Source organism: Strix uralensis, chromosome 23 (assembly GCF_047716275.1).
Source record: "Strix uralensis isolate ZFMK-TIS-50842 chromosome 23, bStrUra1, whole genome shotgun sequence".
Lineage (NCBI taxonomy): Eukaryota > Metazoa > Chordata > Aves > Strigiformes > Strigidae > Strix > Strix uralensis.
Genome location: NC_133994.1, coordinates 2,201,400 through 2,444,649, shown reverse-complemented (window position 1 = coordinate 2,444,649; position 243,250 = coordinate 2,201,400). Strand labels below are relative to the sequence as shown.

Sequence of the window (243,250 nt, the reverse complement as noted above, 5' to 3'; positions counted from 1 at the left end):
CAGAACTTGAGATCCTGATACATTTCACTAAGAACTCTCTGCAAATTAAGTATGCCCTCCTTAAGGTAACTTACACTAGACTTCAGCAGCTCCTGGTTAATATTGGCTGCTATTGATCCTGGTTGCTAATAAGCCGCATTAACTTTAAAAAAAAAAAATAAAAAAAAAAATAGAAAGGCAAATCCTCAAGGCTATTCCCAGCAGGAGGGAACTCTTCCTTCTTTCTCACACAATTTAATTACCAATAATGGAAGGAAATCATTATTATCCCACCTCTTAAAAAATTATTTTAGGCCATGTGACAGAGATTTGTGATTTGCCAAAGCTCATCATATAAAGAAAGGAATGCAAGAATGGGAAACTCCCACTTTGTTGTGCTGGATATGGTAGGTCTTACTCTCAAAACAGAACGGAAATACTTGAAACAAACTTTTTTAACCTCTCTCTTTCTCAAACAGATCAGTTCACTTCATAGTCTGCTCTTCAGAATAAAAGATCTGATATCAAGAGATAACAAAAATTTTAAAAATAACTAAAATTTTAGATGCAATAAATATCTCATTTAAACCTGGAATAAAATAAAATTAAATTACCTGTAGGAGCCTGTCAGTTCTTCAAATCTAGGTGTGGTGGACAGCATAATTACAACTTTTTATTAAACTGAGGGTGGTTTAGTAGAAGATAAAAGTGCAATGCCCTGCCATCTGGATAAAAAAAGAAAAGAAAAAAAAAAGCTCAGGAATACACTCAGGATTTACAGCTCTAGGACAGCATAAATTGATTGTGTTTCAAAAACAAAATGCCAGAAACAATGATTATACAATATGTTGCATTTTCAAACCATTTACAACCTTGTTAGCTAATGCACTGAGCAAAGCTGATATCCTCTCCAAAAAATGCCATCTGCCCAGAAGTGGGAAGCATCTATTAAGAAATTCAAGTGTTTAAACAGTTTTGTAATATAAAGAAAATACAAACCAACTCAAAATAAGACTTCTAAAATAACAGCATTAGCACCAAGTGATCAACTACAACAGATCTAGGCAAGATGTAAAAATATTATTGTTGAGATTTTCTTCAAGCACTGAAAATGTACCTAATCTTTTGTCCACTGTAAGTTGTTCTAGGAAAAAATAACGACAATAAAACACACAAAACCTCAAATCACGATTCTGAAGAACTGCACTACCTTTTATCACCCAATCCAACAACTCAAGGGTCTGAAGTTGTCTAATAACACGACAGGGAGATCAAAGTCTAGCTTTGATTATGCTTGTAGACATATCTTACATAATGTTCTCCATTTTAAGCAGAGGAAATTTAGAACACATGAAGATTTAAGGTCCCATTTTGAAACCATATTGACAGTTTCCACTAAGATAAAATTAACAGTGGATCCACAAATAATTCAGATTAAAGACTGATAAATTAAACCATTTGATGCATTTCCTTGGTGTTGGAGAAAACATCTAGACTGATGGGAATACATTTTGCCACTTTACTGCTACTTAAACTAGTGCTAACTATTATTTATTTGTATTCTGGAAGATTGTAGAAACACCAAAAGAAGGCTCAGGGCTATATGGATTCAAACTCACCAACACATACACACCCACAACCCCCCATAAAGATCTTGTGAAAGTGATAAATGCTGTCTAAAAAGAACTTGATGTAGGTGTACACAAAGTAACAGCAGGAGACTAAGGATTTTTTCTCTTCCATTTTCAAAATAGAGATATGGCCACTCAACTCCAGGTAGTCCAAAAAATTTAATAGTTCTGACACCTTGGTTTGGTTTATTTTTCAAATTTGGTGGGTTACTGTTGCCAAATGGCAGACATAAATAGATCAACAAAAGCCCCAAAGCAAACCTTTTGCTTGGATAGCTTATTTGCTTGGAAAATCGTTTTAAGAGGCAAGGGAAATAGCTGTTTGGCCAGTACAAGCAGCATTTCCACTAGAGGACTCTCCGAGTTAACTATCCCACGCCTCCATCTGAAGAACAGGCAAAGCCCCGATCTCCTTTACACAGGAGGCGGCTTTGCTTCAATCACGGCTGATTCACACTTTGAAAGCAAAAGATCAAAGTGTCATTAGGAAAACAACACCACCACCACCACCTTTATAAAGTTAAGGGCATTAACCATTTCACAGACTTCCTCTTGTGAAATTGTGGTTAATTCAAGAACACTAACACAGCGTATTCCGCTGTTTTTCTGTCTCCCCTCTGGTCTGGCCACTCAGAAGTTTATCTTTGTTATTTTATTTCCTCCTCACTATCTTGGCCGCAGTTTTCATGTTTTAACACTTTTGAAGGAAGCCTCCTAAGGTCGGATGCTACATTTACACTCGTGGCAGATTACACTCCTGTGGAAGGGAGCCTTCCCAGGAAGCACCGCTGACAGCTCCGGAGGCGGCAGCCAGGCTGCTGTGGGGGGGGGTGCCGGCAGGGTATTTGTTTTGGGGGGTTGCCTTTTTTTTTTTTTTTTTTTTTTTTAAGAGAGCGAGAGCTGTGCTTGTGGAAGACCACGGCAAAGACCCCCTCCTCCGCAGGACTTCCCGGGCAGCAGCCACCACCGCCTCTCCCGGGCTCCGCTCCGCCCCTCGCCTCAGCACCGCCCCGGCCCGGCCCTCAGGCGGCCCCGCGGTCCCTGTCGCCGGCCCGGCGCGGGGCACCGCTCGCCGGGGAGCCCAGGGGAGCCCGCCGCCGCCACCCAAGCTACCTCACTCCTCCCGCCGAGGGCGAGCCCGCACCGGGAAGCCACAGGCCTGCGGCAGGCGGGACAACTCACAGCCTCTCCAGAGAGCTCCGAGGCGGGTAGAGGCGCCAAACCCCCCCAGCGCGGTATCGGTGGCACCCGCCTCTCCTCTCAGGCCTGGGGCCTCCTTCCGCCACGGCGCTACCGCCTCTCGGGGCGCGGAGACACTGCGCGGGCACCGAAACTCTGCGGCGGGGCCGAGGCGAATGGCGGCAGCAGCCCCCTGAGGGCGCGGGGGAGGGCGGGCCCGGCGCTGCCCTCCGCACCTGCCCCCTCAGACACCGCCCGCCCGCGCGCGAGCGGCGCGCTTGGCGCTAGCCTCTCCCATTGGCTGCAGGTGTTCCCCTACCGCGTCCTCGCTCGCTTTTGATTGGCTGAGGCGCCCCTACTGCCCAGGTAACGGTTCCCGGTTTATGATTGGTCGCGGGTGGGTGGGATCCTTTTTAGGGATTGGTTCCAGGTGAGTCGGGGCTTGCGATTGGCTGGCAGGTAGTGTAGGAGGTGTGCTATTGGCTGCGGGCGCTAACCTCCTCCGTCCGCCATGTTCGGCGCGGTGGCGCCGTTGCTCGCAGAGCTGGCGGGAGCGGGGTGCTGAGGCGGGACAGGGGCTGAGGGGGGACCCGCCTGAGGGGGGAGCGGAGCGTCTCTCCTCATCTTTCTTCTCCGGGGACTCGCCGGCAGGGAGGGCGGCGAAGAGCCGGAGTCCATCCCTGAACTTCCTGGCGGGACTTTGAGCAACTTTCAGGCCGTGGAGGTGTAGCCGCGCACTGCGGGGACGCGTCTGGAGACGCGGGCTCCGGGCAGGGAGCGTCGCCTGCTCTCGGTGGGTTCGCGGAGCAGGAGAGAAGCGGGACCCGTGGGGCTTCCCTCGGTCGGAGCAGGTAAGAGGAAGGGGCAGTCCCGAAGGCGTTGGGCGGGGAGAGCCCGTTGTCCCGGCACGGAACGCGGCAGCCGCCTGGGAAGTGCCGGCGCCACCCCGTCCCGAGCGACAGTGTCGCCTCCCGGCCGTTGTGTCCGTGTCTCCGGCGCTGAGGGAGCGTCCCTGGGGTCGGACAGGAGGGGTCTGCGTGTTCCTCCTGACCCTCGGGAGAGGATAGGTCGGGAGGCCCAATTCTGGGGTCTCTCCCTGGGACCTTTGTCCCTACTTCCCCAGCTGGAGTGGGGGTTTAGGGACCTGCCTGAATGTTTACATCTTCATGGGAAGGTGGCGACAATCTTGAAAAAACAGGATGCTTGTCATTCTCGAGTTGTAAAGGTAACTTAAATTGCTCCTTGGAGTTCCTTTGCTGCCTTTCTTGGGTAAACTTGTAACTAACGTTAATTGATAGCAGTCTTCCATGTGTATAAAAACTATTTTGAATTAAAATACTCTTTGGAAGAAAAGAGCTAGAAGCAGTGTTGAAGAATAAGTAAAGGTTTCTTTGGAGTACTTTTGGCCAAGAGAGAACTGTTGAATGTTTTATTAAAACACATCCTTAAGTGCTTGGGATATTTCTGTAAAACTAAACTACAGGGGTGTCTTTAACTGGTCTCATCTAATTTCTGTGCAGATCAATGGTCTTGTATGTTTTCCTTTGGATTTCTTGCTGTTCTCTGTAAAGCTATTTGTGTTTATAAAATTTGACACAACTCATTTATTTAGTAGCGTGTGTGTATATTCATCTGTATTCTGCTTTTCTTTCTATGCAGCTGGATTCAAAATCATCCAGAGGAGAAACACATATTTCACATGTGGAGCTGTTCACTTCAGAATTAAATGAGTTATCTGTCTTGAATGAACTTACTTCTATATATTTATAATTTTACTCAGAGTGCTAAATACAGACCATGCCTAGCAGAATGGGCTCAAAAATTGGCTTGAACAAAGACTTCATCAGAGTAAAAACACACTATAGTGGGTAAGTCGGCATGTTCTCTCCTTTATATTGTGTCCCATCTTAATTCTGAAGCATACTGAGCAGGAGTTCATAGTCTGACCTAGTGATAGAGTAACCAGGGCACTGGTGGATTTGTAATTAATGTCAGATCAGGTAGGTAAACTTCTGGGCTGTTGAAATACCACCCAGACTCCTGCAGCATGCTGATTGTGGAAAAGAATTGATAGTTTATTCTTCTCTTGAAAGGGGAGAGAATGTGCAGAACCGGCATACAGTTATTCTGGGTTGATGGGTTATTGATTCCTGTTTTGTTACAAATATTTGTGGTCACAGACAAGAATAGATCTATTTCTTGTAGTCAGATGCAGTTATTACGTAAAGAGATGATAAATCTTACATAATGAACTCTACAAGTTGCTGCTGAAATCAGCAGGAGACTATGAAGTACAGGTTTCCATTTACAGATGTCAATTTGTGACTCTGTGCTCCTTGGGAGAAAACCTGTAATGATTAATGTGAGTCCTTTTCTAGGGGGGATTTTTAGATACTATTTTAACTTAGAGCACTTCCTGTCTTGGACAGTTAGAGGAGGTGTTTCTTTGTGGATAGATATTTAAGTCTTGATAAGTGGGTGCCATTGTTTTTGTCCTTTTTAGTTTGTCTTATAGAAATTTTAGAAGGAATTATTGGAATTATTTAGGTAAATATGAGAAGTGAGGGAATTTTGCTTACATTGCAAGTTACCAGTAAATTTAGATGAACCTATGCAAGCTGCTTGAAGACTCAGTTTTAAGTGATTAAAAAAAAAAAAATCAAACCCACAATATTTGTTTCCTGTTGTGAATAAATACTAAAAGTAAACTCTTGTATAGTTTGACCTTTAATTTTTGATAGCTGATTTCCCCTGTTCTTTTCCCAGTAATTTGACTAATGCAGCTTGAAGGGTGATGAGATGTTAACGCAGCTGCTTCAGTTATCTTCACGATGCTTATTTTTGCAGCTCTGATTTAAGGCAATATTAAAAAGTCATGGTCCTTTATGACATTCAGTCAGTTGTCAGTGGAGTCAGGAAGATCTTATTACTTCAGCATGAAATTTTTCAGATGTGTTTAATTGGTTTGCTGCTACTGTGAGGACTTTGTAAGTTAATGTTGTTTTGGTCTCTCCTGTCTTCCTCCAAGGCATAAGTTTAAGTCAATTGAGGAGTTAAATATTTGGCCTAAGTAAATCCTTAGACTTGATTTGAAGTATTTAGACTGAATTTACTGGCGTTTGTTAAGTGACCTGAGTCATCTTTTCTGATGTTCTACTGCTAAATAAGTAAATGTTGCTACTACTGTGGTTGTTCTTATATTGTGGTATAGAAAAATGCTGTTTTGAATTAAATGTAATGTCATTATGAAAGTCACTCCACCAAATCTTATTGAAAACAAAATGCTTTCTTGTTAAACTTGTCTACCAGGTCAATGCCAAGTAGTTTGAGGTCCTGAGTTTAGAATGCTAGAACAATTGTATTAATTTGGTAAATGCCAGTAGTTTTCTCATAAATTAATATGAAAATGTATCTGGTTTCACTTTGCCTTCAATTTCTAGCTATGCTACTGACTTTAATTCTTTCCTTATGCCTAGTCATTTGATTTTTATGTCTTCAATTTGTCACCTGTAAATTGAATGTCTAGTAGAATCTGTTCATTTATCTACAGGTTAAGTTTTCATATGAAAATTTGCTTACTAAAAATATAGATAAGCTTTTAGTGGTGAGAATTCATGTCGAAACTTGTGTCTTAACAAAATACAGAGATTTGCTACTTGAAATGAAATACACTTTACAAGAAATCCATGTATGAAGGTAAATGCTGTGGTTTATTGTTACTGCTGCTCAGTGGTTTCTGAGATGTGTTCATAATAGTTAATGCAGATCAGTTGGGTTTTGTTGTTACTAATCTGCACTATGGCTTTGTTTTGGTTATTTAATAGATGCATGTGAACTGCTTTATGAACTCTGAGTGAAAGATTTGTACCATATATTTGCCATTAGTAATAATTATTTTCTGTTCTGTTGTCTAATCCTATACCTCTGAATCATGTCATTCATAGGCTTAAGTTGAAAAGAACACCTGAACTTCAAATACTTGGGTGATGCACTTCTCTGAGGTGCACAGATACACGTGCTTCTCTGAACCAGCAACAGGAGAGCTGCTTTAGCTCTCATTTATCATACATATCTCTATATTTATATATTTATCATATATACATATCACTTCAAAATCCCAGTTAAAATTCTAAGTATGAGGAAGTTCTAAAACACGTGAACATTGAGCTGTCTCTGTACAGAGTCCTAGTATCTTAAGTATTCATGTTTCTGGGTGTGACAGAGTTCCTAACATAACATAGTATAAATAACTGCGTAAGTAGATTGCAAAAGAAAGTAAACTTGTGTACTTCTCATTGCATTACTCCAGTTACTTTAGTGTATCTGCTTCATACCTGGTTACTTGAAGTCACTTCATTTAAGTAGAGCAGTGATGCAGTATCATTTGCTCTGTTACCTTGGTTCTAAATGGTGGCACATTTAATCTGACAATGTGAACGATTCTCTTGCTATAACTGCTCGTAGGTAACTTACTGGTCACTAGTTCTTCATGCTACTTTGTAGTGTCCAGTTTCAGATAGTTGACAAAAAAAGTGTCCTGTGGGATTCTTTAGTGTTGAGCTATGAATGATTTTCATTTATCTGTGCTCTGATTGCCTAATGTGGCTGTACAGACATTAAGATTAAACACAGTAATTCTCAAAGGAACATGGGCGTCATTGACATAATAATAATTTGAATAAATATCATTAATGGTTGCATCTGCAATAGGTGCTGTTTAGCATACTTCAGCTGTTTTGTCCAATATGAAGTCTGTTAATTGACCTGTAGAATGGCAGTGCCATCTGTTAGAATAATTTTAACAATTTAAGGCTCATTAGTATGCCAACTTTAATTGGAGTTTGTAGTGTGCATAGTAGAATATTGTGTTACAGCATAATTTCAGTTTTGGAACGTTGATTAGGTATCTGTGGGAGCGTGCTTGTCCAGAGTTACCCCAGATGTGTAGCTGCTTGAGCTCATGAGGAGCTGCATTTGTTATTGACCTTGTCTTGGTGCAAGGCACTGCACCAGACTTCAGACACTACCTTGAGAACTCATTTGGTCTCTTACTTTCATAAGTGCATAAAAGATGACTTTTTTAACAGGGATGTTCTTAAACTTGACCTCACCTGACAGCTCTCAGTATTGTAATACTAATACAATTTACAAGTGGGCAGTTAGTGTACGTATTTCTTTTTCCATTGTTATTATGAAGAATTATTAAGTTGCTGTTCTTTGAGAACTTTACAAATTTTAGATTAAAGGTATACTTGAAAAGGTAGCAGTGCTTTTAATATGAATTTGAAATTTATTACAGTTCTTTAAAATTGTTGTTTTAGAGCTTTGCTTACTGTAGTTTTTCTCAGCAAAGGCAAAATCCAAAGTTATTAGTGCTTATCATTTTAAATAAGTCATATAATTTAAGATTCTTAGTGTAGTACCTTGCGGTTTCTGGTTGAAAGACCTAAGTAGGCAAAATACGTAATATAACACGTTTTCTAAAATGACTTGTCACATAGTAAGAAAATAGGAAAACCATCTGTCGTGTTGGGAAACTTCTGATGTATTTACTGTATTAAACTAAGAAGGTAAAGAATTACACATGCCAGTAGCCATTAACTACAAAACTGTTTTCTAATTATCCCCTAAAAGGTTTTGAAAGCACTGAGGTAACTTAAGTACATCTCCTCTTTCTTCCTGCACTTGTTCGATCAGTTGATCTCCTTGAGTCTGTCATTTAAAAACCATTTAGAAAACAGGAGAAAGTCTAATTCATATCCTCAAACTTTGTTCCGCATAATCCATTTGGGTTTTTTATCTTTATCCCGCTTTGACAGCGGTGTGTGGACTGTCATGAGAGGTATTCTCACACTGCATGGCTTACGTTAGCAGAGTTCAGTATTGGGTTCATGTTCTCAGAACACTAAGGGTAGAGCACGTGATGCAGACTTTGAGTAAGGTTTTACCTCTGTTTTCTTGTAGTGGTATCTTTTGAGAATTTACCTAATCCAAGCTTTCTCTCTAACAATATGGTGGATGTGAGGAAAAAAATACATTTTAAAAGGATTTTACAATGATTGAGATTTTACTTCTCTCCTGATGGAACAAGTACCTGGATAAAATTTAAGTCTTACGGTTTTTACAACACTTCAAATGCTGTTAGTTATAATAAGGGGACTTGACTCACCCAAGTAAACATTCGTTGAAGATAGATTACTAAGACAATTCATTCCTCCGTACCAAAGTGTTTTTAAGAAGTTAAAGGCTGTGAGATGTAATCCTATTGACTTCTGGCAACTAATTTACGTTAGTGGGAGCATTTTATATGAGGAGTGCTGATTCTCTAAGTGTGATTTTGCAGTTTAGAGTCAGTAGATGAAATTGTTGGAATATGGAGGCTAATGCAGATATTTTCTGATAAAGGCTTTTGTTTTCACCTCATGCAGGGACATCCTGATAACCAACTTGGATGCATCAATAAGCTATGATGAACTCTGTGATGAAGTGCATGAGATGTGTAATTTACAGCAGGAACAGCCAATTACCCTCAAGTGGATTGATGATGAAGGTATTGTACTGAAAATTACTTAGGCATTCTTGGGTGTATTGTTCATTGTGGTATAAAGAAGCGGCATTGAGGAAAACTTGTATAAACAAGTTTCATGTTGTGGAGCTACTTCTGGTTTCTAAATACCAGGGTACATAACCCTGTCTTATAGACCAGGGAGCTTGGAGAAACGAGCCTCAAAACATCAAGGTTGATTGCAGTAGCACTTGAATTCACTTCTGTAGACGTGAAGGCTTTGTACTTTTCCATACTTTATGCTGAATGCTGTTTAATTTTAGACTTTCACAGGCCTCAAAATTTTCAATTTCAAATTCTCTGCAAGATCCCTTTTTGATGTTTTTAACCCTGTCAGCTTCCAGAATGACAGGCATTTGCGTCTTCTGATTTGTGATTTATCTCTTGAATGAGTGTTTCTGAGAAGCAATGCAATTGTAATATCAGAAGACTGTTTTTAACTCTTCTAGGATTTTTCTATTTTATGCAAGGTAGGTCCTAAGAATTCCAGTAATAACTGATTTTTCTCTTCTTATGGTGGTTGTCCCTGGCAACTGCATGATTGTCACTGACTGTAGTTTTGGTTATATTAATGGTCTAACACACCTTTACGTAAGAATTAGAGGGTAGATGTTGTCTATTACTATCCTGTTGGTGTAAAATGCAGTGACCAAACATGAAATAAAGGTGACTTGAATTTGGTTTTGTGGCTTGTGGTTTGTTTTTTTCCCACTTGACTGATACTTCAGAGCACCATTTTTCAAAGATAATAGGCATTAAATAAAAATTTATCTGAAGTAAATTGTTTCCCCATTGCGGTGGGGAAAAATGCCCAGTATATCTGAAGTCAGTCATGTCCAGAAATATAAAATGGGAGGGGGGGTTCATATGTGGGAAAAATAGTGTAAACTTTTGTTTTTGTGGAATGTGGGGTTGATAAAATCATGTAAAAATGATTTGTTGTGAAAGTCTGTTTTTTACACTGTTCCTGCATGAAAGGTTGATGTTGCCAGATCTCGCTGTTCTAAGTTATCTTCAGATGTAAAGCAGTTTATCATTATTCTTCCACAAGTAGTTGTGAGAGAAACTTACCTTTTCTTCACCCTTCCTATAGGCTCTGAAATATCAGCATGATGTGAGATGGGTTTGCATATTTTTCTGCTGTAAAATGTGGCAGTTCTCTGCAGCCTAAAGTTAGAGCTTTCTGGTTGCTGTGAGTAGTAGTGAAATAGGGATACTTGACACTGAGTGCCTTTGCTACCTTTTTTTGGCTTCATTTTGGAATGTGTGTGTCTGCTGATGATTTAACAGGAGCGTAGTGATGGGCCCAACTCGTGACCTAGTAGGTTGAGAACAGCTACCGTGCAGTTATACAACTGCATGGGTGCTCAGTTGTTTTCCTGTGACACCTTGCCAAAGCCATAGTCTACAGCAGAACTCCTGGAACTGAATGTGGAAAGGTGAAACAGTACTAAATTGATTTGGCTAACGTGTAAGTATGAGTTTTGGTTTTTTTACTAGTAGCTTCTACTGTTCTTTTAGCCAAGTAGCATCGTTTGGTGGGTGAGTGGAATTTCAGAATAATGATTGAGGAAGGAGGTATCCTGTAGTCAAAGAAGATTCAGTCCTTTTAAGATACCAAGGAGTAGTATCAATTATTTTTAAATTTTACTCTTCTGATTTTCAAGACAGAAGCAACTGTACTAACTTCAGTTTCCTAACCCTCAGTTTTATGGCAGTCTAATAAATAAAAAGTAACCTGATCAGAAGTGCATGGAGAGTAATTACACTGCATGTGTTTAGCTATTTGAACTGCATGGCTGCTAATAAAGGGAAGATCATTGTAGGAAGAAGAAAATCTCATGAGTTTTGAGTTGAAGGATTTTAAGAGATGATTCTTGTTAGCTGTTTCTTGATTTGGATATCTGTTGCATTGGCTTTTTGAGGCTTGCTTAAATTAAAACAACAATTTTTTTTTATTTGTAATTCTAATAAGTATTTTCTCTAGTCTTGGTTAAATACATACCTGTACAGCCCTTTTTCTAATTCCTGATTCTAAGTTGTTAAATTTCAACCAATCTGCTGTTTTGGCTGCCTTCAATCCTCACAAGTTTTATAAGTTATCCTGTTTCTGCATATGAGTGAGTGTTTCCACTTATTGCCACATGTAATTTAAGTTCATTTGACCGATCACACAAACAAATGTTCTCTTTGAACTAACTTAAAGCAAACAATTGCTGATGGCTTAATTAATAAAGAAAACCTACTAAAGAGCTGAGGAGAATAAATTTTCTGTTGGGCTTTTTTAGTGTTTGTCTGGTTTTTAGAAGATCCAAAATGTTTGAACTATGAATAACTCATAATAAAATCCCATAAATATATAAGGAATATGGGTTGTTGATTTGCAGTACAAATAATTCTTTTGACTTTTATGTTGCATCATTGCAGTATTTACAGATCATGAAGAGCAGTGGCCTTCAAAGAGGGGTAGATGCACCCTGGCATGCATCTTTTTTAAAAAATAAGAGGATTTTTTAAAAATTTGATTTTATTTGATTGTAATATGTGCATTGACGCTGGTGCCACCACGTGGCCTGTGTATCATACAGTCACGTGTCTCATGGTGGGCAAGGTGTGCTGTGGGAAGAGTGGGTGTTCCACAGAGTTGCAGGGGTTGAGAGTGACACCCTCACTCATTTGCTCGCTTTCAGCGTGTTGTGACGTACTGCAGTTTACGTGTGTCTCGTTAAGTGGATTTATGGATTAATTATCTAGTTTTAGCTAAAATAACCCTCCCCAGGTAATGCTAATAATGTGAGCTCAAGCAGACAACAAGAAAATGGTGGAGCTGACATTTCTCGTACTCCTAAGTATGAACTCTGTCAGCCACACTGCAGGGTAAAAACAATGATTATCTAATCAGATCTGACAAGTCAGTCAAAGATTCAGAATTATCAAGAACAGTATTTGAAATATGTATTTACATCCACTATTTTTAATGATAAACCTCACCCTAAGTGTATGTTGTGTTTTGAGATAATAGCTAATGATAGTATGAAGCCATCATGAGTAGCAAGACATTTAATAACTAAGTATCTAGAACAAGACAAACCCCTACCTCTTTTTTTCACTGATGTTTTAAGTCTTGTGATACTCAATTCAGTACTTTACAGAACTTCGCTAAACTTTATATTAAATTTTTAGAAGCCAGTTTTGAGGCTTATTACGTAATAGCAGAAGACAAAAAGTCACATACCACTGGGGAAACACTTGTTCTTCCTGTCATGGTAAAAATGGCTGGAATAATATACAGAAAACAAGATGGGGACAAACTAAAATGTGTTCCCTTGTCAGAAAATACTGCTGGAAGATGCACAGAAGATATTGCTGAAGGTTTGAAGAAACAAGTGTTAAAACAGACTATGCAGTGTGGGGGGGATACGGGATATGTGAAGATGTAGTTTTCTGTGAGTCACTGAAGGAAAGACGTACTGGAAAAGATACAAACTCAACAGTAAATGACTTAAATAAAAACAATGTGTTATGGAAAAAGTGTGTAAGCCTCCACTGATGGAAAGGCTGATTTGACTGGAATAAAAGAAAGGATTCGGGGGTAAGGTTGCAGGGAGCGCACCGCACAGGGAATTCATCCACTGCATCGTTCGTAGGCAAGCTACTGCAGCGAGGAGTTGGAGCCAGAAGTGTTGTGGAGTGCTACAGCATGTCATCAATGTGATTAATTTTATAAACCCAAGAAATTTAGATAGGCTGGTGTTCATGATACTTAGTAATAAGTTGGGGAGTGACCATGAAACTTCCTCGGAGAGGTTAGCTGGTTATCTTTCAGCAGCGTGCTTAGAGTTGCTTGACTTAAAAGGAAAATGCTTAACTCATCTTTATAAAAAGATAAATGTTCCAAATATGTGGACACTATCTGTGATGGCAAATGGCTGTCAGTAGTATGCTACCTAGCAGTTTTTTTGAAAAAAAAATTAAACACTGAATCCTAATGATGGAGAAAGTAAGTGCTTTTCAAAAAGAACTTGTGCTGTATGGAGACAGCATTTTGAAAATGAAGATTTGGAGATATTTCTATTGCTCCATTGGTACACTTAAACTTGGAAACGGAATTTTCTAACCTCTTAAAAACTCTTCCAAACAGTTTCAGTGGGTTTTGAGCCCATTAGTTAAAAATGCAACTCTTTCAGGTTAGTTTGCAAGAACAGCTGACTGACATCAGGGAGGATGAAAATTTACTAACTGAATGCCAGCAAAACCTTTGCAGAAATGGTGGATGGGTTTGAAGAATGAGTATTATGATTTAATATGGATCTATGTATCTTTGAAGTATCTTTTTTTAATTGTGACACCATTAAAACCAAGTATTGAAATAAACTGAACTTAGAACCAGACCTTTGAATCATGATATCATAGAATATTAAACCAAGATTTTCAAGTCATGAAGCATGTTCAGTCACATAGCTCTCACTAAAAGTTAAAAATATTTTTAGTATTTTGAGAGGTAAGGTTTTGGGCTATTAATAAAAATATTTTTAATATATAATAATTTTTAAACTTGTATATTTTCATAATATACATAATTTATGAATATGTTTTGGGGGGTTGCGCTCAAAAAATTTTAATGATGGGATGTGCTGTCAAAAAAAGTTTGGAGACCACTGATCTAGAGATTATCATGGGCTGTTAACACAGTACTTCTGCCTCCCAGAGAGGTATTTCTGTATTATCTTCCAGTTCAGATGTTTAAGATTAAGTAAAAATGTCCTCGCTTAAACTGATTAGGATTTATGCCTGGGAAAGGTCATCTTCTGAAATATAGGTCTCAGTAATACGTGTGTTCTGGCTTAGCTTCCAGTTCTCCCAAGAAGCTTTTCCAGTGCTTTCTTTCTCTGGCACCAACAAATTAATTCAGTGTTTTCTTATGTAACATCACCAATGTGTCGTATTGTTACTTCCCAATCATATTGAAGCCTGTTCTGTTAGCTGAGAAGAGCCGTCCTTGGGCTGACTGTCCTGCAGAGAAATGGAGTTCTCTATTTTCACTGCTTAAAGGCTAAGATCTGTACCACAGGTAGTTTTTAGTCTTCCAAATATTACTAGTTAGTAATGTTTTTGGGACACTCTGCCTGGATACTTGCATTCCTGCATATTTTCTTAATATAAAGATAATGGTGTATGTCAGAGAAAAATGGTAAAGGTGTGGATAAGGCATGGTACTTGAGCTCAGGCCTTAGTGTGCAGTAATGCTTGGGTCTCTGTTTATTTTTTTCCCTGTGAATTTAATCCTGAGTGATATCTTGTAGTTTAGGGTGTGTGGGGTTTTTTGTTTTATCTATTTTAATAGTTAGGCTCTTCAGAATATGCTTTAAATTGTGGCTGGCATGTTGCCTTTTTGAGAACTTTTAAAAGCTCTGTTGAATCTGTTACTAAAGAATGTGGGTACAGAAGACAAAAGTCTTAGAAACTAAGGCTTGATATATCTTTCTGAAAGAGTGTGTCGTTTGTGGGTAGGCTGGTTTCATGACTTATTTTCTGTTTCTTATTTCTTCTGTTTTGCTTTTCTTTTAAACCTAAGTTAAAAGAAAAAACATGAACCTATTTTCCTCAAAGCATACAAGCAAGCCCTGAAAACTTTAGAGACTATGAGAGAAATTAATTTTACTTTAATTAGATTTCTACATTAGTGTTGACATTTGTAGTCCATCTGTAACTTTCATCCATGTGTCTTATTTTTTTACACTTTTTAATCATAGATTGCTTTTCTGTCAGTCTAGTAAGAGAGACTCACCTAGAATCTGTGTGCCTTCATAGCTTTTATGTTACCATATCATGGTTCTGCAGTCAGTGAAGTTAAGGTAGTAAGATAATGGGCGTTTTAACAAAGGGTAAATTCATTTTGAATTAAATTTTCAGGTTACTAGGAAGTGATCTTGCTTTTTTCTGCCGTGTGTTAAAGGTCTTTAAGCATATCTATTAGCTTTTGTATTTTGTTGTCACCTTGAAAGCCAACATATTTTTTTTCTATCTACTTGGTTTTGATAAAATTCGAAGGGAAAAAAAAAAGTGTTGCTATATTTTGGCTTTGATCAAAATGCCAGCTTAATATCAAATGATTGCAAGAAAAGCAATCCTGGAGGCTGATACATTTCTTACTGACTAATTGCAATTCTCCAGTTAATTCTTTGGTCATAAATTTGCCTATGTATTGCTCTTTTATTAGGTGACCCCTGTACCATCTCATCTCAGATGGAACTGGAAGAAGCCTTCCGTTTGTATTGTCAAAACAGAGACGAAGGGCTGATTATTCATGGCAAGTATTACACAGTTAGAGAACCTGTATGAGTTTGTTTATAATCCTAACAGCTTCTTAAATGTCAGATTGGAACATCTTTGTCAAATAACATTATTCTGTATGTAGCTAGTGCCTACTAGTTTGTTGTAAGAAGGAAGTGTTCCTTTGGGTGTGGAGCCCAAAGCTGAGACTATACAGTAGGCTTTGATGGGGCTTCATGTTCTAAACTGCACGTATTTGTTAATGCTGTAGTCAAGTATAAGATCTTTCCAGTATGGAACCAAATTTTGATTGTGTAATTTCTCACACAGAATTACTTAAATGCTTGCAGAAACTGTCTTTGTGTAAATATATTCAAGAATCAAGGAAAGCGTACTACTGAGAATGTTTTGACTTAAAAATCTTAATGTTTTTGTTTTAGTTTTCTCAAGTATTCCAGAGAAACCTGGCATGCCCTGTCCAGGAGAAGATAGTGAGTACTAAAATGTTATCAAGTTTTATCTTTGTTTTTTCAGTCACAAGGAAAACAAATATATTGAAAGATGTTCATAATCAAGTGTTAAGTACATGTATATGTCTTGTGGTTTCTTAATAGAATGTAAAATGTTCCATATTTCATCAACGCAGAAGTATAAATCAACATTGTAGTACTGTTTCAATGTTTCTGAGGATTAATACTGGTTTCCAGTGACTGATATATTGGGAGGAAAAGAGGTCAGGATTTTAGATGCGTACTTGAATGTGGTCCTTTGCTTTTGTGGTTCTTTCGGTCTCTTAACTTCCAGGGCAAAGTGATGTACTGAAGGAGAGAGATGCAGCCTTTTTTTATAAAAAGCTTATTAATTTCTAAAAAGAATCCTGTGAAAGGTAGATAAACCTCCAGTGGAAGAATACGTGATTGATGTGGTTTACTTGTATTTCAGTAACAAACTGCACAGGCTTAGAAGTATTAAACAGCTGTATAGTCACTTTTCATTAATGAAAATGATGTTATCAGTATATTAGTTCATATCTTTGTAAATGTTAAGGCAAGGAGTGTGACTGGGTGTCAGAGTTACCAGGTGATGCTTGGCTAGTCACAGTAGTATGAGTAAAAGCTAACTGAAGAATTGAAGGACCCTTGCTTATCTCCTTGGAAGATACAAGAGCAGATAAAATTAATTGCTGATAAAAGCAAGTAACACACACTTGCTTTTACGTGTACTTGCTTGGTGTGGTTTTGAGATTGTACCAATAGGAGAAGACTACTTAGTTGGTCGGGATCTACTGACAGACTGGCTAAAAATGTGTAGTACAGTGGTCACTAGTTGGGAATCATATTTTTAGAGAAATAATACTAATATACTAATTGCTCTGTTGAGGACTTTTACTAAAATTTAGAAGATGGAGATGGAATAAATAGCAAAATATTACAGTTTAAATACAATTTTTTACATTTAAACTACAGTAAATGAAAGGTTAAGTGTAAAAAGCAGACGAGTTTTCATGTTGTAGCTAGGTTGTTCAAGTTGTCTTACGGAAGGAAAGAAAGAGTAAATGTGCAACACTATCTGCTGTTCAGCCAGTTAGAGAAAATAAAGACTGTTTTCTATGCTGATTAGGAGTGTTAAAGAAACTATTTTCCTTAAGACGCTTCATTTCTTTTCCAAAAAGAAAAAAGAAGATATCTATGTGATCTTCCCAGTTTATTTTTAGGGTGAGCCAAGCAAACATTTGTGTAGCTGTTTTCAATATACTACTTTCCATATATCTGAGGTTTTTTTCATGCCTTGTTTAATGTTGTTTTTGTACTTGCTTGTCTCTATCAGAATAGTAGCTCAGTAGGTTTCTTACTAATTTTGCTCAAGTTTCAACAAGGAAGTGGGCAACCGGTCCATCTTGCTATGTCACATAATGTACTTCTACTCATGTGCAAGCAAATAAGACTTAATGTCAGTACTTGTTTGTCTGTGAGTTAAAATTCAAGTGAGGACCGTGTAGCTGTATTTTACCATATGTTGAAACTTTATAGATTTTACTATGCTGTCACTTTCCAGTTTAGCGTAACAGCTTGAAAATATCTTGTGGGAAAATATTTTCAGGCTTGAGTTTCATGATCATTCTGGAAAGAGTGGTCTTAGGTTTAAATGTGTTCTTGATGTGAATTGTGAGTTACGGAAGGTGTTATGACCTCAGCTGAATCTCTTCCCTGACAAGGTCAGGTTTGGGTTGGCAGGCAAAAGTTGAACCTCTATCTACAGAAACTATTGTTAGCAGCAGTGAAAGTTTCGGTTTTCCCCACACCTTCTTACTTTTCCCAAGTATTATTTTGGAAACGATGCTTTAGGATGTTTGGATAGTTCAATGTCTTGTGTGCCTTTGCCTTTTGTGAGAATGACAGTAGAAGAGAAAGTGCTGAATTTGGGGATTAGCTAGCCTTAGAATGTCTGTTATGTTCTACCAGGGCAGATTTTGATGCCAAAGATGAAATAGAAGTGTTAATATAATACTCCATCATAAGTCTTCAGATGGTGTTCTGTGAAACAGCTGTCTTTCAGTGAAGACAGAACGGTTGATTTTATTTAAAATTCTAACTTTGGGGTGTCTCCCCCCCCTTAATTCTGCAACTAAGAATGGAACAACCAAGTCTGGCATCACTACAGTATTTGGGGCTATTTCACAATGTGCTGAAACCTATTTTGTTTTCTTTTTCGAACTTGTTGGATGAAAACTGTGGGGAGTGAGCTCATAGGCACATCTGGGCCACTCTGCTTTCCCAATATGGGAACTGAAAGAACCAGCTGACTCTAGCTCTGCTTCCATTCCTGTAGCTGTTTAAAGAGGGAAGGAGGAAATAAATCGTGTTGTATCAACCTAGACTGGTGCTAGTCCCAAATAGAATTATTTGCCCTTATTTGTGAAAACACAAAGCAAACTAATGTGAAATACTGTCAAGAAAAGTAAGCTAACTGGAGGAGGGAAAAGGCTGTTCCTTAAAGGGGTGTCTGTGCGAGTGGTGTGGCATAATAAGTTCACTGCAATTTAATAATCTCCTTAAAAGTGTAGATATTTTAGTACAGAAGTTTTTTGTGTTGATTTGTTAGATGCTTTAGTTATCTGAAGCCACGAGATGAACTACATAGCACATAGATTGGTGTGGCTCAGATGACCTGGTTATTCTGTCTGTAGGGTATTCCTCCCTGCATGGTATTACAGGTCATGTTGGATCATACTTTGTTTAAAAAGCCTGTTTAGTAGGATGTGCTCGGTAAATCATTTGTAGTTGGGTTTCTCATAATTTAATGAGTTAATTCAGGGCATACTGCCTCTTTGCATCCATGGGGCCTGCACAGAAATCTGGTACTGTGGCCTAGTTGTAACTATTTTCAAATTGTTTTACAACAGACCTATTAAATGGTGATGGTGCTAATTTAGCATAAAGTAATGCTTTTGATGTTATTGCTTGTTAGCTAAAGGCATACAACAAACATCTGCATTGCACTTAGACTGCATGGAAATGTTATTGATATTGGTGATATAGTTTATTTAAAAGACTGTTTATTTTGACAGGACTAAAATATTGTCCTTTTTTCAGAAAATATTTGGTATGTTTCAAAGTCTTTATTTCTATATGAGAGTATTACGTATGCACTTCTCTAGAGCATCATGGTTACACTATAAAGGAGCTTAGAAGTTTGCCTGAAGTTATTTCCAGAGGCAAATGAACAGTTAACTAGTCACTCTGTCCAAAATGGGCTTCTACTTAAATTAGCAGTCTCTAAGGGTGGACTTCTAGTTTGTTACAGAACTGCAGACAGTTTGAAATGGAATTTTTAACCAAAGCTATTCAATTGCTAAATAATTTAATTTGCAATATATTGCTCAGACTTGTTCATACTAGGTCATGGAGTGGCTCTTTGTGATAGTATGTGACTTTCTCAATTGCAAATATTTTGCAGAGAATTTCTGTAGAATTGTAAGTTTTTCTTTCCACTTCCTTCAGAACAAGAATGCTTTGGAAGAAGAGGGCAGAAATACATGCTGAATGGTTTGCGTTTGTGTTGAAATCTAATAATAGAGTTGCTAGCTGTCCTGGACCTTTGTGAAATTGATACGGTTTTGAACTGTACCAGCCAGTAAAGCTTGAAATAAATGCATGTAATCCATTAATGGAATAAACCGTGTGACTAATAATTCAATTCTATTTGCATGCCTTAGAAAAGTTCTTTTTGTGCTTGAAGAACCTACCTTCTTCTGTGGATGTGATGCTGTCTGCAAGATGGAATTTGCAGTCTCCAGCATCTGAACTTATATTGTCTCTGTATTCCTTTTGCCCCTGAATTTTTACACTTTTTTTCTTTCTTAATTTATTTTATTTTTGGTGAGACCCAGCTCCCACTATAAATGCACGGCTGCTGTTGCAGCAACAGTACCTTTCACCTTCAGGCAGACAGTTAACCCGTGCCCCCAGACTGGAATGACAGTGCTGCGACGTGGGTGAGGTGCCAGGATTTCTAAACCATCTAGCATCTCTTCCCAGATACTGAATGTGACCTCTCATAGGCGTTTCTAGCATCTGCTGGACTGGAGCCTCGGATACTTTATCACAGTGATTCCTGATAAAGATGGCAGGCTTTTAGACCAGTCTTTCGTATTTAAATTTTTTTTTTTTACTTTTCTAGTAGATGAGATCAAATCTTTTGGATTTGATACTAAACAAGGCTGTTTTTGAAATGTTTAGGTGTGTATTTCTCTTCTGTGCTCATAAGCGATAGCCTTCCCGATACCCTGATACAAGGCATGGTATCTGATTGGCAGTTTTATAACTTACTTATTGTAGTCTCAGCTTATTTACACTGACAGATCTTGATCTGATTTATCACTCTTGGTGCTGCAGCACATTGTATAACAAAGCATGTTCAGCTGAACAATTTCTATCGATTTGTAGGACTTCCCTAATGGAATTGCTGGTTTTATCAGAGAAATACTTGTTTTTGTGACATCAGCTCCTTGACATCCATGCCATGTTTTAGTTTGTGCCTCAGCTGCTAGCTACAGCCTCTCAAGGGAGCCAGTACCACCCGTGCCTGGATACATGAGGCAGAGATGTGAAAGGGAGAGACGGGGGTAACCAGTCTTCCATTAAATATTTGCTCTTAATGTTCGAGCTGATCCTGCCTATTGTCCTTGGTATCTAATGGTATTCAAACAGCGGCATCAGTGGAATAAAGGGAGAATGTTTCATTTCATACCTACTACATTGTAAAGCGTAAAGAATTACATGCTGAAGAAGCTAAAGAATAAAACCCAGTGAGTAATGCATGCTTTTTCTATAGATTTTATGTATCATCATTGTGATTGCTGTTATAAATTGAGGCCATTGATGCAGTATGTGTGTACGTGTGGTGCAGTAGATAATAGAACTCAGCATTTTGGTTATGATACAGTTGCTTTGCCTACCACCCTCCTTTGCAGCCATAGATTGTTACAAATGCAGAGATTCCTGCTGCCTCTTGTGCGTAGGGATGTGGCTGAGAGACCTCTCGGAAATGCTGATAAAATTGCATTGAAAGGACTCTTGGGGAATGTATTTTAGGAGGAAAAGAACAGAAGAGTGAGTGGTGATGCTGCTGCTAATATTGGAGATTAATGAAAGAAATGTATCCAAAAAACCCTGACGGTATGTGTTCAGGGCCTGTTTATTGTAAGATTGCTGATGTAAAGATTAACGATTTAGAAGCATCATTTTCTAAGGCCTTTTTGTTCAGTTATGTTTAGTGGATTGTCTTGGATGTGTTTTAATTGTGAAATACTTGTTTTGGATTAAGGTTTACTTAGTTTCTAATATTGTCAGAATAAACTGTGCTAGTACACTTTGGCATTTTTACATCTGAACAAATAGATAGGTGTATTTAATGCTTAAATTCGTCTTGGATTTGGGTAGCTAGTGCTAATAAATTTCAGGGTTGTTTTGCTGTTGACTTCGTTAAATAAAAGAATGCAGACTAGGAAACCTTTAAATAATTTCACAAAAGAGAAGAATGTTTTTAATGTGTGAGTACTTATGGCCTTAGTATGACAGTAAATGAATGATGTTATTATCTAATATTTCTGGCTGATTTTGCTGCTTTTTTTTTTTGGTAATTACACTGTGTTGTGGATGTCTCTTTTGCTCTTTGTTTATCTGCTCAGTATTTTAGTATTAGGTGTTGGGACTTCATTTTTCACCAAGCTGTCTGTCTTGAAAATTTCATCATAGGGTTGAGTAAAGGTATCTTACTAACCTAATTACTGTTGTGAGCTGTTTTATTTTAGGTGTAGATATTTGCTTTTGCTTTATTTCTGCCCGATACTACAAAATAGCACTGAAAGGCTTCTTGCTACAGTAGTGTGGCCTGTAAATATTTTTCTAGCTCATAAGGCAGGTTTTTCCCTTCATTTGTTACTGTATTGGCAGCAGTGATTAGGTTATTCAGAGCACGTGAACCAATTTCATCCCCCAATGAAGAAAGGAACTATTGCGACCATAGAGACTATTCTGAAGACATAGATTGGATTGCGCTGGATAATTAGGCAATTTTGAAACTGCTAGTAACCCTCTCCTGGTTTTTAGTAATTGAGCTGACAGAGGGGAAAACTGTACTATTTTTAATGTAAGATATGTTGTTGCTTAGGAATTGAAAATAGCTGTGTCATAGTTTCTTGAGAATACCTGAAATCTGTTCCTCTGTCTAAACTGTGTACCACTTTTTTTTTTCATGCATGGCATATTTGAAAAATATACATACAGATTATGAGAGAGCATAAGTTAATGAAAACAGAATTGTAGTTAAAGGTCTAGTTTGTTTATTATAATGTAATGTTTTTAATTCTAAATTTCAACACTTTTCCTACCTATGAAACATCCAATGAAGAATGAAGAGCTAGGCCTCCCTTTGATATCTTGCTTTATTTTAAGATACTGGATGTTGTAGCAGATGTTTGTATACCAATTCATAAACTATAAACTAAAGAGGCAATGGAGTAAGGAATGCTTGGGCTAGTTTTTAAGGTGTCATAACAAATAGCAGGTGTTCTGGTTTTATTTATTTCACCACCCCCCCCCTCTTAGATATTGCTCAGAATGTAGTATAATCATACAGGAAAGATGTTACCTGATTTTAGAAAACTTCTCTTAGATGTAATGTCTAGCCCCGTCCCCCTGTGTTCTCTCTCATACTTCCAATCTATATACTTCTCAGAAGCTGGTAAATCCACTTTTGGTATATAGGCATTTGGGGTAACTAAATTGGCAAGGAGGTGATGAAGCTTTTTGTGTTACTTATTGGAAGTAGTGGACATCTATGAGCCTGTGTAAACCTTTGTTAGGCCTGTCTGTTTTGGTAGCTTGAAAGAGCTATTTAATGTGTGACCTCTTAAATGATATGGTCAAGGTTAATTATATATTATTGTACTTGGGATTCTGTGTAATACTGTCTCTTACAATTAGTTGCTCTATGCTAGTTATGATTTTTAATGTTTAACTGAGCCACAGAAATAGCAACTGAGGCCGGCAGGGCAGGTAAACGGGCTCTTCAGCATTCATGTCTTGGATTTTTGAGTTGGTGTGAGAAACCAGATTTTGTGAGAGATTTCAGGTGCTGCTTATTTGAAATGGAGAGCACTTCCGAAGTGAAGCCTTGTAAGACTGAGCAGTGACAGCAGTGGCTAGCCTTTGAAGGCTTGTTGTCAGTGCAAATCTGGATGGTAAATAAATCTCCTGAAGTGAAAAAGCCAAAAGTAGCTAACTTAAGGCATGCTGAGAGGGTGTTTTTCAGAAGAGGCATGTGAGAGCCCTAATCATCACTGTCAGTGCAAGAGTTAAGAGTTGAACAGACTGTGCAGTTCTGTCCTTAAACCACAGGGGGAAGGCAGTGACTTGGGTAGTGGGAAAAATGAAAAACTGAGATTCTCAATATTGACTAGAAAGCACCTCATTTGCAATTCTGAAGTTCCATTACTAATGCTTGTGCATTTCTAAGTGCTTGTCCTTGAATTGTTAGCTGGGGAAATATTTAAAATCAGAAACTATCTGGAGGCAAAACTTCAGTTTTTCAGTATGTTCCTCTTTACTTCTACAATAGCATGCTCATTCTAATAATAATAATGCTGTTATATGCTGCTTCCAATAATTGCCGTTACCTACTGCGTTCTTCAGTAAAGCAGGTATGGATGCCCTGTGACTGCACAGGACTGTCTGTTCTTTAGGTTGTCAACTCTGATAAAAACTATTCTTACCCCTAGGGACTGTGAAGGAGGAAAGCCTCGGGCAGGCAGTGGTAAAATTGATACTGTAGAGCCTGAAACAATAGGTCTGGGATTGGAACTGATCCATTCATTTCAAGGTGCAATCATTGTTTTTAACAATAGCACTACACGCTGTCTCAGTGTTACTTTAAACTTGTTAGAAGGAATAGCTACCATGAAACGATTTTATACAGCAGATCTCATACACAGGCAATGGAGAGCAGAGTGGGAATGAAGAGGTTTTGGGTGGGAAGCAGTGTGTAAACTTTGTAGATCAGGTATAATTATCTTCCTGTCCTCTGTGGGGTGAGTTGAAAGCCTCCTTCCAAAAGCTGAAAGACAAATACCATCATTAATTTGAAAGGTATAACCATGCTTTCTTTAATGTGTTAAACACTGCAGCTTTCCACTAACAGACCAGATGAAAGGGCAGGTGCATAAGACTGTATCATACGCAGTTTTTTTTCTTGTAAGAATCAGAAGCTCTAGGATGGAAGGTTGCTTTCTTGGGAAACAATAATTCTCTGCATCATAAAAGAATTAACTAAGCTGGAAGACTTACTCAGTTTGCTATTAGAATTAGTGCATAATCATTTAATCCAAAATATAATGCATATGATGAATAACTCCCGAAACTCTTCAGATTTTTTTATTTAGCTACTGTCACTAACTAATAAGTTTAGTGATACTTTATATTGTTGCAAACTCTACTTATGTTATACTCATGAAATGTATAAATGCTTTATCTATATATAGTATATGGGGAAGCTTAGAAAAAGTAAAAGTACAAATGGGAAAAATCTGAGATTAGTTTTATTTATTGAATGGTAAAAACTGAGCACAACTCAAAGAACTCAAATTGTGACCTAATAAGAACGCACACTGTGTGCATTTAATTTCAGCTTGCTTTCCTCCTAATATGAAGCAGAATAAGGTATTGTGAGGTACCTTATGTGTCAAAACGGTCAGACTGAAAAGCGATAGATCTGGAGAGTTAATCCTGCTGCAAGGTAGTAGTGTCCTCAGTCATACCGAGGTAGTGCGTACTTCTCGGTGTAGCAGACGACTGATTAAACTGGAAGGAATTCAGAGAAATATGCTCCAGAGTCTGATTTCTTAGGAAAGCCAAAGAACACCTTTATGAAGTAATGGCTAAACTGAGTTTCTGTCATTCTACTAATAGTGGAATAATATAAACACTGGGGAGGGAAATGGAACTGTTTTAGGGTGGATCATAAGCTGAAGTAATGGAACCGTGCTGTGAAGGAAAACAGCTTGACTCCGAAAATGTGTCCCAACACTGAAACTGTAGGAACCAAATAATGGTTTCAAGGGCATTGTGAAGGCCACCTTATAAAAGCTTTATGAATTTGAAATAAGTGATAAATCCATTTTGACTAGCTGGTGGATTTTTTTGAACAGCTCTGCGTTTTTAGTGATCGTGTAATCAAGTAAGTGTTGATGCCTATCACTTAAGGGCAAATCAAGTAATTCAATATGCACTGGAAAAAACCTTAAGAAATAACATCAACTTAATACAAATAGTAACAATCTAAAAAATAGGAACACCATGCTTCTTATGAGAAGTAGCATGAACAGCCCATGGTAAATGCATTGCTTAAGGGTGGGGAGGTTAGCTAATTTCAATTTCATTCTAAGCACAGGTTTTGGAAACTTTTGGTAGTTCTGTGATCATCAGCTTCATGTTCAATAGCAGTTTGAAATACAAATAAATTGTTAAGGTGACTATGAAATAAGGGGATGGTCAGGTGCACAAGATGGGCCACAGCCAGATCTATGGAAAGGTTTCAATGCAAGAACAAGACTAGGACGTCAACTTAGAAAAGGACAACTGATGAAAAATGACACAATTAATTTGAAAATCATGTATGGCACCGATTAAGTGAAATCAGTTAACCATTTCCTACAGGACAAGAAGTAGGGATCTTAATTTAAGTCTTCTAAAATGTTTTCAGGGGATTTGTCAATAGTTAGCTTTTTTGAACTTCCTCTGACCTTTTTGATAGACATGTTATCATTTGCCATTATCTCAAGATAAAAAAAATGAGACTAGGTGAAAATTTGATCTGACCAAGTTTTAACTGATCACACTTCAACAAACTGGATTCAGTTCCTTCTGATTGCTGTCTAGCTCACAAAAAATGGAATTTTCACTGCTTTCAATTACCTATAGATATGAATCGTGTACTCAGAGGATTAACTTTTTTCAGAAAATGTGTGGTGTCAAGTTTAGATTAAGATTCCTCCGCAAGCCTTAAATCATGCAGGCTACTGATAACATAAAGTAGAACTGAATTCTTTCAGGAAACTTCACTCGGTTGCTCCTTGCTTCTTTGTTTGCCTTCTTCAGTAATTTCACATTGTGTAGAAGACAGAGGCTTTTTGTCACCAGGCTTTTATTTATAATAAAGTAGTGCTTCATGTATGTAATAAGACATAGAAGTTTATTTCAAAAAAAAAATAGTGGCCTGCAAAGTGGATGCAGATATAGGCTAGAAGAGACAAACATGTTCTGCTGGAGTAATCTGGGCTTTGTGGCATTAGGTGGTTGCTAAATACAAATTATAGAGGTTTAGTTGAAGATGTAAAATTTGTAAATCTGAAAAATGAGCAATGTGTGGATAAAAATAAACCTAGAAAAGGTGCCAGTTTATTAGTTCAGGTAAGTAGAATACTGCTCAGGGGGTTCTGTTGCATAAATGGAGTTTAATACTAAAGAAATGCTTCATCTCCTGCTGAAGTTATTTTGCTACAGATTGCTTAAATATTCAGAACTTCATTTTGATCTGCTTCAGTACTAAGTTAGGTAGATTAAAGAATTAAATAATTTAAATAAGTAGTGGTTCAGTACTCTTTCAGCTTGATTAAAAAAACATTTTAATGCAGATCTTAATTCATGTTAATAGAACAATAAATTCAGTTTTCATTGTAGTAAATTTTTTAATGAAAGTGATTTTTATTTTGGGAGACTGTATGATGCAGTCATCAAAAAGAAGCCTTTTGGACTTCCATTAACAATGCATTGCGAGCTTGGCTTTGTGGTGTGTGTAACCACTGTGGTTTTGTAAACAGAGGAGCCAACTACACATCATGAAAGGATGTAAAGTTTAAAGTTATGTAGAAGGACAAGTTAGAGAAGGGAAAATTTGAACCTTTTTTCTTTCCAAAGCAATGTTAATCACCTTCAGAAGTATGGATCCACCACCAATTGTCTTCTGTCCCTTTTCATAACGTGTTCTTTCAAATTAGAGCAACAAATACAGTGTCACTTTATCCTGTGTTTGGGCCAGCCTTGCCAAATGTGTATGTGTCGGCAAGAGCCGAGGAGAGGGATGTGTAACAGGTTGTGATCGCTGCCGTGCACAGGATCCTCTTATCGGGACAACTTCACTTCTGGAGTAGCAGCCAGTAACTGAACTCAGTGAGGATTTCTTGAGTAATGCTTTGGGTACTTTGCGATGTTATTTTTCAAGTAGGTCTGATAAATTTCAGATAAAATCATAAAATTCTGATCTCAGATTGCAAAATTATAGAAAAGCCACCACCATTGCATAGAAAAATGTGTTTGAGTTCTGAGTTACTTCTTCAACAAGCAGTAAGAAAAAGGCTTGTGAAGTAATGAAGTGTCTTCTGGACACTGAAAGCATAAATACCTTCAGTCACTTGAAAGTGTTTTAAACGAATCTATTTTTCCTATATATCTGCCATCTTAAATTCTTGGGGTTTTTGGTTAAGAAGGATTTTTAAATAATGCTAGTAAAATAATGCACTCTTATATTAGTTTGTCCTGTAATGCTATCATATTTTGGCAAGTAGTTCCAAAATAATTACTCTCCTTCCAAAGAAAATGGAAATTTATTCATTAGAGTATGCTTGATAGATCACAAAAACTTCCATAGACCTTATATACAAAGCAGTGTATCATTGTATATTTAAAACAAATCAACACTTTTCAGCAAACAGCTGTCCTGATGCATGAATACCAAATTTGTTTTCACTTAATTGACAAACATTTTTGCTTTGACTAGTTAATATACAAGTAAACTCGGGGCTGCTAGTCACTGAGTTCTATTGTTAACAGTCCTTAGTGATGAGTTAATAAATGGTTAGTCTCACAAATGAAAAGAGAATTCCAGTTCTGTGACTTGACTGTTGATGTTCTAGAATTCAGTATGGAAGTGGATCACCGAATTTGCTATAATTTCTCCAGCAGGTGACTGGGAGAAGCCTGCTTTTATACTAGCTTAATACCAGTTTTATCCATCTTGGCAACACTGCAAGTGTATTCAACTGTTCAACTCTTATGTGCACAGCGGTCTTTAATGAAAAGAAACAAATTGGTGAATGTGATGGAGGTATGTTAAATTGTGCAGTCTTTCTTTGTTGAAGGGGATGTTCAGTTTTGCACGAGGTTCAAGTTATAACTCTCTGTTCCTGTGCATTGCCCAGCTTGTATGCAGGTGGACAGATGGCCCCTGTAGCTGTGGGACTGGCTGCACTCAGCAGCCTCGCCGAAACAACTGCAGTTCTTACACTTGATGTTAAGGCAATCTGGATCAATTAAAAATGGAAAAAATCTCCAGATAGAACAAACCTCAAGTCTTTCATTTATTTATTTATTTATTTTGTTTGCCAGCAACGTGCCGAATTATCTCATGCATTTGTTTGCCATGATTGTTGGAGGGTTACATTTCCATTCCCATTTTCAAGAAATAATTCTGTAAACTGTGTTTGCCACTAAATGTTTAGATATCTCTTTTAAAGTATCAGTTGATTGTTTTCTTTTGCTCAAGAGGTATTAAGTCAAATCCTTGGATGTCTCCTGTCTGGTAGCTGAAGTAACTGTCTTGTTATCCTGGTAGGATGCATCGTTGTCTTCCACACTGGGTGTCTCTGTGAGGTGCATCTCTGAGGCCTCATCCACAGTATTTTTACAACTGATCAGTCCCTCTGAGCACAAGTAAAGGGAACATTTAAGGACAACTTACGTATTGTCTAGACATTTTATTTCTTGTATTTCTGTGAATATTGAAGTGGCATTATTTCTTTTGCTTGCAAGTGAAAGCCTGTATTTTTAAAAAATAATTTTTAGATCCCTTTAATTTCTTAATTTTCTCATATATTTTGAATGCAGTCAGTATTTTTAATGGCAAGGTAATCCAGACTTTCTAATTGCTATTCATAATGAGCTTTTTAACTTGGAGACCAAGAAAGAGCCTAAGGCAATAACGGGTGTGATTGATCTAAAGGGGCATTCAGCACCAAGGCAGCAGAGACTTTTCCAAAGGGAGATGTTAGCTCTGTTTTTGTTGGATGGCATAGTCTTTGTAAATGTGACTTACCACCTTGCAATGGCATGGAGCCATTTTAACAGAAGGATATGAATATGAGCAACCAAGAGATCGTGCCTGAGAAAATAGTGTCTATGGAGGACAGGTTTTCCACCTAGCAGTCCTGAAGTGGGAGTCATTGACCCCCTTCTAAGTCAGTGTGGAATAGGACATTCTAACGGTATTCTAGCTGTGTTGCAATAAATGCTGAGTAAATATTGCTGTTCTGCGAGATATGGTTTTATTTCCTTATTGGTTCTCTGCTGATGCTGTTTGTAGTACACTTCCTTTGTCATTATTGCTGTCTTAACTGTGCTTGACTTTTTTTTTTTTTTCCTATAGAGGTTGATCTGACTTTGTAGTTAATTTTAGTGTCTGTTGAAAAAGAGAAGAAAGATGGGGATATGGTTTCCCAACTGCTAATCAGTTTTAAGTTAAACAAAAAATAAAGTGCTATCTTCTGAACATTTTAATAACTGCAAGAGGTAAAAGCACTTAATACCTATATATTGTTAAGGATACTCTTTTCCTGTCCTAACTTCTGAAAAGGAACAGCAATTGTACATAACAGCTTATTCACAATAAAAAAAAGGGCCAATTAACATCCCATACAATGTATGTCTGTTACATGCTTCAGAAAGCAGTTTTATTGTTTCAGTTTAACTATCTGGGACATACTAAGTAACAGATATGTGAAACAATGTCCTATCAAAGTTCTTCAGAACTTTCTTTCCCAGAATTTGTTCTATCTTTATATGTAATTATTTTTATATGTTATCTTTTTATCTAATTCAGTCTCTCTGAAATACCAATATCAGTTTCCTACTTGTAATTCATGAGTTGGTTTTGAAAGAATGCTCACTTGTCTGCTCAGCAAAACATTAAAAGAACAAAACAAAAACTGGGCATTCTCATACTGTCCAGCTGGCAGGCAATGTAATTGGCCTGTAAACAAGTTGCATTAATCTCTGAGAAGTGATTTGCAGCAATAGCAAATTATCTCTGTGCTTAGTATAGTAAAAGATTTCATTATAGTTTGATCACATAAAAGCAGACTTTGGGATTGCATTTGTAAATCCAAATGCAGAAGAAATAATTTTTATTGTGGCCATCTCACTGCCATTCATTGGTGTAAACCACACTTTTCAAACAACTGATGAATTGTCTTACATATTCTGGAAAATACAAGCATTTCTAAACTTTCAGATGGAAAAATAATATTTTGGGCTTGGGGGCAGGTTGGGCCTGTCTCTTAAATTGTTTCTCTTCTCCATGCTGGAAGAATGCATTGTCATTTGGAAAATAATGGAGCCTTCTATTTCTCCCTACATCACCAAGTTATATTTTTCAAAGAAAAGCTTCTCATCCTTTCTCCTAAGTTCTGAGGAGGTCATTACTGATTTAGGGGAGTATCTTCTGTAATTGAGTTAATTTGAAATGAACACTGAACGGTAGCCAAATTTCTCATCCATTTATATCCACAATTAAATTTATGTGTGTGTATTTAATTTTTTCCTTAAAAGTTTTTTCTACAATATTTGTTAAAATATGAAAAAGCCCCAAAACCCTAGGGGAAATGTCTTTTGAAAAAACAATATTAAATATACTTACAAGGTTCACTGTGCATTACTGTTAGTGATGTAGTTGCACAGCTTGACAACAGAGGGAAGAATTGCACAACAGCAACTGTCAGTTGTTTCACAGTGCTTTTTACATAGAGACAGCTGGTTAATTTTGTTTCAGACATTCAGTTTGAGTATTTTTATTTCCCTTGTAATCTTAACTTGAAAAACAGTCTCTTTTTTCTCTAATTTTCCAATCTTGGAAGTAGATAAAGTTCAGTACCTTCATTGTAATTAGAATATATTTTTGTGTTCCCCAGTAAAAATTTGTTATCCCTGTTAGCAGCTTAAAGTACCCTCTGAGTTTTCCTCTAAACTTGTTCACATACATAATGAATATTAAACAAAAAATTTTTTTGTTAGGCCAAGGCTTGTCTTTAATACCCATCAGAGAGGAAAGATTACTTTGTTTAATTAGGGATATGATCTCTCGTTCAGTCTCTGAGCAGCTCAATGTCCTTAATGAGTTAACTGATGTGTACTGTAAAATAAATGAAAAAGTAGCCCTTTTCATTGAACACGGTAATTAAATACTGATGCTTTTGTGCTGGCATTCCTTCGTCTAGGTGGCTGTGATCAGTCATGGCTGGATAAACTTGTTTTAATTTTTGGTTATCAAGAATCACAGAATCCCTTACTTATTTTATTCTCAAGTGTTCTAGAGACATGTACCAAACCATTTTGTTTCAGGTTTAAAAGTATCCTTTTCCCATATGAAGTGTAGGGATGAAATGCATACTAAGATTAGTGCTTTGGTCACACATCGCACGGAACACTGACAATAAATTGTTTGTTTCTTCATTCAGGATGCATACTTCCTGCCATTTTAAGAATGTGTGTATTGTTCAGGATGGCTTCTTTGATCTAGTATAGCTTTAGCTAGGATTTTTGAAGCTGATAAACCTTCAAAATAATAATATTAAAAGCTCAAACTCCTTTTTATAATCTGCCATTATCCTTAAGTGAATTTTTAGGGAGGATGTCCCCTTTCATGAGTGCATTACTAGATACATACAGTACACGTTTTGGTCCAGTTCTGTAGGTTGTTCTAAGCAGGCTGCCCAGATCACTTTTGAATATCTCTACAACTTCTCTGGGCAACCTGTGCCAGGGCTCAGTGACCCTCACTGTGAAGAAGTGTTTCCTGACATTCAAGCAGAACCTCCTGGGTTTCCGTTTGTGCCCATTGCCTCTGGTCTTGTTACTGGGCACCACTGAAACCAGTCTGACTCAGTCTTAATTATACCTCCCCTTCGGGAATTTGTATACATTGATGAGATGTCTCTGAGCCTTTTCTTCTCTAGGCCAAACAGTCCCAGCTCTCTCAGCCTTTCCTTGTATGAGAGACGCTGCAGTCCCTTAATCATCTTCAAGGCCCTTCTCTGGACATTCTCCAGTAGCTCCATGCCTGTTGTGTACTGGGGGGGTGTGGAACTGGGCACAGTGCTCAGGTGTGGCCTCACCAGAGCTGAGCAGAGGAGATCACCGCCCTTGACCTGCTGGCAACGCCCTTCCTAATGCAGCCCAGGACGCAGGTAGCTGCCTTTGGCACCAGGGTGCATTGCTGGCTCATGTTCAGTTTGGTGCCTTCTTCAAAGCTGCTTTCCAGCTGGTCGGGCCCTGGCCGATCCTGGTGCATGGGGTTATTCCTCCCTGGGCAGAGGACTTTGAACTTCACGAGGTTCCTACCTGCTCAGTTCTGCAGGGGTTGAGGCCTCCAGCAGCAAAACCATGTGGTGCATCAGCCACTCCTCCCAGTTTGGTGTCCTCAGAGAATTTGCTGAGGGAGTGCTCTGCCCCATCCGGGTCACTAACAAGGCTGTTGAACAGGACTGGAGCCAGTTTTGTCCCCTGGGCTACACTGGTAGTCGCTGGGCTCCAACTAGGCTTCGTGCCGCTGACTGAATATGGATAACAGACATGAATACTATTACTGGTAATACTAAGAACGTATTATTCTGTCATATAAATTTAATATTATTGTGTAATAATAATAGAACTTGTGATACAAAGGTGTGTCTTAGTGATTGCTGTTTTCTACTTTTTTTTTTTTACCATGACCCCTTTTAGAAATGGGGAACAGGAATGGGTTTGCCTTAGACTCTAGTCTGAATCAGTGGCAGTCACAGCGATAAACTGTAGGGGTTCCTACTTTTTAAGGCTACGCTATATTAAGTTCAGTTTTTGTTAGACTGTTGCCTCACAAGTATATGATATAAAACCCTGACTTTGATTTAATATTTATCATTAATTAGGGAAGTGACTTGCTCCTTTATTTACAGACTTCATCAGCACAAGCTGCTCGTTAACTTATTCACTTAATATTCCTCATGTCAGTGATAAGCTAATGTTCAGAACACAGATGTATTAGGTTGCCTCCATATGGTGCTTTGTCTAATGAATCAATTAGCTATTTTGGAAAAAATCCTTGTGAAGTTTTTTTTTCTCTTGGTAAAAAGTCATCCTACAAATGATAGAACAGTTTTTCATTGATGTTTATGTTTGAGCGTATTTTTAGGCAAAAACTTTGCAATGGTTTTGCTAGGTTCTCATTTAAATTTTCTTTGCACTTAGGAAAATCAGGGATTTTTGTTTGCTTTAAAATTTATATTTGGCGGATTTGAAAGAGTTACATGAGTCAAACATATCAAGTGATACACCTCTGTTCTAGTAACTGTATCTTTGCCACTTCCATGGCATGCAGTCTCAGCTCCTTTGAGAAGTTGGGTTTTTTTCCAAATTGTTAACAATTCATTTAATAGTGCAATGCCTGTTTCGGATGCTTGCGAAGTAAACATTTGCACATGCAAATAGAGGAACATATAAATGTTTGTGGATTTGGCACTGCAGATTTTTGGAGTTGCAGAAACTTCAATACAGAAACTTCAATACAGAAACCTCAATGTGCCTTGCTTTTGAAGGACAAAAATAGAGTATCTAAAATTACAATCAGTGTTCACACATTGTTTGTCAGTAGCCTGTGATTTTTGGCTTGCTCAATATTAAGTTAATTTTTCAACAAAGAAGCTATTTACTGCTTGCATTGTCTTTTGACTGAAAAAGTTTGGGGTTTTTATTAAAAAATACTTTTTTTAATAAAAAATACTTCATTTTATTTAAAAAGACTTTATCTTTAAGGTGTGGATATCGAAAACTTGACTGTTTAAAGCTTGAAAGACAGATATATTGAAAATGAACATTTAAGACAGTTTTGCATTAACTTCTGAGGGTTATAAATTTACAGTTTAATACCTCGTCAGAATGTAAGTAATGTTTATCAGTCAAGTCTATCAAAGTTTTTATATTAGGTGTTCTTTGCTGTATTGTCTGGGGCGTTTTAGTTAATGTTACATATGTTTCTACATACATTATTGGTTGTTATAGATTGTCCACTTCTGTTAGACTGATTAAAGGACAGCTGTAACAGCCAATATAATGTTGGACTCTCAATTTAAAAACAAGCAAACAAAAAAAACCCTTAAAACAACTCCCCACCCCTGTTCAACTTCCCAATTGAGATTCTTATGGAGAAGTTGCAGCTTCTGTGAAAGGGAAAAATAAAGCAGTGTCACCTGTTAAGGTGACAGAGAAGTGAGGATCATTTTATATTGACCAAATAAAATTGCTTATTATGACACTGAGTAGTTTTGGTTGGCAGAACCAGTGTACCTAGGTACTAAATATAGCATGTATGTAGCCATCCACGAGATATCATAAAAGTATGTACTTTACTGTTTTCTTCTCAGATGGAGTTATTTATACCTGTGCTGTTTAGTTCTCCATTCCCTATGAAACTGCTGTATTTACTATTTTTTCTGTTCAAAATGGGTGAAATATATTTTGTACAAGCTGCTGACTGTGTTAAATTACATTATTACTAGTATAAATAACTTGTTTTTTAAAGCGCATACATAAAACTTTGTATTGGGAAATCTTACTCATCATGTTACTGGAGATAGCTTTAAAATAATGACATTGAAATAAGAGTTATTTTAGTCTTTTGCATTGCTTTTTCAAGTAAGAGGATATAACACCCATAAAAACACTCTAAAATACTTTTCCTGGAAATATTTAAGGGGATGTGTCAGACTTGTCTCACTGTCTAAAATGTGTTTATTAACTTTAAACATTACAGTAAACTTAGAGAACTCCTGAATTTTAATCTAACAGGTGTCATTAGAACTAATTACTCGGAAGTGAAAAGCTTGCCAAATCTGGTTTGTTTTTTGGGGTTTTTTTGGTTTTGTTTTTTTTATTTTTATTTTTTAGCCTCTTGATAGCAGGATGATGTAGTCCATTTTAGCATCACTGCTGAATTTTTTTCTTAACTCGTCCCTTGCTGCTTTTCCCCCAGACTCCCTGCTCCACCCAGTACCTGCTTGTGTTGCTTGCTATGGAAAGCTCATGATGCTGGGAATGTGTCACTGTTACAGCTCTGGGCAGCTCTAAATAGGACCAGTGTTACACAACACATTTTTCAACGCTTAGTATTAAATATCCAATTCTCTAATTAACCAGTCACACAAAAATTGCACATATGTGTGTGAAAAGAGACAACAAAAGTAATTTGGAGTAGTTGCTAGGTACTATCATGTATGGCCTCTTGGGAAGTCTAGTTTAAACTGATTAAATGATTTCTTGTTGTGATGTTTAGAATATATTAAAAATAATTGCAGACCTGCACTTGAACTGTTTCCATAACAGAAGAAATATTTTGGTAATGTTTAATGGCAAGATAAAAACGAGGTCAAATAATGTACCTCTTAACACTTGTAACATCTTTAATAGAAATACTAAAGCATTATTAGCACCAAACAACCTTTGTGTTTACAGACGAAGGTGACATGGTGAGATCAGGATCATAATTTTACCAGAGGAAGCTGTTTCTTTAACAGTTATCTGTCCCTCTCACCTGAGCTTGAACAGCAATCGGCCAAGAAACTGTAACAAGATTATGATCATGTGAGGAAAAAGAGACAGGGATAGAGAAAAGGGAGAGGCAGTGGTGAAAGCACATCCTGCAGAAGCTGTCATTTACGGCTGCCTTTAAAAAAAAAAAAATCAGCAGGGATTTTAGCTGTGCGTTGATATTGAGAAAAGCAAGATTGTTTTAAGGCACAACTTGCTTAACACAGTGTGTCTGGTATTGCTGTGCTACCATGCTGCTGCTTTACACCTTTTTAATTTCTTTCTTAGAATCAATCTACCGACGTGGAGCCAGAAGATGGAGGAAGCTGTACCGAGTGAATGGGCATTTGTTTCAAGCCAAACGTTTTAACAGAGTGAGTACTATTGCATAAAATGTTGGGCTTTGGTAGTGTTCTGTGGTAATTGTTTTCTCAGTCTCTGCTTTTTCTGTATTTGAGTGTTGAAAAGAAAGGAAAAGCAAGATGCTTATTCATGTGACTTCTCAGTCTATGCACTGTTATTCAGGTCATAACAATCAGAAAAACTTGAAGGTATTAGAATCTGGGATGGAGTTAATTTGTGATTGGTGGAAATTATTTATTTTTAGTGTCTCTAAAAAAAATGGTTTTGTGACTATGCATACTTAAAGCAGTTTTTCTCCTCTCCACTCTTTATGTGATTTTGATTACTTGTTAGCATGATCTCTTACCTTCAGTACTTGTTGTCATTCTTAAAGATTAGAACTCTTGATGTTAGCTTTAACTGTTTTGAATCTGAGGTATTACACAATCCTAATTAAGGAAAAAAAAATCTGGTTTACTGAGCTAAAATACAGCTGCACTAAGAATCTGACTTAATCCACATAAGCGAATGTAGCTTTAAGGCTGAGACACCTCCTTCATTTATCCCATTATGTCTAAGTATTGCAGCATATATGCAAATGTCATATACACTGTTGGGAATTCTATACAAAACTGAGTACAGTGAAGTGAGTTCACTTTTTGATTCAGAAGTAACATTTTCTTTTTTAAATGAAATTAGCATTTTTTTCCCTAATGCTCCCCACCCCAGAACTGCATTGAAAGAAGGAAAAGTCCCTTAAAACTCAGTATCTTATCGTTAGATATCTGAAAAATATAAAGTCATATATCTGAAATATAACATGTATTTGTATAATGTGGTGTGCCAACTGAATTTTTAAAATTTATAACATGAAACATATACTTTTTTGTGCTTATTTGCTGCATAGTTAAAACATATCTTTGAAACATAGTGAATGCATACCTGCTGCATTAATAATCCATAATGTTATAGATAATGTTTTAGCTGAATTTAGGCAAATAGTGAATATACACATAAAGATTTTGAAACCTCCTTAGCATGCCCATTTGTCAACAACTCCAAACAAGACTACTTTGTTATAACTGTCCATATACAAATCATATAAAGCCAGAATACAAACCATATCCTACTGACTTAGTAATAAAGTTGACATGAACTGTAAAATGTGGCATTAAAATGTATAAATTAATAATAAATTACAGTCACATATGTATTACTGAATGAGATACCAGATTTTATTGTTGACTCAATTTTTAAGAGTGGAGTACTACCTTATGAATCAATTCCTTTTCCAAAATAACCTTTTAAAACTTTTTCAGATAACTCAGGTAAATGAACACACACAAGAATCCAAACTTTAGTCTTGTTGAACATAATGTAAAGGTTAACTCTTTGTTACAGCTGTATTTGTGCATGTTTTGGAGAGGTATGAGAGGGATACATGTATTACTGAAGGAATTTGGGAGCTGCTTCTACATCTGTTTTCCTGGTTTCTTTTTTTCATTGCTTCCCTGCATCTGACTGAAGTAAATGAGATTTATTTTCTTCTATGTCATTTCTAGAGCCTAAAACATTTTATTTAGTCTTAATATTACTGCTGCCAAACCTATACAAGAATACTGAAGGAAGTCTGATGGACCAGGAATTTTGAAAGAAGTGGCTATAGCTGTCCAAGGCTTCCTCTCTTATGAGGCACTACGGTTTGGGTATTTATTTTTTCCTGGGCAGCACATTTTGGGTTTCTCCTGATCTAGGAGGACTGGCTGTACAGATGAATTAGATGTAGTTAAGTTTTTTGTTTTCTACAACTATCAAAATATGAGAAGGGCCATACAGAAAATATTTTTTTTAAATGATCCATTCGTTAATATTTTTTTTTTCCCTAATACTACTAGTAAGGATTTGTAGTAGCTTAACGCTTTTGGGCAGGACAGCGTGTGTGATTCATTAGTCTGAGGATCTGAATAACCGCAGTCTAACTTACAGTTTGCTGGGAGGAACAGACTTCCACTGTTTTGTGGCTTTGGGACGGTTGCAGAGTTCTGTCTAAGCCTGAAATGGGGGATGAGTGCAGGGCTTCATGTGCAGCTTGCAGAATGACAGGCAGTGTCTTAGCCTGTTACAGTAATTACTGGAGAAAATTTGCAGATAGGGAATAATGAGTAAGTCTTCTGTTGGCAACTTGTGCACTGTGGAGAGGGATAACTGAGACTATAGGTGACTTCTTGGCATGTAAGAATCTTACATTGCTATTTGGCACTTTGGGTAAAGTGGATAAAATGACCACAGCACACGTACCCTGGAAAAATTATTTGAAGACCTGCCCTGTTAAAGTCAGCAATAGAATGTCTGGCTTCTTAATTTGTTCTCATTTTGATTTAATTTATTCAGATGCCATTTTGTTGCATGTATGAAAAAGGTCCTATTTTTTTTTATACTAAATAGTGCAACATACAGAGGTTTTACATCAGACTTGATAAATGAGTTTTAATTATGCAGTTTCCACTGATGTTCTACCACTGTTAAAGTATATAGATGCGGTTATGGAACATTCTTCATACTTGTCTTTTGTAATGTTTTGTGTCAGTGTTCTCCAAAGCAGTCAGTTTGGGTGCTTTTTATGCATAACTGTGTAGTACAAATTTCTGTCAGTTTTGTTTGGGTAACCTCTGTCAGAACCTGAAATTCAAAATACGCTTATTCCCTAAGAATGATTTGCTAATGTTAGGCTGTAATGTGTTCCATATGCTTGAGATACTTGTTTTCTTAAGATTCATTAAAAAAGGACTGCATTTAGCTGCATTCGAAGTATGAAGTGTAACCTTAGGTTATTAGGGAAACCCTGGATATTCTAAAAGAACTATTATTGAACATCTATTAGGAGTTGACTAGGGTGGATTCTTGCTGCTAGGTAACTACTCACCTACAGAAAGGAATTGATAATTGAATTGATAATGTGCATTCTGGCTTCTAGAGAGCGTATTGTGGCCAGTGCAGTGAAAGGATATGGGGTCTCGGAAGGCAAGGCTACAAGTGTATCAACTGCAAATTGTTGGTCCATAAACGTTGTCATATACTTGTTCCACTGACCTGCAAAAGGCATATGGTAAGTCTGTGCTCTGTATAGAGCGAAGATGTTTCATTGTGTCCTGTGTCGGGGTTTGTAGCTCTGCACCCCAAGCAATGAAATGCTGTGCGTGGTGGTTGCAGGTTTATAACACTTGGTGGTATTTGGTTTGTCTGTGGAGGACAAGCCTTTAGGTTGTGAGCAATAGAGACAAAGAAAAGAAAACTTGTGATGTGATTTAAGTGTGAGCAAGCTTGAATTTGTCTTCTCCAGTAGACACATTGTATTTTACAGATAGATAGACAGTTGTCACTGACGATCTTAGCGTTTGTTCCTTTTAGCCTATGGGAATGTTTTAAGAACGAAGGCACTTGTGTGGTTTTTGCACTGCTGCTTGCAAAAAGGCTTGTTGCTTCCATGTTCTTGCCACCTCAGTTTCTCCAGCGCTGTTCTCATCCTCTCCATTTCCCTCCTGCATTCCAGTGGCGATGCTAGTGTCTTTCCTAGGCTTTAAATGTTAATCTGTATCCCTGAATTTTAGCCCTTCCCCATACTCATCACAGACTATAACCAGTGTCTCACTGGTGTTGCATCATGGTTTTTCTAACTCAAAACTTAAACCAGTATTTTTCTTTGTTGGTCTTGCATGTGACTTGCCTTGACATCACTACATTATTTGCCGATTTATTGATGCATGTTGCTATACCTACTGGCATAGTCCTACATGTCTCAATGAGTTGTGAATGAGACCAGTGTCCAAATGTACTATAAAACTGTTTAGTATTGTAATCTTTACCAATTTATGCAATACCCTTGCACAATGAGTGACAATTCATGTTTTTTAAACAGGAAAGAAATATGTTCTAAATTGAGTGTGTAACATCATGCTGAGGTGTTTACTTTGTTGTTCCATGTGAAACAGACTCAGAAGTCTTAAACAGAATTAAAGTTTGAACTTTTCTAAAAGATTAGTGTATTTTATTGCAGACAACTAAACCTCTGTTGTAGTTGCAGAGAATGGTTGACATAGCATTTATGCTTTTGGTGGGCTGGTTTTTAATAATGCATTACAAAATGTTAATATTTGGAAGTACTTTCTACAAAATGCAGTTTTCATACTGGAAGATACAAATGGAAGGTTCTTGGATTGTAGTTATATGGCAAGGCATGCTCACTTAAAAGGGACTACATAAATCAATGTTTCTTTTCTATGTAACTTATGTATCTTGCAAGGATTCGGTCATGCCTTCCCAGGAGCCTCAGTTAGATGATAAAAATGATGAAGTTGACCTCCCTTCAGAAGAAACTGATGGAAGTGAGTACTTTCTTAGTCAGCTGGAATTCATGTGTTTCCCCATTTGGAGGCCCAGTTTCCATTCCACCTGGTTGGGGTTTTTTTTTAAAGTTTACTTTGGATTAGCTTGTTAGGGACTCAATTACAATAAATGTACTTCTGAAGCATATCATTTGGTTCAGTTCCATCCTGAATTCGTATGCTCTGAAACCATTCCAGAATGTGAAGTTAAGCATGGAGCAATTGGCAACAATAGATTTACTTTTTAAAACAAACAAAACCCCCACGCTTCAGATCCAAACTGTGATGCTAATATAAGTGCACCCTCGGACTTTTAAGTATTTCTTAATTCTGTGCAATTTGGAGTACTGTTTTCTAGGTTAATATTTTTGATCATTTAACCTGTTTAATTTTAAGGGCCCATTCATCATACCCATTCTCCAAAATTACTCTGGCCTTTGTCAGGTACTATTGTGAGCTCAGAGGTTCATTGATGAATTTCTCACTGTCTCTGAGTTGGTACCCTTAGGATCTGCTGTCAGCATTACAAGAATAAAGTGGAAAAATTTGATCAACTGTCCCATAGTATGTAAAACAAAATGCTGACCCTAAGATACTAAATCATCTTTCCATTTATCAATTTTTAAAATTATTTCTAATAAAGACCTTAACCTCACTATTTGTTTAATTTTTTTTCCAGTTCCCTACATTTCTTCAAACCGGAAACATGACAACATTAAAGATGACTCTGAGGTATGTTTTTAAAATATTTTTGTAATTCACATTTATACACTCTTAATCATACAGATTTTTATAAAACAGCTAGTTATTTGTCCTATTTTTTCTGCTACCTTTTAAAGAAAAAGTCTGGGTTTTCTTTCTGAAAATTGATTTTTTTTTTCAGCTTTTTTGTTGGATTTTTCTAATTTCTTCTGTATACAGCTCTTATCCCAATCATGATCTGAGAGACTTTTTTCTCTTTTTCTCCCCTCCATTCATGTTGGAACAACAGTGATTTAGCAGAGGGTTTGACTTTATTGCTCCTTGCAACAAATGGTGGCTTTGACATTGTCTTGTCTGCTCTCTCTAATGGATGTACACCCTTTGTCACCCTCAGGCTACCTCTACAGGCTGTCACTATGAAAGTTGGTTCAGTCTGATAATACATTAACTATCCAGCTCTCTGAGATGTTTCATATAAATACCAACTAATAATTTATAGACAGCTCCTTTGGAAATACAAGTAGCATAACATACACTTAAGCTCTGTTTTTCAGCTCTTTTGTAGGCGGTCTGACACAATCTCTGCATGCCAAGAATGTTACTCCCTTAAAGCAGTTTGAAAAATCTCAATACGCTTTAATCCTAAAGGGCTTCAAGACATTTCTTTTAAAAATGCTTCTGGCATATTTAAAATAAATAGGATGCACTCTGCAGAGCACTGGCACTTAGTTTGATATCCCATTTTTAACAAGCCCGCACGTTTTTTTCCTCTACATCCACGACAATACTTGTCACTGCCATTATTTCACACTTGAGTAGTTGCTGCTCTTGGGTAAGTGACTGCCTTATTTTCAGCCATGTGTCTTTAGATTTTTATCTCAAATTCAGAGATGAAAGGATATAAATTTAAAACACATTAGAGAATTTTAATTGCTATCTATAATTGGTGACTTCTGCTATGATTAGTGCTCAGGTAGATACTGTTTGTGTTTAAATTTTGATAGGTGCTGTTTGCTCAACTGTCCTGAATTATGCTGCTCTGATTATCCCACCTTGCTTTTGAGCTTTACTAAGATAATTTAAGGTATCCTACAGAGAGGAAGTGGCATTCTGGGAGCTTTGTTGACTAGAATCTTTAAGCTCAGAGCAATCTCTTCTAATAGCAGTCAATCCTAGATCAAGATTCTTTATATAAATACTTTCCATAGTTCAGCAGAATGCTGATCTGTCTACAAGTACAGTAGTATGAGGTCAGATAAAAATAGGCCACAGAAGTATGTCAAAGCACTGTATATATCGGTAAAACATGAAATGTCAAATGTTGTTGCATTTCTCTAGTTCAGCTGCTTGATCTTCAGTCTCACGTGTTCACGTCTAATTCCAGCAGACACTCAAGATAAATATTATCTTTTTAAATAATGAATTTTAAAGTAACATTCTTCATAGTGGAATATTTCCTGCAAATTCGCACATTTCAGAAATTGGCATCTACTTCTGTACGGTGCCAGGCACCTATTAGAAATCTTCTTTTTTATTAAAACTATAGTGAACTTAATATACACAGCTGTTGCCTAAACTGAAACCAAGACAGGTATATTCATTATCAAATTATTGTTTCCTTATCCATCATCTTTTTAGATGGCCTTTATTAATTTGTATTACAATATCTGTTAGAATATGAAAGATGCTCTTCACTTAGTGCAAAGGATAATTCTACAAGGCCTGCGGTTGAAGAATTTGAATAAAACCTCATTTCTTAAGGCATTGCCTTCTGCTTTCCGGTAGGGAATATTGAAATGATTCATCGAACTAACTACTGCCTTGAAAAACACAGTAATTTTTAGCATGAGCGAAACCAACATCAAGCAAACATTTCTAAACAAATATGTTTTAGTCAGCCATTCAGATCAGTGTGCCAGTAACAATGGCAAGCAAACTCAGCAAATTCTGTCCAGCGCTTAAAGACCTCTTTGCTTTAATAGTTACTTGTTATGAAAATGTCTTCTGTTTCTAGCATCTGTTTCTTTTTATACAGGATATCAAACCAGTCATTGATGGAATGGATGGAATTAAGATTTCTCAGGGGCTTGGACTACAGGACTTTGATTTAATCAGAGTTATCGGACGTGGAAGTTATGCCAAAGTTCTTTTAGTTCGGTTAAAAAAGAATGATCAAATTTATGCTATGAAAGTTGTGAAAAAAGAATTGGTCCATGATGATGAGGTAAAAGTCTGTGTTAACTGCATTCTGTTACATTTTGTAAAAACTTAGTGTGCTTTAACAAAAAACCATCAGACAACGTTTCTGTAATCGAAGTTTTACTGACTTTTGAACTCATTTGTCAGCAACTGTCTGCATGAAGCGCCAAGATTAAATCTGAGAGAAATGTCCCTTATTTTAATACCAATGAACAGTTATTAATAGCTTTAGGAGAATGCACATGAAAAATATTCCAGCCTGGATGTGCTAATCTGTAAGTGATGAGTTAAATAGGGTGGAATTTGGGCACTTAATTTTGAAAGAAAACAAAGACGTTTCTCAAGGCTAGTGAATGTAGCTGCAAAGTATTATCTGTATTTCAGAACAGGAGTGGAAACTGTGTTCTTAGAGTTGCTATTACAGAGCTTATGTGCAAGTGACACAGTACTCTGGAGTATTTTCTTCCATGGGTTTAAAAAAATTATGCTAGTACCATTTGAGGTCACTGTGGTTTAACTGACTTGTAAAAAAAATTGTCTGCCATAGAAATCAGTGCAGCTTTTCTTGATTATTTTCAAAATCCTGTTGAAATTTTTTTGATACAGGATCTCAAATGCATGAGTTTGGGGTGGGCAGGGAGAGAAAAAAAAACCAAACCCAACCCTTTTTATTGCTCCTGTAATATTCACACTTCTTGAAAAGTATAGATTTTATATCTATTCTATTTTTTTTTTCATAAATATGATGAACCAATCCTAGCAAGCAAGGAAGGGAGGTTTGAACCACCTACAGTGCCATGAGCCTTGAACCTGCTGTGTTGAGTAGTTGAATGGGGCTGGGGTAACTGGAACGTGTGTGGTCAGAGCACAGCCCCGATACACCAGCCGAGGCACAGGGCAGAGCCATAACCAGTGCTGTCAGGCTCCTGGCTTGACTGGAATGCTGCAGTGTTGATGGCAGGGCTCATAAATATGACACCATTAGGTGTTTGAAGAGTAAAGTAGTACTGTGTCATCCTTATGGGTGGAATCCCATACTCAAATAAAATAAAATGAAGAGATGGACAATCAGTCTCCCCTCAGAGGGAATATCTTACATAGCTGTTCTTAAAATAGAAAGTGAATTTTCCAAACACAATGCAATTTTTAGGCTGATGTTATATTCATTTTATGCTGTTAGGAAGACTGGATTTCCTGAAAGTAGGATGTTGGGGGAAAAAAAACCCAACATTGTTTTAAGTACTATTTGTGTGGTAGTTTCAATCAGTTTCTCTGGCTGCCATCTTTGTCATTATTCCAGAGGCTAGGGTTAGGAGAGCAAAGTTGTCAAGTTCTTCTAAATAGTTTGGCTTGCTCGTTTATTTGATGGTTCTTTTTATGATCAAATATTAGACTCGTGTGTAGTTTATTTACTGGTGTTTTAACATGTATTTTTCCAAGAAGATAGAAGCTGAAGAAAAGTATTACTTAATGAGTTACACAGTTGTTCCTGAGAATCAGAGGTAGATGAGAAAGTCTTTCTTCAATAGTGGCTCTCATAGATAATTACATAAAAGATACAGCTAATTGGTTTTTCTTGCCTGTAAGATAGGCTGTATAATGAAATTCTGGGAATTGGTAGGAAATTCACTGAATTCTGTGAATGCATGAGATAATGCAAGTAATGGAAATTTTACCTACTAAGTGTTTCATGGAGAAAGAAAATTAATTACACAGCAAGTATCAGTATGTTTAAATCAGCTAGTGCTTTCCAGGTAATGGTGATATTGGAGAGAAGCAAAGATCCTTTTCTAAATGAGGTTGAAGCAAATTAAATACCTGGACTTTTCCTATTAAATTTTTTTAAGCTTGATTTTGCTAACAGTAGTGCACTTGCATAATACCAGTGTACTAGTACACAAGTGCAATGATGAAGGGGTTAGTTTAAAGACTCTTAAAGAGAAGTTCATTCAGTGAAAACAAAAAGAAGTGGAGATGTTTATTGTTCTATTCAAAACTGAATTTTTTGGACCCAGGTTTACCCTTCCAAGGTGTTACGTCTTCAGGAGTGTCTGAACATAAAACCTTAACAGATTTATTTAATTTGATGGTGACATTCTTTGATTTCCTTTGAGACTCTAGTTTCACTAACTATCCTTGACAGGAAGGCCTGATTTCTCAGGACCTGCTATCGCTATCTCCAGATTGGTCAGAAAGCTGAAAGTATCTGTTGGAAATGAAGATTTTTTGGAACAATTATATTTCTGGTTTATTGGCAGGGTACTGAGTGTTTGCAGGGTAGAACATGATCAGTGTATTGCATGAAGAGTGAACATCTACTGCTAAAACCAGTTGTCTGTAAGGTTTAAATTTTGTATGGTTGTATAAAAAAAATTAAATGCTTTGTTATTACAGATCTGAATTTTGCAGTGCTATGCTAGTGTCATTCAAATTTGGTATGTTATTATATGGTATTGCACTGGGTATTCAGGACTTCTCGCTGTTGAAGCATTAAAGGTAGTCTGTGATATTTTTAAGAATAACTTTAGTTGGACAAACTAATCTGGTCGTGGTAGTTTCATTGAATTAATTTTGAGTTTCAGATGAGAAAACTCAGTTTGGTTTAGTTGAACCTTTTAAAAACGGGAGATTCGCATTGCTTGTGTTACTAGTATGAGTTGCTTCAGCCTTAGGATCATTTCTCTAAGATAATTGAATTTATTTCTACGAAGCAGTATGAGCAGTGTATCAAATATTGCAGATGTATGATATTTTTAAATAGCTTAAATTTTGTGTAGACCTTTTGAAATGGTTAAGAAACTTCTGAATATATAATTGAATTAATGTTTTATAACTTCCTCCAGTTTTTAGGGGGGTTTGTCTTTCTGAAGAGCATATGTAACAATGATGGTATATGTAAGGGAGCGTAGATGTTCACAATTTCTTTTCTGGGAATACCCACAGTGGTTATCCAGCAGGAGTTCTGATTGTTCAATTACTCTATTTCAGGATATTGATTGGGTACAGACAGAGAAACATGTGTTTGAACAGGCATCCAGTAACCCATTCCTAGTTGGTTTACATTCATGCTTTCAAACAACAAGTCGGTAAGAAAGATCTGAAATTATTTTGTTTTGAAAATCTTGATCATTGTACTAACTGCTTCTCATAAAGCAAACATAACCACTGCCATCACACAGTCAGTAATTTTTGGAAGGAAGCATTAGCGTTGTCAGGGATTTGCTACTACAGCAAAGCCAGTTCTAAGCAGGGCAGCTTAGCCAGTGTGGTGTGGAGTAAAAGGCAGGGATTTCCAGGTCCAGATCTGAGCAAGAAGATGAAGGAGAAAGAGGAGGAACCGTATGCTGCCTTCCTGAGCCCAGGCCGTGTGGCTTCAGGAATAGGAGGATGGTCGTGGGGTAAAACAGAGCTTTGTAAGAGACACTTTATAATACCTGATTCTGCTGAGGAAGGCCAAACTGGTTCTCAGAGGGCCAAACTGTAGTTCTCTGTTCTTCAAAATAGCCTAAGAGTTGGGCTGCTCAGTCATAATAGTTTTTAATAATAACTTAAAAACCTACATGTGTATGAAGTATTTCTTACCTATGAGGCTTATGAGCCCGTAGCACATATTGATGAAGTATGTGATTTTATTTGAAAAAGTGCTTAATAAACTCTTAGCTACTTTGAAATATCAATTTCTTGTCCTTGTGTGCACAATCCAAAGTGGATTATTTGCTTCTTATTTTGCAATTAGAATATGAAGGAAATCAAGAACAACTTTCATGCCCATGTTTATGTATGTCACTGGGGAATTTGGATGGGGGGGGTTTTGTGGGTTGTTGGGGGGTTTTCATTCTCCCAGGCACCTGTTTACTGTTATACTTCTATGCCTGGTGCCATGTATATCATAATTGTAAGATAAGACGTTCTATTGGGCTTACTCGAACGGAATGCAGTGTAGAGTGCCAACAGTTTTAAGAAGTTTTCGTGGATTATCTAGTCATTTATCCTTAAGAACAATCACCTGTTCATTACAATGTGTATTACCAATTTTTAACATGTGAAGCCATGAACTGTACCGTTTCTTCAGTCCCCAGACTTTCAAGCCCTTGATGGTTATAGGCATAGGAAATAGCATTTTCCTAGCAGGGAAAACATAGCTAAGATAAAGGAAGTAAGTTATGTGAAGAGCTGAAGGTACATGGACTAGGCAGTATTTTGTAGCAGTGAGAAAGAATGATCTCCAAAGGTGACTGACTAATCTGACCAAAAGAAATTTGGCTTGCAGATAGGGGGGAAAAAAAAAAATCTTTAGACAACTAACAAACTGTTGTGAAAAGGCCCTTTAAGTTAAATCAATGTTCCCAAACACCTTCTCACCAAGTACTAAGTAGTATTGAACATCTAATATAAAAATTCATGTGGTTGGGGAGGGTGAAGTATTGAGAATGAGGTTTCTTGTAAATATTGGAAACAGGAAATAGAAATAGGAAACAGTAATAGAAAGATCCTTTGCATGCCACTTCAGTAGTTACACTGACATAGCAGAGGAGCAGAAGTAGGGAAAAAAAAAATAGACTGTAGTCCAAGCTTTCTGTGTTCCTGTTGTATCTTGTCCTGTTTTTCCAGCCTAGCTTCTCCTTGCAGTGAAACTCTAGTTTTTTGTTTATAACTTCAGCCGTTTGCCATGGATATAGCCATAATGTCATGAATTCACAATTTGGTTACAGCTGTAATGTTACGAAATCACAGTTATGACCTCATGACAGCAACAAAGATGAGCACGAAACTGATTTCAAGTGACTAAATGTATCAACATCAGATTGTGTTAACTGGCCCAAAGAGAGCAAGGTGTAATATGAGAACAGTCTGTGTATAAGTGTACTAAGTGGGGGGGAAGTTGCAAAAGAACATGTTCTTTTTCCTAAATATAATTTAAACTAAATTTTTAAGACTAAATGTGTACTTAAAGATGCTAATCAATGCTAAATGTAGCTGTTTACATTGTTACAGATACTAGTGATGCTTTTATTATTGTAATAAAACATGTGCCTTGGGCTTGCCCAGAATTGCCAGATAAGTGTCTTGCAAAGATGGCAACAATCTGAAAGAGAAGGTTTGAGTAAATCCTTCTAAGAACAGCAAGGACTACCAGTATTCTCACACTTAGGTGCTTGAACATGACTTGACACAAGGAACTTTAAATTGCAGGTTCTGAGTGGTGGTAAAATGTTGGAAGCTTCTAAGTAGGATAGGAAAGTTGGAAGCAAAAGATGTCAGGAATGCTGTAACAAAATAGATAACTGCCATGAGTATTTTATTTATTATTTAATTTAGTTTAGTGTTTATATTCTTGTGGGGAAGCCGCTGGAAGACTTGCAGGCAATAATTTTTCCTGGTTTACCTTCTAAGTTTTTAACACTTGAAGTGTTTCAAAAGAAGAATCCTTCTCAAAGGGGGCAAAAAAAAAATACCTTTAATTGCTACCAGTTAGATGGTCAGAGAGACTGGAGCATGTTTTTCCAAATGGAATGTTTTCCAGTGTGTGTATATATGGAAGGGAGCTTTCAACTCATGGAAACTTAGGTGTATAAGGAAATACTGCCTCCAGGGACAGCCGCAACCCTCGGAAGAAACTTCTTGCTCAGCATGTTTCTGTCCTGTAGTGCTCTCTGTCCTTGGCAGCATTGCCTGGATCATATTTTCCCAAGGATGGAACCTTTCCTGCAGACCATAGAAGTCTTTTTATACAGCTGATTCCACCTATATTTCTTTCTTCTACTGACTTTCTCTTGCTTATTTTGAGAAGAGTGTTTCAAAAACCTGCTCTACAGAGGAAATAATAAGCCTTGACACTGCAGGCTTTCTGTGCCCAGATCTTCCATTTAGTGAATATGCTGTGTTGAGAGTAACAGAAGTGGGTCCTTTACATGTTCTTTTAATTCCTGTTTTTCTACAGATAAAGTTCTTGGCAAAGTCAAGGGAGGGTGGGATTGCATTATCTGTTCTGCTAGCTCACCCAATTTAGTTTTCATCTCTAATAAATAATGGACATACATGAATTGAGTCTCTCGGTCCTCAAATTCTTTAGTCTCAGTCTATACAAATAAAACAGAACTCTCCTTTTTTTTTTTTTCCTAGGAATGACAGTATGTTTCTTAACAGTATATCAGAAAGAGTTCAGTGATGATCATAGTGTTTAATAGAAATAATTTTGTATGTGTATATTAATAAGATGCTAGATCATGTAACTTTAATTGGAAAAAAGATTATTGTGTCATGCTATTTTTTTTAAAGTAAATTTGGGTTACATTCCTCTTACTGAGTCTTACGTCATCTTGCTTGCAGTAGATCCGTTTGAGCTTTTCAGGAACTGAAGTGGCACAAACAGCAAGCTTCATAGTTAGGTACTAATATCACAAATCCTACAATACATTGATTATTGCCAAATAATATTGCCAGATACTCATTAATTATTGTTAATGATGAAGTAATGTTTTTAAATGGTGACCCTCTATTGGCAAAACTATATCAAAAATACAAATGAGAATTTTCAGATTTTGCCCATGCAGAAACCTTGTTGACTTAGTTGTATATAAACTATTGTTTCATCTACAAAGCTCTTCAGATTTGATGCTGCAGCTTGGCTATTAAAAAAGAACAATATTTAGTCAAGCAGAGTAACAATTTAATTATTATTACATCAGGGTAAATCTGTGTCAGAATTAGTAAGAAAGGCTTGATTTTTAAATTGATGCATCTTTTAAAGTATATTTTAAATCTTAAAACCTTTGAGTAATCAGCATTGTTTCAGGCAGGCTTATTTTTTTTCAGTCAATCAGAAGTTGCTATTCAAAGCACTGCACTCGCTGAGCAAATTATGTACTGTGGAATTTTGTGCCATAAAAGTCAAAAGAATCAACATCCTTGAATAAGAGATAGTCATGTAACTGTGTTGTTATGTCTTTTTCCAATGAATGGCAATTTTACCTTTTTTGGATAAACTTTCATTTTTGCCACGTCATCTTCTAGCATACTTCCATGATTTTGCTGCTATTTCTAAGCAATTTTTAAAGAAGGCTCTATATTGTTATATGCTTAGGGTTTGGGTTTTTTCCCATCTATCGCCGAGTGAGTACCTCATTATATCAGGCAAATGCTGTTGTCTTCTGTACTGTTTAAATAGTTCTGCAGATTTCATGCCAAATAGTAGCCTGTTGTATGCAGCTGCCTCTCCTTTACATTTAGTCTGGCATTTAAATAAAGGATGTGATCCTGCATTATATGGATCAAATAAGTACTCTTTTTTCTCTTAAATAGTTTATGTAACTATAAGAAATTTAGAAGTCTAATTGAAGTGTAGAAGTGAAAAGGATAAGAATAGTTTTTCTTGAGAGTTTCCTTGGAATCTATTAATTGTATTATATACTTTCAGATTGTTTCTTGTCATAGAGTATGTAAATGGGGGAGATCTTATGTTTCATATGCAACGACAAAGGAAACTTCCTGAAGAACATGCAAGGTACTTTACTCACACAGTTATAGTGGGTTTCTTGTGTTGTAGCTGTTTAATGTTGTATGAAATGCTTTCCAAACTGTATTCCATAAAAGAATCTGAATAGCAAAGAAAGAATGAAAGGTTGATTGTTAAGTTTAGGATGTACTGCCCTGGGAAGAAATGTTAATTTAATTTTTTGAAGGATATGTATTTTTTTAAAGACAGCAAGCATTTGATCAGTTGTTAGTTATTCCTGTTTACTTTTGTTTATTGCATCATATTTAGGTAATGCTTCTTTGATCTGTTGATAGAAGATGTAACTATTCAACTTATGTTGTTCTTATGTTGAATTAACACAGTGTTGATAGGAGAAGATGAAAAATCTATTTTGTATGGCTTTACACAAAGTCTCATTTTAATTCTTAATAAGCTGAAAATACAGATGTTCTATGTCATGCTTGGAATTTTCAGGAAAAAAAATGGTATGATAAATCATAAATATTTTAATTAGTAGAATGAAAAAATACTTCCCCATGTTTAATTTAAGGAATGTTTTTACACTAGACAAGATCAGTGTCCTTATGAATAAATGTAGTAATGTTTTAAGAAGAGATTTTTTTAATTGCACCAAGTTTTGTACAGTCTTAATGCTAATATTTTTCTCCTTCTTAATTTCAGGTTTTATGCTGCTGAAATTTGTATTGCTCTAAACTTCCTACATGAAAGAGGCATAATCTACAGAGATTTAAAACTAGACAATGTTCTTTTAGATGCAGAGGGTCATATCAAATTAACAGATTACGGCATGTGCAAGGTAGGATTTTTCTTACCTTTCTTTTGTCGCTTTGTCATTCAGTAGTTTATCTCTCTGGTTATGCTTTAAAGTCAAATACATTGTTATCTTAATGCTAGTGTTACTCAGCCCAGAATTTGGTTGTAGAATAGGAACTTTATGCTGAAAAATGACAGAAGAGTAGAACCACATTCGTAATTTTTTCTTTTTAGCATTTCGAGTTATGTGGCTCATTTCGGGGAACAAAAGTGTAGCCTGTTGGCCAAGTCAGTTTCTCTTATCTGTTTAAGTTTCCCGTGTGACACAAGTTAGAAGATTTGTCTATAAGACAAGTATGTTTTTAAAAGTGTCTTTTCCATCTCTTCATAACTGTGCTCCTGTGAAGATGAATTGCCTGTGGCTGCACTCTGCAGGTTATTGACCACCAGGGGCTCTCCGGTATCTCAGTTCTTAGCCTGCAATCTTTGGCACTGAGGGGCAATTTGGAGAGCGTTGCTTTCAAAGCACCTGGCAAAGTGTAGCATGTACTTAATCTGAGCAGGGGAAAGCAAGAAAACATCAATAGAAAATACGAGTATAGAAAATACTAAATTTAGAACTTCTGTGTGTAAAGTTGGAATGCCAGGTGTGATGGAAGTGGTTGTAATCTGACAAGAATTCTGCTGTCCCCTTAGAGCTGATGATTTGACCTCAGGTTTCCTTGTTATTGCCCCACTGTTTCTGACTAGTATGTGAAACTAGAGTAGAGTCCAGTCTAATTCTTGGTGAGAATAAGTTCCTGAAGCCAAAACTGCAACTGGCATTGTGTTGCTTTTTAAAAGCCCAAGAATTGAGTATGTAATGCTAATTGTTATTTAGCTTATTTGAGAACATGGTTAAGGCATGTTATGGTGACGTAATGAGGAAAGCTTGTCTTTTTCCCTCCATAGAACAGATATTGCACCAATTTCTAAGAACGCTGTACTAGAGTATTTCTCCACTGTCAGAATGCCCAGGCTGTGGGGCCTCACTTGGAATGCAGCAGTTATGTAAAAGTTGGATTCTTTTATTCCTAAAAATAGAAGGGATTTTTCCCAACATCTATTTGAAAAGGACTTCCAAATTGATTTTGATCTGAAACTTTTTAAAATGTATCTGTAAATAGTAAGTAAAATGTTGTTACAAATGTGTTGTGACTCGGTTTCGTTCAGTTAATTTGCTGAAGATAAGCTGTAAAGTCATGTGCCAGCTTTGAGCACTATGAGTATTTATTTTGCTCTAGCATTGACTTTTTTGAAAGGAAGGTCTTTAGACTCCCGAAGTAACTTGACTTTGTAAGTCTAAGGGAAATTCCTGGAAAAGGAGGTCAGCTTTTAATTTATGAAATGATTTATGCATGTAGGAAGGTTTGGGCCCTGGTGACACTACAAGCACTTTCTGTGGGACACCAAATTATATTGCACCAGAGATCCTCAGAGGAGAAGAATATGGTAAGCTGTGACTAAACAATTTGTAGTTACAATAAATGACAAAACAAAGTTCTAGTTGTAGGTTGGTTCAAATACAATTATTTTTAGATTACCATGTTTTTGTGTCATTATGTGTTGAGAAAATGGAATGCATATTGTAGTTTACTTTTTCCTGAAATGAAGTTATTTTTGTTTTTCTTTTGCAATCACTCATTTCAGCTTCTTTTAAATCACACTTAGCCTGAAAAATAAGTATTGAATGATAGTGTACCAAAACTAAGTCCACTTCTTGAAGACCCTGACATCACGGCTACTGCTGTCCTCCAGACAAGGTTATAGAACGCTGTAGCACAGTTACTGCTCATACACAAGTCAGAAGTATGAGCGTGTTTTTAACCAGTGTTGGTAGTTGTGAACTGATCTGATCAATAGGTTGAATCTGTCATTTAGTTATAAGATACTGAAATGTTCAACTTAAGCTGAAATTTTTCAGATTTTATTTTAAAACTAAAATACACTGTATTTCATTGAAGCATTGCTGTCTGGCAGACGCCTGCAAACGCCTATAAAGGTTACAGTTGTGATCCCAATTCAGAAAACTCTCTCAAGTTTCATCCAGTGATTGTGTAAATCATGATGTCTGCAGCTTCACGGAAAGTAGAGAATTTCAGTACTTTGTAGAACCAAGGGCATTAATCCTCGTTTATATGAGAGATAGCGCCTAAATTCAAGGAGTCCTGGCTGAAAATTTGCTCTGCAAATATCTACAGGGTTCAGTGTGGACTGGTGGGCTCTCGGTGTGTTGATGTTTGAAATGATGGCAGGAAGGTCTCCATTTGATATTATTACGGACAATCCAGACATGAACACTGAAGATTACCTCTTCCAAGGTATAGTCATTTTGATGATTGTTTTTCTTTTCCTTCTTGGGGGAGAAATAATGGAAATTAGCAATTCCAGTAGGACAGTTAGGTTTTCCTTTTCCAATGTTATTCTATAGCTGCCTGTAGATCTACTGTAAATAAAGGGACCCGGTATTTCCAGTTCTTCATCCCAGGGGTTTATTTTGGTGAACTCAGATAAAATGGTCTGGAATTATGAAGCTTTCTTCAGACAGTGAAATTTTTTTTTTAAATGTCCACAGTTCAGAAATAACAGACAGAAATTGTATGCAATGGTGTCTGTTAGAAGGAAATCCACAGGCCAAGAATGAATTTTAAAAATCAGTGCTCTGTGAGGGGATAGGAGGATCTTTCTTGACTGAAACATATCAACCTGTAGTCTTGCTCCAGATAACTTTTTTTTTTTTAACTTCTGATGAAATTAATATAACTTTTTTAATAGTTTTACCCTTCAGGAGTAGTGATGTATGAATTTTTCTAAACAGTAGTAGTGATACTTGCCATATTTATTACAAGAGAAACTGTAACAGTTTGGGGAATTGTGAGGTTGCCTACTCCCTAATATCAGAATCATTCTTTAAACTAGTTACTGCAGTTATGTAACAGGATCTGCCATGGTTGTCTTGACGAGCCTAATATTAAATCAGTTACTGTTTAAAAATCACACTTTTCCGTATGCTGAGAACACGCAAAAAGTTTCTGTCTATACTATAAACAATAGAAACGGATAATGAAGCTAACAGTTCTTTTAAGAAATCTTTGGAATGTCATTATAACAGTGCCTTGAATTATTGTAGCTCCTTTTGTTTGCATTAGTTTAAAGAATTACTGTATATTCCCATTTTCCAAATGGTAACAGATTGAAATAATACAGTGTTTGTATTGAAATCATGGTCAATGTCATAAACCAAAAAACAATATTGCTGTTTTTAAACCTGTAACAGTTATTCTTGAGAAGCCAATCCGGATTCCAAGGTTTCTTTCTGTCAAGGCTTCCCATGTGTTAAAAGGATTTTTAAACAAGGTAAATAACATTCTCTTATTTTTAGCATCTAAGATCTGGAAGTCAGAGCTTCCTGTTGAAAGCAATACAGTTAAGAAGTTAATCTGCTTACTATTAAGAAAATCTGTAAAACCTTGGTATCCTATATGTTAAAAAAAACCCCTTCTTAGTTGCTAATTTACTTGAGGGAATTCCACAGCACAGACTTGATTTAAAAGCCTGCACCTAGCTGGAAAAAATAACTATAGGTTTGTTTATAAACTCTTTTCTGTAATAGTTATTACTCATTTAATTCAGCTGATTGAAATCTGTAGAACCGTTATCATTTTTAATGGAGAAAAGAAGCATATGAATTGTACATTACTAAATAGATCTATTTTTTTAAGAAGCTGTAAAATATCTAAAAATGAAATTTCAAACAAACTTCATATGAAGAAAAAAGAACAAAAATCCCTTGATAGCCATAATATATCTTAGCAGCAGTTTGCATAGTCATAGGGAATGCTGGAGTCGTGTGTGTGGACTTCTGACAGACACGGACTGTAACTGACTTGAAGAACGTAATACGAGTTTCTGTGTTTTCCGCAGGATCCCAAAGAAAGGCTTGGTTGTCAGCCACAGACAGGATTTTCTGATATCAAGTCTCATACGTTTTTCCGCAGCATAGACTGGGATCTGGTAAAAACAATTACTTCTGTTTATATGTGTTCAAAGTAACAGATTCTTTGAGTTTAATCGTGTGCACATGTAACAACCCCATTAAAAACAGTGAAGTTCAGTTTCCGTAAATGTAAAAGCTATTTTGCTTTCTCCAAGTGATGGAGAAACAAACTTTTTTTCATGGCCATAATGGAAACAAGCTTTATTTCATAACCAAAATTCTGGCTTGCTTCAAAACTCTTAAGAATGGTTACAACTTCTGGCTATCTGTTTTAAAATATAGGATGAATTTTAAGAAAAAACATATTAAGACTTTGGTGGAACCATTTATTCCTTGGTTTCTACTTGTAGATTCTGTGAACTCATGCGCTGGGTTCTGCTCTATAAAATTTACCCAGCATACGCACAAGGTGCCTGCAGTTGTAGTGTGAAGGACTGCACAGGTTTCTCGTGTCAGAATTCAGTGCCTTACTGTTCTGGGTGGTCATTTCATCTAGTCTTGTAGATATTTTACTAACACCTTGAGCTCTGCTGAACGGACTAGCAAAGACAGCCTATTGAATGCTGTTCCAGTGCTTCAGCTCTGGTGTTGATCAGACACCTTTCTGCCTTGACAGGAGGGTCAGTAGTTGATTAACACAGCCACAGGCTGGGTAAAGTGTCATGAAACCAGTTTAGATACAGTCATGGAGGATGAGGTGCTTCAGATACATGAAGCATTTGTAATCAACTTGTAGTACATTTAAAAAAAAAAAAACAGACTGAATCAACAAATTACATAGTTCTGAAAATGAGAGGGATTATTCAGGTAGGTAACAGGGTTTAGTGACATGAGTAGGTGTGAGTAGAATCGGGTGCTTTTTTCTTAAGGATGTGGCTTGAAAGCAGTGTGGTTCTTTAAAATGATTCTCTGATTATTACTTTCAGGTTTTCTTACTGCTGGTGTGAGGGAAGTTTTCAGTTCATGGTGGAGTAGATGACTTGTGTTTCAGTGGTTTTGCAAGCGTAAAATTTTATTGAAATTGTACTCTATCAAAAGCTTTGTTACTTTGTAATTGTGCCTCCTTCTGTCTTCATGGTAGAAAACTATCCCAGAAATGACGTTGTGTTTATTGACACTCGAGCAATAAAACAAGTCGGGAACACTGCTTTATCAGCATTACATTTTATTTTTTTTAATACCTAGTTGAATGGTGAAAAAATATGCACATAATATTTTCCTAGTCCTAGAAGTCTACAGGAAGTGTAGAAACAGGCAGGCTGCAGTGCCTGTCATAACATGAAAGGGGTTCAGAGGAGGAGGGAGAACTGCATGATCACATTTCTCCTTTGAAGCCTGCTGTTCAGACCTTCACTGTTAACACTCCTCAGGGAAGACATCCACTACATAAGGAGCCAGTGTTTTAAAATACCTGGTGCTTACAAAATTATTCATATTGTGAAGGCTGTCTTTGATTTTGTTGGACATCCATTGTTTTGGTTTCTCCCTTAAGTCTAAGTGCATTGTTTATGTTAGCTGCCTAGTGGGCTATAATGCAACTTGTGTGAGTTTGTGGAGAGTATAAACGTCACGTACTGCAGGGTTTCTGTTCTGTTTTGCAGAGTTTTTTGAGAGAGGGAAAGAGAAGACTGTGGGATTTGTATTTTGTGTATTTTTATAAGAAACTTGTAATTGGTACTACTTGGTCAACATTTATGCTTATTTGAGTTTCGATTTTTTACCTATTTTTTTGGATGAAAGCTTTGATATTACTATTTAAAGAAACTAATGGAAAGATTTAGGTGGTTTTGCTGTTGTTTTGTGATATGATTAGGACAAGGCTGCTCAGGAGGATCTAAATGTCAGATAAATTTTAAGCTAAATTTCTAATAAGTGTGTTGGGAAATTACATTCAGGAGAAAATGAAAAACTATTTGGAAAGTTTTTTTAGTTATTAGAATTTTCTTTGAAATGCAGATGATGAGTAGCAAAGATTTTGACTTAAAAGCTTTTTCAAAACTTTTCAAGTTGAAACACAAGGAAACAAGGGGCTAATGTTGACTAAAAATTTTTTGTTTGAAGCTTGAGTTAAATGGAAAAATAAATAAGGGTAAAGTGAACACTTATACTGCAAATGCTTTTTTCCTAGTGTTAGTCATCCGAGCTGTGTGTGGCACAGCTAAGAACATTTTAGATTACTTGCTCGGAATATAGGATGGCTTAACAGCATCCAGGGAAGTACCAAGACAACCTTTTCTTTGATTATTTCAGTACATGAAGTCTATTCTTATCATAGTGCCTTTTTTATGGAGTTTCTCCATTATATGCTGGAAAGAACTACAAAGCCATGGCTACTGTTAACTGTACAGAAGCACTAAGGTTTTTTGTAGAGCTGTACCAACATATTTTTTTCACTCTTTTCCTCAAATTAAAGGCTGCAAGGTCACGATATGGTTTATTTAAGAGTGCTTTTATGCTTTACTGAGTATAACATAAAAGAGGCAGTCTGATGTTTAGCATCTAGTTGAATGCCTTGCTGTTGAAATGTTAATGCATCGCTACGACTGACTCACAATGACAATCTTACCACCCTCCTTCAATTTTTAAATATTCATTTTGCTGTTTCTTTCATGCTGCCATTCTTGTTTGGGAAGAGCTAATTTTGTCTTCCTTACAACTTGCCTTTCGTGATGCTTTCAAAGGCCTGATAGCTGATGGGATGTTGATGTATTGATTCACTACTCAGTTAGTTTCATGATTTCCTCAGGTGTCCATCTGTACTCATCATGCTCTTGTCTCAAACCTGGAATGCAAGATTCTTCTGTGATTGATCATCTTTTTGTTGTTTGTGCTATGCCAAACATTATAAGATGTTCTGGCCCTGAAACCAGGTTTCTTGCCCACGTTGGTACTATAATCATTTTGGTAACTGTTGTTCACTTACATTATGTCTGTCTGGGTTTTTTTAGTTAGGTTATGGACATTGTAGCTGTGGCTGTTTTTTAACTGAGTATAAATTTTAGAATTAGAATGTTGGTATCTGCTACTACAAATCTGACTACGGGACAGATTTTTGTCTCCACTGCTGTGGTAGTAAGACTTTCAGGTCAAAGGCTAATTCAAGTAAGTTATTTACTCTGTATAAATGTGTTGCAGTTAACCTGGCATGAGTTTCTCTTCCTGTTAAATATGATCAGTAGCTTTCCCATACCTGTATGCTTATATTCCTAAATGGCGAGTTTTACTTACTATACTTTTACATGCTCGGCAACTCTGTAGAACATTAAACTAGAAATCTAAGTATTAAGATCTAAATTACAATTGCAATTTTTATTTATGACCTATGGTATTTCAGAAATAAGTCTCCTAATTGCACACAAATGCTGTTCCTCAGGAAGAGAAGTAAATATACTGTGTTAACTCTTGTGTTGCAGCAGTAAGCATCTGTGTGGGAAACTTTCAGTCCTGAGTGGAATTTACCAAGTTAGAGAAAACTTAAGTGGCTGAATTGCAGCAAAAGGGTTGTTCTGGGAGATGTACAACTTGCTCGTTTTATTTGGCATGTTCTGGGGAGAACACGTGAATGACACAGACTTGATAGCTGAAGTAGGTTACTGTGACTAGTGTGCAACAACGCGGAGGCCTCTGCAAAATGCAGTTGAACCTGATAATATATAGAGATGTGATAGGTGTCATGCGTTCCTCGTGGTAGCTGGAGAACCTTCTTCAGAAAAAGCCTTCAAAAGAATGTTAATGAAATGGAAAACTATTCAATGTTTAGTCAGATACAGCTAAGGAGTGTGAAGGATCTGCAAGATCTTTGAGGGAATTTGCAGATGTTCATGTAGAAGATCACTCTTTTCATGTGTTCCATCCAGACCTGCAGAGAAGTTGGAGCCAGGGAGTAAGCTGACCATGAGGGTTCACAGGAAGAACAGTCTCTGGTCAGGAGTAAAGCTAGAAAAGGGAGCAAGGCTTTTGGCATCAGAGCTGCTCTCAGATGATAATTGACCATCATCTATTACCTTAAAGAGTGCTACACCTGCACTAAGAAGGCTGGACCAAAAAATCTTCCTTTGCACTTTCGGGGGGAGGGAAGTGGGGGCAGGTTTTTGATCAGTTTATCAAATTCAAAGATCGAGATCTTTCCAGACAAATCTTAAAAATGCAATTCCAATTATGATCAAAATGCATTTTCCTATTTTCTGATTATTTTCAGCCATTTTTACCTTTAATAGTATAAGCCTTCAAAAACATACAGCCACATTAATTAGGGAACCAGAGAAGTCGGAGTTGACCATTTAATCTTGGGCAGTGATCAGTGATGGACTCTGTGGTAAGGGATCAGAAAGAAAATGATCATTCATTTCTTCAGGAATTCTGACAAAACATACATGACTTCTTTTATATTACAACAAAACTGTTAAAGTTTACTCATCATAAACATTACATCTTCTTATAGCTTTGAGGGCTTTTGAAATGTAATTAATATTGCCCTATATCATTGGAAATTTAGTTATGCTAATTTTGTCTTTTTACTGCAGTTAAACAGTTAAACTTTACTGAAGTTTTAGTCTCCTATTTCTTGGTTTAATGGACAATAAAACACTGAAGTGCAGTTAAGCAGGTAGTTTAAGTACCATCAATCACTGTAAAAATGCATTTTACTGAATTTGTTGTAATTACGAATTAGGATATGATGAATGTGATCCACATGTGAATTCCGTGAGGATGGAATTTAACCAGGAATGAAGCGAGACAGAACTGAAAAGATCCTTAATTGTGGTGGCTTGTCAAAAGGTTTTGGAGGTATTTTTAATTATGGTTAAAATCTCTGCAAGCTTTATATCTTGTATACATTTTACTGAATGTCTTTTCACAACTGTAAAATCATACAAATGGGGTGATTTTTACCTGTGATAGTACTCCTTTAAGTAATGATTGGAAAATAAGCTAGTTTTCTATTCTCCGCAGAAAGTATGAAATTGCTGCATCTTCTTGTCACCAACTCTCTTGTGTCTGCAGTGAAGAGCCACTGCTTTGCTGCCTCATGCTGTTCTGGAAATGCCTTCACACAAGTTCCAAATTTGTTTGGCTGCACTGAAGCAGATACCATTTCTTGAAAAGAAGCAGGACTACGATTTGGATCTATAGGCAAAACCAGGCTAAATAAGGGAGTACACAAGTTGAACCTTTTCTGAAATTTATCCAGGAAAAGCCCTGTTACCTCCCTACAGATGAAAGGGCTCAGTTCATTAAAGAGTTTTCTTTCTTCCTAGGCACCCTGAATAATAAAGTACATATCCTACCCAAAAGCATGCTGGGACAGATTAGTCACCCTTGTTTTGTAGCAACATAGATATCTACTTTAAAAGGAGCAAGCATAATGGAAGTTTTATTGGAACAGCGTGGAGGTCTGAATTGTAAAAAGTACTTAAATTTCCTTTCTCATCTCAGAAGAGAGATTATCAAATGATCTAGCTGTGTAAATGGTTCATTCTCAGTGATGCCAGAAGACCCTCACGATCTCTGAATTTGTTACTGAATTTCTTGCACTCTGAACAGACTATTCCCTGTCATTTGTGGCGTTCTGTTCCTGCCTTACTGGGACCAAAGGCAGCTAAATATGTCAACATGAAAATATTAAATTTCTCACTGCATAAAAGTTAGTACTTTCCATAAACCAAAGTAGATACTGTATGTTGGTGAGACAGATGTCCTAATGGGAAGTTTTAACCTCAGTCTGTGTTGGAAATTCAGTAATGTATTTTTTTTTTTTTTTAAAAGGGGGAGGGTAAGGATGTGTATGTATCCATAGAAGGGGTTTTTTTGTGTGTTGTTAGGGTGTTTTAGGTTGACATATATGGTTCAAAAGTAGAAAAGTCTGGAAATTGCTGGTAGACTGCTGGAAATAGTGTAGAAAGTGAATGGAAACCTAAACAGTGTGAATCATTTAAATCTCGGAAGACAAACTTAGGTACAGCGTGGCTGATGAGATGGTTTAGCTTTAATCAGTAGAAGATAACACAGACACAGTGCGAGCTGCAGTGCTACTGTTTCTTTAATATGGATCTTGCCTTACTGGCAACTTCACAGTAATTAACATTAACAGCAAGTTGGGCTTTACTTTTGCATGAGCAGATACCAAACGATGCTTCAAATACTTAAGAATTACAACTGGTACTGAATACTATCTAGCATTTAGTATTTCAAAAGATGGTGAAACACAAAGAGAGGATTATCTGCTGCTTTTCTGGCAAGAGGCAGGTAGTGGTTGGCTAATAGCCTGATTAATGTACTTTAATTTTTAAACGAAAACTGTGAAAACAAATCTTCGTAAGGAATTTCAATCTCTGTACAAACCCACGTATTAAAACAGGCTTGTTGCTTTGCCATTTAATACTGTTATTACTGAGGTTGTGTTGCACGAAAACAAATTGTGATTTTCGATTTTCCGTTAGTGTCATTAGGTCTCTTCCAAAGGGAGTTTGAATGTTGATTTTCTATCTGATGTTTCTCTAGAGGAGCGGTGACCTCCAGTGGCCAGCAAGGCTAACCCAAACTGTATAGACCACGTAGGCCATAACAGATCAGAGTGTAATGATCAAGTGTGGTAGCCTGTCTCTATCAAAGCCAGTACCAGAAGCTTCAGAGGAAGGTAAAAATGGTTCCAAATGCTCCTAGTCTGCAATGTTGCTCATACAGATAACTAACTTCCTTCTGATTCATATAGTGCTCAATTTTATGCCCTGTAGCAAGAGTGTTGATATAGATTGTATAGACATATAGCTCAAAACTAACAGTCAGAAAATTCTATAACATTCTGTTTTTTAACTACAGTTTTCAAGTACAAACTTCTGTGGTGATAAATTCCTTAACGGGGAGTTAAGTGGATTATACTTCCTATGATTAAAAAATTAAAATATCTCTACAATTCAGAGAAGGCAGGAAGAATTCACTGAGGCAAAACTTTGTTCTGAAATAATTAGCAATTTATTCTTTTATCAATTGCATGCCTATTGGTATCGTTACCAAAAGGAAAATTATTAGTGGTGAATGAGTTATGCAACATAATTTGGAAACTTATCCTCACTCTCATGAAAACATCTTCTCTGGCCGTACATAAAACACAATTTTGCACTAGGTTGGATTTTATACAGAATTTCCAAGGAATTGAATAAGGATCTTCAAGTTGAAGATATTAAGCTTAGTAATTATGTAGTCTGTCATGCTGTTACCAGTGAAGGCTAAGCTCTTGTTTTTGTAGAGGCAATATATTTGTAGAATAGTCTATGGCCTATCTGGAAGTTTTGAGTGTTGTTAATATTACAGTGTAAACTCTGTTACACAAGTGTTCTGTTTGAGATTCTGTGTTCATATCTTTAAGCCACACTGCCTCCTTTTTTTTTTTTTTGAGGGAGGGGAGAAAGGTAAACTGATCTTTGTCCCTTAATGATCTGACCAAAGGATTCCCTCCAGCAGGGACAGGAACATCGCCTGTCAGAAGTAATGCTGTGCATTCACAGATGCCTCCAAGTGATTCTGTTACCCAGAATTTACAGCTATCTTTCCTTCTCTTTGCTCTGTCACCTTCAATTCTGCCCCAGCATACCCGCTCTATTGCGAGGGGATCCACGTGAGAAGTTTTGTACCTCTGTTCTGCTACAGCTCTCTGAGATTCTTTCCAAAGGCTGTAACAGTGAGATGCTGATCCTGTTTAAGGTCCTGTAATTTCTGCTTAAGTGACCCACTGAACAAAAAAGACATGATTGTAACAGGCACACTCTCAGTATTGGAATCCTGGTTTTATTTACTTTATGTTTTCCTTTGTTCTTCTAATTAATGTTTAATTCACTAATGCTAAATGAGAGAAACAGATCCCTAACTGTATTGTACGTAAGAAATCCCTGGTGTTTTGTAATACCATTTCAAAGAACTAATGAAGCAAAGAATGTAGATTGAAGGCTCCACTCTGAAAATAGCAGGCTTCCTTTTTGCATTTGAGCTTGTCCAGGAACAATTTGTTCATCCCTGCAGCCTCCTGGCACTCTTACCCGACTTCATCGCTCCTGAGCCTGGAGCAGCCACACTGAGCCCCTGAGGATGGGGCTTTGGGCAACCTGGGCTAGTGGAAGGTGTCCCTGCCCATGGCAGGGGGATGAGACTGTATGGAGCTTTAAGATCCCTTCCAAACCAAACCATTGTGTAGTTCTGTGAATTTTGGACTTGATCCTTATGGGTCCCTTCTGACTTGAGATATTCTATGGTTATGTGAATTTTTAATATCAATTTGTGAGCTGATTTTAGACTTAAGTGTATGACATGTTCTTATTTAATGCTTAGTGAATACAATGGTTCTTTACTTGTTGAGCTAATAAGATTTCTTCATGGCCAGTTTGCCCATAAAGACTTGCCATACTTCTCATTAATATGTAGCTGTGAGGGTCTTGTGTTTGGAATGAAAGGTACTATTAATGGGTTTTAGTTCTGCTATTTTTCTGTCATTGCTTACTGCAGCACACAGACATTTTTGGGTTTCTTACTGTTTCTAATTAGTGAGGCATTAGAAATGCAGAGGTACAGCTTACACTTTCAAAAATGTTACGATTTTTCATGCATAATTCCTCTCCAGCATTAATGCATTCCTTGTTATCTTTCTGATATTCCATGTCTGAATTATGTATTTTTAGTAAAAGGCATATTGCCCACTCAGCATACTGACAACTATGGATGTTAGTATTTGGTCAGTCATCTCTGCATAAAAGATGTTTGTAGAACAAACAACTAAAACCACATGATGTTAAGCAACATCACCTCTTTGAAATGCTGTGAATTTCTAGTTAGACTAAGAAGTGTTTGAATAATTAGCTGTTCTCATTGCAGGTTAGCTATGTGGTTCAGTTCACACTGGTTTTATTATTTAAGTTCCTGTGTTCGATGCTAAGTGGTATTGTTTACCTATTATTGATTTTTCCAGAATATAATGCTTTGAACTCGCTTGTTTGCTTGTGTGAAGGAATTGAGCAGTAGCTGTCACTTGGCTGTTGTATGGGCTGCGTAGTGTGTAACAGAACAGTTTGAATGTTCCCCAGACTGTATGGATGGGAGAGAGGCAGCTAATGCTGATTTGCAACCAGTGAGTTTAAGCATTAATTGAAGTAATATGTTGCACTTGAGAATTTTTTTTTTCCCTTCGCTCTTTATGAAGCAAAAGTTTTCTGTGGTTTGTTAGGCAGTATTTGTATTAGGATGCAGTGTGAAATTGCAAGTCATGATGAAGAGGATTCTGTTCACAAAAGTGAGTAGTGTATAATTAGTAACTTCAGGAAAAATGTGCATAAATGCATTTGAATAGTAGTCAATTCTGCAAGATCTCCATTGGTTTTTTGTAATTTAGATACTTCGTGTTCTATGACTGGGAGACTCAGCAATATGATAGATGTAACATGTAGAAAACAGTAGTATGACTTGTCACTTGTGGTAAAAAGAGATTAGCTGGCCATGCGAAACTGCAAAATGGGATTATGGACTGGTTTTGGTATACTGGCTTCCAGTATATCGGCTGGGTTGGTTGCTCAGGCTTCCACAAATTAAGACTTGTATCAGGGATTTTTCTACTGGGCGTGGGACTATGACTCCTTAAAAGCAAGCTTGAAAAGGTGGGATTCTTCTTGTACCTTTTTTTGGAACTGCTGCGGGTAGTGATTTAAACAAATAATAACATTAAATCTGTCATCAGTTCCTGTATCACTCAAATGTGTGCTAAAAGCAATCTAAGAACTTTGGAGGGTGGTAGGGATTTACCTTAATCAGAAACCTGTGGATATTGTTGAACATGCTACTGGTATGGCAAATGAGAAAAGGTTCTTCACAACTACAACAGCATTATTTGAGTCGAAACATTTTCCCATGTGTTGACTGTCCCTGCTGAGGAAGATAAATACAGGTTTCCAGTTTCTGTAGCAGAAAACATTGTATGTAAATGTAGTCATGGTTAAATTTTAATTGCAGAATAAAATTCTGGGCTGTTTCAGCTATTTTGTTGATTAGCACCTACTTGTGTTTAATGATTGCTTGCCCATGTGGCCAGCAATTGATTGGGATGTAAATATTGATGACTGTGCTGAATTAACATTAAGAAATAAGGCTGGTTGTGTTGATTTGACATAGTTTAAGAGGCTGCCTTTACAAGAGACAACTTTGGAAGAGCTTATAGAAGGGAAAAATGAGTTATAGTCTCGGAAAGCATCTAGGCCTGAATGGGAAGGTTCTGGAGCATGTTCTTGGTTTGAAAACTGTTGAGCCAGATGTATATAGCAACAGTGCTGCTTCTTAATATATGGGGTAAGAGACTTGAGAAGCAGCTTTTTTCTGTAGTCTTAAAATTTTATTAATTTCTGATAATTTTTGAAGTTTTTTGTATTTAAAACATAGCAGTAGGATACACAGGATGAGCATATACCATTTAGTGTCAAAATCTACTGGTCTAAAAGTTAGTCAGATTGTATTTAATGTTTTTATATCTTCCACCAACATTAAAATCCACTAGAGCGACTTTTCTGTGCCTGTACTCTAGAGCCAATGTATATTGCTGTTCTTAGGGCACTTTGTAAATATTCAATATTTTAATTTTTCCCCTCTCCCATTATATTTTTTCTTAGCTGGAAAAGAAGCAAGCAACCCCTCCATTTCAGCCTCAGATCACAGACGATTATGGTTTGGATAACTTTGATACGCAGTTCACCAGCGAACCTGTGCAGCTAACCCCAGATGATGAGTATGTTTTTCTTTTTCCCCAAATACAGTTGCATATTAAGAAATGAATTAATTATTTGAAAATTACGAAGAGACTGTGTACTTGGCATTAGATCATAGTCAAGTTAAAGTAAATTTGAAGTTCTTTGTATGCTACATATCCTGTGTAACTTAGATATTAGAAGACTGCCTAGTGTTCTCATAAAGTTCAGAATGGAGTATTGATTCGCTGGGGAGCGTGTGCTTGGCTCTGAAAGAAGAGATGGAAATTTGATTCCTGACCCAGGCAGCTTGCATTTCCCTACTCGGGAGAAACAGTTCAGGCACAGCTCCTTGGGTCTCAGAATAAGCTTGAGACAGCAGGAAAATCTGTCAGGAAAGCTATTATTTAAATGTGCTATGGAAAAAAAATTTCAGAAGGAAAAAATATGTATTACTAAAGGAATTAGAAGGCTGAGGAGTGATTGCTGTACACGAAGGCAGAAGCTCCTCAGATACAAGGTGACATATAAGACAACAGGCTATAGTTTTGGTGGTTAGGTGGGAGACTTGGCTTGCCCAAACTCTTTGAGAGCAATTTTACACAGTTTTAACGGTTTACTGAAGGGTAGAAATGTAAAACTGGAACTTGAACTTCCTTTGGAAAAACAAGAGGAAACTCTGTGTGATGGGGGAAAATACTGGAGAAAAAAACAGTCTTATTGACTTTGTTTGGTTATGAAGCATTTAGCATATGCCTGATGATAAATGTATTGTCGGAGCTAAGGGCAGAGGATGGGCCAAATGCCATCACTGAGAATCCTAGTATTTAATTGCTGAGGAATGCCACACTTTGAGGGAGTGTCCATTCTTATTTTTGTCTCAGGGTGTGTGACTTTAAAGTCTTGAGTGTGTGATGCTGTTGCCAGATGGCGCTTACAATACACCTTTTAAAGAACTTCAAAATATTGTTTCTCATTAAAGAGTATAGTAGTACATGTTTTCTTTTGAAATGTTTATGCTATTCTGTCAATTACAACAAAACTTTCTGCTGCTGGTTTAGCATTTGGATCAGAAATAAAAAGAAACAAAGGAAATAAGGGGTTTATTAAAAATCTTAACTCAGAATCCTGAAATTTGTGCAGCTAGGATTTTTAGGTGAACTTTATTGTCAGAGAGCAGCAAAGATTTGCTTGCTCATTATACATTTCTATTTTTCCAGTGTATTTAATTTACTTATGTTAATTTTTCCTTATCTGACTACGTGCCCTTTGCTGAAGACCGATTCTTTTCAGCCTCTTGTCCTGTTCACTGGTTTCATGTTTGAAGAAAACCCATTTCTTCCATTTCCAGTGCTTTGCATTCTTCACAGTTCCTGAGTCCTCTGTAGAGCTCCTGGTTGATGGTGTTCTAGAATGAATGTTTGGGTCTAATCAGATGTTTAATAAAGCTGATTCTAAAGTGTTGCTTTTGGAAGTGGGATTTTAATAATGGATTCATGAGTTCTACTTTCTTAGATACTGGCTGCAGCCCTGGATGTAGTGGGATCCTGTGTTGGCAAGCAGAGGCTGTTGTGTGCTGTGCAAAAGCTTTAGTAATTAATTGCACAAAATTGTCACATTCCAGCTGATGTGCTTCTGTTAGTTTTCCCTCTTTGTTACACAGCAAAGATAAGCTACTTTGAAAAAAAGACAATACTGTTTCAAAGTCTTTCATAAAGTGCCTGCTAATCCTCAGTCAACCCCCGGATTAGCTAGTTGGTCAGGGAATATTTTTTTTTATAAATAAATGATTGAATTTGTGATGAACACTGTAACTAGCAATCCATTGCATCTACTCCAGTGGCAATAAATCCACTGTTGCAGGGTCTTTCTCTCGCTGCATTCTTGGGTAGCAAGTGTTTATCCTCAAGTAATTATGCGTTTGGCGCTTTCGTGGTGGGTATTGGGGTGCCTACGTGCTCAAGCTGGAATTTTGTAAAAGCGTTACCTCTGTGTCTTAGATCCACAGTTCACAACCTATTCCCTCTTTCTCAAGAGTCCAGCATAGGTGAAGCGAATAGTGGAATGGAAACTGAAGTGTACAGCGCTTCAGTTTCTGTCTGTGTGCCAGCAGAGCACTGCAAGGCGTGTTTGTGCTTTACAGGTTCTAAACAACAAAATTAGAAATACAAGTGTATGGGCACCTATAGTGGGAAGTTTTATAAACATCAGATCTTAAAAAAACCTCTGTCTCTTATATACATCAATTTATAAGTCTTCCCTTGCATTTCCTGTGCATACAATATGTATTTTTTTGAAAAGTATTAGCTTTGTGCTTAACTCTTCTGTAGTATTTATCTTGCATATAATATTAGCAGCCCTTGCTGACAGCAAAATAGCTGTTTGTTATTTATAAATTGGTTTTGTAAACCACTCACGCTGCTCTTTGGGCCCTGTGAGTATGCATGTCGCCGAACTGGAAGGGCAGAAGAAACTTTATCAGATGTTTCAGAATTTCCAGTCGTACTGCTTTAGGTATTGGCATAAGACACGGTGTTAAGTATTTGTATGTTCAGACTTATTTTTGTCCCATTTATTGTTGCTTTTGTACAACTTCATATACATACATTTCTGTAAGGTATTTTGTTGTTATTTGAAGAAAAAGTACAGCAACAAAATAATATTTGCAATTGATAAAACTAAGTAAATGCTTTTATTTGTTTTTCAGAGATATAATAAAGCGAATAGATCAGTCAGAATTTGAAGGATTTGAATATATTAATCCACTGTTGCTGTCAACAGAAGAAACAGTATGAAGGAATGACATCTTCGTTGTGGACAGTGTGAATGACCTTTAAATTTATCCTTAACTACAGTATATGCATGCGAGGCTGGGGAACTGTAAGATTTTGGATGGAGACCAATGATTTAAAAAAAAAAAAAAAAAATTGCTGCTGAAAATCAAAGAAGAGAATAATGATTTTGGTGGGTGTCTTCTGCCACTTAGTGATTCTTAAGTTCTGGGCACTGACACAACTGGCTTCAGTAATGAAGGAATTTGCATTTTGTGCCTGTTTCATGAAGGATTGAAAAGTTCATTGCATCCCTGGAAAAGGACATTCTGAAAAACTGAGATCCACACACTTTCTACAAACATTTGATGCAATGAGCTACCAATTGAAGAATATTACAGTGTAACATCCTGAAGAATAAAATATATTAACGGTGGTGTTGAAGCTTATTTTTGATGCCTTTTTTCACAAGTGGTACCTGTCTAAACGTCTCAGATATATTTAAAAGGAGTTGTGTTTTATTAGCAATCAAAACATAAATTTGGGTACAAGATTTAAGTGCCTAAATGGATAAACTGCATTGAAGAATTATTACATATTTGGAACGTTCTTAAACCTGGTAAGTTCTGCTTGTTAATATTAAGTAACCATTTATGTATGAAACACACTGTTCACAGCTGCAGCCTAATGTTCATTTGCATCTTTATCGAATTTGAAATGCAGAGTGACTCAGCAATATTAATTCCAAATTAGAATTTACAGTATCAATTTCAAAAGCTGTTGTCTTAAACCCCAAATTTACCAAAATGTATAGATTGAAGAAAACTAAATTTGCACACAAAAGATTTCTGAAAATACTTAAGCAGTGCCTACACCTACAATGATGTTGTGTTGTATATTAGATTTTTGAAAAGTATTTTTGTCAACAATACAAATATTCAGAAATAGAGCAAAAGCATAATAAAGCATAGCCTTAAAGTTTAAATAGTAAATCTAGAATAACCATAATATAAATTCCACTTTCCTGATAAAGCACACCTCCTACTTATGATAAACTGTCTGCTTACGATTACTCAGTGTATATTAATAACTAATCATTCTACATAAGAGAATGGGATGTTTTGGTAAAATGATTTGCATCAAAGTAGTAAATTTTTTTAGGTGGAAGAAAAATTAATACCTAAGAAACTGGATAAAGCAAAAGATAACGATCAAACCCCTTCTCGTGGAAAGTAGGGGCGGGGGGCAGGTCAGGGGGCAGGGAGAGGGTATATTGCATCCAAAAGGTTAACGATCTGCCGGCTTGGAAAAGCTCCTGTCGCTGCATCGGAGGTCAGGAGGTGTGTGTTGCTGTCTGAAACTTCAGGTGCTGTGGAGATCTACCTGCCCCTGTCAGTAACACAGCAGAGGCAGCGTTTCTTCTTGCTAGATTTTGGGTTAACTCTATTGTGTGGGTTGTAGAGATAGGAAGGAAAAAAAAATTATGTGGGAAGGCAAAAAAAAAAAAAGAGAAACCCTGTGCTGTGACATCTCACCTAGTCTGGTGTAAAATGCAGGATAAATTGCAACACTTCCACTGTCTTTACATGAACATATGGTTTTCTCAGGGTACAGCATTGCATTAGGTGCTGAACATGACATCTTTCGGATTCACATCCAAGTCATGAGGTGCTAGGACGAGACTGCCAAAACATTGTTTAAAATTTTCAATTAATCGTTGATTAACAATCTACATTTTGTATCCCCTCATTAGCCACAATTAGGCAGACCTGTGGTTATTTAGTTGTATTAATCCCATTCAGATTTCAGTTGTGGGTTTCTCTCTGTTGGACTGTAGCTTTTCATATTAAGCAAAATGTGTTTTAATCAGCACTAAATTCATTTAACCAGTAAGAAGTATTTGCCTCAAATGCCTGGACTTTAGATACTTTATCTACTAAAGAAAACATTTACCTTTTAAATATAATCTGACTTTTTTTTTTTAATTGGTTTTTTTTTTTCCCCACCTTCTCCCTGGCAATTACTTTATCTACCCTGAATAGTTTTTCTTTCAGTGTTTTCAACTCCCCTGGTAATAAGTAATCAATAGTTATTAGAGTGACTGCAGGCAGCTCATGAATGGAAGTATGACAGATTAAGCTGTCCTTTGACATGCCAGGGCATAGGACTTAAAAATGGAAATATTAGAAATGTGGGTTGGGGTTTTTTTTAACCTTTTTTCTAGGTTTCAGAACACTTCGGGAGGGAGGGAAGGAAGAACAGAAAGACACATTTGCTAAACAAACATTGTAAAGACTACTTGATTTTATTTAAAAATTTACAGGCATTTACAATGTTGCTGTGTTGCCAAATAGTTTGCTGGATACAAGTTTGGTTGCTCATGTGCAAGTGTTTGAATAATGTTCTGTTCATGATGAAGGGGAAATTTTTTATATAAAGTACTTGTTTTATAAATAAAAGAAAATGAAGGATGTAATTAAATGTGTGGTTTGGAAAAAAAATCCTAATATATTACAAATGGATCTGGTAATGATATATAGTTGTCTTATTTGAAATAGTAAATGAAAATTCTAGCTAATTTAATGATTGTAAAACAGTAAATATGTTCTTGTAGTTTTGTATAATTAATTAGTTGGGATCTTTGCTGACCAGTTTTAATTGTGCAGAAGATGGTATACTAATCCATAACAGCTAAGATCATTTATATTCTTGCACATCTATTAAAGACTTTAATGAAAAAGTTAATAGACTGTTATTATTTATCAGTAAACTGAGCTATGTCCAACTTGCACTTTTTAATGAGACCCCACTGTAAATTAAATCTATAGGATTCTTCCTGTATTTTGATACCGTAGTCTGTGTTTATTCTCTGTGTGTGGTGTTGAGGTCCAGGGCAGAGGTAGCTCCAGTATCTCCTGGTTTTCTGTGGGAGTTGTGCTGCTCTCGGCGGTGTGAGGGCGGTTGTGGTGGGCAGGGCTGGGGGCTCAGCTCCTGCTCTGGCCCAGAGCCCTCCGCCAGGACCCTCCTTCCGTGGGGGGCTGCGCTGGGAGCCCTGGGCCGGCGTGATGGAGCTGCCCTGCTGGGCCAGCGACGGCACCTGGGGGAAAGGACCAGCTGGCTCAGCCCTGCGCCTCGGTACTGAACTGTCACTAAATGTCATTTATTGTCATTTGCCCAAAAGGCTGCTTTTCTCAGGCTTACAAAACGTTTACTGGCTACTATGAAGTTACCAAAGTAGATGAGTCTTGGGTGTACCTTCCAGGCACAGCCAGCTCTCAGGTGTTCTGTAGTCTCAAACAGGGATGGTTTTGAGGTGGGGAGTGGGGAAACTGATACAAAAAGCAGCTGTTTTGGCTGAGTGCCTATATTAAATCTTGCTTTGCATTTCAGTGCTGTGAAACTGGCAGAAGTGTTCTTTCTGGAGCCTAATTAGTTTAGACTAGTCATGTTAATCAAGTGGATACTGACTTAGAAACCTGCTAAGTGAGGTGATGAATTTAGCTGTGTTTCTTCAGAAAGATTTAAAAAAAAAAAAAACCCACACCCTTTATTTGGTCTGGATTGTGTTTTCTTTTAGCATAGATATATTCACAGAATTAACTGTTCAATCATATAAATCCTTACTTAGATATTAAAATAATGAAAAATGCTAAATTTGAATGGCTTTTTAATTAAGCTTATTTTCACAGATTACCTGTTTAGAAAAAAAGGGGTCAGTAACCTTTTGGATTAGATTAAATAATAGTTAACTTTTATTCAGCTGCTTTCTTCTACACTTAGAGATTCAGAACAACTGTGGTGCATCAGACAAAACATCGGGGATTTACAGCAGGACATCTTTTCAGAAGTACCCAGATTGCAGGAGGGCCAAGACTGATTGCCCTGGGGGTCTCTGGGATGTCCTGTAGCACCATTTTCAGAACTAGAACTACTTCACAGGCATTGGAGAGGATTTAAAACAAAAAGATCCCAAACAGGCAGGTGTCACTTGACCTTCTGTTGAGTTACTGGGTTGTGATCCTTAGGCAAGTTTGAGACAAGGGTGTGCTTCCTTGACACGTCGTTCCTTTTCCTTTGAGAAAGGTTCGTCCTTGGCCTTGGTCCTTCGCTCTTCATTCTTCTGGATTTACCACATGACGTCATCTGCACTTTCAGACAAGCACCTCGCAAGATGCCCATCAATATCCAGCTGTGACAGTCTGCAAATACAGAGAATTGGTTCAGTGAAAAACACAAGCCAAACCCTTTGATTTAAGCCATTCTTCACCTTTCACTGTCATTTCCTAAGCAATCACAGAAGTGTTCTCATAGCCTAACGGGTAAGTAATTCCTCAGAAGCACTGTGATCTGCCACAGACTCCAGACCTGCTGCTCGATAGCCGGACAACGGCATTTACTAGCAGACAGCGCTCACACCCCGTCTGCTCAGGACAGCAATGCCATCCTCAGAAACATGAGCCTGTTGCTACAGGATCGAAAACTGTTCCCTTATTCCACATCCACCTCCAACTCGGGGATACAGGAAACGAGATTCCAGTAGAGGAAGATGCTGTTTCATGTCTGCCTTCAGTTTCCTTTTTTGGAGAGCTCTTTCTGTGGTGGTGGTGTGACCCTCCCCCCTGCCCACATTACAGTGACTTTTTTGTGAAGCTGCTTCTGTAAACACTGAAACTAATCCTGATCAGCACAGTTACCACTTGCATGGAACCAAATATAAAGACCTGAAGTATGTTCAGCCTTTGTCTAAATCTCTTGCTATAATGACCACCATTTATTAATGAAGCCATCCTTTTGTCTCCTTGTTCAGCCTCTGGAAGAAAACAAAGTTGCAGCCAGTACACCTTGCAGTGTTAGTGCACCTGTTGAAAAGCACGTTTTCAGCAACTCTGACAGCCTAAATCCTATTAAATGGTGTCATTTCAAGAGACATCATAACTCTTACTGCAGAGTAGATACTCAATTGATGGGAGGGAGGATTTTTTCTTTCATAAAAGTAGCCTGACAGCAATGGAGGACTGAAGTATCATTTAGCTGATGAAATCTGCTTCCTTCCGTCTCGCCCAGACCTTGAAAGTGATCTCTAAAATGAAGAGCACAGTTGCTCAGCTAAAGGCGCCCAGGTACTTGCTGTACAGGTACCAGTGTCACTGTAACAGTCTCGATCTTGAAGAGAAAGGGACAGGTATGAGATTAAACACTTTAGCTCTAAAGTTGGCGTTTAACTATCAAGAATGCTGCACTGGAATGGTATTTGGATTATGATAGAAATTTCACAAAAAGGTCTTTTCATACTCAAGTACTTAAAAATGCTAATTCTGCATATACTAGCAATGTTTACCAAAGAGCTCAAATGTTGCTTTCTTTTGAAGCAGTACTAGTAATCATGAACCTCTAAACTGAATGAAAAGTAGGTAATTTTGATAGTGAAAATAGTACCTTACACTAGAAGTTTTGTCTATTTTCATCATTTTGTATATAGTATATATACATATTTATGTATATAACTTTCATTATTTTGTATATAGAAAATGCATCCAGAGCCATTTTAGGTTTTGCATACTGTGAAGTTGTTAAGAAAAGACTTACGTTCTGCTGAAATGCATCTGACACATTGGACAGCTGTCAAGAGTTGAAGATGCTTCACTTGGATTTTCCATCTTCTTGCAGCTTTCACTTCCAGGTACGCTCGCAAGAGGTGGCTGCTCTTCTGCAGGCACGTGTCCGGCCTCACCAAATGAAATAATCCCTTGATGTGTTTGTATTTGAAGCTCTTTCCTATCATTTTCTCTTCTGTTTTCCCAGCAGTTCTGTACAGTCCCTCTGCACTGCTGTTGAAAGCTGAAAGCTTTTGCAGAGCTTTGCAACAATGCCGAGTTGCGTGTAGAGCTGGCTTGAGTGAGTTTATGTGATCTGGGACTTACCTCTGGGTTTGAGATAACTTCTGTGTCTTCCCCAACCATATTTTTGGCTTGATCTGTAATAGCTACACAGCATGTTTTTTCAGCTGTAGAAAGTAAACTTTTCAATTTATCTGCTTGGTCCTGTCCTTTATGTAAATGGTCCATCGGGCTCTCTGTTAGCTGATGCGTGCTAAGATTTTTCAATTTTAGACATTGTTCTTTGCAAAAAGATGGAAATGGTACCCACTGAAAGTCTTTCATTCCAATTGTAAAGACTTCTTGTTTCTGTAGACTCTCTTCCTCAGAACTCTGTAACACACACATATAATGTCTTCAAACAAATGCAGTTCAATCACTACATAAAACCAAGGCTGAACATATTACAAACAGGGAGAAGGCTAAACTACATTGAAAAAAAGAACATTCTATTTTCATCCATCTCCAGCACTTGTAAAGCAATCAAGGACTTCCTGGAGTTTATGCAATGTGTGTCTTCCTTTAACATTTCTAAATTGATACAATAACGTACTCTTTTAATATGTTCCATAGAGACTAAGGATGAAAACAACCACCTGCTACTGTTCAGGAAAAAAAAAATTAACTTTAGAAGGATTGTGGCTTGTGTGTTCTGATAATTGCCTAATGCTATCAGAGCGCTCTAATGGTTGTGTCTGTGTAATGAACCTCTCTGTTACAGTTTGCCTTTTCCAGTTTTATTCTGTTAGGGAGATGCTAGTGTTTATGAGCAGTCGGTATACTTATACAGGTTACCTCTTCCCAGCAAAATGTTGTAAAGAATTTGCCATACTGCAAAAAAAAAAAAAGCCCCTTTGGTTGTCCTTGCTGAAAACCATCTATTTAAAATGTATTTCAGATTGCTTCCCTGTTAACATCATCATTGTTCAGGCTGTCACTATTGTTAGCAGGACACAAGGTGCAGACAAGGATAGAACACGCTACCTTTCCAAAGAACTCTGGAAAACTGGGCACGGATTGCCAGTTCGTGCATTGTAAGTCTTCACTGATGCCTTTCAGTAACAGAATCCATGTTTTTTCACACTCCTTTAAGTCTTCTTTTTCAAACCAGGAACATCTGTCACTTAATGTCCTGTAAAGACAGAGACAGTCCAATAGTTTGAGAGTGGGAGACAGGAAAGAAAATACTCCGCAGTGCTATTAGTTTGCCTCTTTACCCTTCTACAATGCTGATGTTTCAAAAAACATAGCTATCCCTTAACTAGGATTTATCAAAGCGTAAGTTTTAAAATTGACTTCTGGCAGCTGACAGTGCATCAACCTCTTTCAGCCCAATTCAGCGGCCATGTGTGGTCACCCCTTTCTTTTTGTTAATGGCTAAGCACAAGGCAGGGATTTTATCATTGAAAATGCATGTAACTTCTGCATTTGTGCAACATAAAACTCCCTTCTTACCTATTTTCTTTTGATCAAGTAGCACTATATGTATTAAACCAAGAATATTTGACAACTTTGCCCTGTCAAACCGCGAAGAGGCACATAAAAAGCATTTCTCAGTAGGCACAAGTATGCAAATGTAGATTTTTGAGTTTGAGAGGCAAGATGGCCTGTGGAGGAATAAAGATTTAGCTGTTTATAGTTGTTTACCAAGGGAACTTCCATCTAGCCTACAGCAAAATTTTTTTGGAACACTGAGACATTATTTAGACTGTAAACTAATTTTTACAGCTTACCATGGCTTACATAACTTAGAGCTATCAAAAAAATTACCCAATTTTTAAGAATGTCTGAAAGCCTTGCTTTCTACTTGTAACAAATGCAGGTATTTATTATTGTCTTCACTTCCAAGTGAAACAGTTAAGTGTAGCCACTGTTTTTTCTTCTCAAATACCAACCTCGACACCTGCTGAGCACAGAAATCACTGAGGGGTTTGCACTGAGAATGGTACGTGCATTGGTTTCCATGTATGCTTGGCCATTCCCACACTGCCTTTTGAAATTACTGATTACCTTTCCACATGAGTAGATCTAATTCACCCTAGGAAGGCAGGTGTAAGGTTTACCTATAAAGTAAGCATTAGGTTTTTATACTAGTAATTTGTATAAAGACAATTTCAAGAGAAGGATGGATTGTTCATGTCAGAAAATGGTTTTCAGCATTCCCTCTTCTTACTGGTGCATTTTCTTAGATTACTGTCCAGGAATGATGCTGTGCTGGGAAGAAACAAGGGACAAGTCTCACAAGCCCTCAGAAACTGGAGCAATCAGCCCTTTGAAGCCTGTTTTTGAAAGGAGCACAGCTGAGAGCATGCCTGCGCATCCTAACAGGCTCCAACACAAACCCAACCCCTTGCTGCCTCTTCACCCTGCCTTTCTTCAATCCTCCCTTCCTCGAGGGCTGGAAAAAACAGGAATTATTTCTGGTCTACTGTAAGTCTTATTCTGAAGAAAAAAACCCTTCATTTTCACACGTTAACATTTCCCATGGGCCCCTTCCCCGCCGGTGCTATTCGGTGCCAAAGAACGTGCGCAGAAGGCGCAGGGCCCCGTGCACCTTATTTTACAGTTGGCTTCTCCATTTTTTAAAGGCACTACGCTCCGGGATGCGCTCCAGGCGCGGCTGCGAAACGCTTCAGGTCGCAGGTGTGTCTGAAGACCCCGCTGCACCCTCACGGCGCGGGGGGCAAGGGAGGGCCCGCCCCTGCCTCCTCGGCCGCGCCTGGTCGGGCCGCAGCGACCCGGCACCGCCTCGGCCGAAGGGCTCCGGCGGCCGCGCGGGCCCCGGCGGGGAAGCGGAGGGCGGGGGCTCAGGGCGGCTGAGGCGGCGCCGTTGCCGGCCCCTCCGCGGGAGCCGTTCCCCAACCCGGCCCGGACTCACTGGCGCCGCCGGGGGGGCTCCCGGCCAGGGCTGGGCTCCCGGCTGCAGGCTGCCGGCGCCTTCCTGGGCTTGAGGCGCAGCTTGGCGGCTCCTTCCTCAGACATGGCTGAGGCGCGGATCGGCCGCCTCCTCCCACAGCCCCGCGAGGGGCGGTGCCGCCCCAGAACTCCCCCGCGCCTCGCCGGCGGGCGGGCCGAGAGAGCCGTCGGCTCCTCCTCCGCCTCCTCATCCTCTTCTTCCTCCGCCCTCGGAGCCGCCCTGACCGAACGGCACGGGAGGAGGGCAGTGGGCGGCCACCAGCCGCGGCCTGAGGGCGAGCCCGCCTTTTTCCTCAGGGCGAGCCCGCCTTTTTCCTCAGGGCGAGCCCGCCCTTCTTTAGCCCCTCCGCTGCAGTCAGCGTCGCGCTGAGCTCGGCGGGGCCTGTAGTACCTTCACAGCTGCTAGGTGCTCGTCTGCCTCGAAAGCCAACCTTTTCGTATTACCTTTGCTCCTTAAACTTTATGTATTTGTCCAGGTTTGGTGTGTGCAGGGCTCGGATATGGAGCGGCCGTCGTGGCAATGCAGTGTGCCCTGTCTGTGCAGGGCCAGGGCGGTTTATTGGGTGGTCTTCAGGGTGGGCCAGGCGGTGAAGGCGGAATGTTCTGGGCTTTGGTCGAGTTGGACAAAATGGTGGTGGGCTCCACTCTGTTCCTCATCGCTCAACTGATTTTTGTACTGATACCTAGGATATGTTTATTGCAGTATAAAGCTGAAGCCAAAGACTCTTAATCCAAATAGTAAAGAGGATTAGGAGTGCATCTCTGATCTAATTTCTCTTTCAGGAAAGAATCTGTTGAAATGATGCAGTTTGTCTTTTGGCAGGAATGTTGCTGGGTGACAAAATAAAGCACTTGTTAGAGCAGAGCCATCACTGATAGTTTTTGAAATGGGTAGACACACTAATCAGGGTGCAGCCTTTTCAAAAACAGATGTAATAGAGAAATGGTGACAGACTCTTCATAATTCTCCAACCTAAAAAGATCAGAAAGTAACTCTACTGATTAAATTCTCTATAATAGATATGAGAATAACTGCATAAGGAAATCTGTTTGTCTGATACCAGGTGTTTATGAGGGAGAGTGGGTACAGAGCACTCATTTTCATAAAACCAATTTATTATTGATAAAAGATGAATCCAAGTTCACATTCATTTTCCATAACTGCGTTTATGCAGTGCTGAATGCCTTATGGACTGTTTCATCCTTGGACTTTTTAGACTGAAAAGGAGGTATCAGTGTTGACTAGAGCACTCTTAAAAGTTATGCCTGTGAATTCTTGTGTTGAGTGCACAGACCACCAAAAATGTATTAACAGTTGACCTGAGTTTCTACATGTCTTGAACAGATCTGAAGCAGAAAAATGGCATTCAGATATCAGAGTTTATAGACTCACATTTGAAATAGATTGGTAGATTTAACCTGAGAAGTGGCAGGTACAGCCAGACAGCCACTTCCAGCTGTGTTCCAGGCTGAAGGTGATTCAGTTAGAGTGCAGCCAGAGATCTGGGAGGCTCAGTCTTACAGGTTTCCCATGTTAACTCAGGTACTTTGTGTTTCTGTAGCAAGGTAATGTCTTTTACTCTAAGTAATAACTTTTTTTAACATTAAAAGAGTGTTAACGGGTTTCCTTTTTGTGTAGGAGTGAGGATAAAAATCTCAGAAGTGTAAAGTGTTTGGTTACTGATGGGAACTGTTTAAGTTTCTACAGTAGATAGCCTAGCTGAAAAATAAAAATAATGAAAAACGGTAGTCATGCTAGAGTGCTAGTATTTCTGCTATGTGATAGGCAGACTAAAATGAGAATGAAATTCAGGAAGAAGGAAGTGGCAATGGAAAAGCCAATCACTGTCACAGAGACTAACATTTTCCTATATTAATATTTGTTACAGCTACTGCAGTACCTAAGAAATACCGGTACAGTTACAATGTTCTGCCTTTCATTTTTGTTGCCGTTTAGAAGCTGCTTCCCAGTGAGATGAAATGAGATTCCAGGAAATAGGTCCTCCTTCCCCTCTTTGGCAGGAAGGGCATTCTCCCACAAGTGCCGGGTGGAACAAGGTAAGCTGAACAGAGGCAAGGGGCAAATTTGAATCTGAAGATTTTAGGCCTGCTGAGGTGGTGATGGCAGCAGACACAGAGCAAAGAACAGCAAGAGGAAGTGTATATAAATAAAGCAAAAGTGTAGACTGAAAGAGGGGATCAGCCACGTAAGTCGTTGAAAATGAGATGGCAGAGGAGGAGTAGAAATTTGATTTTGCAGCTGCTGATGCTAACTGAAGAAGACAAAACAAAAAGTACTTCATTTCGGGTTTTTTACTTGCCGGCCTTAATGACTGCTATGAATTATAAGACACAGCACTGATTATCGCCACTTGGCGGCAGCAAACAATATAAAAATCTTGCTTTAAAAAAATCTGAGGGGCAGTGAAATCGGATTGAGCTAATCTCTGCAGGCCTCTACATATTTCTATGTGTATCTATGTTTATGATTGTTTATGCCACAGAGTTTCTTCTTTTGCTCCTGTGCTGTTTGGGTTAGTGTTTTATGTGTCTTATGACTTGGATACTAATTTGACAATCCTCTGCTCCTAAATCATGCACTGTACCAACAGATTTATTTTCTTAGAGATGATTTCTTCTGAAACAGCAGTCAGAAGTGTGGTCTGTTTTTCATGCTGAAGGTGTTGCTGTGTGGTACTGTTAGTACTGTGAGTCATGCATTATAGCATTTGCAAAAGCTTTATTATGGATGAACATAAAAAATGGTTATTGTGCAGTGAGGGCCACAAATGAAATATAATAAAAAGAATAGTGAAAATTATTACTGCTGATTGTAAAAAGCAAAAAGGAAGAACCTAACGTCTGTGGCAACTATAGCTTGTAGGCGTTTTTGTATTTTGTGGATTTAATTGAAAGCTTGATGCTGTAAGATTTTTTCTTTTTCATTGTTATCTGTTTGATGCGTACCCGTCATAACCTATGAGGACAGGCATGAATGTTTTCGTTCTGCTTCTGTAACTACCTGTGGATTTGAAAGTAGCTTTCTAGAAATCTTTGTCCGTTATGTGTATGCGGTATTTTTCATCTGCATCTTTCCAGAAATAATAATGTACTTATAGCATGAAGGTGAAGTACAGAATAGGACCTGTTCTTGGTTCTGCCATGTTGCACAAGATCGTATCTACTGTTTTCTCCACTGACGTGGAAATCCTATTACTTCTTGCTTGAGTTTGAGTCCTTCATAATTTAATAATTAGAATGTTCTGTGATCTTAGAAAAAAGTTCTCATAGAAATGCAAAGAGTAGTCTTTATCATCATCAGCCTTGACTGGATTTGAGCCAGTGGTCAAGGGATTTGAGCTTTTGGAAGCTAGAGTGGTTCCACAGATTATCTTTAGGGATTTCCTTGTAAATGGAGTGCCAGCACGTGTGGTTATTCCCTCTAGAGTCTCATCAAGCTGCAGATGCTTAATCTTTACTTACAAGGTCCCCAATTCTTGCTGTAAAGTGGGCATCGGTTTTAACTTTTGCTCTTGGGAAGAAGGGGCTATTATAACAAATTCTTATCCTTTTGCAATTCCACGATCAGTAAAGCCTATAAATTGCCTGCCAAACCAACCAAGTGATCTTTTCCTGGGCTGAGGGAAAGAGGAGAGCGTAAAACGCAGGTGCCAGCATTTGCTGGGGAAGAACTGGTACATTATCAACTAATCCGCCTTCTGCTATTTCTGATTTCCTACCCAACAGCTGCAACATTGAATGAGAGCTTCTGCGTTTGGGAAGAATTAGAAAGCCTGGTAATGCAGGGTCTCTATTACAGATACAACAACTCACAGACAGGAGATTTTTGCTGCCGGGGTAGAATTTGGAGTGCTAGGCATTTTATAGCCTGGAAAAATTGTAATTTTCAGCTGTTGTTATGGAGTAATCAATGAAGAGGAGATGCCATAGTTTCTGCTAGGTTTCTCTTGGAGCCTGATGTAATTGCATCCATGAGCTATTATTTTTTTTAATGTACCACTTTGAGGCTAAAGCATATGCAGGTTTTAATAAAACATTTTTTTTATGGCAACTAATGCTCGCAGATGATTTTAGTCCTTCTGAAATATCTTTGGTTCCGTAGTCTGCAGTGATAGCTCCTCTATCAGATAAAAATGCTCAGAATAAATTGTGCCTTGCTAGAAAATTGAAACATTATTATATATTAATTATTTTATCTAATCAGTGCTTGGTTTAGGAGTATATGTTGATAATATTTTGCCCTTGTCAAATAGCCTGTGACTTCACTCAAGGATCAGCGTGTCCATTCTGCTAAATGTCATAAAGGAAAACGTCCCCAAAGATACCACAGGAGACGGAGGTATGTGTAGTAGAGCATCAGTGAAAGCTTCTGCAGCAGATGGACTTTACAACGTATCTCCTCTACAGCCTAATGACAGCAAATGTAGCACTGGAAAGAGTAACTCAATCATACTGGCTCACTCGGTATTGTGCTAATCACTGTCTGTAGTGAAATGGGAAAGTCTGACTATTTTAATCAACATGCTGTATTACAATTCAAGCCACAGAATTATGAAAGCTGTGTAAGACTTCCTTTAGCATAGTCAGGAGAATAAAGATGACATGCAGTTTCAATTTGAGAAGTGCAGGCTCATTGCTGTTTCCAGAGAAAGTCAGTTGAGTGGAGACAGTTTTGTAGGCTCTCCCTAATTTTAGTTGTAGGTGACATAGTCTTTTCAATGAAGAGTCATTGCCTTTGAAACCTGCCTTCTCTAGTAGCTTACCAGAGCCTGAACTTGTTAATGTAGAGTCCAGTGCACAGCTCATCTGTCCAATTCAGCCTTCCCTTTTCAAGTATTAGGACACAGCAGTACCTGTGTGGCTGGATATAGAAAATCAAGCCTTGTGACATTTATACGCAAGGATGGGAAGACCTAAAAAGAGGACTAGGGAGACTGGCATGGCATTTGTGGGTACCAGGTTGCCAAGGAGGCATATTGTATTGAAACAGTTGCCTGGGAAACATTTAAAAATACATTGAATGGAAAAGCATATGTGATGTGCCCACAAGTGTTCTGTGTGAATGAAATGCCATGGCTGATGATGGCACCAAGAGACTGTTACTATTACATTTAAAGATGCTGCAAGTGATTTTTTTTTTCTTTTGTGTTTTTTGGGGTTTTTTTCCCATACCGTGTTTGTAGAAGGTGCGCCGAAGGAAGATTGTTTTGCTCTTGGCTGATGGATTGAAGCAAATGTAGAGAAAGCGGTACATGCAGTCATCGGCAGCTGGAGATGGTAAGAGCAATTCGGCTTCATTTAGGCAACCTAAACCAGTTGACAAGAAGCCTGCACAATTCCCCCTCAAAAGTAACAACAGCACTGCCAAAACTCCTACAGTGTAAAGATGAATGGTTCTCTAAACATTACCACTTTAATTTGTGCTAAAATTGTATTTGGAGGCTCTGATGTCATTACAATAGGACTTACGTGTAAACATCATATAAAATGCAAAGAGTTTATGATCAAAACAGGTCGGACAGCATATGTGAAAGAGTCTCTCGCTGACCGGATTTTTTTGTTTGGGGCACTGAAATAGAGGGAGATGAAGGGAGGAATTTTCAAAAGGTAGCCTAACTGCTCTAGTTCTTCCTCAGATCAGACTCAATTATTGAGAGATGGTACTGACAAAAAAGAATCACGAAGGAAGGGAACAATGTCACTGGAACTAAAACAAACAATTATATCCACTCTCTTGTTTCACAGAAAGAAAACTTTTTTCCTGTGCAGCCAAGAAACAAGGGACCTAGCAACTGTAATCTCTGATATCCTACCTTGGACAAAGAGGTTCATCTGCTAGTAACTTCCAGATATTAAAATGCATCTCTCCTTCACTAAGAATGAATGGCAGGTGTGAGGCTGGTTAGGGTTATAATTTTCCTGCCTAATCCTCCTTTGGAGGTTTAGAAACAAATATCCTACTCTTGACTTGCTAGAGTCTTAAGAAGCCTGTTTGGGAGCCAGCAGATTTAGCTTGGTCCAGCCTTTACGTGGTACAGACTGAGACAGTAAATTTCTTGGAAGAGAGACACAGTGGAGTTCAGCTGACTAAGAAGGAAGGTCTGGAGGCTTTTTTGTCAGTAGCAGCTCTGCAAGGATAAATTGCCTTACAGGGAGAAGGTCCCAGGGGCTTAGCTTCTTGAAAATGTTGCCTGTTTGAAGCTGTGAAGTTGCTGTTTGTTTGGTAATGTGTGTGCTTTTCCCCAGTGAGGAAGCATTCTGACTGACAGAGACTCTTCTGACTTTGCTGTCATTTTGGCCAGCGAGGGGATGCTTTTTGGCTGGCGATCTAATTTGGGCACGGTCTGCTCAAGGGTCTGAGGTGATCCAATGATTGTGTTGGAAAACACTGAATCAGATGAAGTCTTCTGTGTGTCAGTCAAGTCCTAGTATCACTCATCATTTTTCTGGCCCATTGTGTGTTTGGTTAAATCAAGTCCTGATGTTTCTAGTCCCTGGGGTTAGTGTAAGAGAGGCGGGGAGAATCTGCCTTTCATCTTCCTCTCACAGTTTTGCAATGTGACTGAAAACTGTTGGAGAGAACATTTCAGATCTCAAACAAAGATTAGGTTTGATGGCATGAAGCCGTGGGTTCTGTGGCCTAGCCTAGAATTCTGCTGAGGTAGTTGTATAAGCTCCCCATACTTTAAAGGATTTCCTGAATTTAGGATCAAATATGGCTTGAGGTTTTCATATTTCTTTCTTGCTTGCTTTCTTGGTGGTTTTTTGTTTTGTTTTTTTTTTGTTTGTTTGTTTGGTTTTCTTTTTTTTTTTAATTTTAAGTGTATCTCTCAGTATTATAGCCTATAGCACTTTGAGTTCCTCCTGTTTGCTGTGTATCATTCCTTCATTTGAAATCAACATACTAAAGGACTCCACAAACAAAAAAACCCCTTAAAATAGCATGTAATTCAACAGATGAGTATTTATTTATTGCTTCAGGAAATATGGATAGTAGGTTTAGTTAGTTTTCCAATTTTTTTTAAGGGCTAGCTATGGTTTTAGAAAGAAAATCTAGTAAATCTGAAGGTATAATCAAAGCTGTAGAGGCAAGTTTAAATCTTTTCACTGAGAAGGGTGTATTTTAATTGCAATTTAGTGGTGTAATAATTTTGTTGCATAACAGAAATGTCCTGGAAATATCCAGTATGTCTCTACTACCCTTCATCCCTTTTTCATATTCACTCTCCCTCTGTCCATCATCAGTGCTTAAATTGATAAAAGAAATACAAAATGGGATTGATTTGGAAGACCTCACAGTAAAATACAGTAGAGCTATAGTTTCATTTTTTCATCTGTTATTTATTTAATTGTATCAGACATGGGCTGCATTTGGTTTATTTACATTGTCTTATACCCACTGAACTGAAACTATCTTGTGACATTGTCAATGTGAAAGGTCATTCTGCCTGGATTATATCTTGTTATGACAGAACTGCAACACCTAGTTAGAGATATTAGTAGGTGTTTGCCTGCCTTTGCTGTCACTTTGCAGCTCCCAGCATCTGTGAATCAAATCCATTTAGACTACTTCAAGAAAAAAAAGCTGATGCCTTCCTGCCACATCCAAACAGTACTGCTATCAAACAGTAACTTCATGCTACTGTTTCTTTCATGAGTGAATTTAAAATTGGGCTGATTTCGGAGTATTTTCCCCAGCTGACCTCTCCTGTTCCCCAAATCCACTTTGCTGTTCCTTCAATTCATCTGTGCTGCTCTTGTAGAAATTTGATTGCTCCCTTTTAATCAGTGAAAAGTACTCTGAAAGAGATGGGTAGTAGCTGAAACAACACGTTGTGATGCTGGTTTAGGACAGGAAGTATGTTTAGTTAGCTGAAGTAGTTACTCTGGTTTCTACCCCGGAATGGTTCCATTATTAGATTATTTTTTATTAGTATGCCCTACCATACTGGAATTAGATTTTGAGGAAAAGTAGCAGCTTCACAGCTCTCTGTGGCTGTCCTGTACCCTGCATGAAATGAGTTGGTTAGCTTCTATCTAGATGCCACTGGGCAAGATTCAACATCGCAAAGAGCTGCAAAAAAAATTGACACTGTTACACCTTAGTGTCAAAGGAAGAGATGCATCCCTGTCCTTACAAGAAGCTGTTTTGGCCTGATTGGATTGGCTGGACATGATGAGGTACAATCTATGACCAGTGCAGCTTTGTAGGCAAAAATGTCAAATATAGATGCATTTAAGTGATAGCTGCCTCATATTCCCTCTAAAACCAAATGAGCCTTAGAGAAGCCTGCTTGATGTAGTCTGCTGTACAAGGTTCAAAAGACAGGAGTGATCAGCAGGAAACTGTCATCAGTCCTTTTGGGAGTGGGTTTTGGTTTTTGTAATTACAGAGAAACTAGAATTGACATCCCCATTTGCTAGTCTCGCTATTTAGTAAGGGATGGTTGTTCTGAAGAGTTTATCTGTTCAGTGATGATTTAATTTAGGAATTAATTCAGGGAATTTCTACTGCCTGTAGTGTGATGCAGTAAGTCAGAATACCTAACTGCAGTGGTCCCTTCTGGCCTTAAAGTAGCCCTTTCTTACCTTATTTCATACTTATACCTGTTTATGAGATCGAACATGGGTGTGCAAAAATTAAGGACCTGAACTCTGGCCTGTTGTTGGCTGGGTCTTTGCGTAGCCATAACACTAACCTTCCTTTCAAGCAGTGTTTTACTCCTAAGGCTTTCAACACAGTGTCTTTCATCAGCTTTGAATTCACTAGCAAATGTTAAAAGATGGGGCATCTTTCTGAAAGTTTTTGCCTAATAGCTCCTGTCTTCCAGAGTATTGATAAATGCAAGTGCAAAAATACAGTCTCCTTTGCCCCAAAGACATGCTCTGGCTTTAGGACCATGCTTTTAATGACAAACATTCACCTAGTTTACCATATGCATTATTTTATCTTAGCTGTTCTCTGTGCATATTAGAAGATTTATTTCTAGTCATAATGTATGTCATGTGTTTTAGCTGTAAATATTGTGCTCGTAAATCAGCCTGGACCATCCAGCCCCAAGGATGGAGACAGCTTACGATAGGTCTGTCTGCTTCAGATTGTGAGACTGTACTAGTTCTCTGTTTTTTCCATTGCTTGGCTCTGTCAGTGGCATGTTGCCAGTCTCCTGTCTCACATTAACAGGAATATTATATATTACTGAATTTAAAGTGTTTTTCCTTCAGGACTAGAAGAATGTAATGGAGCATGCATCTGGCAGCATGACATTATTCCTGCGGTGCGCAGTGTGCCCTCCGTGCAGAGAATCACCACCATGGCTTTCTGCTTCAGTCACCCGGGCATGAGGAGTTTTACGCTGTGCGCTGAGGTATGTCTTAGACCAGGTTGGGGACACCTTATGTCAAGGATTGCATGCACATATACGTAATGTGTAATGAAAAACTGATTCTTCTCTCTTCCTTTCACCAAATTCTCCAAATTAAATACCACAAAAGTAGCAAATCGGGAGCATAATCCCAGAACTCCATTTTTTTCATCCCACTTCTAGAAACAGCTCCATCTGTATTCACACCTAGCGACCTCACTTTTTTCATCTGGGAGATGGAAACTTGTTTTACTTGCCTCATAAAATGGTTTTGGAGAATTTATTAGTTCATAAAGCATCTGCATGAGGACATATCAATAATACAGAAGTATGTATCAAACTGCCCCAAAACTTGGATTGTTTCTTCTCATTGTCAGGTAGTTTCATTTGGACTCCTCTCCATTTATCCTCTCGTTGGAAGGCTTATCTGCTTGGCAGGAACTGCAAGTATTTTCTGCAGTGCTCCTGTTAAATTACTCCCCTTTTTACTGATTTTAAGGATCTTGTCCTCTCTAAATTCCTGTGTTTGCATGAAACATGGCTGCATCGAGTTACATCATCTAAAGCAATCAATATTCAATAAACTTCTTGGTATTTTAATTGGCTTTTTTGCCAGTCTGAAATGGGCTGAGCTGCAGGGCTAAACTGAACAGAGTCTGTCGTACCAGAAATATTCTGAAGGAGTATATTTCTTTGTGGTAGTGCAGCTGAAAACACCACATTTACTGGAATTAGTGCATATCACACTTGTGTCTATGCTTCTTCTCTTATCTCTATATACTTAAATATGTTTCTAGGTATCTGAGGCCATGTTAAACCAGTGTCTTCTCTTTATTCCGGTCTAATAAACAGACTCGTGATTTGCCTCACACAGTACATCCCAAAACTATAACCCTACATAAAAACCAAGTTCCCCAGAACAGTCTGTGACACAGAGCACATGATGCATTTCAGGAGAGCTGGAGAGGAGAATAGTGTCATCACCTGAGGGGAAACAAAAATCAGAAAGAAACGAGGAGGGGAAATTTCGGTGCTTATTTTTAGACTCCGTGGGTGAGTAGTATTTTCAGCTTTGTCTGTATTAATTTCTACAGAACACAGTGTTAACGTGTGATTAGGCTAGCTACAAATCAAGTATCATCATTTCTAGCTAAGGCTAAAGTAATCACTAGCAGTCCCAGAAGACCCAATTTACCCATTTGTACCAGGATAAGGTAGCAGTCAGAGACAGGACTATAGACAGCGCAGATATGTCTGAGACAACTATAAGCTAGCTAGTTGAGAAATAAACCTTACATATGTATTTATACTTAATGAGTTCAGAAAAATACATCCATGACACTGGGTCAGTCCTCCAGGTAGCTGAAGATACTCTGTTACTGGCATTAATGGCAGTTAGGTTAAAGCTAATTTTTGATACGTTTATGTGAAGCTGTTCTCATACTTGTGATTGCCTACCTTCTGCATCTTCTCTATTTAGCACAAGACTACACACTCATAAGTTTCATTGAAGAACATGCTGCTTGTTAATCAGCACTTTATTGTCTCAGTATGCTTAAAATAAGCATTTTGTCACATTCAAGAAGAAGAAACTTTATTGGTTTGCATTCTGGCACCATGCTTCATGTTGTCAAGTGCTGTCAGTTGGCTTCTATCTGTAACTTATTTAGGGAGAGAGGGAGCTTGAGATTGAAACATTCTGGTAACAATTTTCACCAGATACATATTGGATGTGTTATAGAAGTATCTCTAATGTTACAAAGAACAAGAGACTTATTGGGTAATAGCCTGATCTGGTGTGCTAGAGGAGCCTTTGCTTGCTGTGTAGGACAGGGAACACAAAGCTAAAATTCCCCTGTTGCACAGTGAATACAGTGAGAGGAAGAAAAGAAGATAGCATCTTATCAAAGGATCTTCTGGTTTCCTTTATAAACAGCTAAGAAGCAGCTTTACCACTTCCCTCAGTATTAAGCAGAGGACCTTTGAGAGGACAATAGATGTTAGGCCTACCAAAATTCTCTTTGACTGTCTTAGAATGAGTCTGCAGTCTAAGGAGCAATAAAAGCTAACACTGTGTTAAAGCCAGATGTTTCTAGTTAGTCTGTAGTGTTGTCTTTTAATTTGATGTGGAGGCAGAAAAGTACAATGGAGTCTGATCTTTGCTTTGAGAAACCTACTTTTGTCACTAGTCCTGAAGCTGGCCTTTGACTAACTCCATGTGAGTCACTTCACCTCTGCATCAGTCTCGTACTTTGCAAACTCATCAGCGGAAGGACTGCTTACTGGCAGTGCTGTACGTTACACAATAGAGACCAGATCTTGTTTGACATGATTAGATATCACTGGCATTTAATTTAATAATTTACAGAAGGAATGTTCTAAATAAGGATCAAGTGCAACAGACATGTTAAAACTATTTTGCTAGTTTATATTTTTGCTAGCATCAGAAGAGGCAGCAGAGGAGGCCTGATTTTTGCGTTAGCGTAGATAGGAGGAGCTAAACTCTGAAGTGATAAACTAGTAGTTCCCAACCCAGTCTGTGGAACCATAAAGTGTATTAATTACTAAATTCCAATAATCTGTGAAAAGTTTTGAGGCTCGACTGTGGCAAAATACCACAGAAGTTAGGGAAGAATGGAGCTGAACAATATATCTCCTCTACAGAAGATCACATGTAGCTTTTGAAAAAGACTTCTGTAAGCCTACTCAATCTGCTTAGGTTCTTGCATAGTTTACTGTCGTAAATAGATACGGTTAGGGTCTTTCTTAAATGCCATATGTAATAGCATTTAATTATGGGTATATATTTTTAGCCTGTCACAACACATCCCATTGCAGCTTTTTTAAGAGAAAAAAAAAATGAACAAAAAAAAACAACCAAAGAAAGCTTTCTTAGGGCAGGTGGACATAAAATATATGCATGAGATTTTTGCCTCGGAAAATGCAGCAAAATATAGCTAATCTTGAACTCTTATTAGAAAAGAAAGCTGTGAGGATTTAACAGAATGCTATGCAGAATTATCCATGTTTCCAATGTTTTTTGGGTTATTTGTTGAGTTTTACTGTGCAGCAGCTTTTTCAGAAAATTGTAAGGGCCAGGAACATGCAATTAAGTCTTGCTTTGAATCACCCAACTGAGAACAAAATCTAGAAAAAAATAAATTATTTGGATTACAAAATGTCATAAACATATTGATATAATTATCCTTAAAAGGAGATACTGTAGCAAATAGGATGGATTAAGTTATTACAAACATTCGTGGAGTAAAAACACTATTAAAGCATTAGAAGAGTCATACAACCAGTGAACCAAAAGTGTAAAAACAACGCTTTGGAAGTGAATATTTTCCCAAGAAAACTTTCCAGTTAGAACCTGGGAAACTGCACTTTTTCTTGTGGGTGAAAAAAAGTCACATTCCGACTTTAAAGAGACAGTGCTTCTGGAGAACTTACACATTCAGAATGTACTCTGTGTCCTTAAAAACTGTGAAAAAAAGAAGTTTGAGGCCTTAATCTGGTTTGGTTTTTTTCCCCCTAGTGTACGCCTGTTATTCTTTTTGTGTGTTTTTCCATGTGGACGGTAAAAGTAGATGGGACAATTTCACAACTGCTTCCATTTCTTTTTCTGACTCCTGTGTACTTCTGGAATTGCTGCTAGTGGAAAAATAATAATAAAATCACTCTAGGGAGCAGAGCGCACAGCATATTTTGTTGACATTTTAACATGTATGTCGGTAACCCTTTTCCCACCCTAGCTTTTGTAAGCTTGCTTTTGGTGAGGACTGGTGTGCTTTGCTAACAGACAGCTTTGCTAATGAAATGAGAAATTTAATTGCTGTTTCAAATCCAGTGTGTGCTACTAACAACTTAATGGTTGTTTTCTATAAGGTTATTTTTAAGTGACCCATAAGTAAACAGTTACATGGTCTCAGATGTGTTTCAGCCTAAATGACAAATGCAATTGGTCTTAACTGGTTTCCTTGGTAGTTCTCAGAAAGAGTTCTCAGAGAGAACCTTGATGAGTTAGTCTTAATATTGCTCATTCCTTTGACTTTTGCTGGTGGTTCTTGGAAGCTTCTCAAGGCATTGTTGATGGAAACATACTGTTGAAATAGTGTAAAAGTGAAGTCCCGCCCTCTTGCTGACAGAACTGGACCTTTTGTGTAGACAAAGGACTTCAGTCTCCAGGGCTGTCATGTCTGATACCCTTCAATGGTAATAAATGCACAGAAAAAAGGAGAAAGAGAGTGCAGAAGTGGACCCTTTCTGCTTCAGCTCCCTTTCTGTGTGGAAGCACAGACTTGAGCTTGTAAAATCTACCATGAAGCACAAATTCGTATATATATATAGATAGATATATTTAACTGAGTACTGCTGGATATAGAGTTGAGAGTGTGGAAGGATTCAGAAATGATGGGATATTTGTATGGCTACCAAGAACACCCGGATTTGTTACAGTAAAGGTCTTTAAAACAAAACACAGCAACATCAGAGAGGAAACAAGAGAACCCTTTTAACTCTTGGTGGTGAAGGAGGGACTTGTTTGGATTGATGCCTCTTGAAGTGTCTTAAACTTTTCTGTGAGGCAGCTAGTCATGGCCAATGTCAGGAAGAAGATAGTGGACACTATATGTGATGCATTCCAGCAATGCCTGTGCTGAAAATACCACCACCAACATTTGATGTCAAGACAAACAGGGTTGATCCCAAAATTATTGTGGATCAGAGAAGTAAGCTTTTGAGAGAGGAATAAAAATGGAACATAAGGCCTTATTTAAGACACTTAAAGTGCTTGTTCCTGTGAGATTTTTGACAGTGTTATTCTATCAGCATAAATTTATTTTAATCCAGTAGTGGCCATCCTCCTCCCCGCCTTTTTTCTTTTTCTTTTTTTTTTTTTGGCTTAGCTAACTGTACAAATTACTCAGTTTTCCTGTGTAGAAATTCAAACAGAGAGAAAATAATCAAATCTCTGGATTCTAAATTCAAGTAGCTTTTAAATCAGAAATAGTTTTGAAGCAAGAACAATAATCTTTCTGGTAGTGGGTGGCATAAAGAGACTGTTTTTCCATTCAAGGCTTTTTCTTTTAAATGTATTCGATTTAAATTGATTTAACTTGGTGTGGGTATTGAAAGTCTGACTGTGAAACTTCCTGTTCTGAGTTGTGGCTTAAGTGAGTTGCTGGATGAATGTGTCTTGCCATTCTTGTATCCTCTTTCTTGCATAATGATCCTTGATTCTGATGAGTTTCCATCACGTGCGTGGGCTTGACGAGGCAGTGCACTCATGACTGGTTAAAAGCACAGGAAATCTGTGCTTCTATCCAGACATCCTACGTTTTTTGAGAGAATTACTTTGTTTCTTTCTTTTGCCTCAGTTTGTCAGTACAGTGTAACTTTTGTAAGTGCTTTCAAACACCAGCACTTGTTGGAATCCTTAGGTGGAGGTTATGCATTATATTCTACCAGATGCTTCTTTACCAAGCTGGTAAATAACCTCAGTACTTGGAAGTGGAAATACTCTGCCTTGCCTTTCATTCTTAGAACCCACTTCATTGTTCTTTCAGTAAATTGGTACTTTTCCTGTTTCCAGTACTTTAAAGATGTTGTGGAATGTTTAAGATGTCTGTGATAGTTCAGGCCTAGTCCTCCACTTCGAGCTAAGCCACGTCGAGCAGGTTGGTGCCAGAGGTTTCCCTTGAGAAACAGTCCTGTCTTTCCAGGCTGTGCAGTGGTAGCCTTCAAGTTACAGCAACATCTACAGATGTTTCCCCTCTTCTGACTACTTGTGTTGACAGGAAATGGCCAATATGCATAGTGGCCTCCAAACTTAAAACCTCTGCAAGTAGTACAGAAAGAAATCAGAGGTATGCTGGTAAATTCCAGTTCAGAGAAAGGTTTCTGGGCTCTGGAAGTTCATTGGATAACTGGTTGAAAGAGCTTTTGCATGGTTTTGACTGGGCGAAGTAGCACTTTCCCGGTTTCTGATTGTGGTTCAAGAGCTGTTGTGAGCCAAAGCCCATTCCTACAAGGCGCTCTGCATTCTGCCATGCTGTTTTAGAAGTGGGTAACAATGTTGTGGACATGTATTGTGGCCACATGGCATGAAATGCTCCCACAGAACAAGCTCAGAGTTGTTGAAATTAGTAACACAGATCTATGCACGGTATCTGGAATATAGGGGAAATACACATTGATTGTGTGATCCCATTCACGAGAAGTTGTATATTGAAGCCCATATCCTAAATATTTCTAGATATTTTTTTAAATACTAAACTCATTACTTATTCACACTGAACTTAACAGTTACTACTTTCTTACATTTTTAGGAAATTTTCCCTTTCTTTCCCTGAGTCAATTGATATAAACTAGATGTCAGAGCAGCTCTTCATGATGAAAATATGCTGGCTTTATCTGTTCTCTGACATAATTTTTGCAAAGAAAATAAAGAAGGAGGAAAGAATCTTTGAATCTTTTTAGTGTAATGAAAAGTATATAGAAAATTTTTCCTTTCTGTGCTTGAATGTATGCTCTTTTCAAGGTTCTCTTACTTTCTGAAGAAAGTTTTCAGAATCTTACTGATTATATTGACCTTCCGGATTTCTTTCTGCATTTTATATTTCTAGTGAGTGATACCTGGGAGCACTAAGTAACAGAGTCCATTGTTGAGAACACGAGACAAATCTTTATGCTTTTCAAGTAGCGTAACTTTTTATATCAAATCCAATGTCTGGGAAACAAAATCTTAAAAATCCAAATGTTAGTAAATACAATTATCATGGGTTTAGTGAGCACAAAATTCAACTTGACAAGATAAAGCAGGTAACCTTTAACTTACTACAGACCATCAGCTACACAACCTCCTCTGCTGAGGTGCAGAGGCCTTTGTGCTCAGCCACTGACAAACAAGTCCTAAGCATAACTTTGTGTGAACTCTCTCTCATTGCCTGATTTGTGTTCAGTTTAGCAATCTCTTGGAGGTAGTTGACCACCAACCCTATGCCAGTGTCATGTTTCTAGGGACTATACACTCCCTCTGAGCACATTGCATCTAACCAGTCAATAGTTTTGCTCCTTAGCTCCCCTTCCATTCCTGTGAAATATTTGCAGAACCTGTATTTCATGATTGGCCCAGTTACTGATTTATCTCCTGTACTGTTTATCCCGCTGGGATCATGTTATTTTTTCAGAGATGACCTCCCTTGCTCACAAACCACAGCTAATTTGGTCTTATTTCCCTCCCTGCCCCCTTCTTCTGGCATGCTGATAGCGATTCTAACTGGCTGTTAACTCCTACTCTGCAGTTGTCACCGAGCCTTTCCGAGTTAAATGAAAATCAGAATATGCTTGGCACTGTCTTCAGCTGGAGGTGCAGTCTGCACGTTAGGCGGTGATGGCCATTACCAAATGTCAGCTTTGGAGAGATTCGACAGATGGGAATGCTCTCTTTTAGATTATCTGCCCATGTATTTGTTTAGACAGATTCACAGGCACTTCAAATGCCTTTGGAAGTCAGCATTCCGGTGCACTGCAATGCGTAGCACTGGAAAGGAAGAGAAATGTGGAGGTATAAGCAAGTGTTTGTAGTGCATGTGAAGTGCTTTCAAATAAGATTTTGAAATTGCACAAACAGTGCGTATTCCTGCTCACTTAAACTGTGTAGCAGCACAATCCGTTCAAAGAAATCTGGACAGCTGTTCACTCAGGTGCCTGAGACCAGCGCAAACCAACTCAACTCAGCACCCACCTCAGAAAACAAGGCGGTCAGACCTTCTAGTTACTCAGTTATTGATGGGTGTCTGGGGGAACAAAGCATCAGGAATAGTAGCTGAAACTTTTGAGAAGCAATTTTTTCTTGCTTGCTTTTCCTAGGACTAAAATAAAATGAGAACAGGATCTGTGGCCTGGCATATCTCCAGAGGAATTTCAGGGACTTTATTAATCAATTATAGAAGGTAAAGCACAGGGTAATGGGCAAAAATGGCAAAGCATCTATGTGAACTTCTTGAGGTTTTCTAGTCAGCCCTTCTAAGGACCTCATTGTTTTTGCTGCTGAGTGAGAAGAGTCTCCCTTCACAGAGGCAATTAAAGTGGGCAGCTCCTTTTCATGATGGGTGTGAGAAGGAATAAAAAAATGGCGCAAAAATGTGCTTAAGATAGGTAACACGGTAGGTCACGACAAAGCTGTCCTCTCATTTCTAGTGCTAAACCTGATCCAGTTGACTGTTTCCTCTTGTAATACACAGCTCTTTATATGACCCCATGTAAAGCTGTAATAAAGGAAGTCATAGTATGCGTTTCCACTTCATGGAAGAAGGAAGGGAGCACTGACTTGGTGAAAATGACCTGGTCAACCTGGGGTAGAATCAGAGATTCAATTCTGAAGTTTTTTAAGTCCATCATGCCATGTGCCTTTGTAATTGCAACTGATAAAAATGTCAATGATATGAGTATAGTAAGGGAAAGGAGCTGTGAAAAAGATTAAATATGGATAAATTGCAGGTGAACTCCACATACACAACTCCAATGTGGGTAAGACCGAACATTTCAAAGAAAGCATTATTATTGATATTGTGAGTCATTGAGCTCTTTTAGGTATGAACAAAACAATGAAAAGCAGTATAAATCTGTATCATATACATTTTTTTTTTGCATGCTTTTTTTGCATGCTTTCTTTAACCTGGATGTGCTCCCCATGGAGCTTCTGTAGGCCAGCACAAAATAATTTGCATTGATCCAAACAGACTGTTAATTTTCTGTGTGTAAGATGACTAAACTTGGCATTTCTGTATCTTACTAAGCTTTTCTTTTCAGGCTTAAACACAGGAAAGACTTCAAACCTAATTTCTAAGCTTATTGTGCAAATAATATTCTGAATCTTGCAGGATCATAACTTTTTGTATAAAGCTTTCCAGCTGTTTTCTGTTGATAAAAGACTTAGCTGGGCACCAAGAGATAAGACTGTAGGACCAAGAAATTGCTGACTTAGCCTTGTCATCTTCCTGCACTGCATTCCCATAGGGAAGTCATGGATAGGTGTAACTCTGTGCAAGTTAATGTTCTAATCCTTGAATCCCATGCAATGGCTCAGCCATTGGATTTGATGAAAATTTTGGGCACCTGACACATGACAGGATTCAGTTTTATATACAGCGTTTCGATTCCTGGCAGATTGTCAGTGGAGAGCTCAAATTGATTAACTTAGTGCTGTTACTCTGAATCCGAGTATGTTGTGTTCTGAGAGCAAACCTGACTGGAAACTTCAGTGACACCTCTTGGAAAGACTCTGAACTTTCAGGATCCAGATTAGGAAGAAGTGTCAGGATCAAATGTGATTTATAGCATGAAGAACTTTCTTTAGTATTGCCAGCTGAGAATGGCAATGCAGTCTGTGGTAGCCTAGAGCTTGTATTCTTTGCTTCTGAGCAAATATGCTATCCATACTCCTGCTGAGATAAAGGCTTGTCTTGATGTTCCAGATAACTCTAATTATATAGACAAAGAGATAAAATTAAGACAAATTAATTGGAAATGGAAAATTAGATAGACAAATGTCAAAAATACATACAGATGGTTAGAAGCACCTAAAGTCCCATGTGGTGCAATGGCTGCTAAGCCAGCTAGCAATTTTTTATGAATGAGAAATCTAATAAGGAAGGGAAACCAGTTAAAATTTGCCCTAGAGCAATTGTAACTTCCACACCTCTTTTTTTGGTTCATAAACACCTCTGTCTCCTGCAAAAATACTTGTGAGGATACTTTTTAATATGGTTTGCTAAGTTTTGTTGCTTGACTTCATTGTTCCTGCAAATCAGCAAATGAATTCCATTTGCAGTTCAATTTTTTTCTAAGACAAGGAATGTTTATGCCAGATTGCTGTTCCTACCTTTACCCTTAAAACTCACACACCATAGGAACTGTCTGGCAGAAATACATGGCTGTAGTGAAGTGTATATGCATGTGGAAAGCTCTCGTAGGGCCAGACTCTGACGCATATTTTGCTAGTGCTAATCCATTAGGTAACTTCAGACATACATTGAATAGCACTTTTATCTCACGTTTAATTGTTAAGTACGATCAGTGAAGTGGTTAGATGTGTGTCACAGTCCCTTTGTCTCACCTTCATCTGAGAATCATTCTATTCCTTTCACTATATCAAATCATTCCAGTTTGATGCTGATGTAAGACAAAACTGGGTCTTTGAAGTCAGATTTTTCCCTGGAGTAAGGAAGAAGAGGTGATGTTCTCCTTAGCTGAGGCAGTTAGTGGGTTTTTTTGTTTGTTTGCTTGTTTATGCAGAAGTTTGTGACTTCTTAATATTCCCCACTGTGGAGAAGATGCCAGTGCTGTTGCAAAGTACATAAAGAAAATAAGAAGCCTAGAGTAGAAGAAGTCTAAAAATCAGAGAAGGCTATGGAGCTGGTGAGAAAATGAGAGGTGACATGAGAACAGGAAGGAAAGGGGAAGGTTATGTCATTAGAGACTGGAATTCAATGTTTTGATGAAACTCCATGGATACAGGAAGGAGCAGGGCGGGTAAAAATAGCTAAATGAAAATGGTATGAGTTCCAAGAATTCAACTCTCTGTAAAGAAAGAAATATATGTTCTTGCTTAAAAACAGGTGGAAAAAGTTAAGTGTTTTTATGAAGCATTAGAAAGAATGAAGGAGAAAGGAAAGGGGCAAAATTTGCTGACTGCAATTTCTTTTTTTTTTTCCCCTCCAACCAAAACTTTAAATTTTCTGTTGTTTTTGCACACATTTCATCCAAATCCTCAGTGGCTTGCTTCCCAAGAGAGAGAACACTTTTTCGGTAAAGTCGTCTCATCAGAAGACCTTGGAGGCTGTTCAAACGAGAGGGGTTTTTTGGGCTGAGCACACGCTAATGCTTACAGACACAAAACTCTCTCACTCCCTGACTGATACAAAACACTACTGATCATTATATGTGAAAATGGCCATAATGTATAGAATAGTTTACTTTTCAGGACTTAAATTTGTCCAAAGCCAGCAAGCAGTTAGATGGAAGTATCTATTTTTTTTGTACTGAATTGTATATGCTCACATCCCCCCCGTAGAGATTCACATCTTATCTATAAAAGCAAAAGCTCTTACTACAAGAAAAAGAAAGAAAGAAAATCAACCAATTTACTTACTTAGATTTTGCTTTTGTTAATTTCTGAACAGATGGTAACATACCACAATGGAAGTTTTATAAAAATTTCCATCTTTTAACTGAGTACAGGCCTGAAATTTTTCCCTGGTGAAAATGCGGAGCGTGAGTCATTAAACATGCTATGCGCTATCTGCATGGGATTTTCACTTACTGTATTCAGAAAAGTCAGAAAGCCATTCCATTACAGTAACTGCTTTTTTTTTTTTTTCTCCTCCACCTGGGCAAACGGCCAATTCCATCATCTCAGGCTGAGCACTATGAACAAGGAAGGTACAGTCTGAGGAGGGGATGTAATGCACAGACAAGGCGGGGGCATTGCTCCACAGTCCAAGAGCAGGACTCAATTTCTAAAGATTTGAACAATTGTCAAAAGAAGTGACCTGAGTTATGATTTCTCCAGTTCAGTCTGAATTCACTAATTGAAAAGTTACGGCCTGGTTTTACAAGTGAGAGGTTATATTGCCTGCAGAGTGTTCAGCACCTACTGCATCTTGGCCCCAAATTATCATTATGGAGATAGAGAGTCTAAACTTAATCTTTGTTTGGACTCCATTTGAAATTTGGCACCGATTGCTGTGGGACAAATAAGGCCTGGAGGTGCTGAGTGTGATTTTTCTGCAGGTCTGCTGATTTGACCTTGGAGAGCTAGAGGAGTTCAAGCTCTCCAGTCTATAGTACTGTTCATCTTAGTGAAGTTATAGAACTTCGCTGGGTGGGGGGGAATATAAAGGGATTTTTACATTGAGGCTTCAAGGCATTTGTAGAATCCCTTGGTTCTCTCCAGGGCCCTGACTGCAGTCTCTGATGCCTAGTCCTCAATATGCAGCACCTTCCTGAGGAGCGCAGTGCTCATCAATTTTGTCACCCTGCTCTTTCTTGTATTGGTCTTTGTAACACGGGTGGATCAGAATTACCTTGGAGAAATCAAATCCGGGTCTGAAATCTGCAGTTTGGAATTTCCTTTGTATCATCTCAAGGTGGTATCCACATTCATTTTGGAGTGGAGATGTGAAAAAGGCCCCTTAGTTACTTACAGTAATGGGTGTGTTCAAAATGCAGAAGGATGGATGGATGGATGGATGGATGGATGGATGGATGGATGGATGGATGGATATATCATCTTCCAAGGTCTCTGTCGTTCAGGAAAAGATTAGTTAATTATTCTCAGTTTGTATGACAGTTAATGACATCTAGAAGAGAGGTGAATGGCATCTTGTTGGATGGCAAGGATAATATAGAACACAATTTCCCCTGAAGAAATAGCTCACATACCTTATATAATGAATGAGCTCATTTTGCCTGTGTTTGCCAGAAACAATAAAAGTTAGAAAATGTCCCAGTAATTAAAATAAAGTGTTACCCAGATTTATGGTGAGAAATGTGAAATGTCAGGCAATTGAGTGCAGCTCCACACTCACAAATAAGCTTCACATTCGTTAGAACAGGTTGCATTCATTACTAAGAACAGTGTGGGTCCAGTGCTAGCCCCAGAAGGCAATGAATGGTTTCTCCTGCTCAGGGAAAGAAAGCAGAGGGGAGGGAAAGGTGCCAGCTGGCATGTTAGCTGATGGATCTTGGGTCCTAGTGGTAATGCTGCAGTGTGCGCAGTACAGACATGATCATTGCTTCAAGATGGGCTTTGGATTACATGATGGATAGTAGGAAAGAGGCAGAGAGTACCATTCTCAGGCCTGCCATGTGCAGAAAAATCTAGCAGAAATTTTTGAAAGGGTGGAGATGAAAAAGGGGAATCTAAGCAAGACCAGCCTTTCCTGCAATCCTTCCTCTCAGAGTCACTGTTTATTTTTTTTAAATACAAATGCTATACCTATGAGTAGTATAGAAGTATATGAATATGAGTTCATCGCTTGCTTAAAATAATCTTTAACCCTAATTATTCTGGAGACCATTTTTTTTGTCAGAGGGTCACATAAGACAAGTGAAGGGGGTCTAATCTATGTAAGTACTATGCATATAGACATAGGGAATATTGAAAGTGTAGAACTGTTGGAAACAGAAGTGAAACTCCCTGAAAGTCTATGGGGTAACCTTATTTGAGCAGTACCCCTGCAAGTCATGCTGAAACACTGCAGTTGCCTTTCTGCTCTGTATAGCTAGAAGAGGGTAGGCTGCTGAAATGTCCTTCTGCTGTGACACGGGGATTGCGATACTGACAACCCACTGCCTTAACTCTTGTTGCTAGCTTTTGCACTCTTCTTTTCTGACATAGCTAATTAAAAATTGAAGAAACTTGAAATGAAAATGCTTTACATAAAAGCTAGTCTGACAATTTAAGCTGTTTAGAAACGAAAATGTTGTGTCTTTTCCTGAAAAAGAGAATGGGGCAATGTTAGGTCACAGGCACTTCAGTGAATATGTCTTGTGGAGGACTTTCATTACCTGATTCTACCAGACTGAAGGTGTCTGAAGAGTCTGGTGCAAAAAGCAGCCTGCCTTGTCCACTGGAGTATGAAAGAGGTCTTATGGACAAAACAAACAAAGCCCCAAAACCTTCTGTCTTTTAGTGTTGGATTCTTTTCTCACATAAATTTCATTTGGGAATAATTCTAGGAATACCAGTGGAGTTCTGTTAGAAAAAAAATAGTCATTACGTTAAAGCAGTTGATTTTAACTTGGTCAAAGATTTGTATTCTGATAAAGATCTGCAGAGTGGCCTTAAGCCTGCTGTATATCCTCTCCGTTCTTCAGTTCCACATCTGTAAAATGACAGTATGAATTTCTTTTTCATTACGTGCTTGTAAGAAAAATCTCATTATGCTAATGAGGTGTGGGCATGCTTTAATCACAGGTTCATTCAGAAAGCCCATAAATAAAATAAATATGAGATCAACCCATAAGAATTTGTGAGGAAGGAGTAGAAATTCCAGATTTTTGGGACAGCACGTTCTGAATTACTGAAGTGATGATGCAAGCACTTATCTCCATAGAGCGCCTAGTGCTCTGTGTGTTATTTATAGGAGACTCAGGCCTTTAAAATAAATTGCAGGTTCATATGTCAGACCAGCAGATAAAGGATCACTTTACAACAAGGGGTAGATATCATAAATTTCAAGCAGACTGTGAGGTTCATTCCCCTGCCATGATTTTGGATCTTAAGCTGTTGTAAAGTATGTACCAAAGAACATGAGAAAAGAGACTAGAATCGGAAGCCTTAGTGATAATGCAACTAGCAGATGATAAGGTCTTACAGCATCTTTCTAGCAAAGGCGCACTTAAGCATATCAATATTATTTGCAAAATATGGATACCGTGATGATGAGTAATTATCTCAAAGATGGAAGAGATTACAGAAAAGTTATGTGAATTCCTTGGAGTCTGCGAGAGGCTATTGAGGAAGGGAATGTTTAGCCTTAAATTTGCACATGGGTTTCAGGTGAAATGGAAATGAGGCACTATTAATCGTACCATCATGCAAGTCGATACATGCTAGTTGTAGAGCCCAGCTCTGTTGGTTGCCCTTTTACTCACCACAGCAGCTGCAGCAGATCAAATCAGTATTCCCACAGCTTCTCTGCATGATAGAGTGTGTGTGGGAGGGCAAGGGAGGGGACTTAACCCACTTTGTTTTGGTGAAGCTCAAAGCTGAAGTTTTGCTAATCAGTAACTCCTGTAGTGCAAGGTTGGCACACTCATTTCCTTTGATACTGATTGCTTTGGGATACACTAGATGGCTATAAGCCCTGAGCTAGGGGAGATACTTTGCTTAAGTTCTAGGTTTAACTTTGTCTTAAATGTGTTGATTTTCCTCCCTAGAATGGTGATAGAGACTATTTGGTCATAGCTTGTGTAAGAACCATGCTAGGAGGAAATGTTGAGGGTGGATAGCAACAGCTCAGTTGCCCTTTTTACAAGAACAAGGCTTTGGTTTGGTATTCCTATCCCTTCCTCTGTTGGATGTGTATGCTCTGCCTTGTTTGCTTATTGCTGGATATGCTGAGAAATGAAAGATTCTGTGTTAATATAAATGACAAAAAGTCTGTGTGGCCCTGAGTCACCTAACAGGACTATTCTGTAAGCTCCTTCGGGAATTCCAAGACTTCCAGCTTGTATTCCCCTCTTTGGTTCTGACTTTGCCAGTAAATTAATTTTTTTATTGGCAGTAGCAAGCAGGTATTTTTATTTTTCTTTTAATGAGGTGTTTGGCAGCGTCCACTGGGGCATGTAGGTACAGAGTGTGTGGGTGGGAGGGGCAGCCCTGAGCAACATACCAGGCAACTTGGGACAAAAAAAAAATCTAAAAGATGGAGACCTCTTTCATGTGCTTTTAACAGCCCCTCACCTTCTGTGTTTCCTAGGATGCCTGATGATTTCTTGCAATTTAAATGTGAATTTTAGGTGTGAGAGCAAGTCATGTTTTAAGCAGGTCGTATGCTCATTACATACATTAATCATGGATGTATGCCCATTAGTCAAACTCTGCGACCATTCAAGCCAGATCTTAAGTTCAGTAGAGCAGAGAGCTCTTGTTCTGAATAGCCTGCTGATCTGTGTTAGCTGCTACGCTGGCTAGCACTAGGCGCTGCTGGAGCAAAGAGCAGCAGTTGCTGTAACCTGAGCTTAAAGGCCGAATTTTATCCTAGATGATTATCCTCTGAGGATCAGGAGTAGAGAGGAATCCAAAATGTATATTGATCAAGAGGTTCTGTACTTTGGAAAGAAGTAAAAGATATAAAAGGGGATGGGCTATGGAGCTGACAGGAACTGAGAATTAGGAATGGGGTTAAGAAAATGGGGTTAAGAAAATAATTGTGAATAGGGTTAAGAAGATAATGATGACTCCTGAATCCATGGGGTTCTCTCCTTAGTGGTGGCAGAAGCTGCTATGAAGGTGGTAAAATATAATCAGTTAGCTGAACCAAACTCATAAAATATAGCATAGCTAGCTGCCATCACTGAAAAGATCAGATATTAAACCAATATGTTTGGCAGAGGAAGGAAAGGCAAAACCCTGAAGAGGAGCACCATTCTAGAGAGCGGTTGCTTTATTGTCTATGGCCAGGTCATGGATGCTAAAAGGGAGGATAAGATCTCTTCTGTTTTACGTGTGCCTGCTTTGTGTGTGTGCCTCAGAGTATGTTTCCAGCATTCCTAAATTCTGTCACTTTAGTTTTTTTCTTCAGTTTATTCCTTGGTCTTGAGTCTCGCTCAAACTCTAGAAGACTGTATGTGGCACGGTTAAGCTGGCTGTACCTTCCAGGAGGTAGAGGTCAGCCTTGTAGCTCCTTAGCCTTTGTTCGAAATACACAACTTGGGCATTTTCACTGAAACTACATAGCATGGCAGGATTGGGAATAACCTGTGAAAAGGGAGCTCTGCTTTTCTGCCCTCACTCTGGACTTGCTGTCTCAGTTTTCCCATGATTTGGACCCTACAAGACTTTCAAGCTACTGGGCAACTGAAGGTAGAGATGCTGCAGGATTGCAGTTTGCTCTATGCATTGGATTCTCTTTTTAAACCACCTTCAAAATTTGGCTCAAAGAAGTGAATGGAAAAGCCTAGGTTTTTTTGACTCGTACTATCTTGTAGCACTGTTACCTTAGACATACAGTTACAAATCACATCTTTCAAGTCGTATCTTTAAGGAACCACTAAGAGATTTGGTTGCATGTCCTAACTGAAAATCAAGACCATTGTTTGGGTGCTTAATGTTAAGACCTCAGGTCTGATCTTTATTGCCATAAAGCCAATGTTATGATCTTAAAAAAACAAAAAGAAAAGATTTTCAGGCATGTTTAGGGGTCAAAAAAAGTTTTACTTTAAGGTTCCCTGAAAAAAAAAAAAAGTCTGCATTTCTTGCACTGTTCAGAAACTGGCTGCAATAGCACTGAGACAGCATATGTGCCTTAGAAGGTGGTAGGTGGTACAAACACTCAGTAGCTTTTCCACAGGTGGATTGTGGAGGGTACAATCGTCCATGCTTTCTCTCAGGAAGAGAACAGATTAAGTCCAGGACATGACAAGGTGCCTGTTTCCTCAGCCAGTGGTGGAAGGGGCTGGAGAGTAGGACAGCAAGGTGAAGTGCACGTTGTTCTGTGCCATCAGGCAAGTGAAAAAATTCCACCTGCTTGTTTTCGCTGCTGTTTGAATCAAGCTAGAGACAGCAAGTGAAATGCGCTGCTGTTCTGTTTTATCTGTTAGTAACTTTATATACGCTGAATGGCTTTATGAAGAGAAAATGATCACTAAACCCTGAGCTCATTAGCTTATTGATCCAAATACTGATGATGGATTTTCCCTATAGCCAGAACACTGCAGTAAGATTCACAGAGGGTGCCCTGGGAACGCCAGAAGAACCCAGATTCAGTTCCAGCTCTGCTTCCCATGTGCTTTTTTGAGGGTGGAATTCCCCACTGGAATGACCTCCCGCTTATCCTGTTATCCAAGGTTATCTTAAGAAATCTTCATCAACTGCCAACTCATGTAACTCAGCAATTTGAGGAAGTTTTACATCTACCTATATACCACCTCCCCACTTAGTCTCATAATTACCAATTTTGTTTTTACTGCTCCCAGAATAGATCTTGCCCCACTACTTTGAGAACAGTAAAATCCTAAAATAACCTTATAAATGAGCTGTTAGTATGTAAATCAAACCTGTAACCAGTCTGTATGAAGTGTAGGATAGGGGATAGACTTTCGAGGCTGTGCAGCATCCCAAAGCTCACCTAGAGCATGGTAGGACTTGATATATGGAAATACCATGGAAGTCCCAGCACCTCACTGAGCTCTTTGGCCTGAAAGGCATTGTCTAAATAGTTGATTTTTCCATTAATTAAATAAAAAGAACATTTTTGTTGATATGAGTCCATCGCTGTCCTTAGACAGTGAAATTTTTTATTTGGTTCATCTTAAATATGACTGATTCATGAAACCTTTTTTTACATCTGATTTTTTAGATGTTTTAAAATTCACTTATTTCAGTACGTATCTAGGAGTAATATGTACAAAAAAATGGGGTCTCTTTAAAAAGAAATGTTTCAGAATTTGTTTTAGCCCAAAAGATACGAAGTTGGAACACATTTGTGAAATAATTTTCTGTAAGTGGAATCTGTGTGTTGATGAAAAATTGAAATATTTGATTGAAAAAGACCACCTGACTCTCAGATATGTCTTTTTCAGCTGAGAGTTTGAAACCTTATTCTGCAGGTTCTGGATAGTTTGGCATTCACCAGCTCCGCTGTAAGGGAAATGATCAATGAAAATGATGACCTTAAACTGATAGTCTCTAAAGGAAAGGAGGGAAGGAAATATCCTGGTCATGCAGAAATTGTTTTACTTCAGTACCAGAATGTCACAATTAGAAATGAATATGCACAATACAAACATGGAGAAATTAGATGTTCACTGCTATAAAGAACTATCTCACGTGAGCTATAGTAGGGAATTTTGTTGTGTCACATTTGCACCCATGCTTTTATTTTTCACTTACTATTGTTCTTCACAATCTTCCTATCGGCCCTTCCCAAACGTTTTGTCAAATAACTGCAATATGCGGCATGGTCCTTGATAATCCCCAGTTCTTCCCTTACTAAGCAGGCATTGAAAACCGGAGGGGGACTGGGGTGAATTCGTTTAGAATATACTTTTCATATGCCTATATAAACATATGCATAAACATGATATCCTCCACTCGGGGAACGCGTAAAAGGTGGGACATGATACTTGTGAGAGGCACAGAGTTCTGCAAATGAAGGCGGTGGGGAGGGAAACAAATTGCCTGTTAAATATGGAAAATGGAGTCTGCTTTTTGTTCTGGGCCTTTGGAATCTGTGGGTGGATTGGAACTGGCAGGCAGGGAGCAAACACCCACCCACCATAGGGCTGTGTGGTTCAGAAGTTTACAAGAGTGTTTGTGTTCCAGGAGCTGTTGGCCTTGAAGCCAATGGAGAGGGGGAGGAGAAGAGGGAGAGAGTGAGAAAAACACTGTGGTGTTAGGGCCCTTCCTCCGAGATATTTTTCCCCTCTCCTTTCTCCAGCTAGAGGGCTTTGGAACTGGAGCAAGAGAAACAGTTACTGGGGGAAAGATTAATATGGTTTTAAGATGTGCAGTGCTCACAGTCCGTCGTCAGGGGAGGCAGAGACTTCAGAAGCCACTGCCACCTTAATCCCAAATGAGAGCTCTTGTCGCTCCCCCTTCTCCTGCCCTGCTGCTGTTTAATTCTGCAGAGTCTGTGGGATATAAAGAAATTGAAGTTTTACTGTATTGTTACTGCAGAAGTTGAAAATTGGTTTCTGTCCCATCGTGAACTGAGGTTCAGAAGCTGCCACTCTAATTGGTCACCATCTGGATATTGCAGATACAGAAACTGAGGCAGAGAGACTAAACAACTTGCCCAAGGCAACAGGAAGTCTGTGGGAGATCTGGGAATAGACCCCAGATGTCCTGAGTTTTCTGTCTTAACCACAAGACCATCCTTCCTGTCTTTTTGGTAGTCCCCTCTGCTTCAGGAATTCTGTTTATGGATTCCACCCATAAACAATCTGTTGCATGATCCAGTGATTTACTTGCATAAAAGAGTCATTTGGAAGGGAAAATGGCACCTCTCTCAAAATGAACTGCAGTTACTTCTGTCCTTTCTTTCTAAGGGGTAAAGGAGAGGGAGTGCAAAAACAAAACCCCAGCTTCCAGAGCTAAGAAGCTTCTCCACTGCTATCCAAACTTCCTGCAAGCTTTAGTGCTGTTCTTTAAAAGAATCAGGTGCTCCATACATGATGTTTGAGTATATCTTGAGTATATCTATTTATATTTTAGTGAGTTAAAAAAAAAATGACTGAAACTGGACTAAATCCATCTAGGGAGTTATTCTGCTGCTGTTCACCATCAGATCTGAGTACCTTCCGTGACAGTCAGTTCGACTGCCCTATCCCTAACGGACTTCGCTGTGCATCTGGCACGTCTCCCTTGTCATAGTTGGCACTTTTCTAAGATGAGGCTGAAAGGTGGGAAGAGTTTTATTTTTAATAAAGCGCACCCTTTGGTTTCGAAATGATGGAACGGGTGGAATGTCATAGATGTCCTAACTATTATCAAAAGGTACCATACGTAGTTTCTGAAGCATATTATTGAAAATTATTCTTAACTAAAACCTTCTAGATACCTGTTACTCAGTGAAGAATGTTCCTAGCCCTGCTTCCTCTTAATGTGGTAACCTCTTTAGCATCAGGAATCAACAAGGACTGCATGGCCTAGATTGTTAGATCATATCTTTAGACCTTGGTATTGCCGTAATATCTAAAAATTCCACTCGTGGATCACTAAATCCATATGGAATGCATTGTATACACGGAACCTCAAAGGGTACATCTTGCCATCGATGGCTTTCTATAATAAAGCAGTTTGGTAAAGATTCTCCAAGTTTCTTCTCTCAGCACGCGAAGACACAACTGACGACTTGGACCAATATGTTTGGTTCTTGCCTTCTCTGAGCTCCCCCGTAACTTTAGGGCTTAATGTCTAAGTTGGGTATGCGAGAGTGGGTTCCTCTCTGGAGAAATGCCGATTCAGTTGCAAGATCAAAGCTCTTTTGCAACTCTGTGGCACCTCTTTCCTTTACTCTGAATGGGTAAAAATACAAAGATGAGAGCTTGCTGCGTTCCCTGCCCCGTTACACTGATGCTGAGTAAATCGTAACTTCTTGTTTTCTGCTTGCTCTTTTAAACAGTGTTTGGATATTTGTCTACTTGTTCCTTCTCTTTTGTCCTGATCTACCTGTTTTTTCTGCCTTTATAGGTAATTTTTTTTTTTGCTTTTATATGTAATGCTTTTATGGTAAACTTTCAGAGGAGACTCTTCGAATGCTCAATTTCTGCGTCACTCGGTGGGGCCAGATTCTATCCTATGAACAGTGCTTAAAGTCACTATTGCATTACAAACGATATTTTAACAGCTGTGTTGGTGTAGAACTGCTCTCCAGCCTTTTTTTTTGGCACCCACAGCTGACAAGAGTTTGGAGGTAACAGGTGTGGTAACCTTTTCAGCTTGTTTCTTACGTTTGCACTTAATTTTTTAGAATTTGAGAACTTGGAATATTTTTTAGAATTCTAGCTGTGCAGCCCATGGGGAAAAAAAAAAAAAAAAGGAGAAGCCCCATTTTTTCGTCTTTGAGATCTGATATGAAGGGAGACTAGAGCGCACCTCGTTCCCGGCGGGAACCAGAAGATCCCCACAGGCTCGCGGCCGCTCCGCGCTTCCCGCCGCTGGGGCGCGCGCGGGGCCGGGCCCGCGGCCGCGCCTCGCTCGGTAGAGGGCGCTCGCCTCTGGGCCGGCGGTGGCGCGCGGCGCCTGGGCCCGCCGGCCTCGGCCACCCGCCGGGGTTGGGGCAGAGGCGCGGAGCCGCCCGCCTGTGCGGAAACCGCGCGGGTTTCTTGGCCGAATCCGACTCGTTACTTCAGTGAGGGCTTGGGTTAGTTGTGTGGCGGCTGTGCCTCACGCTCCTTCCACGTGTAAAGCGTCGCGTGTGACACGTGTGTCGGGAGCGGGGCACGCGTGGGCGCGCAGCGCGGGGTCAGTGCGGTGCGCGGCTCGCCACGTCGTGCCTCCCGCGGGGCGCGCTGCTTTCGGCCAGAAATTGTGTTTGTACGCCTGCGATTTCTGCTCCTAGAGAGGGGCGTGTGCTCAAAGTTGAACTTAAGCGTTGTAAGCAGGTTTTGCGACGGACAGGTTTGTGGGTTTGTTGGGTGATTTTTTTTTTTCTTTGGTGGCGTGCTGGCACTTGGTGCGCGTGGCAGCCGCGTTTTCTCTCGTTCCCTTTTTTACCGCTGCCCAGCCAGCGAAGCGGCGAAAAAGCCCTCGCCCTACCGCCCCTCCTCGGCGGCGCGGCGGTCTGTGAACCCAGCAGTTTACCCGCCCGCCCTCCCCGGCGCCGCCGCCCGGGGCCGTGCCGCGCGCCCGCCGGTGCAGAAGCTGAGCGCGGAGCGGAGGGGGGAGGCGGGCGCTGTTCCTGGAAGAGCCCGGCCTGGGGAGTTGGTCACATTCTTGGCTGGGATTCAATGACTGAGGCAGACACCAACAAACAGAGGGGGGGAGGAGGAGGAGGAGGAGGAGAAGGAGGAGGAGGAGGAGGAGGAGTGAGGGAGGCTGAGCCAGCCTGCATTAGCTCAGCTCTCAGGCACTCTCAGTCTCCGGTGGAAAGAGGAGCTGGGAGGATGTGCGCTCTGTTACCGCGGCTCCCCACGGCACGCCGAGAAGACCGAGAGGAATAAGGGAAGAAAGGCGAAGCGAGAGACGAGGAGTCCTCCCAGATCAAGCTGAGGGACCACGAGGGGGAAGGGAGCCTGCTCGTTGCCCGTCCGAAGCCCCCGCGCCGTTTTGGAAGTGCCAGAGATTTGGGCCTTTTCCTTTTCTTCTGCGTTGTTCCCTTCTACAGCCCAAGCTTTCTTCCTCCTCCTGCTTTTTACTTTCCTCCCCCGCGCCTTCCTTTCGGTGGATATGGACAGAAGGGTGATTACTGCAGAGAAGCAGCAGCCGCCAGAACATATTTGAGCCCGTGGTGCTGGGAGCGTGGCACAGACTTTTTGTATTTCTGTGGGTGGCGTGTGTGTGTGTGTGAGTGAGTGTGTGTGTGTGGTGGAGGTGTGGGAGGCGGGATTGGTTTGCCTGGGGGGTTGGCTGAGGGGGTGAGTGCTCGGATGAAGACCTCTTTTTGCCGTGACTCTCTGCTCCATCGGGGCAGCTTGGAGACTTGGAGGTTTTGAAATTGTAACGAACCAAGAGAAAAGAAAGAAGAGAGAGACACGCATACAAAAGGATTTATTTCCTATTCGTTAGTGGATTGTTAAACCTGAGTGGGAAGGAGAAAAAAACAAGGGTGGGTTGTTTTATTTTGTTCGTAATTTTTTTCTTAAAGAAAAAATCCCTTAAGTGGATTTGTACCAGGGTGGAAGATAACTGGGGATTTTTGTTGTTTGTTTTGGGAATAGAAACTAAAAAATGGAGACTGTAAGTAGAAGCAGCTTCCAGCCTCATCCAGGACTGCAGAAGACCTTGGAACAGTTTCATCTGAGCTCTATGAGCTCCCTGGGTGGCCCTGCTGCTTTCTCAGCACGATGGGCACAGGAGATGTACAAGAAAGACAATGGCAAAGACCCAGCAGAACCTGTACTGCATCTGCCCCCTATCCAGCCGCCTCCGGTAATGCCTGGTCCCTTCTTCATGCCCTCGGACAGATCCACAGAGAGGTGCGAGACCATCCTGGAAGGGGAAACCATCTCCTGCTTCGTGGTGGGTGGAGAAAAGCGGCTTTGCTTGCCCCAGATCCTGAACTCGGTGCTCAGGGACTTCTCCCTGCAGCAGATTAATTCGGTGTGTGATGAGCTACATATTTACTGCTCCAGATGCACTGCTGACCAGCTGGAAATCCTCAAAGTCATGGGCATCCTGCCCTTCTCCGCTCCTTCCTGCGGGCTCATCACTAAAACTGATGCTGAGAGGCTTTGTAACGCCTTGCTTTATGGTGGCACCTATCCTCCCCACTGCAAGAAGGAATTCTCTAGCACGATTGAGCTGGAGCTTACAGAGAAGAGCTTCAAGGTGTATCATGAGTGTTTTGGGAAGTGTAAGGGACTCCTGGTGCCAGAGCTTTACAGTAACCCCAGCGCAGCCTGCATCCAGTGCTTGGACTGCAGGCTGATGTACCCACCTCACAAATTTGTGGTCCACTCTCACAAATCGCTGGAAAACAGGACTTGCCACTGGGGCTTTGACTCTGCAAACTGGAGATCCTATATCCTCCTCAGCCAGGATTACACTGGGAAAGAGGAGAAAGCTAGACTGGGCCAGCTCTTAGATGAAATGAAAGAAAAATTTGACTATAACAACAAATACAAGAGGAAAGCCCCCAGGGTAAGTGATGCCTTTAATTTTAAAGGGGGTGGGGGAAGAAAGAGAAAAGGAATTTTCTATAATTTCGGTAACATTCGTTGATACACCCAATTTGTTACCAGCTGCTTTCCCTTTGACTCATTTAGCAATCTAATCGTGTTCTTAATTCTCACCACGTGTGTGTTAATGTAGACGAGCAGTGTTTGAGATGGCACCTTTTTTTCTCTGGTTATGTTCTGAACACGGTAGTTGGAGTTTGTTTAAATTATATATGTGTGCTTGCATCTCTTAGTATACATGGAACCTGATCTTTGAAAGCCATCACGCTACTCCAGACTTCAGCAGGAAGTATGTGATTTCGGGTCTTACAGAGCTTCAGTTAGGGGTCAAGACAAGGAAGAAGGCAGAAAAAAATAAGTTACTGATCGCTCCAGACGCAAATATATACAATTTTCTGTTCAGCCGTGTGCCGCCAGGGATGGAGGTGGGGGCTAAATTGTTTAAATGCTTGTGCTGAAATAAAATGTGGCTGCAAAGAAAAAATACTGACAGTAATGCAGGTTACTGGTGTTCAGATTAAGTGTGTGGAACGGGAATGGAGAAGTCCCTGCTTTTAGAGTATCCCTGTGGAGTCTGAATCTCCCCACCAGCCAGGCTTTTGTATGATGGATTCTGTATACATTCAGTAAATGAATCTGTCTAGGGCCAGCTGCAGCAGCCCCTTAAGGTATGCCATGCCGTGCTGAGCCAGACAGCTAAAGCACATTTTTTTAGGTGTCTTTTGTTTTTCTTTCAGTCTGAGCTGCCTTTAGATCCCAGAATCCCCGGTGTGTGCGTGGGAGGCAGCCTTGGCATCTGGCACCGGTCCTGATCAATGGGCAGCGGTGCCACCAGGCCTTGAGGACTCGCCTGCAGACACCGGGATGTCTGGCTAGCTGGCGAGGGGGCAACTGGCTGTGGGATGAGCAATTCGCTTCCTGTCTTCCCCCCCCCCCACCCTGCCCCCAGTATAAGGTTAAAGCAAACTCTTGCTTACTGAGTTTTATACTGCAGGTTTGTTGGTTGGATTCTGCCTCATCTGCTAGAGATTTCCGAACTTTTCTGTGGTTTTATGTGTCTGGAGTGGACGGGCAATGACACAAACCTCATAAAGAGAAGCAACGTTTAAAGCCCACTGAGAATGTTCAGTAAAATTCTTCATTAACTTACTAAACACCTGTTTAAAGGGGCAGAAGCACACTCAGACTTAAATAAGAGCTTTTATTTATAAAAAAAGCAATAAAAATACCCAACCAAAACCCAGGATTTTTAAAATATCCTGCGCAAACAATGCAGCCATTCCTACAGCCACCCTAAGAGGCCTAGTTAACCCGTTTGACTGCGTTTTTAGATTAAGGAGTGGAGTCTCACTCGTTCAAGTTCCAGTTTCTCTCCTGGTCCGGTGCTTAGCCCCCGTTTCAATCCTTGTCCTCGCCCCTCCTTTTCCTCCCGCTGGAGTGTCAGAACCGCTGTGACAAAGCTAGGCTGTAATGAGCCACATTATCTCCGTGGTTGGAGGTGGATGTGTTTTTAATGGCTTGTCTATTCTCCGTCAGTCATGTGCTAAGATGGAATGGTGGGGTAGATGTATATGAATGTCTCTGAGAGGAGAATACGGCTCTGAAAGTGGAGGCATTTTTCGCGTTGGGAAGTGAATTTTCTAGGGTGTGCTTCATTTGGGAAGCAAAATTAAGAAATCTCTACGTTCTTGCTCCTCAAAGGTACTGTGTCCCTAGCTTGGTCATTTCCAGAGTTTAATTAAAATGAGTGTTAGTAGAGGTGTGCTTTCCTTTTCTTACAAGACTTTTACGGCATTCTGTTCAGTTGTACGATTTATCCAACACCCCAGGTGAGGTTGCAGGGAGAGAACGGGAAAAGATTACCAAGTCTTGGCTTTGCCTGATTCTTTTGGTGACCGTTTAACAGGTCCTAGTTCGGAACATGGCAGGCACCCTTCCCCCAGCCTCCAAAATCGGCACGCAGCGCAGCACTTCTTGCAGAGTGAATTCACGATCCCTAATAGTGGACGCCCAAAATTATGTAAGGAAATTGTGGCCATCTATTTCTCAGAAAATTTTGCCAAAAACCTGTCACCGTAAAATGTTAAGTCCTGCATAGGTTCATTTGGGAGGTGGCAAGGAGTTTGATGGGGAAGAAGAGAGTGGTGTGTGCTCAGATGATGGAGTAGGGTAAAAAGAATGCTTTATCATACATCCTATGCAAAACTGGGCTTAAGTTTCAAGGCTTTTGAGCTGTCTTCAGGGCTCTCCTATTAATCTGGTGCAGTCTTGAGGAGGCCCTGACAGTGCTGGCAGAGTTTTGTACGCTTATCCTTCCTTTTTCTGAAGTCTTTTTCCATTGGGCTTAGCCAACGGATATCATATGCTAAGGTCATTTGTGTTGTAGCAGTGTGTGCAGATAATTACAGAGAGATTTAATCAGGCTCTAAGATTGGTAAGCTGTGGCCAGGGGCAAGTAACATTGGAGTAAAGTTTAGATGCCTAGTAAGGAAATGAAAGAATGGTCCCATGTCTGCGTCTGTGTGTTTGTGTTAATTACTGTCAGTCTGTGTGGGTTTTGTGTGTCTGTTGGGCTCTGTGTCTGTCTGTCTCTGTGGATGAAAGGGTGAAGCATATGTGTCTTTGTGGTGGTCTTCCTTTTTGATGTAGATCTCTGCATTGCTTTGTTCTATTTTATACAGAGGTGTTTGTGTGTGGTGTGTGCCATAATCTGCTGTGTCAGATACTCAGTCTTCTACTTTCAAGAATGGGCTTTTTATCAGTTTCTCCATTTATGTGTGTGTACACATTGCTTTGTGAGTTGTGTTTTCCCTGGGGCTCTGTTGGTATGTTGGTAGCATGGGATACATGTGACCATTCTTATGGCTGTTGAAGAAGCAGTGAGTTTTTTTGACCTTTTTGTGTGTCTTCATGAGGTTCATGTGGTGAGGTACGTAGCTTTCTGCCAGCACAACTCTGCCTTTTAAGGGTTTGACTTAAATGGAGGAGCTGGGTTGGCACAAGCCCCTGTTGCAGATTCAGCGTACTGGCAAAACTGCCTTTTTTTCCTGTCTCTTTTTTTTTTTTTTTTTTCCCCTCCCCTTTTTTCCTTGGTGTGGTTTTAAAGCATTGCTACAAGGCATAGCTTTACTGAGATACTTCATTCCCAACATGTATTTCTATGTGCACCAAGTATCTATTGTGCACATCTATTCATCTATATCGGGAGATGGATACACAGATGCAGATATACTGTCTCTCAGTTGCCCTGGTTGGTTGAACAAGATGCATGTTGCCTGGTTTGCCACTTGCAGAAGATGCTTTCGTCCAGATCTGTATGAAGTCAGCAAAGGGTCTTAACCAAAAACTGGAGGGCGTTGTGACAGCTGCAGCCCCTGCTAGAGCAGGAGCATAGAGGTCTCAGCTGCTTTCCTTACCCTCTTCTAAAATTTATTATTTTGTATCCTCTCTATTGATCCTTGGATGAGTGATTGACCTCCCATAAGCTCCTTCACTTTCCTGCCACTGCCCAGAGCACTTTCTTTTCTTGAGCCATATGATAACTTCTCCAGGACACTTTGCATCCTTCACTGGGTTTTCCACCTTCTCACATGCTCATGCAGGGGTTTTTTTCTGCTTTGTTTTCTCTCTGGTCTTTCAGAGTCTCCATGCACCAACACAGCTTTTACTTGAGTGGGTGTCCTGTTTCCCTACCTGTCTCTCATTTCATCCACCATTACTGACATGGAGCACAGCCATGACATTCTGGGGTATTTCTAGAAATCTAAAATGTGAATAACCTGACAGCGTTGCAAAACAGGGTCCTAGAAATCTGTCATCAGTGCCAAAGCCTTTTTCTTGAGCTCAGCAGCTGGTGCATGTTGAGTGTTCACTTGCCAGTATAGATATGGCCTTGGTGTGTCTCTCATGCTCTCTTTCCACTTCTGTGTGACAGACAGCTCCCTGCTTTCTGAACAGCAGTATGCCTCCGCTGTGATTGAATTAGTTCAAAAAGCAGGCCTGAAGGCTTTGTTGGTTGCTATTTCCAGTAAAGGAGGGTGGGTTCAACTCCGTCCCTTCTGAACCCTTTTTTTTCTTTTTTAAATATTGAACCAAGCAACGTTTTGACAGTGCTTTCATATTTCCTACCTGTGTGCCAGACATCTGTACGTTCAGCAAAACAGTGTGTGATCAGACCCTAAGAGAATAAGAGAGCTCTCCTTGCACACGTGTGAACACACCCACACACGCTAGCACTGCAGTGTTCCCACGGTTCGAGTCCCAGCAGCACTTCTATGAAGTAGCTGGAAGCTAGAAGCAGCATTCTGGGTACTGACACACAAATGAGCACATAAGGCCTCCCACTTTATTTCACAATGCCTACCAACCCGGTGCTGCCACAACATGCAGCTTTCTCAGCTGGAGTAGGGTTTAGCCAGGTCAAGTGTGCAGCCAAATCAGAGAACAAAACTTGCTGGAAGTGAAATAACGCAGAATGGACCGAGGTGTAGGGTAGCTGTGGACTTCTAGGTGCTGCACAGTGGTTGCTGTGGGTACACCTGAAATGCTGCAGTAGTAGAGCTAGAATGCGTATCTTTCTGTATCCTAAAGTCCTGTCTCCTAGCAGTAGTAACCTTGTTTATTTGTTAATAGTATATATCCTATGGTAGGTATAGCAGAGAGGTTCTGACTTTATTCACTGGTTTTCAGACTGCTGGCTGGATTTATTCTTGTTGGTACAAACTGGCTTAATAAGTACTCTTGGAAAATTTTGCCGAAGAGCTGAGGGTTCAGTTGTTTTTTCCATGGAGCAATGAAGTAATTTGTCCTCTTACCTGATGTTCAAGAATTATATTAGAGATTCTCCAGTAGAAATTTTGAAGTCCCTAAAACAAAAATCTGGAAGCCTTGAGGCAGTAGTTTAGTTCAGAATCCTTTTGCAACTTAAAAGTTGAACTTCAAAAACAACACCACGCTTAAACAAAATCCCATGTACCTGAGGAGATGTCAGTGTTTAAGCAGACATCAGCATTTTTTTCCCCAAGCGTGCGAACGGTTTTATAGATGTTGTAGATCGAGAACAAAGAAGCAGGTACGTGCATGTGTGTTAGACAAAGAATATGCTGCAAATAATGATCTAATGATGTTGAGTCAACTATGGCTCTCTGCTGCCCCAGAATAGTTCCTGAGTTCAGTCCTCCTGAATTAGGGAGGGAATTACATGCAACGTCTTCTTTTGAAAATCACTGCCTGAAATATTTAAACATCTGCCTCTCCCTTCATTGTCTGGGCTGTCTCGCTTGCCTCTCCATTTCTGTGGTTTTGGGCCTGGGCGTATGTTCTGCCCAAACAGTAGCATGCTTTGAAGATGCATGTAAACACAGTTTTTTGGATGTGTTAGGAGCCTGACACCTGGTCTCTCTGCCAGGATATGAACATGGTTATCACTAGCTTGAGCTGACTGACCGATGAGGGTGTGTTTTCACTTGCTGAGAGGCGCGTTTAGATCAGTGTTGTAAAAGCATCTGGAGGCGTCTGTATGAGGCTGCTCAGAGCATGTCTAGACAACGCAGTGGTTAAAATTCTGGCAGCCACTCATACCTTATCTACACCTTCCTTGATTCTCAACACTGCTAGAACAGGGGGAACTTTGGTGCTACATCTAGGTGGTTGAGCCCAAGCAAGATTTGGGTATCTAAAGAGATGCATTGTCCATTCTTATTGAAAACTCTTGTTATTTTCAACTACTGGCAAAGTTATTTTGCCAAAGTTGAGGGGTCTGAATGGTACCAACTACAGTAAGGAGTGGGCCGGCTGTCTGTTACTGGTGATAACTGATGATTGGAACTCACATTGCTGGCTTAGCTGGCCAGACTGCTTTGCCATTGCACAAAGAATTGTGTCTCAATGCGAGCAGTACTTGGACCCAGAAAATTTTTTAGTTCTCGTGTTTTTTCTAAAAAAGACAGCGAACTTTGAACTTGACACTGTAACTCTTATTTAGAGGGAACTGTCATGGAACTGTTACGCTAAATCCAACAGGGGATTCTTGGAAAGAAATTAGACCTTAGTCAAAAGTAACTTTGACTGAATTGTAGAGACTCTTATCGATAGAATACTGTCAATTACTAGGCTAATCTATTTTAGCTGAGTGACCATAGAGCACTTAATTCAACTTGACCTTCACGTACAGGAAGTATTACTTTAAAATGTAATATAGTATGGTTTGTTTTAAATTTGTCAATTATAGTATGTGTGTTAATGATACATTTCATTGGATAATACCTAATTTGTTTGCATATGTTTTCTGAATCTGGGTAATACACGTTAGTAAATCTGCACTACTTTTTAAAATGCTATTCCACTCTCTCAGTCTCTAATACAGTCAGTATATGTTCTTGGAAAATAATCAGAGAAGCAAGTTTGCTCTGAAAAGATGTGCTCTGGTCCCTTACCTTCCTCATTTACACCTTGTGCAGTCTTGTATGTCTTTTATATTTCATTGTCAGTGTAGAGATTCAAATTCAGATTATTACTAAAATCACCTGTTCTCATATCTTCTGGAATGTATGAGGTTAATTTGAAGGTTTGGGGCTAGTTCTACAGTTGTCGCTCAAACAATCAGCTGGCTTAGTAATTGGAACCAGTTCACCCACAAACCACAGAAGACTGGTACATGTATCGGACTTCTTCCTGTGTGTTGACTGGCAGTACTTGGAGTCCAGAATAAAGGGACAGATTCTGCACCAGAATATATCGGTGTTGAGGCAGAGTAGCTTCATGAAGTTTGTGGCCTCACCTGGCATTTACAGGACTGTGCCAGAGCTGAGAGCGAAACCTGTAGTTTTGCTACTGCAGTATTTTCATTTTGCTCATTAACGAGGTGTTGGTTTCAGAGCCCTTCGATGGTGTTCTGATCCTGATGGATCTTACTGAATGGGGCGATAGTTTCTGCAACTGGGACCTGGCTTCAGACTGAAAGCATTTTGTCTGCTGGTCGCTACAAGCAAGGCCAGGTTTTAAGGTTCTTCCTCTATTTAGGATTTGTCAGTTATTTTTTTCATCTTATTTTTTTACTGACAAGGAAATACGTCTAAAGTTGGGATAAGGGTCAGCCTTTTTTTCTGATGCAAGTTCAAGGACCATAAACTTGGCCTCAGAATTGTATCAGGTGCAGGGGCAGTTCTTCCAGTGTGCGTATTGCTGGTATTGGGCAAGCCTGCTGGCTGGTAGATTGGCCCCTCTGCACTGAGCTAATTATTTTGCTTGGACTTTTGGTCGGATGAGGTAACAAAAACACTGATACAAATTCAAGCTCTGATCCTGTCAGTGTTTCATGGACAGAGCTCTGCTGGAAGCCAATGGGAATTCCCATGTGTGGAGCTCTTATCGTTGGCTCCATCTATGGTTTGGTTGCTATCACATAAAATTGGGCTTCTCCAAGCAGGGAATGCATATTAAAGCAGCCTGATAAGCTGCACAGTCGTATGTTCTGTTAAATGAGACAGGTCCTGCCACCCTTACTCATGTTAAATAGTCTTTACTTGTTTTAACAGTCTTATTTAAAAAGTCAGGGAAAACGTACATGAGGAAAGAGATTCTGTGTGTATGTAAAAATTGCAGCATCATTCTGTATACTGGAGATAAACAGCAAAGGAGCTAATCAATAACTTGGTCTCTGGCTTTGTTGTTTATTGATTTATGTACAGTTACCTTTGCACATGCTTTGGAGAAAATGTGACTTTTATGTTTGGTTTTCTGGTTTGCCTTTTTTTTTTTTTAAATTGAAGCTGTTTCTGTTTTGGTATGAGAATCGGTTGCAGGAAGCACAAGAATTGCTTAGGCTTTAAGAATTAAAAGGCAGCAGCAACATTAACAAAATAAGATACAGCCTAGTGCTTGTCTTTTCCTGTGGAAGATTTCAGAGATACATTCAGAAGACATGTACCCCTGTGCTTTGTTCTTCATCCTCTGTTCAGTCAATGGTATCGTTTTATAGAATAAGGTCATTGACTTGGATTGCTTCTTGGTTTCTCAACCCTTTTCACCAGCCAGTTTGTGTAATGTCTGTCTGAAACATTGAGTAAGGGCATTGAAATAGCAGACAGGATATCAAGTGTTCGGAAGTCTGGGTTAAGTATAACAGACAGTTCTGGCTGGTGAAAGGGGAGCAGCCCCTTGCGCTTGGTTACAGATCAGTCTCTGTGGAAACAGGAGACTCTGGTCTTTGCGTCCCTGTTACAGCTTTTCCCCTCTGTTCCCTCCACACCCATATAATTAATTGTGTGTGGGTGCACCTCTTTTCTAGAGATGTGTCTTCCTTGTTTCTTAGTGGCACAGAATTGTGTGTAATAATGTCTCTTTCTAAGGATTACATAAGTTGAAGATGATTTCTCCACTGGGAGAATTATGCAAGTTTAAACTGAAATGTATTTAGAAAGCTTTTATGTATATGTTTTCTGACTCGCAATGCAGAGGGTGATTTATTTGCATCCTTAATTGGACAACATCTGTTAGGGTTGGAAGAAAAACCATTTCATATCTTTTCACTGTCATATCCTGCATTTTTCTGAAGTCCCCTACTGCCTCCACTTCCTACATTACCTGTGTTACAGGCTCTGATTCTTCATGCCCAGGTAGAGTCAGCCAGGTACTCAAGCTGGATTTTTGGTGTTATGTGCCAGTGGTACTGTTAAAATCACCAATAGTACCACCTGTTTTCTTTCAGTCTTTAGATTTTCTCCTTCTATAAGAAGTTGTTGCCTTTATTACCATTAAACAGAAGATAATGACGGTGAGGCTTCCCAATTCTGTCAGTGAAGAAAGAGTCTAAAATATTTCAGTAATGCTGCTCTTAGTAATCTTTGACCATTTAGTAGAAACTTCCTGGCTGCTTTTCAGCAAAATTAAACTGGTTTGTGTCTCTTTAATACAGAAAAAAGCTACTGCAGTCAAGTGCGTTTATTGAACTTGAAGAGGCCAAAGTAACTTCTCGCTTAAATGTGAACTTCTGCATGAGGTTATTTGTGTGACTCTATCGTGCAGTCCGAAATCTGGCAGCACAGCCCTTATCGGTTTCAGTGGGGGGGCGGCACGCATCTCAAGAGCTGTCCATGGAGTTCACATGGCAGAAATGGGATCATGATAATAATTTTCTTTCTATTATTATGTAATACCGGAGTGCTGCGTATCTTGGACTGCGTATGTAATGCTTGTAGGTGCTGTTCTCAGGATCTAGTTAACAAAATTAATCCTGCTGAGTATTAAAAAATACAGGTTACACGGAGATCCTGCTGCTTACTGAAACAGATTGTAGTAGCACCAATTAGAAGCAGTGAATTACTTAAAATAATTAAAAAACCCTCTGTAATTATTTAATTTCTCTAGGTCCTATATTTTTTGACAAGCACCTTTGGGGGGGGGGGGGGGGGGAACCCCGAACCAAACCAAAAATCCACAAGATTGCTCAGGGTTACATATTTATACCAGTAAAATAAGTTTTATAGCTTTTATACAGAGTAATGGGCTAGAAAGGCAGAAAATAGACAATATTAAGGCTACAATGTGGTCTGATTTCAGTAACCTTCGTTGATGTAATAGAGTTCAGATTTACACTTTTGTTATTAAGAATTTCTCATGAAATTATACGTTAAGCATGCTTTTCTAAAGTACCATCATTCCACAGTTGAAAAACTTATGAGTTGAAAGATAATGGAGTGTCATTCAAGGAAGAAAAAAAAAAAAAAAAGACTTCACCATTCTTAACTCCCCACTAGCAGTTTCAGTTTATTCAGTGGGTGTGAATTATCTCACCCATGCTGGTATGATTTAGGAATATTCCTTTGAAATAAATGTATTTAGAGCAGTGCAGAGCTGCTGTGAGAAGTAAATCAGATTCAAAAGAGTACAGACTGCAGCATCAGGTCCGTTATTGGTATTTCTTTGTTCCCATTCACTAACAAGAAACATGCCATACAATGAGTCCCTGCACTAATATACCCAAAGATTTAGTTTTGTTTGGCTTTTTGCCTTTTTCTTTTTTTTTTTTTTTTCCACAACAGTGTAGTTTTTTGCAAAACCGGTGAGGGCAAATAATCTTTGGAGCATGTTCAGCAGTAGATAGCGATGGAAGTGGTGAAGTGGTGTGAAGTGCTCCGTTATACTGTTCAGTGGATGTGCACAACTACTGTTCAAAGGCCTTGGCCCTCACAGCATCCCAAATTAGGAGTTCCTTTTCTAAAAACTTAATTTCTAGAAATATATTTATGTGAAAATCTTTTTTATAGTGGGTTCATTGATCCTTCTTTAGCCCTGTTGATTTTCGAGCAAAGATTGTATGTGTAATAGTACTAAATTCTGAAGGAAAAAAACCCCTATATATTAGCATATAATTTTTATATTTTAAATTATTGTATAATTTTGTTATATAAATTGTGTGACTACAAATAGAAAAATGGGTGATTTAAAGGGAAAAAGGAATAGAGGTGTTGGCAGTGCTGTAACTACTATTTGCTTGTATTTACCATACGACTTGCATCATTATTTATAGCATTAACTTATCCATGTGTCTTTTAAGTAAATTTGGTCTTTTTGCAGTTTTTTTAACAATTAACCTAGCTGTGATGAGGCTTGAATGAATATCATCTGCACACCTGTTTAATATTAAAGATCAGGCATTCAGTGCTTTGTGGCTTTAGCTTGAAATTCAAGTTGCTTTGAGTCATCCCTTTCGTCTTTTGTTTGGGTGGAAAAAAGGAGTGGCAGTAAACGGCCTGCAGCTAAGAAATGAAAGAGTTGAATTAGGTTTTAGAAATGTTAGTCTTGGCATTTGGGACATTTGCATTTGTACAGATCGTCACGCTTCGCTTTATTTTGAGTTTAGCAGTTCAGTGCTCAGGATGAAAAATGTTACATATCTTTTTCCCAGTTACGCGACACATGCATACTACTCTGGAAGAGTGGAAGGAGCTGGAGTGTGAGATGTGGTTTCACATGTCGACCAGATTACGAGTAATAGCAGCCTATGGATTATTGCCCCACCTGTAGTTTCCTCGCTGTGCTGCACAACCAAGTCAGTTTTTTTCTGACAGCAGCTTCTAATTCTATGAATAGAGGACAGTCCAGTGTTTAAAAACCAAAATGAGTCAATGACACAGAAATTGCTAAGAAAAAATTGCAGTGTCCTCTTTGTTTCACTAGATTTTGGTTTTGTTTGTAGAGCTTTATGAGTTCAAGTGTAGCTATAGGAGAAGCTATACTGACAAAACGGAGGGGACCGTATGTGGGAAGTTAACAGCAGGAATATCTTCCCCTGGTATCATTGAGTATGGTGTAAACACCCATCACTTGTGTTACATTACTGAATTGCCTTAATGTGTAGAGTTATATTTATGTATTTATAGTTGTGTAGATGAGGTTTAACTTTTAGCATTATAGAACAGAGAGAATATTTTAAATGACTCTGTGGTCTAGACCTTGAGTGTCTTTAATCAGTTTATTTTGCCTGGTATGCAGTAAGAATAATCCACTTGACATTAGGGTAGTTGTGCTGTCATGCAAACTATGCCAGGAACTGATTCAAAAGGAAGAAATAGGAGCTTCTTTGAAAAAGACCCTGAAGTATAGTCATTGTTGGACCTGATGCCTTGCCTTAATTCAAGGAAGATCGAACTCTGTGGTTGTTTTGCTCTGTGGTTTGACTCCAGTGAAGTCAATGGACCTGGTCCAAGTTTATCAAAAAGTGTCTTAGAGTGGAAATCACTTGTCATAGCTTCTGAATGCAGCTGGTTTTTCCTCACTGGCTATAATTTGAGGGTCAAATTCTGCTGAGATTTTACAAGTGAAAATCTAGAGTAATTAATGGGATTTGATCAGAGGTTATCTTTTCAGAAGTCTGCTTCTATATTTAAATTCTACTCTTGCAAATTTACATGCAAATTTATAATTTAGGTTTCTAAAAATTTATCAAGTTTGCCCTTATTAGCTGGACTAATTTATTGTTGCAGTTTTATTATAACTGGATGTCATTTCAGTAGATTCATGCTAAACGTCATCTATTTCTAAGAGGGATGTTCATTAATATTCTCCTTAAAGAGCAGCTGGATCCCATCTTGACAGATGTGAAAACCCTTACATTGAAGTTGCTGTATTATTTTTGTGGGGTTTTTTTTAAAAAAAACCCTCTTTTATTAATTAGGCCCCCCCTCCCTTTTGAACTTTTTTACTCCCTCAGTCAAAATCAGAATCCCCTGTGACATCAGAATTAATTGCTGTAGACGGTTTTGATGTCACAAAATGAGCACAAGGTTTCAGGGAAGAGAAATATGGAGACACATGGATCCTGTTTCAAACAAATTTCTTAAGAAAAGGTTGCTTGATTTTTGTTTTCATTTTAAAAATGGAAGCAAATTTTGCTTTAGATTGTAATTGTGAAATAAAAATTGAGTTGCTCCAAATTCACCCCGCTAAATCTACCTCAGTAATCATGTAAAAGATTCTCCAAACTGGCTTTCTGTAACTTCTGTTTTGGCAGGGGAGAACTGCAGTTCTGTGGGTTATATTACTGTAGGCCCAAAACTGAATTGCTACCCTGGAAAAACTTTTTAAATGGCTGGCACGGCAGATCCATGTCCTAAAGTAGTAGTTTGCAGAAGTAAGTTTATAATTACTGTCTCAGCTGCTCCTCTTCCTGCTCTTTTGGACCGACTGGTGACTTTTTTCGGGGATGGGGGTGTTTTTGTTTTTTGGTTTGTTGGTTTGTGTTGTGTTTGTTTTCTTTTTTTTTTCCAAGCTCCTTCTGTAGGCTTCTTGCCCAAGTGCATTTTGGGATTTCCCTTTTGCTGAATGAGCTGCTTGTTTGAGAGGGAGGAAGTAAGGTCCCTTCTGGATTAGGAGGGAATGGGGGTGGAGGGTGGGGAACTGTCCTGTTTCATATGCAAAGCACACTGAACTGAAAAAAAAAAAAAAACACATGAAAACCTTTTAACAAAACCATCCATGTCACAGACTGGCAGAGCAGCTGCTGGCTTTGTTAGGGAGAATATTAATGTTTGAAAGACTTGCAGAACCTTTTAAAAATGAGATAAAGGATGTTGTTTTTGTTTTTTAAATACAAGCTGAGGTAAAAAAAAAATCTCCTTATCGATACCTGTGTATGGAATGTGCTATCAACTGATGTGATACCAACTTCCACAACAGTCATGAGCTCAATGTGATACATTGTTACAATCTACACTTTTCTTTCTGAGATTTGAATGTAAAAATGGCCCTGATTCTTCAGTTGCTCGGGTCAGTATTAGCTGCAAGTAATTTGTCTGCAGTTAAGTTTCTCCTGCTTGGCCTAATAAGTGATCTAGCAAAAGAAAAAAAGTAGCTTCTCCAATCTTAACGTAATGTTGCTTCAGCTGGGAGCAGTAAAATCTGTGCAACAAATGAGGAGTCCTGTGTTGAAAATTTTCTTTTTTTTGCCTCAGTGATTGTTCATCAAGAATCAGATGGGGAGGTTTCTGTAACATGGGAAAGTATGGAGGATAACTGTGCTTTGCTCAGTTGTCTGCAGTCCTCGTTCCCCTTCCTGGTCAGGTCAGCAGGAGATCAATTAAAAAATAGTTTAAGGTAAAAAACCCGACCAGTCAAACAAAAAAAACCCCAAACCCTTGCTTGTATTTGTCTCATTAAAGATATCATAATAATGATTAGTGTTAAATCCTGTTTAATGCGGATGTAAACCCCCCCCCCCCCCCATTTTATTACTCAGCCTTATTTGTCAAAGCAAATACTAAAGCAGAGCGTTGTACTGGCCTAAGGCTGCAGCGTCTCTGTTGTAGCTGCTAGTGTGGCAGTGGTATCAGCATCATCTATCTCAGCAGGAGCAGTATGAGGCTCACCCTGTGGCCATTCCTGTTGCTGTTTGTGAGATTGTGAGTGTTTCCATTTCTGGAATAAACAGGGACTGTTGCTAGATTATAAAGTTTGTTCTTGGACTATTGGTATAAGAAGCTTCACTTGAGAAAGCAGGTTATTAAAAGGAACAACTCATAGCACTGGCCTTTCATTTCAGGATAGTTTACAAGTAGTAAACTTGATGGCGATCTCACATAATCCTGTTTTAGTAATGGTGCAACCCCAGGCATCAGAAGTGTTCTGATGGTTTTGTCGGTGGCTGTATATAAAATCCTTTTGCCTCGAGATAAATAGATGTCTTTCATATTGTTTTTGTTTTTCTAATTTAGAAGATCAGAAGTGATAGAAGTTGATAATGTAATAATAACAACACTTTTCAATGCCCAGAGTATCTCTCTCGCATCAGTACAGCGTTTGAGATAGAAGGAAGTGCTCTACTGCAGGCCTAGCAGATTTCTGGTTTGTATGCTGAACTCGTTTTCCTGCACAGCATTTTCAAATGCTATAGAATCTCATCTTTTGAAAAGGGAAGTGTGTTAGCATCATTTCTGCAGTGGTAACCTTCCAAATGTGGGTAGGTATGAACTTTTGCTGTAGTGTCTGCCTGCGTCTGTTAACCAGCCTGAAACAATGAGGCCGTTTTATGTTGTGGGGAGGTTGTGTTCTTGACTCTGAATCCATATCCACTTAGATAAAAAAAATCATAATTTTAACACCCTTGGAGCAGGGCTTTTGACAGACTAGTTTCAATCCTGCACACTTTGGGTCATTTATGAACAATGTAGCTGGCAGATAATTGCATGTTTTCCTTGACTCTAGTTGCTCTTACAGCCAAAAGGGGTTTTTTCCTGCTACAGGTCTGAAAGTTTTCTCAAACCTTCCTTTAAATTCATGCTAAGTTTAGTGGCAGAAATGGGCAGACATTGATACTTTTCCTCCTACAGTTATTGAAATGGAGGTATTCGGGGTTTTTTAAGCAGAAATGGATTCTCTTGGACGTAAACCAATTTTTGAGAGTGAGGAAGAGGTGTATATATGAGTGGACAGTAGTGATCACAGGTTAAAGTAGGAGAATAGTTAGGATGGTTATAAAATATTTGCTGGGGTTCTGAACGCTGCTATTGGAATATTAACTGATTGGAATCAGTTTTGTTCTGATGTTCTTAACAAAAAAATGTTGAAAATCTCAGTTGAAAATTCTGTTTCATTCAGAAACAGCCATTGCTTTTTCTTATTACCCTTAACTTATTTTACTTAGCTGCCTTCTGCACAAGGAAGTGCTTGTGTGATGCCCAAGCCATTCCCATTCCTCACTGAATGATATGCAAATCTAGTCAATTAAGCAGGGGGGATTTAATTAGCAGTTTAAGTTCATGTGTGAAGTGTCTTGCCTTAATTACTTAACAGTTTTGTTGCAAATTTGCTAAGTTTTTTTTCCCACAGAACTATCAAAACTGTGATTATTTTTTTTTTCTTTTTGTGTAACATTTTCAAATACTGAGTATTGCCCAGTGCGTTTGACCTTTGTACTACTTCTGTGTGTGTGTGTCCCCCTCTATTTATAAAGCTCTTCTCAAAACTGTGGGGACGAAGCAAAACTGTTTATTGTCTCAGAGTAGAACAATGCATTTAAAAAAAAAAAGAAAAAAATTAAGGATTTTTGTACTTAAAATTTGGAGTGAAAGGCTATTTATTTGTTGTCCTTTGTAGCTAGATGATACCAATATAGTAGTATCTGTGTAACTGCCTAATATGGTTGCCATGCATGATACTAAATGGTTGCTTTTATTCCACATTCTGTCTGGACAAGTTGCGTTTCTACACCACTGCAGACTGTCAGTAGTTGCTGTGTCAGTGGGGTTGCAGTGATGCAAGTAACTCAATACAAACAAGAATACTTCTGTGCTGGTGCAAAATGTGGTGGTTTTTTATTTCACATCTTCTCTGGAATACCTGAGCGTGTGAGAGTCGCACCATTTAATTCTGTGATATTTGGAAGGCCATCCCTGCCATTCTGATTTATATATCAGGATGGTGCTGTCTTGTGGCCTCGTGTTTGGTTTCTTAAAACATTAAGGGTGAGAAAATGTGCTATGGAATGATGTGGTATCACCCATTACTGTATCACCATTCATATGACTTGTATATACATCAAGACTGTAAGTCAGATTATTGATTGCTGTTGCTTCATATTTTATTACTTCTCAGTTTGATATTGATGGTTGTATTCTTGAACTGATAACCGAAGCAAGAGGACTATTTCTGAGAAAATACTTTGTTCAAAAGGCCCAGTATGTTTTTTAAATTGTGACATCACAAGAAAAATACTGTTGAGTTTAAGTGGATCTCCCCATAGTCTGGCCCAGGACCATCTGAGACTCCAGCTAGTTTTGTTGGTTCTTCTCTTCCTGCCTTCCCCTCCTTAATTCCCCACTCTACCTGCCCCCCAGAGTGAGAATCTCTGGGAATGGTAGAATTAAGGCAAAAACATAGGACACAGAGGAAACTAGATTAATTTCTATAAATTGCTCCCTTAATAACCCCAAATCACATTTGAATGTATCCCAGGACAGATACAGGTATGTGACCCTCCCTTCGTCTGGCTCAGCACAGAGGATGGTCTAGCATCCTGGCACATTGCAATTTTTAGTATATCTGGGTTCAGTTCTGCTGTTTTGATACCCATTTTCATCAACAAATAGTATTTATCCCTATGATGGCAGATATATCAAAGCCAGATACGAACTGCAAAGCAAAGTTTATCATCTGTTCTCATTGAGGCGTACTGTCTCTAGAGAAGAACCTGGCTAACTTCATGCACTTAGCCTGTAGGTGTTTCTCTTCTTCGCTCCCCACCTCCTTTCCTGAAGTTGCCAAATACCAGGATGCCACTATACATGCACACGAAGAAACAGGAGTGATAACTGGTGGAAGGTCTGCAGGATATCTAGCTGTGAAGCACCGTGCTGTAATGCAGCTTTTGGTTTGGAAGGTGCTGTTCTGGTACAAAGAGTTTCCCCTGACCTCCCAGCTGCACTATTTTAAATGTTGCACTTTACATAACAGCTGCCTCCTCTGTCTTGGAAGGTATCTCTAGGCAGTAGTCAGGTGGTAAGTGAAGGGGTTTAAGAGCCTGGATGGCCTGTGTAGGTTGTATGCTGACGTTAAATATGATAATCTGGTGTTATTAAGCGGAAGCAAAGCTTGCTCCTTGGGGCAATGGTAGCATGCAGTCAGTGATCCCGTGGTTCGTTAAAGGACCCCATTCTCATTATGGTCAACCACTGATCGTTTCTGCAATTTGAGGGTGGCACAATGGGAACATGTGGGAGGTCAGGGAAGAAGGGTGCTGGGTGGCAGGATGTTGAGCAGGGTTTACTCAGAGAAACGCTCGGGAGTACCCGTGGTGCTCCTCGGCTTCAGCAGTGGCTCCTAAGGGCGACAGGTAGCGTGGTTGAATGGTAGAAGGGTTTTTGTCGTAGCCTGACTCTGCTGCTGCAGGACCGAGCCATTGTGAACTCTGATACATTGAAGAGCCGTTCTCTGATGGACTGAAAGTGTCCATCTGTTTGTGTCTCATAGCAATATGCTGATTGTGATTCCTTTTACTGCTTGTTGGCTCCAGTTTTCGATTGGTGCACGTGTACATGTACATACATGGAGGAAAGGCTGGGGGGGAACAAGAACAACATTTTCACTTGTAGTCCACTGCACCACAGATTTACAGGTATTATCCAGTGATTGTTTCAGAGGATCTGTTCTTTAGGAGCTAACATAACTTTTTTGATTTTTCCAGCAGTACAGTTAGAAATTTTGCTCACGTGTCTTCCACAATGCACAAGCTGCCTTTAACTTCGCTGTATAGTTGATGGTGTAGTAGTGACATCCCCAGTTTAAAGCTTTTGGACTTGAAAATGGGGTTTCTACTAACCAGGAGTTTGAGACACATGGGTAAGAAAGTACTGCGTTAGTTCTAGTGAATCTCACATTGTGCATCTTGTAGAGTATAGATTTAAAATCACTTTAACGCACAGATTACAGTCTTCAGTAGCAGTGTTGTTAGAATCACTTTAGTCAGCAGACATCCAGTCTGGGCAAAGGGCTAGGATGCTCGTGTTTCCTTAAGGTCCTGTGATTAAAGGATCCTGTTGGAAGATTTACTGTAGCACCATATGATGGGAAATTCACCCTATCAGTAATTCTTCTGAAAACAGAAGAAACATTTCTAAACCTGAACTCCTCATTTCATACAACTGCTTTTGTAAATTGCTTTTGTGAACCAAAGCTATGTTAGAAAGAAAGAAAAAAGTACTACACTTCTTACACTTAAGATTTCAGTCCTTGCTGTATCTCCACCACCCCAACCCCAACTATTAGTGAAATTGTCAGGGAATACTGTGATACAAAGTACTTCTTCCTTTCCACAGAGTTGCAGTACATTTTATATTATCCTGTCGAGGTCTTCCTACTTGCAGTGTAAGGGGATCAAGAAGGCAAAAGTTAGCAAAACGCATGGAGTCAACTGACCTGTTTGGTTTCCAAATGAAAGTGTAAATGCTGTGATTCAGAATTCACATTTTACTTTTAAATATCATACCGCTTCTAAAAATGTAATAATAAATAACATCCACCTTTTAATTGGATGTGTTCATTCCTTCATTTTTTCTGTGCTCTTCCAAGCTAGGTTCTGGAGGCACTTTCTTCAAATTTATTAATCTTATTAAGATCCTGTGTTGGCGCCAGGATATTTTTTAATAGAATTTCTTTCCAGTTCAGCAAGGGCAACCCTTTTGTTGAACCTTCTTTTGGGTAGTGTTCCCATGTGCTGCGAAGGCGCTGACACATGACCTCGTTACACATAGAAAATCCTAAATGTCCTGCCCCTTGCCAAACCTATCACAAAACTACCCATCACCCCCTTTTCAGGATCCCAGATGGTAAATAGCAGCAGGAGGTGAAAGGGGAGCTTTGTCTCCATTCTGAGTCCTGTTTTAAGTATTCTGTGTCTGTCTGTATCCCTCTGCTTTTCCCACTCTGCCCATAAATTAGCAAGCCAGCTTTTCTGACAAGGGAAGACAAAATGTCCATAAGCTGCAGTAACATCACCTACTCAAGATGACGTTTTTGAACAGTCTTCAGTTTCATTTTATCTGATTGTGATCTCTCTTCATTTGGGTAGAACTTCTGGCTGGCTGGCTCACTGCAGTATTCAGGGAAATGCAGCTTTTACTGAGTAGCAGGCTGCAATTTATAATTTCTGTGGCATCTTCAAAAAAGAAAGTATCGTCACGTTGAAGTTTACCTACACCCTGGGTGGTTGAGCTCTGATTATTTTAAAAAAAAACCAAACCAACCAAAGAAACAAAACCCCAACCCCCAAACAAACAAAAAAACCCCTGCTACAAAGATATGCTTGTCTTCTACTGTTTTTGTACAGCCAAAGTTGCAAGAGGAGCAGCAGTTCTGGTAGATGGGGTGCTCTGGGAGCAGCTGGCTTCGTGAGCGTATAAAGGGATTTATTAGGCAGGCAGTGAAAGGAGCAGGGATATGGTCAGTGGATACAGCAACAGAGACGGAGCTGCCGTGCAAATCTGTGACCATTTTTAGAAGCTGTGCTTCTGGCGCTCAGGATTCATCAAGCAGGATATTGTCTCTGCACACTCTTCCCATGGAGTTTCCCCTAAGTGGCAACAATTTCCTCTCACTTTGTGCAGGAAAGATGTGGGCTTTTGTTCAGGGGGGGAGTTCTGTAGTATGAACTGTGCTAGTGTTGCTTCTGGAATAGTCTTGGCAGTATCTGTTTGTATTGAGATGATAGCTAGGTATTTGTGGTTGGTTTGGGGTGGTAGGTGTGAAGGATATGTAAAATTTATCTATTGATCATCTCTCAAAACAAAGTGTCAAATCCAAGTATACGTACAAGAAAAGGAAATGTGATCATTTTTTTTTGCCATGCTATTTAGAGTTTTCATATTGTGTGGATCTAGTGGCTTCTTCTACTAAGAAGCGCTGATTTATGCTAGCTGAGTGTATGTCCTTGTTTGCTGGGGACAGGTTGTTTGCTTTTCCTTAATTAAGATACTGCATTCTCCTTAGCCCCTTATAATTCCAAAACCATTCCTGCATTCATCCTGAACCTGAAATCTGGCAGCTTTGTCAGTGTGAGATTAGTCTTTCCTCTGACCTGGGCTGCAGCTGAAGTAATGACTTTCCAGTTTCAGCTGATTGGAAATCAGAGACTGCTGAACTGAAATACTGAAGACTTAATGAATTCCCTGGATTCCCTGGAGGTTTTTTGGTACATCTTTATTTTAAACTGTTGAATATTAATGAGGAAAGGGGAGTGGGAGTGCAAGGCCTGTTTACTGTCTAGTACTTGAAAGGGGTATTCTTTCTTGTTTGTTTGTTTCATTTTATGTTGCAAATATTGTAGAAATCCTGTGTGGTTGCCAAGTTTCTACCTAGCCTTTGGATGCCAAGTGATTGTCGGCTGGGAGGGATTTAAAGCAATATTGCCTCTTTTTGCAAATGTTGTGGCTCTCAAACCTACAGCGAACGCACCTTTAACCATTTTTAAATGAACCTTCATTTTTAAGTGGTGCGAAGGATTATGAGGGGGAGAGAGAGAGAAGAGCTCATGTGCGTTTTGCTCTGTTTTCTGGGTAAGAATACTCTTCTTTCCACACTGTAAGTTAATTAGCAAAGGTTTTTTTCCTCCCCTGGGATCTCCTGTGTTTCTCCTGACCTGTAATTCTATGTATAGTCATCAAGTAAAATAGATCTGATGGGCTCAGTTCTGACACGTCGTGTTTTGACAGCACATTTTGTTCATGCTGAGTCAATACTTTTGAAGCCGTAGTTGCTTGGTCACTTTAATTTGACATACACCTAGTTGCTGCCAAAACTCCTTTTGGCTTCTGCCCTAACACCAGCCTACTGTTCCTGTCACCTTCTTTGACTGTCACTAGTGCTTTTATGGCTGCACAATGTGCAACAACTCACCAGGGAATCAATCTGCCTGAAAATTAGTCATTATATAAGGGAGAGTCACAAAAATTAACTGAACAAATGTGCTGTTGAGTGTACAGAAAAAGCAGGTCAGGGTTGGTTGGTTGGTTTGTTCATTGGCGTTATGTGTTATTATTTGAGGTTGCCAAAGGTATGAAAGTTTCAGTTAAAAGTATGGTTTACATGTTGGTGCTTTATCCTTTCCTAAAAACAAACAATATAGGGAACAGACCAGCAACGGTGGGAGTGTGAACTAGATAGAATCAAGTAGTACTTCAGCCCTACCTTCTGTAATTTGTTAAACTTCTGTGTAGTAGATGTGGCTGCTAAAGATTAGGTCAGTATCTTTTCTTTAACACCTTATTAGGCTGTTGCTCTAAACCATGAGCTTCTGGGAATGCATTTTTCATTTTTTTAGATAGGCTTTTGATGGATGAAGCTGTAAAATGAATAGAAATAGTGTCTCCCTCTTCCTTTTTCCTCCTACTCAACGCTCACACACAGTCAGCCCTGGGGTCTTTTCTTTCTGTGTGGTTGGCAGAACAGAGAAAAAGAGAGAGAGAGAAGGAGACTGTCTGGGCCCCTAGTGCTGTCATGAGAAGAATAGCAGTGCTGTTACTGCTAAATCTAAAGGGACAAGCTTGTATATGTATGCTGCGGCAGCCAGCGGGCTGAATTAGTGGCATTTAGGCACTGCTAAGAGGCTAATTGAGTCACTGGTACTTGCTGATTAAACCAGCAAATCCAATAATGTATGGATGTGCATGTTTGTGTTTGGTTCTGTGCTCTCTGAAAAATAAGCATGCTAGGTTTTCTTTAACCCTTTCCAATTTGGTCGTTACTCTGTAGCTTAAGGAATATCAGAGCATCTAAATAAACATTTTGGGGAGATTTCTCTTACTTTATACCGTTCTTTTCCTCCTGCTCTGTGCAGTGGAACTGGATGAGAAGGCGTTAAACCACTTCTATTACCGATTGCTGAAGTCTATGAGTTTTAAAAATGCCATATTAAGTGAGCTTTTGGTTTAAGATGGGATAATCCAAATTGTGAGGTGACAGAAGGTAAAGAACTGAAGCCAGCCATGAGGGATGATACATCCGTGCCACGTAGGTATGACAAATGAAGCCTGTGTTGGAATTTTGGTTGGCATCCATCTCGAACCACTCCGCCTTCCTCAGAATTGTGTTAGTAATGCACAGGTGGTGATTGCACCACTGCTTCTGAATATCTAATCTAGTAAATGCATAAACAACTCAACTGTCATCTATAATGATGAGGATTATGGTGTAGGTAAAGAAAATCCTAGTTTTAAGTGAGTTGTAAGGGGAGGACATAGAGAATCTGTAAAGCTGACCTAAACTTTAATACACTCTTGCAATGTATTTTCTAATCCATTGTCACTCCTGAAATCTGCCCACAGGCAGGCCCTGCTTTGCTTTTGCTCTCAGTGGTTGTTATAATGATGGTGCTTGATTGACTTTGGTAGAATTATTCCTAATTTACAGCACTCTAACTGGAGAGCAGAATTAGATTCTTGTGTTTTTCTTTGAAGTATGCAGTGCTCTCAGGGAGGCTGTTGTGCTGAGGGCATATTGCTTTCAGTGATTCTTTTAAATTTTGTTTTTAACGTTTAAGAAGAATAAGACGCCTCTCAATCTAAACCAGAAGGACATGTATGAAAAAATAGTAAGACTCATAGAGGCGAATGGTGGGTTCAGAACCTTGTGAGTCATTGCAGAGAGATTGACAGTTTGGGAACATGAACGCGGAGGAGTGAGGATGGGATGCTCAGGGACTGATGAGATAAGGGAGTCTATAAAATGTCAGCAGAGGGGTCAGCAGCAGCATGCATCTCATTCCAGAGTTAAACTCAGGCATTGGGAAATGGCATTCCTTGATGGCAAACACAATCTGACAGTTCTCAGCTAGCTACAGTATTCACCTCCTCCCCCCACCCCAACTGCATATCAGTGGATGCTTTGGAGATCATGTCTGTTCTTGCCTTCAAAGCAGCAACAAGAAAATATTTAAAGCCACAAGCACACCTTGGAGGCTTTGCAGGGTAAGTCAGGTTAGCAAGAAATTTATGTACTTTAAAATTTGTGTCCCTATTCAGGCAGCTCAGTTCTTGGGGCAGTCAATCTGTTTTATCTCCTATTCAGAGATTACGAAGCTTTACTCTGTAGGTAGCACTTCACTTCTGTCTTTCTTCCTCTTCTTTCCTTCTTTCTTTCTTTCTTTCTTTCTTTCTTTCTTTCTTCTTCCTGCGTATGTGAAAGAATTTCCTTCTGTTCATGGGCAGGCCTGGACTGGATCAGCTCCTGGAATTAACTACATAGGAGTTCGTTCATTCCTCCTCTGAAATTACTTGGTGTTTGCTAGGTATAAACTTGCTCATGGGTGGTGGGGAAGGAACTGTCCTCCCCTTGTTATTACCAGAGATGCAGGGATGTAGTACTGCCTTAGTGGGTAGGGCAGAAGACTTGAGTCAGGAGAATTTTTTTTTTTATAGACCCAGCTCTTGATACCATTTACCTGGCTGACCTTGGGCAAGTTACTTCACTGTGAAACAGGACTGACAGTGTTTACCTCCCTGCCCAACAGGGGTGTTAAGAGGATTTTTGTGAAGCATTTTACATATATACAGGATTGTATAATTGCTCAGAATTGTTGTTTCTTTATTAATATGTATGAAAGGTGCTAAGACACTACCTCACCTTGGCCTTCACACGCAACTCATTACAGGCTTGTGGTTGCTCTGAATTTGGGTAGTGGAAGAGACAAGGAGTGTTGTCCTCAGAAGCTGTTGACATCCTCAGAAGAGAAAGTGGCAAACCCAGTTTTTCCTTCTCTGATTAGCACTGTGTTAGAAGAAAAATATATTTATTCTGAGTATGCAGTCCTTTGGGTAGCGTTTTGGGGATGGGGCCTAGGAAGGTGTCTGTCAAACTAAGTATGTATTATTTTTCTGTAGACCTTTTTGTGAGATTCTACAATACAGCTCTTATTGCTGAGGGAGAAGGGGAGAAATAGTGATGAAACGTTGTGCTATAGTTTTATTTTTGAGTCCTGATAACTGAGCTTTGACAGGGGAATCAACAGCACAGAGACCCCATGAGAAGGTTGCACAAGCACTGTCTCCAGGGTGTCACTCTTGTGGTGTCAAGGAAAACTTCCTCTTTTAATCAATACCGCAGTGCAGCTGTGCCGCTTTGAAAGAGTGGTCATAGCTGGGAGGGTTTCCAATTTGTAAAGGAAAGAAGGATGTGATCCTCATCTCATTTGATCTTTTACACAGAGTGGAAACAGGGCAGGAACGTTGTAAAGGAGACCATAGCAGATCTGTGTTGTCGAGGGAGAATTTTCTTTGGCAGAAACTAAAGAATATGGCCATAACCTTGCCTTATATGCTCCTCTTGCAAACTACAATGTGCTGAAGATGGAAATGTCGCTCAGAGTGACTTGATATGGCCATGACCTTAGTTTGAACTCCTGCACTGATTTGTAGTGGTGCTGGTGCCCATACAGCCAAACACTGGTTATTTCATCATAGATATCTGATCCCAGATGCCACGTGAAGAATTAGTGAATTCTTTTTTAAGGTTTTATGGATGTTACTTTTGAGCTCTATCAGTATTTCATTCTGTTTCAGTTGTTCTGTCTATTTAAAATAAATAAATTTAAAAAAAATAAAGCACACCTTTTTGCATTGAGTTGTTATAGGACTTCATGTTTGGGTTGAAGTTGTTGAAAGACGTATGTGAGTACCAAGTGCTTTATAATAAATATTCCAGCCTTGTAGGTTTGTAGGTCTTCTCAGGTGATAAGAGTCAGTTGTACAATGACAGCTATCAGATAACATCTTCTGTCCCAGCTCAGAGCCTGCAATCTTAGGTTTAGTCTACTGTGTTGGCAAGGCAAGTTTAGGTCAGATAGAAACCTGTCAGAAGCTCTGATCTGAACAAACAACTGTGCTTCCTCTATTCTGGCATCTTTTAGTTTGTGCTTTTTGGCCAGAGTGTTAACACTCATTTGTAAAATCCCATTGCGCTCACTGCACACACTTGTGGGTATCATGAATGAAAAAGTGAACTTGTGACATGAAGAAACGTAAACTGATGTAGAATGGATTAAGCATCACTGTTGTTCTTATCAGTTTGTTAGAAATTTCCAAAGTGATATAGCCCTGTCTCGTCCACAAGTCCTATCAAACTGAATGGTTCAAGAGATGCAATGGATTTTCATACATTTAGGGGAGTTCTGTGATATCAGGTTTAATTACACTAGTAAAACATTTGCTGCTCACTCTTCCCCCAAAAAAACCTCCTAAAACCCCTACATGAATGGATTTCTATGCTAACTGAAAATACTCAGACACGCATGGCTACCCATCTCCCTGTCCCTTTCTGGGACTCATTCTTGCAACTTTTTCAGCTCACACTCAGCTGAGAATTTCTAGAGGAGTTCTGTGCACTCAAGGTTTATTAGCCCAGATTTATGATAAAGGCTGCTGGGGGTTTGCTCAGTTTGGTTACAGAAACACTTTTGGTTTTTAACTCACAGAAGCTGTAAACTGGAAATGCTTCATATGATCAGATAGTGTCCAGTCTTCGAGTGAATCCCCTGAAACATTTCTAGCTAGCATCTTGGTGCGCAGGGATTGCCTCATTTGCAGGGCTATCCCTTGTGCGCTTTGTGCCTTAGGTTTCTTGATTTCCTTAAGCCATATTTGTCGTCTTGAAATCTTTGAAAGAAACAATGGTATTTTTACTCCATTCATGTGACTTCCAAGCAGATATATACCTTTATTCACAGAAGCATACTTACAGGTTTCACGTGGGGTTTCTAAGTTTTCTGTGTGTAATGTTTGCAGGGATTTTGTAAATGCATGTGCTCTTTTAAAGTTCTGTATTTGTGTGGTTTAAAATGAGTATGCTTTACCTTTTAAGTGAATGAGCATGCTAGTGTCAACAGTTTGTGAATTATAAAAAATTCCTCATGTAACTCATTATATACAGTTTTGGCCCCATATTCAGATTATTGTTTGGAGGAAGGAAAGTTAGTTTCAGTGGTGGAAGACGGAATGAAATTCAAACTTTTTGTTAAGTGTTGTTTTGAGGGAAATAGATCTCTCTCTTCAGTACAGAACATACCTTTCCCAGATTGCAAGCAACATGCTACATACAAAAGAGGAAAGTCAGGTTGATTTTCACTAGAGGCAGAAGTTGCTGTCTGAATTCTCTTATTTTAGGGTTCGGGAGGTTTTTGTGGCTTGTCGTAGCTCTGTGTGCTCTTTTACCCCTGATGCAACCCTGATCATGTAAGGGTCGTGTGATCACAGTGGGGTGACCTGTACTAAACAGCCAGATGTTACGTAGCTGGTGGTGACTGTTTAAAGGAGTAAGAAATTTTGTTTAACCTGTTCCTTTGTCCTCTCCTACCCCACCGTTCTCTGCTTTGTATTGTAAGGGTAAGTTTGAAAAGTCTTTATGTATCTATTTTAGAATTGCATCGTCAGTAGGCTTCAGGTTGAGGATTTGTGTAAATCAGAACTTTCCACAATAGTAAAAAAGTTTCACATAAAGCAAATGCTTTGTTTCCTTGTTTTAAACACAAGTGCACTGATTAGCACTTCCTCTCTGTATTTGTGACTGACTTTTCACGTTGTCATATTCGTACTTGCAGTGAGATATGTATGTCACTTAGCACCTGATTCTCTATGCAAAGGTCCTGTCAGACAGCTTTCATCAGAAGTATCTTTTTGTGAAGTACAAAAGATACTTTCCAATATGCTTATATGCATTTCATGGCACTTTTGCATTACCTCTTTACTCAAATGACAAAGGGAGTTTAGTGTAAATGAGAAACAGTTTGTACATCTCTTAGTAGGAGTAACATTGCCTTGAAAGCACCACTCAGAACAGTGCAGATGGTTACTGGAAAGGTCTCGTTCTGGTTTGAGGTTGGACTTCTTTGTAAGCAAGAGGGGAATTTGAATATGGGCAGTTACTTTATATGAAATGTGTTTTCTTAATTGCACTTGAAGATACACTGGCATGAATGGTGCTATGAAAGGGTAAGTCTGTGGCAATAAAACAGGAATCTTGCAAATTTCTATTCTGTGAGAGGGATGCTTCTAATGGAATTGAATTGTTTAGTTGAAACTGTTCTTGTTCGAGAAAATTAGAAAGGCTTCATTCCTGTCATAACAGAATTGGGTCACTGTCTTTTTTAACTGGGTCATAGGAGTTTCCAGCGTGGGAGGCCTCTTACCATGTTTGATGAGGGTAAAGCATTAGAACAGCCCAGTCCTGTTAATACTTATTGCAAGGCATTGTGCTTTCTGCCTGAAGTAGTCATGAGGAAGCTTCCTGCCCTCATAAATGCAAGGTTCTGCCCATTACAGATTTTTCTGGTAACATAAGTATGAGCCTGGTCCAGTTGATCTTTACTGGTACGCATCTGACCTGAGCTGGAGATGTGGAGGTGAAGCCTTTCCAAGTTAGCCCTGTGTTTTGGCTTCTGTTGTGGCCGGAGGCTGTCAGATATTTCACTGGAGGAGAGGAAAAATGCAAATACATGGAACTGTGACTTGAGCGCTGTGGGCTGTTTCAGTTCACTTACCTATTTCAATGAATCTTGCTTTAAAAATACTGTGTTACTGGAACACTGTGTGAGGGTGGCTCCCACCGTCAAATCACAGTCTGGGAAGGCTTTAAGAGTTACGGAGTAAACCCCCTCTCATTAGGTAAAGTGAGAGTCTCCCCTGTTTGTCTGCTTTCTGTGAAAAGAGGCAGTGTCTAAAAACCAAAACAAAAAAGACCACAGCACAACAACTGGCCTCCTTCCATGAACCAGCCCTATTTCCAGCCTGCCCGCCACGGTACCAGGGGCACAGACTGTTATTGAGAGGCTGCTCTTGTATGTACATAAAGCCTTGTGATTTGTGTTTAGAGCCGAGAGTCTCCTAGGGTTCAGCTCTGCTGGAACAAAATGTTCAAGACAATGCTGTGGGATCCAGCTGGAGGTTTAGCATTAATGCAGTGTCAGCCAGATGGAAATGAGGTGGAGAGGGTTGCAGAGGGGTGGGGGATGGGGAATCTCGTCTCTTCAGAGAGAAAAGAAAACAATAGTTACTCTGCAATACATATTCACATGTATCTATAGTGTTAAATGCTAGCTATGATAGGCATGTTCTCATTCAGCTTCTTGCCAGTAAGATGTCAGTTGTGCTTTGTGTGTGGTTGATGCAGTAAATAGGGCAGAGACTGCTCTCAGTGAAATGCCTGTGTAACTCACTGATTCTGGATGTACACTGACAGAACTAGAGCATAATTTGCTCATTGCCTGTGATTTTCAAAAGACCTTAGTGAGTTTGTGTGTACCTCTGGCCACGCCTGGTGTTGGCCTGCTTTTCCAAAAGGACCAAACACGTACGTTCTAAAATTACCAATACTGCAAGATATGAGTAACTCTTCCAAAACTTTACAATTGTTTCTAGATGCAGCATGCAGCTGGTAAGCAGTGATAGCCCAAATTTGTCCTTTCTGACACCTTTTATTTCTGCTGCTGTGAATGAACGTGCTTATGGATAGCTGTGAGTGCAGAGCAAGGTCCCTCAAGTTTTTCAGGATTTTCTATTTTTACAGGATTGCTTTGTTCTTTGAAATGGCTGTGATGGGGTAAGGCATCATCTGTTTGAATAAGATGATAGTGAAATGAAGCTTCCAACTCCTATTTGTGCATTTTGATGCAGTTGAGGTTTTAGATAGCTCTTTGCACTTGATGCCAAAATTTGATATGATGAAAGTAATTTCACATTAGTATTCCCTTTGAAGAAAAATCTGTTCTGTTTCATCTCTTGCTTGCCATACAAGACTGGAAATTGTAAACTCCACCGAGGCTCTGGAAAATCTGTAGCTGCGTGACCATGGAGAAAAAGGGACTGTTAAGTTCATGTTTTCTGTAGTTGAGTCATGGTGGTTCTGTCCAGGAGTGGTGAAAGAAGGAGGAAAAAAAAAAAAGGGGGGGGGGGGGGAGGGGAAGCAGCTATTTGGAGAAGACAAGGTAACTTTTTTTGGTTCCATGTTTCTCAGCCATCCAGCCTCCTGATGCTCTCCTGAGATAAAGCAAAATATTCATCAACCTACTCTCCTTCACCTCTTGCTTTAAATGAGCCCAAATCCACGGTGTTCTTCTAAGGATATCTGAAGGAGCTGGGTAGGTGGCTCTTCTATGGAGCATCAGAGGCTGCTCATATTGTTTGTCTTTCTCTTTTTCTATTGGTTTCCATTTGAACTGAGCAAAAGCAGAATTACCTGAATGCAGATTCAAAGAGCCAGTTCTGCTTTTGCAGAAAAAGGATTTAGCAAGAAAGAATATTTCCTCCTCTGCTTTTATTGGTCTGTTTTGCTCTTTCCTCTTTAAGAGGAGAGGTCAGCAGGTTCTAGTAATTTTTCTACTTGAAAAGATTGAGAAATACGTCATGGTCCATTCCTGTAAGCAGTCTTGATTCAGTAGTAAGTTTTAGAACATCTCTGGAGGTGCTGTGGTGTTCTAAACCATGTTTCAGGACCCCTCTGAGTAACATCAAGGATTAATTTAACATCACAGAGCCTGGCTGGCTGCAGCTGGATGGGCAGTGGTACAGCGCTGCTTTGAGTCCTCTGAGAAACATCTCTGGGGAGAGAACACTTCCTTCGTGTAAGAAAGGAAAAACTTCTAATGTAAGAAGAAGAATGAGGAGAGGAAGCACAGTGGTATTCCCCTTAGTGACCTTGTCTAGGAGCACTCAGTAAGCAAGAGGAGCTGTATTCTCTCTTCTGGAATATTCATAGGTCATTCTCCAAGGGACTGAAGACTTGCAGTATCAGAGTTGGCTGCGGTCATGTGTTGGATGCTGAACTGTTAATTAAATTACCCACAGCACAGGTCCCTGGCTAAAGCCTTTAAAAGTGTTTAGCACTCTTTCATCTGTGCCCTAGTATCTTCTGGGAGCAGCTTGCAATTAAAGTCAGATACTGATGAAAAGTGTTGAGGCTCTCAAACAGCGCGATACTAGTAGTAGTAAAAAGCCAGCGAACTCGGTGATTTAGTGGTGGCGGGTCAGTGCTGGGAAAGCCCGTGCCCCTTCTTTAAAATAGTCCCTTTTAAAGTTCTCCCAAACATGCAGTTCCCAGGCTCCCATTCACTACTCATTTAGAGAATGAATGTCTCTCTTTTCTCCTCTTATGTATGTTCCTGTGGTCTGTGTGATCATAAGTTGCATTACTCTGCTCCGTTTTCCACTGCCTGTGGCTTCTGGGCTTTTGTGTGGCTTCTTTAGAATTTCACAAGTACATCACAAGATGCTATTTTGGGTCGCTACAGGATAAAGAGCGTTTAAGATCTTCAGAATGCCCTTTGCCACTTTCCATTAAGACTGTGGAGATATTCGGAAAACAAAATGAATAAACGAAAACTCTTGGTAAATCTTAGTCCAGCCTGTTCACTTTTACTTGCATAGATGAGTTCAAAAGGTGTTACTTTTTTTTTTTCCCCCAGAGTTTACTTTGATCCTGGCATAGGGTTTTTCCATATAGATAGCTCTTTTGTCATATGTCAGGAGCATATGCTTAATCAGCCACAGAACTTAAGCATAGATCTCAGTCCCGCAGACATTTCTTAAACACTGTACGTAGGCAAAGGAGCTGGGCCAAGCAGGAATAAACGTGCTGTAGGTACCTTTTTTTACCTGTCTGGGGGCTTCCCGATGACTGTGAATGAGGGGTACTTCGGATGTGTCTGAGCATTTAGTGGGCTATATGGTGTTACGCTGTAACTTCTGAGGTCTGATACACAGAACAGGCTGTACTTTACTTCTCTGTGAAATGTGTCCCCTCCATATATTTGTGGTGCCCCTTCTTTGGAGTGGGGTGGCCCGTTGATAATTAGCGTTGCTTTTAAAGGGCAGGCCCATGACAGTGGCGTGTGCTGGAGAAGCACCTGCCTGTAATCAGCTAAAGGGAACCTGTTGGCAAGAGAGCTCTCCTGTCGCGCCGCGTTCCCGTCGGTTCCCACTCCTGCATGAAGCTTATGTAACTGTCTCTGAAGCAGAAGAGGGGTCACTTCAGGTGGCTGTTTTGATCTGGTAGTGTCTCCTCTCCTCTCTAACGCTGTCTGGAAGGATTTATTGGATTCTTTTTTCAAAAGGAGAGGCCAGGCGTGCACGCACTTTCGCACACGCACACGGTGCTGCCGCACTGGCATTTAAGGGCAAATGGAAGCCAGGGCTGTGACAGGAGGCGTGATTAGGAATACAATCCTTTCACAGCGCTTTGCTTTTGCATTTAAAGAAACTTCTGTGTGCTCAGCATTCAGATTTGCTGCCCCAGTGACATCACACGCTGTCAGAACTGCAGTTACAGCAATACCACCAGCAGTGCTTTGCCTTTCCTGCTTAGTTTGCCTGAGACTATTAGAATCATTTACATATGTTAAACAGCCATTGTGTGACCCTCTGACAAAGAGTTTTATTTTATCTGCTCCTTCGAGGAGTAAACTGAGATAGAGAACGACCTGACAGCTTGTCTGTGGCCACACAAGAAGTTATCTGGTGGACCTGCAATTAGAACCCTAGAGTCCAGGCTCTGCTGTGTTCTGATGGCTTGATAAGCTCTTCCTCCTGGCATGCAGCCTAGGACCAGCGAGCCTTCACCTCCAGTGGGGTGTTCTGACCTCACTATTGTATCTCCAGACCTGAGAATAAAAGCTGGGCGTCATGACTACCAGTCTCTTGTTTTAAGCAGCAAGCCTGCAGTATGAGTGCCCAGAGGAAGCGGTGTAGTCAATGGGGAGGCTGACCTGCCAGCCTCCATTGAGCTAGCGCAGCCTCAGATTAACTGAGCGTAGACTCAGTGGCTGCCCTGCAACTTGATTCCCTCCCTAGACACTGCTAGAACTTTTTGGATGGCTTTGATCAGCACTGCTCTAGATAAGTACAGATGTTCTCTCCCCCACCTCCCTTTCAATTTTTAGGTTTTCAGCTTTGGGATACTTCCTTGGGGTCTGACTTTCAGATGTATGCCGTGCACTATAAAAATAGAGGCCTACTAAAATAGCCAAGGAGAATATCCAAATACAGAGGTTTCCAAAATCACTCATCGTTTTAGGAAATCTGGATTCTTTCTCAAGTTATTTTACACCCAACCCGCTTAGGTTTTCCTGTCGGGCAATCGTAATGTGCTCTTTGCATGCCTGGAAAGTTATCAAATACCATGAAAATAAGCAAGTTGATGCTATTGCATGGTCTTACCACCTGTATGGAATGTCCCAGGTGAGACTCGGTGAACATGATAGCTAACTTCAGAAAGGCTGCATGCTGGGGGGAATGTCTTTAAGGGTATGGTTTAGGATTAGTCAGCTGTACAGCAGTCATCACTCTGGTTGGGAGGATGATGAGACACTTAAAAAGGGGGTGAGAAAGAAACTAATACCAGGCTTATGTCAAAAAGCTTTTCTTTTAAAATAATTTCCATGCTTTTGATGGGATTCTGTGTTGGAGGCAATGTTACTTTCTACTTATCTTCATGTGTCTGTACTGGCATTTTTGATAATTATCTAAATCATTTAAAATTATATCAATTTCTGTGTGCTAACTTTGTATGAATTCTGCACTTTTGTTAGAAAATGAAATACACAATCACTTTAGAGATTCACTAAGATAAGAGAACCTGGGGTAACGCATACTAGTTACACTGTTATAGATAAATACATGCTTTATTGAGACTTACAAGACTGGTGAAGAAAAAACCAGATTTTTTTAAGAGGTAGTTTTTGTAGTGCACAGCTAGATGCAATTTATTTAATCTCTTTTTTTGTCTGTTTCTTTCCTTCTTCCTCTCAGTTATTTCCCAGGGATAAAAGTAAATGTTACGCCATTTCACTTTGGCAATCCCAATTAACAAGGATATGAAGGAAGCCTTGTGCCTGAGATCTTGTCTGTTGGGGTGTAGATTTTTCTTCTAATGGGCCACAAACTTCAAGTTACTGTTCTTCCTTAAAAGGTTATCGGGACTGGTCAAAAGTTAGGATGAAATACCATGTGTATATAATTCCAGGTTATACATGAGCAGTGTAAGAACTCTGCTCTGCAAGCTCTTTTATGGTTCCTTGCCATATAAATAGGCACATGAAAGTCCAATTTATGTCAGTTGGAGTTCTAAGTCAAATTTGGGGTTTTTTTTAATAGTTGATACCGTTAATATAACTCCAGGAACACCTGGGCCACAGTTAGGAAAGTTTAATTTTCAGACCTGTATTGTTCCATGTGCTCCCGTAGCGTGCCTTCACATTGACTGACATGCAGCTATAACCAGTAAACTATTAACCAGATAGCAAAATTCTCAAGACAACCAGAATTTCATGAACATCATGAACAAAAAATTATGGATGATTAGTATGTACCTGGTTGGTTTCAGGCAATGTACAGCTCTGGTTTTGTGTGAAGCGATCATGTCTCTCCCTCTGTGGCACATCTGATGTCTTGCCTCTGAGCCTGCCTCAGTTTCCCCAATAAGTGCCTGATCTGTGTGCCGCTCTTGGTGGTGGTTTGCTTCTTTGTTTTTCTTCTACCCATTCAAATGGATGCCTATGGACTTTGGCGATGTTGTACTGTCTTTACAAGTGAGATAGCAAATGTAATGTTCAGAACTTTCCTTTCCCCAGCACTTCAGCAGAGAGCTGGAACAAGGGGTTACAGTCTGCTTGAGTGGAACTTTGAGTCAGTTGCAGAAGAAAGATGTACCTTAAAGAAAATCCAAATGCTGCCTTTGGCCTGGTGAGATCTTGGAAGGACTTACTGCTGCCCTTTGTACACACACAAAAGTTAAGCAGGATCCTGTTTGGTAATGTGGTGCCTCTGAAGAAGTAGAAAACCCAGAAACCAACCCCAGTGTAGGAGAAGAAAGATAAAAGTTTGGATGATTATCAAAATGCCCTGAGCTGCATTCAAAGTAGAGTTTCTTAGGAGTGTAAATTACAGTGGGGGAATTAAACAGCACTGGATTGACACATCACAGTACTCTTTCCCATATACAGTGTTTCTTTGTAAAACGGAAATTGTGTTTAGCTCTGTTTTTTCCCTCAAACTGTATTCCACATTTGTGTGGGAGAAGTATCTATATGGCATTGCATGTTATGAGAGCTTTCTGCAGAAACATGCTTTGCAAACTAGTATTTATTTTAATGAAAGATGCTTATGGTATGTTACTTTATAGAGAAGATGCTGAAGGAGATAGTTAACTATTTACCCAAACCTCTTAATTATAGCAAGAATTGACTGTAAATAAACTAAAACTTTGCATATCTTGCTTTACAGTTAAGCCCTGAATTCATGTTCCTTTCCTCTAGTTCAGCTGTACACAGTTTGACTGGCTCATGTTCATTCTAACTGGTTCCTGGATATCTGTCACTTTGTTAAAGAAAAATTAGGGGTGTATGCGTAAATTCCTAATTTTTTTTTAAGACAGTGAGCCCAGTTGTGTTCAGGCGCCACTATAAAAGGTATCCACATTCCATATACCCCTTTCTCAAAATGTTTCCCAGCACAGTTTAATTAATAAAAAAATGCTCTTTTTTTTCCCCCCCGGTGTTAACTTATTTATAGGCAAAGTGCATGTTAAATTCAGTAAGTAACTTCCTGCATTTTTATAAGTATTTTAAAAGTATCAGACTCTTTGGCAGTATTGGCAGGATTCATGTGGTCTTTGTTTAGTGTTGGGATGTAAGTTACATGCATGCAGTTACTAAGAAGGATGTATCAACCCTTCTGCTGACCAGATGTTAGATGAAAAGAAAAACAAAACACAAAATCCTAAACCAAAAATAGCAGAAAAAAGATGTGCTAAGAATTTACTTTTCAACTCTATGTAGATTTTACAACAAATAGCAAGAGAACTCAGTATGGCAAAAATAATGTATCCTTTGTCATAGGAGTGAATAAGGAGAACTCCATCACGGGAACAGAATTAGAAACTCTTCCATTTTTCTGGAAGTGGGGAAAGGAGAAGAGCCGACAAAGATGAAGCTGATTTTCCCAAAGAACTCAAGGCTCACTTTTAAGGCAAAGAAATTTTCCCTTTCAGAACAATGTTATACCTCTAAGAGAAGAGATGAGCAAAGTATATTTATCCCCAAGTGGAAAAATTGGGAAACTATGTTCATATTCTTTGGGTCTGGTCATTAATGAATATTGGACTATACTGACCGTTAAACTGATTTCTTTTTGGGACTCATTCATCAGCAATTTACAGTTTTAATTCTGTTGTATGAAACCTATGGAAATTTGTTTAGAGTTGTCTAATCTAACATACTGTGCACCCCTACGGGTTTGTTTTGGTTTTGTTTTGTTCTGTGAAGGACTGATGTGTTACCTTGAGGATGCCTGCTAACATCTGAGCTTGTTATATAGCAAGAACAAGATCAGGATCACAAGGGAAAGAGAAGTAATGAGTATTGCAAAGTCTTCTGGGACTGTCTTGTGTAGAAAATTATATCAGACCAGGATGAATCCATACAAGAAAAATAAAACTTAACTGATGATTGAACCTGAACAAATCTGCATGTAAATAAGAAATTCTACCTAAACCAACCATAGGTACTCATTTTGCATGTGTGACTGTGGCTTCCTGCTAGTATTGATTTATCTGTGCTACTGTCTTACAATCACATACTGTACCACGCTGAATAAAGAGAGGACCTAAGGAGAAGAGGGAGCAGTAGAATCCAACTGAAGTATGTGAGAGGAGGATCAATCCCCTAATGAAATCTAGGTGGAAAAAATTAAGGTACATTCTGAGCTCCTGTCGGTGCATTTCCTAGTAAAGTTCATGAGAAGTTAAAGATGTGCGTAATAGAGAGAAGCATGGAGTGGAGGCTTTCTCTGGTTTTGAAAGGCCGAATTCTTTTCTTTTTCGTTTTCTTTCTTTCTCCCCCTTCTCTGCTCATTAAAAAGGTGCTATTTGTGGTCATTAGGAGGCACCCAGAGCAATTAGGTCCAACTGACCTTCGTGATAGCTATTCAAGACAGAAGCTAAAGCAGGATTGTATTGTAAACAACAACAGAAAGGGGGTCACACTAAACTTTATGGCTTGTTGGTATGTGGGGGGGGGGATGAGAGGATGATGCAGTCAGCATCCCTGTAAATCTTATTTATCACTGATGTGGGGGAGGATACCATATCTGAGGGGAATCCTAGGACAGTGAGGTTGTGAACTTTGGGGTTTTATCCGTTAAAATGGCAGAGGGAGTAATGGAAGAAGGAGGGAATGAAATAACAGAATAAGGCCAAGTGACTCAGCTCTGCATGTGAACTGCTTGTAGGCTGGAGTTAGAAGGAAAAAGAAAACCTTATTAACTGAGGTATGTCAGAATGACCATTCTGCACATCCATCTAACCCAGTATCCTGTCTCGGAAATCTAATTCTGGCGCAGAAAGTGGACAACAGTAAACGCTGAAGGAGAGAGAAGAGACTAGGCTAAGGATACAGGGATACTTTCCCCTATGTGTACTCCAGTCATGTGTGGCTTAAGGGCTTCCTGAGTTGGAAGTTATGTCTTTGTGTATAATAGCCTTAAGGGACTTTCCTTCCTTGAGTTTGTCAGTACTCCATTTTAGCAATGTTGCTGTCTCCAGTGAAAAGCTAATTCTGATTGAATACTGGAAAAGTCAAGTTATATATAAACAATCACTGGCATTTGAATTGCCATACCTCATCATCAGCTGAGCTATGATAAGCAAGTGGGTATACGTAGTCTTAGCCTGTTATAAGTGGATCTTAAACAAAACATATTTGCTTGTATCACCCTCATGGCATTTGTGATGGGATAGGGGTGTACCCACCCCCGGCAATGCAGATTAACTGGTGATAGTAGTTCCTTTAGTTTCATCATCCTGTTTGTCCCTGTAGGAAGAACCTTTGGTGTCCATGCTTTTTTAGCAGTAAAGATCTATGCAGCTGCATTAATTGAAAGAAGCTGTGCTGATTTACAACAGCCCTTGAAGTAGGAGCAGCATATGACACTGTTTAGGGAAGGAAATGTCCAGAGGAACATGGTTAGGATGTATCAGTAACCAGATTTGTTAAAATGGAGCCACTGCCTCCCTAGTGGCAATTCCTAATTCTGTGGAAAATAAGGCCATGAGATTTTTGGGGTTTTGGTGGGAGGTCTTCCACTTTCTTTGGTGTCTGCTTGGGAGAGATGAAAATAATCTTTGTAGAGTATTCACAAGTTGAATGGTTACAGTGCTGGGTTAGAGCAAGAGAAAAAATGGATTCAGGGAAAAGAATCTGGACAGTTATGGCAAAACAAGATAGAAGAGCTGTATGCAACTGTAGTAGAAATAGGAACAGGAAATAGAAATAGGAATATCTTCCCCCTCTGCCCAAGACTCTGCAGTATCGCTTAGTCTTAGCACAAGCAGGTGTGGTTGGGAGTCTGGAGCCTGTCCATGTGGGGAAACTGAGTGCAACGGAAAGAAGAGTCCAGTGTAGCTTCCACAGCAGCTCCCTGCCTGGGCTTTCTGTATTCCAGAGCTCTGCTGGGGAAGCTCACTAGTCACTATGGCATAACATGCCTTTTATTCTAGAGTACTGTATCCACACGGGAGCCATTCGGGGATAGGTGCTGCAATTTTTTTGTGTCTCCACAAGCCAGTATCTTTAAAATTGCAGTTTTGCTTTACCTGTGGTGATTGTGTTCACTCACTGAACAGCAATCAGGAGAAATAGTGGCAAAATGTTCCCTAAGACAGTGTCTCTAGCCCTTGTTTACATGGCAGTATCAGTTTAAATCTGCTTCTCAGGGCAAGGAGAAGCTCATCTTGTGTGTGCCTCTTAAACATGTTATGTACTTTTGGTATGTTTTACGAATAGCTAACCGATTCTAAATCTGGGCGTGAATTCCTTGCACAGAATTGAAAACACATTGGTACAAAGGGGATCAGCTTCTTTAAGGTTTGAAGGTCTCTGCATCCTCCCGTGGTGGGATGGGTAGAGAAAGGTTCGGCCCCTTCCAGTTTTATGTGGGGTCAGGCAGGCGCTGTGGATGGAAGAAAGTTCTCAGTAGAGTCCACCATCTGGCAATCATAAAACAAGTAATCAACATTTTTTGGAGGAGGATGGTGAGGAAACAAGCTGCAGACGATTGTCGTGGGATCACGGCCCTGCACAGACACCTTTATGGCTCTTCTCGGTTCTGGTTGGGTGTCTGCGCTACAGGTCAAAAGTTCAGGCTGTCCTCTCCCCCTTCTTTTTTCTTCCAAAGATGGGAATTAGGCAGGGGACTGGAATGCCGAGAGACTGTAAAATGGCTTGTCCTCGCTAGCCCCTCCTACCCCTTTCTTCCCTTCTCCCGTATGTTGCTGCCTGGGCTGTGGGTGGAGGCTGGGCAACGCGGGCTCGGATTGCTGGAGCACTTGGAGAACAGAGAAATTAAACACAGCTTGAACTTTGTAAAATGCTCTACTTAGATGAAGCGGCCAGGCAGCCTCCCAAACAATGAACTGGCAAGTTCAGGCTTTTTGGTTACTTTTCTTTTTTTTTTTTCTTTTTTTTTTTTTTTTTCTTCCTGAGCACAATTAGTAGCTTATAAAAGGTTGTTATGCTGCTGTACCAGACCTTGGAGGAAAACAAGAAGATGAAGATTTCAGAGACTGCTGTTTAGAGTAGCACTCAAAATCTTTTCCAAAGAGATGATGTATTGTCAGTAGAGCACTTCTGGGCAATACTATCACAGAGGCAGATGATATTAAAGGGGAAGACAGGTCAATGATTCAGCAGATGTGATACTTCTTTGAATTATACCATAGGAAAGTAAAAGTTGAGATAACTATATAAGGTTTTCTCTTCTGCTGACTTGCATGTTGTACACAATTATAGCTCCTCCTACTCAGCTATTTATCCAGTGATGTAGCCACCCTCACTTTAAGGATGAAAATTCCAGTTTACCAGATGTGACAGGAGGAACATCTGACAGATATGCTTTGTGCATTAAACGAATGCCATAACCATTTGGGCTGTTTCTCCTCCTCATAATGAAAATAAGGAGCATGAGTAACTGCATCAATGCATGCAGCTACACCCACTGCAGAATCAGTGGGCAGGCAGAATGAGGCTTAAGGTATCATAACAACAACAACAAAATTCAGAGAGAAATGTCTGAAACCAGGAGCAAGTATAAAATACAAGGGAGGTTAAACTGTGATTATGGAACATTTTTAAGGTGATAGATGAGCTTTTTCTAAACAAGAGAACTCAAATTTATTTTTCTAAATAATAAGGACCGTTTTAAAATGGCCATACCTGGTTAATGTGAATCATTCTGTAAACTGTGGTTCCCCCCCAACCCCCCGCACAACACAGAACCTCCAGATTAACAAATATGCTGGAATGCAGAATGCACATCTGGTCTGCATTACTGTGGACCCGGCTGTAATCACATGGAGAAAGCTACCTTGGGTTTTTATGTAGAAATGTTTGTATTATACAAAACCCCTGTTGCCAAGCAATTTTTATTAAAACGGCCAGTTTATGCTCAATATAGTGTCCTGCTGAGGAGCTCAGAATACCATGAAAATCTGTGCACAGCTTCACTCCCATTGTTAAAGCTCCAGGGGCTGAGAGTAACCAGTGGTGGGTGAATGCTGTCTGAGTTTTTGTCTACACTAACACTTTTCTTTTTGGAATATCCAGTTGTTGCTGCCGTCTTGACAGCCTTGCCTATTGTAGTCGTAGTGGATTGCTAAGGAAGCTGGAATTATAACCACCATTTTGCCTGAATCTGCAGCAGATCTGAATGACATGGAAATTAAAATATCACTACTTAGACTAAGCTAGTACTCCTGGTGGACCTCTAGTCTAAAAGTGGGGAATTAAACCAAAATGTATAGTAGCCAAGGGGAGCATGGCAAGGGTTAGTTTTGAGGGCTGGAGGGTTTCTAATGATGCATGGAAGATTAGAAATGCTTACTTTGAAATCCCAATTCTCAGGACATAATTTTAGAAGTTGCTTAGGATAATTCTCTTAGGGACTTAAAATGATTAAGATTTACCATGTGCTTTAAAGATGCTTCACATTAGAATACCGATCTGACCTGACTAGCAATGCTTTCCAGAACTTGAGTCTAAAAGTGTTACTATAAATCCAAAAGTTTGAGTCAGTGAAATTTGGGTTAATAAATATCCATGAAACATCTCACAAGGCATATTCATCTAGTCATGCTGGGGAGCTGCCTAGTAGTAGAAGGTTAAAATAAATCCTAGCAAAACTCTAAACCTTTATTTCCACCCTGCAAGAGTTAGAAGAGTTGGTACTCTTGGTAGATTAGGAAAACTTCCACAGCATTTTTCAAGAACTAAAACTCTCGAGTTAAGGATGTTATTTTGCATTTTCAACTAAAAGCAAGCTTCATAAATTCTTACATACAGTAAACCTTAACAAGTGGCACTAAAGGTCATAAGGCAGGAAAGGGAAGAAGGAGGGCTGATTTCGCAGTGTTGTGCCAGTCACAACTGTCTACCGGAAAACCACAGAAACCTACCTTAATCTATGCAGACGTCCAGTCACAACATACTTTGTTGGCCAAGTGGTTTTTTCCTGTCCGGCAATTCTGCATGTCCTCATACAAAGTACTTTCTTCTCTTACCCAGTGTGTCCAGTGGGAGATCAGGGAGCTGTTACAGAATGTGTGCAAGTTTATATCCTGCTCTGGAATAAATTGTTTTAGTTTGTTTTAAAATGCTCCTACATAGAGAAGCAAAGACTGATGGCTAGAGAGGCTACAGGTATTTCATCTTCTTCCAGTGCCGTTTCCTTCATTTCACAATAGGGGTATATTTGCATGCAGATGAAAGAGAACTTACACAGTTCCTGTCCAGACTGCTAAGAAGAAATTGAATGTTTTTTTTCAAATAGATGTGACAATCCTTGATGGTTTTTGTCACTATTGTGACTTGTGTTGACTGTTTCCTGCAGTTTGAGTACCCAAAGGTTTGCCCAGCCCTGGAAATCAGTTTGATCTGAGGTGCTCTCTGTGCTCACCCGCCGAGGCGCGCAGAGGTGGTGAAGCGGCGCAGGGCACACAAGATGTTAGCGTGCATCTAGAAGCGCGTGACTTGCGTGCTGCTGACTTGGCTGGAGTGCCTGTGGTTGAACAACACTGGAACACGGCATGTAAAGTGTCCGGAGGGCAGCACTCCAGTTCTGTGCCCACATCTTCAGAAAACGGAGCTTACCCTGCTCTTACTCAGTTGTGCCTTAAGGGAAAGCGCCTGCAGCACTGTCTGTGGCAACTTAGTAAGTCACAGCCCTGCTCTAAATATGGAAACACACGCTTTGATACAGAAGCCATTTCAAAACTGCTGGATTCTTCTTGTTCAGCAATGATGACCTAAGAACTGGCTTAGCAGTCTAGATCTCAGGTTGATTTAGTGTAGTCTGTTCCTAAGAGTGCCCAGGTAGGTAGGTGCACGACATCCAGTGATACCTTCCTAGTGTACCTTTCCTAGATACTGTATGCAGATCCAGAACTTCCTGGCCCTTTTTATTACATCTTGATAGATTTTTCTTCCCCAAATTCCTCTGATGCTTTTGGAGCTTTTACAAGCTTTTGGCATCCACCATATCATGTGGCAATGAATTCCCCACTTGTATTTGAGATACGAAAAAGGTCTCCTTTTGTTTCTTCCATATCTTCCCAGATGTGTCAGAGAACCTAGAGGTGAGGGAATTTCTGGCACTTTCACCTTACAAAAGAAAAGCTATCTTTTATACTGTATTTTCTTCAAAAAGAGTGTTTGCACGCCCTTGCTTATTGTGCTTATAAAAGCTCCTCTGCAGTGGTTTTTTTTAAAGTGGTGGTTGAAATATTTCATCTTACTAACTGTAATGCCTGTATGGGGTATAAGAAGTGGAAGCAAGGAAAAGAAAGGATATTGTGTGCTGTTTAGCACCACAGCTTGTGATAACAACAACTCCTGTGAAACCTACCTTAAATAAAGGAAGGGTTGAGATATTTTTCTTTCTTTTTTTTTTTTTTTTACCCAAGAGGAAAAAATAATATTGTTAGGCATCCTGGCTGACACTGTAGCTCAGAGTGGGGTCGGGATGAAGTGGTGAGCGGTTTGTAGAATCAGGTCCTAAGATTTTACACATCTGGGATCCACAACATGCTGTGTCGACATGGAAAATCTGCGTAATATTTAACCTAATGGGTGAGTTTAAACTCATACAGCTAAGTCAGTGCAGCTGTACTTGGTATGTGTGCAAACAGACCTGGTAAGAATGGTCTTTTTGTTTAGATTTGTCAGTTAGGAACATCTTAAAATTAAGTATAACCAACACAAAATATGAGTCCATTGCTATTGACACTAGTTTAGTTTGAAACTAGTGCAGCTTTTCAGTGTAGAAATGGTGTTGGTGTTCTGTTCCTCATGCACAGTTTAATTGCTCTCCTTTAAAGAGGAAATTTAAATCTCCAACTGAGTGTATGCCAGACTCCTGACATGCATGATAATTGAACTGTGTCTTTTTCTGCCGGCTATTTAACAACACTATTGGCATATAAAAATCACTTAAGTCGAATGACTTGGCCTAGCTGAAAGTGATGTTAGGTGCAAAGATAAAAATAAGGTAATATGAAGTTGCTTTGGTAGCATAAAACTGAATTTTGCCCTGATACTCTTACTACAGTGATGATTTAAAAAAAATTAAAAATTACCCCTCTCCTGTAACAGTAGTTTGTACAGCTTATTAAATCCATATACATCCATGTAGTGAGGTGCTATTTTCCCTTTATTTATACTGAACTTGCTCATTATATTTAATTTTTTTTTTTTGTTATTGCAGGAGCCCTGTTAGAGCTTTAGATGTACCACCTTTTTTGAACACATTTTCTTGGCACAAATTGGTGTGTTTTGTTGGTCTGTCACATCAAGCAATATCCTTGTCAGTGCCAACTAATTGCTATCAATCAACTGCTGAGCATGAAAGGCTGGTCTGATATTAAAGCATGTTAAAAAGCACAGGACACATGATTTCTTGTAAAATGTGAGGCTAGAAGGGTGGTTCTGTAGGAAATAGGCTGACACATCTACATTTTGCATTTAGGAACTGCCATGCAGGTGGGTAGATGAAGCAGGCGTGAGTGATTTATGTCAGGATTTAGTGCCTGTCACTTGGGAGTGAGTGTGAAAGTGGTCAGGAAGAAACCGTTCCTCCTTGATTGCTGTGGGGACCATCAGGGACCATCTGCTTGCTTACAAACTCTGCTGGCATAGTTGTTACCGATAGGATGATAGCACAGGGCAGCAGAGGAATGCAGGTGATACTTCACATAATACAGCTAAAATAATCCGCTAGCATCCTACTTAGATAGTTTAGGGGATAATTGACTTGAGTCTGAATTTTTCCCTCTTGTTAATTAATTTGTTTGCAGGCTGTTCATTTTAGTGTATGCCCGCCTCTTTGATTGTCTTGGCATCCAACTTGACATTTAAATTGCATATAATTTATTAAGATAACAGTAGTTTGTAGCCTCATTGTCCGAGGCTGCTGGTTTTTCTGCCTACCTCGCTCAGTGGTTCAAAGCCAGGGATCTCTTAAAAGCCTTGCAAGCACGAGGAGTAAGGAGCTGCCGCCACCACAACTACCAGGTATCTTCCCCCCATGGAGCTGTCTCGTACCTTTGTGTAGATCCAAAGCTCAAAAGGTCATAGCTCTTGTGTGTGTGAGTGTGTTTATTACCTTCCGTTTAGTTCTCAGGAGTCCCATTTCATGACCATCATCAGTCCTGGCCAGGGCATCAGGCAGGTCAGGGGTCTTATCTCTTTCTTTATGACTCTTGGATGTTTTTTTTAGGAGTAGTCGTCATTCTTTCTCAGACGCTCATTTGAAAGTTCTAGAAATAACGTTGGTTATCAATGTTTGAAACATTTTTATTCTTTAAGAGAAGCTGAGTGTTTACCTTAGTTTTAAAACAAGACAAAAACTTCAAAACCCAAAGCAATTGTGAGACTTCCCAGCTGCCTAGAGTAACAGCCTAAGGTTGAAAACAGGGGAGAAACAGCTGTGCATCGTTTTTGCCTCTCTTTTCTAACAACAGGAATCCTTCTTTTACCCAGTGAAGGACTCGTACGCTACTGCTTACTGATGCCCAGTACCTTTATAAACCATTTCAAGGGCCTTCAGGATTTTTTTTCCCCCTTGAAAATGTGAAAGTTAATTCTGGGAAACAAGACTTGATATGACACAAGGCACAAAGAAAACACACCTAAATTCTGATGAGAAATGAACAGGCTTGGGGAGAAGGAGCAAGAATCATGCTTTCCCCCCCAGCCTTTTTTGTTGCTCTGTCTGTGCTGAATGGTGGAGTAGGTAAGTAATGCATATTTTGAGCCTTGTAGTTAAATTGTGGCAATAGCTTTGGAAGATTCTTTCCAGATAAATGTCTTGCTTTCTGACTGGAAGACATGTTTTGTCCTTACTGTGACCTTCGAAAGGTGGAGCATATCTGCTGTTGTTTCACAGGGGATTCCTTGTGGTTTTGGGACTTCTATTTTGTAATAGAAGTAGTTTAGTTCCACCCCTCCCAATTTATTTAAAACAAGCAAACAAACAGAATGTAAGCAGATGATCATTAAAGCACTTGAACACCAGAACTATGTATTATTCCTTCTTGTTAGAAGACATCTGTCTTACCATTCCTATGCATTGTCATCAAATTACATTTTAATTTCCTTGTAAACAGTATAGGAAAATATTTTCCACATGGATTCCTCTAGGGCTTTGTTGATAAGAGACAGTAACAGGGCATTTTTCTGCAAAGGTACAGCAAAAGTGCTGTTCTCTATTACAGTAAAGAAATATATCTAAGAGCACTGATTACCCAGGTGGACTGTTTGAGAAGTGCATGATCCCCAGTTGCATACTAGCTTTCATAATTCACTGGTATCTTTTCTAATCCATCACAGTCCTCTTCTGAGAAAACCCCAAAAAAGTTAGTAGAAGGAGACCTGGTCTTCTGCTGAGGTAGCCTAACTAAATACATAATGGAAAATAGCGTAAATATTGAAATAGGTCCTTACATTTCAGATGCTACTTTAAAAACAGGCTAATATTTTGGAACAGTGTTTTTTCATTAAAAATGAAAAAGTACAAGACTCAAAAAGAAACATTTCCTCATCAAGTTGTGAAAAAATTAAGGCTATGAACAGGCAGAAAAATGAAGATGTGTTTAATTAAGATAAGGATCTCCATTGAAATAGCAGAGGGATTATACTGCAGTTCCGGTTTTAATTTTTGCTTTCTCTTTTCATACTTCTAGGGAAACCTCGGTTGTCTTGATTAGAAATGTTGGCTTTCTTTTTCAGTGAAGTTGTGCTTTGCAGATGGCATTGATATAAAAGGTTCTGCTGAGATGCTGTTTAAAAAGCAGCGTTCAAGAGAGGAGAGAGGCGCATCCTATGTTAGTCCATACAATGTTAGTGTTGTGGTATTTTGGTTTTTTGTTGTAACCCATTTTCTTGAGGAACATGGCTTCAAGTTGGTTGACTTCAGGCCACAGGGCTTGTAATATGGGCTTTTCTGGGGTTTACCACTACCAGATGAAGCATTGTTTTCTGCATGCTTGAATTTTGTATTTTTAAAGACACTAAATCAGAAGTATCTAAAAAACGCGCTTTTTTTTGTCCCCAATGAAAATAAGGCCAACTTAAAGTTTGTCAGATCTCGACTTTCCTCTTTGTTTTGTTTGCAGGCTGACAGCCTGTCGGCCCAGAGCTGAGCTAGACCTATCCTGGAACTTCAAGCTGCTCCTGATAGTGTTTTAGTGGAATGAGTTGCAGTCTTTGCTTAGCAGTTCACAATCAGAGTTCAGCATCTTGGCTGCTATTGAACTTTCCCCCTTTTGTCACAAAATATTGAAAGTGAGAAAGTGACCATTTGGTTTTGGTTGTCCAAACCAGAACCACCTCAAAAAGGTTCAATTTCTGGGAAGCAATAAGCACTTTTGCAGATATGTTATACAGTGTTCCACAAAATATTATTCAATTATTGCATATATTTTTAGTCATAGTTTGCTTGTATTATGGTAGAAATTGGAGGTACTAAAGACAGAATAGATGTTCCCACTCCTGAGGAGTTTAGTATGTAAGCCCAGAGAAAACTAACTGGATGCAGTAGATAGGTGGAGGAACAAAACCTAACTCCTCAGTATGCAGTGGTACATGTGTGGTAAAAGCAACCAAAAATCTCTCGTTGCGATTTGCTTGATTATCAGGCTAAAGCAATTTACAAACTGCAAAAAGCAGAAACACCATTGTGAAGCACTGGCATTGTGTCCCAGGAAATAACGATATTGCACCATTCAGATCACATCAAATCTGCCTGTCGCTGCTTGAATATGGAATAGATCTGATTCCCAGCTGCACTTTCAGAGGAAATCTGAAAAAGGAAGGGCCACAGGGAGGTGTCCCTGTTGGCTGCATAACCAGTTACAAGCATACTTGCTTTTTTGGTATATCCAGTGACAAGTGGCTGGTCTGTATTTGTACACAACTTGAAAGCAGAATGATTTGCATGAGATAGCACAGATGCAAAATGGACATATGGACTGTTTTGAAGGAAGTGAAAATTGTTTTGTTTCTGCAAACTGGTGCATTTAAAAATACATTGTCAAAAAACTTCCAAACCTGCTTTTCCGTCAAACAGTTCTGTGAAAGCTTGTTTAGGGGTTAACATTACAGGCTTGAGTGACTTGAAGTTGTAAGAACCCTTGGAATGTGTAAAGAGGGGAAAGATTCCGTAGATAAGGCTGAACTCTGAACTCAGGGCACAATCCAGTTTATACGTTAATCTCCCATCAATAAAAGCAGCATCAGCTGTCTGACTGAGTCAGGACACTACTCCTCCCGTTCAGGTTGTTCAAATAAAGAAAGTAGGCCATTACACCTGAGAAGAGGGCAAAGAAGGTGTATTGTGTTATTCTTGAGCTTTGAAGCACATAGAGCAGTAATGTAAAAAAAAAACCACCAACATAGAGGAAGTGTTCTTCTGAGGTCTGTTCAGTCTCATGAAACTTGGTCCTCTTGCAGGGGAGTTTGTGTTTGTTTGTTTTTTAATTAGACCATTGCTCTGACACCACCACTCTCCCCCCCACCCCCCTTGCCCATTTCTATTCCTGTACATCTCGGCATTTGCAGTGTTGCAGATGGATTAACAGTTGTGTTAAAAATTGCGGGACTTTTTTGGGGTTTTTTTTTAAACTTAGGGTTTGTGCTTAGTGTGACTGGGGAATGCATTTTACTTCAGCCAGCAACGGTTTGTCAGAGGCAGCAAAACAGGCTTGTGAAATAGCTCATCAATGGAAGGTGTCCACAGGAGCACTGTCATGTCAGGGGGAACTCTATCAGTGACTGTGTTGTGCAGCTGTGGAAGCAACAAATTAGGAGCTACCTGCTTCTGTGCAAGCAAGGAAGAGGGGGGAAGAGAGGCATCAATTGCTGCTATGCTTTCATTTGGAAATACTTCAATTTCAAAAAGGTAAAAATCTGACTTGGACATCACTCCAAGTACAATATTTTTATCAGTACAGGCTTATTATTTAGTTTGCATGTTAATGTGCTTTCCTTTTCATGATTGTTGTGGTTACCTCCTCCCAGCTTCACCCCTCGGTGAAGTTCTAAGAAGTCGCCCATGTAGAAAAACATGGGAATGAATAGGTTTGTGCGTTTTATATTCTAAGACACAAAACTTTGATTGTTTAAACATACATGAACATGACTGATTGCTAGTCTTAAGTATTTTATGTGAGGAAAGCCTCTCAGGAGATTCTAGAAGATAAAAAAAAAATGGTTTGTGATTGTAACAGCAAAGTAGGATGAGACTTAGTCTTGGGTCATAGTTATATCTTGATTATAATGGTCATAGAGTGAACCCGGAGGTATTTGAAAAGTGGAATTACTAGCTATTTGAAAATCTGCAAGAAAAAATGAAATTACATAAACTTTAAATCCAGGAATTTACATTCTTTTCCAAAAGCTGCTTGTGAATTTGGGTGGACTACCTAAAACAGCCAGTGAGCCTTGATTTTTTTTAAGACAGTAATGACTGGGCGACTGTTGAAAATTAGATCTCCTTATCTTGATTTTTAGGACCTAGTTTTAGTTCAACTCCACTCTTGCCCTCCAGAAATGAAGGCATGTAAAATCATAATTTGTTCTCAAAATTTTAAACCAGTACTGCAGGCAGAGCAAACTGTTATTTGATCATTCTACCTGGAGCAACATCTCATGACCTTATTAAAATCAGGAGGTTGCTATGTCATTCTAATTCTCATTTACTCAATATCTTTTCGTTTTACATCATTCCAGCTGATTTCCTGACCTAGGACATCATTTATTTTCTTACGGGCAGAGTATATTGTGATCTTAAGAACTGGGCATGGGCGTGAAGGTCAGAACAATTGGTTTCTATTTCTGTCTGTTGCTGAGTGATGGACTCAAAATCCTTGCCTGTGTTAACCTATCTGCAAAAATGGAGATAATGCTGCTTATAGACTTATATGAAGCACTTAGAGGGTTATCTTTTTTGATAGGCTGCTTGTTAGGGAAGGATAAAATGGCTTGAGTACTTGTGCCAAAACTAGACTGCACTGAACATTTGGAGAAATTGATTTTAATTTAAATTTTCACTCTTGCTGCTAGTGAAAGCCAGAAGGGAAGAAGTACTTCAAAAAGCAAGTCTCACTAGCTTTTTTCTTTTAGGGCTCATGGAAAGCAGGAAGTGCAGCAGTTCCCATGAAAGAGGTGCAACCCATGTTTTTAATGAATAAGGTTGGAGGATCACTGACAAGACTGCATTCTTATTTAAACTAAGTTTCAAACCCTACTACTAGTGTTGAAGGACACAATCCTATGAGGTGCAAAAAATACTCTATTCCACCATTCCTTTTTAATTAGGGACTGCTCAGCACCCTGCTAGTTTGAGCTAAGGCTCTTGCTTAGAAGATTTCTAATGAAAGGATCGGACTTTGAAGTGGAGACGAGCAGAAAAAATACCCTTAGGACTCTAAACTGTACAGTACCTTTACAGTGTATAGGGCCGTGCTGGCAAAACTTTATTGTCAGATGGAAAATTTATTGTTATGCCAGACTTGGAGGTGATGTCAAGGGTTCACTATTCCCTATCTCTACAAATCAGGTATTTCAACGACTCCTGTGTCACACTGGACTCGATGTTCATAGTTACTATGTTATGGGGATGTGGATAAAGTGTTTTGCAAGTGAAGTGTTGCCCCAGTGGCTATTTTGCCCTGCCTACTTCCTGCTTTGCCCTCAAGAGCTCTTGCAGATGGCTGGGGGTTAGAAAGGGGAGGTAGCAGTTGAGGTGAGGGAGTGTCTGCTTGATTGCATAGAAACCTGTCCCTTATCACCTGCCACCACTTCTTTGAAAGGTTGCTCAAGGTTTAAAGTTCTGGGTTTGAGTAATCAGTCCAGCATAAGACCTTACAAAGGGAAACAATGGCTGAATACAGTGCTATAAATGCTGTCACTAAGGAAGTGGCTTGGTTTGTCTGAATTTACAACCTTCCTGAGACAATCCAAAATGCACTGCTTAGATTCTGCCTTTAAAAGAAAAGTGTTCTCTTCGCTATATTTTTCAGCCCAGTTTCTGCCGCCCGCCCCCCCGCCCCCCCCCCCCCCCCCCATATTTTTTTAAGCCACCATTTTCTTCCTGTGCTTGTTCTCTAGGGTTTTTTTTGTCATTATATCATGTTTCTCAGTGGAGATGCTTTTTTTTCTTCAAAAAAAAAAAAAAAAAAAGCAGCCTCTCGTCAGAGGAATGTGCAAGCAGAGTACATTTAAGAGCCACATTCTGTGCTGCCATGGCAACCAGAGTTTTAAAAATGATACCGTCGGTGTTCCAAAATGATGCAACCTACAATGAACATCAGGAATAATTAAGAAGAGTAGTGTGTGCTCTGTGCTCAAGAGAAGAAACGATAAGGGGACCACTTCTCTGTTGATTCCCCCCACCCCCAGTGACATTTACTGTTGTTTGGGGGTTTTGTTCTGCAGTGGTAATAATCTCAGTGGTCAGTGGCAGGTTTGTTAGAGACCTTAACATTTTGTCCCTGGGTGGTTTTATAAGGTGGCCTGCTGGTGATACTGCTGAATTTATTTATTTATTTATTTGCTTTATTTATTTTAATAATGGCAGTGCTGGGATGTATCTCCATTACGTAATAAGGTCTTGACCCAAGGGCCTGATGGTAGCCTTCTTCCAAGGCCTTCCAGTCAGCGATGGTATCAATAGCAAGGTATTCCTGTCACAACATACAAGCTCTGTCATAATATAAAGGCCGTGTATTTAGTAGTACCACTTTTTATGCTTCATTTCCATCTTTCATTATACTACCAGTAATGGAGAGGGAACGGTAAAAAATGGACGTCCCAGGGGTAGATGATGGTGCATGGAGGAGTCAAGAGGGCTTGAAAATGGCAAAGGTCACAGGTTAAGACCCTTTATTGGGAAGAACAGAAGCAGTCTGAACTTGTTAATGAAATGACTGGGATTTTTAGTGTTGGGTAGAGAAAGTGGTGAGACTGGGAAAGAATAGCAGCCCAAGCTTTCTGTGAAGGCTCATGAAGCTTAATTGTGAATATTGCTGCTAATCCAATGAACTGGATACCTTCTCCTACCTCATAACTTTTTTCCAGATAAACTGTTCAGTCTGTTCAGGAGAATAAGCTTGAATCCTGCTGTTTCCCAGACACCAAAGAAACCGTACCTGCTAATTAAATTACTAGAATCCAAATAGCCATCAAACTTCCAAACAGGATTGCATACTCTGGGGAAAAATTAGTGCATTTCCAGTTTGAGGACAAACATTCCTTTAACGGACAATGGAAGGTTCTGCTCCTTTGCTGGTACATCAGATCTTCATTACCAGCCAAACTATCTTAAACATAGGTTCATGCATGAAGGTAGTGTAAAACAAGGAGATTGCCCCTGACTTAAGCTTCCTGAAAAGCCTTTAAGTTTGTCTTTTCCTGCTATGCATCTATTCTTTCTGTGCCCTAGCAGCTCAAACAGAGAAGCCCTGAGAAACAGATTCTGTATTCTTTTAAGATTGTTTAATGATGTATCTTAAGCAACAACGATGATAATAATAATAATAAAAAAACCAGCCAGAAGTGAATAGTACAAGGACAGCTCACTCCCATATGTTATAGAATTAGGTGAGATTACACATCCCAGCAGTGTAATTGCCACCCACAGCTGTACCTCCACACCCCCACGCTCCCTTCCCCCTCCTTCCAGCATCCCCACCTGGAAAGTAAAAAAGAAACATCTTTGTGGTAATGTGGAGTTTCTTGTTCTTAACTGTTCAAGGTGCATTTGTAAAAGAACACTGAGTTCATGCCCCAACCACTTCCCAGGAGTCTGGTATTATAAGAATCTGATTTCTTTTCTCTTTTGCTGACGAGACAGATTGAAAGTGTATTTTACGGGCACACCCTTTCAGGTTTCTCTATCTCCTAGCTTGCATTAATTTTTAATCGCTTCCTCCAGTTGACACGCAACAACGCCTCTAAGGACTGGCAAGCACTACTCAGCCTTTATCAAAAAATCTAAGGTGACATGACCTTAAAAACTTCAGAAAATGGATTCTAATTTCAGATACGTTGGTATGCATTGGCTTCAGGGGAGCAATACGAGCCTCGCTGAGATTGGAATCTGTCTACAAAAAAAGCCCTTTGCATTGTAGAGCAAATTCAGGCTTCTGGATTTTCTGGAGCATCATGTGTGTCTGTAGTGGAGGAGTTCTTTGTGCAATTATGGAATTAAGGAATTGCTTCCCAGTTTTCAGGTGAGAGAAGGTCCTGCTGGTCCATTAACCCTGTTGAAGTTTTAGACTCATATTTCAGCAAGCAAAGTGAATACTTAGAAGGATGTGAATGTCTGTCTGTGGATACATATTCCAAAGGTCTATATATTAAATACTCCGTAGATGATTAAAGATGCCATTTCATTTCCCAGGTGATGTGCCAAATTGATTCCAATTAGAACATGTAACTAGAAAACCAAGATGGGGGAAGGGGGATTTGTAGTATATTGAATGTGAGTAACCTATGTGAAGGATATGTCCATGTTTTGAAAAGTAGCAGGCACTATGTTTATGGCATGCAAACACTCTTTTTCAATACTCTGTTCCCAGGCACTCTGGTGGCAATTTTTAGTGCCAGAACCTTGCTATCTGTCTAACAGCCTTTTGCTGCTAGTCTGTAGGCTGAGAATTCAGGTCAGAAACCTGAAAGAAGCTCAAGGTAATGTTTAGGGTGGAGCACGTGGACGCGTGCGCTCGCATACACAGAAATACAGAAAGCAGCAAGCTTCTTCCATGCAAATGCTTCTTCAAACCACGGGTAGGGGGTTGCCTGTCCTGGAGGCATCAGAGGAAGTCATGCGGTGCTGGTGAATGAATTTGCCTTGGACATAGTCCCAGTGAGGGAAATTGTGTGACAATTTTAGGGCAAAGGTTCCCCTTGGGTGACGTTCGACAGTATTTCAAATACACTGTGCGTGTTGCTGAGCCTGTGTGTGTTACTCGTCTGCCCTGAGACAAATAAGGCTTCAGAGAATTAATGATGTGTTCGCTGGGGATGACCCTGCTTGTCCCTGAATGACAAAGGAGTGGCTGATGTCTGCAGGCGGGGTGAGCGGCTGCCGTCAGCGCAGGACCGCGCTGTCAGAGGCACGCTCAGGTCTGGGATTGCGAAGCGCGCTCGCCATCAGAGATCGCCTTTCCTTAAACACGCCTACAGGTGCGCGCACACAGAGCACTGCTGGTGTCCACGGCATGTAGCACAAATGCCTATTAAAGGCCACGCGATGTGCATCTTACATACCGGTATGCCGTGCCGGAAAACCACATATGGATTTACCAGGCCATCAAGGGAGAAGAGCCTCTCTTTCCCGGGCCTCCCTGCTGCGGCTTCGAGAATGCCTGCGAAATGCGTCAGCGCTGGCGCGGCGGCCAGCCGGCCAGCCGGGGTGTGCGCTCGCAGGGCGGAACAGCCGCAGTCTGGGCTCCCAGCCTCCTGGCTAGACTGGAGAAACTTATAATTGAGTTCCTGAGCCTCCCCTCCCCTCCCTGCAGCTCGGCTGAAAAACACCCTGGCTCGCAGCCATGCCCTTTCACAGTGACCTTGCCTGCAAATAGCGCGCAGGAATTTTTACAGGCACTGTGCACTTGGAAAAAGGGCTGGGGGGGTGTCAGTAGGGAGCTGGGGAGGGGGCATGCTGGGCCCTTTGGTTTAAAGCACAAATCTCATCAGCTTCCCTTGTCAGCCTCACCCCCCACACAAAAACCACTGAGCCCATGAATTGCAAATTTCGCTTCCTTGTACTTGCTCTTTTTTACAATGCTATAGATTAATTTCTCTTTTCTGATGGTATGACAAATTGTAAGTCTCTGAAGATTGATGCAACTGATTGGTTTAAGGGGAATTGTTTAACGCAGTGGCAGCATGATACACTACATGCTTAGGTTACTTGCACATATAATTATTCTTTGGCATATATGAAAAAATACATCGATAAAATACAGGGAGAGCGAGTGTGTATATGTGAATGTATATATGAATGTATAAAAATGTTCATACACCCAGTTATGCATGAACATAATGTAAAATGATACTGGTAATGGCTGTCTACTTAGTATATATACATAAAAAGCAGCAGCAGCCACTAGCTAAAAATAACCCCAAATTCTTCTCTCAGATTACATCAATTAAGCTTAGAACATTTGATGTAAAAAGTTGGGCTGTTAAATTCTGTTGAAGGATTACCGGTTCTTCTGGGACACTGTAATGGCAGGCTCTAGAAATCACTGGGCTAGGGACACAGGAGCCTCATGTAATTTTGCTTCTGACCAGCTGTTTGACGTTGAACAAGCTGCCTTGACTCCTCCACTTTCTATCAGCAATATTAGGTCAAATTCTAAGCTTTTGTGGGAGGGATGAATATGAGGGATGTCAGCACAGGCATCCCCTGAACCCCTGTTCAAGTGCTACTGTAGCAGTGTTACCACTCCCACGTTTTCACCTAGCGCTTTGAAAGTAATAAGGAAAGATTATTGCTGCTTCGTCTTTTGGTATCGTAAGAGATTCTCTTGCTATAGCTGCATTGTGCAGTCGCTTGGATTTGAAGGTGTTCAGCACTTTGCAGGATCATGCTTTTCACACGTTGCCACCTTGCTCTCAATCACTGAATCAGCTCATGTAACGTGTCACTTGTATCGCGCTCTTCAGATGTGTATTAGAACTTCATGATACAAAAGGGAAAACTGATTGTCTAGAAGTGGCTTTAATTAAAACTTGTTTTTCTTGTCTGCTCTCCTGTGTTTATGTCTGTGGCAGCCCACTCCCTGTAGTCAGCAAGCTTCTTTTCACTGCTCTCAAAAGTTCAGCTGTTGCAATCAAAGGTAATTTTGTTTGTGCAAGATACTCATCTCCAACGGAAGGGCCAAGAGTAGGGGTGAAAGAGAGGACAGTAGGCAGATGACTTAAGTGTTTCTATTAGGCCTTTCTGACAACCCCAATAATTCTTTAATGGCTTCCTAATAAAGTGTAACATCATTATGTCTGAGAGGTTTTTTGGACTGCTTTTCTATTCATTCACTAAAGGGTACGAAAAAGCAGCAGTCCAAATCAGAAGACCTCTGTCTGTGTCTCTGTGCTGTGTTGATACACTGCTACAGGAGTGTCCGAGTTCTTTTTATCTTTTATAGAGAAAGGGAGCAATGGACTGAACATTGTTACATGTAAATTCAACTGCAAGATTCATCAATACATACTATGCCCCTGGCACCTTTTACATAAGGAAGCCGGAGTTGCCCCAGAGCATTTAGATACCTGCGGGATCAAAAAAAAAAAAGAAAAAGGGATTCTTCTGTTGCAGGATAGAATTTGCTTAGTGTGACTTTCTCTGAGACATATGGTGCAGCAGCACCTGTTTTGTAAGTATGATCTCAGTGCAGAGAGAGCAGATCCTCAAGAATAGAGGAAATTTCATATCTCCTTCCCATAATTCCACCTGGCTGCCACCTGCTCCCACATTTAATTGGCCCTAGTCCCTTGGCTCCCCACACCGACCGCAGGGTAAGCAGGAGGAAGCGGAGACAGACAGTGAGTATGCAAAGTGTTGTGGGGAAACAAAAGGGACTTCGAAAGAGCAGCTCAGATAGAAGCCAGGCTGGTTCCTGTCAGACTTGTCAGTCATCAAGGGGCGGTGACTGGCCAAAGTACCATAGCCTGTCACTTTGTGTGGAGACACAGTGCAGCTTCTTGTCCACCTGGGCCCAGTAATCTCAGGAACTGAGTGTAAAATGCGTGGCAATTCACACTTGAAGAAAGATCCGTTGCCATTTGATACTGGACTAGCGCTTTGGAAGTTTCCAACCCTCTAGTTTTGTAGCACAAAATAATGGTGATAACAGCTGGAAGTATCCAAGTGTAGCTGGCAGTAATATCCACACACCAGGGATAAACATCCTGACAAAACTGAAGTGTTTATTTGCGTGTGGATGTCACTGCTTGGTAAATTCCAACACATCTGGTTATCACCACTGAGATTTGCCAATAAAAAGGAGGGTGTTTTGCCTTATTTTTCCCAGAACAAAGTGAGCATGGCTGTTCATGTAAAGAAGGTTGGAGAAGCTGATACTTAACAGATTTCAGTCCTCCTTGTCTGTGTTCACCCCCACCTCTATTGAGTTCAACCACCTTTTTTCACTTAGTACAACCACAAATATTTAACCACGGTTTCTTAACTTCATCTAACCACACTGGTAGCCGTGGTAAAGACTAGCAACTTTGGAAGGAAAAAGCTGTAGTAATACAACAAACCTGTGTGGATCTGTTCTGTGAGCTGAGCACTTGTTGAAACTCTTATACCATAATCACATTGGGGTAAATTGCAAACGGTGCCAGTGTGCTTCATTACTCAAAAGTGACTTTATAGATTGTGGAATGTCAGACTCTGAAGCGAGTTCAAAAATTAAGTTGTTAGTAATAATTTTAAAGCTTTTATATATTGCACAGATCAGTGTTTTATAATGGCAGGTCACTACTATCCCTGTTTCTCCTCTGGGAAAACTGAGGCAGAGAGGGGAACAGCTCAAGGTTGTTCACTGAATTGTCATACAGGGAAAACCCCCCACTTCTAGTGCAGTAGATTGTAGAACGATCTGTTCCACCAGTTTTATGCTTACACATAACGTCTCTCTCTCTTTTACACATGTACACTGGACAGCAAGTTGGAGTTAAAGGCTTGGAACACTTGAAATAAGGACTTTTTATGCAGATGGGCCCTGAGTTACAGGCATAGCTCATATGGCTCAAACTAATTCTTGGTAAAGTCAAGATTCACATGAGTACGTTGCTGTAAAGTGATCAAGCTTTCCAGTTCTGAGTGAGGCCTCCACTTCCTTACAGTCCCACAGCAGCTTTCCAAAGTGTTTTCCAACCATTTCTGCCACTGAAAATACGCAGCTCTAAACTATTCTAAGTTCTTGAAGACCAGAATTTCACTGACACATGTTAGGAGATGCTTCTCAATTAGCCCAGGGAAGCCTTTTTCTATTGTAATATTTTTCTTTTGCTGTGCAATGAATTGGAGCTCTTGGATTTCATTTCAGCACCTGGTTGGTGGTTAGTGGATGGACACCTTCTCCCTCTCAACACGCAGGAAAAGGGAGGAGAGGGACATCTGGAGGAAAAAAAGTTGCTTACGTGGTCTTGGCATGACGGAGAGACTGTCTGCAAAGAGTTTGGTTGATAATACTGCATGCTGGGGCCAGAAGAGGCACCCAGACAGTGTGGTGTAGCTCTTGCTGATTTGCAGCATTAATTAAAGCTCCTTTCTGTGTTACTGCATTTTCACTTCCTTTTCTAGAAAGATAGCAAACTGTAGATAAATGCTGTTCTTATTGCCTGTATGCCCCATATGCATGCTTTTAGAAACGGAGCTGTGCTGCAACAGTGGGGAGAATCTGTGGAAGGGGAGATAAGAATACCACCTCAGTGTAATGAGAATTAATTGCTTTTGCTTTGGTTCCAGAACATTCCTTCTATGTGTAAGGCTCTAACGGTTACTTTGATAAGTAGAGCAATATATGAAATTGTTTTCTACCTTATATTCTGGGAGGCTTTGAATTTTCTTTAATGCATGCCTACATGAGATGTCAGAAGAATGCAGGAAGCAGGTCTTACTGAGCTTTCTTATAGTTTGTACTATTTCTATGAAGGAATATGTGCACTGTTCTTCAGGTGCAGTGCCCAGTTGCCAGTGTTTGGGACACCGTTAGATTTAGTGGAGGAAGAAGAGGCTCAGATGGCCCTTGTTTAGCTCTCCCTCAATAATCAGGCTTGTAGCTTTCACCTCTTAGTTCTAGATTTATTTTAAAACATGGTAAGTATTCAGAAGATGGTGGATGTGAGGGCTCAGACATCTGGGGACATCCACAAGCAGTATCCTTAGCAGTCATTCCAAGGTAAGCTGTCCTTCTCAGTCAATTAGTTCTTTCGAGCAGCCTCAGGGCTGCTCTGTCCTATTGTTTCTGGGTATAGACATATCCTTGAAGTGTGCAAACACACAGTGCACTGCTACACCTGTGGTTGGGCAGAAGCAGAACTTGCACCATTACAAAAGCCATTTGTATAAAATCTATTCTTACAGGGCCTTTTTGTTTATTTTGAGGCTCCTTTATGCTGCTATAAAGAGGGTTTAATGCCATTTAGAATGCACTGCATAGTCCGTCACCAGCTTCCAAGCACACAAATGGGAAAATTAACAGCTGTTTTCAAGTGTAGCTGATTTCCTGAGGACCACCTCTCCCCCACTCTAACGGAACACAGAGATGATAGTGAAATGCAGTAGCAGAATAGAACGGCAGGAGTTGACCCTCTAAATCATCTTGAAGTCAAACAGCATTAAACAGTTCCTGATGCCGCCTGCCAAGTGCATATTATCTCTGCGTCTCTGAGTAGTGCAGCCATTTACAGATAAGAAAAGGTTAGTGCCCTCAGAGGAGTGGGATAGTGTTTATAGGGGTGTCGGTACCAATTTAGCAAGTCAATAACAGTACCTGTTTCTTTGCCTTTTTTTCATATTTAAGGGACAGTCCAGCTCCAGGTAGCACATCTGTTACTCAGAGGCAGGCAGACAGGGTGTCTTGAGCATTGGAGGTGGCCCGTACACAGCGCTTGTATCGTGCGTCTCTTCCTGGTATCTAGATACAATTTTCAATGTGGCGCATGTGATGGTATAGTGAAGAGTCTTGCAGTTGCTCCAGTGGAAGCTGGGACCAAGGATATGTAAATTTAATTCCTTTGCCATATAAATTCTCTGTAAGCATGATCCAAATTGTCTTAATCCGGATCTGTAAAAAGGGGCCTTTCTTTTCCTCTTTAGATTGCAAACTCTTTGGGATAGGAATTGCTTGTATATGCTTGTGTTTGTAACACTGTGCTCTTGTTTGAGCTATGTACAAACTTTTGCAGTGTTCATACTGGAGGAATGGGATCAATTGAAAGTGTTTGGAGAGCACCAGGTCTTGTCAGTGAACTGAGAATTCTTCCCCTCTGCCAAGGGGGGGGAGCAAGGGTACAGATAGCCTACAACTGTTATTTGATTGCAGAACAGAGAAGGAAGTAATTAGGCCACACCCTTTATATGTTCCCTTCCCCTGCACGGATGTGAATTTTGGACTGAGACGTAAAGAACCTTAAAGGTAAGGGTGTACTTGTTACCTAGAAAAAAACAGACTCGATGGTACAGAGTCCACGCAAGCTGTTGTGCACCAACCTAATCTAGTTTTGCTGCCAGCTGAAACAAGAAGTTACATATGATTCTGTTTTTCTCCTTTCCATATTTCTTTTTTCCATTAGCTTTAGAGTCAGTTAATGTTTATACAGACTGAGTCACCCATCCCTACCCAGCCACCAAAGAATGCATTTAATTCACAGCTCAAGAAGCAAACTGAATGTTTAAATTGACTCAACCTTTGTGGAGGCTTTGATCCATTCTGAAGAAGAGTGACTAAGTGAAACCAGGGGAAGTCAGCTTGCAATACCCCAGCTTATGGCTTTTGCTGTAGGATCATTTTCACAAAGAACACTGAATGTTACAAGCAGTTTGGGAGTGGCATCATGAATTCTGGAGCTGGGACAATGGCTGCTTTCTGCAGCGCACAACAGTGCAAAATGACTGGGCTGGAGCCAGTATCACAAAACATTTGGGGTTCTTCAGACTGTTTTTAGGAGTGCCAGACCCTTCGAGTGCTTGAATTTGGATACCTTAGAGGGATTTAATTTTCAGAAAGTGCTGAATACACACGTTCTGAGAAACAGGACGCTGGAAACTTGTCATATGAAAAGCCTTGGTCGCTGCCTTTTTTGAAATGTGTGCTCTTTGGTCAGTTTTTCAGGTGTCAAACCAATGAGATTTAAAAAGTTGACAAATATGGTCAAAGACCATAGCATTAAAACAACCCTTATTCTCTGTTGTTTCCCTCCCCCCTACATTGTTTGTTATACTTTTGGAGCACTGAAGGATTTTAATGCAGCTGGATTTAAGGTGTAAATAACTAAGCTGTGTGTGGCTGGTTTGGGGAAGTATCCTTGATCTCTCCTCTAGGGACTCTACAGTATCTGGAAAGGATCCTTTCCAGGATGTAATGCCCTGCTCATGTCTCTGACCACTATTCCAGACTGAACTAAGTGCTTCATCAACTTGATTTCAGAGCCTTAAAGAAAGGGGGTAAATTGTCTCTTTTGAGTCGTGCAATTCCTGTTGTACGTTTTCTGGTGAGTAGCCAGAAATCCCTGCACACTGCCTCTCTTTTCTCCCTCTTATGCACACTCTGTCTCTCCAGCTTTTCCCTTGCCTTTTGTGCCAAGAATGTGGTGGGGGAAGGGGGAACCGCACAGGAAATGCCTCTTCTTTTCTCTAACGACATTTCCAGCTGCATTTGGATGGGAGAATTCGAGGAGGGGGAAAGCATCAAATCAGTGGAAAGTTGTTCAGCTGCCAAGTCAAACTGGTACATTTTAGCTCTGGAGACAGTAGAGCCTTTTCTCCTGAATTTTGGCCCATTTTTAAAGTTCCGTTTTTGGAAAAGCAGGGGGAAAAGAAGTTAGTGACATCAGTGCTCCTGTTTTTTATTTATATGCAATTTTTTTTTTCAGCAAAAGTCAAGCTAAATTGTAGCTTACTTTTAAAGGTTGAAAGTGCAATCGATTTAGGAAAGCTTAAGAAGGGTGATGCTTCCTTTTTCTTTCATAGCAAGGAGTGTCTGCCTGCCTATCCATCTTTTGTTTATCTATCCACCCACCCACCCCCAGGCAGTGCCAGAACCTCCTGCTTACTGCTCTTCCATCCTTCCACTCGATGTTATTGTTCAGTAACTTGCCTGTCACACCTGGGGCATACATTGTAATGTGGGATCAGCCCTTTTGCAAGTAGCTGTGGCTTGATCAGTACAAGGATAGCCTTGCAATTTATGAGGTGCCAAGGAAGCAGAGGGTTATTGCAAAGTAAAGAAATAGGAGAGATGTAGGTAGGACAGGAGATGAAAGGTTTTCTAACCAAAGAGCGTCATTTCTTCATCTCAGTCCAACAAGAAGGAGTTCTCCCCAGATTTTCTAAGTGCTGCAGGAGGAGATGGGCTTTGCCTGTAGCATGCTAAATTTGGAGTTTATCTCTCTCGTTGGTTCAGAGCCCAGCACCCTGAGATCTTTTGTTCAATTCATGTTCAAATAGTATTCTTTCTGTGGCTTGTGAGAGTAAAATTTCTGGTGGACCTAATAGAAGCGGCACTAGAATCTGTCTGATGGTGAATGTTACAGTCTTAACAGTTTGAGTGCTGTGCGTTTTGCAACTGTTTGTCATATAAACTGTGTTCCTTTGAGTAAGGTGCAGTAAGACATCAAAGCTCTGCAGCAGCTTTACCTTGTGAAAAAATATTTTAAAAGGAGGAGGAAAGAAAGGGGAGGGGGGGGGAAGCTTGTTATTAGCAGCCTGGTTGTCTGCATTTAGAAAACCTATTAAAAATGCATCATGCTGAGGAGACAGTCTGCACAGTGTGTAAAAAAGATGGGTTGCAATAATTCTGTCTGGGTGTTTTGAACCACAGCCTCAGACAAAATACATAGGATGGGGGAGGGGGGTTGGGAATAAAATTCTGAGAAAAGTTGTTTATTGCTAGTGCAGTTGCATTCTGGACTCAAACCAAATGCGTGACTGCGCGAGGGTCACAGAGGAACTGCGGCAGGCAAGAGGAAAAACGGGAGCAGGATGTTGAGGGTGCAGGAGGAGGTCTGTCTTGTGATGCTGAGATGATATACTGGGGAAGCTACAGTGAGAGCTGGAGTTCAGCTCAGCTGGATTGATCCCAGTCTCTCTGGAGCTAGGGTAAATCAAAGATGACTTTCTGGAAGTCACGTGGTGATATGTTGATGGGAATCTCCAGTCTGACTTAACTGAAACACAAGAGTTGTTTGATTCTTCTTCTCTTTGCATTTGTTACGGTTAAAAGGAGTGCGCAGAGGTAGCAGAATGTTCTGAGGAAGTGGGGGGGGGGAACAGAGTCCCGTCTTTTAATTCCCTGCATTTAAGTCAGTCTCCATCTCTCTGCTTTACACAGTGGATCGTGGTTAATCCCCTGGCACAAAGTTTCTGCTCACCACCAGCAGGGAAGGTGAATCAGTCACCTGCATAAGCATCTTCTTCATGCATGCGAGTGTTCTAACTGCCACCGGAATCATGCGTCCTGTTTTCACCGTGTGCCGCAGGCCTGGCTAAGTCACAGGCATGGTGTGTAGCATCTCACAGAATCCAGCTGTTAGGCCCAGGGCTTTTTCCCCCCAAATCTGCACTAGCTGCATTTACCACATAACCGTATCCTTTCTCTGACAGCATGGAAGAGCAGATGGGGTCTAGTATAATGCCAGCTTCTCTGGTGGTGCTCTACAGCCTTCTGTCTCTCTATCCGTAAAGAGAGAAGAGGGGAGGGAGTATTGGAACTTCCATCTTTCCAGGATTGAATCACCATTTGCTCTGAGGGACTCCACAAAAGCAGGAGTCACCAAACTTGTCCGGCACATGCTGTTTCATAGCCTCCAGGGTAATGTTGTTGGCTGTGAGCAGTCTCTGCCCTTTTTCTTCCCCTCTCCAAAAAGCTGGATTCCTTCAGCTTTCTACTCGCAAGCCTTCTGTGGCCTGTCCTGTTGTCCTTACTGCTTTCTGAGTGCACAAGGGAGGCCAGTGAGTGTGCCAGGGAGGCTAGTGTTTCCTGCAGATTGGGAGGGAAAGAGCAGCAGGGAGCTTTGAGCCTGCCTCTTTTGATAGCAGGAACTGTTTTCACTTGGCATTTCCATACTGTGTAGCTATGCTGGTTTTCTTACCTAACATTCTAGAAGAGTAATTGTAATACTGCAAGGCTGGGAGTTCACTTACTCTGACCTTTTGGAAATCTTTTTCTTCAAAGGTTTGAGGCTTCTTGTGCTGAAAGGCAAACAAAAATTACTACAGAAACCCCTAAACTGTGATAAATAATTTCTTCCATTTATTACTCCTTTGTTGTTCTCCTCTCTTGCGACAGTTTGTTGTATGAAGATCTTTTTGAGTGCAGTGCTGTGCAGTAATGGAGCACATCAGTATGCAGCAAAGTATTTTCTCACTGTCTCTCCACTCAGAACTTCATTTTAACATCGGAAACAGTCTTCTGCTCTCGCAAGCGTAAAGCCTTATTGCTTGATAAAGGAGAACTGTCTGAATGCTACATGTGGCTTTTGACACATAGCTGAGTTTATTCTCAGAATCACAGAATCGTTTAGGTTGGAAAAGACCTTGAAGATCATCCAGTCCAACCACTCTGTACCATGGGTTAGGGTACAGAACAGAATTTTAGAAGAATTGGGTTTTGTTCCTTGTTGTACTGGCCTTTTGCAGCAAATTATTGTGTCCTCTTATGTCTGTTTCTCCAACTGCAGAAAGTCAGTTAAAAACGTCTGTGTTATTTGTATGCATTTTGATGTCTGCAAAGTCATATATGAGTGACGTATACTGCAATATGGTAAACTGTCATGACAAACTGCTGCTTATTTAGTGTGATTCTGTGCATGTTATTTTTTCTGTCGTGTTTGAATTTGTCCTTAATTATCTGTGATAGGTGCTGTTTCATAATATTGTTATGCTTATTTTATATATGCATGAGAACATGCTAAATAGGTTCAAGGATCTGTCCTTATACATCAGGGTAGAGAAAGAGCTCTAGTGTCCTGATTCACAGTATTGTCTGAAGGTGGTGGACCATTTCAGGTGTCCTTCTGGGCACCCTTGGTTTCTGCTCATAAAATTTTATGTTTAAGGCGTGACGTCTTCTGTGTCCCCCCTTTCTATTGTTATTTGTTAGCTGCAACCGTTGACTTACTATAAGCTGCATTAGAAGGATGTGACCCAAATAAAACAATTTAAGGTCAGTTGGTGATTTACAGTGTCCTTTTTGATACTTGACTTAAAGAGATTTGTGAAAGGCCGGGGCAGCGTGTGTCATGCTGTGTACAGGCTCTGACAGTGGTGCTTCAGAAATGCTTCAAAGGCAGAGGAGTCCTGATGTCTAGTGGGATATGCTGTGACATTCACTATGGGCCAGTGAGCACTGAAGAGCTAAAATGGAGAAACAGATAGCCAAAATACTTAGTTTTACTTTGTTTTCAGTTTTCTTCCATATTGTCTCAATTTTGGGGTGAGCTGTTATTTTTATTGGCATGTGGAGATTGATGAAGCTAGAAGAATAGCAAAAGTATATGATTATGTGAAAGGTGATGAAACAGTTCTTTTAGTTGCAGAATTGTTCTTAATCTCAAGATGACTTGAGGCAATAAAAGTTCCAAAATAAGATACTGTGCTTGTGTCAGTGGAGTACAATACACATTAAAACCTTTTACTTTTTTCATTAAGTTCACCTCCATATTTTAAGGGAAAGTGAGAAAGGAAAAGATAATATTTACTATAAGAGATAAATATTTACCATGTTTGGGTTGGCCCACAGGCGTCGGAGTCCAGCTAGAACCTTCAGAGCTGTGTAAGCACCTTCCAGAGCAAGGGCAGTGCCAGTCAGCAGCAGGCCTCTTTCATCGCTGCTTAGTAGAAAAAACTCCAAAGAAACGTCCCATTTGCAAGAGCAAGCATGTCAGGAGTATTACGTGTGCATAACTGGATGAACAGTAAGGCTTTTACACAGTAGAGGGAGTCAGCCTGTTTTAGGGAAGATTCCAGGGCTTCTCAAGGCTATTTCTTTCAGGCAGCCCTGCCCTATCAGAGAAGAACAACAAATTAAAGTAACCGTCCTAGCTCACCACTGTACAAACCAGCATCCTGGAGCTGCTGGCTTGATAATCCCTTTCCAGAAACGTGGGCTTTTCTGCTGTAGCTGGGAAGACACAGAAGTCCAAAGGACTGAGGCCGTGGCTCATAGATGGCTGGGTCTCTGTACATACTCCCCCAGGGCAGCGGTGATTTTGGTTTGGTGGCGTTAGTGCTCATATCCAGGAAGGAGAACACCTGTGAATTGGAGGTTACTCAGAATCCTTGTTGTGTGCAATAGAGTTTGGGAGAAGGAATGTTACTTCTTTTCAACCGGCTTTACACTGGAAATCTTTGCTGGTCTACCATTGCCACTAGTTTTATTTCTTTTTGGAAACCAGCATAACCTTTTCAAGAGTTGTCTTTGTATTTATATAAATATATATTAAGTTATATATCAGAGATATCTTTTTAGTAGGGAACAGAACGTATTTAGGCCATTTTTGTGCAAATATTATTTGCAAAGAAACATGAATGAGCTGTTCAGTTTTTCTTCAAGGGTTTTAGCATTATGCAGTCTGGTTAGTGTTCTAGAAGACCCTCTGAGCCTGGTACAGCCTGTGTGTGGATACCTGATTCCTCTCCTTTTGTAAGTGTTCATTCTCCTGCTCAGTGCTGGAGAAAAAAAAAAAGGAGACAGATAAAAAGCAAGAAGTTCGCAAAACTTTTGTTGATGTGAAACTGTATCTATGGTGTGGAGTAGAGGGCACAACATTCTCTTGCTTTCCTGGATAGGCCTCACAGTACTAGATAGATGGGACTCTTGCCTTTATCCTGAGTAGTTTAGAACAATGCCTTGAAGGATCAGATGTGCTTGGCAGCCTGTGGGTATCCTGGACATTTCTTTCCATGTCTCCGTGTTTCTCTTGAGTCTGCCTTGGGCCAGGCTGTGTTTGTGGAGCTGGAGGCTGGCTCAAACTTGCTGTTATGTCGGTTTCTATGGAGGAAAAAAAACATACGGGTTGCCAGACCTGGAAGAGTATTAAAAAAGAAGAAGAAGGAAGAGGGGGAGGGTGGTGAGGGGAGTATGGGGTGGAGAAGAAATGTGATCCTCGTGTGCTCTGAAGGTGAAATCTTGATTTCTCCTCTCTCCCCCCATTTTTGAACTGTACGTGGTGGTTTTTGACTTCCCAGGCTTGCAGAGTCAAACTGGAATACCCATATCTTTAACAGAGGTGTGCTTTCAGCAGGGGTGGTTTCTGACCCTGAAGCCAATTTAGTTGATAACTGAACCCAGCCAGTACATCCAGTGGTGTGGGAAACAGATTAGGCTTCACCCATGGTAGATCACAGCAGTGCTTTAGGTTGTATTTGTGTCAAAGCCTCTGGATGATCTGCAGAATTAGAGATTAATGGAACGAGTGTTTCATGCAAGTGGATCCAAACTTTCCCTTCCTTTTCTTAGACTTTTAAGTCAATCTCGGCAAGCTCTATGCTCCACTCTTTTAGAGTAGTTTCAAGCTGCCACCCCTCTCTTTCCATCTACATTGTAAGTTACATTTCAGTAGGTGTCTTTCAGTAGCAACCTCTGGCATCAGATAAAAGCCCCTGCAACTTTTCTGTTAATGGAAGTGAATGGGTTTTATCATCTTGCTCTCCGCCCAGTATAGAAGACGTCTCTTAAGATCTTGACTCTAGGGAGTTCTTGTAGCTTCCTGTAAAGTGGTGAGGCATTATGTGTTCCGATCGGGATGCAGAAGGAACCAAAACAGATCAAGAAGAAATTATTTGCCCTCAGATTAATATTCAGGCCTCCATCCTCTTGAGAGATGTTGATTTTTAAATATATCACTTCATAGTTGTTTTTTTGGATGATTTCCAAAGTGTTTGCATCTCTAGTCTTATTAAGACCGAACAACTCCAGCCAGCCATTGATATTAACCCATCCTTGCAAACCCTTTACGTGTTTTTTGTATGCAGTGGGAATCCTGCATTCTTGCAGAATTTGAGCCTCCATTTTTTAGCTTTGGGCTGGTGTATAACTAGAGGTGAGACCCCTGCCCTCATTTCACTCATGACAGAAACAGAAGCAGTCCTGAACAAGGGCTGGTGTTCTCTCTCTGCAGTGTCCCAGACCTCAAACTAGAAGGAAATTCTAGGGTCTTCAGGTGTCATTATAATAATTCAAACTTGGACTGAGGTTGAGATTTGGAAACTTTGTTTTCTGACCAGACCTGGAGCTGGGTTTCAGGGAAGCTGGGAGCAATTTATGGTTTTGTGTAGAAACCAGACAGAATTTCTGTGGTTTTTTTCCTCTGAGTTTTTGTTTTATTGCCTTCAGATATAGTCAAAGGACGTATACAGGCATATACAGCTGAAGTAAGAAACCCCATCAGTGCAGTTTCTCATGGTTGAATATTCAGTTGTTCCTCATTATAAGGAATTTCCCTATTTTTAAGACCTGAAGGTACCTCTTTCAGAAATGCTGAGTCATAGAACTTGGGTATCTTTGCCTTTAAAAGAAATCATTAGTTCTGGGTTGTGTAAACTTTCCTGTGCTGATAAAAGTGTGTCACATTTTGGGCTATTCCACATTTTACATTAGAAATGAAGACAAATCAAGGACCAAACTCTGTACTCTGTGGGCATAATTATTTGCAACTTAGGGCTCGGTATCATTGCTTTTACAGGTAGATAATATTCTCAGAAATATTCAACAAGCATGCTCTATTTTATATCTTGTTTTTACAGAGAAAAGATAGTTTAAAAAAAAGAGAAGAAACCAATCAGAATCTTGCACATTAAAGATGATCTCAAGATAAATGTATGCTTACTTCAGGCAGTCCAGTGTATCTTTTCTTTTTTTACTAAATAGAGATCGTTTTCTTTTCAAACAATGTTGCATCTGCCTGCTGTATGTTGGTATTTTTACCTGGGATAGGACAGGTGAAAGTACAGGACAAGGTACAGGCATACACAATTGATCATCATCTGTCTGGCCGACAATGAAAAGTCATTTTGTGGTAAGAAAAAGATGGACTAGCTCACGTGGGATGTTGTTATTGTTAATGTTGTTTTGAGAATCTGGCTATTTCTGTTGGATGTCCTGATGTCCTGTAGGGGGTCCTGACATTTTTGAACAGTGTCAATTTGAAGAGCGTTTTAGCTGCAGACCAAAGGTGAGCATTGAAAAGAGCCTAGGAAATGAGGATTTCCTCCAATAGTATCATAGAATACCAGGTTGGAAGGGACCTCGAGGATCAAGTAGTTGGTTCTAGAACACTTAGTAAACTTAACCACATTTGCCCTTTTATTTTGACAGTTCAGACACCGACTGCAGGAACGGCAGTTTCAAATATCTTGATTGCAACATGGTCTGGAGGGTGAGACATTTCTGTTGTAATCCTCCTTATTTCAACAGCCTAGCCCTGGACTAGTAGATGAAGGCGTAAGGATCTTGTGCCATTGCACACTGAAGGATACGCTTCCATGGTGGTGTCTCTGGGACTGAGGTGTTGAACCTGAATAGTGCCTAGCACGCTAGGGAGGCTAGTCAGTTTACTCCTGTATATGACCACAATAAATATGATTATTTGTAATGACTCTGCTAATAAGGTGTAGCTGAAAAAGTCTAATAAGGAGGCATGCACGTGCACAGAAAAGCAGCAGTGGGTCCAAGCCACTTGCTTGGAAATTGTGTATGTGGTAGGGGGGCACAGGCCAGCAAGTCTGCTGGAACTCTTCCACCCTCAAATCTCCTTGGTTCCTAACACTCCCCTCAGTAAACATTGGCCTCAGCTGGCAGCTAAAGCAGGGCAAGAGTTTATTTTTATTTCTTGGAATTCGGTAGACCTGAAATCTCTGTTAAATGTTAACTTTCAAAAGACACATGCATCAGCATTCTGAGCCACCGCTGGTATGAAAAAAGCAGAGATTATAGAGGACATAAATTGAGCTAGATTTTGTCCTTTCCCAGCCTTCTGTCTCTTCCTTCCTCTCTATGTGTTTCTGTATGACCTGTAAAAGAATCTGCAGAAAACTGTGCACTATCTAGTAACTATGATTTTTCTACTTTTAATGTGATCATAGAAGAAACTGAGCTGGCAAAGATTTAATCCCATTCCCCCTTTTATTTTTTTTTTTTTAGAATATTTTCATTTAAGTCATTATGGTGGTTGCCATAGGAAAAAAACAGCAGTTTAGAGAGTCAGTTGCTGAAGTGTTGACTCATAGATTGAGTGCTAAATAGGTGTTTAAGTCTTGGCTGAACTGTTATCAAAAACGGCACAAAATGTCTCTCTTGACTCAGTTTGTAAACTGCATATGCATATATAATTAACAAAGAGACCTTGTTAAATAGACAGTTTTGACCTCAGAAAGGAAAAAAACATCCAGTGTTTTAGCTTAAGTTTGAGCAGTTTATCGTCCAGATTCAGCTTTATTCTGTAAAGACCTGAGAGAAGAAATGCCTTCCTATTGCGTTAGTTAATTTGTTACTTTTAAGAGTTTCAGTCAGTCATTTTAATTAATTTCTTTTCTCTTTCTTCCCAACAACAATTTGGAATTACTCCAGGTTTATGTCAAACTAGGACACTGGGTAGACAATTGAAAGAATTGAATTTACGTTGAATCCTCTCCCACTTCTGAGTATTTGTGGTTAAGGAGGGTGATCTGTGCAAGTGAATGGTCTGAATTTTTTCCCCCAAGTTTCAGATGTTATTTTTATGACGGTTCTGTAAATCTGGAATGGCTCCATTGACATTGTCTTAGCATTCATTTGTTGACGTTTGTTTCTTTCTATGCTAATAGTAGTATGGCCCTTTCTGATTATAGGCTCCATTTCACAGTAATACCAAGAGCAGATTCATTATTATTCGCACTGTAGTAGAGGCTGGAAACCAGAATCATGACCTTCTGTGCTTAGTGCTCTATCAATGTATATAGAGGCATTTACTTCCTTACTTCTTGAAATCTAATTTAGCAGAAAATGAAGCAAATGAATGAGAATGTTCAGAGGACAAAGGTAATGAGTAGGTGTAGCAGTAGTCAAGATAGCTGTTGTGCAACCTGATTGTTTTCTCACAATACTAATATACGTATATAAATGTAAACCATATCGACTCCCTTCACCCAGTACAGTCTTTCAGTTTACCTGAAATCATATTAGGTATGAGATCGGAAAAGTGTTCTAAATAGAGGAATGAATAAACTCAAGCAGGAGAATTCCATCCAGTGAACACTCTTGCATGCAAAGATGGCACATCCATGCAACGTCACTGTGCACATACCAGTCTGTCACCTTCTGCAAAGTTTCTTCCACAGGTTGGAAGATTGTCCCCCAAACATTTTCTATCATTGATACTTTGTGAAATAAAGTCGTTGGTATTTGGAGAAGAACAGAAGTGATGGGAGAATCAGAGTTTTTGGAGTTTGGATTTTTGCTGTTGTGTGGTTTAAAGATGAATTCCAAAGCACCTCAGCTATGTGTAAAAATAATAATACCCACTTTGTCCTCGTTCATGTCCCATGTTATCTGTGCATTCCATCATTCCAGCTGTTCACACTGAATTTGGGCAGAAACATTTGCTTCTCAAAAAGATTGTTTATACTGAAAGCATTTTCTACCTTACTGTAAGTCTGAATAGCAATGGTAAACTATATTGACAAAATATAAATGCGTAACAGCTGTCTCAAAGTTAGCACAAACTATAGGAGTTCTGCTTTGAGTGTTTATAGTGCATCCTGAAATCTCAAGTAAGGCTCCTCTGGCTGAAGTGTCCTTTTAATTTACACAGATGTTTCTTCATCATCTATTCTTTTCAGGCTCTTGGAATGATCAACAATTTAGTCTAATTGTGCTGGATGTTTGGGTTGTAAGGCTGTTTATTTTGTCTGTATGTCTGGAATATTCACTCTTTCAAGGACTTGACTCGACTCCACAGACCGCACATGATTTAGAGAGGAATGGGTTGTGTGTTTGTTAAAGCCTTGAAGATGATGTTCCCAAGCTTGGTTTTAAGCACTGTTCTATTCCTGGCTCTGCCATGTGGCAGGTTGCTTCACCCATCTGCATGCCGTGTGTGTCAAATGGTAGTGATGGTAATAATTACCTGTTAGTATAATGGCTTGAGATCTATGGATAAGAAAGGGCTATTATTCTGCTCATAGAGAATAATTGCCCTTTTCTGGAGACTAAGATGCCTGTAGTCAATTCCCATATTACTATGTCTTCTGGGTCTGATTTTCTTAAATAAAGACCAAATTTGGCAAAATAATGAACTGAGCATGCTTTGCCAAGCTATGATAATCTTTGTCGCTGAACAAATAATGTATGATGCAGATAGTAAAATGCTCAAGTTCCTCCATTGAGCACTTAAAACATGGGTTTCAGAGTTCAAGTTCACGGTGGCAGATCTTGCATGGGAAAGCTATGAAGTCCTTTCTTGAAGACTGTTACAGGATGATTTTTCCTATTGTTTGATGAGTTTATACTGAGTTAACTCTCCACAAACAGGATTCATAGGACATTTTGCTTACTCTAATTGAATTTATTTTCTACCATTAATTTAGTTTGTTCTCATGCTAATGAATAAATTCTGTATACAATGCAAATACCAGAAGTTGTTGTGCTTACAGAGGACAGAGGTAAATATTTGACTTTTGTATTGTTCTTGAATCCTTTACTCATAGTACATGCGGGAAATTATTTTAGCATCTAGAATCTATGTATGTCTTTGCTGGAACAACTCTTGCAGAAGTTACATACCAAATCATCCAGTACAAACCCCCCAGTTTTTGTGTTAGCCTTGACTTCACGCTGTTACATTTGAGGGAGACCCTTTCAAGTGCATTAGCTGCAGTTTCTCAGTTGAGTTTGTATTGCTTGATAGTAAAAGGTGGGGTTTATTGTGGTTTGTTTTTTAAAAAAAATAAACCCTACATTATTAGCAGTATGGTTTTTGTTTCATAATGAACATATTGATTGCAAGTAAACATTTATGATAGCTCCCAAGTCTGACAAAGCAACCAACTGGGGGGGGCGGGGTGGCTGTCCTTGGAGAATTCAGTCTGGCACACCTCAGTCCGTGAGGTAAGCTGCAGGAGATCCTCGCTGGTGCCTGTGATCCCTAATAAAAATGGACTTTGGTATATCCAAGGAAGGGAGAGTGAAGAGAAACTAAAAAAGCAATGGAGTAATTATTCCCTTTTTAACAAATCCTATGGATCTTTAATAGCTGTAGTCAAACAACCCTTCTTCACCTCCCTTGATCATGATAGATAATCAATTGTATAGGACAACTGATGTGTAATAAAATACCAGTTAGTGCAAGAAAACCCAATGCATGGAGAAGCAAAGAGCCTTTAATGACTATAAGACTATTATTTAATCCCAGTACGTTCCTTGGAGAGTTCCTGAGTTTATAGAAGTGTCTCAGTCTACAATACATTAGGTTTGCGATTAATAGCTGGTTTTCACCGATTAAAAGTATTTACAAAGTGACTCAAGTATTGCTTTTTAACATAACTAGTCCATTTAGATGTGTGTGTGGCATCTTGTGTTTATAAATAAGGGTAGTGGTTTTACCATGGAGTTATTAGTGTCTGTAGTGTACACACAGTTGCATTGGTGGAGATGGGGCAGAGGTGAGCAAAATGTACCTTCTTTTTTTAGGAGTGCTGTCTTGAAATTCTCCCCTAGACACTATGACTTTATTCAGTAAAAGTGTTAGTTTTCCTTATTACCAAGAATAATAATTTGAAAGACTGCAGACCACCTGATATAGGCCATTTACTAAGTAACATTTGACATATATAAAGTTAGTGGGTTGGTTTGTCACTGAGTTTTTCCACGGTGAGCTGTGGGACTTTGGGAGCTTTTGGGAAGATTGCAGAACTGTGTGTGTGTTGGGTGCGCTTTCCACCTCAAAGCTGGTCAGCTGCTTACATGCTTTCCTAGTCGTTTTCAGTGTAAATGCATTACCTTGGTTTGTGTTTTATTTCTCACAGGTATGCAGACCAAATTTTCTTGGTCACATTGTGGTGGTGATTGATGGATCTGCAGGTTGCAGTTAGGTCTGATCACTGGAGCACAAGGAGAGTTGTATACTACGTATTTACTGTTGGGACTTGGGGCTCTCTGAGCCCATGTAAGCAGTGAACATTAAGAGCAATGTAATGATAACTTGACCTTTTCAAGAGGGACTAGGGCAGTCATGAAGCATTATTACTGCCGAATATTCCAAGTCATGCAGCATGGGACTGGGGGTAATGAATAATGAAAGCGTGTGTACGTGTTTCTGTGCAAGAATAGTAGCCAATAATAATAGTGTAAGCAATGCTTTTCGAGTATCTCCATGACACCCCACCCCCCAGAGGTTGTCAGTTGTAGATCTTGTGAACTGACAGCTGCTATTAGCTTTTCTCATTACATTAACTATTATATGAATTGATCAGGTTTTTAGGTAAAACTCCATTTGAACAAAAGCACTAAAACCCTTTTGAAGACAACCTGTAAAAATGAGATTGCCTCTTTACTACTGTATTTTTTTGTTCTTTTCTGGGGGTGAAGAAGACAAGACACCACGTTACTGGAATACCACAGAGGGCCGTATTGCCTTCTTGAGCAGTTTCTCTTAATTGTGTGTGCTGTCTGTGGCTACTGATATGTAACATTTTGGGAAACGAAATACTTAAAACCTGGCAGCTAAGCAGTAGATCTATGAAGGGGAATCTTGGATGAGATGCTTGTGGGAGGAAGAAATCAACCACCCTGCACCCTCCCCAGGCTCTGGGTAATTGGTGTAGTTGCAATTATGTCATAGAGTGTACATGTTGAGAAGAACATTCAGTGCCATGATGACTACAGTGGCGTTACTGGGTGTTTCTTAGTCTCTTCTTGCATGGATAGATCAAAACTTTTATGGTTGAGGCACATGCCTTTTGTTTCAATGGGCCTTTTAGAGCAGACAGTTACTATGGAAAAGGAAATAATGGAATACTATAATTGGGGTTTTTGTCTCCCACTGCAGATAACTTATATTTGTAAATTGTGGTTTGGTCATGAAGTTTTCACAGCTACTTCCCTAGGGGGTGCACATGCTCCCGAACAAGCTGCATGGGATTTCTCCCAGTCAAATGTGCAGTAACCTGCAGGGTGAGCAAGGATCCGGATGCATTTTGATGTCTGAGTGAGGACTAGTTAGTATTGTACATCCTTGAAACCTTTCATTCCCTATTCTGTTTTATTTGGCTTTTCTTCTAAAACTGTGAGCAGTAGCACGTCCTACCCTTTCTCAGCTTTCCAAAAGTTCCTTGAGTTCCCTTTTCTTCTTAATTTACCTAATGTTCTCTTCCTTCTTTCCTTCCTCGCCCCACCCCAGTTTTGATCCCTCCTTAGCCTATTTCATCATAATTAAACTATAATGTATAATTCATCATTCTATGCCAAACCATGAATCTTTTGCATGGTGGGGAGAGAGAGAGAAATTTGAACAAATAAAAGGTTTTATTTTGCATGGAAACTTGGCAGCCTTTCATGTGCCAGCTTCCAGACACAACTAATACTGGGCTTATTTTGCACAGGGGGGTGATTTAAAGAAATATACCTCTTGCTAGAAATACTAGGAACTTACTTTCTTCTTGTTAATCCTTTTCTTTTACCACCTTCAAAATTGTGTATTTTGCAACAAATTACTTTTGCTAACATTCCTCATGTATGTCTTTAAGGATAATAGCCAGTGGAAATAGCTCTTTCCTGTTGCTCTTTTTTCTGTGTGTGCAAATAGTGATAGTGCTTTGCAATTCTATCTATGGATCTCGGAACACTTTGCAAGTATGTGTTAATGACAGACTCCTGATGGGTGGTCTTAAAATGTTACAGTGTTACTGCAATGAACAGAAAAATAATGGTAAGCCATCCAGTACATGACTCTCCTTCTTAAGTCCTGTTCACAGTACAGACTTCAACTGTGATTGTGTACTACCCAGAAGTTGTCCTCTTTTGGTGAATAGCTGCTTAAGGCAGAAATGTTAGTCCTGTCACAGTTGGATGTGGTACATCTGTATATACTCTACAGCCTGTCAGTAATAGCATTCCATGAAAATGTGGCCAGCTGTCCTAAAGTGTAGTAATATCAGATCTCAGGAGGAATAGTATTTTAAAATACATAATGTTACTTTCCTGATTCTTAAGGTGCTGTAGTATAAAATACAACATATTGTGGTTTCAGATATGTCTGTTCTCCTCTGTTGGTCTCCCGTAACTCTGAAATGGCTTGGTTTAAAAATGTTTTGCAGGCCCCTTAATGTGTTTCATTTCATTGAAGGTGGGAAAATGTCCAGCCAGTGATTGATGCTTTTTTGGAACTTGTTCAGACATTTTACTTAGCTGGGATGGAGAGGGTTCTTCTATTTGAATCTGATCCAGCATTCCCTGTGCTGCACAGCTCCTGCTGGCTTCTTACTGACTTTTTGCTCTTAAATTTATAAAGAAAAGAGAGAGAGAAAAAGCAGCAAAAAGTACAGCAGACCTGAAATATTTTGGTTGATTCTGTGTTGAAGCTGAAAACTAAGACTTCAGAACAGGTAGGTTTCCACTTTCTCTCTTTTTCCCACTGTCTTGTTGCACGGCCTGGATTCCTGTGTGTAGCCTGGGGTTTTCTTCTGCAGTGCAAGGCTGGCTGATCAGGTGATGTAAATATGAACAGTGTTAGTGGACAGTTCCTTCTATGAAGTTTTCAGCGCAAGTGAGAAAATTTCCCAAGTTAAGGATTTCCAGGGACCCTGTTAAGCCCTATTCTGAAGCTTGTGTTAAATGCTAAGCATGAATTGGGACCTCATTCCAGGAAAAAGAGATGTAAGCATCCCTGAGGGAGTTTGGGACAGGTGTGTCCCAGAAGCAGCGGATTTTCAACAGCGTAGCAAAAATGACAGCAAAACTCCTCCTGATATCTTTGCAGAATGGGGTTTGGAAAAATGACTTAGAATGCAGGCCTGGTTGCATCCTTAATGCTGGAGCAGCTTTCAAGCAGCTCTATAATTTGGAATGTGAGTGACGTCAGTTCTTCTGGCCATCTGGTTAGAAAATCTAGTTGTAACTGAAAATATCCAGCCCTTTTTTCTCCATTGCTAGGTGGTGACTACACACTTATGTAATTTAACAGCTCAAATTCTTTTCCATTCTGGTGATCTCTTCACGAAGTCGTAACAGAGTGGATGCTACTGAAAGGATATCATCAACCTATTCAACATTAGCAATTTGTCAGCTAAAGGGTAACTGCTTCAGAGGGAAGTACAAGGCTGGGGGTTAGAAGATGCAGTTCTGTTTGTTCTGGTACTAGTTTGGTATGTGACCTTGGACAAGTACGTTCCCATTTTTCTACCTCAGTTTCCCCCACTTATTAAATAGTGATAATGACACTTCCTATCTTACAGGCATTGTTAGGATCTAATGAGTCATGCTATGAAACACTTAGAAAGGCAGCAAGGTATTGTTATAATTACTGCCTGCAGTGTTCTGCTCATTCCCTGCTTTTTTTTTTCCTTTTTTTTTCTGCTCGGCACATCCAAACATCCCATTTTAATGCTGTTCTTTAAATACTTATAGAGCCTCACTGCTCCTTCTGCAGAGGTTGTAGACTGGATTATAAAATTGTATTGGTGAAAAATATGCATGAAAATGCACTCTCTGGTAGCGTATGAAAAATAAAGGGATGCAAAACTGTCAGCCATTTTGTAAAAGCTTTTTTAATGGCAAAACTCAGAAGAGCCCAAGAACAGGTTGTAAACTAAGAAACTGTAAACATAGCCATACAAACTTAATATTCATATAGCACATTGCTTTTTGATTTACTCAGATTCCCTGTAAATAAATTTTCCAAGCAGGATAGCCACAACACCCTGTGTTTCATTTTTGTGTTTAGTGTTTCCTCTAATTCTTGATGGAAAAGTTAAATCTTTTTGTAGTATTGATCCTTAGTGCCAGCAGAGTCCTGAACCAAGCATCCCTTTAGTTCCCCCACTACACCAGCTCAGCCCAGTCATCTGGCTGAAATGCCAGATGTTGTTAGTGACCCTGAAAAGAGAACTGATATCACTAGGGAAATGTATAACAGAAAATTTGCTAGGGAGGAGCTGAAGTTTTAGGATCTAGGAAAAAAAAAAAAGAGTTTTTGCATATTCTTTTCAGATTCTCAGGTCATGCATATTAAAATTTAACTTGGAACAGAAAGAACTGCTCTGTTTTATTATCCCAAAGGAGTGTGTGAAGGGGACAGAATTAAAAAATTGTAAATAAAATAGAAAACAATTTGCTCAATGGAAGTAAGAAATTATCACATTGTTCTGCCCCCTCCCCTTTTTTTAAAGCAAACCAACACTTTGTATTGAGGTAGAGGGATTTAGAAATGAAGAATGGTATGTAAAATCAGTCAGCAGATCTAATCAGTCAGCAGATCTACTAAAGGATAATAACAGGCACACAAACACATCACTGCAGGTAGGCTGGGATTTGAACTTGCCATACACCCGCTACCTTGATAAAAGACTTTTAGCTTCTGTAAATACATGGTAGCTCACCCATTAGTGGGGAGGGGAAAGGAAAGCTCTATCACTGAATGGAAAGCTACCCAGGGTTTCCTCTGGCTTTACAGGACTATCTGGCTGTTGCTGTAGAGAAGCTCAAGCACTGTATATTTGCTCCCTGACATACTTGCTTATATGCCACCACTCCTGTGCTCTTAAGAAATAAATTAGAAGGATCAGTCGTCAGTGAATAAATAACAAAGAGAAAAACTCCCACTCTTAAGGAAGGTTGTCATAGGCAGGAAATATCCTCATTTGTATAATATCAAAAACATTCACTATACAATAATTCTTTTTTTTTTTTCTTCCCTGAAAGCTTTTCCACCTGTCATGTATAGATGAAAACTTTAAATGACCGTTCAGCTGGCCACAGCACCCACTACTGTGGAACAATAAATCTTTGTATCGCATCTCTTGTTATAATGCACCATTTTTGTACATTAATACTGAGTTGGAGCTCTAGAGCTTACATTTATTTTCCTAAAGCACTAGAAAGAATGATTTCATATTAGGGGGAAAAAAAGGAGTGGGAATTACTCAGTGGTTAGGTTTAATTGTTCTGAATCCTTACAGTGTTTCATGAGAAAATGTACTGAAGAGATGTGCAGTGTAGTGGGAAATGTGATGGAAAGGTATAATTTGACCACCTACCACTAGCAGCTGAAAAGTAATTCTAAGGGCTGCACGCCTATCAGAATTAATCACTATTTCATTATTGAAAATACCTTCTTTTTCACTGCTGCAATCCTTCATGATGGGCTCTAGGCATCAGAAGGTGTTTGCCTGAGGTAAATAGGAGCTACAGTCCAGCTCTGCCTGTGAGGTGCACCTTTTGTTTGGTGCAATTTTGGAGTCTTTTCTGTGAAAATTGCCTTGGTAGAAGAGTGGGAAGAGGCCTGGAAGGGCAGGCCCCCCCATCACAGAACAACATCTCATCTCTAGACAGTTTATGGCCCCCCTGTCTAGTCATTTACCTCCAACTGAACTCTGGCGATGGACGTGGCCAAGTGTTTCATTTGGACAAGAAAAAAAGAGCATTATTGAAAGGGACTGACCTTTCCATCACCCTGTTCTGTCGTCATGGTGCTTTTATAGCATTTCTCTCGACCAACCCCTTCCCTTTTCTAAACCACAATAATTCCCCTCCTCCTCTCAGTCCATCCTCCCAGGAGACTTGGTGGTTTCTCTTTGTTTTCACAGACACCTGCACTGCTGCAGTCCTCCCCTAAAATCCCGTGAGCTTCTGGCAGAAGCTAAAATAATCAGCTTTGGTCCATCAGCAAAGCTTGGAGACGCTGGGTTTCCCTCTCTTCTGGGTGCACGTGCAGTGCCTTGCTGAGCAGGCTGAGGAGAGGGACCAAGACCAAATGAGCCTTGGAAATTGATTTCCTCTTTTGCTCCGAGAAGAGTAGCTGAGGGTATTTTGCATGGCACTTGTGCTACTGGAGCATTTGTTTTATAGATAGAGTGGCTTTTAGTTTATCGAGCAGGGAGTCTAGTGCCTTTCCTCCGATCTAAAATCCATTTTGGTGTAGTGGGAAATAATCCTGTTGAGCCCAGCAGTCTTTTTCAGAATTGACTGTTAACTCTATTAAGGCACAAGGCTGTCAGCACTGATGTAATAATTCAGGCAGAGCAGATCTATTCTGGACACCTGTCTGTAGGTAAGCAATGGATAGAGGATGCGTGGCCGTGGTAAATGTGTTTATTCTGAGTGAAATATCAAGGCTGAAAATGAGATTACTTATTTTCCTTAAGCACGTAGTAAATGTATTTTTGTCAGTGCAGAGGTAACAGTGCAGAGGTATTTATTATATCTCATTTTTATTTTCTGTACAAAAATTCCTGGGCAATCCAGAAGTTGAATAGCTTTTGTTTAAAATTATGGATTTACAAAGTATTTGGAAAAAGTGGTGTGTTTCTATGAATTTGTATTGATATGCACAAAGGACACAAACTGTGCAAAGTAGCACATTAGCCATTTTCTGGGGAAACCGAGGTGCATTGGGCATGGTGATCTTCATTAAAGAGTTTTGGTTGTTACTGGATTCCAGGGATTATTCTATATTCTGCGTGCAACAATTTTACCTGTGCTGCTTCAGTATATTTTGCATGTTTGGGACCTTTTGTACGTATTTGTTCTGACTGTTAGGGTCACCCAGACTGTACGTACTGTACCTCCCGAGTTTCACACAGACCCAACAGGAATGCGTGCGTAATTCCAGGTGATCCTTTGTATTGTTCTTATAGTTGTGCCTTCAGTGTTTACAATACTGGAAAACACTGCGAGCACAACTTTTGGAGGCCTAGTCTCCTAGATGCAACCCCTTTCTCAGTTGCACTGACTCTTCCTACATACCTGACACTAACAATGTCCATTCTGAGCAAGCAGGGTGGTGGCAGAGCTCAGGATTCAACCTCCACGTAACTTCGCTATGACTGAGTGGTGCTATTAGCACTGTGGAACTTCCCTGTTGGAATCTCACTTGAATTTAGGGTGGAATCGAAACTTTACAGTTCACAGAGGATTCAAGTCAAGACACAGGCTCAGAGTGGTGGATGTTTAGATACTGATCAAATATTTCTGCCTAAAAACCTGGCATACTTGTGGTAAAGTAAAAAGTGCAATGAAAGCATCATGCTTGTGCATTCCTTAAACAAAGATTCATCTTTGCATGCTTGGAGATGTAAAAACTGGATTTTGCTCAAACTTCTGATGAACATTAAAATTCAGTAGTTATACAGTGGATTTGGGCTGGGATCCTCAAGTGACAGTTATGTACAGAGCCTGTTTGTCCATTTGAAACATTTTTATTTAAGATCAAGTCCAACGCTAGAATCATAAGAAAGGGTTAATTTTGTTCAGTCGCTCTAGTGAAACCTTGACTGGTAAGACAGCTACGTCCTTGCTCAGGTTGTGTGTCTGCTATTTTTATTTTGCACCTCTGCAAATTTTAATCTTTGTAGTAATCATACTTACTAGGCATGAGGCTTGAATGTAAGCCAATAAAAAGAAGAAAGAAGACAAACTGCTGCCAGGTTATTCCACCAGCCATGTAGCTGGTTTATTGATGAACCATGGGCTGCAAGCCAAGTTTTCCCAGCCTCGGAAAGATCCGGGGTGAGCGGAGGGAATAGAAGAGGGGTGGTGCTTGCGCTGTGCGGGAAAGAGCCAGACAGAAAAATTGATTGTTACTTTAATGTGATCTGACATAAGAGAAAGTGGAAGTAGAGGACAGAGGAAAACTGCAATCTCAGCACTGCATTAGAAGCACTGTGACTTTATGGAATATATTGGTGTCCCCTTTCTCTCCCAGAGATGAATTAGTAGAATCCTTCTTAGCAAAAAAGAAAACAAGGGAGTGAGTATGTGTAGTTCAATTCAGTTGTACAGTGTTGTCCTGCTAGGACCATATGGACAAAGGTGACATTAGTCAGACTGTTGACAATTCCTGCAGAATTATAACGTTCCCTTAATAGTGCTGTAAATAAACCCATTGGAATGGGTAAAATCACAGCTAGAGCAGGTAAACATGATTCAGGCATGCACTTGGAGTGGGTAAAAACCTTCAAAACTGTGTAATGTGTATGACAGCTAAGGCCTTTTACACAAGGATAATTTATTTGTGATCTGCATTTTGGGTGCAGTTTCAGGCATTTACAGGTAAAACGTCTTTGGCAACAGGAGGGAGCTGTCTTTCACTATCTGATTACTCAAGGGTTTTCTGTATATTGGGGGAAATGTACATCAGTTTCTTTGCTGTTCTGAACCAGAAAAGTATTTTTGTCCTTCTGAAAAAGGTAATCATTAAGAGAGCCATTCATTAAAATAATACTTTAGCGTCATTGTTTCATGTGGAGGAGAAAACACCACAAAAATAAATTTGACTTATGCATGAGGCATAAAAGTGTTGTCTAAGATGTTAACAAATCTTGGTCAGCTGGTGTGAGTGAGCTGGGAGAAAAGATGCTTGAACATTGCCCCTTTACACAGGGACCAGTCTCATAGAGGATTTCGACCAGATTTTCGAGGATATTTAGACGCTTATTTCTCTCTGTGGACGTCTCGTCCATGAACCTGAATAAACGTAGGAAAGTTACTGGTTGCCTACAGTGTAGGCGTCTTAAGTCTCTGCTAACTGATGGATTATCTGATATGTTTTAAAGCATCTACTTTAGGACAAATTGCAGTCTAAAAGTGCGTTTTTGTTGACTGCAAGGGAATCTAGACACCTATCTCAAAGGTAGACAACTCCATTGTAAACATCTAAAAGCAGATGATACGATTTTAAATAGCCATATTCTGCACATAGGTACTCAGGTTAGAACTTGGCACATAAACTTACTGTTTGGGAACATAGTGAAAAGATTTGTCGTACTGGATCAGGCTACAGATATGTTTGGTACAGCATCTTATGGTGAGATGTGTCAGGAAAAGGAGCGAAAAAAGAGCAACTCTTGTGGAATGTCCAGTTTTGGAAAACATTATTGTAGCCTGACTTAAATCTTCTTAATTAAACTGCACGCTCTTGTTCAGAATGGTAAACTGAGACATTTGGAAGTTGCAGAAAAAGGTTTGGAAGCTGAATGCTCAACATGTAGAAGACAAAACTCATGAGCTCCATCTTGAATTGTTTCCCAGCTGGAATTAATGGTGCTTAACCTTATTAAAGAATTAGGAAAATTAGATTCTTTGGGTTTTGTTTTTTATGAAAACATTAGTCTCATTTCTCTAGTGCCTTTTATTTGAAAATCTCAAACTCCTTTAGAAATTCTGATATTGTTTACAGTAATGTAGTTTCATTAAACATATGCGTTATTTGAGTTACCTAAAGCCATTCAAATAACATCAGTAGCAGAGCCAGGAATAAAATACAGTAATCCTGACCTTCAGGCCTTTGTAACTATCACTCTTGCCCTAAAGCAAATAAAGAGATCATTCTCTGAATGTCAGAAGGGGGAGGAGGGGGGTATTTTCTTCTGTTTTAATATTTTTTCTGTGAAAACAAGAAACAGTTACTGAAAATATCCACGAGAAGGGCATGTGCCCTTCATGTTAGCTCGAGTGAGATGAAAGTAGTGAGAACCAGTGGATTTTGCACAAAACCTAGGTCTTTGACCCTAGATTTAAAAAACAATTGTGCCTCGTTTGATTCAGTGGATGTTAAAATTAGGCTATTGGCATTTATTTATTCAGTGTCCCTACTCACTCTTAGCAATGCTCGAAGACCACTTCATCACCCCGTGGTAGGAATTTTGGTTTTAGACTGATAGGCAAACTAAAGAAAATGACAATAAAAAGAGTGATGAGGTTTTGGAGTTTGGGATTTTTGTCCAGCTTTAATATTAATGATAATTAAAAAGGGGAAGAAAGAACACATTAACATGAATGCTTTCCCACCCATCTGAAAGCTACCCCAACTTGCTTTCCACATGGGTCCTGTTAGTTCTACAATGACTACTGCTAACAGCGCATGATTTTAGTATCTAATCCTATTAGTCATGACCCAAATCAGCTTTAAAATGGTTAAACGTATAGAAGAGGAGTAGGAGTAGAGTGTCAAGAATAGCTTGGAAGAAGATGTTATCCCACATACCAAGGAGTTGGTATCTCAAAGGTGTCACAGTGATGGAAGTGAGGAGAGGACTGAACTGCCAAGCAGGCTTACCAAATAAATATTGACTGCCAGTGGAACATGCACTAATCCATTAATTGAAAATATCTCTTGGTACTCTGATGCAGAGCTTCCATGAAGTTCAGGAGAAGCGGTTCTTGTTCTACATCTTTGAAAATAATACCCATCAGAACTGCCAGTGATTTCTTGTGTTTAGAGAATAGGATCAGGAGCCAGAATCCAGCAGCCTTCATCCTTAGCTCTGGCATTCGCTGGAGTGAGTCACTTGGCCTGTTTTTGTTGTGCAGTATGAAGATGGGAACAGAGCTCATGCATTTGATGGCACAGCTTGTTGGCTCTTCATACGGGTCATGATTGAAGTTGCTGTAAAATTAGGCCTAATTTCTGAAATTAATTGTCACTAAAAAAGCATTTTTGGCCTTAATGTTTGGTTTGCTCTGTGTAGAGCTGTGGAAATGCTGCTCCATTTACATTTTTTATACTCTTGTTTCTCACCACTCTGAACATGCTATCATGCTGTCTTTGGATGGATGAAAAGAACCACAGACCTACAAAGTAGCAAGTGGAAAACTGTAGGAAAGAATGTCAAGAGCACTGACAGGGTCTGAGGTAGCTGTGCTGGAAATTTACAGTGTATGTGTTGGAGTAAAGTGAGTGTCAGAAAACCCACCTTCAAGGATGTCTTGATGGTGTTAATGCATGCACATTAAGTGCAGCCCTTAATTCATTTGCATATCTTAGTTTCTTGGTACTTACCAATAGCTTTGCGCCCTATCTAGAGGGAAGGTTACCCAGAAGGTAGCAAATTTTCAAGGTATTTTAGAAGCATAAGTTTGCCAGATAAGTATGGCTTCACTTCTGATTTTAAAGGGGAATGGGGGAGGGCTTAATGTTGCAGCTATCCCTTTAAGGATTGTGGTTATAGTCTATGTTTTAATCGCTACTTTGATCTGATTAAATCCTCAGCCACAGAGAAATCAGCTTAGAGAAACATGTCTCCTGTTGAACCTGAGAGCAACAGCAGTTCAGAAAACCAAGCCAAGCCAAATACCATTAGGGGGAAAAAAAAAAAAAAAAAAGCAAGCTTTAGCTCTCATGAATAGTATGGTGATGTTGTAAATCACATAGCACTGCTTTACAACAGGATATTTCAAGTCTACTGATGGTGGATATCCAAAATGAAAATCACCTAGCTATACTGTGGTTTCATCTCCTGTGCAAACACATTGAACCTGTCCCAGACATAAAATGAAACCACCTGGATTTTGTTGGGTTTTTATTCTTGTGCCTTCTGCCTCTTAATACAGTGTCAGGAGTCAGGTATGTGTAGGATGGAGAAAGGGGAGGAGTTATCACGCTTTGCCTGGGAGTTGGGGATCAAGTGAAGTTTTAATCTTCTTTCAGTCTGTCTGCTTTCTTCTTACACTCAATCTCTTTTCAAGATGTTACTCAAATCCATACATGGGTCTCTTTACCAAGATCATAACGCAAGAAGTAGCCCGTTAAAGAATTCTGATGGCACCCAACAAAAATCGTTAATCTGTGGATCCATATTAAAGCTGTATGGAGAAAAAAAAATAAGGGGGGGAACCCCACTTATTTAAAACAAGAAATATTTTTTTCTCTGATCTTAGATTTACCCTAATATTACTTGCAGTGTAGCTTTCAGCAGGCTCTGTGTTCATCCTTACTACTATAGCCAAGGAACATCTACCACTGACTGCTAATGCTAAATTAAAGTTACTACTTTTTTTTAACGTTGTTTTACCTGATCTCTTGAGTCAGCAGGACTACAACAGTTTCATCCTGGAGTGAAAATTGTTTCTCCCAAACTCACATGAAGTAGGGGTCAGGATATGTGAGTCTTGGTTATAAAAATTCTGCAAGAAAAGTCAAGTCTTTTCTGCCTGTGTCTTTATCTGAAGTTCTGAAGAAGCTATGTTTTGCAGCTAAGTCCTTGTTTACACTCTCACTTTAGCTCTACTAAGCCAGAACAGTTAGACCATACCATTATGTAAGGATTGCCATTTTAAAGCTATTCTGCAAATTAATCAGCTTCACAGCATTCCTGGGTGACATAAGCATTAGTTTGACCAGGGTTAAGTGATTTGCCTAAGGTCATGCAAGTCTGCAGTGTGAGAGGCAGGACAAGGATCATGTTTTACCATGGTGTCCAAAATCTTAACAAACCCATTTTTGGCCATTTTTGATCACTAAACATTGTGAACTGTTAACAGGCCCTGTTAGCCCTCAAGATGCTTCAAGCTCTGTTATACTGTACACAAACAGAACGAGTGTCTCCACTAACCTTTTCCCTTGTTTGTAAAGTTTCTCAGTGATGACTAGAGCAACAGCAGTATTCCTGCCTGCAGGCAAAGCAGTGATTTTGACAGGTTTGTTAGTTGTCGTGTCTCCTGCAGCATGGCATTAGCTTTGCTCTAGGAGAGAAACTCAACAGAGGAGAGGGAACTGAGAAGAACTAAATTTCAAGGAACTGTCTCTGTTTTGAGCTGAGTTATACTAGCCCTTGCTGAAGAACTTAAAGCCTCCAACTGTCTCCTTGGTCAGCTGAAGGTAATTGGAAGACGGGCATGCAAGTCAGATGCATGGGAGATGCAGGTGACGCTTTTTTTTTTATTTTTATAATGAAGCTGCAGGGGAGAAAAGGCATGTACAAAACCAAACCCAGATCTGCCTAGAATATAGCCAGCCAGCTATTCTGGGAAGGCAACAGCTAACAAAAGATATGAGAAAGGCAAGAAGACAGAGGGCCCCAACCTATTGTTTCCCCTCTTCATTCCAAATAATCATGACTCCCATGACCTCCTGGCTTGTTCCCTCCAATGAGGATTTCAGGACAGCTGCTACCCTGAACAGCTGAGCCAGGCATTATTTGCCTGGTTTCCCGCAGTTCCTTCCTACCACTTCAGCAGCAGCAGTTGAAACGATCAACTTATCTCCCACAAAATTGATCTGTATTTCTTAATAAAGGTTTGGGATTCTATTTGGTATTTCAGATAATTTTGCCTTCCCTCCTCCTGAAATTTGCTGCTTTGCCTCCATTCCCTGTTCCATTTGCAGAGTTTTGTTTCTGTACAGTAATGGCTCAGCCTGTTTCTTATGGAAGTTGACTAAAACTTGGCCTTGTTGAGAACAGGATTGCAAGTTTGTCGGAGAGAGTTTAGCAGAGGTGGTGAATTTGCACCATAGTTCAGTTCTTTTCCCTCTTAAGCAGAAGTCTTGGTATTGTGGTTGGGAGAACCTGCCCAAATTTCTTGGAAAATAATCCTCAAGCTGCATGTATGGGAGAGCTTAGATGACTGCGAAGGATTTTTGTCTTAATGTGTTCGAGGCCTTCGAAGCTTTTGGCTGTTGCACTAGGTAAGTTTAGTTTTATATCTACCTAAAGGTGATGATTTTTGTTCCCATTGTTGGCTGGCAAGATTCTCCTTGAGATGAACTTTTCTTTTTCTCAGCCTCAGTAGTGTTTCGTTAGGTGAAATGTCAACTTCCCTGTGATTCACGCTTTCTAAGCTAAATTTACACCAAGACAGTATGGTGCATTTTTACCAGCAGGCTGTTATTTTTTTCCTTGGGGAGACAAAAATCTACCCTCTCTGGAGTCATCCCTCCACCAAAGCCATCTTGTCCACTTTTGCTTGATTTCCATATGGTACGTTACCTTCTTGAGCCTCCTTCTGCCAGGCTGGGGCCTTGCACAGAGAGAGGAATGATTTTTCAGCCAGCCAGCTACACACCTTGTCTGGCTGGGATAGCAACCAGTGCAATACTTCATTGCTCTAGTTCCAGTGCAGGTCTTGGGCTTCAGCTAACATAGGTATATTCCATTAAACCTTCAAGTTAACCTGAGTTTTTTTATGTCCAGTCTCAGAAAAATGGAATAGAGAGATCCCTAATATGAGATAGGTAAAGATTCAGGGATTACAGCTGGTGACCTATAGTCTCATGGTTAAGCAGGGAATAAAATAAATAAAAAGCATTAGTTGGAACATCTCTTCACCCCTAATGCCACCTTGTAACAGTAACATCTGAACCATGACTGTGTTTATCCAGGCTCTCCATTTTATGTTGGGCTGCACAGGTGAATGGGTGGTTGGTCTAATTTCGGATTTTTCTTTCATGTTTGAGTTGTGCATTTTTTTCTTTTGGCATTTCAGTGCAACAAGACACTTGAGTGTATGGTGGTTTGCAAATATGTGAAGTCCTTACACGAGTTTATTCTCACAGTTTCGTGTTTCTTTTATATATCCTTTAAACCATGTAAAGCTCTGGCAATGTAAGATTGGTTAAATTATTCTTATGAGGAACTTCAAAGATCAAAGCAAACTGTAGGACTGCCTGTTTTCCAGTACTGGAGGACTCCGTTGTTGTTTGATTCTTCGTATCAGCTGTGACTGTGCTGGCACAATGAGTGATGCTGGGATAGATTGTTTGCTTGGGTTTTCATTATTGTTACCTGCTGCATTTAAGTCAGATCCATGAAGGTTACACAGCAAGTAGTTGTTTATGGACTCGCTTCCTTTGGGGTGGTGGGGATGTTAATGGCAACATTGTAGAGAGAGAGAATAAAGAAAATTGTCTTCCAGAGCTGCAGAAGAGAAGGAATTTCTCTTTGCAAGAAGCAAAATGGGTTTGGTGCTTTTTGGAAGGTGTCAGGCCATTTTTCCATGCAGTTGTCTTCCTGGTCTTTGTCCTTGCCTCTGTAGTAACAATAAATGTGTATGCAGCAAGTGCAGGCTGGTATATGTGGTGCACATACATACTGAATTGTGCAGGAATACGGAATAGTAGTGCAAAGCCCAGCAGCACAGGACCTGGTGCCCAAATCTGTCCTCTTGAAAATGACTGGTAGCTCTCTTCTTCCTTCCTTCCTTCCTTCCTTTCAGAAGCAAGGGAGCATGTGCCTCAATGCAGATGTTCAACATTTCTCATGCCACCCCACAGATCTAAGCCCTTCATCTATGTTATCACAATTTCCTGTACAGGACTCAGCCTATGGTTATTAAGTTCCCTTCTGTGCATGATCCACCCTCACTTCAGCTTCTGTCAGACAGAGATTTCCTATCCCTGTTCTAGATGGATAGGCACCATCTCTTTCTCTGATTTTTTTTTTTTTTTTTAAGTTTTTTGCATACTGGATGTATGAAAACAGCATTGAAAAGCAGACCCTGTCAAACTATTTGTGTTCCTGAGCAGTGACATTCCCTTCGCACAGGTCTGATCTTCCTCCTTCTGCTCAGACTGATGTTATGGTGTTTGCTTTCATGGAGTGAGGGCTTGATTCAGTCTTTTCCTTGACCCAGGACTTTTCGGTCAGGCATTTATTGCTAATTTATACCACAGCTTTGGCAAAAATACAGCACAGTTCTACTCTGCCCAGCATATGGAAGACCACAAACCTATGCTTATGTAAAGGTTTTGCTTGCTTCATTTTGGCTAGGCTGCTCAGGGTGATTTTTAACATAACAGTACTTCTTGAAGTCTTGTGTGTTTCAGTCACTGCATTATAGGCTCTGTTAGAAAAGTTCAACTCACTTTGAGGCTTCAAAGTTTCAAGCAAAAGAAGAAAATAAAATATGAGACTTTGAAGCCATCGTGATACCAGGGTTGAATTTCGATTCTGTGTTGATTCCGTGATGCGTTTGGTGCAGTGTCAGTGTTGTGATAGCATAATTCCATCAGAAGAAAGGAAGGCAGACTTAGGACTGTTACATCAGAGATCTTGCTTACTTTGCAGTTTGTAAGTCAGTTGTGTTGACAGTAAGAAGAAAAAAAATCCATCCCATGGTTTAAGAAAAGGAAAGTGGGGGAAGGGAAGTTGGCGTTTATAGCTCCAAACTTTCTCTCAACTCCTTTCTTTGTATTTCTGATCTCAGGCTGCAGTCCAGGCTCCATGGTGGTTTGTAATTAAACCCAAATTTTGAAGGTTCTGTGGAGTTCTCGTTGCCTACCAGGTCAAGCTGAATCTGGTTTCTATCATGGAATATTTCAGTTCAGTTACCCCTTGAGGAAGTATGGGAACAGACAGTCCATTCATATTGAACAGATGACCGAGGCTTAAAAAAAACCTTTTTGTCTATTAAGCTTATGGCTAAGATATTATGAAAACGGCTTAATAATGTGCCCTAACATTTATACCACACTATTTTCTTACTTTAATTTTCCAGGCAATTAAAAATAATTGAAAGTTACTGCCAAACCCCCTGAAGATATACTTTTTCTTTCAAATAAGCTTATTTTCATACTTGTGAGGTCACCAGATATTTATTTGACCATCTTTATAGGGGTCAGGCACGTTACACACACAGAATGGGGATGTGGAATAGAACTCACATTGTAACAAGAAAGTGAGAAGTAAGAGCAAAAAACCAGTATGTGTCGTGCCCGGTGGGTGTTCATATTTATGATTTAGGCACGACAAACATAACTCATTATATTTATACCAACTGAGGCCTAAATTCTGCAATTCACTTAAATACTAAAAGTTAAATCTCTGTTTAAAGCCTATTAATTTTGAATAGATGTAAACAAAAGTTTGAATGCTTTGTCAGATATGAAGGATGAATTGGGGCCAGCAAATACCTCAGGGGGGTTACTCAAGTGAGTACGGTCCAGTCCTGGGTGGCAGTTGGCTCCGGTGGGCCCTTTTGGGGTGCTGTGGGCATTCCTGCATCCTCAGGAGTCTCTGTGGCAGTGAGAAGAAATGCAGCGGGGGGAGAAAAGCAGGAATTATATTGGTAGATAGAGACTGCATATAGTCAAACCTCTCTAATCTTCTCTCCTATTAATAGAGTTGTAGCAGACACGACCCATGTGGCTGCACAGTCACGCTGCACTGTAATATTGCCTAGCCAGTTCTCCCCCTAAAGGCTTAAAATCTATCACGTTATACAAGAACCAAAAGCGGTCTTGTAGTGTCCCAGATTTCCCCCTCCTGTCCAGCCTATTCCCCTTCCGGTTTTCCCTTCGAATTATCTTTTGCTGCCTCATTTGATGTTACACAAAATAGTTTTTTTGAAATGTGTTGTGTATCTCTCTCTATACCTATTCACATACATTTTGTGGGCACTTCCTCTTAGATCTCTTATCTGTAGTCAAAAGGTGAATTTATGCTGGGGAAAAAAAGAAAAAAGGGGTGGGCTTTTTGTCAAAAATTTATCTATTGAATGAGACAATTTGCTAAAGATGGCCACTTTAGTATTAGTGTTCATGTTGATCATCCCAGTGTAGGGGTAATATTTTGCTCAGTTATTTTAATTTTTTTTGTAATTGTTGCAAATGTTTCTCTGTTCTCAATGTTGCCAGCCCTTCTGAAGGACAAAGGTCCTTGCTTCTACATGGTGAATGTCCTAGCTAAAATTAGTTCTATTTAGACAAGTCACTCACTGGAACAGAAAAGGTTCTTCCAAAGCAAACCCTTTTGACAGAGGAGGACTGATTTGCTGCATGGGTTTATTGGAAAGAGTAAACTAAAGGGCCCTTTCCTCTCCTTCATTCCTCCTCCACCTCCCTCCCCTCTTAAACCACCCCCACCCCCCCTTAACTCAGCATCTGGTGGAAAGAGCATGTGATGCTTATTTCTAAAGGCAGCAAAATAAGCTTTGAAAGTCTAAGACTGTAATTGGTTGTCTGCCTTTATCCTTGGAGCTCTGGGGAGGTTTCAGAAGTAATAACTGTTACTTAAAGTAGATGAGCTTCTTGTGGCTTTCTTAGAATTGTAGAGCACGTTAGTTGTCGGGTGCTTAAGGAAGCATCTGCCTGTCTGTAGCTTTCAAAACATTTCGTAAGCAAAGAATTTAGGTTTTTCCTGCCTTCTATATATGGATGGTGAGAAGTTACTCCTCAAAAAGTGTGTTCTTACAGAAATGGCCTGCCTTGACTGAAAAGATACTAAGGAAAAGCAAGTTCCTTTTAATGATATTAAACTTGCTCAGTATCTTACTTAAAGCTATTGGCGCCTAAAATATCCTTAACTATACGGTTACTACTCTTCTCCTTCAGTCAAGAATGTTGTCATCTTTTGATAAAAAGACTCAGGGTGGTAGTTTCCACTAGAACGGGACAGATAACGGATGCCTTGCACCATTGTTTCACTGGGACTAGGGGTTTTCTGTTGCACTTCTAACCTTCACAGGATTTGTAACTGTTAATCCATGATCAGTGTATTGGCAGTATACTTTCACCAGTATATGTTTAAAGGAGTCGTGGGTTTAAAAACTGCATTGTCCATTGGTTAGAACAGAAAATTCAGGCTCACTGGTGATGTGTTATACTCAGTCAGTGACTCTGTGAGTATATTTGAGCTAGTTGCAGTTGTTTCCCTGTGCCTTGTTGTACTTGGGCTTCAAGGCAAAGAGCCTGGCTCCCAGTCGTGTCATGAGACACGGAGACCATATCTTCCAGAATAGTCTCAAGGTTTCCTATAGTCATCTCAAGTAAATTAAATGCAAGTGAAAAATAAATGTACTACAGCCCTAGGGCAGTGCTGCCTTTCTGCAGCCTTGAGGACCCCAATTGTTTCATAGAGTTTTTATTCTAGTGTATTGTTGATTACTGAAATGACCCTACAGCCAAACTAAATCTGCCAATAAAATGCATTTTCATTAAGTAGAAGGGTGGGGGTGCAGAGTAGGCTGTCAGAAAGAGTCATATAAATAAATACAGGTAAGTATGGATCACAGTGCGGACAAGTGGGGTTGTATTTGCTGTGCTCCACTAGCCCTGGAGACTTTGAAGACATCATGAAGTAATTCATCATGATGTTGTTGGACCGTTGTCCCTGGCTTAGGCTGGCAAAAGACTCTGTTCCATTGCCCTCACCCCTGTGTCACATGCTTGCACACATGTGCCAGGCTTTTGGCAAAGGTCTTGACATAAAACCAGCCTGCCACAAATACCAGATTAGGTGTTAAGAGGAAGAGTAGGGTGATGACTGAAAGCCATATTTTTCAACTGAATGGTGAGAGATTGTTAAATACACGCTGCTTATTGACACTGCTATTTTATATGCTATTTTCTTTTCCTCCCATAATTACTCTTGATTTAAAACTGACCACAGACCTTTGAGCTTTGTCTTAAAAAAATGCACAGCCAATTAAATATACAAAATTATTCAAGAAACCATAGATCTGGTAACTACCCATAAAGCTGATCCGTATGATCTTGATCGTATTTTTGCCTGATGTGCCCTGCTGTAAGGGTGGTAGGGTTTTGGATTAGCATCAAGGTTCCTAATGAAGTTTTGGCACAGAAGGCTATAGATGGGAGACAGTTGGCCCAAAGGCTCACCTTGCATTGCAGTTAACTGCACTGAGGTGTCATGGCTTCAGGACACGCACAGTTCTTGGACTTGTCTGGGAGAAACCACATGTGCTCTGAAGACACCAGATTCTAAGCAGGATGGGACTTTGTAACTGCAGTAGTAAAATAATGGGTAACCCTAATAGTCATGAAACCTGTGAGTATGGCTTGTGCTTAGGAAGGATGCCGAAGTAAGAGAGGTGAAAGTCAGATGAACCCAAGAGGAAGAAGTTCTGAAGGGCAAAAGGTCTCTTAACAAATGCCTGTCCATGTAATTTAAAAAAAAAAAAAAAAAAATAGTAGGGTGCTGGTAGCTTTTAAGTTTCATCACCATATTGAATCAGGGGCAGATTCTGTGCCCTCGGGAGCTCTGCAGGCACAAGAGGAGTTGGAGAAGAACCCAAATCAGGGCAGTCTAGATCTTGGCAGCTGCCTGCCCAGGTACTGCAGAAGACTTTGACAAAAGCACCACAAGCCCATCTGTGTTTCATCAATTTAGAACCCTCTCACCCCTTTCCTGGCTTCATAAACTGTCTGCTTGCTGAAGTTTGTTGTGCCTTGGTTGGTACTTGGGGCTGAACACCATGCCTGGTAGAGAGCTGATCTTAGTGGAAATCACAAGGGAGTACTCGTCCTTTTATGTAACATTTGAAACTAAAATGAAATTCTTGGCTGGCAGAGTGGACATGTCTCCACAATACAGGAACTGATGCCTTGGAAAGAGTTTGAAGCTGGAACTTAAGTGCAGTTACAGCAAGAGAGCCTGGTTTCATTTCAAAGAAGATGTGAGGAGAAAATTTTGTCCGCAAACGGCTTTTTCATTACCAGGACCGTGACCCCACAAACAATTCAGCAAAGACCGGGCAAAGCAAATCTGTTCATAGAGGAAATTTTGATTTTCCTTGATGAATCTGATGGCATAGCTTCCCTCAGCTTCAGTTGCAACAGGAGCCGAGCCCTTAGTTCCTTCCAGCTGCCAAACCTGCTCTCTGTTTTCCTGGAACACCCGTGCGGGTGTCTGTGGAGGCGCGAACGCCTGCTCCATTTGTTTTCCTCTGTCGGTCGCGCTCTCCTTCCCTTCATATTGACAGGGCATCGGAGAGTTCCCAGGCGCCTGTTGCCAATAAAAACGACCAGAGGAAAAGGGGCCATTCTTTCTTCTTAGCCCCTCTGACCTGGTTTATGCTAGTCTCAATCACTGGCTCTGCTCAACCAGTGGGAAGTGCGAGTTGAACTTTTTTGGTTTGTTTTGTTTTAAACCACAGGGCAGGGAATTCTTTTCAAGCTGTAACTTTTAGTTTCCACTGGATGGGCAAAACAGACTCTTAGCCAATGGAAAAGAGGCTTCCAGTTGCATCAGCCAAGAGCCAAAACACAAGTACATAGTGTAACAAATAATCAGCTATCTTTTCAGATGTTTCTTTAAAAGAAAAATTTTAAAAATCAGGGGGTACTTTATTTGAGGGATTTAACACTGACATTGAGATAGCTGACAGTCACATTCACACACGGCTTTTACTTTGTTTCTGGCTTATTTCAGTTTTCCCATCTGTGCAGTGGGTATAATACTACGATGATTTTGTGCTTGTGCTTGCCCATAGCAGAGGGGTTTCAGCTAGAAGAATCAGCGAAGCAGAATCACTTTGAATGGGAAATACTGATTTTGTTGAGCAGCCGCTAAAGATTCATAGAATTTTGAGACTAGAAGAATGGCTATTAAAAAGTCAATGTTTGCAGAAGATTTGGAGAGTTTTAAGGATTTACAGGATCAGATCTATATCAAAGAGTAATTTTATTTGATAGATTTACAAGCAGAACAGTGAAATAAAAGAGTAATTGTTGAGATCGGGGATTAAACAGCCAGTTGAACTGGCTGAGCACTTTTCTCAATGCAAGTTTCCAGGTAGCCCCAGCTGCGTCTTCATGCTAGGTAAGCTTCACTATTACTGAACTCAGAAAAAAGTTAGCAAGGTGCAGTAAAGTCTCCAGTGGCCCAGAAGAATCCCAGAAGGCTTACCAATCCTTGTGAAATAGAAGAGTGGTGAGATTATTTGCATTTCCTCCCCCCATTTCAAAGTCAAGTTTCTGGATCTGGGGTTTACCTGGGAGGTTGTTGCTGGTTTTGCTATACCACAACTTACTAGAAATGCCTTACTGTTTGCTCCTTAGGATAAGTGCAGTCATCAGATGTCATCTGGCCTCATTTTTGTACTAGAAGAATAAAAGGAAAGAAAAGAGAAAAACTCTTTCTTTTGTGCTAGCCAAGAAGCTTTGAAACTGGATGATGACTTATGCCAGGGGCTATGTAGAGTGTTCTAGAAAATAATTTAAATTCGCCTTTACAAAATTAATTCATCAAAGGGTACTCTGTAGGAATCTACTTTAAACTGAGATAGTGTCTGAAATAAAATAGTCCAGTCCCTTTTCACTTCTTCTCTTGTAAATTTTGGATGTGATTCCATAGAAATTAAAGATTTTTGCACAGGGGTGAGGAAAACTCAGTTCCTGGGGTTTTTTTAAGATGAACTTCCTATACTCCCATGTGACTAAGACATTACCTCTTTACATGTCATTCCTTTAGACTAGCTGGGAAGTTGCATTTACTTTGCTATCAGTGAAGTAAAATCAGGCCTTTGCACAACCAGAAGATCCCCTCTTAGGAAGAGACGAAGTGACTCCTTGTAGGCTCATCAATAGGAAGGAAGAGCAGGTTAGTTCCAGTGAGGGTTTTTTTCACAGCTCCTTTTTATGCCTGTGCATAACAGGCGCTCTCAACTGTGGTTTGTGAAGATTCCCCACAGGTCAGACTTGGGGGACACACTGGCAGCCAGCATGTGTGCTGTGAAGGCAAGAATAGAAAGCAAATACTTCCCGTAATCACACATCCCAAAATGACAGGGTAAAATGAGTACTTATGCTTCCACCAGAGCAGTGAAAAATGGGAAGATGGAAAGTCTGGACTCCTGCCCAATGAAACCAAAATTGTAAAAAAGAAAAATAAAACAAATGCTACATATACTCTCTAGAACTGACACTGCAATGTGGTAGCTTTTTTTCTCTTTTAAATATATACAGTAGACAAGCAGTAAATCTTCTTACAGCTCCGTAGAACAGCATTATTTTTAGCTTTTTTTATTATTAAGACAACCCTTCATAGCTTTCAATCTATAGCTAAATATATTTATTTTTTTAATCCACGTGAAAGTGCAGTACTTATAAAGGACCTCTAATACCTTATTAATCATTTCTGGACCACGTCACAAAGAGGCTTTAGGAACCAAGTGTTCTATCCATCAGTTGACGTGCTTGCGAAGGCTTAAAGGATGCAGATAAGGGGCCCTTTTTCCCACATTGAAGATACCTCTCATTTTGCATTTTTTAGTTTGATTTTAACTAGAAGTCTGAAAGAAGTCTTAAGACAACTAGAGAAGCACAGAGCACACTCCGTTCTCATGTGGTGCAGCCTGTTCTTGGATAGACTCAGGCCTGTGGTTCATAAAAGCACCATGTGGAGATTCTAAGTTCAGTTCCCAAGTTTAGGAATTGTGGTCTCAGTAGCCTCCAGAAGTAGCTTTGAATACTTGTCACTGGTAAAGGTAAATTTCTTCTGAAATGCCACTTTACAAGGCTGGGCAGCACAATACTATCATTGTGGCAGCAGGAGCCTGAACCACTCTTAGGGCTCTGAGAAAAAAATTACATGGGTACTGCTAGAGGAAGAGTTGCCACACAGTGCCATGACTTCATTGTGCTTAAAATAAGACTTTGCATCCTCTTCTTCTAAGTAAAAGTGGAAGATAAACCTCATAGGACCCTTTAAAAATGGATAAGTAATATCACCTGGTTTATACCTACAGGTCAGCTGAGTATAAGTAGCTGGTCCATGGTCACACAAGTGAACAAGTAAAGCCATTTAGAATAGAACCTCAATGTTCTTCTTTTGGTTCCCACTTGCATTACTTCATGGAGTAGGAACACGACTCATATACTCTGATTTCTCAGCAATGGTCTGTGCAGATATTTTCTGGAGACTTTCCTAGGGCTCTTCAGGCATTACTAGTAGCATGAAATACAGAGATTGGGGTAGTTGCTCAGAATTGCTTGTCATCACTGAGTAAGAAGTGTAGAAATGCTTTCAGAGCTTCTCGTACTTAGTTTATTTTATTGAATAGTTGTGCAGGTAACGAGAGTAATAATCTCTACAATTTTTTGCTCCCTTGCTGTGCTTCAACTCCCAACGTTTCTGTAGTGCCTTTCCTGCAAGGAAACGTTAATAAAGTATTAAAAGTTTTGTCCCAGTAATGGTTAACAGCTCAGTTGCCAAGTCAAATAAGAAGCACTAGTAGCATTCTCATACGCTTCACTTGCAGATGCCATAACTGAATGCAGCGCAGTTGCCTGGAAAGGTAGTTTCAATCCATCGTTTTCACTGTGTATAGGGTTTTTTTGGCTGTTGGATAAGTTTATACTTAAGACCAAGCTAGTGTTGGTGAAATGAGCTTGGCAAAACTGGAGAATAAATAGAGCATCTCAGTAGCATGACTCCTCCTGGCTTTTAATGTGCTTTTGCTCTGGTGCAGCTTATCAGCTTTCGAAAATGCCATCCATCCTGCCTAAATTCTGACACAGAGGAACACCTCAGAAGGTTGTGAAAGATTGTTGACTAAACTCCCACTTGGTCCTTGACTTCCCCAAGTATGTTAAAATGATGCTGAGTTTTCCCAGTAAGATGTGTGCCTGTCCAGTCCATTCCTTGTAATCCAGCAAAGACCTAACGGCCGGGTCGGTATAAAGTAGCGAAGCCTGTTGCTGGCTGGCATGGCTCTTGCTGCTCTGGAAGACTTTTGGTATCCATAAATTGAAATAGGTGAAAATCTTCAGGCACTTTTGTAACATTCTTCCTGGTATATCTGTAGTGTCAGAGGGGTTTATTTTTGACACATCTTTTGAAGTAAAAGAGGGTTGGTTTCCTAGGGGAGAGTACTGGAAATTATTTGCTTAGGATCTTAGAAATCAATCAGTAGCAAAAGTTGGAGTCACAAGCCCTTTTCTGTTTGTGTTTTCCACCCCTGTTCCTGCTACAAAACCATCATTCCTAGCCAGTTTACCTAAGGAGGAAAGTTTTATGGAGAATAGGTGTTAGGCTAGTCTTTCAGACTTTCCATGGCCCGTGGTGCAGATGTGTTTGTTGCCAGTAGGGTCTCACACCTTTCCTGCTCTCTGTAGGACAGCTGCTGGCTTAGGTGTTAGCCTAAATTCCAGATTCCCTTTGAAGTAAATAGGTAAATGTGAGCTGAGATGGTCAGATGATAGTTTTTAACAGGAAAAACATATTAAATAACAACCAGATAATTTTTAATCAAAGGTTCATTAAGTTAGTGAAAGACCCTGCTCACCCAGTGGACCCAAAGTGAACCTCAAGGACAGAGCAGCTGAGCTGGTGGTGCTGTACTGCTGCAGCTTTAGCACTCAACGCCAACGTGGGCATTTGATGCTCATGGCAAAATGTGCTCGCTGTCAGCTTTTTGCTCTTTTAATGTATTTTTATCTTCTGATGTCTGACACATTTTGAATCCAAGTAGTCTCTCTCTGGGGTTTCTCCGTGCTTATATCAGACCAGCGTCTGGTCTTGTGGTTTGTGCCCCTAATGAGAAAGCTGCTTAATTTTCACACCCAGACGGAGTATCAGATGAGACAGGAAGCCCCACCCTTTCTCATGGTATAACTGAACTCAGCTGTTTGCATGAACTAGCTGCAGAAGCAATAGCTTGAACAAAATGATCATATGCTATCTATAGATTTACAGCCTTTTTTTTTTTTTTTTTTTAAATCTTGCCTACTCTGGTTGCACATGCTTTTCTAGCTGCAGAGTTTTCAATGGAGACATTTCTGATTTACACCGGAATTAGGAATATGAAATTGAATTTTTCAGCCCCCCAGTATTTTCCCAATTAATTTTTTAAGAGACTGAAATACAGATTTCTATGTGTTAGGATAGCTTGATAGCTTTTGGGGACATTAAATCTTTCATTTCCAAAGATGCCACATAGGATGCTGTGCTTTCTGCTGGTATGGTATCTGCATTTCCAACCCTTCTTTAAAAGGAGTGAAAGGAGCCAAGGGACAGATTCCCCAGCCTCATCAGAGTGTCTGCACAGAGCATGCTCTGTCCCCTTCACTGTCTGGCTTTTACACAGCCATGAATCGGTAGCCCCACGATGAATCGGTAGCCCACGCGGTGTGGGTCACTGCGCCTGCCCCCAGCCTGTCGGGTGTCCTCAAAGCTGCAATAATAGCAGCTATGGCACCAGCCTGGCACTGCATCACTGAACTTGAGGAGCAGAGGAGCCTGGAGTTTTTCTTCTTTCACTCATATGCTTCACCACACATAGTGGAAGTGCATTCACACCTAGCCCGGGAAAGGTTATAAACACAGATAAACCCGTGCCATTACCCCGTTTTAAGAGATCTGGTTTCAATGAGGTTTTGGAATTTGATGCCAAACTTAGACCCAGTTATGGGGAGATTTTATCGGCAGAGAATAGATGAGAATTTGGAGCATGAGCTGCTTTTCTGAAGGTACATTTGCAACATAGCAAAGCCTGGATTGACAAAGGCCACACTGAAGTTTGAAGGATTTTAAGAGGGTCCTTGGTGCTTTGTGAACATGGGGTTGCACGGCGGTTTCCCCGTTCGATAGTGCTGGTTGGTTTTTTACACCAGATGGAAGTGTGGGCATTTGGCAACACATGCCTTTATGTAGGCCTAGACTGTCGGTTGCATAAGACCAGTTGTGGTTCCATTGATTTTACCATTTTTCAGGCTTTGGCCTGTATTGGTGGTGTGTCCTTCGCAAAGGGAGCGCTGCCTTGGCCTGTGGTGGTCTGAGCTTAGCCCCCGGGGCATGGCTGCCCAAAAGAAAGTGAATTACTTTAGGAAATGTACTTTGGTAGATCCTCAGAATCATACCTGTGAGCACTCCCAAATCTTAAAATGTAAGAATCTTTTCTGGGCTCATTTTTTGTTCGGCGTTGCAACGAAAAGGAATGTTCAGGTATCGGGCTGACCTGGTACTTGCTTGGTCTGCTGGTTCTGTTCATGGTTTGGAGCGCTGGGGAAGGCTTGTCTTTTTGACAAGGAGAAGGTCAAAAACTCTTTCTACTGGTCTCATGGTTTGTTACTGTAATACTTAATTGAGGTAGAAAATTGGATCTGACATGTCAAATGTGGGCCTGGTTGGCTAGAGGCCAAACTGGGCTGCTTCATTTCAGTCTGCCTTAAAATGGCTGACATTAAAGTTCATGTGCCCAAATATCCCTTTGGAATGTACTTTTGAAATTTTTTTAGTAATTTTATAAATCCTTCTGTATCTATTTTTCCTCAAAAATCAATTGCTTCAGAAAACAAGAGTCCAAAAGCTTAAGTAAATGTTTCATGTAGCATTTCTGGGCCCACTTTGTATCATGACGTTTCTTACATCTGTGGATTGGAGAAAATGTATATTAACAAATCACTTTGCCCAGCACAAAGCCCATTTGACAACAAATTATTAAGTTGCCTACAATGGAAGAAAATGGAATAGGAAATAAGGAAGCATTTATTTTAGTCTTCTAGGGTTTGGGTTCAAGTTTTTTGTAAGTCATTTATGAAGATGGCAAAAAAGTTACATCAGATTTTCAGTATTTCTTTTGCAACTTTTTATGTTTCATTATTTGGCAAAGAGAGAAAATGAAATAAAATCATCCATATTTGAGCCAATACCAAGGTTTGCTGGCTGCTGTGGCTGGGTTGGAAGTGTCAGAGTGGGGTATATTGTTGCCTGGAATCTGTCCTAGAGTGGGATGTAATCGGTGAGTCATATGAAAAGAAGATTTTGTGTTCTGTATCTAGTCTTGTTCCGCATCTAAGTATCTTCCTGCAGTTGTGAGCAAATTTGCTTCTCTGCCTCTCTCAGCATCAGAAGGCTGCACAAAACAAGAAGAGCGCAGCACTGACCTGCTTTGGATATTTATAGGTGGAAGTTTTGATGGGTTCATGGCACAGCCACAGTATTTCTGCGAAGGGGGACAGAAGTGTTTTCAGTGGGATGTCCAAGCAGATAGAAATATAGAAGAGCAAAAATCTGATCAAGTGGCTACAGGTTGTAGCCAGAAGCCTTCTGCTTCGTGAGGTTCAGAGATGAACCTCCATTTCTTGACTAATAGCAACATGTAGTGCCTCAGTATTTCACAGACCAGGTGGGGAAACTGCTAGCACAATTACATTCTTAACGTTGTTAAAATAGAACCTAAATACATGGTGGGTTTTTTAAAGCACGTAGTGAGAGGCAATTCCAGCCTCAACCAGCAGATGCTCTGTGTAAACAAAATGGGAGAGTGGATGGAAGGAAAATTGTCAGAGGTCATCACAGCAGTTCAAAAACTTATGTTGGCAGCAGTCCTTCCATGAGTCCAGCTGAAGTGCTTTACCACTGCAGACAGCACTAGTTCCTGAGGAATAGTGAAGAGTCCTGTGGTGGGAGATGAAGTTAGAAAAATCCACACGCTTCACTTAGCACCTGCTTTTCTGTCCCCCTTTTCATTTCTGTTCCCCTTTTTTCATCCCATTTCCATCTTGGGCAAAGCTGTTTTTCCCTCATGCACACACCTTGTTTACTGCTTTTTTCTAGCAGCAGCTCATGTTTTCAGATCAATACTGGCTCCTGGCAACAAAAGGTTAAGCATCATTTCCCAGGTCTACTGAAATGTTTTGTGCTCAGAGCCCTCCTGATGGTTGGTGTCAGCCTTGGTTTAAAGGGGAAGGAAGGGGGACAGTGGAAGAAGCTGGAGATGAGACGTGATTTCTTTAAAAACGAAAATGAGATCATTCCATTGAAGTATCTCCCCCCGAACCTTTCTAAAACCTGGCCCTTGCTCTCCCTTTCCCAGAGCTGCTTGTTTCCCTGCGGGCCCGTGGTGCCGATCCCACGCTGGCCGTGCGCGTGGCAGGCCGGAGGGTACCGGCCCCGCGGTGGCCGTCTCCACGCCTGCCTGAACAGAATGTTCCGCAGACAGCAGAGCGCGGATGGTCGGGGGGAGGAACGGGTTTCCATGCTGAGTCTTGCCACCTGTTGCCTTTTTCATTCCAAGCCCCCCTTCCTCCCCACCCTCCACCCCAAGTTCCCCTCCCCGCACAGCTCACCATCCCCAGTGGATAGGGTTGGGATCAGTAGTCACTTGCCAAATACCTTTCTAATGCTGTCACTAAGTCTGCACAGACAGCATCTCTGAAAGCAAAAACAAATCTTTTCCAACGCATTGTCCTGCCTTTTCTACAAAAAGCATTTAGAAATGCCTTTTCTTAGTTGAGTTAGATGGGAGGGACCATGCCACAGCCACTACAAGAGTCAACCCTAGGGAAGCCTGAAGCTGCGCCGAAAGAATCCTCTGCAAATTCGTTGAAGCTGGCATTTGGCACTGGCATGGGCTAATTTTGTACTTGGGGTTACACATATACACACCCATGTCATTCTTCTTCATCTGCTACATATGGAAAGCTGCCCCAAGCTCCAGAGTGCCAGGGAATGTTTTGCTAAAACCTCTAGACTTGGTTTGATTATGTTACTATGCACACGGGGCTGTAGAAGCGGTGAGAGTGGTGTGTGCTGCCAGCTGAACTGGCGTTAGCTAGATAGTCATCGGCTTGAGCCGCAGGTCCGGGCTACTGCCCCGCTTCCATGAAAGCAGGAGACTGGTCAGGGACATGAGGTCATAATTTCCTCCTAATTAAGGTGCACAAAAGGGATGGCATTGCTCTCCTTACATAGCTGTTGGGTTTGCCTGGAAGTCAGTTGGGAGTCTGGAGAAGCGCATTTTAACAATACTGCTTTCAGCTCCTCTGTACTCTTCAGGTAAAGTCATTTAGCTCACAGCTTTCAGGAGTGAATAATGATTTGGAGAAGCAGTCGCTAAGTTCCCAATTTAAGATGCCTTGAAGGGGACTGATTTTCAGAACGCAAGACATTGGCAAATAAGATCCTTTCTTTCACTGGCAAATAGACCTGGTTTTGAAGCATTTCAGGCTCTCACAATGTTGCCATGCCTGTGTTTTACAGACACACCTGTATAAATACTTGTTTGCCCACAAAAATCACAGTGAGGTATAAGGATGAAAAAACGTAATGCAAATAGGAGCGATTACTGGTTATTGCAGCATGGTTCTGCCACCTTACTTAGGACCGGGTTGAATGGGAATATGGACAGGTAGAGAGTTCGGAATTGCAAAAGAAAGAAAAGAAAGAAAAGGGAATAGAAACTGAGGTGGTATGTTTATTTTAGTATTTCTAGTTGTGATGCAGCATAAGGTCCAGAACCTTCTCCCTCCCTGCTGATAGACGTGTTTGAACTGGCAAAGCTTCAAGCTGGTATCCCCAGTGCACCAGTTAAACCAGTAGTTACCAATTTTTTTGCAAGCCACGCTGGGACTATAGGAATTTTATTCCTTCACAGTGTTGAAGGAAAGGAGTTTTGCTTGCCAAAGGGCTTTCTTATGCTTGAGGATGATTTATGGGCCAAGCTGAGCCACTTGTGGAAAAGGCAAAGCAGCTCTTGGCAGCACCTCCAGAATCCACTGCAGCTGTGGGGTAGTGAAGTCATCGGCATAACAACCACTGCAAACAGAATAACAAAGTCTGTTCTGTTCTCGTTTAAAATAATCTTTCCAGTTCAGCAACCACATTAAACCTTACCTTTCTGCATACAAAAATAATAAAAGACCGATAGTTCTCTGCAACATGGTGTGAATGTCTCACTTATATTACTGCATATCACTCCTGCACCATCTACACTTTATCGGAGTATTTTAAATGAAGGAATGAAGCCACATTATGTCATAGTTTGTGTCTGTCCCTTGTTTTCACTCCTTTGTTTGTCCTTAGGTTTAAAAAAGCAGAAAAAAACCCCAGTGTTTGTTTCTTTCAAATACAAAATTTGCTTTTGCCTTGTAACCTGTTTGTAAGCTGATTGCAAAATGAGTAATTCTGTCTTTGATTTTTCCTGCCTGTCTTTGTTTCAGGTCCCTTCAGATCCTCCTGCTTCCAAAAAGCCCAAAATAGATGACTCTGCTTCCCAATCTCCAGCTTCTACTGAGAAGGAAAAACAGTCCAGTTGGTTGCGGTCCTTATCCAGTTCATCTAATAAGGTGATTACTGAATATTTTGTAATCAAAAGAGAGATCAAATTAGCATGTAGCATCACTCTTCTGAAACCAGAAGAGAAAAGGAGAGAAAGAACTTGCCCAGGTTTTCTAAATTAACAACATTTCTACCCTTTTCCTAGTAAACATTGAGCTCTGCAGTCCTCCCAGTTCCTTGCCATCTTCACTGACCCTGATTGTGACAGTGAAGTAAGCAATCCCCTCATGCCTTTGAGCTACAAGAATCCCGCGAGACTCAGGAGGTCTCTGCAAACTACATATAACTTATTGGCAAAGAAAAAACTTGTGAGGTTTTACATTAGTGCAGTTCACCTCTTCCAGTGGAATCTACTAAATAATTAGGCCCGAGCCAGTGGAGGAGTAGTTTCAGAGGTAACAGAATGTGTACTGAAAAGCATCACTAGCACTCCCTCGTGATTTATAGTTTAAAAGATTGTTGGTATTTACTTATTTTTCTTTTCCCTTCTTCCCAGAGTATTGGCTGTGTCCATCCTCGTCAGCGTCTCTCAGCTTTCCGGCCCTGGTCCCCTGCTGTATCGGCAAACGAGAAGGAGCTCTCAACCCATCTTCCCGCATTGATCCGAGACAGGTACGGAGACGTGGGCTGAAGGGAGAAGGGGGTTGGCAGCCGTGGAGATTTACTTCACAGCAAGTTGCTTTATGTTTGTTCCCTTGCACTGTTAACTGGTGGCTTTCCAATTCAGTCAGTCAGTCCACTAGTGTCAGATTAAAAAGTGTTTGCTGCTGCAGTGTTTTAATTTGCAGAAGGGAAACAAAAAAAAGTATTGATATTTTGTGCATTCATTAAATAGGTTTTCTTGCCATAAAAGTCTGAATGCTGCTTCTATGAGCTTTTGATCACTTTGGGGTACAGTCCTCAGTTCTCGGGCCTCACTGTTTAAAGGAAGATTGAGTTACTCTCTATGGGCAGGTGGTCAGGGACCAGCCAGTTATTTCCAGGCAACTGCCAGATGGTAGCACTGGCCCGTCAGCGTGTGGCCGGCGCAGCTGCAACCGGCCTGTGGTGCTGAGAGTGCCCCGGGAGGGCGAAGGGCTGAAGGGGCAGCGCAGGCTGCCCCACTCCCTGGCGATGGCCGGTGGTCCTCGGGGCTCCGGGAGGAGCAGAGCGGGCAGGAGACCCGGCAGAAAGCTGTAGGCCAGATCCTGCTTTGGATGGGAGCGTAATTAAACCGGTACGGGAATGAGTCACCACCCATAATAGGTGGGACTGCTGGTGTCACAGGACGGAAAGTGTCAGGGCAGTTACAGGTTCCTTTGCCAGACTGGAACTGTTCAGTCTGAAAAATCTTTGTGCCAAATTTCTGCCTGAGGGTAATGATTTCTTTGGAAAGTTTGACTAAAGTGGCCAGGTGTTTTTAGGGAGAGTTATGGAGAACATATTTTGCTGCCCTTATGAACAAGTTTCGTAGAAGCTGTGGGGATTGATTTAATAAAAATAAAAGGAAAAGAGAAGAAAGTCTACCAGCATATCCTTGCTTTTAAACAGAGTTTTAAATTAGGTAGGGAGAGAAGGGCTAAACTGCTGTAAGAGTATGGTATACCCTTGGTATCCCTGTGAGAAACCTGGCCAATTTAAGTCTTGAGGGAAAAACCCACCTTCAACAGGTTCAGGAGAAATTTTAATATATCACTGAAGATACATCATGTAGTAGATGCTGAATTGAAGTTGCAAGAGACCATCTTTGCTATGTTTTTTGCAAAATTCTATGTATTTGATGTTACAATATTACTGTCCTTTAATGCAGGTTTGTTGGGTTTTTTAACTGTGGTTTTACATACACTCACTCGGATGCATGCTGTGTCAAAAAGTTAAAGATACACAAGAATATGCTTCTTGCGCTCCCGTGGCCTTTCTTAAGGAAGTGCCGTTTCCAAGTTTACAAAACATTTGTGGATAGACAGAAGTAAAACTGTGCAGCTCAGTAAAATAATAATGCATGAGGATCATGAGGAAACGTCACTGTAAGTTTTAGACCTTGGGAGATCCGATCTCTTTGGTGCTCTTAGAATGTGTGGCACTTTGAATACGATCCCTTCTGAACGGGATGGAGATGAGCTGTGTAAACCATCTCCATGTTTAAAGAGTACAAAACACTGAGCAAATAGGCAGATTCTTAGCTGGTGTAAGTCAATGGAACTTCACTGTCATTCCAATGTCTTGCAGTTTCCGTGCAACACATGGATTGGGAAGCATTTTAAAGCCAACAATATGACTCTTTTCTCCTTCCTTTTGCTTCCCCCCCCAAAAACAGTTTTTACTCCTACAAAAGCTTTGAGAACGCTGTGGCCCCCAATGTGGCACTTGCACCTCCAGCCCAACAGAAAATTGTGAGCAACCCCCCCTGTGCCACAGTGGTGTCACGGAGCAGCGAGCCACTGAGCAGCACTGTCCAGCCGCGGAAAAGAAAACTTGCTGCCGAGAACACGGCTCTCCCCGAACCAGCCGCCACTGTCGCGGCCACTGTTACTGCCACTGAAGAGGATAAGGAATCAGAAGCAGAAATTGAAGTAGAAACCAGGGAAGAATGTAAGTGACAGTTATATCTGCCTTTATTTTGCTTTATATTTGCTGGATTTTCCTTAGTAATCCACAGGAGTTGCTGCTCAACTTCTCTTGTGTTTCAACATAATTCTGGAAGCCTAATACCTCGATGGGATGTAAAAATACAACCTTAAGTAATAATGAAAACCAAGAATGGAACATAAGTGGGGGGGGATTTTCCTGAGAGAGGAACATGCATTGACAAAAGGAAGCACCTGAACCACAGGTGTCCACTAACCCAGAGTCTTAAAGGAGGTAAATGTTGTGCAGAGGACAAAACGTACGTGGTGTTCACACGAACAGTGATGGTTTGCTATCTGGTCGAGAGCCTTCTGTAAAAGCCTTTGCGGGATACACACAAATAGCCTGTAAAAATTCCAGAGCGTGCACACGTGCAAGTGTGGAATTTTGTGTCAGACAAAGAATGTGGTCACACAGTTCCAATACAGCATCCATGGAGCTGAATGTGTCAGGCAGAGATCAAGAGCCCGTCTGTTCTGAAACAGTGTTCTGGTGTCGGGCAGCTCGGGGAAGATGAAGGAGAGCCCGTATCCCCTCACTGATGTCACCTGGGTAGTCCTGCTGCTGCCCTTGCTCAGTGTGTGCGGTTCATGCAAAAAGAAGAAACTGCCCCCTGAAAACAGCAGGATCATGTAGGTTTCCCTGAAGAAATCTGTTGCTTCACACCCACAGAGAAAACACAGTGACATAAATTCCGAAGTCACAATTCAAGCAAATTGTGCGTTGGTCCCTTAGGTCAGTCACGTTTGCATTTTCATCCCGTTTCAAGTATCAAGTATAAAACGAGTGTTGTCTTTCTTCCATTTTTTTCATTGAATACTGAGTATCTCCTCTGCATGAAAGGGCCTCAGCATATTTTGAGTTATATTAATTTTAGACATTTTTTTGATTAATTTCCAATGTTTCTGTTTTTCAGTCACCTCCTCCTTATCCTCCCTCTCCTCCCCATCCTTTACTTCATCCAGCTCTGCAAAGGACATGAGCTCACCTGGGATGCAAGCCCCCGTCGCAGTCAGCAGTTCATACGAGGTTGCAACACATTCTGACTCTCACAGCAGCGGGCTGGAGGCTGAGCTGGAGCACCTAAGGCAGGCCCTGGACAGTGGCCTGGATACAAAAGAAGCCAAAGAAAAATTCCTCCATGAAGTTGTTAAAATGAGAGTGAAGCAGGAAGAGAAGCTAAATGCTGCCTTGCAAGCCAAACGCAGTCTACATCAGGTACGGTTGAAAACCAGATTTCTCTTACCACTGTCTGCAACTACTCTTCCAGGTAGAAGCCATTAGGTAGTCTCATGTAAAACAGAATTGCCTCATTTTTCCCAAATAGCAACAGCCCGTACTGGGGTACTGTTTGTAAATTCAGCAGGGAAACCAAAGTATACAGGAACCATTCCTACATTTTTAAGCTTGCCACCTGTTTTTGCCTTGGGGTATAAATCCATGGTTACCAAAATCAACATCTTCTCATTACTGAAAAAAAATCTTCTAGTCCAGCACAGTTTATTTTGTTTTCATTTCACTGAACTAGAAACATTTCTGTCCTTATGGAGGCTTTATTTGTAGTTTTAAAAGATTGGTGAAAATCCTGCCATTGCCCAGCGGAGGGAGGGTATTCCTGGGACACGGAGGCACTTGCTCCACTGATGAGCTGAACTGCAGCTCTTTAAGCATCCCGTTAGCCAGGCTTTGTGAAAGGTTCTTGCCTCATTCAGTGGAGAAGCTCCTTATTTCTGGAAATCCCTGATACATCGATCATATCAAAGAAAGAGTGGACAGGCAAAAAAAAAGCTGCAGATCAGTATTGCCCATTAGCAAATCCCCGTGGCTGACCAGAGCGGCGGGTGAACTTTTTGTTAATTTGAGCTGGGGCAAAAGCAGAACATGGAAATGGCAGAGTGAGGACGATTCGCGCGTCGGCTTCGAGTGGTGTGTGTGGAGCTGTGACCCAGCTAGAAGTGCAGCTAAGGGCTGTGTCCCATCTAGCACGGGAGAGACGCAGGTACAGGGTCTCCTTAGCTGGCACAAGGCGTCTTGTTTCGTTGGAAACAAAGGGCAGAGGCTCACAGATGGGATTTGTGTCCAATATGGCTCCTGCATTTAAAAAACCACCCAAAACCCATCCCCAAAACCCCAGTAGGAGATTCAAGTATTCTACTAGTAGGCAGGAGGAGGCGAAGGAGAGATTGTGTAAGTGTGTAGATATTATCACGATCAGAATTTTAACAAAAGTTTGCCAACTGGGATTTCTGCAAGCGCTGCAGTAGAGCGAGCCAGTTTGTGCCGCGTGCCTCTCACGGGACGGAGGCTCCTGAGGTACCGGCTGCCGGTCCCCGTCCCAGGGAGGGGAGCCCAAGAGCTCTCTGCAACAGAACTGCTTGTTCACCTGTTCACCTTCAGCAAATCACTTCATTCCCTTGCGTTTCAGTAAATATATGCTTTGTTTTATGTATTTATAAGTAAATATTTATAAGTAGTATGTATTTAAAGCTAATTTTTCAATATCTAAACTAAATACACAGTGTGTACTGCAAGTGAAGTGGGAATGACATGTGGAATAGTTGCTGAAGCAGAATTGAGTGTCGAGGCGTTAAATCAAGCAACATGTCAGAGTGAGAGGGAAGACGGTATCTGGCCATCGTTTTCCACTGGGGCAGCTGCGGGTTTCCAGTTCCACACGCAGAGAAAGCGCGTGTGCGCGCTTCCAGGGCGGCGGGGCTGAGCTAACAATGGCCTGGCTGGGAAGTGAGATTGTCAAAAGAGTGAATTTCCCATGACCCGACTGCAGTGTTACTTAACAGAAACACGTTGCTGTGAGGGTTTGACTCTGACAGAGAGGAAATGCTGCTTCTAGGGGGGAAAAAAAAAAATCGAACTTTAGTTTCTAATTTAACCATTTAGGAGACAGACCATTAGTGAGCCACATTTTTGTGCTTATGATGAACCTGTCTTTTAACAACAGCTTCTTAACAACTTCACCGTTTCTTCCTTTGGACCTTCAGGTTCCTTATCATTAATGGCGCTCTCTTGCATTTGCAATTTCAAGATGGCAGCTCCTAGTAAGAACCTGGACAGTGAAAGTGGCAATTTCCAGAGCAAAGCATGGTTTCGATTTAGCTTAAGGTTTCAGCCTGGAGTTTTCCAGCTGCTGTGACAGAGCAGTCCATTGCCTGGTTGCCAAGAGACTTGGGGCTTCACACCAGTTACCGGTAGCAAAACAAAATTGCCTAGAGTTAGAAAGAAGGTACACGGTTTGTTTTTTCTCATACTTGCCTTAAGTGGATTCTGGGGGGCTTGATAAAATGGAACTGCTTACTGATTTCTCCAGCAAGTGGTAAACTTTCTTGTTGAGCTTTGCTGTACACAAAGGGCATTCACAAACTGCATTTATCGTAATGTCGTGTATCTTCAGTGGCTTCAATTAAAGTGCAGGCATTACAGTTGGTTTGCTTGGAACTTCGAGCTAGTGTAGAGCACGTTGCTCGTAGCTCTCTCCAACTGCAGTTCATCTTTATTCAGTCACAGATGGTCACAGCTATTTTGCTTGACAAAGCAAAATGTGGCTGTAGCGTACAGCTTTTTATTATCCAAGAATTCAGGGTATCTTGAGTGTAGGATCTCATGTTGATTTAAAGGAGAAGAGCTTGTACAAAGCTCTGAATGAGGTTTAGACATGAGCTGCCTTGGTTGTGACCAACAGGAGGGGGGAATTTAGTTTGGATCGTTTCCTTCACAGTTCTGTTTCCTTGCACTAATTCAGTCTCTGCTCCTCAGTTCTCACAAGATAACTGCTCTTGTATTCTAGGAACTGGAGTTCCTAAGGGTGGCTAAGAAAGAGAAACTGAGAGAAGCAACAGAGGCGAAGCGCAACTTAAGGAAAGAGATTGAACGTCTGAGAGCTGAGAACGAGAAGAAAATGAAGGAAGCCAACGAGTCTCGGATACGACTCAAGAGGGAACTGGAACAAGCCAGGCAGATCCGGGTGTGTGACAAGGGCTGCGAAGCGGGCAGGCTCCGGGCCAAGTACTCAGCCCAGGTAAGACCCGAGCGCTGGAAGCTCTAACAGTGAGCGAGCTCCCACTTTCTGCCGCTTCCGGGCTTAGCTCAGGCGTCCGTCTGCCCTCCTGCGCCAGAGGCCTCCTTTTGTCTCACCTGACCCCAGCCCAGCTCCTGTTTGCAGTGTCTCTGCCCCCTCCCGCAGCTGCCAGTGCACGGCCTTGCCCACGCTCCGACCCACCGCTCCACCTGGAACCGTGTGTTTGTCACTTGAAAAATCACCATTTTACTGGGAAGTCAGAGAAATGTGAGACTTTATTTCAGCCCCACTGACGCTCTGCTGGCACTGCCAATGCTCAGGGATCCATTTCAGTTCTGTAAATATTGCGCAGAGCCACTTTCTTGAATAGTATTTTCCTTGAAGATCAGCCTAGACCTACAGGAACTGTTTAAGACAAGAGAAGCGACCAGGGCCCGTCAGCGAGCGAAGGGCAGTGCCGGGCAGGAGGTTTTTTACCTGTTTGCAGGTACAAAGCACAAGAGCAGCAAACCGTCAGCTCCCAGTTTGATCTCAGTGAAAGTTCTAGGAATGCAGGAACATGTTGTTACAAGCAACATGTATGCTTTAAGCTTTCCACCTAAAAATCCCTCCCTGCCCTTCCTGCATCAGATCCTTTATTAGTTTGTTCAAGCCACCCAAAGCCGAGCGAACCAAGAGCTGGGGCTGCAGGACACACAGAACGTGAGGCTGCTCCAGCCCCCTCAAATGACCCAGGAGAAGGGGCTGAGCTCAGAGCAGAACAGCAGCCTCCTGGGTTTCCGTGAGAAACAGCCCGGAAGAGGGATCTACTGCATGCCCTGCCTTCCCCTTCCTCCAGTAAAACAATCCCAGGTGCCCAGTCATGCCTTTCCTCTGAAAGGGCACAGTCCCACACCCGCTGTTAACCCCCCAAAGCTGCCCTCCAGCTCTTTTTCCTTGCCATGGCGGCCTCCCCCTGGTCTTGTCTGACCTGAGCGTCCCTCTGCACCCACTGTCCCCATCACAGCTTCCCATGCTAAAAGCCCGGCTGAGAAATGGGTGAATAAAAGGCAAAGGTCAGCGAGCCTTAGCAACAGGAGGTCTCTGAAAAATGGGGTATGCTTGCCTAAAGTTAAACTCCTACAGCAGAGGTTTATCGCTTAGATCCAAGTGCCACATAGGTGTCACCTGTTTGCAGGATTACTGTAACGACTCCTCTAGAGCACGTTTACTGCAGCACCTTCTCTGCCCTGCACCTTGTTAAACACAGGTGCTTTGTGAAGGCATCGTTACGCCTGAGACACGAGCTGTGACTGTTTGGTGTGGTCACTTTAAGGGAGGGGGGGAAGGAAAAGAAAAAGCAATAGCAATCAAAAATTCTTCTAAGCCCAGGCTCTCAATAACGGGAAGGGGAGTGGTTGGCTTGTACCACCCTGAGACACGTCTCACCCTGAGCCCAGGAGCAGGAAATGATGTGGGCTTCCGCTCTGGCATCACAGGATGTCTCGCTGATAAGAGGTGTCCAGACTAAACAGAACCAGATTGAGCGCGGCTGCACTGGGCGTTACCAGCAGTTGACTTCCACTGAGGAAAAAAAAAAAAAAAAAAAAAACAAAAAACACACCACCCATGAGGCAGCAGCAAGTGCAGATAAGAGTCAGAGCTGCTGTCCCAGGCAGTGCCCGGTGCGTCCTCCCTCCCTTTGCAACCATCAGCATCCTCAGTCTCCTGCTACATTCCCTCCTTGGGAGGGAATAAATGAGGCTTCCTGATCTGAAAGTCTAAAATCACCTCAAAAAGAATTCAAGCAGCTGAATATTCTGCAGATAATGGCACACGTGCAGTATCAGCTGCCAGGCCCTGCCGCAGGAACACGCTGGCTGTTACAGCACCGGGCCACGCGCTTGGGCACAGCCTCGGCTGGCAGCTCCGGCCTCAGGCTCTGGAAGAGCTGCTTTATCCAGCACCTACCTCGGGCATCAGGGCACAGCCCATGGTGGAAAAGTACCTTAAGTAACTTCAAAGTCTGAATTCTACATGATACCAGTATGACTTGAGTTCTTAAGTTAGTCATATAAGAAATCCTGAAAGCAAGCTTTCTACAGCCGTTTGTCTTTAATTTGGAGTGCACAGAGGAAGGTTGTTGCTCACGTTGTGTTCATCACTACTTACTATTTTTGAGGAAACCACAATTCTCTAGACAGGCGTAGTCTGAGAGAAATTGCATTAGGCAACCATGAGCGGAAATAAGACAACACCTTCAGGGGTGTAAATGTCTTTGTGCGAGTTTAAAGTATTAGATGCTTAAATACCTACTGAGTATCAGTGTGGTTTATGCCTTTCTTTTTTCTTACCTTTTCTGGGCGAAGTCACTGCACACTCAGGCCTCTGCAGTCCCATTCCTGCCCTCCACAGTCCATCTGCTTAGTTAGGAGGTGAAATGGTGCCAGTTAATTGTCACCGCTCAGTCCGAGGCCTCCGGCGTCCCCTTGCCCTCTACTTTGATAATCTTAGGGCTGGAAGTACATGGTTTCATTACTCTGAAAGTCTACAAAATCACAATGGAACTGAAATACTAAAATAGTTCATTATGTTTGTTCCTGTGCTTTTCTCTAGATTGAGGACCTACAGGTGAAGCTTCAGCATGCGGAAGCTGACAGGGAGCAGCTCCGAGCTGACCTGATGCATGAAAGGGAGGCTCGGGAACACTTGGAAAAAGTAGTCAAGGAACTTCAGGAACAACTGTGGCCTAAATCAAGCAGTCAGCCCGGCAGCGAAAACACAGCGAGCAACATGGAGAACTAAAGCACCACCACCTCGTCTCGTACACACCCAGGCTGGCCTGTATGCACAGTAAGGGAGGACGTGTGGGGTACGTGTGTAAGTGCATGTGTGAGTAGTTGTGTCTTGGCACACAGACCTAGGAATATGGATTCGTAGTAGTTGGAAGGCAAATGTTACTCTTTATAACAGAAGCACTGAATTACGCCTCTTTTTTTTCCCAATCCATATAGCACAACATCTTACTGTGCCTATAAAACACAAAGTGTTTATAAACAAAATACTTTTAAGTCCACAGCAAATTTTCTACTGGCAAACTCCAAGCAAGCAGCATCGTCCAACTAAAATCAGAGTCAAAGGCGAGCATGGCCGCGTTTTTATGTTGCCCTTCTGCCTGTTGGGACATTTTGGAATTTAAAAAACAAACAAACTTTTCTTATAAGCTATTTAAAATAATTCATTACACAGACTTGGTATTAAAAAATTAACAAGATTTTTATAATGAACCTTTAAAAGCAAAACAAAAGAAACCTTCGATGCACAATTTTTAATGACTTGTTATAGGCGCTGGGATTCTTCACGTAGAAGCCCTCTGGTGATGATGCCATTTCATTAGCAGTTTTCCAGCCATCTAGGAAGCCATCGCAGTTCTAAGCCCGTCACGGGGTTGTATGAATTTCGGAGTACTTTTCAAAGTTGATTTTTTCCTTAGCAAGAATTATCTTCATTTCCTGTCCTGAACACAAGAAGAAAGGAAGATGCAGGATTGTAAAGGGGGGGGAGGGGAAGAGGTATGCTTTAGAATTACAAACCCAGCCTTACAGACTTCCGTGTTTGCAACTCACGTCATCTTTTCTAAAGACATCTTCATTAATTGATGTGTTCAAAAGACTGACTTCATCCAAGAGCACTTCAGCTTTAGGAAAAGACAGATGGAAATAAAAGAAGGAAATGGATGATCTGTTAAGTTGGTTGAGAAATAAAGCAGAAGACATACACGTTCTGAAGTCATTCTGAAATCTTTACTTCAGCTTTCAGTTTTCTGGAAAACTCATCTTTGTTGCACCATCTTACCATAAATTCAGTATTTACCTGCTTTTATTATGAACTGTCAGTCAGGATTTCTGTGCCCAAGGAGAGTGCAACATCACATTACCGGATACTACAGAAAAGAAAACAACATTTTTGCTGCTGTGAATAAGCCTACATCGTTTTTAAAAAAAAAAAAAAACAAAAAAACTTTTTTGTTTTTAAAAAGAGAAATTACTTTAATTTTGGGATCCAAGCCGCAGCCCCGGAATAAAAATGCAGCATGCCATCACATTGTCTTATTGTTGGTGTTGTTGTTGTTGTGGTTTTTTTTTTTTTTTAAAAACCAAACTGCACTTTGTCAGAATCTTACTCAGCATTTTATTCCATATTTCTAAAGTTTACAAGTTGAGCATTCTCGAGCCCACGCTGCCAAACCGCCGTGGCAGTCAGCGCCCCGTGAGCCCGCGTCATCACGGCCGTTTCTCAGGAGGATGCAGCGGGGAGCGGGCGCTGCCCAGCGTGAGCTCCCCGAGCAGAGCGCCCGCGGTGAGTGGTGGAGACGCTCCCGGCAGCGCTTCACAAATAAAGTTGGTGCTTTCCTGAACAAGAGGGAAAAAAAAAAAAGTTATTTTCACCCACAAACACTCACCTCTTGTACACTCAAGCTTATCAGCATGAAGTGAAAATTTGATCTGGGGCTGCAGATGTGCCTTCCAGCTCATTTTTCCCCTCAGCATCTTGTATAGGCAATGCTGACACTTTTTTTACCTTAAAGAATAAAAAGAAAAAAAAAAAAAGAAAACCCTATGCATCGTCATACACAGAAGTTATTCTAAACGAAGAAACGTATTTCCAGTAATCTTTATTTGCTTTTGGACATTAATGCAAACTATGTAAGCTTAAAAATTATTTCCCAGTAGACAGAAAGCGGCTTCCAATCCTAAAATTATAGTATTTACTTACAGTACATTAGAGAGATTTTTTTTTTTTAAACAAGAGCTGTTTGCTTGAAACCATTATAATAACCATTATAATAACTGTGAGCATTAACAGAGAAGTTCATATATATGTTTTAGGTACAAAAAGAAGAAATATGAAAGGAGTAGAATTACTGGGACAATGTAAAACTGTTGGGAGCAAGAAACAGTGACACCAAGTAAATGACATGAAACTGTCCGTTCCTGCAGGGGTTTGCCCTTGTGTTTGGGATGCTGGAGACTGAGTCTAGGTGCAGATCTCCTCTTCTAAAGTGCAATGCAAAAGGAATTTTGATTATGCTTAAGCAGGTTTTTTTAATGTGGTTTGGTTTTTTTTTTTTTTGCTTCTTTGTATGTTTTTTTCTGCGATTATTAAATCATATGCATGGAATTAAAATCTCTGCCATACATATACTCATTAATGGGCATTATTACTGTCTTATGTAAAGGGTTTATTTTGTTATGCAGTATGCATAAAAATGTTCTCAGCCTTATGATTTCCAGATCTGTGTTATTCACTTATTTCTTCAAGGGAAACTAAATAATTTCAGCCATAGTTGATCATTGTGCATTTCAGAGTCTCATGTGCTACGCTTCACTGCCATGTTAAGAAATTACACATAGAACAAATGTATTCCCACCCCCACTGCCAGCTGCCTGGTAGCTTTTTACTTTCTACACTTTGTTTGGGTTTTTCCCCCTGATCTTTGATTGTCTCGCTCCCCTTATGACTCACCAGAAAGCAGCAGCACGGCCACCTCGCTCTGTGCTGTCACAGGGAGAGCAGCCCCTTGCCCGCAGCACGTGACCTAGTTCTTCCTTCTTGTGTGTCTGGGGAAGGTACCGAGGCACCAGCGCAGCTTCTTCTGTGCGCAGGACACTTTTATCCTCCAAAATCAGTGAAATCTGCATTTTTTTCCAAGGAAAAATAGAACAGTTAATAGTCTTATCAATAGTCTTGTCAACCAACCAGCATCTCCTGCGCTTCACACGTAAATGGGATGAGATTCACAAGAAAGAAATCTCCAAAATAAAGTGACAACTATTGTTACAAAACCACAGTTTCTTCTTCTGCCACACATTCCGGTAATTCTGTCAAGTGTCATATATGACATTCACTTGACACCGTCTGAGGGTAAGACTTGATCACATTTGATCCTTGGGAGCGAAAACTTCCTAGTAAAAACATTTCTGTAAATTAAGGTTTAAAGTCAGTAAGATTAAATAAGGTGCAAGAAGAATGGCAACAACGTTCTACACCAGCAGTTAATCAACAGGAGAAGTTTACAGGATCGGAGTCTACCTTAAATAAAATGTATTTAGGAAGGACAAAATTATCAATAAAATCTTAATTTCTGCAGAATATATAATTTATTTCTAATTCAAAATTCCCATGCATGTATTTTTAAAATTGTCAGGAGATGGCCACAGAGACACTAATTCTAGAAAACGGCTGTCAAAACGGTGGGAATCTTCAGAGCAAAAAAATGTCGTGGAGGTGCTTACGGTGAGGGAGTTCTGTGTGTAATTTCTTGTGTGCAGCACGTCAGCAACCCCCCGAGAGCCCGGGCGGGGGAATCGCTTCTCCTTCGGCTTCCCGCGGAGTCCCGGCCGCATTCCGTTCGCGCTCCCGGCCCTGAGTGTAGGAGCTGTAGAGTCACATCTTCTCATTTCATCTGCTCTTTAGTTTCCTTTAAGAAGTTAAAAGGGAGAAGAGGTGTTTCATACAGGCTGTTGACTCTCCCTGTACTTAAAAATATATTACTTAATACTTGTATATTCAGTTTAATTACTCATTGTTTCTATTACTGAAAGAAGACTTAACGAAGGGAAAAAAAACCAACAGCAATAACATTCATATCTATGGAGCAGCTAACTAGTATACATAATATTCTGCTTTTCAAACAGAACTAGCCAATGTAAAAAAAAAGTTAAAAAGTAAATTCAACATGTAAATACTTTTTTTCATTTTACACTGTTGTATTATAAGTGTATATGGTGTTTACTTTTTCAAAACTCTTTCTTACCTGGTAGTTGTCTTGTTTTATGAGTTGTGTTTTTAACTAAGAAGAACCTTTGCTGTCTGTTAGGAAAAACAAAACAAAATCTTTTTGCAAGTTTTAAATGTGGGTTAACCTTTCTCCATCATTTGCATTTTATTTGTCCTTATTTTCACTGTAAAGTATTTTATTACCAAAAGGTTGATTCTCTTTCCATTCTGCCCTCTCATCAGTCCATGTGTTTTAGGGAGAAGTTTTTTGTTGGTTGGGTTGTTGTTTTATTTTGGTTTTGGTTTTGTTTTTTTTTTTTTTTTAAATCAAAAGAACTCACAGAAATGACATTTTTTCAATTGAAGAAAAATAAATCTTTACATTTATAATAGCCAATAGCATTTCAGCACATTTTTGTTATCCTGGTCTCTCCTATGCTGCTGCTAATGACAATATTATGACTTACTCTACTATTCTAGAACTATTTTTATGTAAGTAATGTATGCTTTCTTGTTTATAAATGCCTGATTTAAAAAAAATAAGAAAAAAGCTTGGCATATTTATCTATTTCGCTGTGTACCTTGATAGTCCTTTTCCACCCCCTTTTCCACATCCCCTCCCCTTGAAGCAGATAATATTGTAAAATAAAGGACTTTATGAGATTATGTATGAAAATAGCTATGCTTATATACCACAGTGACTGAATGTACAGTGTATAGACGCATTACCTAAAATAAAATTGTTTGTCCAGAAAAAAATAACTTGCTATGGCATGTTTGTTGAGTTTTCTGTGCTTGTAGCTGTGACCTAATCCTTCAGGACAGGCAAACATCAGAGACCCCACAGGTGCCCGAAAGAGGGCGAGGTGCCTCTGTTTGAAAAGTCAGGACTTCTCAGTTTTAAGTTAAACACCACAAACTTCGAGAAGCTCCTGTACCCGCTCGCACACCCAGGAGTGATGCCGTCGCGCGCCTTGCCTTCTCTTCCCAGGTCGCACACGTAAACGTGTCTAAAGCACCACCATGGGTAACAGCAGCAACAACGGAAAACGCCGCCTTAGGCCAGTGCTGGGAGGGAAATCCAGCTTCTGAGAGTCAGACTGAAAAGATGCTCCTGGGCAAGCGCCCTGGTGACCCCGGCGAACCAGCTCCAGAAGGGTCGGAGATGGGTGACGCTGCTCAGTCCGCCGCGGCATTGCCAGGAGCCAACAGGCCGCGGGCCAGCGCGGGCACACGCGTGCTCGGAGGCTGGCGGGGGCCCCTTGCAAGGCTGAGGACAGAGAGAGTTACTACTCCATGTATACTTACTGCTCACACGCCCAAGGGGTATTTTATAAAGCGTCTCCAAGCCCATCTCCAGTTTTGAGATCAGGTAACTTATCCCCACACTCATCCTCTAACAGACACCCCCCACTGATAACAAACCCGGTTGTCTATAGGTGGAAGTAGCATTAAATTCTCTTAGATGTTGGCGGGAAGCTCAGATTTCCTGCCCTGTTTTATCTTTTCTGGCATACCAAAGCCAAAACCCAGAGGCACACCAAGAGCCTGAGGCTGCGCGTTCCAACAGCCCCTTGTTCCCGGACAGCCCAGCGCTAAGCCTCTCTGCAGCAGCATTTAAACAGACCATCGCTTTCAGGTCTGCACGCGACAATATTGTAAGGAGAATGGAATTTAATTGCAAACGACGCACACCACTTTGTGGGGAAATTCTAACAAGGGAGTGAAATTTCTTTTCAATAGTGAGAATTGTAAGCATATAGAAGTTTGCATCAGGTCAGAGAAAAAGAAATACAAGAAGGGGGAAAATGTAAAAAGCAGAAGATGGAAACATATGTTAAAGTAATTCTCTCATGGTTTTCTGAGAAATGGCTGCAGAATTTCCACAGCTCTGGTACATTTCTTAACATGCCCTTGTAAAACAGTGGAAAAGCCAGAGAATGATCGAACAGCTTAAAAAACCCAAACTCTACTTGCTATTTGTGACTCACAGCAGCCTTGCTTTCCACGGGGCTGGTTTATTTCCTGTTTCTACCACCTGGGTATTAACAGTGGGCAAAGCCAAGCTGAGCTGCCGCCTCTTTCTCCGAGAAGGTGAAACCTGTGCAGCGCCCCTGGCCTGTCCCGCTGATACAAAGCTATCGCTGTTTTCTTCCGACATGCCCCAAAAGTTCACTCCTCTGCTGGCTTTTTCTTCTCCCCCCGCCCCCTTGTTGACAGCAGCAGCTGTAAGCCAGCCTTTCCTGGGGATGGGAGACTCCGAGCGGAGCCAGCCCTCCCTGCCGTCACCTTCTGCGCCAGTCAAACCAGGGGACCTTTGCTCCCAACCATGCTGGAACTCCAGGCCCAGAGTCTGGAGCCTCGTGTTTGAGGATGAGCTGGTAGAGACACGTCAGCGTCCGTGGCCACCCCTGCGGCAGGTGGAGAGCAACACCCCTCCCGCTCTCAAAATAGAGCCCAAAAGAAAACTGTGAAACATTAACACTTTGATCCTGTCTTTTCTGCTGTAGGGCTCCTGTTCCCATGCGGAAGAGTCTTTTTTGCTAAAATCTCATCTTGTGGCATAATGACAGCCCTCGAGTTTCTGGCACCTGTATCGCTTTCTCCGGTGCTCTGATCCCTTCTGCCGACAGGCAGCACAGACCTGCCCGTGAAAGCAGCGCTCAGTACCAAAACCACTTCCTACCCCTCTGTGACTCAGCGGACACTTCAGAGTGTTGGGAATCAAAGAGATCATTTCATTCTCCTGCGCCCGACAGAAAATTAAAAAAAAAAACCCAAACAAAACCAAAACAAAAGAAATTGGTGCGTTTGCTGGAAATGAAGAGACGTTTAGAAGCCACAACAGCCCAGGAAGTGTCCTGGGGAGCAATTTGGTTTTGGAGCAAAAGGTTCCTATAACAGCTTGTTGACAAAAACTTCCCTTGGAAAAAATTAGAGAGAGTAATAAGATGATGACAAAGGGTTAACAGTTAACTTCACACACATTGTATATAACATCTTGACACAATTAATTTGAAAGCTACAAAGAACTCTGTCAAAAGACCATGGGCGAATTGACCCAAATTCAGAACCAAGGCCAAGTCAGTTCCTGGAGGTCCCAAGAAGCGAACAGAGATTAGGAACCTGCAGACACTACCCGTGCAGCCAGGCAAGTGCACAGAACCTGCCCAGCCTTTTTGACTCAGGCTTGTGTGTTCCGCATGTCTACAGCCTTAAAGAGTGGGATGCAACTGCATCAGTAATTCCCGCCCCCAAATGACTATCAGCAAAACGGTGTTTTCACCCATTTTTGGGACCAAGTGGAATCAGAAAGCTTTTAGGTCTAAACACAGGTCCAGATCCTCCACTTGTAAAAAGACCTTGTACCCCCATATCCAATTCATGCACATCCTTTCACTTGTAAATCTGTTTCTATGATTTTGGTTTCTCAAATTAAAAACAAAAGTTCAAATAACTTTCCTCGATTGACAATTATCTTCTGTAGTTGAAGTACACAGCTGACAAATCTTTTAAGTTTTCTGATATAGTTAAGCAATACACTTCAAGTAACTTTGTTCCACAGATTTTCTACACAAAAAATAGGTCTGAAGAGACCAGATTGCCAACTACTTTCAGGAAGACCAGCTGTATTTCTGTCAGCACATAACATCGATGTTTTCTCAGAAATTTTTAGTATCTTTGGAAATACCCCGTTTTGGAGAAAAATGGCTTTAAAGAAAGGAAGATGTTGTCATATCATAAGGGGCAGGAGTCACACTCCTAGCTCTTTAAAGAATTCACCAGCTCATTTTCTTAACTTGAAGTAGTAGAATTCCTCCAATTAGGAACATGGGGAAAAACTTCCCACTTCATTTACCATTCTACTGCAAATCCATAAATTAACTCAAATTCACATAAATACAGTTCCTACTACCCCCACACTGATAAAAGAACACTTCAAAATCATTATGCAAGGAGACAAAGACAAGATACAGATTTTTCCAGACCACAAAAATGGCTTCAAGCAGACTCAACACCCAGTGCTAGAACCGCAGTTGTAGGCCAAGGTTTGGTACAAGAAGCCCTTCCTGGTAGGAGAAGGGCCATTCCCCCACAAGAAGGGGGCGTAGCTTTGCCACTGCAGACAGGACTGCCTCTGTATCGGCCCTGGCGTGGTGTCAGTTGCCAACGCAGGTAAGAAGGCCATAGTGCTTCCAGAGCTTTCAAAAGAATTTAGGAGTAAGCCTTGTTTGGTTTAGTTTCTCTCTAAAGTTAGCTGAGGCTAACTTGGAAATAAGGCTTGGCCTCACACATGGAAATCTCTGGTGCCTGAATCCAGCTATCCAGTAGGACTGGACACCTTCCTTATTCTTGGACTATCCCTTCTCAGCTATCCCAAATTTCTCTGGCTACTCTGTATTCTAGAAGCCTTCGTTTAACTGACCTAGATTACAAGCACAAACACACAAAGAAAAAAAAGAAAAAAAAAAAAGTGTTTTTTGCATTTGCCTCCTCCACCGTGCCGAACTCAGTCAAGACTTTCAGATGGGAGATGTGTACTTGAGATGACTGTCACAGATCCCTACGGAGCTATGGGTAAATTTCGGCAAAACTTGAGAAGACCCATAAAATTATTATGTCTTTTTTTTTTTCTTCTTCTTCTAACTGGCTTATACATAAAACCAAGAATCACACAAAAAACCCCCAGAGCTTCTAATTTGCCAGCTACAGCTGTGTATCTAGGACGCCAGTTTAATTTGACATTGTAAATTAGGTGTTCAGAAGTGGTTTGTGAGTCTAAACAGACAGCTGGGGACACACTGAGAAGAGCTGTATTTTCCAAAGGCATTAAGTCAGGTGCCTGTCAGAGAGTTTCTTACTGGGCAGCAAGAAATTGAGATGTCCAAAACACTCATAAAATGCTTTTCTTCTACTCCATTTTTCTCACCTTTTCTGGATTTTTACAGTCTTTCTTTTGGCAACCTGCCTCCACTGAGGCAGCTGCAGTTCATGCACAGGTCACCGCTACCTCCTGCCTTCCCCAGCCATCACCTGAAATGCCCATTTGCACAGCCCGGCCGCAGCACAACAGCTGCTCTTTACAATACAGGACAAGTTACAGATGGTGAAAACAGGAAAATTAAGCAGTTTCTTCAGCATTGCTTGTTCAACAATTAAACAAAGAGTTAATGAAGAACTGTTACTCTGTTTTGAGGACATAGATCCATAGAAATTCTTATTGCCTAACATGTTCTATTAAATCACACAGCACTTGTGACTGAGGAACCTGCCTGTGTCTAGAGCAGCACATTGCACCGAAGAGATGGGCCACTTCTGGTGTTACTTGTCAGTGACTGACTTTTCATGCTATTCCTGTTACAGAAACAGAATATAAAACCAGATTTGGATTGATAGGTCTTAATAGCAGAGGCTGAAAACATCTGTCACCAAGGCGCTCTGAGTGCAACAACACATATTGGTAGGAAAGACCAGTCAAGCTGCCTTGTGTTTATGATTAAGGGGGTAACAGGGTTTTGAAAATCCTAGTTACTCTGCCAGAATAATTTTAATTTACTTAATATAAGAACCAAAATACTAGGAATCAGACAGGAACCTACTCAGTTGAACACTTTTGAGTACCTCCAAAACCAAAAGCGCATTCACCTTGCCACTGCACTGATTGAGTATTGGCATGACATTTTCTCCTTCTACATCCTCAGAGTAAGCTATGTGAAGGGAACAGCACTGGAGGAAATGTTTTTGCATATACTGGCTATCAAGTTGTTAAAAATATGTTTTCTATATTGCAAGAAGTCCTACAGGTAAGTTCACTACTGGTCAATCGACTGGTTGTTACCTATTTTCACATCCCGACCCTCTTGCCACCATCCCCGTTCGCCTGGAACAAGGGCTGGCTAAGCTCGTGGGCTCCTGCAGACCTCCGGGCGTTCTCCAGCAGGGAGAGTTGAGGATGCTGAGCACCTCAGGCAAGCTCCTACAGGGAATCCGAATGGCCGCAGAATGAGCACAGCTCAGTGAGCTGTAGCCCAGTCCACAGCCAAAAATCCAGGGATCCGTTCTTCCCGAGCACAATAAAAATAATTTGAGATCAATTGATACTCTGAGTTCAGCTAAAGCTGGCAACGTACACAGAAACCTGACCCATGGAACTCAGTGTGCTTAAGTACCCCTTGAGTTCAGCTTAATTTCACAAAGTAGAAATAGTTAAAGAGTCTAATACAGGCCCCAGCCCCCTTTGAGCTCAGTTCTCTACAAATGCTTAGTGAGCTACCTACCGTTCCTACCCCAACAAACTTTCATTCAAACAGGATCAACAAAGAATGGGGGGGGGGAAATCAATAGCAAAGTGAGCTGAAGTGACCCAAGCTCCTAGCTGCTGGAGATCAGAAATAAAAATCAAATTTCCTGAGGCCTGAAGTAAAGAGTCTTCATGTCTTATTCAATAGCTTATGTTATTCAGCCACCAGGAAAAAAAACACAACAACACACACACAACACAAAACCACACACACACACTCTTAGAGCTGCTCATTCTGAACGTGGTACGTACACAGTAAATTAAAATCCTTGTGTGGAGCACAACTGAAAGAAATGGCTACAAAATACCAAAACTAGGATTCACCAGCAGCTCAGTGCTGCACCTCCATCATTTCCATTTTCCTGCAAGCAGCACTCCTTATTTATACCTAACAGATGGAGCAAAGCGAAAACTTAACACGTACGTAGCAGAGTAGAAGTTCGACAGGGATTTTCGGCAGAAATGATGGGAGCCCTTGTTACTGCCCATGGTATCCAAACCACACTTTTTACGTGCTCCCACGTTCGTTTGCTGAAAGGGTATTAAAGAAATACATCTTGGCACATCTGCAAGGAAGGGGTAAAGCTTGCAGAAGATGATAGGAACCAGGGAAGCAGTAAAAACCCAGGAGTGTCAGAGTTAATGATGATATGTGAGTAATCCAGTTATAAAGGCGCTGTCAGTAGGAAGAGAGCACAAATATAATAAAACACAGCTGTATGACGTACACTCCTGTGGAATTTTTATTAGATGGCTTATGTGCACTTTAAGTATACCTGACTGCAATGCAAATTCCCACACACTTATTTGGGAGGGAAAAAAGTTTCCACAGATCTCAGCGCTGAACTGATTTAGTTGAATTACTCTACACAGTATCTACGGGTTTTCTGGCTCATCTTTTTGAATTTACTTTTTTATTTGTTTTCTGCTGAGTCAGCTCCTTAATCTGGAACCTTGAGAATTTCATGCTTTTAAGTACCTCCCCAGAGCCTATTCTGGCCCAGCTATGCTAGTCCTCTGGCCCTTCTGCCACTTATCCTCAGTGACCACTCTTGTATCTCCCATATGTGCGAACTGTAAGAGAAAAACCCCATAGGACAAGGCGAAACCTGTATGGGTCAAAGGAAAATGAGGTTTTACTGCTTCAAAGGAGGTCAGATTTGTCTAAAACTTGCTCATTTCTGTAAGCTTATAGGCTTTATGGTGTTTGTGTGATCATCATTATTTTGGGAAGAAAGCTTACAAACAGAAATTTATAAACCCAGTTTACCTACTTGTTGTTCTGAGTTCATGAAACAAGAGTGGCTACATGTGCTGTCAGCAGGACTTGAGCTGCAGAAACTCCTTTATTGGCTAGTTGTTAAAAAATGGCATTAAACCCCTACCTTTATGTGGCCAAGGTATAAAAACAGGTACCACACGATGCATTAACAAAGCCGTTGGCCACGCAGCCCACAGGTCCAACTGATCCAACCAGTACAAATGCATCTTTCTTGCAGCATCCCAAGTGACAATCTTCATGCTGTTGTCTGCATGGATCATTGTTCTTATTTGTTCATACACCAAGTAGGAAGCACCTACCAAACACCTCCACAGATGTACTGGTGGCCTTCACAATGTCAATTGTGGGCCCAGGAAGGGAAAGTGGCATTTTGCAGAGGGTAATACTGTTAAGCACTCCTAAGTATAGCTCCTGGACTGCAACACTGCCTTGCAAAATGAGTAGCCAGTTAGACATACAGAAGCCAAACATACTTTACTTACCTCCCCAACCCATAAGGCAAGTGAAGTGAGAAGCAGATACACCAATAACAGCAAAACACCAAACCCCACAGCAATGTGCTACGTTTCCTCACATATTAAAACCCCCACCCAAAACCTCTGTAGGCATCACCCTGCCCCTGAACTCAAGGCCCATGGACCGTCACGAGATCTCAGTGCTGGATTACATGCGATGCTGCATGACTGTGTTGCCAAAAGATTCAACATGTGTCATTTTTAAGTAATAGTTTTACTAGTTCTGCCTCTGAAGCGTGCAATTATTGTACCTTTGCTTACATCACCACAGTCGCTTCCTCTACAATCCTTTGCATGTAAAAACTGGGATGTGGTGAGCAATGAGATACTTTTGGCTACACCAAAAAAAGAGAAAGAACATGGAATCATACGTTAAGAGCACAAGCAGACACAAGGTTCACAGCTGGAACCGGTGCTACCAGGTTACAGGTTCTGTACGTTGTTAAGTTCTGAACTCCCCTTGCACACACGAGTCCTGCTGACGGGACTGGATGCCCGAGGAAGAGCAAGCGAGAAGCAAAGCGTAGCTCCCCCATATGCCTTGCCCATGAACCGGGCTTACTATAAACAGATTCTCTAGGCTCTGACTCTCACAGTGTGTAAAGCAGGGATCCCATGCTGCTTAATTCAATTTGGCAGATAACATTGGTGAAAGGCATTGATTTCTTCCCTCGCTCCCCCCTTCTCTTCCATCAATTTTCCCAGATAAGAAGCCTGTGGCTCAGCCCCTGCTGGTGACGGATGCCTTGTAATTGCTTTGAATGGATTATCACCAGACATCTAGCAGGCATTTACAGAGCTACAGCTGTAATCAGAAACACTCTCACCCAGGAGAAGGACTCTGCGGAAGAGACAGCTGTCTCTGTGCCTCTGCCTTGCGTCTCTGTTCTTCTATTAAGCCTAACTTTATTTATATTCTTAATACAGTAATATTGAGGGCATCCAACTGAAATCAGGGTCCAGACGGGCTGAGTGCCATTTAAGCTCTAAGAACCTTTCTCTGCTCTGACAACATGTCGTACAGCTCAGGCTACAAGAGGATTGTCCTTCCACACTGCTGAAATCTTGCATTTGGCTAAATAAGTATCCCCCCATATCAGTGGGTAACATCAGCAAAAAATTGGGAAGTCAAAAAATACATATTCTGTTCTGGCAATTATTGGCTAAAAGACTTTAGATAGGAGACTTCTATTCTTGCTGCTGCTTACTGCTGCTTTTCTCACTCTGCCTAGACTAAACTGTCAGTCGTTTACAAAGATCACAGTGACATTCTAATTTGATATCTGGAATTCCATTTGTGTAGCAGGGGGTGCAGAAAAAAAAAAAAGAATAAATAAGTGTAAGCCAGATTGTTACATAGGAACAAAGTTAAGCAATTTTATCTACTGTATTTTATATTAATTTTATACAATTATACGTAGCTGCCCAATACCAAGAGGCAGTAGATGCATGTCCGTGATGCTTAAACTGAAAATTTGATCAAAGTTATTTTGATCTGCAAAGTTTCATTAGGGGTAACATGAGGAATAAGCCTCAAAACGCTTATCTGATTGTTCAGAAATTAAATATTTACAGTATCTGAGTATGATCATAAATACACATCGATCCTGCACCACAAATATGCCATTAAAACTTGGCACAAAGATACTCACACTTGGCCCTCTTTCCAGGAGCTTCTTCAGAGGTGCAAACGTCACATGGAAAGGCCGCAGGCCTCTCCCTATCACCACCTCCCTTTCCTCCTGCAGACCTTCTCCCCTGAGCAGAGAAACACCCTGAGAGGGCTCAAGAGGACAAAACTGATCCCGTTCCACATTTTCTGTCACTATTTGGAAGGTCGCATTCACTGGGGTTTCTTCCTCCAACACAAGTTTTACAACAGGATTCCTACGTTATACAACAGAAACCATGCATTCTCTTCCTCGAAGAAGCAGGACTGAGACACTTGTTTTCTTGATGTGTAACTTTTTTTAGTGCTTGTGCCACACTGTCAGTCCTGGTTTTAATTCAGTCACTCATGAAGCATCTTAGTTTGGTCAGTCTCTATAGGACATTTATATGGGCAACAGTACCTTGAGAGGAAAGGTTTTCATGTTTAGTACAAACAGTACAAGCTTCACACTTCCAATCCTTAATTCCAACCAAAAACCAATTCTACTGTGAAACAAATTTCATCTAACACTATGTTCCAGCTCAGAGCTCCCTCTGTTATCTTTGAAGACAACGTGAAATCTTTTGTGGAGCAAACGAAGAGTTGCTGTCAGTCTGGTGTTTGGATCATCAGTGAGAATCCTCCCCTGCATATGCCATACCTACTTGTCTAACAAAACACTGAAGGGCCTCATTTTAAGTGATGCTAATTTCCCAGAACTGCAGCAAACGGTAACTTCGAATGTTGCATAGTGGTTTATTACAGGAGCAGGAGACAATTAATATAAAAAGGGAGCTTTTTAAAAAATTTTAAGACACAACAAGCAATATGAAAATCCTTTACAATTTTTGCACCTTGAAAAGCAGAATGAAGGTGGGGGAAGAGGGACAGTGGATTTGCTACCACACGTGTACAAACTGACTGCAGGGCTTGTGCAGCTGGGAGATAATGTGCTTTGCAGGTCATTGGCTCTTAAGCACTGTGTTATCTCTCTGTAACATACACCTTGTTGTGTCTTACTGCTTAATTACAGCTGATATGCAGGCCATAATATTGCTTATCATTAGCCAGAGGATGACAATTACAATTTAAGATTAAACTGTTTTCTTTTTTTCTACAGCCAAGTCTCTGTATGACACTTCCTTAGCCCAAGAAAAGATTTCACATGCAGAACAAATCCATATACTAATTGGTTATGTGCCCCTCGTAATGATGTATAATTTCCAAAGCATGCGTGGCATGATGAACATCATGAACAGTATTCAGTATCGCACGGAGCCTATGTCTGAACTTGGAGGGTCAGCTAGTCAGATACACTTGCCCGAAAAATCTCAAGTCAGCAATAAAGACAATGAAATACCGTGACCTTCTACGTGGGACAGGTTCCAGCCTGGTGGCTGCCAAGGGCAGCGCCTCAGCCTGCAATAAGCTCAGTCCTTCCCTTTAGCCGCCTCTTTTCGACTCACCCGCCACCCCATCGGCTTCACCCGCTCTTCTTCATTCCTCTCCTCCCTGTTTTCTGAAAAGGCCTGGTAGTGTTTTAGATGACATCTGTCATACAGGCAGAGGAGCAGCTGCGTGCATCCATCCTCCCCCTATTATTCTCCTGCATTATGATGCGCTGCAGAAATTTGGGGCTTAGTTCAGCAGAACACTGAAGCATATACTTGATTTGAAAATAGCGTTTCATACATCCCAAAGTCTTTTTGCTTTATCAGGGCTTTTATTTCAGAAATGGACACAGTTAACAGAGATCCTAGAGTTGGGAAGTAGTTTGAAAGACCAGACTATTAAAGGATCAGCAAAAAATGATGAGTCTGCTCAAGCTGAACTGTCATTAAGTAGCTACGCCCTTTTCAAGAAACAGAGATGCGTTATTCTGCACAAACAACCCGATGACTTAAAGATTGCTTACAAATATTCTGCACTAAAATCCACAATGGCCTGAGAGGAGATTTAACTACTGATCACCAACAATAAAGTTTAAAAGATTGAATAAGAACTGTGTTCCTGCACTTCTGCTAAGCATTTATGAGACTCCCTCAGAGCAAAGCCTTTAACTCCTGAACATAAATGTGGTAACATACAGTTGTGATGACTCTTAATGTCAGGGGTCAATGGTTTAAATCTCGTGTCCTGTAGTTTGTCAACTCCCATTTATCCTATCCAGCACAGCACAAGGGTACGACACATAAATCTTCCAAAAATGTGTTCTGATCTTTCACCTACAGTAGATTAAAAATAGCCCAGAGCAAGAGCTTTTAGCATTTTGTCATAGCAATTTCTCTGTCAAATATGATAGATAGCCAGCTACATGGAAAAAGAATGAACCAATCCAGAGATCAGATAATGAAAAAGTCTGAATTACACCTCCAAGAAGCAGGAATTCTACTCATGGTGGAAATCCCCACTTAGCTCACCCCGCTGAGCCTATGTGCTGCAGCACGGAACATGTCAGACTCATCCAGCAAGGCATTTCTTTCCTCCCTGCACATTTTTATTTAAACCTCGTAACAGTTTTGGGAGCTCAAGCAAGAGTCTTGAGTTCTGTTTTGGATTTTGCAGTCTTCTAGCATGATTTTGGGCAGAATGCCCATTTCAAGTTTTATTTTAAAAAAATAATTATTTCAAGACAGGTGTTAATTTTAGCTATCCAACATAATTATAAGAGCTTCAACCACTCAGATTTTCTGAAAACCAGCTGCCTAAAGTGTCTCAAGTTAAAAGCCAGAAGTGAATACCCTCAACAAAACATCTTCCTCTAATAATCTTGCGGAATTGCTCTGTTGTTAAGCCTTGCAACTCTTACTTCTAGGTATCTTCCAGTGATCTTGCAGCAATGAGATGTATTTCGCCATTATTAAAGCATGTAACGCCTCCTCACTACCAGTAAAAAAGAGAATCCTGACAGCAAACCATCCTGATCTATGACTGCTAGATACTGATAGTTTCCTTCCAAAAAGAAAAGTCACACTGAGATTTATACACGTTCATTTTCACTAACCAAATTTCAGACAGTTTTGACAATGTTAAATACTAATTTTACTGTAGGTTTCTGGATTTTGTATCATCAACACTTTCATGAAACCCTCCCAAGATGACTTCTACTCTTGTTTATCATAATGGTTTTTAAAGGAGCTAAACTAGCAAGAGAGAGCCACAAAATGTACTCAGCTGTCAGAAGGCTACAAGAGAGAAGGTTCCCTCTGCATTATGTACATTCATTAGCCAGGTGCAATAGTTGAAGTAGTATTAATAAATCCAAAGGATGACTTAACTGCCTGGAAGTGAATCTATTTTTCTAATGTTATCAGTTGGTTTAATAAAAGATATTGTCTATTTCTGCAAACTACGCTTTACCTGTATCTTTAGAACACCACAGCCACAATCACCAAAGTGGAATAGACATCTGAAATATTTATTCAGGAAACGAAAGGTTCCAGAGCTGCAGCTGCTTCCATATTTATTCAGAATGATGCACGCTTTCCCAGCAGCTTACAAAGACTGGAACATCTGTTTACCAGACACCTCTATGACATTCTACCTCTCTGAATAACGCACTAAGACTTAAAGTTATCATGTTAAATCTTGCAGAGGTGCTAAATAAACTGTACCCAGAAAAAAAGCACAGAATTGCTTATAACCCTTCCCTCCTCCCTAGACTCCATTCTCCAAAGACTCAGCAGCACAAAAATACAGGTATTTATCAAATGTAAACCAACCAGTAAAAACAGATACTAGATCATTTTGGCATCTCTGCTTCTCATAGATTCTACTGTGCATGCGATGCAGCACAAAACATCCATGTGAGCTCCCAGAAGTTACTTTGAAAGACAGAGAAGGTGGCCTGGGGGGGACGACACACAAGAACAAAGCACACAAGACCCAACAATGCTTTGACCTACGAACTCCAGAAATGCTTGAGAAGCTAAGAATTTGTACCCTCTCTCCAACAACTCAGGTCCCAACTTTCAAGTTTTCCTGAGAGGTTGTCCATTTACTGCAGGCTGAACTCAGATCCCATTTTGTTAGAACATAAGTAGACACAATATTCTGTATTATAGGTAGTAATAGAAAAACAAAAAACCAATTTGGGAAGCCCTCAAAACAGCACCTGTAACATACAGATATATAGCATAGGTCTTACTCACACAAGTTACCAATAGGAGTACTTCTTTTCAGAATCATGTGAGATTAAATGTAAAACTGTTTTCATCTATGAATCACAACTGAGTAAAGACCACAATATTTTACCCATTACTTTAAACTGGTTTCACTTTTTCAAAGCACATTATCATTTTGATCAGACTTTACCTTTGGACCTGGAAGCTAGAGTCTGTCTGCTTTGTCTACCACCATCACAACTATAACAACCTGTGACATCAGAAATTTCCACACTTTTCTAATGGGATGCTCATCAAAAAAAAAAAAAAAAAAAAAAAAGGCTTCATTCTGCTCTCTTAAATCCACATGTTGGCTCTTGGATTAGGGCAGAAAACATGAGAAAAAAAAATATATTTAGGGTTTGAACTAGATGATCTTTAAAGGTTCCTTCCAACCCAAACCATTCTATGATGCTCCTTGTATTTGTGTTTATGTTTTTCCGTAGGCTTTTTTATATGCCTCAGGGAGAGATTTGCAGGGCCAAACTAACATGGTCTTCACATGGTCATGTAACATGTTCACCTCGTTTTTGAAGCCTGGATCAAGAGAAGAGATCCTATGTTATTTTTATGCCTATATTGTATTTATGTTATTTTAAACCCATGAATGGGCATGTGGAAGGAAAAGAGACCATGAAAAATGAACACAAATGACAGGATGCTTGGGTTAATTCAGATTGAACTGAACCCTCCAGTATCCTTAGAGCTCCCTTAGAGCTTTGGGTTTTGGAGTGGTGGGACAGGGGGTGGCATAGGCTCTTCTAGTCCCAGTTAATAACAGCACAGATTTCTGTCTATTTGGTATTGCAGTGTTTTCTGGCTAATGTAGTCACGTAAGAAACTGTCTGTCATACAGAAAGCTGCAATTTCACATACTGCAGCACTGAGAGGGAACACATAAAAAAAAGGTACAGCTGCTAAACTTCACACCGGAAGCCAATCCAAAAGGAGGAAATGTGGGTGATTCAAGCCAGCCACAAAAGCATCATTAAATGAAAGATGAAAGAGAAAATAAAGGAAAACGTGTTTATCACAATTACACTGAAAGATATTTGTGATTTTTATTACTCACATTTTGTTGATTATTTACATTTGGATAGAATTTGGAGAATCAAATTGAGTATGAGATTCAGACCCAGCCCCAAATGATTTGTGACGTAGATAGATATGCCAAACAAAGCGGTGGGAGAAAGACAGGCATTGAGAAAGGAAGGAACTGACTCTTCCAACACCACACAAGTCAGCACTGGGAACGCAACGCATCTCCTCCGAGAACCATTCAGTGCATTCTAGTGCCGGAACAGGCAGCATCTCCCCATTTTCTTCCAGCTGCCAGTCATCATAATACCTTCTCATCTGTATTCTCAAGATAAATCCCATATGCATTAGAGACCAAAGGGCTCTGGCAAATTCTAGCTCGTGTACACTAAACAGCACAAGTGTGAAGGGAAACAATTTTCTGCCTCTGCTCACAGAGCTACACAGG

General features: G+C 40.2%; 3 protein-coding genes across 12 annotated transcripts; 2 read left to right on the top strand and 1 right to left on the bottom strand.

Moving 5' to 3' along the window:
- Positions 1 to 2,704: 2,704 nt before the first annotated feature.
- Positions 2,705 to 71,935, top strand: PRKCZ (protein kinase C zeta). 8 transcript variants are annotated; one of them, XR_012631995.1, is made up of 22 exons: positions 3,326 to 3,640; positions 4,449 to 4,657; positions 9,218 to 9,339; positions 15,575 to 15,664; positions 16,068 to 16,118; positions 36,081 to 36,166; positions 39,109 to 39,240; positions 40,435 to 40,516; positions 41,196 to 41,248; positions 43,254 to 43,442; positions 46,406 to 46,503; positions 50,835 to 50,921; positions 51,576 to 51,711; positions 53,072 to 53,159; positions 53,909 to 54,028; positions 54,985 to 55,064; positions 55,632 to 55,721; positions 60,377 to 60,492; positions 60,658 to 61,097; positions 62,206 to 62,341; positions 66,345 to 66,460; positions 69,127 to 69,144. XR_012631995.1 is itself a non-coding variant. In XM_074892572.1 (20 exons), exons 3-20 carry the CDS (start codon positions 4,587 to 4,589, stop codon positions 69,212 to 69,214), a joined length of 1,779 nt encoding a protein of 592 aa, XP_074748673.1. In that variant the 5' UTR covers positions 2,984 to 3,155; positions 3,441 to 3,640; positions 4,449 to 4,586; the 3' UTR covers positions 69,215 to 71,935. The 8 variants fall into 8 exon arrangements, 5 of the variants coding, with proteins under 5 accessions (XP_074748675.1, XP_074748674.1, XP_074748673.1 ...); XR_012631994.1 differs by having other exon boundaries at positions 60,658 to 61,113; XM_074892572.1 differs by lacking the exons at positions 60,377 to 60,492; positions 60,658 to 61,097; positions 62,206 to 62,341 and adding an exon at positions 2,984 to 3,155 and having other exon boundaries at positions 3,441 to 3,640; positions 69,127 to 71,935.
- A 977-nt stretch (positions 71,936 to 72,912) lies between these two features.
- FAAP20 (FA core complex associated protein 20) lies at positions 72,913 to 78,054 on the bottom strand. Its single transcript, XM_074892582.1, has 4 exons — positions 77,945 to 78,054; positions 76,051 to 76,198; positions 74,777 to 75,399; positions 72,913 to 73,389 (listed from the first exon to the last, which is right to left on the bottom strand). Exons 1-4 carry the CDS (start codon positions 78,046 to 78,048, stop codon positions 73,317 to 73,319), a joined length of 948 nt encoding a protein of 315 aa, XP_074748683.1. The 5' UTR covers positions 78,049 to 78,054; the 3' UTR covers positions 72,913 to 73,316.
- Positions 78,055 to 87,352: 9,298 nt separating this feature from the next.
- Positions 87,353 to 228,614, top strand: SKI (SKI proto-oncogene). 3 transcript variants are annotated; one of them, XM_074892586.1, is made up of 8 exons: positions 87,353 to 87,371; positions 110,484 to 111,405; positions 214,336 to 214,461; positions 214,950 to 215,065; positions 216,750 to 217,024; positions 217,977 to 218,278; positions 220,863 to 221,093; positions 223,689 to 228,614. In XM_074892586.1, exons 2-8 carry the CDS (start codon positions 110,494 to 110,496, stop codon positions 223,875 to 223,877), a joined length of 2,151 nt encoding a protein of 716 aa, XP_074748687.1. In that variant the 5' UTR covers positions 87,353 to 87,371; positions 110,484 to 110,493; the 3' UTR covers positions 223,878 to 228,614. The 3 variants fall into 3 exon arrangements, with proteins under 3 accessions (XP_074748687.1, XP_074748686.1, XP_074748685.1); XM_074892585.1 differs by lacking the exon at positions 87,353 to 87,371 and adding an exon at positions 109,674 to 110,371; XM_074892584.1 differs by lacking the exon at positions 87,353 to 87,371 and having other exon boundaries at positions 109,674 to 111,405.
- The last annotated feature ends 14,636 nt before the right edge of the window (positions 228,615 to 243,250 follow it).

Coding starts and splice junctions, on each gene's coding strand:
- PRKCZ (XM_074892574.1), top strand. CDS start 4,587: ATGCCTAGCAGAATGGGCTCAAAAATTGGCTTGAACAAAGACTTCATC. Junction 46,504..50,834: donor TGCTTTCAAACAACAAGTCG/GTAAGAAAGATC, acceptor ATATACTTTCAG/ATTGTTTCTTGTCATAGAGT. Junction 51,712..53,071: donor CAGATTACGGCATGTGCAAG/GTAGGATTTTTC, acceptor TTATGCATGTAG/GAAGGTTTGGGCCCTGGTGA.
- FAAP20 (XM_074892582.1), bottom strand. CDS start 78,048: ATGTCTGAGGAAGGAGCCGCCAAGCTGCGCCTCAAGCCCAGGAAGGCG. Junction 76,199..77,944: donor GAGCCCCCCCGGCGGCGCCA/GTGAGTCCGGGC, acceptor CTGTCTTTACAG/GACATTAAGTGACAGATGTT. Junction 75,400..76,050: donor TTCCAGAGTTCTTTGGAAAG/GTAGCGTGTTCT, acceptor TGTGTGTTACAG/AGTTCTGAGGAAGAGAGTCT.
- SKI (XM_074892586.1), top strand. CDS start 110,494: ATGGAGACTGTAAGTAGAAGCAGCTTCCAGCCTCATCCAGGACTGCAG. Junction 111,406..214,335: donor ACAAGAGGAAAGCCCCCAGG/GTAAGTGATGCC, acceptor TCTTTGTTTCAG/GTCCCTTCAGATCCTCCTGC. Junction 217,025..217,976: donor AGTAGAAACCAGGGAAGAAT/GTAAGTGACAGT, acceptor TCTGTTTTTCAG/TCACCTCCTCCTTATCCTCC.